This window comes from Sebastes umbrosus, chromosome 20, assembly GCF_015220745.1.
Source record: "Sebastes umbrosus isolate fSebUmb1 chromosome 20, fSebUmb1.pri, whole genome shotgun sequence".
NCBI classification, from domain to species: domain Eukaryota; kingdom Metazoa; phylum Chordata; class Actinopteri; order Perciformes; family Sebastidae; genus Sebastes; species Sebastes umbrosus.
Window position 1 is genome coordinate 5,321,979 of NC_051288.1, and position 234,568 is coordinate 5,556,546.

The window sequence follows — 234,568 nt, forward strand, 5'->3', positions numbered from 1 at the left end:
GCCCTACCAAAGCAGTTTTAAAGGGAAGTGAGAGCATTACACCACAACAAAACTAAGAAGTGGTCAGGGACAATTCACCACCAAGTATGCCATGTGATGCTTTTAATGTTTTTGCTGTTTGTTGCATTTTTATTTCAAAACTGTGCAGTGTTCAGTTTTTCACCACAACACTAATTATATAAAAATCTTACGCAATTCAGGTTTTTACCAAAGTCTTTGGTAACTCAGGAAACTTTAGGGACATCAATTATGAAAGTATTGGCCATTTTCACAGCAGCCATTTTGGCACTTCATTGTAGGGTAAACACAGGTGTAATTAATAACATTAATTATGGCTCTGTTCCACTTAGGTGGACCAAGGCCTTGGTATTGTGCATGCTAGCTCTGTGCAATGGCTGCAACACTAAATAGAATGGGACCATAATTAATTTGATCAGATACAGCTGCGTTTACCCTGCAATTACATGTCAAAATGTAATGTTGAAAAGGGCCTATAAATTAGCAACAACAAGCCACTTGGATGATATGTTTGTTTGTAAAACCATGGCGGTGACCAGCAGGAAAGGGTTTCAAAATGTATTCAAGCAGCTGTGAAAGAAGACAGGAAGGAAGGAAATGAGTGAAAGAAAGAAAGGAAATCCTTTCTGGCTAGTTAGTAAATGAAATAAAAGGAGGATGTCGCATGGCGTCAGTGCTGGGTATCTGCTGCTATTTCTGTCACTTCATGTTTGATTGTCTGTCATTAATCCACCTTTTTTGTATAATTTTTGTTTTATTTACAGTATGTTCTTCTTTATGACAGGGTAGGCTTATACTTAAGATGTTATCCGTAATCATTAGCATTACTGTTAATGGTTTAACCTTCATATTACTCTATAACACACTATTTTACACTAGTGCAGTGCCCGTTTGGGGCGTGGCCATGCGGACCGTGTGCCCTTCTGGGAACTGGCCGATTGCTTGGCTCTCGGTATTGTTACTCCAATAAAGGCAGCCGCCATGAGATTATTGTTGCTTTGCTATTTGCATGACATCACTGCATCTAACTGGTTGCATTGTGCAGCCATTGCAGGTGGATTATTTTTGGCAGGCCAGTCATTTCTAGAAGGGAGCCCACAAACTGTAAAATCTGATCTAACATCTGCAAAAACTTGCAAAACTCCTAAACTTGTGAGTGTTGTTTAGCATGTTAGCTACAGTAGCTTACTCTAGCTAACCTAGTGTTGTTTAGTTTGTTAGCTTCAGTAGCTAACCCCAGCTAACCTTGCATGAGTGCTGTTTAGCTTCTTAGTAGCTATGCCTAGCTAAGTAGCATTTGTTGTTAGTAGCGTGTTAGCTACAGGAGCTAACCCTAGTCTGTGTGTTGTCCGCTGGTACACATGATTTAAATACTGGTTAATGTTTGTAAAAGACAGGAACCTAATGTTGAATGTTTGGTAGAAAAAAAAAAGACAGACAGTTTGAAACAATAATAATTGTCTTCTTTTTTTTCTTTCTTCTGTCTTTCTCTCACGGTCTCTTTCACAACTCACGTTCACAAATGCTTAGACGTATACACACACACACACACACACACACACACACACACACACACACACACTGCTCACATTTCTAATCATTAGATGTAATCTGAACTGCTGCGTGCAGCGCCTCACTCAATTAGGTCAGCACCATTTCCTCGAGTGTGACCTGCATATCTCATGACCTGTATTTCACACTGCTGAGGAAATGACTCAAGCTTATAGACCATAGTATAATGTCGTCTGCTTTTTCAGGACAATTGAAAATAAATAAATAAATAAAACAAAACATCCCACACCAACAAAAGGGCAGGTCTGGTCAAAAAGGGAGGAAGTGAATGGGTTTGGGTTTTGTCTGTAGCTTTAAACATATGGCACTTTGTGGCTACTTTTTCCAAAGTCTACAAGGCCGCTTTTGCTTTGACAGAGAGTGGAATCTAACCCCTAACCCAAGCAGATTCTCTCCTTTCTGTGGGATGATTATATTTATTGCCATGACTCAAGTGTGTGTTTACATGCACATGATATCCCCTTCCTGATGTGGTATCATAAGTGACCTGATTTTAGGTTGGTGCATGCAGACTTACATATAATAACCAGGTTTGAATAATATCTGAGACCAGAACTCTGATTATGTGAAACATGGTTAGGATACCCAGTTAATCGGGTACTGCTTTTACTTTTAGAATTTGCCGTTTAACCCTCAGAGACCCCCACGACCCCGACCAACTGTCTTTCAGAGGCGGTAGCAGGTTCACTTTTAGAGCTAGTTTGGGGCAAAAAAACATGCAGTTTTTTTAATGCAGTATAAATGTGTTATTTCTGCCTATTCTAAAATAGTGTATTTGAATATTTCTGCATACTGGGGTTCCTAAACAGTTTGGAATTACATAAATTGGGTATCACTGTAAAACTGAGACTCTTTAGGATCCGATGAGCCCAATTGTATTCATGTGTGATGATGTTAGTCCGCATAGTAGCCATTTCATTATAGTGAAACCATTTTTTTGAAACTTAACCTCACTGTATAAAATGACTTTTGGTGACCTGTAGGATAATCACAGCCTCATGAAACTTTACAGCGACAAACTACAGACCTAGGGCATTCAGAGGATGGATGGCTTTCCTAGGTAGATTAACAATAAGGGGGTTTCTGAGCAGTTTACACAACAGAAGTGCTCGCCATCCAATCGCCGAAAAATGCAATTCTTGCAGAAATCTCCAAATGTCAAAAGTTTTTTAAACCAAATCAAAGCATGGCTCTTTCTATGGTGTTCCTCGAGGTCTTGGTGTCTTAATGTGGTATTTTGGAGGGATTATTGATAATTTTGATCAATTCCCAAGTGGTAAAATATGGTTGAATTTAGCACCAAATCTGTGTAACAAATGGTATCAACCCAAAAATTGCTGAAACAACTTATGAGACATAATTGAGAATTTATTTTAATTAACTAATTCATTCATTCATTCATGTTTATTTCTGATTAATGACTATAACAACTTGACACACAGTGCTGAGCTGCATCTCAAACTAATCTTCAGGTTCCCAGCTTTCAGATGATGTACACTACTTCTGACATCTACTGTTGATCTACTATCTCCCCCTAAAGACCCGCTGTACCCTTAAAAAAGACAAAAACTGGTTTATTGTGTGTCTCAGAGGGTTAATTATATTTTGGAGGTAATAAATAGGTTCAAAGTTGGTTGTGACAATGGTCTTATTCCTGAAATATTCACATTTATCTCATTTAGCAAATATTTCACTTTTTGTCACATTGTCTATGTCTAAATAGACTAGCGTTGTGCATCTCAAGAGCCTCTTTTAGGTCTTTGTCAGTGAGCCTGTCTGTCTGTTTATCTTGATATCATGCACCTGATACCACATCCTGGCAAAACTCAGGTTCACATGAGCAGCGCAATTTGAATAAGACCTTATCAGACTGTGACCATGGCCTGGTTACATGACTTCCAGCACTGTTACTGTTACAATCGCACACATCTGTCATTTCTCATTTTCCTAAACAACTGTAAGAAATCGAATTGCAGAGATGCTTCAACTTGCAGCCTCTTAGGACTGTACTAAAAGCAGAGCGACGTGATACAGTACTGTGAATTGTACAAAGACAGCACCACCTACTGGCAGGTAGGAGGTACTGTGTGGCATTCACATCAAGTGAAAGGGCAGATTATGAAATGCATCAGGCTGAATTTAGACAGATGAGTAATGTCTGAGGTGCGACTACAGTATGTGATACATTAAAGACACTGCTGGCAGAAGTTGTGTGTTTGCATGTATGTGTGTGTGAGAGAGAGAGAGAGAGAGAGAGAGAGAGAGAGAGGTGTCATTGCGGCCGTGTGTGACTGCTGTATCATATCAGAGCTTGGTAAAAGGCTCAGACTGGAAACTATTTACAAACACAGCAGAGTTAAGCATGTCAGTGTACTATATAGTTATACTTTAATAATATTTTTATTTAGTATATGTATTTTTAAATATAATTTGAATTTGAATTATATTATAATTAAAATGTATAAATTTGAATTATAATATATTAAAAAATATATTTTTAATCATAATACATTCAAATAATTATAATATATTACTTTAAATTAATCTTTAAATACATTTTAATGCAAAACCAAATTTTACAAACATCTTTTTTTATTGTGGGATATTTATGCCGCTATAGTGTCCAGGAAATAGTATTCACGTAATATTGGTTTCATACTGAGGTTTCGGACATAAAATACACTAAAATATCTCACATACTGTTTTAGAGTACTAAATAGCATGATAGTATGGAATTTTGGACGCAACCAAAGGGCAACCCTAACTTCCTTATATTATCAGTCAACACATCAACACCTTTATATGGGATTTTTATTTGAAACAGAACAATCCTAGAAACAGTTACCGTAATCTTTTAAATTGTCTCCCGCATACAGAGAAAGAACAAAGTATCCCACTGTAGCTGCTCACAGCCATATAACGGTCTACTGGCAGCAAACAGCAGTTGCCTGGGAACAAAAGAAAACAAATCCCGGACTGCACAACGTGTCAGCTCTTTCCTCGTCTGTCTACAACAGTCTGACTCGTTTACAAATCTCTTCGGTGGCATCTCGATGCAGAGTGTAATTCTCAGGCCGGACAAAGGGATCAGGGGAGATTATTATTATACTATATATTGCAGAATGTGTATGGAGTCCCTTTTGTCTCATTCCTGATATTCATTGTGCTGGATCTAGAGAAGTGGACTGCTGGTAAGAAAAAGAGTTTCTTTATCATAATGTCATTTGTGAGAAATATGTTTAAAACAGCTAACCACATTTCAGCATATTTTAATTTGAGTGTTCTGAGAGTAAACTAGACTTCGGCACTTCCTCGTGGCTCTGTTTTCAGGCTTTAGAAAATCTAGACTTTGACCAATAACAGGTCATTAAACGGAGGCAGCTGTCAATCACTTGCAAACTCCGATCAAACGGTCAAACAAGGCAGCGCCGATCAAATATGAATCAATATTCTGTTACTGTAATGCCTATTTCTTGCCTCAAATGTTTTCAGAAACATCTTGTAGTGTACTGTTTAGCTGTAAAATGAGAAATTTTGCTCCGGTTGGTGGGCGGTGCGTAGCTGATCTCAACATGGCTATCGGGTCACAAACTTTCTCATTTTACAGCTAAACAGTACACTACAAGATGTTTCTGAAAACATTTGAGGCGAGAAATTAGCATTACAGTAACAGATTATTACTTCATATTTGATCAGCGCTGCCAAGTTTGACCGTTTGATCGGAGTTTGCGAGTGACTGACAGCTGCTCAGAGACGGCAAGGCTCCAGATCAGCTCTGATTGGTTGTTTTCCTCCGGTCTGTCACATCTTGCAGATGCCATTAGGAGCACCGGAGAACACAGAGGCACATGATTTTTTTCAGATTACCTTTTCTCCTACACTACTTGACAGTAGTGTAGTGTAGTAGGATATAGTGACTGTTTTATGAAAATAACTTTTTGTAATCATATCCCACTGCAGCTTTAACTGTCCACTGATAATATTAATAAAGCACCTGCAACATGCTCTTGAATTTGCTTTGTCATGGAACAATAGGTGATGATGTTATGGATATTTGAGAAATCTAAAACTTGACTTTGTCTACTGTTTCAGCTGGCTGGACTGTGGTGGGTAACATAATCTTGCAGACCGGTTCCACTGTCACCTCGTCTGTCACAGCATAAGGTGCTGTGAGCACCGTTAAGTACAGACCCCGTCACCGGAGTCCTGGATCTCCCCACAGCAGAATGGCTAAGGGAAAGAAAAACAAACAGGCTAAAGGCAAGACAATCACCTTGAAAGTGGCAAATAACAGCGTGGAGCAGACGATCGACGGTAAACGTCGCCTGAATCTCAGTTTCAAGGACGTCGCCGTGGTGCCCAAGTGCATCCAGAAGCTGGGTGAATTGGACGAACTGAACCTGAGCAGGAACCTGATCAGGAAGCTCCCAGACTTTATTGACCAATTCACCACCATCCAGATTTTGGACCTGCACAGCAACTATGTGAGTATGACAGTAAATGGAGGAAAATGTGCTTTATTTGACTTTGACATTGTTAACAGAGTGATATTTGACAGAAGATAGCTGGCGGAGCTGAAGGAGCTTTGGCGGGTCTAAGAAAATGGGTGATTACCATGCAAGGAAAGTATTGAGTTGCATTGTGGCAAATGTAGCTTCCAATGTTTTTTTAATAGTCCTGGGATATATCTTTATATGTTTAGTGTTTTTGTGCCAGGTTATATGCAGGTCTCCACTCGGTGTAGTGTCTATGTATGAGGAAGTGATTAGTTTTGGGACCATAGACTGTATATAAGAAGTGGACTATTGGTTCTTTCAAATGGGGTCGTGTTTACCGTGTTCACCAGAAGAGTCCTTATGAAGGCCCCCCTCTCGTGGTATTCACAACCTTGTAAGTTTCTGAAAGCTCCGAGCTCACGACTTGTGATGTGTTGGATGACATGGCCAGGGAATGGAAGAGAATTTTTCGGTGCATAATAAGTTAATATATTGTAATTTTAGTCGTATATATTTTTTTTCTTCGTAATCTTATAATATGTCTGAGGAAAATGTTGATATTCCCAACGGCCTCATCTTTTTCCTCTGTCATTATGCTTTTGCATTTACTGCATTATGTTACCCGCTTGCCAGCTTGCTAAATTGTTAGCCTCGGTGGCTTCTAGACGCCGACAGTAACGTTAACATTGCTGATGCTTAGCAGCGGTGTTCTCACGACTTAACCATTTGAACGGCAAGCATATCGTGAACACGACTTCCCATGTTGTAAACACGTGCTCACGAGCTTCATTTGAAGGCACCAGTACTCACCGTGACATCACCCATTGGTTTGTGGACTGCTGTTTTGAAGCCTCGAGTTCGGCAATTTGGCTGTCGCCATCTTGGTTTTTGGCCGTCGCCATCTTGGTTTTTTGCAACCAGAAGTGGCACAAGAGGATGGAGCTAAGCACAACATGTTACAATTAACTTTCATGAACTAAAAACACACTGTGAAAGGGTTAAAGTTCTGAAGACACGGACAACCTCCAGACAGCCACGCCCTAAAGCATCCCCTGCTTTATGGTCTATTTGACTCTAAATGGGACCATAATTTACTAAATGAACATCATGCTGTATTGAAGACTCAAAACTAGCAATTGAGACCATAAACTCATGATAACAACGTTTACTGAGGTAATAAATCAAGTGAGAAGTAGGCTCATTTTCTCATAGACTTCTATACAATCGGACTTCTTTTCTCAACCAGAGGAGTCGCCCTCTGCTGGCTATTAGAAAGAATGCAAGTTTAAGGCCCTTCCGCATTGGCTTCACTTTTTAGACACTGTTTGATCAGAAATATGTGAGTATTGTGTTGTTATTTTTTAGGTCTACGCAATTAACAAACAAATTTACAATTTATCAAATTACCATGAAAACCACATGGTGAACCTGAAGCCTTTGGGCCCCGTGAGGGTCTGGTGCCCCGGGGCAGTTGCCCGGTTTGCCCAGGTGGTAATCAAGATTTGTTGTGTGACAGTGTCCATGTTACGGTGATTAATGAGTAGCAGCAAAATTCCTTTTTATAATGGATAGTAATAATTGGATGATGTGGTGTCCTGTAGTGTGTTGATCTTTTTTTTATACAGATTATTTTCTGTATACGTTACAATACATTAAAACAAAAAAAAGCATGAAGAAAAAAGAAAAAGTATTCCAGGAAATAGTTAAATTGAAATTGTGAATTGGTGTGGCATTACAGAATGCGTTCTTTTATTGCAGTTGGAGCAGCTCCCCGAGACTATCGGCAGTCTCCAGAACCTGCTGGTTTTGAACCTTTGTAACAACCGTCTGACGAGCCTCCCCAGTGAGCTCGGCCTGCTGAAGAAACTCCTCAGGCTCAACCTGGGCATGAACCAGCTAGAAGCTCTTCCCCCCTCCATCGGCGAGTTGAGGGAGCTCCGCCACATCGGCCTCTCTGACAACCGATTCACCCGCGTCCCCGGCTGCCTCGCGAGGCTATTTAAACTGGAGAATATCAACCTGGACAGGAACCCCATACTCACTAAGAAGGAGGCACTCGGCAATGAGTCCCTCATAATCACAGAGAAGCTTTACCTGGTCAATAAGAGCGTCCTGTGTGACGACTGCCTGAATAAGTGCCAAACTGAGAGGAAGAAGGTGGAGGATGGATTGCAAACGCGAATGAGCATAAATGACTTAACGACCCTGGACGACAAGAAGATGTAGAGATTGGTCTCACTTTAAAAACTATAAAATAAATTATTATCATAAATGAATGTTAACTCAATATTTATTACTTTTTTTTATTTTTCTTCTTTGTCAACTCAAGCATACTGCACCGCACCCTCAACAGTAAAGTGGTTTTAAGTTGCATTACAGCACCATCTGCTGTTTTGAAAGGGACAGTAAGGAGCCTAATTAAAGGGGAACGCCACCTAAATAAAGAATTCCAGTATGTTATTTCCATGGCCTAGCAAAGTTCAGTCAATATTTGTGAACATGAGCTACTTTCTCTCAAAGCAAGAAACCAGAGAAGAAGTCTTAAACATGTGATGTCATAGGGTATAAAGTCTGGAGCTGCTCCATAAAGAATGAATGTGAGACTGATTTTGTTTGTTTGTTTGTTTGGTGGATTGTAATGAAGTATTGTACTTAAACCTTCAGTTGGCTGAATATTTTTGGCATAATTGGGCAAAAATCCTGTAATAACCTTTCAGCATATTGTACTTCAAATGTTCTGAGAGAAAACTAGACTTCTGCACCTCCTCATGGCTCTGTTTTCAGGCTTTAGAAAATCTAGACTTTGGCCAATCACAGTTCATTTGAGAGAAAGCGTTCCTATTGGCTGGTCATTCAACGGAGGCAGCTGTCAATCACTCGTGAACTCAGATCAAACGGTCAAACTAGGCAGCGCTGATCAAATATGAATCAATATCCTGTTACTGTAATGCCTATTTCTATTTTTCTCCCAGAACACTTGAATTACAATATGCTTATGATGGAATTTTTGCCCAAGGATGCCAAAAACATTCTGCATACTGCAGGTTTAATGTATACTTAATGTATAATTTGTATAATGTGACCCATATGCAGGTTTTAACTGCATGAAAATGCACTGTAAATACTATGTACAGCACTGCATGTGTTGACTCATCTTTTTGGCCTCTAGAGGGCAGCACAGATTATCAATAAAAGGGCCCCTTTCTGTCATTACTCTAAATGTTTTTTTAACAAGCAATAACTTATGTTTAATCGCAGTAAAAGTAGCCTAATATATTTGAGGCGCCATCATGGATGCCTATGTGTTTGTTTGAAAGGTTTTGAAAAAACTAATGCAGTGCTGATTTCTGCACATCATCTTCACTGTAGGAAATGACTTCATAGAAGGTTGAAAGGAAGCACATTATTTATTCATATGGTGCTAAATGATTAAATGCGGTGTAGTATCACTATTGTCCTTTAAATGACCACAAATCCAAATTTTGGTTATTTTTATGTTTAAATTTAAATTAATTGTACCACTATGGGCTTTTGAAACCCTTGAATTAATGTAAAAGTACACTGCAATCAAACTGAGATCAAGGTCCTGCTCAGATGACAATGATGAATGGGAAATATGAGGTTCTGTTCGTTATTTCATTCATTTTTATGCCTTCGTGTCGGCGACAACCGTGGCCGTCTGTCCGTCCATATGTCTGTCCGTATGTTCGTCCATCCATCCGTCCTGTCTATTCTCGTGGATGTGATATCTCAGGAACCCCTTGAGCAAATTTCTTTCAAATTTCAAACGTTCACCTGGACTCAAAGATAAACTGAATAGATACTGGTGGTCAAAAGTCAAAGGTCACTGTGACTTCATATGCTAATTCTGACAATTTCACTAAAATGTCTGATAGGATAAAATGATGAAGTGTTGACATTTTGGACAGACATGGATGTAAACTTCAACATGACTGGTTGGCGGAGGCATACAACTGTACTTTTTCTTGAAGAGGCAGTGGGTAGAAATGGAGCAAGTCACTATTGCATGAGACTGGTAATCTGGAATAAAAATCATGTGCCTCTGTGTCCTCCGATGCTCCTAATGGCATCTGCAGGATTTCACAGAGCGGAGGAAAACAACCAATCAGAGCTGAGCTGGAGTCTGCCGTCCAGCTGCCGTCTATGAGAGCCGGCTGTCAATCACTCGCGAACTCTGACCAAATGGTCAAACTAGGCAGCGCTGATCAAATATGTAAGTGATGATGTACAGCGAGCCGGTCATTGTTGTGAAAGAATCCCCGACACCAGCCGAAGCACAGCCAATAGGAACGCTCTCTCTCTGAAATGACCTGTTATTGGTCAAAGTCTCCCGTTCTCTCAGAGCACTTGAACTACATTATGCTGAAAGGTTAATGTTATTTTGCCCAATGATTTCAAAAACATTCTGCCTACTGCAGGTTTAAGTAAAGGATCTGAATACTTCCACCACCAATGTCGTACTTAAATGCTGGATATTGCCAATAAAGTTGTATTTAATTAGCACACACTAACAAATTAGCATTCCTGCAATGGAGGACCGAGTTCACGACATGTGACGTGTTTGTTGGAAAATTCTTTTTATTCCTTTTTTTTCCAAACATAGCATAACAAACATAACAAAACACCGGTGCCATAATACAAAAAAAAAATTATATCTTTCATTTAACATTTAATATGTACATACATAAATACACACATACACATCGCCTCCAACTCCCACACAGAGACAGGTCCAGCCTTCTTCCCAGCCCTAGAGGTAAAGTTACAGAAAAAATAACATCAAAATATGTTTTTAAGTAATTTAATTAGTTAGTTAGAATTAAAATTAATAAGTACTACAGTAGTATAGTTCACGGTGGTTAGATAAAAACCTTAAATAAATTAATTAATTAAATAAATGTAGAGGAAAAAAAAGAAAAAGAAAACAGCACTTAGAAAATAATGAATAATTAAGTAAATACGTGTTGTGTTCGTTGACGTTGTGAGAAATGGCGGAGGCCATGGAAGTTCATTTTTCGGTGCATAATAAGTCAACAATTGTAATTTTAGTCGTATATTGTTTGTCTTTGTAATTCTATAATATGTGAGAGGAAAATGTTGATATTCCCAATGACCTCATTGTTTTTCTCTGTCATTAGGCCTACGCTGACAGTAACGTTAATATTGCCGTTGCTTAGCAGCGGTGTCGTCAGGACTTGAGCACTTGAACGTCACCCATATCGCGTAAACGACTTCCCATGCTATAAACACCGAATTTCATGTGAACGCACCATATATGGGCATTTTGCAGCTAATCAGACACCTTGTTGGCAGGGAGCTGAGGATTCCACGGTTGCCATGGTTTTGTATCCAGGTGCATCATTTCGATATAATCAGAATTTAAACCAAAATAACTTTCTAACGGCAGAAAAACTGAAGATTTCAGTCGACATTTTCTCTGAGAAGAAAGATATTATTTACAGCAAACAGCGAGTTATTACACCTGGACCTCTACCAAAGACCAACTATCACTAGCTGACGGACTGGTCACCTGGAAAACGTGAGATTTGGACACTTTTTAACCCCATGTTGTTGTTTTCTGTGTTTTACCATTGAGACTTTCCGATCCCCCAACATGCACTGCTGTAGCTAGCTAGCTAGGCTAACGGCTAATGATGTCATATTTATATAATAATAAATAATAAATAAATAATAAACTTACTAATAAATATAATGTATGTTAGGCTTAGTTATATATTATTAACTCGTTCTCGATATAGTCCAAGCGGTGACAAGAGTATTTGAATATGCTCATAATAATTCACACATTTTCTAAACATTTTGTATGTTTTCATATTTATGAGTAACTTTAGGCTATTTTACACACATGACGTTCAACGTCGTTCAAAACACTTCAGTAAAGTGTGAAAGATATTGACAGACTCAAACTTCCTGCATCCAAAAAAAACATTAATTTCGCAAAATGTTGGTGAATTTGTAATGGGGAAAATATTCAATAACTTCACTTTCATAGTTCACTTTCTTGTAGTGTCGTCAAAATCACTTCACACATCAATGATCTCCTCATGGTTGTACTACAACACTTGGTTTGAAAAAAATATTATTTTGCATAATTCTTTTGAATTTTTAATGGGAAAATATCCAATGACTTCAGTATTATACAGTGTAATACCACCAAAATCACTTAACACATCAAAGGTCTCTTCCTGATCATACTTATTAAACTAATTAAGACATGTTGGTGACACTACACTTTATAAAAGTGAAGTTATTGAATATTTTTCCCATTAATTAAAAATTCACCAAAATTATGCAAAAGCATATTTTTCCAAACTGTTGTAGTACAACTATGAGGAGATCGTTGACGTGTGAAGTAATCTTGGTGGTATTACACTGTATAATACTGAAGTTATTGAATATTTTTCTCTTTTCGGCGTTGCATTTTGTAGACGGTCCCTGACCACTGTCTCTCAGCCAGCTGCACATAGACACTATGTGTTATGTGTTGATTAAAATGAGGTTGTAGCTCGTTGTCTACCTCACTACGGTTAGAAAGAGCCGTTGTTTGTGTTTTAACAACGTTTTGGTTATGAGTTATTGATCCAGGAAGTTTGAATCTGTCAGTTTTATGTCATGGTGCCGAACAATACACACAGTGAGCAGCAAAAAAGTGTGAAACAACTGCAAAAAGAGATTTTTTCAAGAAAGATCGCCGATATGGTGAGGACCTTTTGTCAATCAGAAAGAGAGCTTAAAATTGTCATATTATTGAATGAAATCCTGCGTGAATTTGGCTCTGTGAAAGCTATAGTCTAGATGTTGACTCCCAAGTCAAGTCCTGTTATATTGTCTTAAATTCAGCTCTATTGAGACAAAAGTAGGTATTCACAGGCAGGGCCAATGATACAGAAGGCTTTGACTATCCATCTGTCCGACATTAGGATATAAAGACATGACAGATCATGAACTTTATACAGCCGTATCCTTCAATCATATGCTTATTTATTATGAATAAAACATTAGGAATATCAGTCAAGGCCAGGTGTCATTTTAGTAGATTTAGTAGATTCTGACTGAATTTTCTGCATTCTGAAATGTCACATCAAACTGTATTCTGTACAAGCTTTATCAGTGCTGCCTGTGTGCTCATAGGCTTGATGTTGTGTAAAATGATAATAAGAGAATAACAGGGTCCATGTGAGCATTCACATTGTAACAGCAACATAAGTTGACATATGGAAGGCCTCCTGCAATAATAACATTGTGAAAGAAATGCATATATTTGGCACTTTATTTTATTTATTTTTTTTTTTTTTTTATACTGCAACACTTCTATACTTTTGCTTGTGTATAATGTTTTATATGAGATTTTCTTCCAATGAAGTATTTATATTATTGCATTGTGGTAATGATCCATTTAATTCAGTATGTGATGTGAGGAAGTCATTACGGTATAATAGGCCATGGTATGTTAACATGATGTGGAGCAGTGGTCTGAGGGTTGTATTTGTTATTACCTTCAGATGGAGAAACGCAACACATGGACATGTGTCCCCGTTCCGAGCTCAGCCCGGAACAATGCCCTTGTTCCAAGCTTAGCCCGGAACGGCATCCCGCTGCTGTTCATCCTGCGGAATATCCCAGCACCAACCTCCAAGAGTGGCTCTCCACCTGGCTCTCCACCTGGCTCTCCACCTAGCTCTCCACCTGGCTCTCCACCTGGCTCTCCACCTAGCTCTCCACCTGACTCTCCACCTAGCTCTTCATCTGGCTATTCATCTGGCAGTGACCCTGGCTCTCCACCTGGCTCTCCACCTGGCTCTCCACTGGGAAACAAGGTAAGAAGGGCAATGACCCCACAGCCCCTGAACATCACACTTTTGTCATATTTTCTATAAATACATCAAAGAGTGGAAAAAGAACAACCTTACTCTGACCTCTGTTGTCTAACATTAAGAAACAAAAATGTTCTAATCTGTTGTTGCAGGGGTCGGCAACCTTTTTGAAATTAAAATGTTCTTGTTAATCAGTTTGCCACATCAACATTAAGGTTAACACAAAGTTTAATTATGTTGTTATGGATGTCGTCTCGATGTGTCGTCCGACTGTGTTGTTATGAATGTCGTCTTGATGTGTCGTCCGACTGTGTTGTTATGAATGTCGTCTTGATGTGTCGTCCTCCCTGTCGTCCGACTGTGTTGGTATGAATGTCGTCTTGACGACTGTATGTTAACATGATGTGGAGCAGTGGTCTGAGGGTTTGTATTTGTTTTTACTTTCAGAAGGACCGAGGCTACACGTGGACACGTGTCCTCATTCCTGTCCCCAACCGGCCCAGCAGCCCACGGCTCATCCTGCGGAGGATCCCAGCACCAACCTCTGGGAGTGGCTCTTCACCTGGCAGTGACCCTGGCTCTTCACCTGGCAGTGACCCTGGCTCTCCACCTGGCTCTCCACCTGTCTCTCCATCTGTCTCTCCACCTGTCTCTCCACCTGTCTCTCCACCTGGCTCTCCACCTGTCTCTCCACCTGTCTGTGACCCTGTCTTTCCATCTGTCTGTGACTTTTTCTCCCTGTCTTGTTCCTCTACCTCCTCCTCTAGCTCAGCCTCAAGCTCCTCCTCTAGGTTTTCCCTTATCTTTGCGTCAGGTTCCCCCCAAAGGCAAGGCAAGAGAAGGCAAGTTTATTTACCGTATATAGCACATTTGAGCAACAAGGCAATTCAAAGCGCTCTACACAGAACACCAAAAGCATCGAGACAAAGTTCAAAAGAAACACACCACAAAAGGACATTTAAATACAATTAAAAACAGCCATTAAAGAGCCAAGAGAATAGAATTCAATCAAAGAAAATTCTGGCGCATCCAATCGTTGATTTGTTCAATTTACTTTCTCAGTTCTTATTGGACCTTAGTTCCCTGGTGATATGGTTATGTGAATCTTTGTGTCGTGTGCATAATTATTTAAACTTATTTTGTTGTCTTTCAAAGCGCCCCCATCCCAGAGCCTGAGCAGGACCACAGTGAGCCTTCGAGAGCGAGCCCCGCTAAAGAACCCGAGGCACCCAGTGAGCCTTCACCCAGTGAGCCTGCACCCAGTGAGCCTGCACCCAGTGAGCCTTCACCCAGTGAGCCTTCACCCAGTCAGCCTGCACCCAGTGAGCCTGCACCCAGTGAGCCTGCACCCAGTGAGCCTCAGCCGTTATGGGGCGGCCCAGTGCCGGAGTGGTCGAGGAACATGGACCTCTACCTGGAGCGGAGGAGGCAGTTTGACAGCCAGTGCCACAAGAGCGCCCCTGTAATTACAGGTGAGCCTCCAGGTAAGACTCGACGAAGGAGCTGTTTCTATTCATTTTATCCTCCTCGTTAACTACAGTAACTAACTAACTAACTCACTAATTCACTAAATAACTAACTCACTAAGTAACTAACTCACTAACTAACTAACTCATAATAATAACCTATGATAATCATAATAATTAATCTACTGTGGGTAAATCACTGACTATTCCTTTAAGTCTGACTTCATACTGCAGCTGTCTGCTACCTGAGCTTCCACCTGCAGACAGCAGACAGCTGCAGATAAATGCTCAAACTCCAACCTCCACCAGCAACACTCCACCAGTTCCACCATGTGTAACCTCTTCCAAACCTCCACCTACAGCCTCTGCCAGCAACCTGCAGCTGCCGCCTCCACCTGCAGATTGTGGCAGACAGCTGCGGCCAAACCTCAACCTACAGCCTTTGCCAGCAACCTGCAGCTGCCGCCTCCACCTGCAGATTCTGGCAGACAGCTGCGGCCAAGCCTCCACCTACAGCCATAAACCTGCACCTCCACCTCCATCTGAAGATTCTGCAAGACAACTGTAGCTCAACCTACAGCCTCTGCCAGCAACCTGCAGGTACCGCCTCCACCTGCAGATTCTGGCAGACAGCTGCAGACAAATGCGCCAAAAGTCCAACCTCTACCAGCTCCACCACATGCAACCTCTGCCAAGCCTCAATCTATAGCCTCTGCCAGCAACCTGCAGCTGCCGCCTCCACCTGCAGATTGTGGCAGACAGCTACAGCCAAACCTCCACCTACAGCCTCTGCCAGCAACCTGCAGGTACCTCCTCCACCTGCAGATTCTGGCAGACAGCTGCAGACAAATGCGCCAAAAGTCCAACCTCCACCACATGCAACCTCTGCCAAACCTCCACCTACAGCCTCTGCCAGCAACCTGCAGCTGCCGCCTCCACCTGCAGATTGTGGCAGACAGCTACAGCCAAACCTCCACCTACAGCCTCTGCCGGCAACCTGCAGCCACCGCCTCCACCTGCAGATTCTAGCAGACAGCTACGGCCAAACCTCCACCTACAGCCTCTGCCATCATCCTGCAGCTGCCGCCTCCACCTGCAGATTGTGGCAGACAGCTGCAGCCAAACCTCCACCTACAGCCTCTGCCAGCAACCTGCAGCTGCCGCCTCCACCTGCAGATTGTGGCAGACAGCTGCGGCCAAACCTCCACCTACAGCCTCTGCCAGCAACCTGCAGGTACTGCCTCCACCTACAGATTCTGGCAGACAGCTATGGCCAAACCTCCACCTACAGCCTCTGCCAGCAACCTGAAGCTGCTGCCTCCACCTGCAGATTCTGGCAGACAGCTGCGGCCAAACCTCCACCTACAGCCTCTGCCAGCTTCCTGCAGCTGCCGTCTCCACCTGCAGATTCTGGCAGACAGCTGCAGACAGATGCGCCAAAAGTCCAACCTCTACCAGCTCTACCATGTGCAACCTTTGCCAAGCCTCAATCTATAGCCTCTGCCAGCAACCTGCAGCTGCCGCCTCCACCTGCAGATTGTGGCAGACAGCTACTGCCAAACCTCCACCTATAGCCTGTGCCAGCAACCTGCAGGTACCGCCTCCACCTGCAGATTGTGGCAGACAGCTACAGCCAAACCTCCACCTACAGCCTCTGCCAGCAACCTGCAGGTACCTCTTCCACCTGCAGATTCTGGCAGACAGCTGCAGACAAATGCGCCAAAAGTCCAACCTCCACCACATGCAACCTCTGCCAAACCTCCACCTACAGCCTCTGCCAGCAACCTGCAGCTGCCGCCTCCACCTGCAGATTGTGGCAGACAGCTACAGCCAAACCTCCACCTACAGCCTCTGCCAGCAACCTGCAGGTACCTCTTCCACCTGCAGATTCTGGCAGACAGCTGCAGACAAATGCGCCAAAAGTCCAACCTCCACCACATGCAACCTCTGCCAAACCTCCACCTACAGCCTCTGCCAGCAACCTGCAGCTGCCGCCTCCACCTGCAGATTGTGGCAGACAGCTACAGCCAAACCTCCACCTACAGCCTCTGCCGGCAACCTGCAGCTGCCGCCTCCACCTGCAGATTCTGGCAGACAGCTACGGCCAAACCTCCACCTACAGCCTCTGCCATCATCCTGTAGCTGCCGCCTCCACCTGCAGATTGTGGCTGACAGCTGCGGCCAAACCTCCACCTACAGCCTCTGCCAGCAACCTGAAGCTGCTGCCTCCACCTGCAGATTCTGGCAGACAGCTGCCATCAAAAACCTCCACCTACAGCCTCTGCCGGTAACCTGCAGCTGCCGCCTCCACTTGCAGATTCTGGCAGACAGCTACGGCCAAACCTCCATCTACAGCCTCTGCCATCATCCTGCAGCTGCCGCCTCCACCTGCAGATTGTGGCAGACAGCTACAGCCAAACCTCCACCTACAGCCTCTGCCAGCAACCTGCAGGTACCTCCTCCACCTGCAGATTCTGGCAGACAGCTGCAGACAAATGCGCCAAAAGTCCAACCTCCACCACATGCAACCTCTGCCAAACCTCCACCTACAGCCTCTGCCAGCAACCTGCAGCTGCCGCCTCCACCTGCAGATTGTGGCAGACAGCTACAGCCAAACCTCCACCTACAGCCTCTGCCGGCAACCTGCAGCCACTGCCTCCACCTGCAGATTCTAGCAGACAGCTACGGCCAAACCTCCACCTACAGCCTCTGCCATCATCCTGCAGCTGCCGCCTCCACCATGCAGATTGTGGCAGACAACTGCAGCCAAACCTCCACCTACAGCCTCTGCCAGCAACCTGCAGCTGCCGCCTCCACCTGCAGATTGTGGCAGACAGCTGCGGCCAAACCTCCACCTACAGCCTCTGCCAGCAACCTGCAGGTACCGCCTCCACCTACAGATTCTGGCAGACAGCTATGGCCAAACCTCCACCTACAGCCTCTGCCAGCAACCTGAAGCTGCTGCCTCCACCTGCAGATTCTGGCAGACAGCTGCGGCCAAACCTCCACCTACAGCCTCTGCCAGCTTCCTGCAGCTGCCGTCTCCACCTGCAGATTCTGGCACACAGCTGCAGACAGATGCGCCAAAAGTCCAACCTCTACCAGCTCCACCATGTGCAACCTTTGCCAAGCCTCAATCTATAGCCTCTGCCAGCAACCTGCAGCTGCCGCCTCCACCTGCAGATTGTGGCAGACAGCTACTGCCAAACCTCCACCTATAGCCTGTGCCAGCAACCTGCAGGTACCGCCTCCACCTGCAGATTGTGGCAGACAGCTACAGCCAAACCTCCACCTACAGCCTCTGCCAGCAACCTGCAGGTACCTCTTCCACCTGCAGATTCTGGCAGACAGCTGCAGACAAATGCGCCAAAAGTCCAACCTCCACCACACGCAACCTCTGCCAAACCTCCACCTACAGCCTCTGCCAGCAACCTGCAGCTGCCGCCTCCACCTGCAGATTGTGGCAGACAGCTACAGCCAAACCTCCACCTACAGCCTCTGCCGGCAACCTGCAGCTGCCGCCTCCACCTGCAGATTCTGGCAGACAGCTACGGCCAAACCTCCACCTACAGCCTCTGCCATCATCCTGTAGCTGCCGCCTCCACCTGCAGATTGTGGCTGACAGCTGCGGCCAAACCTCCACCTACAGCCTCTGCCAGCAACCTGAAGCTGCTGCCTCCACCTGCAGATTCTGGCAGACAGCTGCCATCAAAAACCTCCACCTACAGCCTCTGCCGGTAACCTGCAGCTGCCGCCTCCACCTGCAGATTCTGGCAGACAGCTACGGCCAAACCTCCATCTACAGCCTGTGCCATCATCCTGCAGCTGCCGCCTCCACCTGCAGATTGTGGCAGACAGCTGCGGCCAAACCTCCACCTACAGCCTCTGCCAGCAACCTGCAGGTACCGCCTCCACCTGCAGATTGTGGCAGACAGCTGCGGCCAAACCTCCACCTACAGCCTCTGCTAGCAACCTGAAGCTGCTGCCTCCACCTGCAGATTCTGCAGACAGCTGCGGCCAAACCTCCACCTACAGCCTCTGCCAGCTTCCTGCAGCTGCCGTCTCCACCTGCAGATTCTGGCAGACAGCTGCAGACAGATGCGCCAAAAGTCCAACCTCTACCAGCTCCACCATGTGCAACCTCTGCCAAGCCTCAATCTATAGCCTCTGCCAGCAACCTGCAGCTGCCGCCTCCACCTGCAGATTGTGGCAGACAGCTACAGCCAAACCTCCACCTACAGCCTCTGCCAGCAACCTGCAGGTACCTCTTCCACCTGCAGATTCTGGCAGACAGCTGCAGACAAATGCGCCAAAAGTCCAACCTCCACCACATGCAACCTCTGCCAAACCTCCACCTACAGCCTCTGCCAGCAACCTGCAGCTGCCGCCTCCACCTGCAGATTGTGGCAGACAGCTACAGCCAAACCTCCACCTACAGCCTCTGCCGGCAACCTGCAGCTGCCGCCTCCACCTGCAGATTCTGGCAGACAGCTACGGCCAAACCTCCACCTACAGCCTCTGCCATCATCCTGTAGCTGCCGCCTCCACCTGCAGATTGTGGCTGACAGCTGCGGCCAAACCTCCACCTACAGCCTCTGCCAGCAACCTGCAGCTGCCGCCTCCACCTGCAGATTCTGGCAGACAGCTGCCACCAAACCTCCGACTACAGCCTCTGCCAGCAACCTGCAGGTACTGCCTCCACCTACAGATTCTGGCAGACAGCTATGGCCAAACCTCCACCTAAAGCCTCTGTCGGCAACCTGCAGCTGCCGCCTCCACCTGCAGATTCTGGCCGACAGCTACGGCCAAACCTCCACCTACAGCCTCTGCCATCATCCTTCAGCTGCCGCATCCACCTGCAGATTGTGGCAGACAGCTGCAGCCAAACCTCCACCTACAGCCTCTGCCAGCAACCTGCAGATTGTGGCAGACAGCTGCAGACAAATGCGCAAAGTCCAACCTCCACCAGCTCCACCACGTGCAACCTCTGCCAAACCTCCATCTACAGCCTCTGCCAGCAACCTGCAGGTGCCGCCTCCACCTGCAGATTGTGGCAGACAGCTACAGCCAAACCTCCACCTATAGCCTGTGCCAGCAACCTGCAGGTACCGCCTCCACCTGCAGATTGTGGCAGACAGCTACAGCCAAACCTCCACCTACAGCCTCTGCCAGCAACCTGCAGGTACCTCTTCCACCTGCAGATTCTGGCAGACAGCTGCAGACAAATGCGCCAAAAGTCCAACCTCCACCACATGCAACCTCTGCCAAACCTCCACCTACAGCCTCTGCCAGCAACCTGCAGCTGCCGCCTCCACCTGCAGATTGTGGCAGACAGCTACAGCCAAACCTCCACCTACAGCCTCTGCCGGCAACCTGCAGCTGCCGCCTCCACCTGCAGATTCTGGCAGACAGCTACGGCCAAACCTCCACCTACAGCCTCTGCCATCATCCTGTAGCTGCCGCCTCCACCTGCAGATTGTTGTTGTCAACAATCAGCCTCTGCCAGCAACCTGCAGATTGTGGCAGACAGCTGCAGACAAATGCGCAAAGTCCAACCTCCACCAGCTCCACCACGTGCAACCTCTGCCAAACCTCCATCTACAGCCTCTGCCAGCAACCTGCAGGTGCCGCCTCCACCTGCAGATTGTGGCAGACAGCTGCAGCTAAACCTCCACCTACAGCCTCTGCCAGCTTCCTGCAGCTGCCTCCTCCACCTGCAGATTCTGGCAGACAGCTACGGCCAAACCTCCACCTACAGCCTCTGCCAGCAACCTGCAGGTACCGCCTCCACCCACAGATTCTGGCAGATAGCTGCAAACAAATATGCAAAGTCCAACCTCCACCAACTCCACCACGTGCATCCTCTGCCAAACCTCCACCTACAGCCTCTGCCAGCAACCTGCAGCTGCCGCCTCCACCTGCAGATTGTGGCAGACAGCTGCCACTAAACCTTCACCTACAGCCTCTGCCAGCAACCTGCAGGTACCGCCTCTACCTGCAGATTGTGGCAGACAGCTGCCACCAAACCTCCACCTACAGCCTCTGAAATTGGGGGAAAAAATTTGTGAAAAAGCTGCAAAAACAGATAGAAAACAAACAAAGGTGTACATTAATCAGCTGCACACTGGCCTGCTAGAGGTCAGTGGCATTTAATACAAAAAGAAGAACCTGGAGATCAACCCACCAACCCTGGATTCAAACTAAACTACGGCCATTTACTTCATATGGCCGAAGAAGGTAAGTACAAGTATCTAACGTGAAGAAAGTCACTTAGAATAGTCTCTAATATAGAGACAGAGAAAGTAATGTATGTTATTGTGTGTTGTCCATAAAGTATTACTCAGTCAATAATTCAAAGATGAATTATTATACTCATTATTTTCTTGTCTTTCTCTCCCCTTATCTTACTGCACCACATGAGCTGCTGCTGTTTACTCCGGACGAAGAAAGTGAGTATGAACTTTTGATTTTTGACCCATTTATTCATATCATATTCATTCATATCACTTAACATTATTTGACTGTTTTATTAACCATTATATGTCGTTCTTTCCTCTTACTTGCACCCACCACCTGAGTTGCTGCTGTTTACTCCGGACGAAGAAAGTGAGTATGAGCTTTTGATTTTTGACCCATTTATTCATATCATATTCATTCATATCACTTAACATTATCTGACTGTTTTATTCACCATTATTTGTCGTCCTTTCCTCTTACTCCACCTCCTGAGCTGCTGCTGAGGTGGTGGAGCTGCTGCTAAGGTGGTGGATGCTCAGACGAAAAAGGTGAGTATGAGCTTTTTAATATATATTAGAGACAGCAATATATGTTATCATCTAAACTTGTTTGTAAAGTAATACTTTATGGACAAACGGGTTCACACAATAACATACATTACTTTCTCTGTCTCTATATTACAGACTATTCTAAGTTTAATATATATTTGTATTTTTACTCCAGAGACTCAGGCTGAGTGTTCCTGTAGTTCAGCGGCTCCTTCACGACAGGGAAGAAATGCTTGTTCCCGACCTGGACAGAAGGATGACGGACCACAAGATGGACAGAACAGAAGTGAACGCCTGTGTTTTTGTGAAATGAGTGAGTAAACTGCACATTAATATGAAATATGCATATTTGCTTTCTAGCTGACAGTTAGATGAGAAGATTGATACCGCTCTCCTCTCAGAGCGGTATCAATCAGCATTTCCAAAATGTTGAACTACTCCTTTTAAGATTACAAAAGTAGCAACAGTGACATAAAGTGGTGACACGCTAAATGCTAATAATTCTTACGGCTAACTTCTTTAATAATGTTCCATTGTTTCAATTGTGTCAAAGATGATTTGACACAATTTGATTTGATGCCTGCACATGTTTTCTAGACTCAAATAAACGGTGACTACTGATTAATGCAGATTTACAGCCCAAGAGAGCGGACGTCAACCGAACCACACAAAGCCAGCAGCATCACACAGCCAGTCTGATGTTAGGAAGCTCCAGCAGCACAGCAGTCCACTCAGCACACTGAACTGCCTTCAGCACCACACTTTCTACAATCAACTGCTTTCATGTTGAATTCAGTTAAATAAATGAAAAAAAACTCAGACATGTAATATGATCCTGTGTTATGTCACCTACTGATGTTGGGTTAACATGAATCTTAATGTTTTGCACTCCATCCCTCTTTTTCATACACCAGTTTTTGTCTTTTTTAGGGGGCTACAGGGTTTTTTTAGGGGGAGATAGCAGGTCAACAGTAGATGTCACATAGAAGTGGTGTACATCATCTGAAAGTTGGGAACCTGAGGATTAATTTGAGATATACTGTGTTTAAGTTGTTCTAGTCATAAATCATAAATTAAATAATTAATTAAATACATTTTGAAATATGTGTACAAGGGCTTAGAAAATGATGATAGAAGTATATGATAGTCATTCCCATGCTCTATTATGTCTCATAAGTTAAGCAGCAATTTTGGGGTTGATACCATTTGTTACACAGATTTGGTGCTCAATATAAGAATTTTTCACCAATTGTGAATTGATAAAAATGATCAATAATCCTTAAAAAATACCACATTAATACACAGAGACCTAGAGGAACACCATAGAAAAAGCCATGCTGTGATTTGGTTTCAAAAACTTTTGACATTTGGAGATTTCTGCAAGAATTAAATTTTTTGGCGATTGAATGGCGAGCACTTCTGTTCAGGAAACTGCTCAGAAACCCCCTTATTGTCAATCTACCTAGGAAAACCATCCATCCTCTGAATGCTCTAGGTCTGTAGTTTGTGGCTGTAAAGTTTCATGTGGCTGTGATTATCCTAGAGGTCACCACAGGTCATTTTATACAATGAGGTCAAATTTAAAAAAAAAAAAAAAAAGGTCTCAGTGCAATAGAAAGACGATGAAGGCCATAGCCTCTGCCCTCTGTTTATTCCTCTCTGTCTACCAGATTAAGATCAATGGTCTTTCTCACTCCATTCTCGGTGTCCTCCATATGTCCACACAAACAGTCAATACAATCGGAATACAGTGAATAACCTTCTGGTTTTTACTACATGGCTGAGCTGAAGAGTGCTGAGTAGACTGGGTTAAGATCTCAGCAGATAGTCATTAAGAAGCAAGCAGCCCCGGTGTTGACTCAGCCATATAGTGTGACAGCAATATTACAGTAAAACAGGAGAGAAAGACAGCAAAAGTATATAGTAAAACTAAGACTGTCAATCGATTAAAATATTTAATCGCGATTAATCCCATGATTGTCCATGATTAATAAAAATTGTGCGATTAATTTGTGAATAATCACGCTATTTTTATCTGTTCAAAATGTACCTTAAAGGGAGATTTGTCAAGTATTTAATACTCTTATCAACATGGGAGTGGGCAAATATGCTTGCTTTATGCAAATGTAGAAACACTGCTCCTAATCTGCCGAAAATGCCTCGCTTGACATCCCGCCTTTTTCTTCCGTAACGTGGTGATGTCACCAAGTAGCACCTTCGCATTATACATAAATAATAAATTTGGCACGCCCTCAAACAAAGCTAGTTAGAGCGGAGCTGGAGCGGAGTCCGAAGGGTTTGGCTCGGTTGACCAATCGCAACAGAGTGGGCCAGCTGACCAATTAGAGCAGACATGTTCTAATAGAAACCCAAAATACAACCTGAAAATAAGCATAATAGGTCCTCTTTAATATTGGTTTATTTATTTTTTTGTGGTTGGTGATCGCTTGGTTTAGGCTACTAGCTACAGTTGGAGGTCCGTTACAGCTTAACAGTCTGACGCTCTTTGGAGTACGCTCCCTCCCGGACACATAGACACTGTCAGGGCTATTGAAAATCAATTCACACACATGCACACACATATAGATGTGCTGTCTTCGTTTTGTTTCTCCATGCTTTTTTTCCTCAAATGTTCCATCAGTCTCTCCATCCTCCCACTAGCTCTCCGTATGTCAATCACCCAAACACACACGGGCAGGCACAATGAATTAGACAGAATTGCTGTGGAGGCAAAGCAATGTGGCCACAAATAGAATCTAATTAATTTGAATTGCATTGCCCTGGCTCCTTTATTGGTTGAGATTGAGGGCACTGAGGACCCAGGAGCTCAAAAAGGCATTGTGGGGCTTTAAGCTAAAACTCCTATACCTTTTACATTTTTATGTATATCAGAGGTACCATTTGTATCATTTGAGGTAAAGTAATTGCCACCTTAATTTTGAGACATCAATTGGACCCTGGTGATTCAGCCGCATTACTTTAAAGATTTCCAGCAAAATTAGATTGAGTGTGCATATTGTGTGAATTGATCTAATAAAATATAAATTTAGCAGCTTTAATATACAGCCTTGGAACATAACCTTGCTCAACGGTATGTCATGCAATTTACTCCAGGACAGGGATCACACTTTCATTTTTTAAAAATATCTGTTATTCTGGTTTGTTCAATATTTCTGTGTCTTTAGTGGTGTTTAAATGGCGGGTCCATCCGCGGTCTTTTCTGTTTGTTTTTTTTCCAAATGGAAACGCCCACTCAACTCAACCAGAAACGCCCACTCAACCATTCATGTCAGTGACGTAGGTTACCAAAGTAAGCCAATCAATACGGTTATGAATAATGTGAGCTGTGCTAAGTTTGGAAATAACTGGAAGGGTTAGTTTGGATTTTTTGAAGTAGGGTTGTATGTATCCTCCAGCGTTCTGCGAGGTAAAATTACTGGTTTTGTGAATGTAGTCTGGTGGCTTTGAAGAGAGCAATATAACGGCTTAGGTTCCCCGTCACAAAGGGCTGTCTGATGGCGAGGCTGGCGGCCATCTTGGATTTGACCTCTCACGGTCTTCAGAGGTCAAATTCCCATGAAAATAAACCCTATGTTAGAAATGTCTTTAGCTTTTCTCATAAAATGCACAATTGTTATAAAATGAGAGCTTATCCGCTGTGGCTACTGATATAGATAGAAAACCCTAAGAACACACTTCACTTTCTCAGAAAGGCCGAAGGCTTTTAAAAAAATACCCAATGAGAGATTGCATTGAGTTACTAGCTAGTGGCTAGAAGCTAATGGAACAGTAGCAGGCCTGGACTTGACATCACGCCACCTCTCTATATATTATCAGCTTCCTAACTCATTTTATTATGCCTTCGGAGCTGCTCGTCTTCTGAAAAATGCTTACATGCAATAATCTGACGAAAGGACTGAGTAAGAAAATCCAGACAAAGAGACAGAAACACAGTCAGACAGGCAGAAGGCTTCCATCCATATTGCATACGCCTCAGTCTGCCGTCCTGTCAGCTCCTCTCATAACCATTAGTGGATGAAGTCATGGTCCTGTGCTAATTGTCAGTGACAGAGGAGCGAAGGAGGGTAATGGGGGCAGAGAGGGGGTTAGAAAGAAAGAAAGAGAGACAGACCTCATGGGAAAACACCTGTCTGCTGTGTGTCTCTTCAGTCAGTCACACTTCTCTCTTAACGAGCACAAATTTAATTGTCTTTCTTCTAATTAAAGGATGAGGTGAGAGCTTCAATCACTGGACTGTTACTTATTAGAGAGAGAGAGGGCTTTAATGAATGAAAATGTGGGAATCACTTTGGCCAGGGCCGGCTTACGGCATAGGCCATGTCGGTGGTCGACTAGGGTGCCACCTTCTGGGGGGCGCTGGTAAATAAATAAATAAATAAATAAGTAAATAAAGAAAGAAAGAAAGAAAGAAAGAAAAATTAAAAGAAAAAAATGCTGGTGGGCGCCCTTCCTCAATTTCTGCACTGAGGTAACAAATGAAGAAATAAATGAAGAATGAAAGAAATACAATTTTCACACCATTGTGATGAAACTGACTAAACACTTTAAAGCAAACAATATCAGGGACCAATTGTTTATTTATATTATAATAAATACAATAATTTATGAAAACAAAGTTATTTATGAAAATAAATGACTGTATTTATTTTCATAAATAAAAATTGGGGGGGGGAAATCTGAATTTTGCCCATAGCACCGAAAGGGCTAGAGCCGGCCCTGCATGTCTGCAGTGTTTTACCTTGCATATTAGCCAAGGTACAATTAAAATTCCCAAGATGGTTTAAGATTGCTATGTAAGTAAGTAGAGGGTGGGTAGTTACATTTACTCCGTTACATGTACTCAAGTAACTTTTTAGTAAGTAAATTGTACTTCTCAGAGTAGTTTTAATGCAGCAAAGGACATTTTTTTTTTTTAATGCAGTAGATTTTTAAAGAAAAAAAAAAATCATCACTTTTACTTGTTACATTTGGATACATTCATCACGCTAATTCTATTTATTTATTCATTATTTTTTTTTTATCATTTTGCGGATTCAGGATCCCAGGTGGTCAGCTGGTCTCAGGTGGACAGCTGGTCCCGGGTGGTCTGCTGGTCAGCTAGTCACAGGTGGTCAGCTGGTCTCAGGTGGTCAGCTGGTCTCAGGTGGTCAGCTGGTCCCTGGTGGTCTGCTGGTCAGCTAGTCCCAGGTGGTCAGCTGGTCCCAGGTGGTCTGCTGGTCAGCTGGTCCCAGGTGGTCAGCTGGTCTCAGGTGGTCTGCTGTTCAGCTGGTCTCAGGTGGTCTGCTGGTCTCAGGTGGTCAGCCAGTCCCAGATCTGTCATCCTCTCGCAGCCACGCCCCAACGTGACTCCGTCCAGAGAGCAGCATGGCTGCAGCTACCTGCAGGAGCAGCGTTCACGTTACAGCTGTCAATTAGCGCTAATAGCAGCTAATAGCGCACCGTGCAGCGGGCTCCGTTTATCAACGCTGACGGTAAGAGTCATATTATGTTGAAGTCAGTAACGTTACATCAGAGAACCGTGTGGACACCGAGCAGACAGAGAGCAGTCAGTGTGTCTGTTGTGTTGATGCTAATTTAGCCGCATGCTTCAAAACTATTACTCTGGCATTTTACCATAAAGTTTTATATTCAAGCTGGTGCATTTAACTAGTCCTGCTTTGTGTGGCCTGAAGAAGACAGACAGAAAAGTAGAGACCAAATTATGCACATGAAAAAAAATGCTTCTATTCCATGTGGATATAGTGTTTGAACCACAGTTGGTCTTCCTCAGGTCAAAGTGAAGAAGAGGGCACACCTGTAGGCAATTAATGATGAAACATGGCAGCATCATCTCCTAATTAGCCTAAATGTGTTATGTGATATGAGACATTTTCATAAAGAAAAGAGACTGATTTGGCCACTTCTCTAATCTTATTGTCTTCATGTGATTGGAGAGACCTGGATGTGATCTGTGGCTGCTGCTTGATATACTGTATGTGCCCTCATGTTCATATTTTTTATATGTCATAAAGGGGGGCTTACATGGATTTATGTTTTTTATTCTTTAAATCTAGAAGCAGAACGTTTGTCAATAGCTATATAAATATAATGATTATTATTATTAGTAGGGATGCACCGATACCGGACAGTACAAAAACGCAATTGAATAAATAATCATTATGGATGTGCACCACACAGTGTGTAAAAACTTTGCATCTCTCTCTTTGCTTTAAAGGTGCAGTGTGTAGGATCTGCTGGCATCTAGTGGTGAGCACAATGCAACCAACTGAAGCTTCTCCCGTGTGCCAAGCGTGTAGGAGCGTGTAGGCCGACGTGGAAACGTGAATGGTCCTCTCTAGAGCCAGTGTTTGGTTTGTCCGTTCTGGGCTACTGTAGAAACATGGCGGCTGGCTCCGTGAAGAGGACCCGCTCCGTACAAACGGCTCATTCCAAGGTAAAGAAAACACAATGATTCATATTATTATGTTATTATTTACAAAAGAAAACATACTACATTACATTACAAAAATACATTACTATAATATTATTATATTCCATCTCTGCCAATAGATCCCCTAAATGTTACACACTGTTCCTTTAATATGTGTGTTTGTGGCTGCAGCCACTACGGAGTTTATATTGTTTATACTTTAACTTTCTGTGTTGTCTGCTTTGGTGATGTTTTATTCTGCTGTTGATTCTATGAGAAGTGGCAGGTTGTTTAATTTTATTTGGCTTAATAATGCTTGCTGTACCCGCCGAGGTGTCCATATATTTGTTATATTTTTATTGTCGGACGTTTTTATTTTTTATGTTTTGTCTCTTTTCTGGTTAATTCTAGTAAGGCTACACTGAAGAAAGTGGTTGTTTATTTATATTTATATATATATATATATAATTGTTAATCAGTTGCATATACAGGTTGCAAGTGCTGTCTAATTGAATTTATTGTTGGTGGTGATGGTGGGACCGTGATGTGATGTGTATCGAAGTACAGTTTCGCACCAATAATTTGCTTTGTACTACTACTAGTAAAGTATTGGTACTGCTTGGATATATGAGCTGGTGATTTAAGACATTATCATAAAACCTTTCATTAAGCCTTTTAAGGTTTATTAACCCTCTGAGACTCAGACCGACTTTACTGTCTTTTAGAGGCTGTAGCAGGCTCAAAACCTAAACATCAAAATCTAAGGAATCCATTGGTACCAACCATGTCGTAATAAAATAAATATAATAATAAATAACGCTCCAATGTTGGGGCAAAATGTTGGCAAGGAAAAGGGGTCAAAGGGGTCCCAAACCTCTGACCTCAAGATATGTGAATGAAGTCTCCCCTTTACAGACATGCCCACTTTATGATAATCACACGCAGTATAAATATGTTATTTTCACCTATTCTAAAATGGTGTGTTTGAATATTTCTGCATACTGGGGTCCCTAAACAGTCTTGGAAATCACTGTAAAGCTGAGACTCTCATTAATCCAATGAGCCCTATTGTATTCATGTGTGATGATGTTACAAATTTGACCTCACTGTATAAAATGACCTGTTGTGACCTCTAGGATAATCACAGCCTCATGAAACTTAACAGCCAAACTAGAGACCTAGAGCATTCAGAGGATGGATGGCTTTCCAAATGTCAAAAGTTTTTTAAACCAAATCACAGCATGGCTTTTTCTACGGTGTTCCTCAAGGTCTTGGTGTCTTAATGTGGTATTTTGGAGAGATTATTGATCATTTTGATCAATTCTTGAGTGGTAAAAAAATGGTTAAATTCAGCACCAAATCTGTGTAATAAATGGTATCAACCCCAAAAATTACTGCAACAACTTATGAGACTTAATAGACATGTATTGATCGGCATTTTTCTGGAACATTAATTGGGATAAAATGTATACCTAGGAAGTACCTGATAAATCCAGATCAAGGTAATTAAAAACCATATAATCAGCATCATGTATGTGTGTAACTGTATCAAAGTCTCTTGACAGTTGACAAAATGATATCATCTAATGGTAGGCCTATATAGTGTCATATCGCCCAACCTTAGTGTTAAGTTATATGAAATGTCCTATGGAAATAAAAATCTGATTTTCATATCATTATTTCAAGAGCTCCTGGTGTCTGACTGGCGGCGCCCGCCACATCCAGTCGGTGGCGATCAATAAGTAATGCTAAGTCAACAGTCACACCTTCAGTAGCCACCCACTGGTCTGTCGTAGCCCATCCCTGCCAACATGAATTTTTAATCATCCTCAGTATTAATAATTTAAAAGTTTTTTTCTAAACACTGTGGATTGTGAGGACTTGTTAGCATTCCAAGCATGGCTCATTCTCAGTGACATTATTTGACCTCAGTGGTGACAGGAGGGAAGGATAAGCACAGTTACTGGTAAGAGAAACATCAACGGTTTGCAATTTCATCATGGCACGCTACACAAGTTAGAGTCCTACACGAAGGGTTTTGTTGTTCTGCAGTACACCAAACAATGTCGTCGTCTACGTATAGTGATAATGACAAACTGCCGATCGCGTCTGACAATTAAGGCGGAAGATATCACATATCATTTAGAGTGATCCTGTCAATAGCTGTCGGTCTCACTTTGGCTGCTGAGCTGATGTAATTTCACAGACTGTCAGGACAAGCTGCTGTTCAGCCAGGAATTTCCAGTAATCCAGTTTAAGGAAGATACTGATGTGATGTTTTTCAAAGTGCAACTGAAGGATTCTGACTATAATTTGCTCTCTGCTAGCGTTAGCTGTTGGTCAGTACTCGACAGCTGGAAAATGATGATGATGAACCCTTCTTGTTTCTTCACTCAGGGACGCAGTTATGTACAACATTACGAAGTCCAAAAATGTTCCTTGGTTGTACCGTCCCCCGTGATGATGGCTGCTGGCTGACCTCTGGCTCTACCTCCTTAACTCCTAAGGGTAAGTAGAAGAAATATAATTTACCCTAAATAAAGGAAGAGTGGATGGATGGATGGATAAATGTAAGCTGCTGGCTTTTCCTCTGTTTGTAGAATTAGTAGGTGTTTCCTAGCCTGTGGTCAACTGGCTGACCATGTGCTCATAATAATAACAACGTGTGGGCATGTCATTGAGTGGATATCCAACAGCCAGCTCTGGCTCCGCTCCGCAACCCAGAGACCACATAGGCTATCTATGGTCTCTGTGGGGGGTCATCTGAGGCTGGGCCTCAGGAGCTCTGAGAGACCATATAGGCTGTATAAAATATGGACGTAGTCTCTGTGACGTCACCGATAGGTTTCTGAAGAGTGGTTGTGAAGCTCGGAGTGGGGCGGCTCAGCCTAATGGTAATAGTGTCACACAGGATCCGTCCTTTCCACGCTTTTTATTTATTGATTATGTAAGCAGCCGTGCAAATGTGTTTTCAGAAACACATTTCGGAGAACTATTTTGGTAATATATTAGAAAAATAATTCCAAACGAGTGGCCATGTTGGTTCCAATTTAAAAGCTGGAAGCATGGTACGGCATCCACCTGTCACTCAAAGTGACCACGCCCTCAATTATGTCTAATTTTAAGCCTTAATATAAGTTAAACGGGTAAGTTATATAAAAATCCATCCCCATACAGTTGCCATGAACGGGGAAAATTAGCTATAGAGACAAAAAACTTTTTTTTGTACCAGACTGTAAATATGTTTATTTCTGCTGTAAAGTCAGGCATTTTAACATGGGGGGTCTGTGGAGACTGACTCGCTTTTGGAGCCATATGATTAGTATGAATGCAAAATATTTTCCTATATTTCAACTTTTTTTGCTCACACGGGCCCTGACACTGCCGCACTTGCTTGCAATCTGCAAAAGTGGTGCTTTGAAATAGGCGTGGAGGCTTGTTTATACCAAAGTGATGAGTGCCAGTGAAGTGTACTGTACACATAGAGCAGCCCAGTGGTTATGGCTAAACAAAAACAGGAAAGCTACGGTTGAGCGCTGGGTGGTTTGCAACTCTGCCTCCCGTCTCGCTGTGTGGCTTCGACAACGTCCTTGTTTTCCCCTCTTCTCATCTTCCTCCTTTTGTGCAAAATCCCGTTCTGTGATAACAGAACAATATGAGGATGATTTTGGGGTGATGAATTCAGAGCGAAACAACACCCAGGCCAGTGCCACACCCAGCATGGTGAGGCCACATCGCTTTCACCCAACCTCAGTCTTAAACCAAACACTGGCACAGGAGGTTTTTTATTGCTGCCTCATTTTGGCTTCTCGGTGTGTTTGTGTATCACTCCTCCCTCGCTCTGCTTCATCTTGGTTTTCTTGTCAATGTGTGTGTGTGTGTGTGTGTGTGTGTGTGTGTGTGTGTGTGTGTGTGTGTGTGTGTGTGTGTGTGTGTGTGTGTGTGTGTGTGTGTGTGTGTGTGTGTGTGTGTGTGTGTGTGTGTGTGTGTGTGTGTGTGTGTGCCCGCTTTCTCTCTGTTTCATTTCAGCTTGTGTGACCCCATCTCTGTTTCTGTCATTCTCATTTTGACTCTGTGTGTGTGTGTGTGTGTGTGTGCGGTAGATCTATCTTTGCATTTGCTGCTTTTTTAAATAGCTTGTTAGCTTGTGTGTACATGTGCATGTATGTTATGTGAGGGCACACAAACACACTCCTCCACCCCCTCTGCGTCTCTCTCTCCCTCTTTGCTCTGTAATAAGAGCAGCTGTGGTTGATGTGAGGCCAGCTCTGATTCAATTGCAGTGCACGACTTAAGGCTATTATCCTCTCTATCCACTGGAGGAGGAGGGAAGCCCGGCCACTGTAGCACAGCTGCTAACAGCAACGGCAGGTCTGACGCTGCCTTTCAGATACATCAGATACAGAAACGGCCCCTTGAAAGCAGAATTTAATCAGAAAACTCAAGCCTACACAACAATCCAACTGATTCTAATAACAGAATAAAAGCTTCTTGTGTAATCGTCTCTCCTGGAGAAAATATGATTTAAAAGCTGGTCATTTTTGGTTATTGCAAAAAAAAAAAAAGGTAAAAATCTAAACCAGTTCTAGTTTTTAAAATAACACTTTCTGGTTCGTCCTCTTTTCCTGAATAAAAGTTTCTACATGTAGACGTTTTGATATTCCAGGATTTGCATGGAAACATTTAGTGTTATCTTTGTCAATGGCGTAAAATATTTGTTGACCTTTTTTTTTTATGTTGAAAATGAGACAAAAACTAAATAGAAAGTAACCTTTGAAAAGGAGACTATGACTAAATGTTAGGGCTGTCAAAGTAAACGCAATAATTATGATAATAACGCGCAAATTCGATTTAATGCCACAAATATTTTAACGCTAACGGTTGTAGCGGGCTCGAGTTAGAGTGAAGATACTGGTATCATATGAAACTAGAAAACCGGAAGAATACATAGCTCATAGCTCATTGGGAAGGAGGTTAAATAACGGTCCAAACATGCGCTACATTTTGGCAAGGAAAAACTGTCAGAGGGGTCCCTTGACCTCTGACCTCAAGATATGTGAATGAAAATGGGTTCTATGGGTACCCACGAGTCTCCCCTTTATAGACATGCCCATTTTATGATAATCACATGCAGTTTGGGGCAAGTCATAGTCAAGTCAGTACACTGACACACTGACAGCTGTTGTTGCCTTTTGGGCTGCAGTTTGCCATGTTATGATTTGAGCATATTTGTTATGCTAAATGCAGTACCTGTGAGGGTGTTGAAGCTCTGATTACAACACACACAGAGGGAGAGCGACTTCATTCTCTGCTCAGGTAGACATTACTCCACCATATCTTTACACACTAAATATTAGTTTGCTGCTTTATTAATGCTCAGGTCGGAAAAAAGTAAGTAAATTAGCCTTATAGGTAATGCTAGCTAGCTAGCCTCAACTAGCTGTGGTACACTGCACTGTGGTTTGTGTTTTACCTCTTGTTTCTATTGTAAAAAAAAAAGGAACTTTCTAGGGCGGTATAGACTAAATGAAATTGGCAACAAAACAGTTGGGACAAACTCAGCCCAACATGCCAAAATTCATAAAAAAGGTAAGCTAATGCTAACATTATCAAAGGTTGTGGATGTAACGCTAACAATGCTTTCAGCCTGCAATCATCCATGTTGCTTTCTAGAGTTTGATGTTAATCTAGGTTGTCTACCATCTAAATCTTCCTCTACGGTTAATGTTTGCGAACAGAATATCATTGCGTTTATGTTACCTGAGAATGACAGTAAAAGTACACAACAAGCATTGCGTCAGCTGTAGACTTGCTATGCTCCGAGGACACAACAATGCTAAAATGTGACTAAAACTAAAATACATTTGGGATAAAAGACTCAAACTGCAACCAAATCAAATTCAGATGCCAAAATGAACACTGGTGTCATGTTTCCTCTTAGCTACCAATTTCCCCCGCCACCACACTGCCACTCTCCCACTCTCCCACACACTTTTCTTGTGTCAATTACAGGCCGCTGTAGCTCAAGGCGACATGACATTGTCTGTTAGAGGGCAGAAACAGTATTTTTTCCTCTCCCCTGGTTTTTCTGAGTAGTGCCACTGGAATGCCTGGAGGACGTAATTACGACCTTCTGTACGAGCTGGGAATTTCCCACGTGTGACTTTGAGGCAACATCGTTCTTAGACAGCAAAGAGTGGCAGAGACCAAAAAGTGGTTAATTAAGAGGAAAAGAGAGTAGAGACTGATGGATGTGTCGTAGAATTAGAAGGGAATTGTGGCGAGGGAGGTGGGTGGAGAAGGGGAAGATTAAATGAAGGAGATAGCAGGGGGAGAGAGGCAGGACGAAAATGAGAGAATGGATGGGGGGAAAATTAGTAATTAAGGGAAGGAGGTGGAGACAAGCCAAGGACCTCCGCAGCTTAATTAGGTGCAGGAGGAGGAGACACCTGCCAGATGAACACCCCCTCCCCTTCTCTTTTTTTCTATCCTATACAAACATGCAGATCTTTATGAAAAAGCAGAAAATAACACTTGAAAACCTTAGCCGGTGAGGTCCACGCTCTGCCGGTGGGAGACCCACCCCAAAGAACCTCCTTCTCCATCAACCCCATGGCGGATGTACCGCTATGAATAATGTAACAGGGAGGGGTGGAGGCCACTGGGCGTGTGCGCAGGAAAAAAAAAAGGGGTAGTTCCTCCTCCTCCTGCCTCTCCTTCACCACCCCCCTTCTCTTTCCATTCTCCTCCCCTCCCATGTTTCACCCAACCCCCTTAGCTGCCGGCCGCACTGCAGAAGGTCAGAGGGAGAAGAGGAGGAGAGAGGCAAAGACACCGACAGAGGCAGAGGGAGAGACGAGGGGTGGGGTGTTTGGATGTACACGAACATGAGAGGAGAGTGCGTGGACGAGCGATGACAGCCATGCTGAGCCCAAAGATCAGACAGACCAGGAGAGGTAGGACTCGGGTTTGTTTTGCCTCAGCTGCCGTACCTGCATTATTGTAGTGAGCTGCTTTATTGTAGTAACACTAGTTTATCTGATCAGAGGATGTGTTGGTGAGGCTTTATTTGGACATTTACCTGCACTTTTACACATTTAATAAAGTGCTTTTTCTTTTATAATTCTGATTTTACACAAGAATGTGTCTGCAGAAACACTTTTTCTCCTCTCCATCTATTTTCCTCACATATTTCTGAATGAAGCAGGGGGGGGGGGGGGGGGCTCTGCCCACGCAGGAAAGCTCCAGCGTACATTAGCATTCTACTACAGCTGGCCGACGCTGCCAGTGTGAATTCTATTAAGAGCAACGTACAGCATCTCTAGTTTCATCACCGCAACGCTCAGCTCTATCAGGCTGCTGTCAGCTGCTGCCGCTGCTGTTTGTGTGTGTGTGTGGGCGCTCACACTCATATATGCACAGTGTGTTTGTATGTGTGTATATCTGCACTGGATGGATGTATTAATATGTTCATGTGTACGAGTGTGTCCTTCCTTCCTTCCTTGGCACTAATCTCCATGACTGCAATAATACAGCTGCATCTGATTAGGGTGAAATGAATAGTTCCCAAGAATGGGAGAGCGATGTGTAAATCCTCCTCGCCGGAGCGCCATGAAATTGGAAGCAAAGTGGATTAAATCTGTATTTGCATAAATTAAGAAGAGATTCAACTGGCTTGATGAGAGAGCGTGATTCACCGTGTACATCTTGTAAATTAGCACTTAATTGATATCACGTTTAGGCCACGTCAAATAATTATAACGAACACGAGTGGCGTTAAGTCAATTTTGAGTTCATTTGGTGAGAAAAGAGGATTCACGCGCATTTACAGAAGACCTAATACACAAAATACAACTGTCTCGATATATTTAAGTTTTTGGAAATACCACTCATCCTTGCTGCATTTCTGTTAAGATGGTGAAAATTGAAGAGATTAAAGCGACTCCGTGATTCTGCGTGAGAAGCATTCCCTGCATACCTTCACAAACTGGTGCTTCACTGCTGACAGCATCACATTTGTTGCATGAAGCCCATGAATAAACAGGTATGTGGCACATGTAGTAGTGTAGTAGATACTCGGCTGAGGTTAAAGCAGGTCAAGCCTCAACACTCACCGGTGAGCATGTGGCATTTTAGATGACTGAACCCTGTCTGACTGGCGAACTAGAATGTCAAAGAGGACGCTCAAAATATGAATCAATAATATAAATGTCATTGAATTTTTTTTTATTGATCGATCATGGCTGCGACATTCATGAAGCTAGAAGGTCAGTTGACAAGCTAACTAGCTTAGATATATTGTATATAAGCTCATGTTTGACTTTGGAAGGTCAATGATAAGCTAACTAGCTTAGATATGCTACATATAGGTCATAGAAGTCTTGTTTGAGTTTGGAAGGTTAGCTTATCTTCTATCTAAGGTTAGTTAAAGTGGCTACATTGTGACACCCTAATTTGGTTTCACTTTAGGCGTTTTTGGACCAAACGGTTCTGGGGGAACTGAGAGGAACTCAGAAACATCCCCTGAGAACTACATAGCCTAGCTTCAAGGGCTTTTTTTTCTGTTTGCATTTGCACCGCCAATCAGAACGCTAAAGTGATGTTAGCCAGCCGGCGCTGTTCGCACACATCCCCAGCTGGGAGAATGTCGAGCGGCTGGTTCGACACATTTGCGACAAGCAATCTTAGCTTTTTTAATAATATGAGAATCAACAACTCCGTTACATGCCACAATCATATTAGCGAAATAGCCGTCACAAAATTTCCTTTTGCGATTTCCGTTCAAATTAGCTATTGTTCTTTGGCTCTATGGGTGTGCTCTGTGCTACTGGGTTAGCCTTTGTGCTACTGGGTTAGCCTTTGTGCTACTGGGTTAGCCTTTGTGCTACTAGGTTAGCCTTTGTGCTACTGGGTTAGCTCGCTGAGCAGCGGCTCTCACTCGTTCTTTGGCTCAGTGGGCATGTGCTCATGAACGAGTTAACTTCTGGACTTCACTGTCAGTCCATTTGTAGTCCATTTTGTTACATTTATTTCATTACGAGCTGTTGTCTGTGTTTTGTGTTGTCTGTTGTTTGCACGGCTAACAGGGTTTTTAAAAATGGTGGTTGCCCGTGTTGCGTTGGCTCACGCGTTCGACCGATCACCGTACACTTACGTCACTCACGGTTACTACTCTACCTACCTACTCTGAAATAGGAACTAAAAAAGTCCCTCAAAACTGTGTTCTAAGAACTACAATTTGTCCAGTTGCTGTGGTGCGGACACAATAAAAATGGGGGTTCTTAGAACTAAGAAAAAGTTCCTCCAGTCTGAAAACGGTTTATGTTGTCTTCCTCCTCTCTTGCCTTTTTTTTCCACTGAGTTCCACTTAAATGAATAGTTCGACATTTTGATAAATGTGCTCATTAATTTTCTTGGCGAGAGTTAGATGAAGATTGACACTGTCATGTCTGTGCTCTAAATATGAAGCTAGATCCAGGAGAAGCTTAGCTTAGCGTAAAGACTGGAAACTGGGGGCACCTCTAAAGCTCCCTAATTAACACATTGTATCTAATTTCTGTACAGAAATGTAACTGTAAAAACAAAAAGTTTCAGTTTAAGGCAGATTTTTTTTCCCTTCCAACAAAGCTAGGCTAGATGTTTCCCCCCGCCTTTATTCTAATCTAAAATAATCTTCTGCTAGCTCTAGCTTCATTCAGCAAACAGTAATGAGTAATGAAAGCAAATAAGTGTGTTTCCCAAAATGTGGAACTATTGCATAAACATTATTTACCCAACTGATTATTTGGATCTGCCCCTGAGGTGTAATTAAATTATTATGAGATTATGCCCTCCTTTCAGAGCAACTCTTAATTGGAAAAGTAAAAACTCAATTTGCTACCAATCTAGGATGCCAGTAGAAGAATTTCTCTAACTATGATAGGAATTAATTCATCAACAATATCTGATCCATAAAAGAAAAAAAATCTGCTGTGCTTCAGTAACTGCTACAACCAAAGGCGTATTAAAGCTGTAACAGGGTTCGGTGTGCATTTTTCTTTAGCTGGCACCAGAAATAGCATTTTTTAATTGCCCACACATCAGCTGCTTCACTCTTCTTGCTTTGTGTTTTTGATCTATGTTACCATGGTTTTATGATCAAAGTCCTGCACATGTAGCAAACGCTCTGACATCCTGCCTATCCGAGGTACTGACACCCTCACGGCTAGATACTGTGAGCGAGAAGAGCGTGGTGCATGGATGAAACATTCACACACTGACACACTCGGGTAATGAGCATGTGGAGATGATAACATGCACAGAAATGCACAGATAACGCGCACGCCCGCCGCTGCAGATCAGATCTGCTCCACTGCAGTTTTCACATATATTATTGGCCACACCTCCAGCTTGTCAAGGAAGGCTGCCACACAACCACACACACACACACGCATGCACATTTAACAGTTAACCCATTAATCAACAATGATGGACTAACTGGAAGCCACGCACTGATGCACCTGTAACTCTTTGCCATTTTCCACGAGCCATAAATCACCACACAACAACCAGATTAATGAAATTGAATTCCTCCAACATGCCTGTGTGCATGCATGCGTGTGTGTGTGTGTGTGTGAGAGTGTGTGTGTGTGTGTGTGATTTAGCCATCAGTGTAGTATTGTCTCGCCATTGTGGAGTACCTGCCTCGCCATGCTAATGGACGGGCTCCTCTATGATGTGCATAAGAGCCAAGCTTCCATTTCCTGCTGATGATGAATATGCGACTCCAAACTGCATTAAGTGACATCATAGGGGCCGAGAGTGCGTGCGTACGTGTGTGTGTTCAGGCATACTGTATGTGTGTGTGTGTGTGTGTGTGTAAAAAAACGACCCTTGATGTGCTATACTGCTACTGCTGTTTTGATTTTGGTCTGCAGACAACCATTTGTTCACAGTTAGGAGATGGTCTTAATTTCAGTATTTGCGTTTCTCATTTGATTGGTCTGTTCCTGTGACAAAACAAGCATAAACATCGCCAACCATATTGCATCTGGGCAAACTGACTGAATCTATAGAGTCTCAGGTAGTGTGGATTTGAACCCTCGCTTAACGCAACCTTAAGGTTATTTTACTCAAATCACAAAACAGACTTCCCTAGTCTAGTAGTATCTAGCCAAGCTGATAGCTTGGGCTGTATTTGCCCAGGTAATGATGACATAGTGGCGAGGTTTCACTGCAGGGCCGCAGGTTTCCACCTGGCACAGCTGTGACCGCTCCGTCCCTCCGTATGGCGTTTGCCTCATTAACTTTATGGTTGCCATATAGCATTTGGGTTTAAATCTGAAATATTGCTTTTCGTCCTCCGCCATCGTCTTGTCTGTCAACTCTGACTCCTTCTACTCTGTGCTGAGACTCCATATTAGCAGACACTTTCACTTTCAGTTTGTAGTGTCTGTTGTTCCTACTATGTATTGATAACACGGCGCTGATAAGTGAATATGAGCCGAATGGGTTTTATTTCTATAAAAATGTAATATTGTAAATGCTGTGGTGACCGGGCCTTAAATCTTTCAGAATTTGTCTGTCTCTGTAATTTCAGCATTTTGCTGTAAATTGTAGTTGAAGTCAAAGATTTGTAAAATGGTCTAAAGCATACGGTCTGCTCAGCATACCCCCTCCTCCCCACCAACGCACACACACGTTCATGATATCATATATGAGCTCATGACTGAATGAGTCGCCGATCCATCTGGTGTTCCTGGATGTTGCGCTTCATACCCAGAATCATTCACCCATGACCAATTTACATAAATTATCCTTGGAATATACCATAATAATCAAAATGTGGGCATACTGTACATCTGCACACAGTCAGGCATGATGTTGAGCCCCTATTATTTATCTCAGCCCTTCCGTATCTACTGTAAATGAAGGAGCCGGCTCTCTGTTTGGGTGAATTGCAGTGATTATGCATAAAGTGGGCCTTTTACAGTAAAACAGCCTCTTTTCAGCTTTGTAGTTGATAGTTGTAGAAGTGACCACAGAGCAGCTCCACCCAAGCCAAGGAAGGTCTGAATCACTCCGAGAAAAAGGTCCAAATTGGCGCGGTGGGTAGTCGTGCTTGGCACACACACGCACACACACACACACACATACGCACACACTCAAAAATCAGTTGTTGTGACTCAGGCGTGAATCATCGGCCAGTGTATATGTTCCACTCAGTCTGTGATCCAGACAGCTGATGTGCTGAACAGTGGAGCTCTTTTATGCCGGCAGGGTGAGGATGGATGGAAAGACATGAGGGACGTGATGTGGTGAGGAAAAACAAAATAGGGGTCAAGGAGGACGAGGAAGGTGAGTGCCACTTTTAGCCAGCAATATGATGGAAAGAGTTAAGACACCCGGTCAGGGTTTTAAGGTTAAATTTACGCTGCTGCTGTGAGACACTTTGCTCCCTCGATGTTTACACTCGTAATAATCTGTGCCAGGTTGGTGTCCTCAGTCTGGGGTGAAACAGAGAGGGTGGCGCTGGGACTTAGTTCTTGATGGTGATCACACACCATTCTAATTTTATAAAAAAAAAAAAAAAAAAGCTAATTTAAAGAAGCAGGAGTTGGGAAGCCAGTGGAAAACCCAAGAATTGTATCTTGACAGTTCTTTGACACCGTAGTAACTCAAAAGAGGCTAGGCTTTAGTAAAGGGATGATACAGTATATGATATTGAAGGCTGGACGAGAATGATCAACTATTTGGTTATTCGTTTGTTTGTGTAGGTAATCACTTTTCAATTTTGATATTCGGATATATGTTGTTCTTTTTTACAACCCCTCTGGGTTACAAACATGCATGAAACACACCAAACCTTTTGGAAAATCCTTCTTAGGGCGTTTTCACATTAGGTACGATTAATCCGTACTGTGCCCGATTACGATAGCCCCCCCTCTCTGCTCAGCTTTCACATTAGTAAAGTTGTTCCGTACCCGAGTACACTCACGTCATCATCCACGTGTATTTGTTTATGTTGAGATCAGCTGTTATTAGTAGTGGAGCATCGTAAAACACTTCATTCAAACTGGACAGAAACAAAATAAAACTCACCAATACTGTCGTCGTTAGTCTTTCCAACAATCACCAACTCTGGTTTGGTTGAAATAAACTCTTATTTTACCAAGTTTGATGTGAGATATGCCGGCTCTACACGTTGTCTCCCCCCCACCCCGTCTCTGTCTCTCTCTCTCTCTCTGCGCTCTGAGCAGCTGAGCGTCTCTCGTTCTTCGCAGACAGACCATTAAACTAGTTAAATAAAATAACAAACATCACTCAACCCCATCGACTATTGTTTATATTTTAAGGAACCTCTCGCCGGCCTTCCTGCTGTATCATCCACAGCCGTGCAGCTCAGAGGATGAGATCGGCGCATGCTGCGCGCAGATACAGACATAGATATGAAACAGTTTTAAATGTATACAGATTTCAGAGGACACCGGCGGTGTTGAAAAAAGCCTGCCCTTTCAAAACTACTCGCTAACTGCTAACGTTACTCATGTTAAACGGCGGTCCAATTCCGTGTTTTGGTACGGTTGGCTTTCACACCTGATGCGAACCGTACCCGAGTACGCATGATCCGTACTCCAGACCACCATTTCAAGTGGACTCCATTACGGGTCGACGAACCGTGCCCGAGTAAGGTACGGAGCATTCACACTAATCAATCGAACTGGACTTTGGTGACAAGTGTACTCGGATCCGGGCCCAGGTCCCTAATGTGAAAGCACCCTTATTCAATAACAAATAACAATACAAACAACAATACTGTAGAATAACATAATCCTTAAAATGAATGCCTTTTAATTAAATCAAAAGACACAAGTTGCAGCGCTAGAGAACAGAAAAAATGTCTTTCCTGAGTCATGTCATGGAGACAAGGGCCCTTGTCGCCGTTGCTTATGTCGAGGTGAAACCCATGCGAGGCTCGGACCGAAAGGGCCGAGAGGAAGCCACCGCATTATACATGTGCTCGCACTGCCGGGATCGCCGTTGCTTAATGCGCGGTCTCCACAAATATAACTTTGACGTCTACACACAGAGGGACGAGGAGACGCTTAGCGCAGACACAGCAGCCTCAAAGTGGCGCCGTTTAGGCTGAGCGTGGACAGAGACGCGTGAGCAACGTCCACACGAGCCGTAAAACAGCACCCGTGGACTCATCTTGACACATTTTTGTTTGAATAAGCATGCGTGGGGGGGAACCCTCTGATTGTGTGACAGAGGAATTGTGCTGCTTTAATGAGGAGTCTGTGCTGCCTACTAACTGAGAGGTCAAAGCGCTACTCCGGAAGCTTCTAATATTTGCTGTTTAATACTACCGAAGCTCTGGAGCCCAAAAAATGGTATTCAGGACAGCCCTTATGATACTACAGTATCCATATGTATATGATTTTGGTGTAATTATTAGTAATACTCGTAATGATAGCTCATGGTCAGTATAGGTTCGTTGGAGGGAAGAGAGCTGCAGAGGTAAAAGACAAAAAAACAGGCTTGTTGTCCCTTGAAAATGTAACATGTGAAGCTTTGATGCTGTTTTTAATTTAAACATACAGTACTTTAGGCTAACAGGCAGAAACCAAACCATTGTAAAGCATTACCCCAATTGCAAAAAAAGCAATTAAGACTTCTTAGCAATGCATAAATTATTAACATTGTTCTCAAAATTAATGGAAATAATTACATTTTAAAAATAGCTAATGGAAATGTGCTTCTAAATCCGATAGCTAATTTATTCTATAAAAACTGCTCAAATGAGGTTCCAGTGATGAGAACAAGGATCCTCTTTTGTGCATGTTGCCCCGTGTGCTCTCAGTAATGACAGAGCTCTGATTCAACAGGACCAGCAGTGCTGAACGTAAGGAGGGAGAGAAGAATTAGAGCGAGTCAAAGCAAGACAAATGGAGGGAGACAGGGCAGTGAAAGTAACAGAGCTGGAAAACACTGGAATTAACACAAGATGGATAAATGAGGGAAGTCAAGGTAGAGGAGACGGAGTGAATAGAGAGAGAGAGAGAGAGAGAGAGAGAGAGAGAGAGCAGGAGAGGGGAACAGAATAAAAGGAAAGAATGTCTATTAAAACATGCCCATTATGGATACAGGAAGGAAGGAAAGGACTAGGGAAAGGAGGATTAAGTCCATTTAGTCAACAAATAATGAAAACTGAAATTAAACCACCTCGCACAAGATATTTAAATTGAATAAAATAAGCAATGTTCTCATAGAACCACAATGATCAAAGCAAAATGGAGTAGATATTACACAAAGTCACATTATAACTTGGGGACTCTGATTAAAAAAACCTCATCATTCCCCCTCAGGTAAACACCGTTAGCTCTGTCAGCACTGTTGCTGTTGTTTGCACTGTTAGTGCTGTTAGCACCGTTAGCTGCGAGCACCCGGCTAAGCCGTCGCCATGTTGAGAGCCATGTGGAGGCAATAGAAATGCTATATAGACCTTTTCAAACTTTTCTGTTGCAATGTTTGTTAATCAATGCTGACAGGAAGTAAACTTGGACCACAGCTGTTGCCTGTTCTTCTGTTCTGTTGCAATGGAAAATGTCTACAGAGAACCTTTAAGTATGTGCTATTTTTCTTATCGTCATATGTTCCATGAAAAAACAGATGACAATTTTCACTTGGCGTATTGAAATGTGTATGATTTATTATTTTCATACATCAAAAGCCAATTCACAGTAAAATAAATGTTTCACATTATGAAAAACCTTACACTAGAACTAAAAATAAAATAATAATAATCAGTCCATCCTTCATTCAACACATCTCTGAGGATCAACAGGCTTTACAGGCCGTGACGTGAAATAAAAATGACGTGAGCCCCGTCCTTCAGGCTGTATGTATGCTGGAGAGAGAGAAAGAGATGAGACAATAAAAACAAACATTGATTTTCTTTCCCCCCTCCCCATTCGTCCATCCCCTTCTTCCCTCTGTGCCATCTGAACATTGATCGTGTGTGTGTGTGTGTGTGTGTGTGTGTGTGTGTGTGTGTGTGTGTGTGTGTGTGTGTGTGTGTGTGTGTGTGTGTGTGTGTGTGTGTGTGTGTGTGTGTGTGTGTGTGTGTGTGTGTGTGTGTGTGTGTGTGTGTGTGTGTGTGTGTGTGTGTGTGTGTGTATGTGTGTGTGGAGCAGCAGGGAGGATGTCTGCACAATTGACTTGACTATAAATTATACATTATCATCAAATAGCATTGCCTGACCAGAATATAGCCCTCGCCTTAGCTCTGTGGCCTTTTTTCTCATCTGTATAAAACCTTGAAATCTTTTCTAAGTGACATCATTTATCCTCAACTGATGCAACATGCTTAAAAAAAGACATTAATGCATCCTACACAAGTCACGCTTAAATGTCAACTGAGTTAATATTATTATTAAATATTGTCAAAGAATGATACACACCGCACTCTTAAATCTATTTCTTCCTCGGCTGATGTCACACAAGGACAGTAGCTCAGCGGGGACAAACCTGATGTTAACAATGAGACACGGCTATAAAGCTGACATCCCTTCTCTTTTCTTAAACGTGTCCTTGACTGAGCTCAGGTTACACACGTTTGTTGAGAATGATTCAGCCAGCCAGCCAGTCAGTCCCATGTGGTCCTATTATCTCTGCTCAAAAGCCTCTGCTATTCTATTGGGTTCTGGCAACACACAATAAGTCTCTCCCAAGGACCTCTGAAATGGAAGAGGGGGGGGATCCCTGTCACCTGAGGCTAGATGTGTGCGTGTTTGTGTGAACTCCCCCTCCGCAGCCTCTATTTTATCTGCTTTCTGTTATTATTTGTGCCTGCCGCCTCTCTGCAGTCCCACTCCCCCTTCATCTCGAGGCGTCTCAGCCCGGGGCAGAAGGTTGTGTGTGTTCATAGTGTCTGGCAGAGCATGTGTGTGCATACAGAATACACAATGAGGGAGAACACAAGCTTCTATTAGGGAGAAAATGAAAAGACACGAGCCAAACAAATGGGAGAAATCAAGTAGAACCACCAAACCAATCCCCTTTAACCCACCCAACCATCACTGTCTGCCTGCTTGTGTGTACACAGAGCATAACTGTTTTATCTGTGTGTGTGTTTGTAGCCAGGTCCAAGAGCATGGTGATGGGCGAGGTGTCGCGGGGCCCATGCCGGCCGGCCTCCCCCAGCCTCCAGGAAGGGGCGCTGAAAGCCGGCTGGCTGAAGAAGCAGCGAAGCATCATGAAGAACTGGCAGCTCCGCTGGTTCGTGCTGCGCTCGGATCAGCTCTTCTTCTACAAAGACGAGGAGGAAACCAAACCACAGGTGAATACTTCGGCCATGTTTGCACACTGACAGGACGGCGAAGGTCAAACCAGTCAAAGAGTCCCCCGTTCGTTGGCTCGTGTGATTATATTTACACAATTAAATGGAATTTTTTTTTATCTTCGCCCCAGTGGTGCAGCGTCCCACTCTCTGGAGGGTTTTTACAGGATAACAAGTCAGATGGTGTTTATGTTAATGCCAGGCAGCAAAATATAAGAGCAGGGAATGGAAATGTAAAGAATTATTTTATCTGATTAATCAGTGTAAGAAGTAGGGCTGCACAATTAATATTAGTTTTAATTTAAAATGCGTGCTCTGCTCATCAATCAAGCGCTTCCTAAACTAACAGCAAGCCACCAGTCAGATGTTTGGCTTCACTTTTGGGTATAGATATTATCTTATTATATACAACCAATGTGTTTATCATTAAATTGAGGGCATACAATTGTTGATCTATCTCTTAATCTTGAATATTTGGGTGAATATTTCTCTATTTTTTTTTTTCATATTTCAATATATATAGCAGTGAAAAATTGCAATCTTGTGATAAAAGGAGTCCAAATTTACAATTAAAGGGGAATTCCAGTGGTTTTACACATCCAAATTTGTTTACAGGTCTTGGGGAGTACTACTGCACATGTGAAAAAAGGTTGTATAAAGCCTTTTGTGGCCCCAGAGGGAGCTGCACAAAGTCTGATAAATTGCATATAGTAGTTATGTCATTTGAGTCGGTGGTTGGGTCTTAAGCATAGACTCTATATAAGAAGTCGATGTAGTCACCGTGACTTCGGCCATTGGTTTGTGGATTGTGGTATTGAAGCCTTGAGTTTGGCATTTTGGCCGTTGCCATCTTTTTTTTTTAGAGAGTAAGAACACAATGATTGCTGGTGGAATTGGCTGCGACACAAAGGGGCACCAGCTAAAATCTTGCCTAGGGCACCAAGTTGGTCAGGGTCAGCTCTGCCTGGAGAATACAGACTAACAAGTCTCCCAACAATACTACCGTATGTGCTTTATTTTGTGAGAACAATGAAAATACACAGTGGTAATGATGACTCACCACACTCACACTGTTTACGGTAAAACAAATGGCAGCTGTGGTTGCTTGAATTTCACGGTATATAAATACGGTAGAACTTTTGCTGCTATTACGGTAAAATTCTATTAGTACCGCAGATTTTACGGTTAAGATTGGAGTTTACTTCCATATTTAACTGTATAAATACAAGTTTTTTACCATAGAAAGAAACACTGTTTTGCCATATAATTAACAGGAAAACACCACAGCGTCTTAGTGCATTAGTGACGCCTGGTTTCCTCCTCCATTAGTACTCCATCATGAAAATATTTACGGAGCAAAACCCCCTAATCGATCCCAGTGCTTCTTTCACGAGGGGACGTCTTCTGTGGCCAGGTGCTGACTCACATTTCCCCATTATGATTCAGATTGAAGCTCACAAGCAATACAATACGGTAGCTGGCCTGGACTGACCTCACATCACGTCATTATAAACGATGCTGGGATGGACGGTCAACGGAGCTGACAGGCTTACATAGTTGTAACATGAGGCGATGATGTAATCCAACAACAAAAGACACACACACACACACACACACACACAGACACACACAGACACAACCTTTAGAGCATAATAATCATCTCTTTACATTTCTGGCTGAAATCCCGACACCATTATTGATTTCTTCAGCCTTCACTCTGCGTTACTGCTGTTCATTTAATGTAGGCAGCAGCCGTCTGCCATCACTGTCTTTTAGTCAACGCACACATACACACACACACACACTAGCGCTATATACACACACACACACACAATGACGTGTTCTCCTCCTCGTCGTCTCCATCCTGTGGGGAACAACTGACTGAAGGCTTTGACAGACTGTCTTTAATCAGAGCTTGCCAATACCCGTCCAGCCTGTATTGATTTGCAACTCCCAGTGGATTCAAGTCACACACATGGTTGAATGCACACACACACATATACACTACTCTGCACACATATGCATACACACACACACACACGTATCCTCCCCCTCGGAGAGCAGGATGTGTGAGAAAGTGTCACTCTGGCCTTTTTTTCCCCTCCCTCTCATCTTCTAATCGATAGGAAATTCGAGGCTGGGAGTGGTGGGGGCTTTTGATGGGAGGGCGGGGGTGTATGTAGGCAAATCGCAGCAACAGAACAAGACCATCCCCCCTACTGAGATGAAAAGATGTGATAATTGGTGGAAGGGAAGGCAACACTGACGCGGGATCTATACAGGTTTTTGTTTTTCCTTTTCATCATGTGGGGATAAATCCACTGCAGAACAAATGGACTTCACTTACTGGACAATGGATTTGTATTGTGGACAACAGACAAACACATGGGTGGTGTTGGTGGTGCTGGTGGTGGTGGAGGAGGGGATCATTAGTGCTCCAAATACAAAACGAGTCTTCAGCTGCAATTCATTACACACAAGATAAAATGTAATTTTTAAAGTGGCAAGACATGTTTTGCCTCCGTCTTTATTGCTGAATGCTATTAATGTGATGTTTGGATGCATAGAGCACCCGTCAATCAAACAGTGTGGGCGGGACTATGGCGTCTTTTCCTCTTAAATTAACTGTTGATGGAGTTTTAGTCGCTGTTCTTGCTCAGCAATGGTAACTAGCTAGTACATGCTAACCGCACAGATCTTTCTCTATGAATACAAAAGAAGCTAGAAACATCAAATATTTCCTGTTGGAGGATTTATTAAAGAGGACCTATTATGGTTGTTTTCAGGTGCATACTTTTGGGGTTTTCTAGAACATGTTTACATGCTATAATGTTCAAAAAACGCTTTATTTTTCTAATACCAGCTGTGCTGCAGCACCTCTTTTCACCCTCTGTCTGAAACGCTGCACCCAGTCTGCTCTGGTTGGCCAGCTGGCCCACTCTGTTGTAATTGGTCAACCGAACCAAACTCCTCGGACTCCGCTCCAGCTCTACTCTAACCAGCTTTGTTTGAGGGCGTGACAAACTAGCTGCTAGGCAGGTATTATGCAAATGTGTTACTTGCTTTAATTTTGCTGTTTGATCACCAAATAATGCAAATTTTGTAGCACTAAGTAACCATGAAGACTGTGCTTTTGTTTGTTTTGCGGGTTGAGGGGGTTCAGTTATTAATAATTAATGAATAAATATTTATATTTGTTTGTATATATGTATACGTCTTGTTTGTACGTACTGCTTTCGCCATTTACATAATGTCTCTATGCTATTATTTTTATATGTAACATGGTTAAAAAAACATGTAACAATCTTCTGTTTACAATGGAAAAGAGCTTTAAAAAGAATGTGTTACTTAGTGACATCACCACGTTACAGAAGAAAAGGCAGGACTTCAAGCAAAGCGTTTCAAGCAGTTCAGGAGCAGTGTTTCTGTGGGGGAGAGTAACTCCCTTTGACGTGGAGTTTGGGCTTTATAACTTTGCAGACCTTTTACACGCACAAAAAACTATATACCACACTAAAGGAAACGGAGTAGAACAAAAGCATAATAGGTCCTCTTTAATGGATCTACAGAGCACATAGAATCCAAGGAATAACATTTCCAACTCTGCCCCCTTAGATTTAGACGTTTGATATTAGACAAATTCCAACAGAATTCAGTCCCTTCGTACTGGACTGTATATTTTTGGGAAACTTGGGATATTGACAGCAATTTAAAATAAAGTGCTGTGATCGATGGTCCGCCTTGGGGGATTCATTGAAAGTATTAGCGTTTGCAGTTAGCTCTCTCATAGGATGATGCTTCTGAGCACTGAGTGTGGTGTGGTCAGGTTCTGTCAGTGGTTTACTGCTGCTGCTTTGACTGGGATCCAGTATCATTACAGCTTTATATGTGAGGAGACAGCTGTTGAAAGACTTGGCCGGAACTTCACGGCATGTGTTAAACAAAAGAGTGTGAGGTGTTTATGTGCCTCAATTTAAGGCCCATCCACATGGTACCAATCAATAGCAGAATGTAACGCTTCGGCACTGGTGGAGGACGCAGCCTGCCAAAGTGAGAATGAGTCTTCTGGGGGTCCGGGGCTGGTGTTCTGGTCCAGGGTGATTGGCATTTATGTGCAAACCAGGTTAAACTGGGTGTGTCCACATCTGTTTGTGGCTCTTTTAAAGGCTCACGCATGCAGGCACAGTTTCATATTAATTGTAACAAAGCGTGAGAGCTCTACTTCAAAGTCACTCTTTCACTGAGCTAAGACGTAGAAAAGGACAAACTGTACCATCTATCCTACATTTCCAGCTTATACTGCTTGAGTGTGTGATTTGTGTTCTCGGGTGACGTGTTGCCTCCTTATTCATTCATCCTCGGCCAGCTACTCGTGTTATTCCGAGCACATAGCACCCTTGGGAGCCCCCCCCCCGCCCCGGTTCCTGCCCTGCCCCGGTGCTCCACCATCCATCCACAACCTCCACCCCTTCCATTTGTTGCCATGGCGATTAATGTTGGCGGCCCTCTGGCTGAAGCGCTTTGGAAGACTCCTCTCCCAGTTTGATGGAGGATGCCAGCATGCGGATTAACGGGGCAGACCCACAGACGCTGGCATCACTTCACAGCCCACTTGGCCTCTCAGTTCTCGGGGCTAAATGGGTATTGATCTGGATAATGTATTCTGATAATCTGTGCGGGTCCCTGTTCAATCACAGGAGTAGCTGCTTAAAATTTTAAGAGGGGTTAAGAGTGGAGCGATAGGAAGAAAGGAAGGGGGAGGGAAAGAAGAACAACCAGAAGGCATGTTGGACAGTCAGAAGGTGATTTAAAGTGGACAAATGCTAATTTTCAGGTTCATACTCTTATTTTGGGTTTCTACTAGAACATGTTTACATGCTTTAATGTTCAATGTTTAATGCTTAATTGTTTTTATACAATACAGTCTGTCTGAATATACCTGTATCCACCTTCTGTCTGAAACGCTCCATTTTAGTGCCTGTCTCTTTAAGACCCCCTACTGAAAAGGCCCAGTCTGCTCTGATTGGCTTGCGAGAAAAATATGGTGCACCTTTGCAAAAGTAGTTCTCAAGCCATGTATTCTAATGATCCTGCGTGGGACATAGGAAGGGGAGCCAATCTGAATGGCTTGTTGAATCACATGTTTTCTGATCTAGGCAGCTCACAAAAAACTGACTGGGTCGTCTTGTTTCACAGTTTGTGGGTTGACCTCCTCTGAAAAAGTTTTTTTTTTTTTTTTTTATATATCCCCTTTAAGGGCTGAACATTTTGAGCAAAATATCTAATTGCTATTAAGTTCTATTAATTCAACTACAGGATCTGCATATGTGATCTCCATGGTATTAAACATTACTGTATCTACAGACGTATCTATACGAGATGTCCTGCATAAGAGATCTCCTCAAACTTCGACATTTCAGTCACAAATCCGCTGATTTGTTACGGATACAATGTTGAACGTACAAACTCACTGGATGGTAATAAATCTTCTTAGTGACCTATAGTATATGCAGTGAAAAAAAACACCAGGCAGGTTTAAATTAACAAAAAAAGCTGACTTACTCCAACAGAGAAGGTTCTTCTCCGTTAAAGTCAATACAAACCATGTAACAGGACTTTGTGCTCTTTAAAATTTCCATTTCGATATAAAAAGATTGTTCAAAGAGTAAGAAACAAGTAAAAAGAACAGGGAGGAATGGAAAGAAGTAAGGACATCATTACATTTATTTCAGCCTAGTATTTGAATGCCTCTCTCTCACTCTGTTTCAGGGCTGCATACCTCTGCAAGGATGCCAGGTCAACGAACTCACAGCTAATCCGGACGAACCAGGAAGACACCTTTTCGAGATTGTACCAGGTAAGATCCACTTCCTCCTTCAGTCCCTCCTCCTCTTCCTCCTCCTCCTCCTCCTCCTCCTCCTCCTCCTCCTCTTACACCACCTTTACTTCTTGTCCCTAATTTACTCCACACCTATAATTCATTCACTATACATGACTTTTATGCTACTCTGGTTTCTGTAGTATGCTTTACTCTTCATCTTTCTACATATCTTGTATTCCCACTCTGTATACGCATTTGCTTGGATTATGAATAATTCACGCGCAATGTAAACTTGATAGCTTCCATCGGATTTGGAATATCAATAGGAAAGTGGTGGTTACACATGTATATAAAGTTTTAAATCCAAGACCTGCCAACGTGTATCCTGCTAGGGTTGAGCAATATTGAAATTCCCCTACTGACATTGCTTTAAGAAAAACTACGATATCGTCATCCAAAAAAAAAAAAGAGAGATACACATAGACATAGATATCTATAGAGTGGAGATGCATATGTTGCAATAGGCTACCTATACGTGGCCACAAAGTGGTGATGATGTATCGGCAGTACTTTTTCAACTGTACAAATAGAAACCATTTCTTTTACAATGTGCCTGGTAACTGCCCTCGTACAGTCTCAGTTGAGGGCTGATTGCTCGTACCACTAGCCGTGGTAGGAGTTTTGTTCCGGCTGCTCTTTGTGGATGGACTCTGTGGCATACTTGAATATTGTGTTGGATGGTGAGTTTTAAGATGGAAGCGGAGATTTGCTGTGTTTCCATCTTTAGTCCCGACTTGTTTTTTTGCAGAGCTTAGAAATCACTTTGTTCACGTTCTCTGGCTCTGCTTTTCATTTGGTTTAAAACCAAACAATCGCCAAATAGGCGCATTTGCTTTCTTTTTGCTAACGAGAGCGGACATCTTTCTTGCTGGAGTTAGGGCTACATGAGCAATTCTGTAGGCTACAGCGTCAGACGTATGCCACATGTTGTTGTTTCTGATACGCTACAACAGTGCGGGGAAGCAGAGAAAGAGAGAGACTGAATATAGCGCAAAATTCACAACAGGTATTGCATAATTGAATATCGTTCTGTTATCCTGGACACCAATATTGTGTTGAATGATAATCTTGTCATACACAAACTTATGATAAATGTTGTTGAGGAAAAACTGGCACGGCCATTTTCAAAGAAAGATACTGTATGTGAATGAAATGGTTTCTATGGGTACCCACGAGTCTCCCCTTTACAGACACGCCCACTTTGTGATAATAATGTTGCCTGTTGGGCTGCAGTTTGCCATGTTCTGATTCGAGCATATTTTTTATGCTAAATGCAGTACCTGTGAGGGTTTCTGGACAATATCTATCATTGTTTATTGATTTACAATAATACATTTATACATACATTTGCATAAAGCAATCATATTTGTCCACTCCCATGTTGATAAGAGTATTAAATACTTGACAAATCTCCTTTTTAAGGAACATTTTGAACAGATAAAAAATGTGCGATTAATTAATTAATCCCGATTAATCATGGACAATAATGCGATTAATCATGATTAAATATTTGAATGGATTGACAGCCCTACTAAAAACACATAACAATTTGAACAGCAATTAGATGAAATGTTCTTTGATTTATGATCGTGATCAGAAATGAATTTATTTTGTCTGCACTACCTACTACAACAGATCTGTGTTAAACAGACAGTATAATTACATGTATTCTCTGGTTGCTGTTCTGTATTCGGACAGCAGAGAGCACCATTAGCCAGGGGATTATCAGTTGCTGTAGTGGTCAATCTCCTTATCTCACATTGCATGACCTCAGAGCTGGTGACATGTCGGGTACAAGCGTTACATTTCTAGCTGTGAAAGTCAATTCCTGCGAGAAGTGCCATAAAATAAATAGGAAATAAAATAGCCTCTCCATCATCTCAAGCTGCTCTGTGCCGGTAGATCTCAGGACTGTTAGTGAGCCGTCATGCTTCACATGTTGCACTCACGGCTGACACATAGAGAGGCTTTGCCTGCGGCGAAACAGTCTGATTAGATTGACCTTATGTAGCCTTTCAAGTTTTTTACTAAATCCATACAACACTTATGTGTGTTGAAGTGTGCTGGTATGTGTGCGTGGATGTGATGTTTTCAAATGTTGACCAATGTTAAGGCATATAAAGAAAAAAAAGCTCAAACAGTGGAAGCCTTTTAAGGGGCTTTTACCATAACATCTCTATTGAACAACCACGGTACTATGCAAGATAGCAGCTGAGCTCAGTGGTAGTATAGTACAATCTTTAGTGGTTCTCAACCTGGGGTCCCCCTACACCCCCCACCCCCTAATTCTAGACCGCTGTAAAGTCCAAAAGTCTTTTTTTTTTTAACTTTTTTTTATAGATGGATGTAATCATTTCCAAAATTCTCAACATGTTTTTATCTAACGTAATATTCTGCTTCAGTCCATATTTGCTGGCGTTTAGCCTTTCAAAAGCAACATTTTCACTACGGTGAAAAACCTATTTTCTCTCCTGCTTGCCACGCACAAAGCAGCAATCTAACAACACCATACATACCATTCATTTAACCACAATAACAAAAAACAGCTTTAACAATATCGGAGTAAATTAATGAAGTTGTCACACAATCTGACGGGTTCTATTTATTAAAGAAAGTCGATTTAAGAAATAGGAGGGCTCAGCTTTTTTAGATACAAGGAAGGGGGGCGGGGGGGCTTCAAGGAAAATAGGTTTGGGAACCACTATATCATTCACTCTGTCATTCTGGGAGTGTTTGCTCGGAGGTCTCTGCTTGTGTTTAGAATGGCCAACAGGGTTGTGAGTCTCTGTGTGTTTTGTTTATGGCCGGTCAACATAGCAGAGGGGTGAGAAAGAGAGAGTGCGTTTCTACGGACAGGCCTGCAGGCCCTCAGCGACTGCATGGGAGGGAAGGAAGGGCAGATAAGAGTCTTGGAGGAAAGTAGTTAAGAGACAGGTAGGATGAAGAGAAGGAGGCAGCTCAAAGGAGGCCATGAGGAGACATAAGGTTTAGATAAATATACTAACAATAAGGGTTAAAGACTTATTTAATTTTGACTATAACCTGTTGAAGACTTTTAAGGTTTTAAATGGCTGCTCTCTCCCCATGCTCAACAACTTGATGCTGACTACATCTTCTGTTCACGCCATATTAGATTTGTTGGTTCCTTGGAGGGAACCACATGAGTTACTCTGCTCTTTCTCTTCTCTGTAATCGGATTAGAGTGATGAAGGCTTTACTCACTCCTGTTGTATGAAATGAATAGACTTTGAGATTTCAGGCGTCACATTGTGTTAAAAGTAACGCTTCGTGGAGGATAGTCATTACGGTGTCCAGTCATGTCTGCAGCTTTTTCCTCACAGCCGCGGCCAATTTGCACTGAACAGCAGCGGTACAGCTTCAAACCAAGAGCGAGCAGCTTATTGGGAACTCTCAGCCAGCTCTGGCAGAACACTAATCAGCAATGAGCTCAACAAGCACTGATGCTCTTTTACACAGATGCCCTCTGCTCTTATGTGCTTCTATTCACTCCTAAAAGGACAGCAAAGACTGTTGGTTAGTGAAAAAGGTGCCACTCAAGGACGTCTCAGGCACCATTTACGAGGGAGAAGAGTGGTTCTTAAGGGTTCTTTGACGAGTCCTTAACTCTTCATGGTTTAATAAATACAGGATCTCACAGGGTTGGAGACATATGTCCTTGGGCAAGACACTTTGGGTGTTCTATTTGACAAGATATTACTATCATATTAGGTTAAATTGTCATTTCTTGCTAGATCGTCTGAGAAACAAATAGCTCCACTAGAAAGGTGTGAAGATGTGGCTGCATGTATTCTACATTTGTTTGTTTGAAGATGTTTCAGGACTGTTTAAGGACTTTTTTTAAATATATTTCTCTGTTGGATGAAATAAGGACTGTCATTTGTAATGTAAACTCCTTTATGTTTACATGTCAGTGGGACATAGTACAATCAGGTGACAGACAATCATACAGTCAAAGGTGTAACAGGAAATATACGGATAAGAGGTATGAAACAGATGTTATGACTTGAATATGGTACAGATTTTTGCTGTTTTTTTGTTAGTGGGAGTATTGTTAAGTGTTTGTGCATGTGTTTCTTATAATCATATGTCAATAACTTGGACCAGAGGGATGTGTTGGTATATGAGAGAGAGAGAGTGAGAGAGAGAGAGAGATAGAGAGAGAGAGAGAGAGAGAGAGAGAGAGAGAGAGAAATAAATAAATGGTAATTGTAGTAATGTTGATAAGTAAGTTCAATAACTACATAAAATAGTAAGTATAAAATAGTAAGGAAAAGATAAAAGTAAATAGGAATAATATCAAAAATAATAAATAAATATTATTCATGTTGTTGTTGTTGTTGTTATTATTATTATTATTATTATTATTATTATTATCATAATTGATAATAATAATAATTATAATAATAACATGTACAAATAAATAATTAAATGAATCATTTAATATGAATGTATTTTTTGGCTTATTGGTCTTTAAACATGCAGAGGTAGGAGCAGAAACATAGACTTTAAATGTATTAATTTTAAGGGAACGCTGGAATAAATCCAGGATGAGAAAAAAAATTGAAAGAACCTCCCCTGCCCTCTCAAAAAAAGTCAAATGACAATTATTAAAAAAAGAAAAAGCACACAACCCTCCCCCTTTCTTCCTCCTTTTCTAATAATTTGTGTACAGTCCCTTAAAGGGACTATTTGTAACTTTGTAAGCGTATAAATGTAGCGGGCCGTCACACATGCGCGCTCGCATATGCGCGTTCGCGTGTAGCTGCTGTACCCTCCTCCTCTGCTTGCTCGCCTTCACTCAGACAGCTCAGCTCGCTCCACCTCTAGACGTGAACGCGCGCTCACTACACACTGCAGAAGAGTTAGTTTAGCTCTGAGAATATCTAGTGAATGTACAGGGGACATTTGTGCAGAAATAACTGCTGCAGCTCCTCCAGACCAACAGAGGTTTCCCGTGTCTTGTGAAGTGACGGAGCTTTACGTTGTCTTCTCGTTACCGACCGGGTGCCGGTGTCTCCTCTGCTCTCTCCGGCTGCAGGCGGAGAGAGCAGGGAGACACGCTGGAGAGCCCCGCTGCCTCAGCTTGCACTCAGGCAGGAAAAGCCAACACTAGGATCAGATGTAAATCCTGTTCATGGAGAGACCTTCGTCTTGTCAGCTAACATTACTGCCAAGCAGCTGAAATATAGAGTGATATTGTGGTTTTAGGTGACGTGTGTCTCCTCACTGTTTTGAGCGATGCTCGTTCATGTCTATTTAGAGCGAGCAAGCGCGAGCCCGATGCTGACTTTCGTTGATTTCACGGCCACAGGTGTCGCTGTTAAGAAGCATTTCTGAAAGTTACAAATAGTCCCTTTAAGAATAATAATAACTACAGATGATTTAGTAAATGTTATGCTTTAAAAACCTGTTTCAGGCACCACCACTTTGTGTGTAGCACACCATGCTGTATATGCCTGCAACACCAGTAGTAGCTTTGCCATAAATGGCAGAAAACCACACATCCAAGAGGCAAGACTGATAACAGATTAGGGCTCCCAGACTGATAAACCCTCAATTTGAGGTCAACCAGCCCAGAAATGAAGCTGTTGGGTTTCTCTCACTTTCAGCACTCCTTTTGTCCACTGTAACAGTAGCCTTGTCCTTCAAAGGAGCCCAGGGACCTTGGCTGTTCATCTGGGTCATGTCATTGACTGATGGACTTTGTGTGTGTGTGTGCGTGCGTGCGTGCGTGCGTGCGTGCGTGCGTGCGTGCGTGCGTGCGTGCGTGCGTGCGTGTGTGTGTCCAGCCACAGGCTGAAACCATTGGTCATGTTTATTGTGGAGATATGGAGTACACACCGCTGTTGCAAAAGGTAGATACAAGACAGATAGCAAGATGCTGGCTGTGTGCACCTCTTTATCCATTACTGTGGCTTTACATACAGACGTTGTCTATGTTTATAGAAGCAGATGGAGGATCCTAACTGATTGGGAAAAAAAAATTAGAAGAGCATGAAATCATCATTCAGTATAAATGTCTCATGTGCGCACAAGTTTAGGGTCATAGCCAGCAGGGGTGGAAAAAAATCAATTCACCTATTTATCGCAGTTTTTTTTTACAATTTTAAAATTGACTTTTTTAATACCAGAATCTATATATTTGCGGATGTGGAGGTAGAAGGAAGTTACCGCTTTTATTGTTGTAGTCAGAGTAACGTGACGTCATATCCGTTCCGTATCCGTCAACCAAAACAAACGGTCGTCTGCCGGCCGTAGCGAGCACAAACCGGCAGTTACGACAGAGCAGAAAACGTCGGAGGGGTCAGCGTGGATACGACCTGCACCCTCACATTTTAAATCCAAAGTGGTAAAAACTAACTACACATCCAGTAAAGTATGGAAACACTTTGGGTTTCACACATTGCAGGAAAAGCAGAGTTAGACATCACGGCTAAAGCTGCATGCTAACTCTGTCATGGACAGGAAACGTTATTGTATTGTGGTAACGTTTCGGTCAAGCCAGCCGCCCCTTGCATCTCCGTAGTTAAATCGGCCGACGCTACAACTGTAGAGCACCCATATACTGACATTTATGTTAAATGCATTCAAACGGCCACGATGGAGCTGACCATGGATGTATAAAGAGAAGGGAGCTAACGGTGAGAGCTAGCGACGGACTTGGCGAAGTAAGTGAAAGTATACACACGTGACTGTCTGGTTTTCAAAATAAGGTATTAACAAAGGGAACTGTATATACAAAATACATATATGGAAATAAGATTGATTGGATTATATTCACCAGAAATATAAAACATTACATGTCCCTTATAAATTAAATAGAAAATACGACTCATTTGTGAGGGAAATGTCTTTATTCTCTGATTTTTGGTCTGCTGGAAAATAAATAATGCCTGACAATAACTGATATATTTGACTTCAGGACATCTCTGACTACATACATGCTGAAAATTATTTTTTTACTGTATTAAATTTAGATATTTTCCAAAGTAAAAGTCCCTAGAATTGTATGATTCATTTTTTTCCCATGGTCTAGTGTTAAAAAAGCTAACAAATATATCGTAATATTGAATCGCAATACTCGTAGAATCGCAATACTTCGGGGGAAAAAATAATCGCAATGCATATTGAATCGGCACCCAAGTATCGTGATAGTATCTAATCGGAAGATGGGTGTATTGTCCCGGCCCTAATAGCCAGTATAAAAATCTCCATGTGTATGTATACTGTTTCAATACGTTCAACACAATACCTTGGCAGTCCGTTCTATCTTGAATGTTGATCAGTGAAAGCAAAGGAATCACTCAACCTGCTACTCCTCGTAATTTCCTCTTTGCATTTCAGTGAAATAACAGCATGAGTTTAGCATGCAAGCAATTAAAAATTGGACTCCCACCATGCTTTTTTTTTTTATCTATCTCTATGTATTCCAGACGGAGCGAGCAGTGCACCCAAACAAAGCCTATTCAACAGTCATGTGTCCGAGTCTGATTTGAGCTTGTCTCAAAGCCTGTAGGCATGAAAGAAATGGGCAAATAACTGGGTATTTTAAAAATAATCTTTGTATTTAACGGTTGACTCAAGGCTATAAGCCCTCTGTTGTGGTAGTGTGAAGCAATTAAGCCATCTGGAAAACAGCACACACACACACACACACACACACACACACACACACACACACACACACACACACACACACACACACACACACACACACACACACACACACACACAAAACGCACTCGGCCTGTGCAAACGTGACAGCTTCTGCTAATTAATTATGGTGGACTAGTCGTTTAGGCAGCCCACACACTTGGATCCTGTACAAACACAGGATTTTTCTATGTTTTAGAAATGTTATTTTACCAAGAGGCAACAACAAATCCACATCTGAGTTCACACATAGTCTACTTGCCCTTTGACCTCTGTAATGTTAACAGATCTGTATATGTTGGCCATTGTGTTGATCCTCATTGGGTCTGATTTGTAGCCAGCTTTTGAGCCACAGCCTTCAAAAAACATTGTAAGATGCATATAGGGACAAATAGGGAGGTTTAAAGGAAAATATTCTGTTGTCAAATATCATGAATTTCAGATGCACCCAAGGAGAAAGTAATTTTTTTATTCATGATTGGACATTTCAGAGATACACTTATTCGCTTTCTTGCCGAGAGTTAGATGAGAAGACTGAGACCTCTCTGATGTTTGTACCATAGACTGTATTTAAAGATGGACGACATGACAACTCCCCAAAAGTGAAGCGATAATATCTTGATTTCCTCCTGGTGGCTAGCTGCAGTAGAGGTCATGAAGCCCCTCCATGCTAGTAGATGGAACATAGGCCAACCTAAAAAGTCAAAGTGCATGTCAAAATGTTTTTTCAGCTGGGTGACTCATGCTAACATGCTCTGATTGTGCCCAGCTCGTGATTACTAACTTTTTGAATTTTTTTGGACATACTATACTATGATTTTTTTTTTATTTTTTTCGACATACTATACTTTGACTTTCTTGTTTTTTTCAACATACTATACTATGACGTTTTTTTATTTTTTCGACATATACTATTGATTTTCTTTCGACTTAGCATACTGAGACTTTTTTTCGAAATACTATACTATGACTTTTTATTTTTTACGACATACTATACTATTACTTTTTTTCGACATACTATACTATGACTTTTTACAAAAAAATTTGACATAGTATACTATGGCTTTTTTTCGACATATTATATAATGACTAATTGGTAACTGTTCACAAAACATAATAGACATGATCACTGACTATTTGTGTAACAATTTAGCCACAAATTCACATGCTGACCATATACACGGTTTTGATATACTATGAGCTTTTTTTCGACATACTATACCCTGGCTTTTCAGGACTTTTTTGACAAACAATACTATATGATACAATCAATACAATACAATACAATACAATTTGATACACTTTATTGTCCCTTTGGGGAAATTTGTCTTAGACTCAACTGCTGCACACAAACAGCGGCCTCATCAGCAGCATCAATAAATAAAAACATTAAAAACAAACAACAATCAACATGTAAACAGAGAAACACATACATTGCACATTATGCATATTGCACAAGATCTGCATCAAACAGCATAAATAAGAGAGTAAGATAAGTATACCATGAAGCTATTGCGTAACCCTACAGCCTCAAAAAACATTATTTAAAATTTTGATCGAGGTTGTCACTTTAAAACGGTTCATTTTGAATTGGGGGACATACTATACTATAACTTTTTTTTTACATTTTATATTATGACTTTTTTTTAATTATTTTCGACATACTATACTTTGACTTTTATTCGACATACTATACTATGACTTTTTTTTCCACATAATATACTATGGCATTTTTTTATTAATTCGATATACTCTACTCTGGCTTTTTTTCAACATACTATACTATGACTTTTTTTCAACATACTATATTATGACTTTTTTTATGATGGTGAGTTTGGAGCAGAGGATGTCTGGGATGATGGCGTTGAACGCCAAGCTGAAGTCCACAAACAGGATCCTTGCATATATTCCTATGGAGGCGAGTTGTTGCAGAATGTAGTGCAGTCCACCGACCTGTTTGCCCGGTAGGCAAACTGCAGAGGTTCCAGCAAGGGTCCTGTGATGTCCTTCAGGTGGGCCAACACCAGTCTCTCAAAAAATGTCTTACCACAGACGTCAGGGCAACGGGCCTATAGTCATTTAATCCTGTGATGGGGGTTTTTTGGGGACCGGGATGAGAGTGGAGCATCTGAAGCAGAAGGGGAATTTCTCATTGCTCCAGTGATCTGTTGAAGTGTTTTGTGAAGATGGGGGCCAGCTGGTCAGCCCAGTCTGGGCCTCGTGCTTCCCTTATCTTCAGTCTGTGAAAGAGCCAACACATGTAGGTCTACCTGACACACAGTAGCTACAGTTAGGGTTAGGAAAAGATTACTTTTTTGACTTTTTTTATGACATACTATACTATGACTTTTTATGAATTTTTTTTCGACTTAGTATACTATAACTTTGTGTGACATCTTTATTACATACTATACTATAACTTTTTATGACATTTTTATGACATACTATGACTTTTTATGACATTTTTTATGATGTACTATACTATGGTTTTTATGATATACTATACTATGATTTTTTATGACATTTTTATGATGTCAACATGCACTATCTGCAACCATCTTGGACTCTAACCACTGGCGCACTTTACACTTACTTACACTATACATCCTATATACCACTTTATAGACTGTATACACTATGTTCACCCATTCACTCAGTATCTTTTATATCTCTATTATTGTTTTTATAATTTTTGTATACCTTTACCTCTCCTGTGTTTCACTCTGTTTGCTGATGTTGCTGCTTTGACACCTGAATTTCCCTCCGGGGATTAATAAAGGTTCATCTTATCTTAATTTATCTTATGTACTATACAATGACTTTCATGACATTTTTATGACATACTATACTTTTTATGACATACTATACTATGACTTTTTATGATGTATGTTACATCGACTTTTTATGACATTTTTTATGAGACTATACTATGACATTTATGACTTACTATACTATGACTTTTTTTATGATGTATCAGCGATACAACCGCAAGAAAAAATAAATGAATAGAACAAAAAACAAAACCAATCCAATATACAAGACATTTTGGAGACAATAACATACAAGACATACCGTGTGCTTCTAGCATGGGGAACAACAGGACTCGGCCAGGAGGTGCAGGATGTTGGTGCAGTATAGTACAGCTCAGCCAATGGGGACAGCATCCAGGTTGAGGGACGGGACATGCTCTAGGAAGAAAATGTTACATTAGAAGGAGGTGTTTATTTTTCTCTAATTCCAGTAGCTGTCACTACTTTCTGCTGGTTTCTCCTGGTGGCTGATATTACTAGACTACATGACTTAAGATTTTTTTGCTGTGTATACACAAACACTGACAGTCATGCTTTAACCACCCACAGATACCAACCTAGCACTCTAAATGTGGGTTAGTATGATAATAAACATACACTACTGTAAATACAAAACATTCCAAGAATGTTATGGACACTGTATAGTGTATACTCTGAGGATGTTAGTGAAGATGTTACACCAAACCAAAAATCACATATCTTGGACTCTGGACAACAATGTTCTTGGCATTTACAGTTTGAAGAAGAATGCAGATAACTAAATAAGAGATGCTTAATATATCTCAAATTGTATTATAAAGGTCATTATGTGAGATTGCTTTTCTGTATTTAATTCAGTCTCCATCTTAAGTGATCGTTGTTGGGATGATTACCTCTCAATCAAACAGAAAAGGCAGGACTGTCATGGCTTTTCAATTGCTCCCGGATTGCTTTTCTCTTTTTACAATTGTAGATTATTTAACAAGAGCCAATTACAACCTCAGGCAGCTTCGGCCTCCGTTCGGTTAATATTTAGAAAGGTATGTCTGTGCTTGTTAGTCAGTTTAGATGAAGCTATGGAGCCTGGTACCATGTCTCATTTAGTATTTTTGAGGAAAATGTTTTTCTGTAAACGGCTGAAATGACGAGTGTGGACTACAGAGTTTTATTGAAGCACGCATCAACTTGTTCTCTATTAGCTTAAGCGGCATTTTCAAGAAATAGCTGGAGCCACGCACACACTTCCTGTTAATGGCGTGATCACTTTTGGGTTATAGCAAAAACGGATTTTGCGCCGAATATTCCATTCATACAGTTCAGTGTGAATAATCCAAAGTCTGCACTGCCTGTATCTCACAGAGATTGATTGGCATTGTCTGTTTTCCCTCTGTGTCTGTGTGTATACAAGTTTGTTTGGCAAAGCTTGGAGGACAGCCCATCTCCCTGCTACTGCACACACACACACACAGACAGAGACAGACAGAGAGAGAGAGGGCGAGAGAGAGAGATCCTTGTTACATTCCTCCTCAGGGATTTGCTTCTCCCCAGGGGGGCTGAGGGAACAGACCTGCTGCCCACACTGCTGAATGAAAGAACCGGGAAGAAAAGAGTGAATGAATGGACGGAGTAAATGAGTGAAGGGCAAGAAGTGGGACCCGTTTGACGGGTTTTGTCTCCGCTGGCATCGAGCATGCCTCACTGGCAGGTCCTGGCCGTCGGTGCTACCTGCGTACTGATCTGCTTCCAAACGGGCGTAGCGGCGACGGAGAAGCCGCTTCATGCTGCAGCTTTAGGCCGGAGCCAGTCGCAGCTCCTGCCTGCGCCACTCACTCAGACATGGGGCCGGTGTGCTGCAAGCCGGACAGACTGAAGAAACAACATCTCCAAGGTAACGGGGAACAGATGCTGGAGATTTTTGAACTAGCTCTGTAGAGGCTGAAGTTGGAGATTTGTGAGTAGCTTTGAGACTGATGGAAGCTCAGATATACAACCTCTACTTTATGGCTTTTTTGCATAGTATTAAAAGGCACTGACTCCTAACTAACGATTTTTTGAGATTATTGCACCTTTAAACAAAATCTACTCTTAAAGGATGATTTATTTCCGATGGTTCAGCTAGACACAGACAAACTGCAGACTGACTTTGTGTGCAAAGTTTTGCAGTAACCCCACTTCTGCAAAATGTTTGAATGCGATGAGTGGATGAGTTGTTGCGCAACATATAGAAAAGTGAAGTATTTGGTTGAATAATCTAATAATTCATTTTATTTGCAGTTATCAGAATCAGAAATACTTTATTGAAAAACATGAGGTCAGATCTGAAAAGCGGCCGTCAGACCAGGTGGTGATTTGTCTTTTTGTTGTGGTTTTGTATTCCTGCATTTATTGGGAGGTTATCCATGACTTTCTTTAGTCTGGCCAATATTGTATATGTATTTTGCATTGTTTATAATAGGTATTTTTTATGATTCAATACTCTTTCCCTCCCTCTGTTATGTTTTTTTGCACAGCTTTTAGCACTTTAATCTCGTTACCAACTCTGTCCTGCAAAACTAATCCCATCGAGACAAGGCTGTAATTACATTTTGTTAAGAAAAATGTAAAAGTGATCTGTAAGCTTAAGTATTTAAGTGCTAAAATGGGTTCATACTACTTGGTGAAAACAGTCGTTAAGTGGAGGGTTGAACATGCTGAGCAGAAATGTTGATTTTTATTAACTGCCAACACAAAGTAGCACAAATTCTCTCTCTCTCTCTGTCTCTCTCTCTCTCTCTCTCTAACTCTCTTTCTCTCTCTCTCTCTCATAATACCAATAATAAGCAGCACAGAGGTCGTATGAAGTTAATCCCCAACCAATTCCCAGCGCCCAATCATCAGTCCCATTATTAATAGAGGACGCGGCCTGAGGGGCATAAGACATGCCAACACACCAAACGGTGTATAAACTGCATGACCTTTGCTAGGCCAGGAGAGTGGTTGTATAGTTGCCAATCTGCGCTTTCATAAAGCAACTAAATGCTTAACTGTTGGAAAAAAAACATCTGTCTCTAGCATGTGACTTCAGCAACTTGAGGACTCTCTAAATTAACTTTAAAGGTGCTAAATTTTCATTAATTTAGCAGCAAACAACTACTTGCTATGTAAAGATATAGAGGAGTAATGTCTACCTGAGCAGAGAATGAAGTCACTCTCCCTCTGTGTGTGTTGTTCACCGAGCTTCTCCGTGCTTTGTTAACATAGCCAGGCAGACCGTGCATGCTTTTAGTGCAAGTGAGCGTGCCCCACTAGCTAGCTCACGGCCGCCGCTCTGCACTGCTCTCATACGGTGGTTATAGATGATAACGCTGTCCCGATCTACGGCATCATCACGGAAGATGTTAAGGAACTTGGGACGATATCAAAACTTTGTGGCTGTTGAATACTTTGCTGATTTGAATTTTAGCACTCAAATCAGCTAATTCACAACAGTAAAACATGGGAAATAACCCAGACTGACTTTGTGAGATGCTTAAAGGGATAGTTTGGGTGTTTTGAAGTGGGGTTGTATGAGGTACTTATCCATAGTAGGTGTATTACCTACAGTAGATGACGGTCAGCACGCCACCAGTTTGGAGAAGCAGACATGCGCACCGGCACCGGAGCAAAGCAATACAGTGCTGTGGATGGGGATGTCAGAAAAACATATTTTAGCCTTAAAGAAAGGCTCACCTAAAACAATTGATATCCGTTTAAGTGTACGCTATATTTAGAATATTTCCCGTCACCAAACTGAACTGAAAAGGAAAAGTATCTATTCTGTTTTTGTCATCTGAGCCTGCTGGCTTTGGAGAGAGCATTGGTAAGTTTCACTTTCAGTTCAGTTCCCCGTCGGAAAGGAGAAGGAAAGGGCTGTCTGACGGCAAGATAAAGGGGTGAAAATATTCTAAATATAGCGTACACTTAAACTTCATGTAGATGAGCTTTTCTTTTAGATGGCTAAAATACATTTTTCTGCCGTCCCTGTCCACAGCACTGTATTGCTTTGCTCCGATGTCGGTGCTCCTGTCCGTTTCTCCAAGTTGGGGGCACGCCGACCGTTGTCTATTGTAGGTAATACACCTACTGTGGATAAGTACCTCATACAACCCCACTTCAAAACACTCAAACTATCCCTTTAAGAACTGAGGGCCACTGAAGATGATCCAACATGTTCAAAGTTCACCTGACTCTTCTAATGCTGAGTACAGGCTTCCCTCTATCAACATCGACAGTTAAACATCAGAGAGGATTTCAGCACCGCAAGAATGACCCGTTTCTTTTTGTCCTGCCGTCTTCCCCGTCCTCATCTCCCGTTCAACAGCGTCTGCGAGCAGTCTGACATTTAAGAACGGAAGCTATAATAGCTTCCGTTCTTAAATGTCAGACACTCAAAAGGCATAAGGTGCACGCACGCACACACACACACACGCACACGCACGCACACACGCTGTAAACATTCGACTGTCTCGCGGGCTCAAATGTCAACGTCTGTCTGATGATCGCCACGCGGAACTCAAATTGATCCTGAGACTTTGAGGGGAAAACTGAGTTTAACGTGCGCCTGCAGTCGGTGTTATCTTAATTGGCTCCCAAAAGGGATCTTTGTACTCCTCATCCATCCAGTCTTTCCAATACGTTTGGTGTCTGTCGGCTATGCTGAGATTGATTTTAAGTGGCTCTGCGTGTGTGTGTGTGTGTGTGTGTGTGTGTGTGTGCGTGCGTGCTCGCGAGCGAGCCCAGGCTCCTTAATATCTGAGTGTCCTCTCTGTATACTTTTAATCACCCTTTTTAATTGGCCTCTTTTTCCTGAGGACAAATTGGAGCTCTCATTTAGATGATATTGCGCACATTCATACACACACTACGCATTAATTAAGGCAAAATATATCAAATAATGCCAAATTATTGCTCAGTTCACTATTTCTGCGACACTGGAGCACATCTGAAGACAGACCACAGTGTTGTTCATCACGACAGTGTGAGTTTGCAAAGCTGGGTGACAATGGCTCTTAGCTTTATGGCACCACTGTTTATATTTGGATTCCCTCCTCACAGCTAAATGACTGTGACTGTGGCAACAACACCATCCAACACTAATGGCCCAGACAAACGGGAAACAGATGACATATTCTCCAGGCTATTTAGATGTATAGCAGCAGAAAACAGGTGGTGGAGATCAAGATAATAAGAGATATATTTGCGGTCTATGGTGTTTTTTATGATAATGTTTCAGACTATTTTGTTTGATGTGTTGCTCTGCATGCCTCACTAATGTTTATGAGGTCAAACAAAATGTAAAAAATGAGGCTCATTGTACTTGTGCACTCACTAAAAGCTGCTCCTGCTAAAAGCCTTAAATGAAATGGGGCCATAGTTACAGGACAGGAGGGGGAGAGTCCAGATACAGAGGATACGTAACAGGACAGTTTTGCCATCTAGTGGTGGGAAACCTTTATCACAAATTAGGTTTTAATCTGATGTCAAACCCCCATTTGATTTTTGTTTTATTTAAAGCAACTCTTATATAGTCATCAAAAGCAATTTTCCCGCGTTACTTCAACAACATTGTTGGACTAACTTCAGACATTAATTTGAACAGTGTGGGGCTGCTATCCTGTTTGATGATGATGCAAGATTCACAACTTTTGCCAAAAAAACGGTTGCCAAAATGAATGTTAGGTTAACCACCATTAAGCAAAGTAGCAAACTGCATTAAAAACATAAGCACTGATTAACAACACAGCTCGACACCTCCTGACCCTTTGGCGATCTTTGCCAAATTGCCAGCAAAAAAACAAAAAAAAAACTCACACACTTGCAATGAACATAAACACACATACAGAGCAGTCTTACCTAAAATTGTTTTCTCACCTCCCTCTACACAAAAGCATCCATACACACTAAAATATATTGCTTATAATTTCCTCATGACAGGCCAGGGATGTTGTCTTTGGTTTCTTGGTTCTGAGTATATTTTTCATATTGGATGCTCACAGACTGAGTGACTGAGTACGGCATTTAAAGAGGACCTATTATGCTTATTTTCAGCTGCCTACTTGTATTTGGGGTTTCTACTAGAACATGTTTACAGGATCTAATGTTCAAAAAACTTTATTATTTTAAACACTTTATTGTACCAGCTGTGCTACAGCACCTCGTTTCACCCTCTGTCTGAAACACTCTGTTTCAGCTTCTCCACTTCCCAATAAGCCCAGTCTGCTCTGATTGGTCAGCTGGCCCACTCTGTTGTGATTGGTCAACTGAACCAAACTCTTCGGACTCCGCTCCAGCTCCGCTCTAACTAACTTTGTTTGAGGGCGTATCAAACTAGCTGCTAGGCAGGTATTATGAAAATGTGTTACTTGATGACATCGCCACGTTACGGAAGAAAAGGCGGGACTTCAAGCAAAGCTTTTCAGGAGCAGTGATTCTGTGGGGACAGTAACTCTCTTTGGTGTGGACTTTGGGCTTTTGTAACTTTGCAGACCTTTCACATGCACAGAAAACTATATAACACACTAAAGGAAAGGGAAAAAGAAACTCGCAGGATTACAGTTTATGCACAAATCGAACTTCAGCCAGCTGATTCATTCTCCCCTCTGGGCTGCCTTTTTATAGGGTGTTTTATTCTTCTACTGTCTTTTCTTGGAAAATACCTTCTGGCTCATGGTCCGCGCACACCAGCCTGGACAGCCCAGTTCAATATCTGCCTGCTGGCTCAAACACAAAGTTGACACAAATTAAGTGCCTGCACAAACACAAATTATCTTCCACAGTGGAAACCTGCTAGAGGGTGCAAACACACACCGCCCTTCCACATAATGTACAGAAAAACCACACTATGTCTACTTATCAAGCAGTGGGTTAGTTCTATGATAAATGTCGGTGTTCTTCCAAATAAATATTTGCAGTCTCTGGTGTACTCACCTCTACTTTTTTGTCTCCTCCCTCCTCCCTCTTTTGTCCTTCCAGGTGGAACAGGAGAGAAGGACCGGGCGCCGATCAGCCATGAGTCCTTCCTGCTCATGGCGAACTCCCAGACAGACATGGACGACTGGGTCAAGGCCATACGGCGGGTCATCTGGGCGCCGTTTGGAGGAGGTGAGGCCAAAGCTTTGAACTGAAACACGAGAATCACTTTTAAAAACATGGCCAGGTTTTCATCCCTGAGGCTGTCTGACCTCATAAGAAGGGGTGACAATTAAAACTCAAGGCTGTCCTAATGCAAAATGGGGGGCTGCAGGAAGCCGAAATTAACAATCTTGTCCATGTTTTGGTCCAGTAAGGACAGATTATCGCTTATTCAAATCTCTTATATAACCAATAATCATTGGAAGAAGCACCATCCGAAGCCAGGAAGTCTTCATTTCCTTTCTGCCCTGTAGGCTCCAGCGATCTCAGTGTGTCCATATTATACTCTATGAGTTATGAGCCCAGTCATGCAAAGTATCACCTACCCCTACTGTGTCTCATTTCTTTAGCCTGCAGTTAATTCTCACCCTGAAGTCTCTATTTCCTGCTGTCCAACTCCTGTACCTGACTGGGGAAATGTGATCAGAGCAATTCAAAACCAGAGGACATAGTGCTTTTATTGGGTGCTCTTTGGTTTGAGCTTGTTGAGTAATAAACTACAAGGACCAGCAGAGCATAAATACACTGGATGCAGTTTAGCCTGTCAATTTTAATCCAGTCAAGATGAGTTTATTGGACTCCTACAAAGTCTATTTTCCCTCTCCATGCAGCAGTGAGCCTGTGGTTAATTCTCACCCTGTCTGCTCTGGTCTGCCTGTCTAACTAGTGTACTTGACGGGAGGCCAGAAATATAAGCAGGCCTGTCTGGGTGTGAACTGGGACATAAAGAGCAGCTGAACAGCACGGTGTTGGGTTACAAAGGAGCGGTATATTAATAGGGGGATAAATGTAGAATAACACACCAGTGATGTACATTAGGGGTTTGACATCACCGGTCTCATTTGAAACGTTACATGTTAAGGTTTGAGCTCTGTTGGCAGAGGGGGGAGCTACAAACTAACGATGATTTTGTATTTCATCGTTAGTTTTGATCAATAACTGTATTAAATTCTGCCAATTTCAAGATTTATTAGGCCAAAGTGATGTCTGATAATTAAAAAAAACATAAAAAAGGCTGTAAATTATCATGTTTGAGAAGGTGTAAACTAAAAATATTGGGTATTTTTACTTGAAATTAGCACTTACAAAAGAATATTTATATATTTTTTGTATTAACACTGAGTCAAATGACTCATGTTTTACTACTGAACCCAAGAATACTCATCCAACCATGTGGACCTACCTAGCTTTTTAGCATCCTTTAACTGTTTTAGTATTACGGCACATTTACTGTATGGTTAGCCGTAGCCCCAGTTTGTGCCTCTCATGTATTACCATTACATTCACAGACCTAAGCATCAAAAGAAGTAAATACCCAGCCAACTTTCAAAAACCTAGAAGGTCATTTAACAACACTCTGAAGACATTTCCTGAATTTTCAAAGATTCCTATAATCATTTGGATGAAAAAATATTTGGCCTGATACACAATAAAATATGATTTTTAATCTGTTTCGAAAGTTGGGACTCTGTGTTTCCTAATCCAAACAATGATGGTAGCCAGAAACACCCGATAAGACTGTTATCAGGCCATTCAATTTGTGTTATTGCTCGCTATGAGCATCATGGAGGTGTGGACCAAAATTAAAATGTAATATGTGAATTTACATCCCTTTTTAGTATATATATATATATATATATATATTTACAGAAACGTGTTTCATACACACATAGATTTTTCTTGTGTCATACAAAATGATGTAAGAGAAGAAATTATATATTTTTTCAAATATCATCTGGTATTCATTTTTTTTTAGAATAATGGATGATGACTCGAATGTAATGGTCAAATTCATGACAAGTACAAACTGGAGCTGTATAGTCAATCTTTCATCAGGGCTGTGTGTCTGTTAGCTTCTTCTGCCCCCTGGTGGTCAAAATGTGGTTGATGCAGCTTTAAGTTTGTAAATACTGATGGTGTTAATATCACGCTAGGCTGCTGGTTTTGAACCGGGGTTTGATTAAAAAAAAAACTGCAAATAGATTGCGGTGAGTTAATAATCATTTCTGGTCCAGTTGTTGCACATATGGAGGGGGGGGGGGTGTTGGGACAAGGCTGTGTGGGACCCCTAGATCCTCTAGCTACACCCCTGTTCACAGATGGAATACATTTTTATCTCAGAGGGGGGAGACATGTCAGAATCCGCAGCATTCATATAATATACAGTTGAGTATCCGCTGGGTTACCTCATGCTGGCTGGCTTATATTTCCAGCCTCCCTCTCACATTCACAGGGTAGGGGTGTCTGTCTCTCGGCTCTCGGTCCAGAATAGACGTGTCGCCAGCTTATAGACCCGTCGTTAACAACAGCAGCACCACGGTCACAGCACACTGACCCCCCCCAGTCAGCTGCCGCTCCTCCAGAACTCCTCCGTCATTTTCTTCAACTGCAGCTCATTTCCGCTGTTAAGGAGTTTGTAAATGAGGGATTAATCCACCAGTGGAGTCAAATGCCTGAACCGGAATGGATCAACTTGGTGAAATGTGGGTTTGGGATGTATGAGAAAGGAGCTGTGCTGCTGTGCAGCTCCTGTTCGGTGAATCACTACGATTACTGGGAGCCATCAGCCAGCTGCGACTGCTGCAGCCTATCGACAGGTAACAATTAACAGTTATCAATTAGCCAATTAAACACGACTAGCCGTTAAGTGGTGCCGCCGTTTAGCTACGAGGTCATTCTACAACACTTTTAACGACTTTTCTTTCTGTTTTCAAAATTCAAAGATTCCTAAAAAGAGTTTTTCCTCACCAACTGAGGGTTATAGAGATTTAACATAAAGATCTTCATAGATTGGGTCTCTGAAGCACTAAATGTAGTGATGTAAAAACAGGCAGCAATAGGCAACAATGTACAGTGTCGTATAGGCTTTGTTCCAGCTTTCAGACACAGTTAAATTCAAGATTCAAGTTGATATAAAGTATTCAAATGTAATGTCTACTATGATGATTGCACTCCTTGCTTATGGACGTTTTTGGCCTCTTTTTTTCAAAAGGCATTGCATTTTGGGATTGGCATTTCTTTGTGCAAAATCAACTCGTCAAATATCGCCGATTGGGCAGCGCCATTCGGCGTCGAAAAACCGACGCACGGAGGCACCGTTTAGCGACAGTATGTGACGAACCGTGTTCGGTAGATGGGTCAAACAAACAGGATTTTCAACCAGGAGACGGTTGTTTGTGTCCCATGTGAAACTAAAACTAACTGACTTATTTTGTTAGTCATGTGACTCGTTAGTATCGTCAGTCTAGTGAGTCGTCGGTCAGTGAGGTTAACATCAACCACGACCGTTTCCTGACCTCAACTAAGTGGTTGTGCTGCCTAAACCTAACTTCCTGTGAAGTTTATTTTGAAAGGACACTATGCATGCAACAAGCGTATATTGACGCACAGTCCCTGGTCCGTCCAAAAGTAACGCCCCGTGTGTCGGCTTCCAATGCAGAGGGGCATTTGGCAAAACCTCCATACTTGCTATTATTGTGATCTTGTAATGTACATCTAACAGGTGAAGATGCATTTGGCTTCCATGTCTCGGCAATATAATTTTACATGGTGTGCAATATACTGTACGTTACATTTTATACATATACAATAGGTCTAAAATATAATGTATTTGTTCCAAACTTCCTAACAGCCCAGTATAACCCCTGTGCCATCAGTGGATGAATGAATGAACAATCTGGTGGACCTGAAGTACAAACGAGTTGTTTCCTCTTCCATCTCTGTCCCCAGGGATATTTGGTCAGCGTCTGGAGGACACGGTTCAGTACGAGAAGAAGTTTGGCCCCCGGCTGGCCCCCCTGCTGGTGGAGCAGTGCGTGGACTTCATCAGGGAGAGGGGTTTGGACGAGGAGGGTCTCTTCAGGATGCCGGGGCAGGCCAACCTGGTCAAAGAGCTGCAGGAGGCCTTCGACTGCGGCGACAAGCCTCTCTTTGACAGGTAGACAAGAGGGGAGCGTTACGAGAGCGCACCAGCTGTTTGACAAGTAAATGATGGAACATCCGGTTGACACATTTTTCTTTCTGCACTCCCTCGCAGTAACACAGACGTCCACACGGTGGCATCCTTGCTGAAGTTGTACCTGCGAGAGCTGCCAGAACCAGTCATTCCCTTCTCCAAATATGAAGACTTTCTGACCTGTGCACAGCTTTTGGCCAAAGATGAGGAGGAGGTATGTGCAGTGTACCCTGTGTGTTTATATATCTATGTATGTATGAACTGTATGTGTCTAACAGCTGTTCAATCTTTTATCAGGGGGTCCAGGAGCTTGGAAGACAAGTTAACACTCTACCTCTACCCAACTACAATCTCCTCACGTACATATGCAAGTAAGTATTTTTATCTCATGTCATCGGTTTTCAAGAACGATGTCTGTTTCTACTTTTAACGTTGTTATTTCCTCTTTAGATTCCTTGATGAGGTCCAGTCACACTCCATTGAGAACAAGATGAGCGTCCAGAACCTCGCCACAGTATTCGGACCAAATATCCTTCGACCCAAGATGGAGGACCCGCTCACTATCATGGAAGGTACGGCCGATGTTCACTGACCGAATGACAGAATTCAATGGTAAAAGTCACTGCAAACTAACTGGAAAGTGTATTAAAAATACCATCACAATGTTACTTTAACATCACATGATGCCTTGTAGTATTAGCAAAACAATATTAAAGGCATAGTTCGGGTGTTTTGAAGTGGGGTTGTATGAGGTACTTGTCCATAGTCAGTTATTTCCTACAGTAGATGACGGTCGGCAAGCCCCCAATTTAGAGAAGCAGACAGGAGGTACCGCACGGAAGCAAAGCAACGTACTGCTGTGGACGGGGGCAGCGGCAAAACATATTTCAGACACCTAAAAGAAAGACCCACTTAAATAAATCAAAATCAGTGTACGCTATACTTAGAACATTTTTTCCACTTTACCTTGCTGTGAGACAGCCCTTTCCAACGGGGAGCTGAAGTCGTTGCATTCATCTGTGCTCTCGCCAAAGCCACCAGACTCCATTGAAAAAAAAACGCAATTTTACCTCGTAAAACATGGGGGTTGTTGGTCTACAGCAGCCTCAAATGGTTAGTTAGTTTGTACCATTATGTGACTTTGGTGAATCCAAACTAACCAAAGTCACACAATAGCACAAACTAACCGAGACAGCGACTCGTGTTCTGCAAGGTAAAATTATTGTTTTTTCAATGGAGTCTGGTTGCTTTGGCGAGAGCAAAGATAAAGGTATCAGTTCCCGGTCGGAAACATAGACTGTAGATGTCTTACGGCAAGGTAAACTAGCGATAATACTCTAAGTATAGCATACACTTAAATTGATATTGATTTTTTTTTCCTGGCTAAAGTACATTGTGCTGCCGGCCCCGTCCACAGCAGTATATTGCTTTGATTCCGTGCGGTAACTCCTGTCTGTTTCTCCAAACTGGGGGCGTGCCGACCGCCATCTACTGTAGGTAATACACTAACTATGGATAAGTACCTCATACAACCCCACTTCAAAACACCCAAAATATCCCTTTAAACTTGTGGTATGCACAGGATAAAAACTGAAATAATGCCTCTGTACATTTTAATTCAATTGAATTTATTGTTATATGATGTCAAATCATAACAGAATTTATCTCAAGACACTTTTAATACAGAGCCAGTCTACTGTAATTTATGATATCCTGTCTGACTGTGATCCATAGGCACCTCTCTGGTCCAGCACCTGATGACAATCCTCATCAGGGAACACGACCGTTTCTACTCGGGGAGGGACCAGGAGGGATCTGCCGTACCCCAAACAGAGCTCCCTGTCCAGGGGCACCAGCTCCAGCATCGCAGCCTTGGAGCCTGGATCTCAGAGGAAGACCTCCAGAGCTGCCCGGTGTCCAACCCCGACCAGGAACTGCACAGCAGCGCCTCGTCTCTGGATGCCAAACTGTGTGGGGCCGTCACTCCCACCCAGATCCCGAACCTGAACCCTGGACCAAAACTGGGGTCTCCATCGGGGAAAGGAGAGACGGTGGTCAGCCCGAGTAAACAATCCAAGACCATACCTTCCTGGAAGTACTCTTTCAAAAGCTCCTCTGCACCTCGTTCCCAGCCGCAAGGCAAGCAAAGCAGCAGCGGCAGCTCTGTGGCTGATAACACTAGTGTATCTTCTGGTGGAGGAAGTGGAGGTGGAGGTGGAGGTAACTGGCTCATGAACGGTTTGTCCTCCTTGAGGGGACACCGGCGCACGTCTTCAGGCGAGCGGTCCGCCCGCGATCGGGACTCCACGGGCTCCTCGCAGAGACTGTCCACCTACGACAATGTCACCTCTTCCTCCAGCATGGGGAGCGTTCCGAGTGTCTCCAGCACACCTTGGTCCACTTCCTCCTGCGAGATCTCTGTCCCCGACTCGGCCAGTGAGCCCTCACCGAACCAGAACTGCGGTGAAAGTGGGGAAAAAGGGGAGTGGATGGAGAGCCAGAGGGAGACCGACGGAGGAAGAGATGGAGGGATGACGACAGACCCCCCGAGCTCTGAGCAGGACAGCTGTGAGGCCATGGAGCTGTGCAGCAGCAGCGCAGCCTGCAGCGAGAACGGAAACATGGCCGTGGCGGCCGGCATGCCGTCTATTATCATGACCGAGGACGGAGACGGAACAAATGTAACACTGAGCAGTCTGGTGGAAGGACTGAAGGACGAGTTGAGGAATCAGAAGACGACGTACGAGGCCAGGATCCAAAAGTAGGTCTGGTTTCTTCTGGGGGTTCCTAACGTCGTCATATGTGTGTCGATTTTCTTATGGTGCTCATTTCTCGGGTAAATATTAGAGCAAAAGTGTTTGAAACCTACCTGCTCGGTAACACTTTATAATAAGCACCATTTATAAATGGTTAATTGATAGTTAATTAAACCCAGTTAAGTTATATTGAACATCACTTATAAATGGTACAGTAGCCGTGAACATAGGAACAGTACATCGAGAGCCTTTCGTGTTTTTATGTTACCTGAATGCCACCGTAGTTCTCTGACACGCTCGTGAACCGCAGTAACGTGAGCCACTGAGTGAAAACCATGGTAATGCAGTTCACCTCGCTCAGAGGCCATCCTCACCATAATAACACTACTTTAGGAGCAACGCAAGTCAGACAGCGGCTGGCGTTGTCACGGTTTTACACTTGGCGGCTCACGTTACTGCGGTCTTGGAAATCTGCAACCACATCACTAGATGCTACCAAATCCTACACACTGTCCCTTTAAGGTAGAAAGTTGTTCAAATGAAAATTGTACAAAGACACTTTTGACATTATTGATGTAGTCTTTCAATGTTGTGAGCTTCCCAAAATTCCATTCAGATATCTCCAAAGCAGGACAAACCACCTTTAAACTCAACCTTTAACAAGGTTGCATTTCTATGTAAAAAAAAAAAACTTGCCTAGTGCAGCTTTAACTTTTGTCCTAATACCACCAAAGCATTTGTTAATGTAGCCAAACAGTAAATGTGAATGACCTCTGCTTCCTGTCTGTGATGTGCTGCGTCCTCTCAGACTGGAGGAGTCCAGCGCCGCTCTGTGTGCGCACATGGAGCGTCTGGAACAAGAGATGGAGCAGGAGAGGAAGAAGCAACGCATGCTGGAGATCAAACTGCGGAACTCGGAGCGGGCGCGGGAGGACGCGGAGAACCGCAACCGGCTTCTGGAGAAGGAGATGGAGGATTTCTTCTCCACGCTGGGAGATCTGGCCCTGGGTGCGAGGACTAGTGACATTTAATGCGACGTCCGTCTGTGGCCAAAACTGTCAGGGTTTGTATTTCGGGGGGGGGGTTGGTTGTCTCCCAAGGGCTCACGTCCTCGTCAGCGTATCAGGGCGTTCCTTCAAAAGAAAAAGAAAATAAAGGGAACTGGCCATATTTGTGTACATTCAGGACAAAGGGAGCTGAAATATGGAGTTGACAGGAAATTCTGAAGGGTGCAAATATGAAATTGGGACTAACTGTGTGTTCTTGTCAGAATCATTTCCATCGAGCAGTTTTGAGTTTCTCACGCATGCTTGAAATGGAAGGTTAAGATAAGAAGACGGCTCTCTTGTGTGATTACACTCCTTGATGAGTCCAGGGTTTGTCTTGTGAAGGCAGTATTTTAACAGTTCAGGTGTGAACATTATGTAATATCTCTGACATTCTCTAAACTGGAGAGCACTGACTTCTTCAACCACTACTTTACAAGGACGTTACATGAATGGATTTCATGCTTAAACTGTATGACTCTTTAGAGACATTAATGTTGAATGCTGACTGATATTTATCTTTATGTAATAGTGCTACATTTTGGGAAATAGCTACACTAATTTGCCTTCTTGCTGAGAGTTTTATGAGAGGTTTGATACCACTCATGTCTGTAGGATGTACACGAATCTTGTTAAGTAAACAAGTCGATATTGTCGTTGGCGTCTCCCTACAATACGCACGCTGTCCTAAGAAGTGCACAATTTTCAACTCTAGGACCTGTGCAGTTCTCAGCTGCCTAACATGGTCAAACAAGTAACGTCAGCTAGGTTAACACTGCTTAGCTAACAACGTTAGAAACTGTCTAGGGGCTACGATGATGAACTCAACGACCTGTGGTGTTCTATAACGTTAGTTGCTCCAACTAGGGCAACATAATGACCACAAAGTAAACATCATTAATCGGTCGGCATCACAAACAGAACATGTACTAAGTGTCTGCTAACTGTGTTAGCCTAGCGCTGCTAAAAAGAAAAAAAAAAAAGTTTTTACACTTTTTTTTTGTAAGAATTAAACAAACAACATATAACATGTTAATTAGTTAGCTTTAGAGGTGTGGGTTAGCAGATTTTTTTAAAACTTTGGCCAGCGCTAGGCTAGGTCTTTCCCCCTGTTTTATGTCTCTGTTAGCTAAACGGCTGCAGCTTCATATATAGACGAATCTGGCGACCGCTTTGGTGGCAAGTTGTAGTGACTCCATTGTCTGCTAACATTAACTGGTGACACTCAGCCAAATGCATCGTGGTCCTCGTAAAAAGCCTTCAATTTGATTTTTATCAATTTGAAATACATACTCATCTGTGTTTATTATCTACGGCAACTATTTACGTATGCAACCACGGACGTTTTCGGCCAAAAGTCACCAGTTAGTACTGTTAGCAGACGGTACAGTCACTACAATTTGCCATGGCAGTAATGGCGACGGCGCTAGTCGCCGGAACACACAAAGCGTTCCCCAAAGTTTTCAATCAAATTTGCAAAACAATACCTCTAAAGCTAACTAATTATTAGTTAACTAATAACTAGTTATATCTTGTTTGTTTAATTGCTACAAAAAACAAAGTGTAAAAACTATTTTTTTTTTCCTGTTTAGAAACGCTAGGCTAACTCTAACCACTGTTATGAACCTTTATGTTAAGCTAGGCTAACCAGCTGCTTGCCGTAGCTTTATATTTATCCTACAGACAATAGAGAGTGGTGCCAATCCTCTCAGCGAGAATGGGAATAAATATATTTCCTAAAATATCAAGCTATTTCTTTAATTGTAGGGTCAGTTCAACCAAATTAAAAAACAAGATTTTCTCACTTGCCTGTAGTGGTAGCTAGCTATGCTAATTGCTTTGTTTTTGGCTTTGAATTTAAAGTTCTGTGAAATATCCCAAGTAACCGGTTTAGTTTTCCTGTAAAGAGATGTTGCTGAATTGGAATTTATTTAAATGTCACTTATTACTCACAAATGTTATTTAAAATCATTGAAAATACAGCCTAAATTATTTGAATGGCTAAACACCACTAGGGGGTAATTGAGTAAATACGTTTTTTGTAATCTGAGTGAACTGACCGTTAATCTGTACCGTGGTAGCGTTAGCAGAAGTTCCTCCACTTGCATTTATCCTCCGGTCCTGTATTTGTGCTGCAGACGTTGTGTTTCTGGATGTTTCACTGTAGAAATCGTAACACAAAAGCAGATTTAGTAAAACTAGACTTTCCAAACGATTCCTTTTGGGAGCAAAACTGAAGCAGTAATAGGTGGCGCCTCTGCAATAGCTGCCTCCGTACCTTGTTTTTCCTCAGGCCCTTCCAGTGCCTCGACACCTCCGTCACCATCTGCATGGTTTCCATGTCCATTTGATGGCAACGCCTCAGTCTTTCGGTTCACGCCGATCCTCGCAGATGTCACCATACCTTTAATGTACAGATAACACAACAGGGAACAATTATTCAAGCATTTTCAACGCAGCTCATGCTGCCTAGGGACACGTGGCTCAGTAGGTGAAGGCCATTCACACAGTAGTACACAGTTAACAAACCAAAGCCGGACCGCCTCAGCTGTTCGCTCACTAAAAAGATCAGAACGGCCTGCCTGGAAGCCATGTTGATTTTGGCACATGAAGCTGAACACTGCCCTCAAAGAAACAATGGAATTTCCTGGTTGTGCCTTCAGGGAAGTGTTTTTAAATAGGAAAAAATGTAGTGTTGCTTGCTTGTCCAGAGATGTAGTGCATATATTCGCCCCATAGTACACACAGTGGCTGCATTGTTTTTTTGTTTTTTAAATATGGCAACAAACTGCTGAAGATGAGTAACTTGATCTCCCTAGAAGGTGCCAATTCTTGTGAAAGTGAATTGTGAATTGAATGGAAGTTTTGAATTAAGAATGTATCCTCGTAGTGAATGTAATGTGTTGTCGATGAAACCAGCCCGATGAAAAAAAAAAATGTACCAGAAGAGTACCAGAGGGGGAAAAGAATTGTAATCACTGAAGATGATCAGTTCTTCAACCCCCATCCCTGACTCCCAAGCGTCTTAATTTGACATGTGATGTATTATGGGATGCATCACACATCAGGTAGCTGTGATGTGCGTCCACTTATCTATACATTACATTTCCAAAATGAAGAGTTGCATGTGGTTACATTGTTGAAAATGTTTTTTTAGCATCTTATCACCAATCAGAAGAATGTCCAGGAGTGATGCTTAATTCTTAAAAGGGCCAGTCAAACGGTATAATTACAAGTGAAAGTGTGCTTTTGGTTAGACAATGTGACTGTATTTTTCCTTCTTTTTTTATATTTTATAAAGAAACATAAAGCCAATGTTATTACCCTCTATATAATTGCACAGGTTTACAAGGTAATTGTCCTCCAGTTCACAATACGATGATCTAAATCTATTGCAGGTACTTTGATTCCAACAGGGGCATTTATTTCCCTTTATGTATGTCTCATGACAAAGGCTAAATGTTTCTTACTGCTCTGCTGATTATCTATGGTGCTTATTTATTATGGATTTCCACTATTGTAATGAATGGACATGTATGGGAATAAAGGTGAAAAAAAGAGAGAGTTGTTTTAAATAGATATCAGTGAACTGTGACATGAACGTAAAAAGGACAAAGAGACATTAACTCCTTGCTTAAAGACTGACTGACAAGACCTATTGCCCAAATACTGGACACTACCAGTACAGCTGTAGCAACTCATAATGCAATAACTGCACATAATATAATAAAAGCTCATAATATAAGTAGGGCTGTCAATTTATTAAAATATTTAATCGTGATTAATTGTGTGATTGTCCATAGTTAATCACAATTAATAGCAAATTAATTGCACTTTTTATCTGTTAAAAATGTACCGTAAGGGGAGATTTGTCAAGTATTTAATACTCTTATCAACATTGGAGTGGGAAAATATACTTGCTTTATGTAAATATATGTATATATTTATTATTATTTAAATAAATTAACAACCTAAAACAATGACAAATATTGTCCAGAAACCCTCACAGGTACTGCATTTAGCATAAAACAATATGCTCAAATCATAACATGGCAAACTGCAGCCCAACAGGCAACAACAGCTGTCAGTGTGTCAGTGTGCTGACTTGACTATGACTTGCCCCAAACTGCATGTGATTATCATAAAGTGGGCATGTGTGTAAAGGGGAGACTTGTGGGTACCCATAGAACCCAATTTCAACCCTTTGAAAATGGCCATGTCAGTTTTTCCTCGCCGAAATTTAGCGCAAGTTTGGAGCGTTATTTATCCTCCTTCGCGACAAGCTAGTATGACATGGTTGTTAAGGGTTTCTTTAGGTTTTTAGTTTCATGTGATAGTATCTTCACTCTAGCTTTAAAACTGAGCCCGCTACAATCTCCAAAAAATCATTTGCGTTAAAGCGTTAAAGAAAATAGTGGTGTTAAAACAAATTTGCGTCATCGTGTTAACTTTGGCAGCCCTAGTAATAAGTTATTACATTATAAACCAAGCAAAACAAATTGTTGAATAATGTAAAAAATTCAGCGCATGGTGTAATAATTAAAGGTGCTATTGATAACATTCAGCCACTACATGTCACACCTTGTTTTTGTTTTTTTTGCTTAGTTTTTTATGTAATAATTTTCTCATAATGTAATAACTTATTACTGTTATGCTTCCGGGTCTACACGACGTGCGACTCCCACTCTCAAGAAAGGCCAGCTACACAGGGTTTCAAGTCACACAAGGAGCAGTTTATTTTCAATTTCAGAGTTGAGCCATGCCCAAAACAACAAACAAAAGATCACTTGTTTAAATCTAACCTTCCCTAAACCAAAAGGTTAAACAAAAGACAAGTCTCTAACCTCAGCTCCTACCATCAAAACAAGAGAAAAACAGCCACTTGGCAAACAAAAGAAAAAGGGCTTCTCACTCCTACCAAAACTGCTTTAAAGTGCTCTATATTTACAGTGACAAAAAACTATTACTATACTATACTGTACTATTATGCACAAACCAAATATAATGTTATTAGCTGATGGTATTACTAGATTATGAGCTTTTATTACAATTTCAATTATTACTAAGGCTGTCAAAGTTAACGCGATAATGTGTCAACGCAAATTCGCTCTAACGTCAGTAATATCTTTAACGGAATTGATCTTTAGGAGGTTGTGGCTGGCTCAGTTTTAATATGAAGTTATCTTATGAAACTACAAAAACCTAAGGAATCTATTGGTACCAACCATGTCATACTAGCTTGTCGCCAAGGAGGTTAAATAACGCTCCAAACTGGCACTAAATTTTTCCGAGGAAAAACTGTCATGGCCATTTTCAAAGGGGTCCCTTGACCTCTGACCTCAAGATATGTGAATGAAAATGGGTTCTATGAGTACCCATGAGTCTCCCCTTTACAGACATGCCCACTTTATGATAAACACATGCAGTTTGGGGCAAGTCATAGTCAAGTCAGTACACTGACACACTGACAGCTGTTTCTGGACAAAATTTGTCATTGTTTTGTGTTGTGAATTGATTTCCAATAATAAAGATATACATTTGTATAAAGCAAGCATATTTGCCCACTTCCATGTTGATAAGAGTATGAAATACTACAAATAAATAAAAATAAATAATTAAAATCTCCCTTTAAGATACATTTTGAAAAGATAAAAAAAGTGTGATTAAATATTTCAATCAATTGACGGCCCTAATTATTACATCATGCACAGTTATTACAATATGAGTTGCTACAACAGCCCATAATATCTCACAATACATTGCGCGATTGGTAAATTGTTTCATCTGGAAATATAATGTGTACATTTGTATTTACCTGGTGGTTGCTTTCAGGTGGTCATCCTGCCGCCAACTTCCCTGCTCGGTCCGGGGCATTCGGCCCTAAACCTGTAAGTTCATACAGAAGACATAAATCATTAAAAATAACTCACAAATATACAATTTCATTTTTTGAAAAGACAAAGTAATTTCTCACCACCTTTTCGTTGTATCCCTCCAACAACCAGTCAAGTTGCAGTTTCATCCATGTCCGACCAATCACTTAAAGGACCACTGGGTAAGATTTAGGGGGATCTATGAGCAGAAATGGAATAAAATATGAATAAGTATGTTTTCTTTATAATCACCTGAAAATAAGAATTGTGAATTTGTTACCTTAGAATGAGCCGTTTGTACCTACATAGGGAGCGGGTCCTCTTCACGGAGTCCGCCATGTTTCTACAGTAGCCCAGAACCAAATACTTAGCTTCTCCTGCTTAGGGACGGCTTTATGCGGAGGCACAAAAAGCTGGATATTGTAGTTTTTTAGCAAAAGTTACATAAAAAAAAAAGAGTAAAAGCATGTTTTCAGCTGAGCCGTTGTCAGCGTTTGCCAAGAAAAGAAGACATACAACCATAAATCAAAGTGTATTTCTTTTATTTGCAGTACATGTTTTTTTTGTTTTGTTTTTTTAAAGAGGTGGCATCATCAGATCCCAGTGCATGTATTCTAGTAGTGCACTTCTTCGTTGGTTGCGGTTTTTGGGACGCGCAGATCCAGGAATTCTTAAAACTACTTGCATGGCTGGATTCACTAGCAAACATTACAAACCAGCACCATACATATAATGATTTTCTTGTAGGTATTTACTCATCTTTTTTGTGTTTATTAACATTATTGTCCTTACCGCATTCCAAATCCAAACCTGTCGGCCGCGTCGCGACTCAAAGAACTTCCCGTCTCTGCGTCAAACATCGGCCGACAGGTTTGTTCGGTGGGTAAGACTGATTACGTAACATCATGACTATAAACAAGTCACAGAAATAAAAATTGATCTTATTCATAAAAAAGGAAAACATGGATTGACAGTACCAAACATTTTCTTTACCTTCAGGAGACAGCTAACAAAGGCTAGGCCCATCACACACTACTAGCACAGTTTGCTGAAGGTATTGCACATTTAGTTTAAAAACAAAAAAACAAACCCCCCAAAAAAGAACAAAAAATACATATAACAATTCTCTTACTTCTAGGTGAAGTATACATAATGTACAAAACTAGAAGTCTGTTGAAACCGACAAATAGTACACTTTCAAATAAATAAATAATGGAATCTGTTATTCACACGTCTTCGATAGCTAATTCTGCAGGCGACTAAGTATATGCAAGAACTGGCAGAAATTCAGCGTGAGGTAGTTCATCAAAGCCGACTTAAATCAGAATGACATTGTTGGGAGAGATGCGGTAATTATAAAAAAAGCAACAACAACCTAAGAAGAAGAAAACATAACAAAATACTCCAATTAAAGCCCCTAATGTTGGGCTGAGGAAACTAAGAGCACTTTAGACAACAAAGTTCCTGATTGATTATTTTAGCTAATATGACAAATGGGCTAATATGACAAATGGATACCGACCACTGATTTTCTCCCTGCTATCGCTGCCTTCTTACAGATGTGACACTGTTCAAGTCCTTGTTGTTTTTACGTTGTGTTGTTATGTTGCTGTTGGAATCTACAATAATTACCTGCAGATTGAATTAAGTTTTGTACTGTACTAATCTGTCACTACACTTCACCGGCTAAACCTTTCCTTTTAAATTCTGGTGACTGAAAAGCCAGTGACACCAACTGTTCGTAAGTTCAAACTTAGCCTAGTTTTAACGCAAGCGATTACAACGTGGAGATTTACGCATCACAAAATTAAAATGGGTTGCACCACATAAACTTGTTCTTGCATACAGTAGAACTAACGTTAACTTGCAAATATTAAATGTGAACTGTTGTGTGGCTAACTGACAAAACTATCATTTGCCTGCGAATGTATTAAATGTTAACTGTTACGTAGCTCAGTGACGAAGCTAATGCTTGGTTGCAGATATAAATGTTAACGGTTGCGTAGCTCAGTGACGAAGCTAACGCTTGCTGATATAATAAATGTTAGCTGTTACGTAGCTCAGTGATGAAGCTAATGTTTGCGTGATATAAATGTTAACGGTTGCGTAGCTCAGTGACAAAGCTAACGGTTGGTTGCTGATATACATTTTAACTGTTACGTAGCTCAATGACAAAGCCAACTAACGCTTGCTTGCTGATATAAATGTTAACGGTTACGTAGCACAGTGACAAAGCTAACGGTTGGTTGCTGATATAAATGTTAACGGTTGCGTAGCTCAGTGACGAAGCTAACGCTTGCTGATATAATAAATGTTAACTGTTATGTAGCTCAGCGACGAAGCTAACGTTTGCGCGCTAATTTATTAAATGTTAACTGTGTTAGTGACAGAGCTAATGCTTATATACAGAATATTACCCGTTTAGATTGAAGAGTAAAAGAGGTAATGTGATATGGTCAATACTCTGACCATACACTTGATAAAATGCTGTTAAATAATGATGTAAACTGGGAAGTTTTTAAAATTCAAAACTTCCACAAAATTTACAAAAAAAATACATAAAATTACAAAGTGTTAACCGAATAAAATTGAGTCTATTGAGACATTTCTCACTTGTACTAAAACATATGGATATCATGTTACTCATTCTGAAACCTACTTCTCTATGTATGCATATATGAATAGAAGAAAGTCATACCTACATTTAAAAAGGATCGGCAGTTACGATTAATATATACTAAAAGTGTCAATATGGAAAGTTATGTTACAACTTGTGATGCTATAGTAACATTTTACATAGTTGACCGATTATGGTCAGATGGCAACTAATTTACCCATTGTTATGGTTTTTACTGGATATGACAAGTTTGAATGGTGCAACCCGATTAACAAAATCTTGAAACTAGCTAGTTGATACTAAGAACGTAATGAAGGACACATTTAGTAATGGATTTACAAATAGCTTGTGCAAGTCCAGGACTTGAAAAAGAGAAGGAGCCGTAGTGGGTCAGTATTTGAGAAATCAAGCCGTTAAATAAATGGTTACGTCTGTGTTTAGCCTTATATATTTGGCAGACGGTAACAAGTTGCTTAAGTAGAGCACACAGCATATTATGCTACAGTCGAAAGATTAACTTTCATGCAACTTTGCTTTGAGCAAAACCGCCTTATCAAAGACCGGGTTCTAGACGCAGTGCTGTTACACGACAATCCTAGTATAGGGATGTTTATGCCAACATCCACAACACCTGCTCATGACAGTACAATACATCCTAACTCTGCTTCTTGCAGATAGCAGGTTTAGTTATGCAAACATTTCAAGCAGGCAGAATGGCTGCATGAAACCTCAACAGCAAAAAGCTTAAATTGAAAATAACTCCTTTGTTTCATTCATTTACGACCATGATATTCATGATCTTAAAAAGTCAACAAACCATTACACGACTTGCCTAGATAGCTTTCAGCTAATATGGCTTGTTTAAACTTGAGTAGCTCTGCCTCTCAGATATGTGTTCGTAACTAAAGCATCGATCTGCACATTTCCGACGGTAAACAGTATCCAATCACAAAATACTGACAATAACGCCGTCGCAGAGTTCCCTCGTTTAGTTTGATCCAGTAGTTGAATTTTAAAACATCCTGTTCAATCTTCTCTTACAATCATCACATTAAATTAGTACTCAAAGAAAAGCCAAAAAAAATAATTGTTATTAACCTATATTTCGGTTGCTGTCACTGCAAAGAAACACTTCTTTTTTTTACTTTGATGAAAGACCTTGATAAAACTGCCTTTTCTTCTGAAATGACTCAAACAACATGCTGCTCAAGCATCTCAACGTATACGCCATCACCTTCTTTACCCTGCAAGACACCACCGTCTCCCGCTCAAGGGTCAAAAACAAGTAGAAAAATATACAATACATTTGTGAGAACTACAACCCCCCATCATACATTACTGGTTTGATATGGAAACTACTGTTGTTAACCAGATGCCATAAAAACCTAAACGTAATGAATACACTTCCTCCCACGTACTCAGGAATGACTGACAAACAGGCACTTTTCCTTTCAAAGCTAACTCAAAAAACATCGAAAAAAGGGCACTATTATTGCATACCGTGAGAATAATTTGTTTCTTTTGACTCAGGTTGTTTGTGCTGCTAACTTTTAGGTTCATTTTTTTTACACAATTGCACGCCAGTCTCGTACGCAACGCCAACTTTTAGAAAAATCTCTCAAATTTCCAAATTCGCAAAAAGTACATTACTCATAACAGGATCTGGTAGCAAGAAGCTGACATGTTCTCACACTGTTCCACCCGGCTGCAGAATCACTATCCCCTCCAAGACACCCAATACCGACACGTTCACATGCGTTCTCGAAATCACAATTCCCTACTTGACTGAAGCACATTCTACTTACACCGTCACCGCTTTTTTTTTTTTACAACCTCACACAACTCGTCTACGTCTCGATAAACCTCCCAAAGCACGACAAAAAAAAAACATTCTGAACTGTTCGCAATACCTCGCCGTCAAAGCGAACGAGCGGAGAACGTGAAAGCGTTCTCCGTGCATCCAGTCCTCCAAAGCGATACCGCCATGCCAGTTTCCATAACAGCCTGTTGCACACAAGAAGAGGTACTTTAAAGCACTTAAAAAATACAGAAGACGGTCATCAAAAAGTTATCCAACTGTGCCATTATCAATCCCATAGCTTAAATGCAGAAGGTAAAATGAATCATATGGTGAGTGAAAATCATTTTTTGAAATCCTATCATGTCTGAACAGAAAGTAAATTATAAAGCTTTCATTACATTTTTACAATGTAGGAAGTAGTAGTGACTCACAGGAGAAAAAACTTTTTTTTACAAGTAAATCTAAATGATCTCAGTTCAAATCAATGGATATGTCATATGCACTTAAAACGATATCCATATTACATGAGATAAAAGGGGAGTACTAAGACCATACATTTGTCAATTATGTTTCAATGGCTCACTGCAAACTTGTATCGAAGATAAAACTACATCTACCATAAAATCTGTACAAACTCAATCTACATTTATATGGCAAGTTGTAAAAGCAGTAGCTTACAAGTGAAACAAAATGACTTCCAACAGAAAAATAGATCACATTAAAACATTGTACAGATATTTCTTTCAATTCTCACCGTCGGCTAATATAAAACCGGAACGTAGTGAAATCATAAAAATTCTCTTATCATCATCTTAGGTTTCTGAAAAAATTAAGAAATGCCACAATAAATTACAGCTAGGACTCAAACGAAAAGAAATCCTAATTAAAAAAAAAAAAAAAAAAAAAAGACTAAGTGTAATAAAAAAAGATCATCTGTCCTTTCAGAAATCAGAGTATTTCTCAAACAGCTAGCTGGCTAATCGCTACACTACTGAAGACAAGCACAGAGAGGAGGTGGGGGGGGAAGATGCAGGGGGCGGGGCCAGGAGCCAGTGTCGGGCAAGTGGTCTTGGATGTGACCAGGGGGGTGAGGCCCAGCCCAGGACCAGGACCAGGAGGGGGTGTAGATGATAGTCATCTGCAGCAGCCCAGGGGGGGCTGGTGGCTGTAGCAGCAGCCCAGGGGGGGGGGGGGGGGGGGGGGCTGGTGGCTGTAGCAGCGGCGGCGGCGGCGGCGGCGGCGGCGCTTGCTGTCTCCAGGCTGCTGTCGGTGTCGGTCAGGGTCGGGTCAGTGGACATGGAGGAGACGTCGTTGACGGAGGCAGAGGAGGACGTGGAGGTGTGGTGCTGGTGGTGCCGTTGCTCACTGTTGCACCTGTGCTGTGAGAAATAGGGGGAAGGCCTGTGGTCAGCCATCAAAAGGGGCACACACAGCACGCCTGCTGAAGCACCGCAGTATGATTGTAGTTGAGTTAATGAAGTCTGAGTAATGTTACGGAGATGGGGCTCCTTTTCTGCATGTAAACGTATATTTAGGGGAAGTTTACGGTCTCCAGTCCAGCCCAGCCCACATGCATGTATTTGGACTATGAAAACTACAGGAATGCAGGAGAAGTTCTATTAAAAAAGGACCAGTGTGTAGAATTTAAGATCTATTGGCAGAAATGGAATATAAGATTCATAATTATGTTTTCATTGGGGTGTAATCACGTGAAAGTAAGAATCGTGTTTTCGTTAACTTAGAATGAGTCCTTCATATGTGCGTAGGAAGAGGGTCCTCTTCTACGGAGTCTGCCATATTACCCCGCCATGTTTCTACAGTAGCCATGGATGTATATAAAGAGAACTGGATACAGCGTCGGAGGCAGACTCCAGTTCAGTCCTCTCAGAAATGCTCATTGGCGCATGAAGCCAAAATGGCTCAACTGCCAAGTGATAAAGCACCCAGATCATCCGGCATCCATTAGGCCCATATAGCAGGCGCACTAGCGTTTACAAAAATCAAATGATGCCAAGGGGGAGTGACAAAGAGGCGGTATGTGACAAGTTCGAAAGGGAACGTGTTGGTAGCCCGGAATGGACAAACCAAACACTGGCTCTAGAGAGAGCCTTTCACGGTTTGACATTACCTGAAGGCCACCGTCTTCAACAGTATTGGGATGGGAGGGGTACTCAGTTGGTTGCAATCTGCAACCACACCACTAGATGCTGCTAAATCCTACACACTGCTCCTTTAAATATGGATAGGCAAGTTCTATGCAAAATATAATACATGAGGTAACAGCTTCTCTACGCTGTTTTTACATAACAAAAAAAAAGTAATGAAATGAAAACAGTCAGAGGCTCAGACATACAGTAGATCAGAGACAGTTTATCGTGCCATACATTGGACTGATTCTTGTGTATAAGGGTGCTTTCACACCTGTAGTGTGGTGTCACAAAGGGCTCACGAAAAAAATTATTGATCATCAGCATTATTAGTATTATTAGACTACAAATCAACAGCATGTTATGAATAGTGACTAACAGGGTGCGATTGACATCTTTCATACCAGCCCAAATGAACCGTACTAACTGGGCAAACAGACGTGAGTTTGATTTAACCAAACTAAGTGTGAAAGCACCCCAACATTCGAAAAAAACAGTAATAGTAATAACATTCCATTTTTTTTATTATTTAACTAGGAAATCCCTTGAGATAGAATCTCTTTTTCAACGGAGACCTGGATCAATACAGCACACCAGTTATAGTTTAAATAGAAATAAAACAACAGACAGTAAAGACAATCATCAAACTCCCAAGGAAGAGCATTTTTCCACATTTAGATGCTGGAAAAAGTTCTTATTTTGTTTAATAATCCCATGTCTCTTGTAGATTTATGCCAAACCTAAGCATGGTCATAACAGAACATGTAATACGTGTCTAACTAGAGGAATGAGTGTGCTAGTTCTGTCACTCTCCAGCCCACATACAGAAGGATCCAGTAGAGGAAGTACCTTAATTAAGTATGTACAAAGATGAGCTCAAGAGTGGAAAAAAAACATTTTCCTCGACAGAAAAATGATTACCACATGCTATGCAGAACTGTGCCAGTGCTCTGTTGATTTTATAACAGAGCAGGCTTTTCACACAGTTTATGGCAGGAACACCAGTGCTGGGCGATATGGAGAAAATCAAATATTATTTTGACCAAACACCTCAATATCGATATTGCGACAATATCGTAGGGTTGACCATTGGTGCTTTTTGACAAAATATTTTCTAGGGCTGTCAAAGTTAACACAATAATTACGCATTAACGCAAATTTGTTTTAATGCAACCAATTTCTTTAACGCATTAATGCATCTTGCGATTTTTCTCACACATAGAAAGAACTCCACTTACCTATGGATGCCGGCTGTCCCCTGATGACACCATTCTTTGTCCTCTCTTCCCAGTCCAACACTTCTTTATATATCAACTCTGCAACAAACAAGACACAATCATTTACTACAGTAAGGAGGAGAGGAAAGAGGGAGAGGGAGGCTGTGTGCAGTTCCCTCATGTCCCCTTGCAGGTTTTCTGAAATTTAAAGTACAATTCTGTATTATTCATCACCATTTTGATCGTCTACTGTTTTCTCTCACCTTGTGAAATACATAAATGTCCAATTTTACAAAATTTAAATCTATTTCTAAGGAGAGAAAGATGTAATGAAACATCCAGCAGCAGTGTGGGAACGCCAACACGTCACGCTCCAGGTGTGAGTCTCCTGCCGTCATTATCACTCTGTCAGCACTGAGGAGGAAGATGTTTAAGTTCTCTGCCCCCTCACTTTCCTGTGGTGTTACCCACGGATCAATCACAGGTCCGCTGTCATTTTCCATTTACGTGTTGCAACTAGGTGACATTATGTGTAAGCAAAACGTTGATTTCTGTTATGCTGATGATACTCCGCTATATGTTCCACTGAAATCAAGTAATAATTGCAACTAGTCTCATATTATGCCTGTTTAGAAGATGTTAAAGGTCTCATTGATAACATTTATATGTAGACAAATAATTATTTAAAAAAAATAACACATCCACAGAGCTTTTAGAAAGGTGCAGAATAAAAGTATGGCTTTTCCTAAAAAAAATTATCATGCTTGTGAGTTAATCACTAAAAAAATTTTGATGGGTCCAAAATTAAGTTTTTTTTTTTTTTTTTTTTTGGTTCTCGGGCTTGTGAGCCAATAGTATAACGACACTTGTATCACGTGGTGTTTCTGTGTCGTAAGTGATCAAGTTACCAAGTAGTGTAGAAAAAACGGATAAATGGCTGAGTTTGACAGTGAGTGTCGGTTTCACTCATTAGCCGTGGCAGCAAGTGACAACTGATGTTAGCATATATTAGCTGTCTTAGCTTAATTGTCCTAATAACAATAACCTATAAAATAAAAAATTCTGCATATTTAAACAAAACTAACAACTGCCAACAGCCAAAGTCCTTACAACCTTAACTAATGTGTCGTCGTCGGTCAGATTGTCAAAATGAGAAAAATAACAGCTTCGATCCCAGAGGAGCTACGTTAGCATCTTAGCATTAGTGACAGTTGCATCCAGTTACCTAACGTCATTGTACTCGTGAAGTGAATGCGATGGAATGGAGGAGGGAGAATGTGACATCTAGTGGCTGAATGTTATAAATAGCGTGCTCCAGGGATGACGTATTTTTTGTAGGCCAACCAGAAAGTTAGCATCTTAGCATTAATGACGGTTGCGTCTAGTTACCTAACGTTATAGTTCCCACAAACAATGTATAACTAAGATGCATCTAGTGGCTGAATGTTGTCAATGTTATCAATTGCACCTTTAAGTATCATAAAAATCTTAAATTTTTTTTTATTTTAGATCATTTTATTTGGCCAAAGAATTCCACCAGTCATCTAAAACAAGGCGTGGCACCCTGCCCATGTATGCCACCTGTAATTGGGGCATAATTTACAATTGACCATACCGTTGGATTGATTTATGTTGTATAATCATTTCTTCAGTTTCCCTTGTTTTCTACTATCTACGCTTCTATTTCATCACAGCTTAATAATCTAGTTGTGAAAATACCACAGATTGATACTTTATAGTGTACATTTGGATAAGAACAAAGATTTGGAAATAGGAAACCAGGAGAACAGGTATGCAACATGTGCATTAGTTATTTCTGGTGTAAAATTAGGATCAGACATTTATGAATTCAGACTATGCAGAGGGAAAACATAAATATCTGTTGGAGAATGAAGATTAACAGGCTGCAAAAGCATGAACAAAGACCGACCTTATGCAACACACTGCAAAAAGCTAAGTACTTGTGACAGCTTATCAAAGAGCAGAGGAGAGGATGTTTCCTACCTTTCCACTCCTCCACTGTGTGCTCTCTCTCATCCAGCTGCTTGTCTGTGATCGCGGGTGGCGGCTGGAAAAAGACAGACACACACGGTTTCTGGGTTTTAGTCTTCTTACCAGATTTTCATTCTAAACACAGAGCGACAACTCCACACACATCCCACTCTGGTAAATGATTTTCACACTCAAATAGAGTCTTTTATCCAACACTTTAATGTTCTGTTCGACCGTTTGGTATAGCACATTTTGCGTCATATCTTAATGAAAAATGTGTTGAACTTAACTCAACCTGACTGAGCCGTATCTACCATTCGGTTTAGGTATGTTATGCTAAAAAAGAATCCACTAGATGGCGCTGTGTCTTTAAATAGCATGCCTTTTCAGTCCGCCTCCTTACAGGAAGTTAGCAGCATAAAAGTCACTCTAGGCACGAGGACTCTGTTTGGGTCATTTTCAAAAGGTAGGCATATTTATTTGACATATCATAGTTTCAGAGGCCTTACTGAACAGAATTATGTAACTTGATACTAAAATAAAAAGTCTAATACGGGGCAAATCGTTTTCTAAAAACTTGCTCTACCAAACGGTTCAGTTGTCCTTTTATGGTGAGGCTAGTAAAGCTAATGATGTAATTAAAATTAACAATTATAAATAAATAACTAAACCAACTTTTGAGTATTCATTGTTGTTAATATGGTACATTTAATGTTATTCCATTATATATCATTTGATATGTGTTATTTTTTTTACTGTCTAAAAACATGCTCGACCAAACGTTGAATTGTTCTGTGCGGGTAAATGTAGTGATGCTAAGATAATAAATTTACCATTTTTATGAAATAAAAAAACTTTACTGTTGTTAATATCATTCGTTAACATTATATATTTAATGTTATTCCTTTATGTATATTGGATAAAAAAATTATATCAGTATGATTTTTCACCATTTGAGATGTTGTCAAAGTAACCTACAGTAAATATGGTAAATATCCCGAATAAATACATGGACATAATACTAGTGCTGGTAATACTACTAATTTCATGGTAGCAAATTGACATATGTTGATATATTAACCTATTACTGCATAATATTAGTACATGGTTTGTATTTTTCTTTCACCATGAAGCGTCATCTCAACCGTTTGGTAGAGACCTATATTTAAAAAAACTGTGGGGTCTGTAAAAAACAAAACAATGATTTTTATTATTATTGCCACAGGCCAGGGACATAAAAAAGGCAAAGAGGAAAATTGCTCCATTGCTTATTTCTTAGTGAGGACATTAAAGGGTTAAGTTTTTACAAGCAGACTAATGGTGGACCCCCGCTGGCTATGAATGGGGATCAAACTGTGATAAAAGTTATAGCACAGTCTAGCCACGAGGCCACCCTGCTGTCACACTAAATTACTGATACTGCCATTCACAGAACTTATAGCCTTTGAGTTACAAAGACAGTTTCTGAGCATGTCTAACTACCAGGCCTGAGTTTGTCAGTCATTTGCCACTGTGACCTTAAAGAGGACCTATTTTTGTGCTTTTTCCCCTTTCCTTTAGTGTGTTATATAGTTTTTTGTGCATGTAAAAGGTCTGCAAAGTTACAAAACCCAAAGTCCACGCCAAAGAGAGTTACTCTCCCCACAGAATCACTGCTCCTGAACTGCCGGAAACGTCTCGCTTGAAGTCCTGCCTTTTCTTCCGTAACATGGTGATGTCACCAAGTAACATGTGCATAACACTTGCCTAGCGGCTAATTTGGCATGCCCTCAAACAAATCTAGAATCTAGTTAGAGCGGAGCAGGAGTGGCGTCCGAAGAGTTTGGTTTGGTTGACCAATCACAACAGAGTGGGCCAGCTGACCAGAGTTCAAAATGAACCTTACAGGTTGAAAAGTGGTGCTGCAGCACAGCCAGTATTAAAAAAAAAGTGTTTCTGTTCTAGTAGAAGCCCAAAATACAAGTATGAACCTGAAAATGAGCATAAAAGGTCCTCTTTAATGGACGTCTTCATTCCACCTAAACACTACAGCAGGTGAATGAGGGGAAACTCAGTTGCTCCCAGCTCAAACTGAAAACTTACCGACTCAGCTAATTGATGGCACAAGATTACAGAAAACTGCTGCATTAAACCTTCCTCACATTAAACCCACTTAATGCTGAATTTTTCTGCTTTGGAGTGCACAAACCTTGTCCAGGAAAATACCACAAATTTATAGCACGCACAGAGGCTGGAATAAACTACGTCGAAAGCCAGCCGAGTTCTCTGTCCTCCCCGGAGTCAAATGGAGATTGGATGCATTTACGCAGTGTCGGAGCAAAAAATCGGTGTACAAATCTGCACTTTTCAAGGCTGTGCTGTCAGCAATGAAGAGTCATTTCGTGCCAGAGAGGGAGAAAGCAACAATTCACCTCATCTCCCAATCCGCCTGATCACAGGCAAAATCAATTTGCACTGGCTGAGTCATTGTGTTTCCAAGGAGAGTGCGGTGGAGGAGAGCGTGGTGGATTGTCACCAAACGCATACAGAGAACACATTTTGCATGCAGAGCACTAACAATTTTGGAGAGAAAATGACATGGAGTTTTATACTTTGTAGTCCCTAGATGGGAGTTTTTATTTTGAAGACATGGCTTCATGGATTTAGTAGCTGTGCAACATTACTTTTCTGCTTATTTGTATGCATGTGGTTAGAAATTATTCATATAATAATTTTTAAAAAAGGGTGTTTGGTTTAACTCTTTGAACTCTGCAATAGAAATCGTCCGCATGTGCCTGCATTGGTGTTTTTGCTTATTGTGATGTAATTTCCTGGAGTATTTTCAAATGCTTTATATCCCTTTAAAATCTGTGCAACCTAAGCTACAAGGTTATCTAAGTCAATATATATGAGCAGATCGAGTGCAAAGGCGTTTTGATAGTTTTGTTAAGTTCAGAACATAATGTAACGTAACGACGTCATCATGAGTTTACAACGTGATGACACTGAAGACCTACCTGTTCTAAAAGAATGAATGCTCTAGCTACTATGGTTTTTATTTTAGATTGATTTAAACAGGATCATCGTTGTTTTTAAAGGGTTAAGTTTTGTGTATGAAGTAGTGAGTACTTACCGCCTCCACTTCAGTCGGGTCGTACCACACGTTGATATAAGGGTGCTGGAGAGCCTCGTCCACTGAGATCCGCTTTGACGCGTCTATTACCAGCATCTTGCACAGGAGGTCTCGGGCTTGGCTCGCTGAAAAGAAGTTGTGGCAGAAAAAAGAGAAAATGGTAAACGTTAAGCTTTAAACCGACCAGATTTCCTTTGTGAAATGTATCCCATCTGATGTTGGACACAATGTAGGGAGGGACCATTCAAAAGTGTTAAAGAACCCCTCCACTTAAATATGTATTGTGATTAGGGCTGTCAATAGATTAAAATATTTAACTGCGATTAATCGCACATTTTTTATCTGTTCAAAATGTACCTTAAAGGGAGATTTATCAAGTATTTAATACTCATATCAATATGTGAGTGGACAAATATGTTTGCTTTATGCAAATGTATATATTTATTATTGGAAATCAATTAACAACACAAGACAATGACAAATATTGTCCAGAAACCCTCACAGGTACTGCATTTAACATAAAAAATATGCTCAAATCATAACATGGCAAACAGCTGTCAGTGTGCTGACTTGACTATGACTTGCCCCAAACTGCATGTGATTATCATAAAGTGGGCATGTCTGTAAAGGGGAGACTCGTGGGTACCCAGAGAACCCATTTTCATTCACATATCTGGAGGTCAGAGGTCAAGGGACCCCTTTGAAAATGGAGCATTATTTAGCCTTTTTTGCGATAAGCTTGTATGACATGGTTGGTACCGATGGATTCCTTATATGTTCTAGTTTCATATGAATAATATATTGTCTTTTATTGTACCAGCTGGTACAGGATGATGTTACTAAGAAAGATGTGGTTTAATTAATGGGAGCTAATTTAAAAGGTGCCCTGTGGAATTTTTCTTGTCAACAATAAAAGTTAATTTGTTTACATTCAGCGTTTTCTCACCAAAATACAATGTGTGCATCCTTGACGCCTCACAAACATCTTGCGATGCTCATGCGTCCTCGGGCATGATACAAACAAATGGGGGACCAACTCGTAAAGATTCTGCTCCATAGCGCTACTAGTGGTCAAACACTACACTGGGTACCTTTAAACCTCACAGCAAATAGAAAACATGTATCCGTTTTTTTTGTTTTTTTTAGGACATCCACCTTGTTTATCATATGTTCTATGTGGAGGCCTTGCCAGCGTGTGCTATCAAAGCATTCAGAGCCAAATGTGAACATCCCATACATGCAGCTTAACATGAGTACTTCAGGGGAATACACTGTTGTCACATATTCCTGCCTCGGTGAATTAATGAGGACAGAAAAAACTTTTTTTTTCGCCTTGCATCATCTAGCAACAGCTCCGGAGCTCTTGCTGTGAGTGTTCCTGTCACCTCCTCTCAATTTACACATGAAGACACTCTTGAGGTAAATTCCTCTTCACAGTAAACAACCTGCTTCTGAACTGTCAGCTTCTGTAATAAGTGCTTAAAGGGGACATCATGCTTGTATTTGGGGTTTCTACTAGAACATGTTTACTGCTTTAATGTTCGAAAAACACCTAATGTTTCTCATACTGTCTGTGTGAATATACCTGTATTCACAATTTGTCTGAAAAGCAAGAAAAATATGGTACACCTTTGCAAAGATAGTTTATCTTGTAGATATGAACAACGTTTTATCAACCACGGCCAAAATAATCACTATTGCTGCTTTTGTCAAAGTCCCAGATATGCTGGAAAACGAACAACGTCGTCTCTGGGTTCGTAACATCATCCGGAGGCACTTGGTGTACAGCGGTATGAGCTCAAAAAAAATAAATAAAACAAATTATTTTGCTGTGATTTATTTGCAATAAATGGATCAAAAGGATGCCGAAATAACTACATTATGATGTTGATTTGTAGAAAGTCCAAATTCATGCTTTGACAGGTCTGTCCACAGGATGACAAGCAAACAAATTTTAAAATGCCTGTTTTCTGAATGGAGTTCAGATTGATCAGTGCCAGGCTATGCTAACATAGTAGCTGCTCCATCAACCCTCAACCTAACTTCATCTAGGCATAAACACGGCAGCAACGTTGTTGTTTATACCATTGAGTCTATGGTTTATACATATACAGTTATACACAGAGCTTCGTCTCGTCAGCCGTTTTCTTCCTCCATTTCTGGTTCAACGTCAGGACGTCAGTGACGACAGGAGGAGAATCTCAATGCTGATAGGCTTTTGCGACCACATCACAACAATTTCTCGCTCAAACTGACTCGCACGACACAAAAAGTTTGCTTCGTGTTTGGTGTGAATGCCCGATAATTCTGATCTAGGCAGCCAACAAAAAACGGACTGGGTTGTCTTATTCCACAGTTTTTAAGGTTGGTAGGGGGCTGCACTCCAGATCCTACCTAAATGTATGTGCACAAGCACTGAAAAAGTGAGTTTTTCATGTTATGTCCCCTTTATTCTACGGCAGAAAATTGATTTGTCACTTGGAATTGCCTTCAGCGGATATTTATAGGGTTACAAACATACTGTGTGTATAACAATCAGCCTTAATTTTAAGCCTAGTTACAAGAAAAGGTTCAAGGGCCACAGCGGTACTAAGACCTGGTTAAGAGAGAAACTGAAAAATAATTTAGGTAGCCTTTAAATCCCTCGTGACCCCACCAAATGAAAAGCACTAAGAGGAAACTTTACACAATTTATTGAGAAAACAAAACCCTCCCCAACAAAAGCACAGAATTAACTGGGGAATGTCCACAGGGTTTGTCAGTGTTGTTTAATATAAAGCAATCCAACAAAGTAATGGAGTCAAAGTCCTCCCTTCAAAATGCAAAAATATAAGAAATGAAAAAGCAATGCATCGCAAAAAAGTAAATATCCAGAAAGAAACCAAACTCACCGGATGTCGGGTTGGGAAATAAATAAATAATCCGGCCTTGGCTTGTTTGTTGCTCAATGCTTATGGTCCTGCTGGTTTCCCTACGGTCCTCGGTCGGTAAACCACCATAAAAAGGAGCTAAATGTGTTCACCAGAAGGCTGCATTGCAGTTACATTCCTCCACTGTCTATCCTCACCAACAAACAATTCTCTACACAGCACACCTGACCAGGATTGACGTGGAGGAGGGGTCAAGTTAAAGCAGGGGGAAGAGGGACTCAGTGCACCAAAGGTTTAACCTTGTAAGACTTTCACCATCAACCCCTCTGTAGTTAATGCGCCCACTGTTCCCCTCACATTTCTGACTGTGTTACAAGTGCAACAAAAACTGACGCTTCATGGAGGAAAAGTTCATCGTCCTGCTTTGCAAGTGATTGGATATCTACTCACTGAACCACCATGGGACCATCATATTAATCCTTCAATTACAAAAAATAGCCATTTAAAAAGTCACCCATGATAAATCCTGCATTAGCAAAAAAAAGAGAAGCAGCTTTAAAAAGTCTTTTGTTCAAATTTCAAGCAGTAAAACTGAAGCATACTGTGGCATAAAACTCTCTCGAAACACTGATTGCCTCATTATTCCTCACACATTCTGGGATGAGATAAAACAGCAATTTACATTTTTACAAATGGTTCCCCTTCAGGCTGGACAATTGCTGCACCTGTTATAGAGGAACTATGCACCGAAATGGTTTTAACTCTTAGCAGGCACCAAATTTACAAAACTCACACAGATTTTCTTGTGCTTTCAGTTAGAGGAATAAGAAAATATCAATACTATGGCTGTCATAGTTAACGCAATAATAATGTGTTAACGCAAATTAGTTTTAACGCCATTAGGTTCTTTAACGCATTAACACCACTTGGTCGATTTTTAGGTCGTAGCAGGCTCAGTCTTAAAGCTAGAGTGAAGATACTGGTATCATATGAAAACATGAGGAATTCATTGGTACCATGTCATACTAGCTTGTCATGAAGGAGGTTAAAAAACGCTCCAAACTTACGCTAAATTTTGGCGAGGAAAAACTGGCATGGCCATTTTCAAAGGGGTCCCTCGACCTCTGACCTCAAGATATGTGAATGAAAATGGGTTCTATGGGTACCCACGAGTCTCCCCTTTACAGACATGCCCACTTTATGATAATCACATGCAGTTTGGGGCAAGTCATAGTCAAGTCAGCACACTGACACACTGACAGCTGTTGTTGCCTGTTGGGCTGCAGTTTGCCATGTTATGATTTGAGCATGTTTTTTATGCTATATCTGTGAGGGTTTTAATTTAAAAAAATATATTTATACATACATTTGCATAAAGCAAGCATATTTGCCCTCTCCCATGTTGATAAGAGTATTAAATACCTGACAAATCTCCCTTTAAGGTACATTTTAAACAGATAAAAAAGGGACAATGCTCATGGACAATCATGCGATTAATCGCATGATTGTCCATAGTTAAACGCGATTAATTAAATCATTTAATCGATTGACAGCCCTAATCGACACACGAGTATCGCGATATTATGTGTTGGGATACTGTATCGATTCTCCAAAATGCCGTATTGATATTTGATTAAGTTCTTGAAAATCTGACGGCCCGCCATCGGGCCCGGCCGCTATTGGATCTTTCGGAGGTTGTAGAGGGCTCAGTTTTAGAGCTGGAGTGAAGATACTGGTATCATATGAAACTAAAAAATCTAAAGAATCCATTGGTCAACCATGATCAACCATGTTATACTAGCTTGTCGCGAAGGAGACTAAATAATGCTCCAAACTTACGCAAAATTTTGTAGAGGAAAAACTGGCATGGCCATTTTTAAAAGGGGTAACTTGACCTCTGACCTCAAGATATGTGAATGAAAATGGGTTCTATCGGTACCCACGAGTCACCCCTTTACAAACATGCCCACTTTATGATAATCACATGCAGTTTGGGGTGAAAAACATGCAGTTTTTGGCATGCAGTATAAATGTTTTATTGACAGTTAAAAATTAAAATTAAAAATCAAATTAGATTTTTAAAGAAATCGCAATATATTGAATCATTACCCCTGTATCATGATACGTATTGTATCGCCAGATTCTTGCCAATACACAGACCTACTTTCATTTCAGTAAGACTTTACAAAATGACTTCATGGGAATTAAGAGACTCTTTTACCTTTCAGTTTGTTGTGTTCAGAGTCTGCGGGGAACAGGACGTCAGGGAAGAGCTTCTCGAAGCTGTAGCCGGCATACCGGGGCCTGTTCTCCACGTAGGTCCTCACCGACTGGTTGAGCTTCATCAGGAACTCCTGAGTCGGTGTCCCCAGCTGCTCGATCACCTTGTTCCACTGGTCGATATCTTATGGTTGCAGTATTAAGAAAAGCACTGGGCTGGGTTTGGACAAAAGGAGCGGCCGTTCCAGGGTTGGGGTGGGTCATTTTTGAGTAACATTTTGAACTGATGAATAATAAAACAGAGCCATCTGTTTGCTACGTCTCATACCGCGTTGTTCTAGCTTGGATGTGTTCCTAAAACACTTGTGTAACTGCAACTGTATATATTCAGGAGATTTAGTGAAAGGCTTGTTTAATATTGGTAGTTTTACTTATGATGAAAAGGTCACAACAGATTTAAATCCCATTCAAACCTGTGGAAATCAGTCAGGATGGATGAACTATGTTAGGTGAGACAGGTGATGCTCACCTCAAGTGATCCAAATGCTGGAAATATGCATGGAACTCTTTTTTTTTCTTGAGGACAAAAACACACATACATACAGATGTAACATGTACAGATCTACCTGAAGGACATGTACTGACATGCCTTGTTCATATCTTTGCTTAACACTGAATGAACAACAAGGAGGAAAAAAGCCTGGTTTGAAAAACAATAGATCAATTCCATTGGGTGCTGTCAGAAGCTGAAATACAACCTGCAGGAGAGAGGCAAGTATATCGGTCATACCAAAAGCGGGAAAAGATAAGTTTGACTGCATAAATTTGAGACCAATAAGTGTATTAAATCCTGGCTGAAAGAATAGAAAAAAGGTTCTACCCCTGAAAAAAATCTATATCAGTTTACTCTATTCTATACTGTTTTTATAAATGGAGTCTGGTGGCTTTGAAGAGTGCATAGATAAGTTTCACTTTAAGTCCAGTTTCCAGTCAGAAAGGGCTGTCTGACGGCAAGATAAAGCAGTGAAAATGTTCTAAATATAGCGTACACTTAAACTGATATTGATTTATTTAGGTGAGCCTTTTTTTTTAGTTGGCTATAATATATTTTGCTGTCTGCCCCGTCCACAGCAGTACTCTGCTTTGACCGTAAACACTGACTTAAAGAGATAGTTAGGGTGTTTTGAAGTGGGGTTGTATGAGGTACTTATCCATAGTCAGCGTGATGGTCCGCACGCCCCAGTTTGGAGAAGCAGACAGGAGTTACCGCACGGAAGCAAAGTAATATACTGCTGTGGGCGGAGCTGGCATCAAAACGTATTTTAGCCAGCTAAAAAAAAAAATCAATATCAGTTTAAGTGTACGCTATATTTAGAATATTTCCGCTGGTTTACCTTGCCGTGAGACAGCCCTTTCCCAAAGGCTTTTCTTGTGAAGCCGTTATCTATCTAGGCTCTCGCCAAAGCCACCAGATTCCATTGAAAAAATAGTAATTTTACCTCGCAGAACACAGGAGTTGCTGGTCTACCGCTGCCTCTATCGGTTGGTTTGTTTGTGCATTAGGGTTAGGGTGTGACTTTGGTGAATCTGTACTCACCAAAGTCACACAATAATACAAACAAACTGGCAGCGGTAGGCTTGCCGCGGTAGTCGGTGTTACCGGTGTTACACGGTGGTCGGGCATACACTGATTACATTACTTGCCCACCGCCCACACCATCGTTTTGCTTTTTTTACAGAAATAAACCCCATTTAGTTAATTTTGGTGTATCAGCGAAACTGTGTCATCAATAGTCGGACACTAGACGCTACAATCTGAAAGTGAAAGCGTCTGCTCTGTATAGAGTCTCAGCACAGAGTTGCAGGATTCAGATTTCACAAACGGGACGAGAGAGAGTTAACAGACAAGACGATGGCGGAGGATTTGGTTGTCAAAGTGAAAAGCAAAAGCTTCTATTTGGCAATACTTCGGATTTAAACCCAGTGCTATAAGGGAAACGTTAATGAGGCAATCGCTGTGCGGAGGACGGAGCGGTCACGGCCGGTGTGCACAGCGCAGCGGCTCCTGGTGGAAACCTGCATCCTCGCAGCAAAAGCTCAACCGGAGAGACCAGACCGGTAAACATCAATGTAAGAGCTCTACAGATATTGAGCGCCGTTTTTTCTTGTAAAATGTGCAATGTAAATCGGTAACACCGCTGTTATCACAAGTTTATTAACCGGTGGGAACATTTCCTGTACGTGACATCCCCAGGCAGCGATAGACCAGAAACTCCTGTTCTGCGAGGTAAATTGAATTTTTTTCCAATGGAGTCTGGTGGCTTTGGCGAATAACTCCTGTCTCCAAACTGGGCGCCTGCTGACCTTCATCTACTTCAGGGAATACACTGACTATGGATAAATACCTCATACAACCCAAAGTCAACCGGCATATTACAATGTTAAGCAACATAAGCTTCTTTTTTTACCTGCTCCAACTGTCCGCCATGAAAAAGGTCTATTCCTCTTCAACTCAGACACCGAAATACATGTATGTCGACACTGAATACGACGACTCGTTAAATCGCTCATTAACCTCGGCAGGTTTTCCCCCCATTGTGTGAAAAGATATGAACAAGATGTCAGACAAAAAAGGATGAGAGACGAGACGGCATTTCGGGGTTTGGATGGAGGTTCAACTCAAGGATACGATCAGTGCCTGGAAACAACACACTACCCCGGACCATTTCAGCCATGATGCAGCCAACAGACCAGACATCAACTGAAAAATGAAATGACAACCACCGAATTAGCATGCAGGACTGGAAAACAAATAGAAAAAAACAACATAAAAGAAACTCAAAAGACCAAAAGGGGGGAAAAAAACATGATGTGGTGCCAGGTGATGTGTGTGATGCATGACAAAAATGAATTGCATGCAGTTGAGTGCACTCTCGAACCCGGGTCAGCGTCCCACAGTGCTAAGGGGAATTATTAGCATTATTTTTGGCTATCATAAACTACATACTGCAGGTTTCTGTAATCAAATACTGTATGTTCAAGATTATTTCTGCTTCAGGTACACTGAATAGTGAATCATAAGCTTTTAAAAGTGAGACACTGACTGTCAAGGTCTTCTGGAAATGTTTCAACACCCTCAGTATCCTCACTGCATTTCATGTTGTATGTTTGAAACTGGAATATTCTGATCTATAACTCCAGAAATTATCCTTTTTTTTAGCTTTTTCTTATCACACATCATAAAGAATATTTCTATAAGAGAACACCGAATTTATTCAGTATTATGTCGTGGAGCAAAAACCTAACAATTCATCTTTCTGCATGACTGCTACTGGCATCAACAAAGCAGTTTGAGGATAGACGAGGGTGTTTTATGCAGTTTAGTTCTCGACTATGGGAGAGCAAACCATTGGATTCTATTTCGGGTTTTTCATGTGACTGTCGTGGTGCTTGAAGCAACAGTGCTGCTGCTGAAAGGTGAGTGAGGAGGGAGTCGTGTGTGCATCTGTAGGAAGAACAGGTGGGTGGCTACGAGTCGAGGTGTCAGGCAAAAATCTGAGAAATAGAACCTCTATAGTTGCTCACAGGATGTGTTCTCCGTGCAATCCGTTTGATGAAAACGAAATGGTTTTTGAAGAAGACGAAAGACGGCTTTGTTTCATAAGAAATGCCAGACACTGCTGCAAGCAGCTCAAGGATACAATCCCTTCCTGGAAAAAGGATTTTGTGGCGAACCATTTCTGCCATAATGCAGCCCACAGCCCAAATATCCACTACATATGCGCAGCATAAAAAGGAGGGAGAAGAGAATAAGCAAAAGAAGAATGCAACAAGTCAGCAGGAAAAATTAAGGTCCATGTTTTTGGTCAAAGAGGACTAAGGATGAGAGAGTATTAGTATTAACAAGATTCTACTTTTTGCTAAAACGGGAGCATTATGACGTCTGTACATAAGGGAACATTATATTCTCAGAGTTCTTTTAAAATCTAAAAGTCGTGCTGAACTGACTGTTATGCATCTGACTTTATACCTAAAAGTCTGACATAATCTGCCGGGCTGCTGGAGCCACAGTCACGTCTCTATCGAAGGAATGTTTTAACGTTTTGGGAAAAGGCCTGTTAGGCTTTGTTGCCGAGAATTATATGAGAAGGTTGATACCACTCTTGTGTCTCGGGGTGTCAGGAGAAACGATACTTTGGTACCAAGTTGATGCCAAAATTCTGAAAATACTTGTTTTTCTACAGTACCGTAATTACCGTCAGGCTCGAGAATAACGTTGTCCCGTCGTCCCTGGGACGATAGAAATTGTGTTTGGAACGCAGTAAACTCACTATCGACGCATCCAGAGGACGCACCCTATTTTTTCCCTGATAATGCTGCATTGTGAACAACAAATCTGTGTTGAAATCGGCAGGACGACAACTAGCTAACGTTAACTAGCTCTCGCCCTGCCGATTTCAACACGGGAGGTGCCATTGAGTTGCATTATGATGCGTTCAGGCTCTATTCAGTAAAAAAAAAAAAAAAAAAATGGGCGAAGGTAAATTCTGACGTTATCATGATGTGTTCAAATGTAATCTTGTAAACTGTAGTTGTTGGTGAGAAACTTGAATAAATACAGTTGTTTGAAGTTTTTACAGCAATATGAAATAGTATAATAGTAGAGAGGGAATTATGACCCATTTAACTTCCTAACAAAAAACAGTACGCAAACGGAAATAAAGGAGTGGATGTTGACTTTTCTTTTTTACCGTAGTATCAAACTGGTATCGAGAATCGCGGAAATTTACTGATATTGGTATAGAGTACTGAATTTCTGGTATCGTGACGTCCCTACTTGTGTCTGTACACTAAATATGAAGCTAGAACCAGGAGACAGTTAGTTTACCCTAGCATAAAGACTGGCAACAGCTAGCATGGCTCTGTCCAAAGGTAGAATAATCTGCCCAATAGCTCCACCAGAGCTCACTAATTATCATGTTCTATTTCCTGTAGTCCTCCACCAAGACATAGTCCAGCACATAATCCCGTAAAACCACTAACGTGTTAATCAGTGAGCTTTAGAGGTGCTGGAAGGTGGAGTTTGTTACCTCTGGACTGAGCAGGGCTAGCTGTTTTCCCCCTGCTACCAGTCTTTATGCTCAACTAAGCTAACCGTCTCCTGGCTCTAGCTTCATATCTAACAAACAGATATCAGAGTGGTATCAATCTCTCGAACCAACACAAGAGGAATAAGCAGATTCCTCAAAATGTTAAACTATTCCTTTAAGACCGTCTTGCAGAAACTGTGATACGTTCTAAGCAGGAGCACCAAGTGAAACTGAGGAAGCATGCACAAGTGCCTGTATTCACACTGGCAGTTTTTGAGCCAGGCTGTATGGAGCTCAGGACAGGCAACCTCTTAATAAAACATCAAACGCATGCTAAAGCACTGCTGGGACCCGGAGTCCCCAGACAGGAAGTTTCCCACAAAGCACCGATGCCCGACATGCCAACTTCCCTCCCTCCTGAGTGTGACCTTTGCAGGAACAGGGAGAGTGTGTGTGGGAGTTTGTGTGTGTGGGAGTGTGTGTGTGTGTGTTTGGGAGGTGCTGAAAAACATCCCAGGGGAGGGAGGGCCATGCAGCAGGCCAGGCAGCAGCTTAGGAGCCTCTTCATTGGCCAGTTGCTGTCAAGAAGCTGCTCTCCTCCACTCACCGTTGGCCTGGTAGCCCATGCCCAGGATGACCTCAGGGGCGCGGTAGTAGCGGGTCACCACGTAGGGCGTCATGAGGAGGCCAGTGGCGGCTGTCCTGGCCAGGCCAAAGTCTAGGATCTTCAGTGTGCAGTCAGACTTCACCACGATGTTGCTGGGCTTCAGGTCCTATACAGAAAACACAACACTGAGAGAGTTAGAAGCCTGTTTGAGACTGAAGTGGTACAGTTGTGGTTTGATATGGTGGCGTTCTGCGCTGAAAGGTGAAAGGAAGAAGTTTGACGCTGAGAAAAAAAGGTTCTGTGTTCTGTTGTTTTGGGCTGAGATGATATGCTTATTTCCAAATTCGATACTATCACGATACTTGGATGCTGATTCGATATATATTGTGTTTTTTAAGTATCGCAATTCTACTAGTATTGCGATTCAATATTGCTATTTATTGTTTTAACACTAGACCATGGGAAAAAGTTGAATTATACACTTCTAAGGAATTTTATTTTGGAAAATAAATACATTAATACAGTAACATTTTTTGATTTTCAGCATGTATGTAGTCAGAGATGTCCTGAAGTCTAATATATCAGTCATTGTCAGGAATTATGGGGCAAAGTGTATTTATAGTACCGCAAGCATTCAGAAATGTAGCTATTTCAAGGTACAAATACGGGACTTTTACTTGGGAATATCTCTAAATTGATAGAGTAAAAATGCTTTTATATATATTATTTATCAGTCATTGTCAGGCATTATTTATTAAATTATTTTCCAGCAACCCAAAAATCAAAGAATAAAGACATTTCCCTCACAAATTAGAGGTATTTTCTTTTTAATTTATAAGGGACATGTTATGTTTTATACTTCTGGTGAATATAATCCAATCAATCTTATTTCCATATATGTATTTTGTATATACAGTTCCCTTTGTTAACATCTTATTTTGAAAACCAGACGTAGTCACACGTGTGTACCGCTGACTTCGGCGAGTGTGACGCTTAGTAGCTAAGAGTGTGTCCCACATGTTTAAAATTGGGTGTGGAGTGCTGTAGCATGCGCTGGTGTAAAGCCTCAACATCCCAGTCGACTGAAAAGCAGTATCAGAAGGTCACCTTCGATCAAGGAAATCTTTTTTCCATGTTTGCCAAATGCACCAGGGATTTTGGAAAGCAATAAATAACAAATACAACATGCTAAAACCACCTTTTTTTGGGTGAGAACAAATCTCCAAATAAATTCCATATATGGGAAACACTTCAGCTGGTGTAGAGGGGCTTGGATACTGGTGTTTGTTTTCCTCTAAAAGAAACCATAATTAATTCTTGTGCAGTATGAAAAACGAGTACCACCAGAGATGATGTATCACAGTAAACACAAAGCTTCTGTTTTATTTTATCCTTATTTAACAGTCCTGTGTTCAGCGTTTTCATATCAGTGCTGCATTCTGTTCTGCACTGCTTCATGTTGATAACCTGACACCTACAGCAGGAACCTCCACCAAGAAAAAAGACATGTTTTGAGCTACGACTAATTGTCTTTGGTAGTCTCCTTTCAAGTGTCTTACCTCTCTTACTGAACAACAAAAACAAAGAGCTTTTCAAATGATTTCACTTGCAGAGGAAGTTTTTTTTAGGTAATCCTGTCAAGCTAAACTGACACGTCATAAACAAGACTCAGCGCCTGTGGCTGTGGTTTACTGGTGGCCATCTGCCACTTGATTTACTACAACAACTCATTTACCAGCCATGACAGTTTCAGGTTGACTGGCTGGTAGTCAGCATGATTTACATAGCAACAGATTGGATACTTCATCTGTGGTTTCATCACTTTTGACTTCATCGTGATCACTTCCTGGTTTGGAGAATTATGCACACAGACTATTACAACACCTGCCACCCAAAAGTGCCCAAAAATGCCCAGGAGGCAGCTAGCAAACAACACAACACACTAACCTCAGGAAATCTTAAATGCATTACAGGTAAGCAAGACATCGAGCTTTAGGGCTAAAGCACGGTCGATTGTGCTCGATTGCCTTGATAGGTAGGAAAATGAATTCTAGAGGGGGGGTGCTTAGCAACTCTGGGCGTCTTAAAGAGGACTAGAGAGCTACTCGTCGCAGAGACAAAGCCCAGGAGAACAAGAGAGCTGAATCTTTGGCGATCCATGACTCATATTGCATCTGTTCACCTTATGAAAGCTCTGCGTGCTGATGCGAGCGGAGCTGCGCCTGTGGCTCAATTAGTTCTGGCTGGCAGAGCAAGAGGAGCTCTGCTAATCTACTGCTGCGTCTTCCACTGAGGGTGATTGACAGAGTGCCGCCAGCGTGTGTGTGTGTTACTGACTGTGTGTGTGTGCATACAAGGGAGGGATACTTTGTACATTGCTCCTGGTGCTTCAGTGTGTGTGCTTATGGATGTCACGAGAACCGATACTTCGGTACCAAGTTGACACCAATATTCTACAGAACTTCAGGTACCATCAGCACTCGAGACTAATGGCGTCCCATCGTCCAACAACAAATCCCTGATGAAATCGGCATGACGAGAGCTAGTTAACGTTAGCCGTTAGCTACGTGCAGGACTGTGCTGCTTACCGGCTGCTAACAGTTAACGCTAAGTAGCTCTCGTCCTGCCGATTTCAACACGGGAGTCGCCATTGATTAAGATTATGATGCATTCAGGCTCTATTCAGTAAAATATAGGGCGAAGGTAAATTCTGCCGAAACTGATGAAACTTGAATAAATGCAGTTGTCACAGCACTATAAAATAGATCATAGAAAGGGAATGATGACCTGTTTAACTTCTTAACAAAAAACAGTATGCAAACGGTAATAAAGGAGTGGATGTTGAAGTATATAGGATTTTTTGATTTCCTTTTATTTCTTGCCATGGTATCGAATTGATATTGAGAATCGTGGAGTTTCACTGGTATTGGTATCGACTACTAAATTTCTGATATTATGATATCCCTATTTGTGTGTGTGTGTTTTACTGCAACCTGTACATCATCTCAACTGCCTAATTGTTATCTGGTAATTTCATATATGAAATGAAATGAAATGAAAGGAGATTTTGCAAAACTCACAAATTTAAAAGGACTGAGAAGACTGATACTACTCTAATGTCTCTGTACAAGTATGTATAGTGTATAGTGTAGTATAGTATAGTGTAAGTATGAAGCTACCACCAGCAGCCACTTAGCTGACTTAAGTAGGAAGACGGAGGGGAAAGAAGCTAGCCTGGTTCTGATTGAAGGTAACAAAATCCTGTTGACTGTTAAAAGACCCACACTATTGGCTGCAGATTTAAGGTCTGCATCATCCAGACAACAATATGACTTCCTGGTGAAGCTGACCTTCATTTGCTGAGCTGTTGTCGTCGTGCGTCACTGAGACTGGCTCAGCTGAAGTGGAAAAAAACGACAACTTAAGGTGGTTTTGGGTCAGACTATTTCTTGGCCGATGGCTGCGTCTTCCCAATATAACATGTGGACCAGCTATCTGGAGCTGATGCATGCACACTGTTTCGTGTGTATGCATGTATATTAGCGTGCCTCACCCTGTGTATGATGCCGGCAGCGTGCAGGTGTTTGATTCCACACAGCATCTGGTAGAGCAGGTAGGACAGCCTCTCGTGGTCCAGCTCCATCTGAATCACCTGGCAGAGGTTGGCATCCATCAGCTCCATCACCAGATACCTGCAGGGAAACCACAGAGGGTAAAGTAAGACCGACAGATGGACATACATGCAGAGAGAATCCTTTCTTGTGCTGGCTTCACCGGGTATTTTTATATTAACCAGTCATTATTTCACATGTATGTAGCATATTTTTATGACTTATGTGACAATGTAATACTACATTAAAAATGGAATGTAATAGGATCAAAGTGGTTAAGTGAGTTATCTGTAAATCTAGATGACTGTATTTTCCAATTTTTTGACATTTTACTAATATTTTTCCGTCACTTTACTAATATTTTTTGGAAATCTTATTAATATCTTTTGGGCACTTTACTAATGTTTTTCTTCCATTTTATATTGGGTTTGTTTTATCCATAAAGAATTTTGGACATCTCAGTTTGGTTTTGTTACTTTAGTTTTTTTTAAAAAGAATGTCGGACTTTTTACTAATATTTTTGGACACTTTACTAAACATTTCCTGACATTTAACATTTGTTGGGTTTTTTTCTGAAACAATTTCGAACATTTTACTAATATTTTTCCTACATTTTATATTGGGCTCGTTTTTCGGAAAAGAATTATTCGGACATTTAACTTATATTTTTGGACACTTAACTTATGTTTTTTTTTACATTTGATATTGTTTTTTTTCTGAAAGAATTTTGGACATATTACTAATATTTTTCTGACATTTTACTCTTTTTTTTTACATTTTCATTAGTCTCCAGATATTCGTGAACTGTGGATAGGCATAAGTTTCTTGGCTATATCAATAATGACAACCATGAACTATAATAACTATATTATCTACTAGCAAAATTAAATGTAAAGCTACAGTTTGAGCCGTTATTTCCTCACCCACGCAGCACTTGTTTTCCATGGCATTTAGGAAGTGACAGTAATGGTTTTCCTTCTCAAAACAGTGATGATGTTATGTTATCTGGCTGCTGTTACATCATCAGTCCCTACAATCCTCCTACATGGACTAAGAACCATCTGACAGATTTATATACACAAAGAAACATCTTGGTGACAGAGCGTGCAGCTTTGCACCGTCAAAACTAGGACTTCTGCTTGGATGATGATGATTAGTAAACTGAAAATGGGTATAATACGCTGTCAAAGAGTCCAACGATGAGTGTAAGTACACATGTGCATATGCTGAAATATATACTGTATTGCACCGTCATGTAATACAAGCATACATTCAGGGAAACAAACACACAGCTGAATGGAGTGTTCTCCTCCATCCACTAGAACTGTGTGTTTGCCCTGCAGCCCTCTGGCTATGATTTGTCCAGTTTCCTTTTTAGCTCCAATCAGGCAGACACAGCACTGCAGACACACACACACACACAAACACACAAGCTCTCAGACACACATACACACACATACACAGAGCTTCTAGAGGACGGCATTAATCATGTTTGTTCCCGTCATACTCTGCAAAACCATCACTTCCCCCACATCTCAGTTTAGTATTCCCCTCTCTGGGATTCAACAGCCAGTTTCCACTCACATGGACGTCTTGTCGGCTTCCAAACACATCGGGGACGCTGCTAAATATACCCCAATGTTCATCTTATTAAAAGGCAGCGTCCATCCAAATGCAGGATTTATAAAAGTCAGAGTTTACAAAAGAATAAAAATTAGGACAGACTGCAGAAGCTGCAATCCACCAGAACCATTATTTGGTAGTTTGTATGTTGAAGATCTGTGTGTTATGATACCAGAGTTTTGTTGTAATAGACCCCTGACATCATTGTGACTTAAGTCGGTGTTAACAGTTATTTTAAAGGGATAGTTCGGGTGTTTTTCAGTGGGGTTGTATGAGGTATTTATCCAGAGTCAGTGTATTACCTAGAGTAGATTTCGGTCAGCACGCCCCCAGCTTGGAGAAGCAGGCAGGAGTTACCACACAGAAGCAAAGCAATGTACTGCTGTGGACGGGGACGGCAGTAAAACGTGCCGTTTTCTATGCTCTCGCCAAAGCAACCAGACTCCATTGAAAAAAAAAATATATTTTTACCTTGCAGGTCACAGGAGTGGCTGGTCTACTGCTGCCTCGATTGGTTAGTTTGTCTGTGTTATTGTGTGACTTTGATTAGTTTGGATTCACCAAAGTAACACAAATAAACTAACCGATCAAGGCAGCAGTAGACCAGCAACCCCCGTGTTCTGCAAGGTAAAATTACAGGTTTCTTCAATGGAGTCTGGTGGCTTTGGCGGGAGCATAGTTGGATTCAACGGCTTCAGTTCCCCATCAGAAAGGGGCTGTCTGACAGCAAGGCTTAAATATTCCAAATATAGCGTACACTTAAACTGATTCGATTTTTTTAGGTTAGCCTTTCTTTTAGGTGGCTAAAATAAGTTTCGCTGCCAGCCCCATCCAAAGCAGTACATTACTTTGGTTCCGTGTGGTACCCAAACTATCCCTTTAAAATGAAACATTTCCACCCGTTAATCCACTGATTGAATGTAGTTTGTAGAAAAAGTCTTAAATATGAAACATGTCCACTTACAGTAATTACAATTCAATGTATTCCTTGAAATACATCTCCCTGTGCTGTGTGCTTGTAGTAAGGCAGGATAACACAGCAACCAGACATCCAGCTAAGCTGCACAAACCCCTAAAAAGTGAAGGTAATCCAAGCCCCCAGCATGCTACATCCTGTATTGATTTTACAAACAAGCAGAGAGCGGATGATATTTGGGCTCAGTAATACTCACACGTCTTGGAATTCTTCCTGTGTCTTCTGTGGCGTGAATACATTTAATAGGCCGATTATCTGCCGAAATAAAAAAGCACAGTTATTACTCTGGCGAGTCCGGAGGGGAGATGAAGGCTTGTAATGAATGACATCACCATCGCCGCCTCTGCATCCCTGAACCAGCGAGGAATAATTGAAAGGCTGTGACTGCGGCAGCCTGAGCATCAATAATGAATAACAGGACATTCCCCAATTTAAAACGCAACATAAAAAAGCAGCAGCAGCAGCAGCAGCAGCAGCAGGTAGGAGCGTTGCGGTGATTCTGTTTTCAACATCACCTGTCAATCAAATGAGGTGATTGAAGTGGTTTGAAATGGAGCCTGATGCAGCACAATTTCAATGGACGCACAAGGACAAGGATGATAATCAAATTGATTTAGCTACGCTTTCCAGAGGGTAAGCTTTGCTCCATCAAAGTGTCCTCTGTTACTTCTATAGGAGATTCACTGCTCGTTTGTTCATCACATTACATCTCGACTAATTTAAACTCTGAAACAACCTTATGAATTTAAAGAGGACCTATTATACTTTCCTGCTTTTTTCCTTTCGTTTAGCGTGTTATATAGTTTTTTGTGCGTATAAAAGGTCTGCAGAGTTACAAAGCCCAAAGTCCACGCCAAAGGGAGTTACTCTCCCTCACAGAAACACTGCTCCTGAACTGCCTGAAACGCCTCGCTTGAAGTCCCGCCTTTTCTTCTGTAACATGGTGATGTCACCAAGTAACACTTTTGCATAATACCTGCCAAGCGGCTAGTTTTGCAGGCCCTCAAACAAAGCTAGCTAGAGCGGAACTGGAGTGGAGTCCGAAGAGTTTGGATCAGTTGACTAATCAGAGCAGACTGGGCTTTTTGGGAGGGGGTGGTTTCAGACGGAGGGTAATAAGAGGTGCTGCAGCACAGCCGTTGTGAGAAAAATAAGTTGTTTTTTAACACTGAAGCATGTAAACATGTTCTAGTAGAAACCCAAAATACACGTATGCACCTGAAAATAAGCACAATAGTTCCTCTTTACACCCAGATGTAAGTCTGTGTCCATAGGAACCAGACATATACACAAGACAGTAAAGGTGTCACAGCTCATCCCCAATGGTAAAATTGATACACAGAAACTAGGGCTGTTAAAGTTATCGCGATAATAGCGAGTTAACAAAAATTAATTTCAACGCCAGTAATGTCTTTAACGCATCAATGAAACTTGCAGATTTGAGGTTGTAGTGGGCTCAGTGTTTTAAGCTACAGTGAAGATATTGGTATCATATTAAACTAGAAAATCTAAGGAATACAATGGTACCAACAAAGGAGGTGCTCCAATAGTACTCCAAACTTACACAAAATTTTGGCGAGGAAAAACTGGCATGGCCATTTTCAAAGGGGTCCCTTGACCTCTGACCTCAAAATATGTGAATGAAAATGGGTTCTCTGGGTACCCACGAGTCTCCCCTTTACAGACATGCCCTCTTTATGATAATCACATGATAATTTTGGGCAAGTCATAGTCATGTCAGCACACTGACACACTGATAGCTGTTGTTGCCTGTTGGGCTGCAGTTTGCCATGTTATGATTTGAGCATATTTGTTATGCTAAATGCAGTACATGTGAGGGTTTCTGGACAATATTTGTCATTGTTCTGTGTTTTTTAATTGATTTCCAATAATCAATATATACATACATTTGCATAAAAGCAAGCATATTTGCCCACTTGCATGTTGAGAAGAGTATTAAATACTTGACAAATCTCCATTTAAGATACATTTTAAACAGATACAAAAATGTGTGATTACTTTGTGATTAATTGCGATTAACTATGGACACTCATGCAATTAACCGATTACATATTTTAATCAATTGGCAGCCCTAACAGAAACATAAAAAACATGCTAAAAAGAACAGAACTCGAGCTCTTACGTTCTTGTGGTTGACACATTTCATGAGCACCAGTTCCCTGTAGGCCCGTTTTGCGTGAGTTTGATTCTGGAACGGCCGGCTCAGCTTCTTGATGGCGACGTTCCTCTCAAAGTTGTGGTCATACGCTGAACTGGGGTGAAGAACGAAAGCAAAAACTCAGGTCAAGAATAGCTTAAGTTCACGGAGTACCACAGAAATATTTTTCACACACTGATACTTTAACACTTTGATTTGTTTGGTAGCTGGTTCAACAAGAGGTGAAAAGGTGCAGGACAAGACATGCGTCCATGCTTTTGAATAAGAAGGAGACATTAGCTAGAAAGCTAATGTGTCTTGCTGTTTAAGGTCCGTGTGTTTCTTTGTGTTTGGTCTCAGGCTGCTGTCTGACACTGTTAGTCAGTGTCACCGTCAGCCTGTGGTGCTGAAGAACAGTGATGGCTGCTGCTTTATAAAAAGACATTTAAAAACATTAAGCAGTTGTTGTTTTTCTGGCCACTTTGGGACAGAACTCCAAAAACATCACACACTTGTTTGACATATTATGGCCATATTAAAGGACGGGTCAATCATTCTATTTTCTTTTCTTTAGGTTTTTATAGCATTCTGTAGCTTCCCAGTGGTGTTCCTTATGTATTCAAATCCGATGTAAGAGAAGCATGGCAGATGTTGATATTTGATAACCAGCAATTTCTCACATATCAAAATGAAAATGATAGCATATCATATCAACCTGGTATGAGGACCAGGTTGATATGATATGCTATCATTACATACAGAAACTAATCCTGACATTGACCCGAGTGATCATGAGGTTCAGATTCTAATTTATCTTTCACTTAATCCTCTCGAGTCTACAGAAATCCACAGGGAACACAACACGGTACTGCACTGTCAACAAATACTACATTATGCATCAATTTCTGTGTTGTATGCAACTTATGCTGATGTTATGACTTCTGATCTCATCAAATTTCAGAGCCGACAGCTGGCAAAGACTGAGCGCTGCATCAGTAGTTTCAATCAAATGTCGCCTTCCTATGTGGAGCACTTCTTTCTGCAGTTTCTACCCTTTCTGACTGATAAATAGATTTTTAGAGATTGTTTAGACACGTGAGCCACTCCAGACAGCTTGTCCACATGGCTGACCAGACACAGTCCTACATAAGGCTGTAGAATAACCCGTTTACTCATTGATTGATTTTTAATCATGTTTTTAGCTTTCATAATGAAGTGATATGAACATTTTTTTACTGTAGGTCAGAAAATAAGATGTTTAAGAGGAGAGATAAGAGGTTTTTTTCATGACAAGTCCCTAAAATCAAATATAAATAAATAAACAACAAAAAGCTAAACAAAAAAAAGTCGTACATCAAGGTCCACTTAATTTTTTTCAGCGCTTAGAACCACATCTCACAGAGTTTACCTACTTTGTTAGTTAGTTATCATGTGACCTAAGGGACCATCTCCATGACAACTTACAATGGTGTATGGCAGTGTATCAGGGGCATTGCAGGTAAATAAATTACAGAGCTGGGGGAGGGGCAGTAATATTCAGAGAAAAAAACTCAGGATTTCCGAGATTAAAGTTGTAAATTTACAAGAAAAAACTCACAAATTTACAAGAAAACAAAACTCAAATCAGTATGTTGTTTTCTTCTGAATTGGCCCAATTCACGGCAATGTGTCTTCAAAGTCTGCATGCTTATGATGATATGGTGATTCTGGGCTAAAATCACAAGTATTTCCTTATTGCTAAATCTGATTGGAAAGTATAATTTGATTAAGTCATCCACTGCAGATATAATACACGGCGTCTGTGGTGTGATATGGTTGATCCAACCTTCCAAAGTGAAGCGATGTGGTTCCTTGACAAAGTTTTTTTCCTCGTAAATTTGTGACTTTAATCTCATAAATTTACCACTTTAATCTCAGAAAATATCAGTTTTTCCTGACAATGTACGACTTTATAATCTTAGAGAATATTCTAGTATTTTTCCCGTAGATTTCAGATTTTTTTCTCGAAAATGTATGATTACATAATCTCAGAGAATGTTCTAGTCTTTTTCTGGCAAATTTGTGATTTTATTCTCATAAATGTACCACTTTAATCTCAGAGAATATCCAAGTTTTTTTTCCTTGTTAATTTACCACTTTAATCTCCGAGAATATCAAAGTTTTATTTTCATATATTTACCACTTTAATCTCAGAAAATATATTTTTTTCCTGAAAATGTATGACTTTACAATCTTAGAGAATATTCTAGTTTTTTTCTCGTAAATCCGTGATTTTTTTCCTCATAAATTTACCACTTTAATCTCAAATAAGACCCTGGCTCAGGATTGTTTTATTTATTTTTTTTACCTACAATGGCCCTAATATGCTGCTGTACAACTAAGTAAACACCAGCCACTGATGAAGACCATGAAATTCTGTTGAAAACGGACAACGCTGATAACATGAATAAGTGGACCTTGAGTTTATTTTGTCAAACTACTATTTCTCAGATCAAGACATTTTTTTAAATATGAAGATTTTTTTCTTCGTTTGACTCACCAGACGATTCCCTGTGCTCCGGATCCAATGGGTCTGAGGTTCTGGTAGCGCTTTAAAACCATAAAAGTTGAATCGCCCACATCTATACTGTAGTACTCCTTCTCACGCTTGTTCCGGTTCATGGTGAAGCCTTGGACGAACGCTATGATTGGGCATTCACGTGGAGCTCTCCTTTCAAGACCTGCAGTGTGGAAAGAGAAAGAGACGTTGTCATTTTTTTCACCACATTTCAACCTTTGATTTCACAATTTCCTTTCCAGCAGCCGAACCATCCATACTGAACTAAAATGCGTATTATGTGGGGACCTAATGTAATTCATGTTTAACACCCTTATTTGCATTTATTTCTTAAAGAAGTGTCAAGTCGCCAGTAGTGATCAACCCCACTGAAGTGCAGATATGCTCATGTGTGCAATGGTACAGTATAAATGTCATCTTCAAGTGTCACTTCATCAGTTATAATGACTACTATATACTGTAAAACCCAAAGGGTCTTGGTAATGGAGTGACGATCGAGGCAGAGAGAGAAACCGAGGAAGCAGGAAGCTGGGTTTCATGCAGCGTCTGAAGACGACGAATCATTAGTGGAATTTGGAGCATTGTGTTGAGGAGGTCGGCTTTGTGATGATAGCTGTACGTTCCATGGACCATGACCCACCCGACCTCTGGATTTCTCTGACTGCCGCTAACCCACCCCTTCTCCGTTTCTGTATCTGCTAGCCTACAGGCCTTTCCTTCTCTTTGCTCTTCTCTTTGCATCTTCCTACTCTTGGGTTCTTCCTCTTTCCTTCCATTTAACTTTCTCTTCTCTATACCAGAAATCTGATCTTTATGTTGAACTCAAATGCTGCTCGTATTCACCCTGTGCCTCCTCCTCCTCCACTTGTGTTTTATCCTCCCTGCTTCTCCTCATCTTTATATCCTCTCTTCTCTCCTGCCTTCTTCTGTTTGACTCAGACATAACCTCATCTTCCGTCTCCCACCGGAGAACCTTGTCAACAGTCTGCAGCCGAGCCACGTCGTGCAGACGCACAGGGACAAATAAAAGGTTCACAAAAGAGCCTGAACTCAAGTTATTTGATCTTACAACAAGAGACATACTGCTGAATGCAAGGGGAAAAAAAGGACATGTACTTGAGCAAACGCTCATACTCTTGCAGGTACAGAAACACAAATAAATGTATTTGTGACACTTCCATAGAATCAAAACTTTACTAAACAAATTCACTCAAACAAGCACACCCCAGCCGAACCAGTCCAATCTTCTGAGATGCTTCACCTGACCCAAACTAACAATAAGCCCAACCAGTCATACTGTAGGTCTGTCATGATTATTCATGTTGTTGGACGATACATTGTCCCAGATATAACTGCGAAATTATTGTCATTTTAAAAGAATTTTATGCCACTAACATAACGATAATATAATAGCATAATAATGCAAGCACACCCTTTAAAAGGGCAATGAACTTTTAATTTTTAAAGATATTCAGAAATTGGAATTAGAATGTTAAAAAATATTATATAAATAAAATATCCTAAATAAATAAAACATAAATAAAATAAAATCACACAACCAAACCAATAAATAAAATCGACTCTCTGGCTCTGTAAACAAAAATGTGCAATATCCAATGTCCTCTCTTATGTAAAAAAAACACGCATAAACAGATAAGGCAATATAGAGGTCAGCCAAAATGATTGAGGTCACATCCATATATTGCAGGGGTGCCCAATACGTCGATCGCGATCTACCGGTCGATCGCGAAGGTAGTGTGGGTAGATCGCATGGCATTAAAAAAAAAAAAAAAAAAAAAATTAAAAAAATAAATAGACGTCAGCCTATCATCCATCCTCACTATGAAATGTGTCACTTGATTGACATACAGGGCAGCCAGTCTGACATCTGATCTTTTCTGACACATGGGTCACCACGCATGCGCAAACAAGCGCGCCAAGTGCGGCAAAACTCTAGCAAGCTACCAAGTTGCCTAGTTAGCCTCCAATTTATTTCTTCTAAACTTAAGAAAGGGTATAAAAATGAGTGGGGGAGCTGGACCAAGTAAGAAGCCAAAAACCTACCACTTCCATACGGACTGGGAGGAGGACTTTTTTTTCACAATGTCATATTCGAAGTGCGTTTGCCTCATCTGCCAGTCTACCATTGCTATTCCGAAGAAGGGAAATGTGGAGCGGCATTTTCGGACTGTTCACAAAAACTACAACACTGACTTCCCTCCGAAAAGCGAGCTGAGAAAGAGAAAGGTGAAGGAACTAAAATCCCAGTTGTCCGGACAGCAGTCATTTTTCTCACAGCTGACCACAAAAGCGAAGGCTGCCACCGAAGCATCATTCCGGGTGAGTCACTTCATCATTAAGAACAAGAAGTCCTTCCAAGACGGAGAGATGGTAAAAGAGGCATTCGTTGCAGCAGCTGACTCGTTGTTCCGAGATTTTAAAAACAAACCAGAAATATTATCTTCAATCAAAGCTCTCCAGCTATCAAGAAGTACAGTTACACGGCGCAGTGAAGCCATGGCCGAGGATTTGACCCAGCAACTTTGGAAGGATATCGCGGACTGCGAGTGTTTCTCACTGAAATTGGACGAGTCTACAGACGTGAGTGACACAGCCCAGTTGTGCATTTTTATTCGGATGGTGTTTCCCGATATGACTGCAAAAGAGGAGCTGTTAACAGTACTGCCCATGAAAGAACACACGCGAGGAGAGGACATTTTTCAGTCTTTCAAAAACTTTATCGAGAAAACCCAGCTCCCAGTGTGGAAATTGGTGTCCATCACCACGGACGGAGCGCCCGCGATGGTTGGCCGCTCAAATGGATTTATTGCCAAGTGCAGGGAGGACGATGCTTTCCCAGACTTCCTCAATTACCACTGCATAATACACCAACAAGCGTTATGCGCAAAAATGCTCAACATGAAAGAGATAATGGATGTGGCAATGAAGATCGCCTGTTCTATTCGTGCCAGATCTCTTCAAAGACGGTTATTCCGTGCGCATCTGGAGAAGGCTGACTGCGACCACTCTGAGTTGTTGCTACACACTGACGTGAGATGGCTTAGTAGAGGGAAATTCCTGCAAAGATTTCGAGAGCTCTGTCCGGAGATTAAGGAGTTTTTCCGTGTAGCTAAACATGCAGAATACAACCAACTAAATGACGATCAGTGGCTGCTAGACTTAGCATTTTTAACCGATCTGACCAACATGTTAAATGACCTGAATGTAGAGCTGCAAGGAAAAGACAAAATCGTAATCAATATGATCAGCTCAGTTAATGCTTTCAAACGGAAAATGCAACATCTGTCCTCAAAGATGCAGCGCCATGATTTGGCAAACTTCCAGAACCTCGCGTCAGAGCTGGAGACGCAAGGCAAGGCGTGTGTGCAACTTGACAGTGCACGCTACACAGAGCAGATTGAGAACTGTCTGTCAGAGTTTGACAGACGCTTTCAAGACTTTGTTTTACTGGAGCCAGTCGCTACATTCATGTGCTACCCTTTTCAGGAAGATGCTGAGGTTGATTCACTTGCATCAAAAATTGCAACACTGTTTCACCTGAACTCATCTGGAGTGGAGGATGAGATTTTGACACTACAAACTGACATTCAGCTTAAGTCCAGGGCTCATGGACAGTTCTGGAACTTACTCACAGAGGAAAAGTACCCCAACATGAGGAAATGTGCTACCTCCATGACTGCATTATTCGGCTCCACTTATTTATGCGAGTCAGCCTTTTCCCACATGAAGATTATTAAGTCCAAATACCGTTCCACCTTGACTGATGATCATTTGGAAGTGTGCTTGAGGCTGGCTATCAGCAGCTACTGTCCGGACTATGCATCCCTGGCTGATTCCATTCAGTGCAAGTCATCAGAGTAAGGTAATGACAAAAAATGTACAGAGTTATATTGTACAATATGGGTTCATGCAGTTATGCAAGGTACACCAACATATATTGTACATATAAAGAATACTCAATATATTTATAAATAAATATATGTTTTGTATTTTTATAGTAGGTAGATCATTTTGACTTGGTCATTTTATAAGTAGCTCGCATGCTGAAAAAGTGTGGGCACCCCTGATATATTGTATGCTAAGTAGATGTAGTAATTACAGGCTGAACCAGTTATCTCTGCCACACCTAATCAGAACCCAACCTTGCACAACCGAGGAAGGCGGCTCTAACAGGAGGGAAACACTATTTGAACGGGGAAAAGCCTTCGTCACAAGACTAGGGATGCTCATTTTTCTCACCGATATCAGACACTCGTTAACCGATTATTAACGTGCAGCGGTGCTGTGGTTTTAGTGCCTAACAAGCCGTCCAGATGCAACGATAAGCCGATGAACAAACAGGTTGAATCCATAATTTATCACCAGCTGCAGTGTATGAGCAAAACAGACAACCGAGTCCCCGGTTCACTCGACCGGGAGAGTTAGCAGCCACGACGCTGCGTGTATTGTCGTGGACACATGCAGCAACTTTCACAATAAGGCGGTCAGCTGTGTGTCGGCCCGGCGTAACGTTAGCAAGTGTCTGGTCGAGAGAGAGAGAGAGAGAGAGAGAGAGAGAGAGAGAGAGAGAGAGAGAGAGAGAGAGAGAGAGAGGACGATGAATATGAATTTATCAGTAATGTTATAGCTGTGAAAGTAGCAGTGCAGCGTGTGTACCGTTTATTTGTCAGTAAATAAATGCTACAACTCCTCAAGACGCAAGCCAAGCTCCTGCATCTTGCTTGCCAACCACCTGTTGATTAAAGTGAAGGGGGGTTAGCCTGTAAGCTAGGAAATATTTGCTTTGATTAAAAAAGAATCTTGGCATTAGTAGTTTTAATTATATATTATAAGCTGCTTAGAGCTAGTGTTGGGAAGTTAAACAGGTCATATTTCTCTCTTCGTTGTCTAATTTATATTGCCGTGAAAACACATCCTTCAAACAACTGGATTTATTCAAGTATGTCTCGCCATTAACTCAATTTTACAAGATTATATTTGAACGCATCATGATAGGGTTATAATTTACCATCGCGTGACCTGCAAAAAATATGAGACATATGAATACGAGACTGCAGAAAACCGACCGGCTTCGACCGACTGCTGATTGACGGTGCATCTCTAGTTGTTGTGGGAAGCCAAAATCCTGATCGCGATTAATATTCCACTAATTGTGCAGCCCTACTCCAAATGACATCAAAATCTCAAGGCAGCTCCTGTATCCGGGATATTATTGCTTCACTTTCGTACAGTGAGAGAAAGTGGAGATGCGTTGTCCATATTATAAAGTCTATGAGGATGGATAATTTAGACCAAACAAAGTGTGTTTATTTCCCAATTGTAGCGAGGCTGCAAGAATTTATTTGCACAATTATGATCGCTATAATAACCTCGATGTAAAGTGTTCTCACGTCCCTATATTTCCATATTATTCAGTCTGATGTTGCATATCATCAAATATTTAGACTGATCCACCCAAGCCGCAAGAATGTCAACTCCGTTTGCCAGCGGTATCTGGCAGCAAAGGGACCAGAAATAATATGGAAGCAACTTCTATAGGGCTTTATAGAAAATAAATGTCATTGGGTAAATCAAATATAAGCTGCGTTGGAGAGAGAGTGTGTACTTGTGTCGTGTTCTGCCGGAATATGTCTAAGCTGATGTTAGGCTTCGGCGCGCGCTGTGACATGATTTTTCTCCTGTTTGGAGACAGAACAGCCCATATCGGGGTGACTGTGAGACTGGAGGATCTGCGGCTGCATGTGGAAACGGGGCTGACAGTGTGTGTCAGGCTGTCAGCCCAATTCAACTGTTAGGAGGCGTGTTGTACAGCCAGGGCTGCACGCAAAATAAAGAATGAATGAGTGAAAGCAAGTAGTCAAGTGTGTTCTGCATGTTTAGATATAACAAAACAAAACACAGGTCCACAACTAGGGCTGCACATTAATCCAATATTAATCGCAATCACGATTTTGGCTTCCCACAATTAAATGAACATGATCGACTGCAATACTGACGTATTAATATGCGTGCTCCGCTCATAGAAAACTCTGCTGCATAAATCAAGCGCTTTCTGAACTAATAGCTAGAGATGCACCGTCAGTTTAACTTCCTAACACTAGCTCTAAGCAGCTTATAGTATAGACTTACAACCACTAATGCCAAGATTTTTTTTAATCAAAGCAATTATTAAAATAAAAATACAAAAATGTATTTCCTAATCATTTGAATTGTGGGTTTTTATGCAAATAACCACTAGAGATGACATTAATAAAGTAAAGGGATAACATTTCGAATTTTTGACGGTTGGAAGTGAAAGTAGCGCTCTGTTTTTTTAAATGTGAAATTGCAATAAAAATATTTTGTCCTTAAAATCTATGAATAATCATGATAATAATTACGATCTCAATATTTATCAGAATACTCGTGACTATCATTTTGGCCATAATCGTGCAGCCCTACCCACAACTACATTTTATCTATCTGACACCATGACTCCTTCAGGGGTAAAAGGTCATTCAGATCTATTGATAATCCTTATCAATATCATATTGACATCAAAGTTGCAGCTTTATAACAGATTTCCCATCAGCCACAGCTGGCAATAGTTGTTGCCCTCCATTGAAAATTGGGAGGATGTAACGTCTCTGACAACCAGACCGAAGAGAACTGTGTCAAAAAGTGTCAGATATGGCTTCTGGAGAGGCGAACACACATTCGTCTTGGCAATCCTGTCCAGATTTACACTGGTATCTCCCCCACAGCTGTCCATCACGCTGTCTCTCCTGGGAGTCCATCTGTCCCTCACCGGCTATCACAGGTCTGCTCTTGTCCACTCTGAATACAGTGCCTTTACTGTCCAGCTTCTTGCATATATCAACAGGGTTTGAGTTATCTGCGCGGCCAAGATTGAGTCCAGTCCGCCGGCAAATTGAGGAAGTTAGATTTTATCTTTGAACTGCTCGCATTCAGTCAAAGTAATGGCTGCTGATAAGAGCACATTCTGTGCCAAACATTAGTACCAATGAAGACACTGTACCACATTTCTCTTCCAATCTTCGGAAGGGACAACTTGGGGGTATTTAAAGGTCCATCTGCGTTCTCTTCTGTTTTTTTCAAATGGAAATGCCCACTCAGCCGTTAGCAAAAAGCAGTGATGCATGTTACCAAAATAAGCTAATCAATAAGGTTATGAATAATGTAAATGCTAACACTAGCTGAGTCAAAGTTAGCTGTGCTAAGTTTGGAAATAACTGAAGGGGTTAGTTTGGATTTTTTTAAGTGAGGTTGTATGTATATTCCCATGTTCTGCGCAGGTAAAATTACTGCTTTTGTGAATGTAGTCTGGTGGCTTTAAAGAGAGGGATATAACGGCGTCAGTTCCCTGTCGGAAACAGCTTTTCACCGCTTTACCTTGCCGCCAGACAGCCCTTTCCGACGGGGAACTGAAGCCGTTATCTCGCTGTCTTCAAAGCCACCAGACTACATTCGCAAAAACAGTCATTTTACCTCGCAGAACACGGGAGTTGCTGGTTGCTGGTCTACAGCTGCCTTGAGCAATTAGTTTGTGTTATTGTGTGCAGCTTTAGCCGTGATGTCTAGCTCTCCTTTTCATGGCGATGTGTGAAACCCTAAGTGTTTACATGCTTTACTGTATGTGTAGTGTTTACCACTCTGGATTTAAAATGTGAGGGTGCAGGTCGTATCCATGTGGACCGTCCGCCGTTTTCTACTTTATTGTTTCGGCTGCTGTTTGTTTTGGTTGAAGGATATGGAACGGATATGACGTTACGTTACTCAGACTACAACAATAAAAGCAGTAACTTCCTTCTACCTCTGCATAGACTCAAATGAAGCAAATATATTGATTCTGGCATTAATAAATCAATTTTGAAATCGTAATAAAAGAAAAATCGCGATACATACGTGAATAGGAAAATCAATTTTTTTTCCTCCACCTCTACTGTTGGGGTTTATTTCACAACAATGGCCGGCTCGCTGTACTTTATCCCTTACATATCTTTATAGTTGTTTGCTGCTATATTAATGCTCTGGATATTGTATAGAGCACCTTTTAATGCCTCATACATTTTGCCATACAGTGGATGAGACTGCCCAAAACAAAGTTCCATCAAATAAAGCAAGCAGAGTGCGAGCGCACAGTCTCAAACACCAGCAAATACACCCATCCTCTGGGGAATGCCGAGAAACACCCCCATAACAAACAGTAACATTACTATGTGCTTTCCACCCCATTAATAAACACCTCACACATGCTGTTGCCCTTTTTAATGGTAAAAGACATGGTGCCGATACACAATACGTGCTATCTATTCATATTTATGGCGACATTATAGTAGATTTTTGTTTATTTTTGTACAATGTATTATTCCAAATAGATTTTGTGTTTGTCTTTGAATCTAAATGTTAAGCTTAACAACAGGACTAGTGACTGAAAATGATGTGATGTATTTCAATACGGACTGCTACGGGAAAAAAATAAATCACCAAGATATTTTTTAGCCATATTACCCAGCCGCACAGATGTCATTATACATTATGTACATAATCAATTGTGCTTGTAAATCTTTACAACAAGCCTTAGTCTATTTGAACAGCTATGTGAGGTGCATATAAGCACAAAACATATTTGCACAAGGATAGAATGACTAAAGAAACATCACATGTTGCAGAAGAGGATTTGAACATGATCCAATAGTGTGGAAGGACACGAGCGAGTGGTGATCCATGACTGCGTGTTGAACTGTGGCATGCTGTCGTTTTAATTTGTCAGGGCTGGTCCTGGCCAACAGGTTAGAGCAGGACAGCCAGCAGATGCCACAGTGTGGCCTGCCTTTATATCAAATACCGACTACACCTACCACAGCAAATTATGGTGGGTACCATAAGCTGATCTGTTAACGGAGTTTGGATACAAAGACTCACACAGTACATTCAACTTTAACATGTAGGAACAAAGAAATCAATGGCTTGAATGTTTGAGCCCCGACAGAAAAAGTACTGTGTGTGGATGTGCGGTAGTGTTCGTTACAGAACCGACTGTCAACGTAAATGCAGGTTTCTAAACCAACTGTGTGTGAAGGAGAGATGGTCAGCGTTGAGTGACTTGCAGCAGGAAGAGGAGAGGAGAAATGGCAGAGCGTTTTGTTTTATTTCATTTTACAAACCTAACGTTGCATAACATTACGTTACTGCATCGCTCCAAAATGACTCATTTTACTAGAGGTGTGAAGTCAGTACGCGAACGCACTTTGGAGAGAGAAAGACAGACAGACAGACAGACAGACAGCAGCAGTAGATGATGGAGAGGTAAACAGTGCACGCACTACACTGCATTAACTGTATCTGAAAATTGTGTGCATGTGAGTGAAAAGGAAACCCTTTTAATATTTCAATAAACTAATATTAACCTACAGAGATGGAAGAAAAACGCAGATCTCTACTTACTTACGTAAAATACTATTGCATCAAAATATTCGGCTACTTGAGTAAAAGTATTAACATTTTACCAAAAGTAAAAGTCCTGTTTATGCAGAATAATATATATTATATTATTGTATATAATATATATTATATATATAATAATAATATATATAACTGCTGGGTAGTTTATTGATTAAACTATCCAGCAGTACATAAAATCATTTAAATGAGCTCTGCATTTACCAGCTGCAACATTAAAGTGATGAACACTTTAATGATTTTATATACTGCTGGGTAGTTTAATCAATAATAATACATCCGCATTTATTAGTTCATTATATTTTGTATTAATAACCTGAATCTGCAAAGTAACTAAAGTTATTACATTTATTTAACTTTGTTGTTTAAGACGTAATCGGATTAGTATCGGCAGATACTCAAGGTTGCAGTATCGGTAAAAGTGGTATCGAGCCATCTCTACCCAAAATCCCTCAGTACCAACCAACAGGACCTCCAGATATGAACGTGGGCTCGTCATGTGTTAGCCAGGACCTTTCCAGCTACTTTCCCCTTTTGGTGCAGGAATCAGATTTCTTAGTGCTTTTTGGCTGACCACTGCTATTCCCTTGGCAGGTTGTTAAGAAAACCTCGCTAGCAATGTGCAGTGCAGTCTGGGAGCTGCATCACCCAAATGTGACTACAGCAACATGTTAGGTAGATAGTATAACCAAGATGCATTCACCAGACACACAAGTCTGCAGCCTGTCACAATCTCAGCCAAACCTACCTTTAGATCAGACAATTCTAATAACCCAGATCAAGAAATTAACATCACTGATAATCTCCACATTGGATCCCCCTGGCTTAATAAGCGATTTTGCTTCACCGTTAAGATAGATACATGTTTACCATTTGATTGCTGTAACAAAAAGAAACCAAATTGTCCCATTGTGCAAAAATTGCAAAGGAAGAATATTAACATTCACCTTTTCAATTTTGCAGGTCAGTGAGGCATCATATCATCACATAAAAAAACACATAAACAGACAGATTGCAGCCTTGCATGCAGCCAAATATTGATATCCCATACTGCCCAGGGGTTGTTATTGAATTAACACAGATGCTGCTACAGTAATAATAACCAGTGTAAACCTACCTATAGCTCAGTTTACAGTGCAGGAATTGAGTTTAGCCAGCTTCCAAACGAATATAAACATGTGTGAGAGCATATAACAGCAGTGAATATCATTTGATTGCTGTAACAAAGAGAAACCAAACTGTCTCATTGTGCAATTTGCAAAAGGAAGAATATTAACATTCACCTCTCAATTTGCAGGTCAGTGAGGCATCATATAATTATCATATAAAAAACACATAAACAGACAGATTGCAGCCTTGCATGCAGCCAAATATTGATATCCCATACTGCCCAGGGTTATTATTGAATTAACACAGATGCTGCTACAGTATAATAACCAGTGTAAACCTACCTATGCTCAGTTTACAGTGCAGGAATTGAGTTTGCCCACCTTCCAAGCGAATAGAAACATGTGTGAGAGCATATAACAGCAGTAAACTGGTGTGAGCTTAAAACAGGGTGTATTCAAAGGCGTCGATCAGTGATTTCTGTTTACACGGAGGATGTTTTCGTGTTTAAGGGACCACAGACTGGAGGTCACAGCGGGTTTACTTGAACCTTTCACTAGTTCCACGTCTTGTAACAAACTGCACACCCGGGTTACAGTTTACAGTGTATGAGCAGTGGTAGTGTGTGTGCAGCACTGACACGGAGAGGTTAGCGTTACAGTAGTGTAGCCACTCAGTCTGGTTGCCTGGTACCAGTCAGCTAGGCCAGACCTGTACCAACACCGTGTTTAATGTACTAGCACCTCTTTACAGTAACGTGTGTGACCCCAATGTGTCTGTTCCCAACCCACAAGTGTTGACAACAACAATACAAACACATTTCATAGGTAGAAAACCTCCATATGTGTATCTCACCCCTCTCTCCGGTTGAATCCGACACTGTCGACCCGCAGTAGTCGCTCCGCTGCCTGCTGGAGACACAAACCAACCAGGACGGTTTCTTCTTTCTGGAGATAAAAACAGCCTCTTTAATCCCTTTATTTCCTCCGGATACGCTCCTCGTTTGCTCTTCACACTAGCAGGCTGGGGTCATCGCAACATACATGTGTAGCTTCTACGTAACCTAATCGTTGTGCTTCCGTGACACAAGCAGTTTCTGCCATTTCATAGCAGCGTCGTCTGAAGCGTCGAAGCCTGGCGATGTTTCCTCCGCTGCACAATGAGCAGACCGGGGGGACGTTCAAGACCGCCTGCGCGTTCCCGGCAGCCTGCTACTGGGAGGCGGAAGCGACGATTTTTTGCAACGTTTTGAAATGACGCCGTATACAGCGTGAAGATGTTATTTCACATATATTTATTTGGGTATTTTTAGAAAAATCCTTTAAAATAATACAATACATACATAGTATGTACAAAAATACACGTATACAAATGTTATTTAAAGGTCCCATATTATAAAGAAGTGAGATTTTCATGTTTTTTTTATTATAAAGCAGGCTTAAGTCCTATATAAATACTGTGAAAGTATCTAAACACTCAATCCACAGGGAAATACACACAGCCCGTATTCAGAAACTCTGCATTTGAAACAAGCTGTCAGGATTTCTGTCCATTTGTGATGTCACGAATATACAATATTTAGACCCTTGACACAATTTAAACTTAAACATTCTAAATGTGTCCCAGTTTATTTCCTGTGGCAGTGTACGTGAATGTCTTCAGCTGACAGGAAGTACACATGGACCCAAGCTGTGGCCTAGCAACGCAATTCTGTTGCAAATCCGTTGCAATTCAGTCAAAATGCGCTACAACGGAGCGTTTCTGACAGAGGGTAAATACAGGCATATTCAGGCTGAACATATGAGGAAAATAAAGTTTTTTTTGAACATTACAGCATGTAAACATGTTCTAGTAGAAACACAAAATACAAGTATGAACCTAAAAATTAGCATAATATGGGACCTTTAAAAGAGTTTGCAACGAGTTTGCAACTAGATAGCATTTAAACGGCCAGTGTGTACGATTTGGGGGATCTATTGGCAGAAATGTAATAAGTGGCCAATCAGGTACTAATGGAAAGTGGGACAATTAATGTGTCAGTTGTGGTCGAAACATCAGATTAACACAGTCCTTTGCTGCCCCATCTGCCGTCAGCTTGCCCTGCAAATCCAATTATGTTCTTATGTCCCCCAGTCTAAAAATAGTTGAAAATGAAGCAAAACGCTGAAGCAACACGTCATTAGTTGAGAGACCGTGGCAAACGATGTTACGGAGCTGATGTGTCCGCTGTGTGGAGACGATGGAGATGGTGTGACAAGCTGCCATGACGGACAGTAGCACTCGGCCGAGGGAAAGGAGGGTGGAATGGCAGCAGGGGGATGCATAGGAGGAAGAAGGATTAGGTTCAGAGTGGCGAATGTCTGAAGGAACTTAAAGAGGAATATTTTCAGATACCGGATGAAATAAGGTATGCAAAACCAAGTTATGTTTTTAGTCTGTTACTCAACAAACCACCTGTAGGCCTTTAAATGTTTGTTTGCAGACACAGGCAGTGCTGGCTGGGGCATGAAGTACAGGGTTCTTTATATGTGCTGCTGCTGCTGCAACAACACAATTTCCATCTGGGATGTAGAAAATTGACTGAAACTCAATGAGACTATGGGTGCACCTGTGCAAAGCAGCGAACCATTTACTCACACAGAGTAAGTTAGAAGCTGAGAAGTGCACAGCCAGAGTCTCTGGATAAATCAAGGGAACAAACAACACAAAGTAAACCTGGTCAATAACACTAAAAAATCATTATTTGTTAAAATAAGCTGTTATACTTTGGTATAATCACTGTATTACATACATCAATTTATTTATATTCCCACTAATTTGATTGTATGTGGTAAAAATTTATAAATAATAGGGCTGTCAAAGTTATCGCGTTAATAATGCTAATTTGTTTTAATGCCACTAAATTCTTTAACACATTAACGGAACTAGCGATTTTTAATTAACCTCTTAGCCGCCAATCTTTTAGAGCTTGTAGCGGGCTCATATGATCATCATATGAAACTAGAAAACTTAGGTATTCATTGGTACCAACCATGTCATACTAGCTTCTCGCGAAGGAGGTTAAATAACGCTCCAAATTTCGTCGAGGAAAAACTGGCATGTCCAGGGGTCCCTTGACCTCTGACCTCAAGATGTGTGAATGACAATGGGTTCTATGGGTACCCACGAGTCTTCCCTTTACAAACATGCCCACTTTATGATAATCACATGCAGGTTTGGGGCAAGTCATAGTCAAGTCAGCACACTGACGCACTGACAGCTGTTGTTGTCTGTTGGGCTGCAGTTTGCCATGTTATGATTTGAGCAGTTTTTTTATGCTAAATGCAGTACCTGTGAGGGTTTCTGGACAATATTCTTCTTTGTGTTGTGTTGTTAAATGATTTCCAATAATAAATATATACATACATTTTCATAAAGCAGCATATTTGCCCACTCCCATGTTGATAAGAGTATTAAATACTTGACAAATCTCCCTTTAAGGTACATTTTGAACAAAAGAATGATTGTTTTGCGATTAATGGCGATTAAATATTTGAATCCATTGACCGCTCATAAATAAAACCAAATAATGGTCATTTTTCACACAAGACATGTTGACATGTCACAGTAGCAAAAGCACAGGTGTAAATGATCAAATGAATGCTGGCTGAATTCCACTTAGCTGCTTCAGTTTCAGGGTCCTGGTATTGTGCACGACTTACTGGCACACTTGAATAGAACAGAGCCGTCTTTAATGTTACTACTGTAGTATCACATGTGTGTTTCCGGCTATGACGAGTCATTACGTCTGCTGTGAAAAAGTCCTCCGCTGATTATTGCCGACACTTGATCCCAGGTTGTCTTGGGTGATTCTAAAGTACAGATAACCGGATTAGCGGAGCAAAGTTAAAGCAGTACATTCAATTAAATTAAAATAAATTAAAGCAAATTAAAGAAGTAAAGTCATCTTGGCGGAAAGCAATGAACTGTTTCCCTCCTCTTTTCTTCTAATATATATAATAGAAAGAATAAGATGCTTATAATAAGACGCCTTCTGGAGGCAACATCCGGACGTTAATCTGATTGTCAGATAAAATTTATGAAAACTCAGGTTATGGAGTTACCGAGAACCATGCTAAAGCCTCTGAGTGTTATGTTAATCTGTTTGCTCTTCTTCCTGTTTTGTCACAAAAAGCGATCCTACTGTACCGGCTTGACTAAATTGGTACAAGGTGATATATTGCGTTTTTCACAAGCTTTGAAAATAAAAACTGCACTTATTAATCCGGTAAACCAAAAATGAACCAATGTTGAAGCATTCTGCATGTCTGCTAGTTTTTTTTTTAATGGTAAAGTAGATGTGGTCCGTAGAAATTGCTTTATTTTCATGGAGAAAGCATGGAAGCCATAAAGTGTTGGATTTGTTTCCAATTAGATCTAATTCCACTAAACTCTAAGCTTGTCTGTCTCGAACTCCGACCTCTGACCTCTAAACGTTCACTGCGTCGGGCGTACTTAGTAGTGGGATTCTAGCCCATGAGGACATTCAGCCTGTTTGTTAAAGGGGACCTATTGTGCTTATTTTCAGGTTCATACTTGTATTTGAGGTTTCTACTAAAACATGTTTACATCGAAAAAAACGCTTTATTTTTCTCATAACGGCTGTGCTGCAGCACCTCTTTCAGCCTCTGTCTGAAACGCTCTGTTTGAGCTCCGGCCCCGCCCCCTCAAAAAAGCCCAGTCTGCTCTAATTGGTCAGCTGGCCCACTGTTATGATTAGTCAACCGAACCAAACTCTTTGAACTCCGCTCCAGCTCCGCTCTAACTAGCTGTGTTTGAGGGCGTGCCAAACTAGCCGCTAGGCAAAATGTGTTACCTGGTGACATCACTAAGCTACAGAAGAAAAGGCAGGACTTCAAGCGAGGCGTTTCAGGCAGTTCAGGAGCAGTGTTTCTATGGGGGAGAGTAACTCCCTTTGGCGTGGACTTTGTAACTTCGCAGACCTTTGACATGAACAAAAAAATAAATAACACACTAAAGGAAAGGGGAAAAGCACAAAAGCATAATAGGTCCCCTTTAAGAAAAGACACGATTCCTCCTGTAATGTACCATGTCGTGGTATACAACAGTGTTATCAGGTATTATTGATTTAAAACACTATTTTTAATGTAGATCAATAGTGCAACTAATGTACAATACAGGAACACATACCTTTTCCCCCCACACATAATACAGCAGTACAGTCTATCGACCTGAAGCGTTGAGTGTGTGTCTCCCAGCAGGATGGGTACATTTGTGACCCTGGCGGAAGTGTTGGAGGCCCGGGGTTCAAAACTGGACGAGGATGAGGTCTGGTGTCTTTTGCTCGCCACCACTGAGGCCTTACTGGACATTTCCAAAAAAGGTAACCACTCATCAGTTCCCATTTCCTCCCAATTCCACTTGTTTCAGCGCACAGGGCTCTTTTCTCAGGCAGCATTCAAGAGCATCCAAACAGACTAAGTTTGTGCTCAACCAAATAGTTGCAAGAGAAAGAAAGAGAAACCAGTTTTGTGTTCTGCTCTCGGTTTAGGTTCAGGCAACATGTGCAACGTGCTGAGCCCAGGCTCGGTGCTGCTGTCAGCCAACGGGAGTCTGGCCTTCAAGAGCTGTGCCCGATACGAAGACGTGGCCTCCTTCACAGCGCCAGAGATCCAGCAGGGTCACGCTGCCTCCACCAGGACTGCAGTCGAAAAGGTTGGCAAACTTGTGAGGACATCTGCTATAAAATATCATGATGTAGACAAGTGGTTCTAAACCTGGGGGTCGGGACCCTCAAAAGGAGTCGCGAGATAAATCTGAGGGGACATAAAAGGAGTAATGGAATGGAAAATAATAAGAAAAATCTTTTTATTACTGGATTGTTTTATCACTTCAGGCTTCTAATGTTAATTCAAATCAAACTAGTTGACATTTATGAAACGCCAACCAGTTGGAAGGGTTCACAATATAAGGATTTACATGGAGAAATGGCTATGTTTTAAGCATATCTCCTAACCGGACGTGCCAGATGGCTTGTTTACACAGAACCATCTGAGAAGCCGTCATTGGAAACTGTTTAGAAGAGGGCAGGTACTATAAAAAAAAAACTTGGTAGGTGATTGGATGAACCATCTGTCAATCCAACTCTTGCCGGAGCCAGTCAGGAGAAGAACGAAAACATCTTTCCCATCAAGAAAAAGCCTTCAGTGCCGTTCTTTGCTCTTCTTTCAATGAAGAAATTCTCTCCAGTTCTGGTATAACTGATGCTAATGCAGCTACGCTAATCTCTTTGGGAGATTGTTGTTGTTTTGAACATACAGTCGCCTACCCTTGTCGTCGCATCATACACACATAAGCCATGCCCGCAGTTGCCAGTAGCTCTTCACAGGACGCTGATTGGTCCGTGCTCTGGTTTGCCGGACACAAACGCATTACTTGAAGCCTGACAAGGTGGATTTTTCATGTGATATATAATCCCACGATTCTTGCGTAATATAGAATCCGGCTGCTGTGCAAGGTAATATATCTCCGTGCTAAACCCTTCAATCAGACATTGTAAGGACCTGATCACACCGAGACGCGTTGCTAGAAACGCATCGCCTGCAAAACCATTGTTTTCCTATGGTAGGACGTGTCTGGCGTGCGCTATTCTCTTGCGTCACGCCTCACGATTTTTTTAGCATTTTTAAGACATGCATAAAATATAATATATATATAATATAAAATATTCTCAACTTTTCAGCGCAAGGAGTGGAGTCGCAGGTTGCAAGCACACATCCCCACTCCATAGGTGCACCGCCGGTTTTTCCCGAAGTGCATTGCCAAGGCTTTTTTGAAGTGGCCGCGCCTGTAGTGACGCGTCTCAGTGTGATCAGCCCCTTGGGAATCAGTTAACAGCATGAGCTCGGCATCAACAGTGGCACTAGTCCCAAAAACAGGACGTTACAGAAAGGGTTTTGATATAAACCGAAATAAATGTCTGAATCATTTCCTTGTCCTGCTGTCCTCAGATGGTTGCGTACTCACTGGGGATGACTCTTTATTGGTGTGTTGATTATCATCTACCTCAAAACCAGGTACTTCTTCCTTTTCTCAAACTCTTTCTAGCGTATTCATAGTAGTTGCGGTATCATCCATTTTGCTGTCACTTGTTTCCTCCCAGCCGGTCCAGCTGAGTGCAGAGCTGGAGGGTTTGCTGCTGAGCATGTGCGAGGACATAGTGGTCAGACGGACCGACCTGCTCACGGTGCTGGAGACCTGCGAGCTTCACCACAGGGCCTCGATGCTGCCTCCTCCCGAACGACTCGTCAGGCAGCTGGTAGAAGACGTCTACAGAAACTCGGTGAGTGGATTTTGGTTTGGTTTCAATTGCCTAGGTGAGGTCACGTTTGGTTTCGAGAAGTTTTAGATTTGTTTGTTTTTTGTTGAGTTTACTGATAGCACCAACTCTCTCTGCTGGTTTTCTTGACCTGAACAGTGATGTCTTTTGCAGGTTGATCATGTGTCCATGGCTGAAAACGGATCCCGGCTAACAGACCGCAGTCAAATGATCAGGGACAGATTACACAGTAAGAAACTGATCCCTTCTGTTAGATTTAAAGTCCAACTGAAATTAAATTGCATTTTTAATAGCTCTACATTTTAGGAAATAGGCTTATTCACTTTTATTGCAGAGAGTTAGATGAGGAGATTGATACTACTCTCATGTCTTTATGCTAAATATGAAGCTACTGCCAACAGGTAGTTACCGTAGCTTAGCATAAAGACAGGAAGCAGGGGGAAACAGCTAGTCTGGCTCTGTACAAAGGTAATTCAATTTGGCTCCAAAGCAGACTTAGAAAGATCTACTTTGTTTAATCTGTACACAAAGTTGTGCAGAAAAGACACTGCTCCCGGCCAGGAAACAGTCGAAGGCACATAATCCACTATAAAACCACGACATGCCATTTTTACATTTCCATTTTTTTCTACAGAAAAATGTAATATAATGTCAGTGAGTTAATGTCGGTAATTAGTGAGCTAATAGTGCTGATAGGCAGTTTTTTAATCTTTGGTCAGACCGAAGCTAGCTGTTTCCTTGTTTCTAGTCTTTGCGCTAAGCTAAGCTAACCGGCTGCTGGCTGTCGCTTCATATACCACTATTATTTCTGTATGGTGAATATGAAGCAACTATCCGCAGCCAGTTAGCTTCGCATATGACTGAAAGCAGAGGGAAACAGCTAGCCTACCACCTACTAGCACCTCTAAAGGTTGCTAAGTAACATATTTATTAGCTAGTCATGCTAATTTCTTCACCTTTGGACAGAGCCAGGATAGCCATTTCCCCCCCTTCTCCCAGTCATAGGCCACGCTAAGCTAACGGACTAATGTTTTTTAGACATTTACCATGCCAAATGTGAGAGCTGTAATATTGGCATGTAATGTAAGGTATTGCATACCAATTTGTTTTTCAGGAGGCTCTTTTAGCAACTCAACATGGGCGCTGAAGAAAAAGATTTCTAGAACATTCTCCGGAGCAGCTTATCCATGCGAGCCCACAGGGTATGAAGCATTACACACATGATAACAGACAAGACACAGTATAAACATATGGTGTTTACTTCAAAATGAACCAAATTCAAGTAAAGTTTGATTTTATCGCTTAAATGATAAAAACAATGAGTAAAAAGTAAAAAGAAGAGAGTGCTGGAAAGACAAACCCCTCCACAGGAGAAGGAAATTAAATGTGTGATGGTTTGAGCCATCGTGTCATGAGTGACGGATCTCACCTCCCATCAGACTCAGAATGGAAAACTCATTTTTTCAGCCCCTGTAGTCCGTACATGGATGGTAATCGAAACGCCAACTCGAGATCCCTCGCACAGTTCGATTCCTCGATGAGTCTGAATGACAAGAAAGTGAAGGTGGGCAAGAGTATTATATCATGTTATATAATATAATATAATGAAAACATAATATCTCATCACACATTTCATTAAAACCTTGTTTTTTTATTATTTATCCTCTGTTGCAGGACATGGGTCCTGAGTTTATTAGAATGTTAGATGAGCCGCTGGTTGTCTTGGAGCTGCCTGGATCCATCGTGGTGAGTTCTGCAAAATAGAAATTAAATTGTGAGAGTTTGACAGTAGTTTGAAGGGCATAAAGAATAAAGCATTATTCTGCAACATGCATGAATAATTTCTTACCTTATTTATTTCTGTCCTCTAAATTCTTTTCTCCCACCTCGCAGTCAAAGAAAGGGAAATCTCCAATCACTCAGAGAGAGCTGAGTGTGGTGATGCCAAACGGTCAGAGCATCCTGGTCAAGTGTGAGGTGAAATCCAGAGGAGGGGACGTCTTTGACATGATTGTGGCTCACTCCAACCTGGTGGAACATTTCTACTTTGGCCTTGCTTATATTGACGGTAAACAGGTTTAAAAGAAATAATGAGTCTTTCTGAAGGGCTCCGTTTTTGTCTAATTGTGGCACGTTTGTAGTGATTTATTTGAGCACTAGAGCATTTTGAGGTCATTTATACATGTGATGTATATGTGAAACACACCAGAAGCCCGTTGTATGGGACTTTATGGTGTCGGTAGACTACAAGTCATATATTATTAATGTCAACTTACAATTTTCTTTGTTCTTTTCTCTATTCTCTGGTCAGATAATGAGTTTTACTTTGTGGACAACGATACCAAGATTTCCAAAGTTGCTCCAGATAGCTGGAAGAAAGTGCCTACAACCACCCTTGTCCTTTTCTTCAGGGTCAAATTCTTTGTCAATGACATTTCTCTTCTTTTGTAAGTATTTCCCCTTTTCTCGTATTTTTACCAAAAAATACAAAAATAATAATTAGAAAATGTAAAGTACGGTTGAATCTTTAATAGTGTATGGTCTTCTCTGTCAGGCAAAAACAGACCCGCCACAAGTATTACCTCCAGCTCAGGAGAGACCTTTTGGAGGACAGGCTGTCCTGCCATGAGGAGACGGCTCTGTACCTGGGAGCTCTGGCCCTGCAGACGGAGTGTGGAGACTGCATGCCTGAGGTTGTGCACCACACATTTGAACAAAACATGTAAATACCTAGGTATAATTAATACAACAACAAAAATATTTATGGGTGCCACATACAGCATTTTGAAACATTGACATGTCATTGTTCAACCGGATCTCATGGGAAGGCATGTAAATATGACATTACATGGCGCGTGTCATTTGTATGTCTCTTTTCATGCCACGCAACAAAACTATGGTAACAGCTGCAGTTAGGATTGGGCAACAAAACTGCTCACTAATGTTTGAAAAAAAACATCATGACTGTGCTTAAAATAAGCACGTAAACTACGTACAAAAACAACATGACAGAAGTACAGAAAACACGTCACAAACATCATTAACATAACTTCAAAATTACTCAACACTTTGGGAAACAAACACCAGTTTCACGGTTGAAAGTCCTGTGGTGGTTGGACCCGTCCACCTCCTCTCCCGCCCACCATAAGCAGCTCTCTCACTTTTTATTCTACATCACTAGCTCTGAGCGTAGTATATTTACATGGATGTGTTTACATTGCTGTCAATACAGACTAAATGGCGTACAAATGACTTGGCAAAAGCAAGAACGGCGTTCTTATTGCACGTGATATGACTTGCAAATTACTGTGTCATTCATACGCCCTTAAGTTTGTAGTGTATAAGTTCCTCTAAATATTTTGTCTAAAGGTTTTGATCTGTCGTGTTTAGGTATATGGTAGGAACTACTACCGCCCTGACCAGTATGTCTCCAAGAGCGTGATGGAGAAACGTGCCTTGCCTCACATTCAGGGGGAGCTGCTACGACTTCACACCAACAACGCTCAGATGCTCACCGACGAATCAGAGCTCGAGTTCCTCAAGGTAGCAAAATGGTCAAATTTGATAATGGAAATTCATATCTAGCGGTACAACTACGACTACCATTAACATCATATGAAGTACAGTCACCACTCTCTATTTGTCCCTTTAGGTGTGTCAGCAATTGCCTGAATACGGCGTGTTGTTCCACCGTGTGATGCGTGAGAAAAAGCCCTTAGAAGGAGAGATCGTCATTGGGGTTTGTGCCAAAGGAGTCAACGTCTACGAGGTTAAAGATGGCGGCAGATCCACCAATCAGACTTTCTACTGGAGGGAGACGGCAACAATCTCTTCTAACGTGAGCGAAGGGATGATGATTTAATCCCTCTTATTGAAATAAAATTGCTGCCAAAATAAAAATGTGGTTGGTAATAGAAATGTCACAAGAACCGATACTTCAGTACCAAGTTGGTGGCAAAATTCCAAAAAACGTGACGGTACTCTTTTTCTACTGTACTGCAGGTATCATCGGGGCTCGAGCCTAGCAGTGTCCCGATAGAAAATGTGTTTGGAACACATCCAAGGGACGCACCCTCTTTTTTCGCTGATATTGCTACATTGCGAACAACAAATCCGTGCTGAAATTGGCAGGACGAGAGCTAGTTAATGTTAGCTGTTAGCTCCGTGCGGGAATGTGTTGCTTACTGGTTGCTAACAGCTAACGTTAGCTATCCCTCATCCTGTCAATGTCAACACAGGAGGTGCCATTATGATGCGTTCAGGCGCTATACAGTAAAAATGAAGTAAAAAAGGGTAAATTCTAACGTTACCATGATGTGTTTAAATTTAATCTTGGCGAGAAACTTGAATAAATCCAGTTGTATGAAGGAGATGTTTTCACAGCAATATAAAATTGATAATAGAGAGGGAATTATGACCTGATTAACTTACTAACAAAAACCAGTATGCAAAGGGTAATAAAGGAATGTACTGTATGTTGAAGTAAATAGGATTTATTGTTTTACTTTTGTTTTTACCGTGGTATCGTACTGGTATCGAGAATCGTGGAATTTAACTGCTATTGGTATCGACTACTAAATTTCTAGTATCGTGACATCCGTAGATGGTAGTGACGTTTGTTATTTTTCTGTGCGTGTTATTCCCTAAAAACTTTTTTCTTCATGTGCTTGCAGAGGCGTAAATTTGTAATAGAGTGCCGGGGCAGCAAGAAGAGGTACACCTTCATCACAGAGAGATCGAAGGTGGCCACATATCTGTGTAACCTCTGTTCAGCCCAACACAAGTTCAACAATGAGATGAGCTCTCGCCAGCTGAGCCACAGCCTGGTTTCAGGTCAGTCGCTGCACCATGAGTATTGCCAAAGCCAGCTTTTTGAGTTGTAGGACTCAGAAAAGACATTAGTGGAAAGACAAAACTGGTGACTTCTCTTGCGGACTGTTTCCACTCCCTAAACATACCTTCTCCATGTTTCTTTATCTCCAGAGGAGAACATTGTGCAGTACGCGGCAGTGTGTCGCGCACAGAGCAGCCTGCACAAGTCCTACTCCAGTTCAGAGATGCCACAGGATGACAGCGGTCTGACCACGCCTCAGGACGAGCCCCTGAACAAGCTGTGTGATGACGTCAACGCCAGGATCGTGGCACGCATTAAACAGCAGCGCCTCAATGAGCAGAGGTACTTAGCCATTTAGCTAGCTCATGCTAATTTCAGTTCTTCTCCTGCTTATTCCACAAAAAAAAGCAGCAGAGAACGGAATTGTGTAATCGCTCTATCACTATTATCACGTTGTTTTTCTGCGTTTTTTCTGCAGTACCTGCTCCAGCAGTCAGCGCAGCAGCACTGGTATGCATTCCCCGGCCTGCTCTCAGAGGAGCGGATCTGAAGCTCTTTCTGGCTCCCCAGCAGCCAGAGGTATGGCCTCTAAGTTTACTACTCATTGTTTCTACCGGATGGCCTACAAACAAGCAACAGGATCAAAAAAAGTCTCTGCAACTTCTTCCGTTGCCTGTAGAGCTGAGAAACAAGGGGAACTGGGTGTACTTTGGGTTAAAAATTCAGACAAGAGTTGCGAACTGTTGAACTTTTTGTGGGCCATCAATAATTCAGTGCTGACAGTAGTTGTGTGATGATGCACTTTCAAAATGCCACTGCTTTACCTCATTAATGATGGATGAATGATGCATCTTTTTATCGATTCTTATTTTAGGAAGAAGTTACATTTTAAATATGTTTACGTGTTATTGTACTTTGTGTCTTACAGATACCCCAACAAAACTAGGGTCATCGCCAGAGAGAGAAGTCATATGTGTTTCTTTAAAGAAAGACCCAAAGCTTGGCCTGGGTAAGCTGATCACACTTATAAACAATACACAGCATCAACAGAGAAGATTGATTTCCAAGAGGAATTGTTAAGATTTTGATGCACTAGTCTACCACTACGGCCAGTGATTAGTTTAGTGATTCTATTTTGAACAGGGGGGGATGGACCCATTTTGTTTCTAAAGAGCGACGAACACCGCGTATGGAGGAAGTCGGGGTGGATGGGTGGGTCAAAAAATACCAGACTTTCTCCCGGGAGACCGGTGTTCGTACCCCGTGTGAAACCAGTAGTCAATGTTGATTTATTTGTTACGGAACTTCTGTACTTAAGTTACGCCACTTCCAGAGTTATTATAACCCAAACCACAAACTTTTCTTAAACATAACTAAGTAGTTTTGTTGTTTAAACCTCACCAAGTCGATCTTTTCCTAAGCGTAAGTAGTTTTGTTGCCGTCATGTAACTTCTGTACTTAAGTTACGTCACTTCTGGAGTTATTTTAACCCAAACTACGATCTTTTCCTAAACCTAACAAAGTCGTTTTGATGGCTAAACCTAACCGAGTTTCCTGTGAAGACGGAGGTTTATTTTGAAAAGACCGAAGCGGAAATTGACACGTGCGTCACATGTTGCTGGACATTCGTAGGAAAATACACGAAAAATTAGGAAAAACTTTTCGTAAGCTATCATACGAACCGTTGTATGAGGACACATTGATACACGGCAGGCTACTGATATTTCAGAGCCACGGTCGGGGCTAAAGAACTTGCACAAACCTCAGTCAGATAAAAGATCAATGAGTCAGGCAGACTAAACTAACATATTCAACTAAACAACCCCTCTGCCCCTGCACTCACTCTGCTATAGGGGATGGAGAGGGGGGATGGCAGGTTAACAAGGGGAAGGCATTTTGGTCATTTTGCCAACAAGGGGGAATGGCATCCCCCCCTCATATCGCCTGCTGACTACAACCTGCTTAGGATGCCTTGTAATAACTGCTGTTACTAATGTCATCCCTTTACTTTTATGTTCAGTACGTTTCTAGTGCACATTCACATTCTTTTCCTTGATTTTCACAGCACTCGCAGCAAAATACACGAACAAAGCTGATAGGAATAAATGTTTTAGATCATGTAAGCACTCTGGCAGTAGTTATGTAAAGTGATGAATAAGTCATAATCTTACAGAATCTCTACAGAACAAAGTCCTTTCTTAGCACAACTGTGGTTTGTGTTCATACAGGTGTCGTGATAGTGGGAGAGGACACCGTGGGCCATTATGACTTGGGCGTCTTTGTTGCTTCCATTGTGCCTGGCGGACCCGCTGATAAGGACGGACGCATCCGACCAGGTAGAGAATCATGTGGACATTTTTTTACTTCCTTAACAACGCTGTGTTCAATGTATTGCTGAAGTTCCACCTTTGACTGTTTGCAGAAGTTTGCTTTCCCATTTAGAAATCAAACTTTGCCCTTATCAGTTCTTCAGTCAACCGTGTTTTCCCTAATGGTAGATACCTCATTTTGGTGCAGACAGAATCGATATATTTGCTTCATTTGAGTCTATGTGGAGGTAGAAGGAAGTTACCGCTTTTATTGTTGTAGTCTGAGTAAGGTAACGTCATATCCGTTCCGTATCCTACAACCAAAACAAACAGCAGCCAGCCGCATTACATGTCCCTTATAAATTAGAAATAAAATACCACTAATTTGTGAGGGAAATGTCTTCATTCTTAGATTTTTGGGTTGCTGGAAAAAATTTAATAAATAATTCGTGACAATGACTGATATATTTGACTTCAGGACATCTCTGACTATATACCTGCTGAAAATCAAACTTTCTTACTGTATTAATTTAGATATTTTCCAAAGTTAAAGTCCCTAGAAGTGTATGATTCAACTTTTTCCCGTGGTCTAGTGTTATAAAAGTTAATAAAAATCCTAATAAATCCTAAATCGAATCGCAATACATATCGAATCGGCACCCAAGTATCGCGATAGTATTGAATCAGAAGATAGGTGAATTGTCCCAGCCCTAATGTTTTCCCCTAAAAGATGCCACTAATTCTCATATTTTAATTCTCAATACTCATTTTAGTGCAGACTCCTTAAATATGTCCAATTATCTGGTTGATAGGTGTTTTTCTTTTAAATTCATCCGGTATCTTTTAAGTAAATGGATGCAGAGAATGTGTAGTAAAGTGCAAAAGAGGACAGAGAGGGTATGGGAGGTGTCTGTGGGATTCGGTCAAAGGCCTTTGGGGGTCACACGTGGGTTCAGAGGTGCTGGGGAGGTCTTGAAACTCCACTGTTACCGGACACCAGCACCATTTCACTGTGACCTTTGCCTGCAGGTGGTCGTCTGATCTCTCTGAACCACATCAGCCTGGAGGGCGTCACCTTCAGCGAGGCAGCGGAGGTCATGCAGAGCAGCCCCGAGGAGGTGCAGCTCATTATCTCACAGCCAAAAGGTGCTCTGTGTGTGTGTGTGTGTGTGTGTGTGTGTGTGTGTGTGTGTGTGTGTGTGGTTACTGTATGTGTGTAATGATACTGGGTCGGTGACCCTTGCCCTCCTTTGTTTACATGTAATGTTAGCAATTTATCCTATTCTACTGATGCACCTGTTCTGAATTACTAACATGTAAAACTGAGTTTTCCTTTCCCTTCTTTGTGCTGTATAGTGCCTTTTCTGTGGTTTTATTTAATAATATGTCAAACATTTAGCTTATTTTTATATCATCATCCCACTTGTTTGTCTTTGTGCAAAATGTCAGTTTTTGCTGACTCATCTTGCTCTCAAGGGTGTAAACAACTTCCATCCTCCACCTCTCATAATACAGTATAAAGCTTCAGACCCTTCTGATGTTAAACACATTATATTCCAAGTGTTAGGAAGGTGTTCTCTCCATCCATCATTTCTTTACATTTTAAACGCTAAAACAGCATACATCACAGTGATTTCGCTTATATCACAGCCGATATAGTGAAGCTATATGGACAACAATAAATTCAGATAAATTCTAAATACACTTATTTGCAATCTTGCCCAGAGTTAGATGAGAAGATTGACACCATTCTTGTGTCTGTGTGTTAAGTATGAAGTTACGGCCAGCAGCCGTTAACTTAGATTAGTTTAGCATAAAGCCTAGGCCAGGCTAGCTGTTTCCTGTCAGGTCATGTTTCCCGTCTGACAGGCAGCCTGGCTCTGTCCAAAGGTAACAAAATATATCTAGTAGCACCTCCAAATGTTGGTAATTAACATGTTATATGTTGTTGTTGTTTTTTTATCCGCACAAAAAAGTCTTGGTGCTAAGCAAAGCTAAGCTAAGCTAACTGGCTACTGGTCTCTAGCTTCTTACGGGGCCAGTATACTCCGTCAGTAGTGCTAGACTGTATATAAGAAGTGGACGTGATCACCATGACGTCACCTATTGGTTTGTGGACTACCATTTTGAATCCTCGAGTTTGGCATTTTGGTCATGGCAATCTTGGTTTTTGGCCATCACCATCTTGGTTTTTTGCAACCAGAAGCGACATGAGAGGGTGGAGCTAAGTACAACCGAACACTAAATAAGACATTTTTAGGTGACCAAAATGTTACATTTAACTTTCATGAACTGAAAAAACACTGTGAAAGGGTTAAAGTTGTAAGACGAAAACACGGAAAACACTCAGACCGGACAACAACATGGTAGTGACCTGTCAATCACAAGGTAGCCACGCCCTAAAGCATTCCCTGCTTTATGGTCTGTTTGACTCTAAATAGGACCATAATTTACTAAATGAACATCATGCTGTATTGAAGAAGACTGGAAAGTGATCGAGACCGTAAACTCATGTTTACAATGTTTACTGAGGTAATAAATCAAGTAAGAAGTAGGCTCATTTTCCAATAGACTTCTATACAATCAGACTTCTTTTTGGAACCAGAGGAGTCGCCCCCTGCTGGCTATTAGAAAGAATGCAAGTTTAAGGCACTACCGCATTGGCTTCACTTTTCAGACCCGGAGGTTGCCCACTGGGAAACACTGTCCCCCTACGCCTTTTCAACGCCTTATTAGGATTAATGGGGTTCTGAGAGTGAATAAGCCGAAAATGTTGAACTATTCGTTTAACACCTTCAGACAAAAAAAATTAGAAAAATAGTTGGCTACTCTTACCGTGTCTGAACATCTTAAAAAATGTTCTACTTTAGTATTTTAAGGTATAACATTAACTGATTTTGTTGTTTTTATCCACAGTGGGCCTCAGTCCCAACAGTGTGCGCTCTCCTGTGTTGAGGAATTACGAGTCCCAGACCACGTTGATGGCGGACGGCCGATCGGGAGACGACAGCTTGGATGAGCTTGTTTCGGTCATGATGACACCGAAGACCGGCAACAGGCTTCACGTCCCCCGAGAAGTACGAATCCTTGGTGCACAGGTAGAATCATGGTGATGGCTTAGGTGTCTTTAGTGGCAGTACCTTTATTTAGAACCATTTAGGCCCATATAGGCGGCCAGAATTAATGTCAGCAAAACAAACAATGTACTGTACCTCCTAAATAAGTCTTTTTCTTTATCTAGTTATGGTGATTTTGTTCTTGTGACTGTAAATATCTTGCCAATAATCTGTATGGATGCATGGATCAGTGGGTGGGTGTGTATGCAGTCAGACATACAGAGAGACTGAACTGGTGTTGTTTCTGTCTATGTTGGTTTCAGGACTGCTGCTCTCTGTCTCCCCCTCTGAACTGCATGAGGCCAGAGGAGATCCCTGTGGAGCTCAGAAAGATATCAGGAAGTCTGGGAATCAGCATCTCTGTGAGTTTATGAAATATTATGTCAAAGATGTAGTTGTGAACTTACTCCGGGTTGAAATGTTATATCACTGATGTTGACAATATGTAAATGTATGCCAAAAAGAAGGCAGAAGACGGTGGAGAAAAAGGGCAACTTTTAGTTTTCTGTAAAAACCATAGAAATAGAATAGGAGTAGAACGGACATTCCCATTCAAATCAACGCTACAGGATGGTCAGAGCGGCGGCCATTTTTATGTGTACCGTTGCCATTGCGACTGTTGTAGCGGGCTAACTTCTGTATAAACTGAACCGACTTACAGCAAGTCGTAGAGTCACTGAAGTGAGGTTTTGTTGAGGAGTAGTAACGTTCCGATGCATAGAGAGACAGAGTAAATGAGTAAGATTTAACAACATAATGCTTCATCCACACACTCTTGTCACAGTGTAGGAAAGCACGTTGCTATCCCCGGATGAGTGACAATTTTGCTCGGCTCATTTTCTGTAACCAGTGTAGCATGAAAGTATGGTGGAATGAGCTAGCTAACTGGCTAGCTCATTCCACCCTGACACACCAAGCATACGTTCGGCCATCAGACAGTTTGGGGCTGTCGGTGAGCGTCCGTTGGGCTAGTTTTTTCGGTTTGTCTCGCACCATCGGCTCTAGTCTGCCTGTGTCAGAGTGGCACCCGTCGGTGAGAAAAATCCCTCTGATTGGCGGTTCAGCTTAAACAAATCAGTGCACGAGAAGAGAAACGTGAGGAAAGCAAACCAACTTGTAAAGTCAAGAGGAAAAACACAGAAGGCTCTTCTCATTTTTCATCTTCACCTCATCTGATAATTCCAATACACAGATATTTTCACAACGACATGGCCATCTGGAATCCTCGGTTTCTCTTTTTGAATGAAAAATACAGACTACCGCAACCTGCTGGTGTGGAGAGTTATTTCCTCTCACGCAGGTGCAGAACTTACAGTACGTGGTAGTCAGCCATCAGCTGTCATCTTTGCGGTGTGTTCGAATGCCACTTTTTGGCCGAGGCAAAGGTGATGTGAGGCGACGCAACTGGTAACCTTTAGTCACCGCTAATTCTTTGATGTCTGGTTGGTGTGTCTGGGCCCTAACAGTCCCTCTGCCTCACTCCCCGCCGCATCAAAGAAGGAAAAGCTACCTAGCAAACTAGCCAGCCATTCATTTCAAAGCTGCGTCCACTCTCTTTCCAGTGAGGCAAACTCCGACCACACTTTACGGCCCCTCCTGACATGTCTTCTGTTGTCACCACAACAACTAACAACTATCACCATTTTTTGTACTTGTCAAATGACCACGGAAAACAGTTCTCAATGCCCGTTCTACTCCTATTCTATTTCTATGGTAAAAACATTAGGAGTCAGGCAGGGTACTTAATACAGCAACTCATCTGCAGCAGTGGGTCACAAAGTCTGCTCTGCTCAATCTGATTAACATCTGACAAGATTACAGACGGAAAGAGAGAGGTTGGTGTCACCATGTCACCTCACTCGCACTGATCATCGCTACTATACTATACTGTTTTCCCTCCTACATCAGTATATCACAGATATGTTCTGAATCAAAGTTTCATCATTAATCACTCAGGGTGGCGTCAACACTAACTTTCCTAATGGAGGAATCTACATAAGAAGTCTTGTTCAAGGAGGGGCTGCTGAGAGAGACAGACGTCTACAGTCAGGTACTACAGCTAAACATCAAATCTGACAATGCCTTATGCACTTGTGGAGAACAATCTTTTCAAACTGGTTTAATGATGGTATGTTAGTGGGACAACCCTGAGCATACTGGGCACAGGATTACTGGACTGCAGGTTTAGGTCCGTCCATCTAAAATTATATGTGTTGTTTGTATAAAGCCTCAGTTATTCTTCCATTGAACCAAGGAAAACAATGGCAACTACGGTATCAATAATGAGTAACATATCAAACAGGAAGAAAAACAATGAAAGGTACAAATTATGCTGTTATCTTAATTGCTTCCTTGTTTTGTTTTTTTACCTAAATAAAATAAGAGCATACCGCAAATAATTAAATGCAACACTTTAGATTTATTTTTGAGCATCTTCCCCAGAGCCATAACAGCTCCCAGAGTGGACAAACAACACTCTGTTTAACACCGTGTCACTAAAATTCAACACTCATTAAGATTGGGGAAATTTGGTGTGTACATTTTGGCATTTAGCTGATGCTTTTTTCAAGAGAGAAAAAGGGATATTACAAGCCAGAAATAGATAACAACACAAACTGTCTCAAACTTTCTCTGTTACAGGTGACAGACTGATGGAGGTGGATGGGATTAGCTTCCACGGCTTCACCTACCAGCAGGCTGTGGAGCGTCTGAGTAACACTGGGGAGGTAAAGGACGACATGTAACTGATGTTGTGTTATGTCAGTGTGAGAAGACCATTAGAGACCAATGATTACCTATATACGCTGATGATGATGATCATTATCTACAAGATCGATTGGCATGAAAGTTTGTACACATATTTATGTTTATGTTTTGCCCTAATTTCGCTCCGGATAGGATCGAAGCAGCCCAAGTGAGCCCGATGCAGAATGTATCGGTGTATTGCACACGGCGGCTGCGTAGGTTTGTTTCAGACTCGTGTGATCCAAACATTTGCAATAAATCCAGAGCTTTGAAAAGTCCAAAAGTCAACAGTTATTTAAAAAAGGTTGATGTAATCATTTTCGAAATCCACAACATGTTTTTTATCTAACAAAAATGCTGCTTCAATCCATATTTGTTGGTGTTTAGCCTTTCAAAAACAACATTTTCACTGCGGTTAAAACATTTTTGCTCTACTATTCGCTCTCACCTCAGCTTCAGCACTGAAACTGTACCGGGCTGCACTGTGATTCGTTTATTTCTCTAGCGGGACTTTTTTCTTGTTTTCTTTTGGGCTGAAAGTTGCGCTCCCCGTCATCCGGACCTGTTAAAGGCCGGCAAACCTCCAAAACGGCATCAGCTGCATTCCGTTAATTTATCTCCAGCAGGAGGAGACGATAAAGAAGAGAGTGAGTGAGAGAGACAGTCAGTGTGTTGTGCTAATTCTGCCCGTGGGATTTCGTGTAATCCACTGCGTTGACGTATTACCTGCAGCTTCCACTATAGTCATACGTCATATTGCCATTTTAGCAACAACCTTCTTTTTTTTTTTTTTTTTTTAACTTTGAGCACAAAATTAAGTTATTCGTCAAAAAAAATTGGCAAACAGTGTGGCTTATCAACTTAGCTAGGAAATGACTCAAATAAATATGAATTGACATAGAAGTGCCAAAATACACTGGAGGGGGGCTTTAAGGGTCATGGTATTGGTCCTAATTGGTTCTAATTTCCATTCTTCCCAATAACACCCTTCTCTTGTCCTCTCCTTCCTAAAACTGTCCTCTCTTGCTTGTCTTCCTCCCGATCACGTTCTTGTCTTTCCCTCTCCTCTTTACTAGGTGGTAACCTTGGTTGTGGAGAGGGTGTTGATGAACATACCCAGGGTTTCCACATTCAGCAGCGGATCCAATCAGAGCATCAGTCCAACTACCAGCCCGCTAAGGTTCAACAGCTGCTCGTCCATCAGTACAACTCCAAATGCGATCTCCAGGGACTACAGCTTTGTCAATGACGGTAGGGGACCTGTGTGTAGGTTTGGACTTTTAATTTAAGTGCACAAAATACAAGTGCCTCAAACTAAGAAAGTCCAGGATGTCTTTCTGGGAACAGCTCAGAAATATTTGCAGAGAGCATTTGTGCTCTTGCAGACTTCCCATAATGAATACAATTTTACCAATAGATCGATCAGCAGAGACAGTTCGTTATGTCACAAAACCTCACACTACCGAGGAAGAACCTGCGTGAGAGAGCCTGTCGACTCTAAGCTGTTTTGTGGTTTAATTGCCGACCAGGCTAGTCTGGCTGCTTCAAGGTGAACCTTCACACACTTCCTTCTCTTCATCCTGGTCTTCCTTACTGACCCTGACCTTCCCCTTCTTATCCCTCTGGCCTCCCTTATCCTGCGGCCTGTCCTTCTATATCTGTCATTCTCCTCTTTCCTCCCACACAGGCAGGCAGATCACATGATTTAACAGAATACAGAGTCAATTTATCATCTTGGCAACCAGTAACACAAGACACGAGGCCAAAATCGCCAATGTCTGTTGACACCTAAACCTAAATCACCTTGTCTCTCCTACCCATTTCTGTACAGGCCTGTGTTGTTGCTCATTTTATGTTACTTTATGTATGCATCTTTTTCTGAAAAATCTGATCTGAATTTTTATTTATCAAATTGGTGTTATAATTGATTTTACTGTTACCTTTCATCATGTCTACAGAGGGCTGAAGAAGACATGCAAGTAATGATTTCTTTATCTTGACTGTGATTTTTTTTTTTTTTTAATTTGTCTTGATATAACAAGCCTTGATTTGCTGTGATGACAAAACAATTATTCTGTGATGAAGACAATCTGTTCTCACCATATTTTGAGATGACCAATTTTTGTCTGACTGAACTTTTTAAAACCGTCTCTTTCGTGATGACCTTCCCCTTCTGATGAAATGAGGCCAACTGCTGCAAAAAATACAGTTTGCTCAAAGGAATAGTTGGATATTTTGGGAAATGCATTCATTCGTTTTCCTGTTAAGAGTTACATGAAAATTGTGGAGGATGGAACCAAAATAAAACATGAATAAACAAATAAATAAATAACATTAAATGTACCAAAGACAATATAAAAAAATAAATGTAGGCATTAATTAATTAATCAAATGTGAGTTCGGAGAATCGCGGTCTTGTGAAGCTTCTCAACTCCTCGAAAACGTTGGAGCAAATTTTGAATTTAAAATTAAAATAAATTCAAAATGAAATAAATAAATAAATAAAAGTGAAAATTAAATAGAAGAGTAGATGAGACAAACTATGTAGAAAGAAAGGGCTGACAGCAGCAGCAGAAACACAGCTGACACGCAGCTGAAATGCAGCTGAAATGCAGCTGGTGTGAACGCCCGACGTGTGTAGCACGCAGCCGCCACGCCACGCAGCCGCCACACCACGCAGCCGCCACGCGCTCTTGACGTTCCCTGTGTGTATGTGGGCTTATATCTCTCTGGTAAATATGCAGCTACAACCAGCAGCCGGTTAGCTTAGCATAGCAAAGATACTGGAAACAGGGAAACAGCTAGCCTGGCAAGGTTACAAAATCTGCTTACCAACACTAAACCAAATGGTAAAACCGACAACTGTTCATGAATGTTAATTATAATCTTTTTGGTCACATAAAAACGTCTTATTCAGCGTTCAGTTTTATTTAGCTCCACCCTCTCGTGTCACTCCTGGTCGCAAAATAAACAAGATGGTGAAGGACAAAATGACGAACTCAAGGCTTCAAAACGGAAGTCCACAAACCAATGGGTGATGTCACGGTGACTACGTCCCCTTCTCATACGCAGTCTATAATGAGAAAATTAGCCTACTTCTCACTTGATTTATTACCACAGTAAACATTGTAAACATGAGTTTATGGTCTCAATCTCTAGTTTCAAGTCTTCTTCAATACAGCATGATGTTCATTTAGTAAATGATGGTCCCATTTAGAGTCAAATAGACCATAAAGCAGGGGATGCTTCTAGCTCCAAAAACCAAGATGGCGACGGCCAACATATCAAACTCAAGGCTTAAAAATGGCAGTCCACAAACCAATGGGCGACATCATGGTGACTATGTCTACTTCTTTAATACAGTCTCTGGTTTTACTGGTTGGCTGATTTTCTTTCCCTTTGGACAGAGCCAGGCTAGCTGTTTCCCCCTGTTTCCAGTCTTTATGCTGACCAGCTGCTGGCTATTCTCAGCAAGAAAGTGAATAAGCATATTTCCCAAAATGTCAAACTAGGGCTTTTAAAGTACTGAAAGTCACTAAATGTATAAAAAGAAAAAAAGGGCACTAATAGAAAATGTATCGGTCATGTTTAGTGTCCTGTCTGCAAGCTAGTTCAGGCAGAAAACTTGAATGTTTTTGATTATTTTTTATGTTTCAGTTTAAATCGCAACAAAACTAATTAAAACAAACTGAATCTAATCAGCTTTATCTTTTCTTCTTCCCTCCCTCCTCTCCTCCCATCCACTTCTTTCTAATTCCCTTTGTCACTTTGACGTCTACATCGTGTTTTCGCCTCCTCATTATCCCGTTACTGTCCTCCCCCCCATTCTCCCACCTCCAAACCCTCAGACAACACCCAGGAAGTGACTCTGACTAAGAATGCCAACGGCCTGGGCTTCAGCTTCCTCATGTGTGAGCTGGATCCGCCCACTCGGGACTTTGGCAGCCTGGTCCGGATAAAGCAGCTTTACCCCGGCCAGCCGGCCCAGCAGAGCGGCAGGATCCGGGAGGGAGACGTGCTGTTGGCCGTCAACGGCCAGTCACTCAAGGAGCTGTCCTATCCAGTATGTGCACATTTCATCTCTAATACGGCAAATATGCTGCAGTTATATGAGTATATGTAATTATTGCAGGATAGATCAGTACTGCACTGGTTCTCTATAGTATGGCAGGCCTTTAACCTAAACTGGTTCAACATTCTGACCATTTTGCACATATATGCATGGAAATATATCATTTCTACTTTTATTTGAGCTATTGTGGGTTGTTGTTCTCTCATGATGGTCCAAATGTTGTTTTGAGGAGAATCAGATTATTGAGGAAATACTGATACATATATTTTTTTGGTAATTACTTTGTATGAAAATGGTGCATTTTAAAAATGTTAAAGGTCCCATATTGTTAAAAGTGAGATATTCATGTCTTTTATATTATAAAGCAGGTTTAAGTGACTTGATAAATACTGTTAAACTATCAAAACGCTCAATATACAGAGAAATACACACAGCCCGTATTCAATAATTGTGCGTTTGAAACAAGCTGATTTCTGTCCATTTGTGATGTCACAAATAGAAAATATTTAGACCATTACACGGTTTTAAACATAAACATTCTAAATGTGTCCCAGTATGTAAATAACACCAGCTGACAGGAAGTAAACATAGACCCAAACTGTTGCCTAGCAACGCAATTCAGTTGCAATTCCATTGCAATTCCATTGAAATGCACTAAACGGAGCGTTTCAGACAGAGGGTAAATACAGGTATATTCAGGCTGAAAGTATGAGGAAAATAAAGTTTTTTTTTAACATTACAGCTTGTAAACATGTTCTAGTGGAAACACAAAATACAAATATGAACCTGAAAATGAGCATGATATGGGACCTTTAAGATATGCTACAAAACATATGGAATGTGACAAAGAACATTTACTCAAGTACTGTTCTTAAGTACAAATCAGAGGTACTTTTACTTGAGTATTTCCATTTTATGTAACTTTACACTTCTACTCCACTATATCTCAGAGGAAAATATTGTACTTTTTACTCCTAAAATCCTAAAGTCCTGTTGTTTTTACATAAAAAAACAAAAATCAAACAAACTGGGAGCTGTGGTTGCCAGAATAATTCTAGAAAAATACAGTAAAAATGTAAGCAACTTTACAAAACAACCTTTACATTTTACAGTTTAAAACTGTTGTAATTTAACCGGTAAATCCGCCAGCTCTTATCTGCTGAATTAGTATGACCACGCTGCTGTTAAACTACTTCTTTCAGAATAAGATATATGCAGTTGTCCTTTATTGTACATTGAATCTCATTCAGTTGCACTAAAAAAATACTATACAAACAACATTGTTTAACTGTTACTTTTCAGATTACAATTTTCCTGTATCTCCAAATTTGGTGATTTTGAATGTGAATTTTTCCGATGAACTTTAGGAAAAAGTGTTCCTTAATGTCTGGAAAAAATTCACCTACTTCTTAAGCTAAATAAATTATTTAAAAAGCCTTTTGGATGAGCCGGAAAATGCATCGTCACAAAGCTGCTTTTATGACTTTTTAAAGATACGTGGTTCTAACAGGACAGCGAAGCTACAGACACATGGTGATTTTATAAAATATGATGCATTGCTGTAGATTACTAGATTAACTACCCAACAGTATATAAAGGAGTTAAACATTTTACTGCACAATGTACTTTCTGATTATTATTTTTTTCACTTTCACTTTAGCAAGGTTTTGAATGCAGGACTTTTATTTCTAGTGGAGTATTTTCACAGTGTGGTATTGCTGTTAAAAGTTCTCTCTTCTGTCTGTAGAGGGTGCTAAAGCTCTTCAAGACTGCACCACCTGAGGTTCGACTGACTCTCAGTCGGCCTGCACCAGGTACACACACGCACACACGCACACACACACTCTAACATGCGCATGTACCAGCAAGGCAAAAGTGAGCATGCTATATACCCCCGACTACGTTGTCATGAGGGTATGATAACTAGCACCCACCTAATTTCCTCACTTATCTGTCTGTTTTCTGTAGGGATCCTTCCTTCCATTGATCAGTTTACTGGCACATGAGTGATGTCACAGTGTCACACAGCAGCGGCACTCAGGGATGTTCAGAAGCAACACCTCGCTTCCTGACCAATGAGGAAGTGGTGATGGAGACCGAAGAAATACTGAGCGGTAGAGGTGTTTCGATCAGCGCGTTAAGCCGATCCAATCGATGGGACTCCGACACTGCTGAGAGGTCAGTGATGTTCCACAGTTGTGACACGACGTGATGTGATTTGACACAACATGTTGATGACCAGACAGTGGGTGGTTTTATTTATTGAGGGGTTGTCATAGCAGATTGTATTTTCACCTCTAGTGATTGACACAAAGACTCTTAGTACACTAGTCCAGAGGGATAAACTGATGTTTCCAATCACCTCAAACACTGCAGCCGGGCACTGATATCACATAAACAGATCAACGTAGCACACACACTGTAAGAACTTACACAACATGCTGTGATATGACATGATGTAACTCAGTGTGACATGAAACAAGTTTGGTCTTTGTCTGTTTTCAAGGCATACTGAAGAAACAGTGACGGAGCAGGAGAGCGGAGAGGTTGGAGGCTGAATGTAGATGGATTTGTGGAAGCAACAGTTCAATAAAAATGTGAGTAACTGGATAATAAGGGAGCATAATGTCACACATGTTTGTTTCTGGTTGTGTTTGACTATAGTTGATTTCACAGAGAATTTATGATTCATATAGAAAATGAAGCTCTGCTCTCATCTAAACCTAAATCTAACTGTTTTTTCTAAATTAAATGTAAAATATATCCAAACATAAGCATTTTTGATTTTTATCTTATACCTATATGCAACATTTCAGGTTAAAGAAGCTATACTTATACCTGTAGATCAATCCATAATTTCATGTAAACCACTGCTCTAGAAGCAACCTTCAACTTGTATTACCAGTTCATCTCTTAACCACAAGGTGGCAGCATAGTGCTACAGGTGACAACCTTTGCCTTCTATGTATTGCACACAGTAATCATGAGTGCTTATAACTTTGAATTCATTGTAAACTAATAGATTATATATATGGTAAATTTTAAATAATATAACAAACTTTATCCACAATTTTACTGGATTTTTATGTGAATTTAAAGAATAGATTAAGACTCTCAAACTTATAAACACAAAAAAGTAATAAAACAGACTTTTCTTATTATAATGATTTTATATTATTTAAGTTTATTTATCCCAATTATGTTTTATTATTATTATTATTATTATTATTATTATTATTATTATTATTATTATTATAATTACTGCTATTATTAAAGCAGCAGTGGGTAGAATTGGAGCAAATATGAAATATATATTAAAAAATATATTTTTATAAAACGGTCACTATATCCTGACAGTAGTGCATGAGACAGGAAATCTGAAAAAAATCATGTGTCTGTGTGTCCTCCGGTGCTCCTAATGGCATCTGCAAATTTTCACATACCGGAGGAAAACAACCACCGGTCTGATCAAACGGTCAAACTAGGCAGCGCTGATCAAATATGAATCAATATTCTGTTACTGTAATGCCTATTTCTTGCCTCAAATGTTTTCAGAAACATCTTGTAGTGTACTGTTTAGCTGTAAAATGAGAAAGTTTGTGACCCGGCAGCCATGTTGAGATCAAGTTGAGGAAATACCAAGCACCGCCCACCAGCCAGAACAAACTTTCTCATTTTACAGCTAAACAGTACACTACAACATGTTTTTGAGAACATTTGAGGCGAGAAATAGACATTACAGTAACAGAATGTTGATTCATATTTGATCAGCGCTGCCTAGTTTGACCGGAGTTCGCGAGTGATTGACAGCTGCCTCCGTTAAATGAACAGCCAATAGGAACGCTCTCTCTCTGAAATGACCTGTGATTGGTCAAAGTCTCCTGTCACAGGCTAGATTTTTTAAAGCCTGAAAAGGAGGTGGCATGAGGAGTCTTACTGAAACTGAGCTAATAGTGTGATATTTTTTTTCTCCTCCACAGGAAATCTAAAAGAGGCATTTTATTGACACTGAAAAAGAAGACGACGGAAATCAACTTTAAAAGAATTATTGGTACAAATGTTGTTGAGGACACAAAAAGTCCACACATATGGAGAATATGTTGAAATTGTGAATGCCATTTCTCTGTCATTAAAAATAATTTAAACGTTTCTGTGTGTTGGCTACTTCTTCTGCTTTTGAGGTAATTTAAGCTCACACATTATTATGTGTTCAGAAATAGAATGAATACAAACCCTCATTTCTCTCACAAAAACAAATGCCATTAAACTGAGTCTGACCTGAATATAGATGATACACCAACAAACTTTACATTTAGAGAACATTTAGTATCTGGACGAACCGGGCAGCACGCACACACGCACACGCACGCACGCACGCACGTACGCACGCACGCACGCACGCACACACACACACACACACACACACCTCCCTGGGTGAGGAGCCAGTAATGGCCCCTCGTAAATAAGGATTCCTGTATTTCAGTGAAACCCAGTAGTGCATCTGGATCCCATCAGAGCTCGTGTTCCCTTTGCAAATGATCCCAAATGTTTCTAATTATGCCAGTGGAGTCGGCACGAGGCTGTGTGAAACACTTGTGTGTGTGTTTTGGTGTGCGTGTAATCGCCCTGACGGACACGCACACCCATACACTGGCCTCTGTTTATTCATGAACGGGGTAACGGAGACGGACAGCGCGGTCTTGACCTCTGCGGCCTCCGCTTAGGTCACCGCACGTGGTGATGACTGATGAGTGAAAGATAGTGCGGAGATGGATTTTCTCCACCGGTCTTGTCTGCTGACATCGCTGTCTACCTCGGCTGTGCTCAAGTGATTTCCAACCAAAGGGTGGCTGAGGTTGCTGGATGAGTTGTGCAAAAAAAATGATCATGGAACCATATGTCGAGTATCTACGTTTGGATTCAGGCAATTTACATCTCGTAAGCCAAGCGTTCAGTATGCAAGACCTGCATCATGTTTAATACATGTAAATAGTTGGGAGTGTAAGGGTGTGGATGACCCTTTTCCCCGTGCATTTTAGCATACAAACCGTGCAAATGGAATTGTTTGCGCTCGCATTGTGTTGTAGGTGCGTGACTGCACACACCAGGGATCATTTCATTAAGTGCTAACAGAATATTTTTTACTTTTTCTCTCACCATAGATGAATATGCTGGAGCTGAGCCGCTGTTGTTAACTATGCCAAGTGTTGTGAGAGACTGGAACAAAAAAGCATGATTTTTTAGAAAAAGAGGGGGAACACCAACCATTTGCCGGTTGAATTTTGTTGTTCTATTAGTGAAAGATTTACTAGGGCTGCTGTTTCTGGTGGACGGCTTTCCCAGCCAAACCAGCGGCTCCTTTAAGAAGAATCACTGGGACAATTTCTCTGAATTTCCATTTAATAAAACAGAACTACCTTCGATTATTTGCCAGCTTTAGACACCATGACATCATTCATTGTTAATACTGTAATTATTGTACTTATTAATTTAATTTCTTAGTATTCAAATGTTTTTAAGATATTTTTGGGGGCATTTTATGCCTTGACAGGGATAGTGGAGGGAGACAGGAAAGAGAGCTGAGGAATGACGAGCATCAAACGGTCCGGCCAGCCTGGAATCGAACCAAGGACTCACTGCTCAGGGCATTTGCGCATGCAGTATGCGCCCAAACCATTCGGCTATCGGGTCGCCCGCAAATTTAACCAGTGATCCAACTTGCATAATTGGCCAACCTAAGTCCCGCCCCACTTAGCTACTGTTGCTAGATTGGACAAGGCTTTGCTAAGAGAAACATGCCCACGTTGAATGTGCGGTTCATGGATATTCTGCTTATCCGGTGTCGCAGTGTATATGACATAGTTTCTGGGTCTCAGGTAATATAGCGTCAAGAAGCCGACAGCAAAGACTTAGACTTTTCCTGTTGGGATGTTGGACGTTAAGTATATCCAAATAAATAACACCAAAACTGTATGGCATGTACAGTAGCCCTTAGCTGATATAAACAAAGAAATGTTAGCTTTGATCTTTTCTGGCTAACGATAACTCATGTAATATAAAAAATATGTCAGCAACCAACCTATAGTTTTTTTTCAAAATCTCTTTAATGTTATCACAGAAATAAGGAGGAAGCAAACCTAACTGATGTTGGTGATCTGACATTAGACTAACTCCTCTTGATGTAACGTTAGCATTAGCTATGCGTTAGCTAGCTATACATTAGCTAGCATTTTGCTAACATTAGTTAACTTAAGATGTGACTATATACAATGTAATGTGTGCATGAAAAAGAGAGATGCTTTGAACGATGGTGTCAAAATTAGTTTTTCTTTTCAACATAGATGAACCTAGCACATAGCATAGCATATCAGCATAACAGGAAAGGGGAAAGTTGACCGAGGTTCTGTCGTCTTCCAAGCTCGCTCAACTGTTATTGGAGCACAGAGCGAAAGGGGGCGGGACTTAGGAAGGGCCAATTGTTCTTATTCAATATTATTTATACTGACTAACTGTATTTTTGAAAGGGGTCACTTGAAGCAATGAGAATTATCGCCAAACTCCACAGTTCCCCTCAGCTCTACGGAGCGTTTTAGCATCAGCTCATTGTTTTGGTTTTACAGCCCACAACTTTACTGTTTTGGTTCAGTATCACGGCTCTCATCGACTGGTTTCCAGGGTCTGAGCTTTGGCGCTGGTCTGGCTCCAGTCAGAGTCTATGGTAAGGGAAAGTGGAGCATTAGCAGTTAAAGAGTAGAAGTTGGTGGAGACCAAAACAGAGCAACAAGGAAAGTGAATAATTAATTTAAATCCGTTGTGTGGCCAGAAACATGACTGCAAATGAATGCTACTTTGCTGCAGGATATTTAAATAGGCGACCAATTGCAAACATGTTAGCCATATCAACTTTGTAAGGTGATAATCTGCCAGATGTAGTAAAAAAACTATTAATAATGCTTTAAAGTTAAAACTAAGCAATTTCTTACTCAAGAGCTCTGCTTTCAGAACAATTTAACAAGCTTTGACTCCAGTCTGCTCTTAAACTCACAAAGTGTCACGAACAAACTTTGATCGCACACGCAGGGTGTGACAATTTCCCACCCACATACTGTGTTACGTGGTACTGTGCATTGTTCGCATTTACAAAGACCGGCATTATACAGTAACTGGAACTCAAACGAGTGGTCTGGTCTGACCTCGTCCTTACCTTGATGTAAAGCAAGGAGAATGTGACATATGAGAATCTGGCTCCTAAAGCCATAAACGCTGCCGATTGTTTCATAAGGCGTCTCCAGTGCACGGATATGGATAAACATCTCTGCCTCCTGAGTCACATGCTGGAGCTCCATGACCCCCAAAGTAACATGAAAAAACACCACCCAGACGAATGGGCACGGTGATGCAGTTTGGCAGGCCTCAAATGTCTCTCTCTGCATTACAAGGCTATTGTGAACGATTCACATTTTCCAACGCCGCCACCGTGACGCACGCTACCGTCCAGAGGCAGCAGTGGTTGCTGGGCGATTGCATGCCGTTCGTCTTTTGATGTCACCCCTCGCTCAGCAATTTCCCCAATTAAATTAAAATTGTGCTAATGTGTAAAGTGGACTGCCACGATTAAAAGGTAAGCCGTGTTGTTTTTTTGAGGAGGGCCTCAAATCCATCACCATGGCAGCAACGCCAAGCATCCAGCGGCACAAACTCTGGGCTTGAAGAAGCCCTCCGTGAAGGAGAAATCATCAAATGTGACTTATTACTGGCGAGTGGAAAAGGATATCCTAATTATAGTTATATCCTGACCAAGATGGTCGATATTTAAAAATGAAAACAATGGTAATTGCGCATTTTAAGGGAGCAGCCAGCCAAAGAATTCCAACTCTCTGAAGGAGTTTGAAAGAGATTGAAAAGGTAATTGAGGGGACGTCAAAAGCCAAAAGAGAGCTCAATACATGGAATTGATGAATAGAGGGTGAAGGAGTAAGTGTGTGTGTGCACACTCACAGGAGAGAATTAAAGGAAATGGGAGAGTTACACAGCGAGCTCATAACGTGTCAACATTGTTCAGTGTGGGAGGTCGCCCCGGGGGAAAGCTGCAACACACGAGGGAGAAATTCAACAGCTCTTTCAACGGAAATCCTCATCATACATCTCCACTGTTTTAGGAAAGCAAAACAAGCTGGCGAGAGGGCCGCGGAGCCCCCTGAGCTGGAGTCCCCGGGCTGCGGTTGTCTCAGTTCATGAGGTGGAAAAGGATCGTGAAAGATTTACTCACTTTGACGACAGGAATCCGATACTTCATGTGTCAAAACTCAGCAGAAAGAGATACAGTATTTAAATATTATTAGATGGTTCATTTGGCATGTGTTTACTTCCCCATAGCATAAAATTGCCATAATATGTCTGCCTGGGGCTGATAAGGACTTCATTAGATGAGATTTACAGCTTTCCTGGTCTCTTTGAAATAAATACTCAGTTCCACCCAGCGGAACTGTAAGACGTATTGACATGATCTACCTATCCTGGGAAAGGTGAAATATGTCTCATGCATGTGCTCTTTCTCAGCAACACCCTTTTTCACACTTGGTTACACCCATTTACATCTGGGAGCCACAAAGTACAACAACTTGAATGAGGGACTGTCGTGGTTTGTCTGGCAGCGGACAAGTTTATCACGTTAGAAAATTTGAATCTCTGTTGCGAATATTTAAAAATAGCGTTACGTTGAATGCCCTCGTCATACATTTATTCATCACTATGTATTCTTGTGGTAATCCCTATAAACTTAAACTTAAATTTTTATTACATTCATCATATACTGTACATACAGGTACAGACATGAAATGGGACCTCTGCATTTAACCCATCCTAAGCATTGTAGGAGCAGTGAGCTACTGTAAAATGCCCAGGTTTTAATTCATCTTTGTTGACCTATGTTGCTAATGTTCTTAGCTAGCAAGCTATTTAATTGTTAGAAAGCAAATTTGATGAATTTTACAGTAGATATGAAGGAGGGCCAGTCAAGTATGGTTGACTAATGAAGACTCTGCAGGCATGGAGCGGGTTGCACCGGCTAGCTAGTCCAAACTTAGCGAAATTATGACTTGAGTCTATACTAAGAGGAGATTTACGCATTACTGAATTAAAATGGAATGCACCAGACAAATGTAAAGATGATAATCTGTTAAGCAGAGATGTAGTCTGCTAAATAGTTACACCCAGTAAATGCACAGCTAATTGAACCAATTGACAGAATTAGCGTTAGCTTGCTTATAAATGAGCAGTTTAAAGTGAGAAGGTGATGTGGAATATGGGCGACATATTTGAGCTCACACATGGGCCGTGTCCGAAACTATACTGTATTCTGCATATGAGAAGTGGACGTAGGACGTGGTTTGTGGACTGCCGTTTTTGAGTTCGTCATTTTGGCTTTCGCCATCTTGGTTTTATCCGTTACCATCTTCTTTTTTTGCAACCAGAAGTGACACAAGGGTGGAGCTGACTAAACTCTGAATTAAACATTTTTAGGCGAACAAAAGGTTGTAATTAACCTTTATGCACTGAAAACACACTGTGAAAGGGTTAAAGTTGTAAGATAAAAACATGGACAACTCCCAGACCGAACAACGCCAACTTGAGACTAGCGATTGAGACCATGAACTCATGTTTACAATGATTACTGAGGTAATAAATCAAGTGAGAAGTACATTTTCTCATACACTTCTATACAATCAGACTTCTTTTTGCAACCAGAGGAGTCGCCCCTGCTGGCTGTTAGAAAGAATGCAAGTTTAAGGCACTTCCACACCGGCTTCACTTTTCAGACCCAGAGGTTGCCCACTGGTCCGAAATCACTCCCTATTTACAATGCACTATATCTACTGTCCACCCATTTTATTTCAGTTTTCAAATTCTAAGTGCGGTGGTTCTGAGCTTCTGATACAGTGACTCCCGCCAACTGATTTACACAAGTCTTTACTAGCTGAGACATTCATTATGTTTTATCAGTTGTTAGAAAACTAGCCTAAGTAGTTATTAAGAACTTAGAAAGGACTTAACATACAAACTTGGTGATGAATATACGAATAGTTGGCGCAGCTCAACCCTTATCTCCTCTGGAAACACGTTAGGCTCAAGAACTCTTGACACATTTTTCGTGGACTGTTGATACCTGATACTTACACTCTAAGTGAAGATTAGATTCGAGAGATTTCATTACAGCACATGATTTTACCGTAGCCTGGAGGCAGACAGGTGCTTCTTGTGCAAGCTTCTGCACTCAGTGAGACAGTGGAGGGAATGCATCAATGGCCAAGAGTGTTGGCAGTATGACGACCGCACAGGCTGCCTCTTTCTTAGTCACATCAGCTACGACTAAACTACATATTTGCCTCTACTGTCGCCATCCTTGCAAGTAGCATTCGGACAAGTTCAAGCTTGTGAATTGCACAACAATCATTTTATATGCCTTTATTGCTCAGGTCTCTCAATAAAAACAACTACTATCATTACCTTCAGTCAGAGCCTTTTGGTTTGCTCATTCCCCCGCTGGCCCGAGTCATTCTTGGCAGGACAGCGCGAGCGGTCAGTACTCTAAGGTTCTTTTGATACCATAAACCTGGTTTTTCAGCCCTCACTCAGCACCTTTTCCTGAAGAAAACCATCTGTGCAAAGGATCAAACGGCCAAAAGGAAAGAGGCTCAGTCTCCGTGCAGCAGAGGTTAGACCAGGGCCCGATGTTCTGCAGAGTTCAAGGCCAAGAGTTTTGGTTATCGACTTACAATGAGGGAGGAATGGTACTTGTAACTGACACGGGAGTGATGGGACTTTAATTTCCCAGAATCCCTTTACAGTGATGATAAGACCAGAAGGATGAGGTATTGTGCGGCCAATTAAGTCATTTTTCCAAAAGCCCTAATGAGGCTTACATAAAGGGAAGGATCTCAATATTGCCAAAAGCCCTATTCGCTAAGCACTAGTATTACCAGTGACGGTACTTGTTTTTCTACAGTACCGCAGGTATCGTAGGTACCGTCAGGGCTCGAGACTAATGGCGTCCCGTCATCCCGGGGACAATAGAAAATGTGTTTGGGATACAATAAACTCACTATCGACGCACCCTATTTTTTCCCTGATAATATTAAAAATGAGAACAATGATGAGAGCTAGCTAATGTTAGCCATTAGCTCCGTGCAGGACAATGCTGCTTACCGGCTGCTAACAGCTAACGTTAACTAGCTCTCGTCCTGCCGATTTTAACACGGGTGGTGCCATTGATTTACATTATGATGCGCCCAGGCTCTATTCAGTAAAAATGAGTATTGGGCAAAGGTCAATTCTAGCGTTATCATGATGTGTTCAAATGTAATCTTGTAAAATGTAGTTTTTGGTGAGAAACTTGAATAAATCCAGTTGTTTGAAGCAGATGTTTTCACAGCAATATAAAATAGATAATGGAAAGGGATTGACTTGTTGAACTTCCTAACAAAAAAAACAGTATGCAAACGGTAATAAAAGAGGGGATGTTGATTTACATGGGATTTCTTGTTTTACTTTTGTTTGTTACCGTTGTATCGAATTGGTATCGAGAATCATGTAATTTCACTGGTATTGGTATTGACGACTAAATTTCTGGTATCGTGATCCCTAGATGAAATAAAATAAAAAAATAGCTGAATTTTCATACTGAAAAATGACTATAATGACTCTATTTTCTGTTGCCAACTGCTGTCATACAACAGTGATCCAGTATAACTTGTAGCTTTTACATTTGAATGGTTTCATTCCAAAACATTATATTTATTTTGGTAACATTTTGCAAGTCGAAATGACTCAAGCAAAAAGGGCTGGGGATTGGTTGATATTTTTTTACATTATGCAGTTCTAGTATGCACAAGTAGGACGGAGTTGGATATAAGAGCAACAGTCAACTCTGCCTGGACAATTAATAAAACACACACAATCACGCACCTTTCAGCCTCTAATGGCTAACTTGGTAAAACTTTTCAAGTCAAGTGTGAGAAAAGAGAGTTGATTCTCCACAGGAAATCAGAAATCTCCACACGGGCACGTCCGTGAGGGGACGTTGAACCGGGTGTGTTAATGGACCAAATGTCCTGTGCTGTTCAATGAAAGACGCTCCATTGCAACTTTATGGCTTGAGTCCTGATGTAGTGCACCGCCCAGATATGCAGGAGAAAAACACGAGCGAGGGAAATAAATCAAGGTGAGGGTTGTTGTTTTACAGTAGGAGGAGGCATACTGTCCTGCACATTGTAAGATTTCATACAAAGATGCTCTCTACAGTAAAAAACTGAGCTGAACTTCAGGTGTGCATCCAGCTGAGATGGATGAAGAAAATGTGTTTCTGCCATTGTAAATGATGGATTTTACAGAGCAGGAGTGGAGTTACATCGTATATTAAAGTCCCTTATGGATGTGCGAGTACACTGCGAAGGCAGTTGGGTGGCATGAGCATCCCCCACATGAACACATGCGGTTAGCACAGCTATCATATGTACTGTAAAGCCCACCCATCTGCAGTCAGAGCCTGGATCATCCAGACTCATCTCTCTCTCTCTCTCTCTTTGCACCCAGCTACCTTCCTGTCCAGGATAAATAGACCGGACTCAGACCCTCCACCTCGCTGCAGCAGTTAACATCAGCCTCCGTGAAACGCTGCGAGACCGCATCAGCCCCAGACTAGTTTTACAAGCCCTCTGTCCTGCCCTCCATCAGCCCGCCTCTTTTCCCCCAAAGGCCCCATTCCCTAATCCCGAACCACTCCCCCAGGCCCCATTAGCACTCTCAGGTTGAGGTTTTACTTTAAGAAAAAGGTCTTTTACACACAGCTGCTCCAGAGTCAGAAATCATTTCAACTGGCGGGAGCTAAATATCAGCATTATTTTGAAGTTAGCAAGCTTGAAATCTTAAAGAGGACCTATTGTGCTTTTGTGCTTTTTCTTTTTCCTTTAGTGTGGTATATAGTTTTTTTTGTGCATGTAAAATGTCTGCAAAGTTACAAAAGCCCAAAATCCACGCCAAAGGGAGTTACTCTCCCCCACAGAAACACTGCTCCTGAACTGCCTGAAACGCCTTGCTTGAAGTCCCGCCTTTTCTTCCGTGACGTTGTGATGTCACCAAGTAACACATTTGCATAATACCTGCCTAGTGGCTTGTCTGGCACGCCCCTCAAACAAAGCTAGTTAGTGCGGAGTTGAAGCGGAGTCCGAAGAGTTTGGATTGTTTGACCAATCATAACAGTGGGCCAGCTGACCAATCAGAGCAGACTGGGCTCTTCGGTGGGGGGTTAAAGGGGCATAATAGGTCCCCTTTAACCAATAAAGAAGGAACTTGGGTCAGGTGGTGGCCGCATCATAAATCCAAGGCATCGTTCTCTGATTTATAGCCCCTAAAATATTCAAGCAGCTACAAAGCTTTTCATTTCCGGGCTCTATTTAATTGTTTTGGTGTGTGATATTTCTTCCTATCCTGGTCAAACATACAGTAGATGACAGGCAGAAGAGTGGAGGGAAAGAGACATATTTCTGCAGCCACAGTATCAGGAAGTTGACCAGAATGCAGCGCAGCTTTTCAACTTTCGGGACGTTTCTGGGTGTCAACCTCTATAAAAACGCAGTGATCATGTGCCAGATCGTAAGCATGCATCCAAGAAGAAGCTATGAAAATGACGGACATGGCGTCGGACAAACGCAAATATAGCATTGCAAAATGCCAAGTGGACAAAGCTCATTCCAAAACAAGATTGAATTTGGGTTTGGCTTTCACCTACTGGGTGGAGGGGCCTACTTTGAATGTTGTGTTTTCAAACCGCAATCGGCAAATTCTACAAATCGTGCCTATTAGTATAAGTGTTCTCTCCAGTAAACTTGTTGATGGAGGGAAACATCACAGGTCAGGAGGTTCTTACTTTCAGTATATTCAGTAACAATCTTGTCTTTTTAGTAACAAGATTTGCATTTAAAGAAATGTGTGTAGTCGCTATCTATCACCAAATGAGGTAACACAATGGTGACCGAGCCTATGGCTCACTGATGAAAGCCCTTGCATGTGCAGTATTAGGCCTACCTACAAATTGGGTGTCTGTGGCAACATTCCCCACCTCTGCCCTCAGAGTAGCTCTGCTCAAGTCATATGTCAAACTGTAAAAACCCAGTGTGCTTCCCACTTCCTCTTAAGACGGATTCCTTTACCAGGGTCCAATCATTTCAAACTGCAGAATGTGGAAATGTAATATGCGGGATGTGTTTCAAAGTTCTAATAGTGGCGTCAGTGTTCAAGGGCAAATTAAAGATGAGACTCCGTCTGCAGAGGAATGAGGAATTTATTTGACCTTAAGATAATGGCAGCGGATGAAAATAATTCACGTATCCCCACAGTACTCTGTTTCTCTTCTGTCTCTCATCCGTTTCCCCTCTTCCTCCCCTTCACCCCTTACTCTTCCTCCTCATCTCCCATCTTTTCCTTAACGCATCCCTTCGGACGAGCCGGAGCCATAAATCTCAGCTTCCCATCTGTCCATCGCATCTCATAAAAGTCTTATTCGTCCCAGTAAAAACTCCTCTCCTTGTGAATGTTTTTTTGGGTGGCAAGCATCCCTGTAAATAATTTGTTGCAATGTATCTTACAAATCATCCACCCGGCGCTACGTCCATCTTGTTTCAATCACCGCCCGGGACGGATGATTTGATGCACACAGCGTGCACAGATTGTTACAAGGTGGACTGGAGCCCGAATCAAGGATGGATGCACGCATGTAAGCATAGAAGACGACTGTGTGTGCATAATGCATGTTGACCCACAGGTCAAATTGTCTCCACCTGTTATTCTGTGGTTGCGTTTTCCTTTTTGGCAAATGTAAGGCTACAAAGAATCTTTTCAGTGTGTTGTGAATCATTTATGAATCTTGACCTCAGAGCCTATAAACACGACCACGGAAGGGAACCTGGATGAAATGTACCGTATAAAAACCTGCTGAAAGATCGGCGAAGCGGTGTGTCTGTAATGTACAGTATGTTGGCTGAAATGTGGATCTATCTGCGGAGTCACTTAGAGGACACAGTGAACAACCACCTATTTCCACAAGGTGATGGATCATTTGAAAAATCAAAAGGAGGAAATGCCGTTAACATAATGATTGGTTTTGCCAAACACATTTTCAAAGAAATGTAATTGCTGCCTGGATTATATTTAGTGGGTTTTTTTTAACAAAGGGCACGCAAGTCATAGAGACGTGGATATGGTGGCAAATGAGAAATGATGTTAAAGTTGGTCACTTGTTGTGATGAACCTACAAAACATTATCATCTGAATCTGCAGCTCACATCGGCTCAACTCACTGTTTAACTGTCTGACTGCAACTTTACTTTTTTTGGTTCACTTTCACTTCTTTTATAGCGTAGTTTTCGGCCACAGCAGGCAGCTTTTTTCAGAGAATAAGAACCCACTGTACGCTACCTGCCCAGTAATAAACAGCAGACAGACACAGTTAGCGACTAGTTGGTGAACCATAGACATTATATACGAAGTGGAAGTAGTCACCGTGACGTCACCCATTGGTTTGTGGACTGCCGTTTTGAAGCCTTGAGTTCGGCATTTTGGCTTTCGCCATCTTGTTTTTTTGCAACCAGAAGTAACACGAGAGGGTAAGTAAAGCCAAACTCTAAATAAGACATTTTTATGCGACCAAAATGTTACAACTTACTTTCAGGAACTGAAAACACACCGTGAAAGGGTTAAAGTTGTGTGACGAAAAAAACGGACAACACTGTGGTAGCGACCTGTCAATCACAAGGTAGCTACGCCCTAAAGCATCCCCTGCTTTATGGTCTATTTGACTCTAAATGGGACCATAGTTTACTAAATGAACATCATGCTGTATAGAGCTGCACAATTATGGCCAAAATGATAATCACGATTATTTTGATCAATATTGAGATCACAATTATTTATCACGATTATTCATAGATTTTTAGGGAACAACTTTCACATTTATGTAAACAGAGCGTAAGCTTCGCTTCCATGTTGTGCTACATTCCTGCTAATGTTAAAATCTTTGCATCAAAATAAGGCTGGTTCTTATTCAAAGTGCATCTCCAAGAAGCAAAATAAAATTGTACCAAAAAACATTTTACTCCATAAATCAACAGAGCATTGCTTTTACTTTCAGGTTGTGCTACATTCCTGCTAATTAACAAATCTTTGCATCAAAGTAAGATTAAAATAAGGTTCTTCTTCACCTGAATTCAGTGCATGCATTTTCATTGCCCATCTGCTCTACAGTAGCCTATATTACTCTTTTAGTCTTGACTGCAGTTGCAACATTCAGGAAAGTTTTTCACAGGCTGTCGTCGGGCGGGTTCGGGTGAGCTTACTTACTTTTAGGGGGCAAAAAGTGACAAAGCAGTATTGTGAGTAAGTTATTAATAACTTACAGAAACATTGTGTGCAAAATTCCACCTTCTCTCTCCCTCTCTCTCAAACACACAAACACACACACACACACACTAGTAATGCGAGGTCAAGAGGTCGTGGTCATTGGAAGTATTTGTGTGAGATCACGTTGTTTAGGAAGTGCTTGATTTGATAAGCAGCGGGGTTATCTATGAGCGAAGCACGCATTTTAAACGTTAACATCGCAGTCGATCATGTTCGTTTAATTGTGGGAAGGCATTTTGCACATTTATATTGCTTATAAATATTTCCCCACAAGCTGGAATGAAGCTCAGAGTACACAGGAATGTCTATATACTCTGCATGAAAATACACTAAAGAGATGGAGATTCAATCACTGATGGTGCATGATAATTGTATGTTTCTCTGAATCAAAGCTCCTCCTACCTCAGAGAATACATCGTATTGCTCCTTGATATATACAACTGAATGTTCTATAATCTCCTCTTTGTCCATTTCCTTTCCCAGTTCTTACTATTTGTTGATTCGTGTAATGCCAGTGAGGACATTAGATAAAAGCATCCTGTGATCTATAGGCAATTTCTCATCACAGCATGTGCGAAGCCAGGAGATGGCAGTGCAGAGCTACAGTTGGTGTCAATATTACAGCCTGTCATCGTGCTATACGTCCCACAGCTTCTCAGCCTGTCGGGCTCAGAGCCAACAGTAAGTCATAAGATACACTGAGACTGATATCATTGTAGCCTTTGTGCTAACTGCACTTGATCACTTGACAGTGGCTTAACCTCTACATTACATAATCACTCTTTAAGTTCAGCATTCGTTATGCATCTTATTGTGTGTGCATGTATATGTGTGTGTGTGTATGTGTGTGTGTGTGTGTGTCCATCATTAAAGATGAATCAGTCTAGTTCTGTCTGTGTTTGCTTGGCTATTACCGGAGTAGACAGACCATCAGATTGCTAAAATGTGCCCTACTAGTGTGTGTGTGTGTGTGTGTGTGTGTGTGCATATGGATGTATGGGTGTTGTACTGTAATGTTTGCCATTATTAGGATCCTGTCCGCTGCTGTAGTTGTGTGTCCACAGACTGAACCGCAGTTGAGTCTGGTTCACTGACTAGGGCCAATACGACGTCACTTCACAGGAAAATATAGGCTACATGCTGTGAAAGAACGCTGCCTAATGAAGTTCTATAAAATGAAAAGTGATGATATGGGTGGAATCCAACCCTGTCAGGAATCCATAGTAGGGATTTCACGATACCAGAAATGTAGTAGTGAATACCAATACCAGTCAAATTCCACGATTCTCAATACCACGGTAAAAAACAAAAGTAAAACAATAAATATATCGATTTTATATTGCTGTGAAAACATCTACTTCAAATGATTTTTATTCAAGTTTCTCGTCAAAAACTACTTTTTTTTACAAGATTACATTTGAACACATCATGGTAATGTTAGAATTTACCTTCGCCCAATACTTTTTTTTACTAAATAGAGCCTGAACACACCATACTGTAAATCAACGGTACCTCCCCGTGTTGAAATCGGCAGGATGAGAGCTGGTTATGGCTGGAAAGGATTCGTCTTGTGTGAAAACTCTCGCGAGAGTTTGCATGTGTTTGCGAGAGTTAGTGTTCATATATTTACTGTACATTCTGCAGGCATCTTGTATCTCTACACTTGTAGGAAGGTTGCATTTGCAGTTCTGTGTGACATTTTTAGATGCTAATCTGAATGCAGTGTGTAATTTGTTTTAGATTTCTAGTAATGTAATGAAGTCATGAATCAAGTTCAAGGTTGAGGTTAATTTTTATTATGTTAATTTTTATTTAATTTGATTATAATTTTGGGTTGATTGTGGTGGTCCCTACGGACAAAAGTGGTAGTGTTTCCGAGCACCAGAGTCCCTTTAGAAAACCCTTTAGGGTCTGTCCGCGGCGGGCTGGTCGCTGCCGGTCGGCCCAGCTGAAGTGACCTAAAGGAGTTTTTTAGTGAACCTGCCTGATTTCGTCTGTTTACCATATAACAGTCTTTTCTCCCCCACGAAGGGCATCCGATCCCTTCCGAGTTGTTTTCCCTGAGTCGCTACATTTACAACGAGAATGTGACGTCATATTTACCCAAGATGGATCCTTTCTAGCCATAACCATGAGAGCTAGTTAACGTTGCTGTTAGCTCCGTGCAGGATTGTGCATTTTACCGGCTGCTAACAGCTAATGCTAATTAGCTTTTGTCCTGCTGATTTCAACACAAATTTGTTGTTCACAATGCAGCATTATCAGGGAAAAATAGGGTGCATCCCCTGGACACGTCAATAGTGAATTTACTGTGTCCCAAACACATTTTTTATCATCCCGGGACGATAGGACGCTGTTAGTCTCCAGCCCTGATGGTACCTATGGTACTTGCAGTACTGTAGAAAAACAAGTACCGTCACGTCTTCAGAATTTTGGCATCGACTTGGTGCCAAAGTATCAGTTCTCATGACATCCCTAGTCCATATCATCACTTTTGTTGTTTCCAGAGTAGATTTTTCTTTTATTATTCTGATAAAAGATTACATGCATTATTTTTCTCCACAATCTGTACATCAAATTCAGTTTCAGTTTTGAGTTTTATATAAACATGCGTCAGGGAAAATATTGCCCTCATTGTCTTGTCCTGCTGGAGTTTGACTATCAGCTGATAAAGATTTACTATACAGTAAGTCATACCTGCCGCCTCGTGTGCCACCTTCACTCAACTTAATCAGTTTCCCACCCCCTTGCCTGTATGTGACACATCAGCACGGCCAACTGGGGAGCCGGCTGCGGTTCCGCGGCTCCACCCGCTGAGGTTCAGCTCCACCAGCGTGATTATCTGCGGCTGTGGAGCAAATTTTAAGCGTCAAACCCAATAATGTCGAGAGTAATGACAAGAGTGGTGAGAGGAACTCAGCGTGTGTCGCATTCACACTTAATTCCTGCAGGAGGAGCGCAGCGCAGCGCTCTTCCAAACCCCTCACACTAAAGACCGGCAGTGTGTGGTTGTCAGCGCGCTCGGTTGCTGTAAATTAAAACTGTAAAAAATAGTAGTAAAAAGTTATATTTCCATTACAGCCTCTGTGTGTGTTTCTATGTGTTTGTGTGTGGACGACGTGCATAGGTGTGAGGGGTCTGCTTAGTTTAAGCGTTTGGGTGTGTGTGTGTGTGTGTCTCCGTGTCTATGTGAACAGGTGTACGGTGGCTTAGAGTGTGTGTTCTGTGTGTGTGACATTGGCTCCTCCATCTGCCATTACCTCACTGTAATAATAACACCATTATTCTCACTAACTAGGATTCCATCCTCGACTTTTGATGACAGTTGAAGCTCCTCCAGCTTCAGTGTGTGTGTGTGTGTGTGTGTGTGTGTGTGTGTGTTTCCCTGCCAAATACAAATGCCCCAGGACACACAGCTGAGCCGGCTGGTTGGGGTTTAACGTTTCACTGCAGAAAATGTGTCATCTTTTCTCGCTATGATGGATATTATATCCATGCCTCCTCCAGGTGCCCGGGCTCCGTTTGACTGTGTTCTAGTGTGTGTGTGTGTGTGTGTGTGTGTGTGTGAGAGTATGCATGCTTCCTGACTTGGTGTACCCTCGCCATACTTTCATTAATCACAACCCTCAGACATTCTTTTTCCTGTCAGAAGAGAAAAGACGAGAGACAGATGATCTTTGTTTCCACAAAGACACTTCTTTGATTTCCGCCAGCGTCTTTCCTCTCCCAAACCGCCGAACGGGATACAAAACATGATCTCTTTTGACCGCCGTTCAAAAGCCCTATTGGCGCTCTGGTCGGTCGGAAGGCTAGCCCGTATTGTCTTTAGATATGGACTAGATCGTATAGACTGTGCATGTGGTTTTCCTGGCTTGGTAAAAAAAAAAAAAAGAAAATGCAGGAGGGAGAGGAAGAGAAATGTTGAATAGACATTACTGGAGTCATTTATTTTACATTGCTGAAGGATATCGGTGTCAAGGAGGGATACAGCCCATTTACTTGAACCTCTGCTTTTCTAAGTTATTTTGCAATGCACACAGATTTTTGTTCATGCACTTATTTTTCCTCATTTTTGAAATCTAAACTTAACAGACCCTGGATTATATTGCTGTTCTGGCTCCAGAAAGATGCTATAAAAAAAGAAAATTAAAAAAAAGTATGAATGAAAAAACGTGGATAAAACTTCAGAACGTCTGATTTCTGTGATAATACATTATAATACAGGAATAAAAATATATGTTAAGTTGCGAGTTGTTATCCAATATTATATGCATGATGATGCATGATTCCCATGTTGTAAACACAAGCTCACAAGTTTCATTTTAAGGCCCAATTAGCTCCACCCTTTTGTGTCACTTCTGGTTGCAAAAAAACAAGATGGTGACGACCAAATCCGTTGTCCACAAACCTATGGGTGACGTCACGGTGACTACGTCCACTTTTTATATCCAATCTATGGCGAAATCACAACCTTCGCTGTATACGCCGGGACTGCTGTTGAGCCCTTGCGTCAAGTATAAAACCAGCTTTCTGTCCAGTCATCAGGAAGAACCTCTCCCATGGAGTATTTCATCTCCACAGCATCCGGGCCAGTACCCATTTTGTTATTAATGACTTGATAACATTTGCAGGCTTTGCTTTAAAGAAGGAAAAATCACACTTTTTGGATCTTCGATGTGCCAAAATCCATAAAGTTACACGTTTTTTGAGGGATCATTTCCTGCAGAGCTCCTATTTCTTCCTGTGGGCATGGAGCGACTGGCGGGAAGCAGAGCTTAACGTCACGCAGCGCTGATATGAAAACACAACTCAGCACAGTGAAGTGAGGATACACAAGCTCTCTTTATGGTTATTGTGATGGATTATGTCCAGTTGGTTTTCATGTTGGACAAGACGGAATCGCAACAAATGGTTTCTTCTGAAGGAGGAAAACAAACTAATACTGCATATCCAACTATGGGGAATGAAAATACGGGAATAATATTAGAATTATGTATCATTATTCTTGTTCAAAAAGCTACAGGGGCACACCCACAAACACACGGCATTCCAAGCGTTTTGGGGTGTGTCTTCCTCTCAATATTTATGGTCAGCCTTGTTGTGTATCTGGCTGAACTCCTGTGGTTTTCGTGGCTTGGAGCGAGGTCGACCTTGGGTCATGGGTTTGGACACATCCAATAATCACATAAATATGCACGCATATACAGAAAATACACAATCAGAGGTTACTCAGGTCCAGTGGAAAGTGAAAAAGAGCATTCCTGTAAAAGGTTTTAACTTATTGACTGGGATAGGCGGTTATTTATTTCCCCGCTTCAGAAACAGAGCGGTGGTTAGTGAGAGCGCCGGGCCAGCTTCCCAGACGAAGACTGACTAATCCGGATCATTTTCAACAAAGATGTTCAAGTAGAAGTCATTTCCCGGACAGAGTCAGGCCTTATCGGGGTGTAGAAATACATCAATGTACAGTTCATGGTTTGGACGACAACCTCGGTGGACGAAGCCAAGCATTATCCCCATCCATCTCTGGTTTGGTGTATCTTAATCATGCTAAATGCTGTTTATATGCTCGGTGTGGAACTGATTTAAATGCATATTTTCTCTAAGTCCCTGGCTGCAACAGTGGTAGCGGTTGTTGAAATGCTCGATCGAATTTTATTTATTTCCACAGTCTGTCATCACAAGCCTGTCTCAAATCAATCTAATCAACAATCAGTTATAGAACAAAATGCAGCTATAGTGTATGAAAAAAACATGCCACTATAGGAGACATAACAAGCCCTCCTGATCTACAGAAGCCAGCCCAGGCTACCTGGCACCACCACCCCCAGACCCCTTAAATGTGTTTAAGGAAAAACTGCCATAAAAAAAACAAAAAAAAAAACCTTCATGCATTTATTTATCCTACATCTTTCATAAGCGCTGGAACAAAAAAATACAGTCTCCTACAAATCGCTCTGCCAAAGTCCCTGCTCTTATGTCGTAATTGCGGCGGTCGGGTATGATTTTAATCCAGTGCAAATCTGCCTTATTTATTATTTGTGCGGTGAAAAAATTGAGCGCAAATGGCCTTCCACATTTTGTTAAAGACAGATGTCCCTTGTTAGAAGTAATCCCGCACAAATTAAAAACATGATTTCCTTTTTTAGTCCACCTCAAGACAGCGAGTTTCTATTTTCCTGATGTCTTAAAAACTAGTTGCAGAGACAGGTTTAGAATATATTTTGCACATTTTCTAATGAGTGATATCTGTCAATTTAATCATCCTGTGCAAATGCATTTCACAAGGTGTAAAATGCCAAAGTTTTTGAGTCCTACTAAAATACAATAGAAGTTATATTAGCTTTTGTGAGGCTTTTCCACAATGATGCTTTGTCAGGGCTGTTAAAGTTAACGCGATAATAACGCATTAACACAGATTTGTTTTAACACCACTAATTTCTTTAACGCATTAACGCAACTTGCAATTTTTAGGTTGTAGCAGGCTCAGTTTTGAAGCTACAGTGAAAATACTGGTATCATTTGAAACTAGAAAATCTAAGGAATCCACAATGCAGAAGGTAGTGTAGCGAGACAATACACTAACAATTTCTCATTACATACAGTGATACTTCTTTTTCTACAGAACCGCAGGTACCGTCAGGGCTCAAGACTGTCGTCCCGGGGACGATAGAAAATGTGTTTAGGATGCAGTAAACTCACTATTGACACGTCCAGGGGAAGCACCCTATTTTTTCCCTGATAATGTTATATTGTGAACAACAAATCAGTGTTAAAATCGTCGGGATGAAAGCTAGCTAACGTTAGATGTTTTACAGTATGATATGTCCAGGTTCTATTCAGTAAAAATGTGTATTAGGTGAAGGTGAATTCTAACGTTATCATGATGTGCTCAAATGTAGTCTTGTAAAATGTAATTTTTGGTGGGAAACTCGAATAAATGCAGTTGTTTGAGGGAGATGTTTTCACAGCAATATAATGGTATTGTATTGGTATCGACTACAACATTTCTGGCATCGTGACATCCTTGCCTCCACCTCACAAATAACGAGCATTTAAAAAAGTTACGTTAGCATATACTGTAAGAAATTCCTGCTGTTTGACTGCCGCACAAGTGCTGTTCATTAAAATAATTGTTCTACTTTCCCTCCAGTAAACATGTTGATGGAGGGAAGATATATAAAAAGAAATTACAGGTCAGGACTCCAGATCAAATTGGGGTCAGTTTTACCAAAGAGAACATTTACTCCTTCATGACAGAAGTGACAAAAGCAGGATAGATGCCAGTTAGACACAATGGTTGCTACTGTGTGTTGAACGGTGCGTTTGTGTGCTGTTTGTATTTTCAGGACAGGACCATTAACTGGCCCCGTACAGAGAAACTCAGCGGGGCTCAAATGTGTTCTGTCTTGCTGTTGATTCAAGCTGTGTTACTCTGAGGCGCCACAACCATCATGGGTGGCCACGGTGGGCCGTTGGCACAGCACACGTAAGTGCTAACTTACCCTATAGTATACAGTACAACCTCTCTCTCTCTTTCTCTCTCTTCCTACACGCTATCACAAGAAAAAAAGTGTGTGCACTTATAATCACTCTCTCGCATGTACATATACACTGTAACTCTCTGGAATATGTTGGAGAGCAAAACTGTCCACACTGTAATCAAAAAATAGATTAAAGAGCAAAACTAACAACACTTGAATCAAAAATGTTTTATTGCAAGTAAAATACAATTGTGATTAAAAATGTATTAATGTCAATCAAAAAGTTTTATTTGCAAATCCAAAAGTTTTGTTTGTAAATCTAAAAGTTTTGTTTGCAAATCCAAAAGCATTGTTTGTAAATCTAAAAGTTTTGTTTGCAAATCCAAAAGTTTTGTTTGCAAATCTAAAAGTTTTGTTTGCAAATCTAAAAGTTTTGTTTGCAAATCTAAACGTTTGTTTGTAAATCTGAAGTATTTGTTTGTAAATCCAAAAGTTATGTTGGCTGTTGAGCGGAATCCCATAGGCAGGACCTACACTGAAAAATGCAAGACACATCTCTATTGGCCAGTTTCGATTGGAGTGACAGCTTGGCTACTGTTAGTAAATGCACAGCATCACAAATATAACATAAACTAACATTATATCGTTGAACACAAATAGTTGTGTTAATAGTAGCTACATACAGAACTAATGCAGGCTAATAGGCAGCCTGGGCACGTAACATACCTATGACGAGCGAGTGACTAGCTAATTGAGCTAAGCTAGCAACTACAGGCTGCCAAAATCATATGTATTTTTTAACCCATTACAATATCACAGTTCCTTAAACAAAAGCAATCTACATGCACCAATTCAAACATATTCTTGCCATTACTAAGATGGAAGTTACGTGTAATTAATTAATTAAGCGCATTTATTTTCTGTCTTCTCGGTTCCCGTACTGTCTTCTCCTTGGACTTTAAAACTCCCTCTCTTGTTTACTAACAGTGGATGTTGCCAAGCTGTTATTCCGATCAAGACTGGCCAATAGAGACGTGTCCACAAGATTCAGCTCAACAGCATGCAAAACCTTTAGATTTGCAAACAAAAGTTTTGGAATTGGAAACTTTGCAAACAAAACGTTTTGATTTGGAAACAAAACTTTTGGATTTGCATTAATACATTTTAATCACAAATTTTTTACTTGCAATAAATTCAGTGTGCTCGCATAATTAGGACACAAAAGTAACTCCATAACATACGACTTCTCAAACATACATATGCATATATACAGTATGCAGTAAATGCACAAAAACACAAGAAAAATGTGCTTATGCTTAATGCATGTTTATATAACCTCAGCACAAATTGAAAGGGACACACACTCACTCATGCTACTTCACACACACACACACACACGCACACACACGCACACACACACGCACACACACACACACACACACACACACACACACACACACACACACACACACACACACACACACACACACACACCCGCTGGGCCGTAAAAACAAACTACTCAAAATATGGCATTTGTCTTCTGATTAAACACTCGCATTCCAGCAAACTGCGTTTGGCCTGCCGGGCAACAGCCGTCATATTGACAGTCGGACGTGCGGTTTGTCCGGGTGATCTCTCATGAAGGGAAGCTTTATGGCACGGCCAGCTCCATATAATCAGCTTTAAATGGTCCAAATGCTAACGAGAAGGACGGCACCCTCCCTCCCCTTCATACCAGCCAGCCGGCCCCAGGAAGTCAGGAAAGACAGAGACAACAGCTACGGGGACCATGGAGAAATGAGGAATGTTAGGGGGGTTCAAAGATCCCCAAAAGTCTAATTTATTGACGTGTAATTACGATAAGGTTTTAGTAAGATCCATAACCATCTGTCTGGAAATTGTTAAACTGGAATGATAATTGGCTCTTGCATGTTAAGTTGCTGCAGCTATGCATATGGGATGGGATAGTAAAAATTGCAAAATATTTGAGGTTACTTCAAGTTAGCTTTACACAAAAAAAATCAACCATCTGAATTTATATGCTGACAGTGATGGGTCATTTATTTCAGGAAATGTTTAAACTGCTGTAATAAATCTCTTCCTTATTTCCATAAAAGTACAACTAGGAACGAAGAATGTGTGACCCAAAAGATTTTGGGGTTGAAAAAGTTTAGAGCTGCAACGATAAATCGATTAGTTGTCAACTATTAAATTAATCACCCAGTATTTTGATTATCGATTAATCGGTTTAAGTAATTTTTTAAGACAAAAAAGTAAAAATTCTCTGATTCCAGCTTCTTAAATGTGAATAATTTCTGGTTTCTTTACTCATTTAAGAAAGTAAACTGAATATTATTGAGTTTGAGTTGGACAAAAGAAGACATTTGAGGACGTCATCTTGGGCTTTGGAAAACACTGATGGACATTTTTCACCATTATCTAACATTTTATAGATCAAACAACTAACCGATTAATCAAGAAAATAGATCAGACAGATTAATCGACAAAGAAAATAAGTTGCAGTCCTAAAAAAGTTACTCGAAAAATGTAATCAGTTACTCATAACATATTACTCATTGGCATTACTCAGCTCAGCACCGCCAAAGGTGCCTTTAAGTGACTCCATAGCCTCCGTATCCAACAGCTATCTGAACGTTAAACCAGGTTCAGGACTCCTGAATGTAGGTTTACCAGTGGCTAACGTTAGCAAGCCAGCTAAGAGGACACAACATGTAAATAAATCAATTTTGGAGTAACCTGGAGTCACATATCTCATCTTTTGGTAGAAGCTAACCACCTGGGATTAGTAACTGTAATCTCCTACACGACACTTGTTACTGATGAAGTATCACATTACTGTAACACGTCACTAAGTAACACGTTTCTGCCCCATACTATAATGAAGTGCAGGATGAGTTACTGTAAGCCAATATCTCAGCCAGTAAAATGACTTCATTTATAAGGATGACTCATCTTCAAAGTGCGATGAAGAGCTGAACAATGAAGGGACAATGAAGTTATTTGAGATCTGACCAGAGATAACGATAATATTAAATGTGATCCTTTACATTTGTTCAGTATTGTGTCATAGCTGTCTGTATGAAAAGTATGCAATATGGTGTTATAAAATACTGTATCATATTTTATTGTCTCATTAATCTCTGAAATATCTTTATCTGTTTGGCATAAGAAGGGTCATAAGAAACCTGCAAATCAACAGACAGCGCACCTATAACTGGACATATAGTCCCATACGGAAATGTCCTATATTACAGTATGTACATATGCTGGAATCACATAGTATATAACAAAGGCTTTGTCTGAAATCACATACTATGCACTACATACTCAATATGTGTACTATCGTTCAACATACTTTTGTGTGAATAAACAGTTGTATGTATCTTTTCGGGCGCACTGAGCAGTAATTTACGTCTTCACTTCCTGAGAGCCTCTTTGCCGGTTGGAGACATGTAACCATGGTAACCCGTGTCAATCTCATGTGACCAAAACAACGGTTTTTGAGTGTAAAGTTTGACTTAAATTAAACTATATATTACGCTAGCAAAGTGAAATCTAATGCTCAGATTAAATTGAAGCGTTATTGATGTTACAGAGCTAATGTCCCTTAAGATCTTTGTTATTGTCGTTAGCTGTTATGGATGAACAAACATAGACTGTATAAAATGTGGATGTATGGTGGCTTCAAATAAAACTTGTGAGCTTGTGTTTACAACATGGGAAGTCATGTACAGGATATGCGGGCCGTTCAAGTGGTTAAGTCGTGAAGAACACCGCTGCTAAGCAACGGCAATTTTAACGTTACTGTCGGCGTCTAGAAGCCACACAGGCTAACAATTTAGCAAGCCAGCAAGCGGGTAACATAATTCAGTAAATGCGAAGGCATAATGACAGAGGAAAAAGATGAGGCCATTGGGAATATCAACATTTTATCAGACATATTATAAAATTATGAAGAAAAACTATAAACAACTTAAATTACAATACTGTATATGACCTTATTATGCACTGAAAGATGAACTTCCAAGGCCTCCGCTATTTCTGACAACGTCAACAAACACATCACAACTCTGCTTTCAGAAACTTTCCGCTTCCGAAGTCGTGAATACCACAAGAGGGGAGCGTTCATACGGACTCTTCCCGTGAACATGGTAAACACGACCCCATTTGAAGCCACCAATGGTCTTCGTGACATCACCCATGATCCTCTCCTAAACCTGACCAAGTAGTTTTGTTGCCTAAACCTAATTCCGCTTCACAACGTTAAATAGAACGGTCGTATATGTTGTTTTGAGAGTCATTGGCAACCAACGACCTTTCACCAACTAAGTACACAAGTCAAAACAATCACCAAGGATATTTATACTGATCTCTTACCAAAAATACATTTTAATTTAGAGAGCCACATAGTGCAACGGCGGCTCAGTGTCTCACCTCGCCAGTTGCCCTGGCTTCATTTTGAAATGTGGAAAAGTCATTTTGATAAAGCCGGACAGGAACATTTTCCATCCATACAGAAGAGGAAGACACGGGTGTGAGGAGCTGCGGTGGGTAAAAGTCTCCAGTGAATTGAAATTACCACACATAGTTGCGGGTAGCTTCTTGAATTGTTGACTTCATGTTCAGCCATGCAAATCTTATTAAATGAGCTGAGCTACAATGGGACAAATGGGCTGCAGTTAACAAGGCAGAGAGCATCTGGTAAAAGTAAATCTTTACAAGCCCCTGACAGACACACAGAGCTGCACGGTGAAAAAGACGCTTTATACACAGATAGGAAGAGGATTGCTTTATGGGACAGCTGTGTAACCCCAGAGAGCAGGAGGAAGTGTTAAAGGATGCTACTGAGGCATGTTGACATGGACCATCCTCCCTGCCTTTACGTCGCATTTTGTAGAGGAATAGTAGGTGACTATTTTGAATCTCAAGACTTTTCTGGATTTCTGCTGTAAATAATGCATAGAATTAGAGTTAAAACTATTTTATTAATTAATTTAACTATTAATTTGACATGTATACTACCTTTATAGATTGGTGAAGGGGACTTAAACTCACTGAAATCACTTGTAGTTTATAGGAGTATTGCAAAATGTTTGATCAAGCAATGTTGCATACAGGAAACTGTTCATCTTTATTGTCTGAGGAATGAGTTTTAAGTTATTTCACTATAAACATTCAAAAATAACTAATTTTAAAATGGTGCGAAGGTCACTAGCAAAATGATGCTCAGATTAGGGGTGTAACGATCCATCGATCTGGACTGATGTATTGATTCAATGATCAATGATTCAATATCATCGATGCAAAGTGAAAACATCGACACATATCTTTAAGATACACCTTTATTTTGAAATTCCCATGGCACCATTTCCGTCCAAGCACGCCTCATTCCTAAAGATGCTATTGATAACATTGATAACATTCAGTCACTAGATGTCGCATTCTCCCTCCCTAGTGACATTGCATTTACTTCACAACAAGTCGTTGCCAGGCACTTACCGTCAATCTCAGCCATTTATCTGTTTTTTCCACACTAACGAGTGGCGTTAGCGAGCGGCGTTAGCGAGCGGCGCTAGCGAGCGGCGCTAGCGGCGTAATGTTAGCAAGTGTGCGGTTGTCCGAGAGAGAGAAAGAAAGAGACCCTGTGTGTGACGTGATTAGCAGTTACATTATAGCTGTGAACCTCAACCTAGCAGTGCAGTGTGTGTAAGTTGCAGTTAATTTGTCGGTGAATTAATGCTACAACTCCTCAAGACCCGTGAGGAGACCCAAGCCAAGCTCCTGTGCTTCCTGTCCCTTGCTTGTTACCTGCTGGTTAAAGTGAAGGGGGTTAGCCCCCTCACCAGCATTGACTAGCAACCAGACCTCCAACAACAGGAGGTCTATTTTTTATTATTTTCCAGTATTAAAATTGTCAAATCATATTTTAGTTGCTTTTTCTGAGTTGATATAAATGTAACAGATTGTGTTAAATGGGCATATGATATCATCTCATATCGATCGCAGGCAAATATCGTATCATTGTCCAAAGAATCAATATCATATTGTATCTTAATGAAACTGGCGATTGACACCCTTTGCTCAGATTGCCCTAACACACATCCAAACCTATAGCCATCTTTCTCAATCAAACTGTTTTCATAGATGTGCTATTTGTCATCACTGTTCAATACAAGCACATGATCTAAAGCGAGCATTTCTCCCCGTGTGCGCAGCTTGTAAAAATATCACAGCTGCTTTGCGACTGTAGAGTTGAACGGCTGTAAAAGCTGTGTGTGTGTGTGTCTCAGTGAGTGTGTAAATGTGCTTGTGTTAAAGCCAGCATGGGTTGCTGCCTGCCCGCACGAGCACTTAACCTCAAAATACCACACATTAACAGGATACCTATTTGCATAGCAGACATAATTAAAACCATAAAAAATGTTTGTCATCCTCAAGGAGGGAAAGTCACTAATTTGAAGTATTCTAATTACTGTAATTATGCATGAGAATTTTGATTTGCTGGGAACATAAAAATTTAGTGCGTCAGTTTAAAACTGCCCCACATGGTTTGAAAATAAGGACATATTTCACATTTATGTACATTTAGTTTTCAACCCAAGCAATCTTACTTGTATTTGAGGTGTATTTAAAAGGACCATACCCCTGTTTTGCATGTTTTAAATCACTTGCACTTTAGTGGTGACCAAAGAATACCAATGAAAATCAAGTTTCTTAGACTTGACATTATGCCTTCATAGACTGTAGACACTTTCACTTAAACATTTAAATCAAATCAATCTTCACTACACAAAAATAACGTAACTTTGACAATGATAAAATACACGTTGTTCATTGATACCCTAAATCCACAGGCAAAGGCACACAAGCAACATTCATGCCGCTGGCTTCACGCTATTCCACTGATTTAAAACTGGTGGCAGTAATGCGCCGAGCAACGTAGCAAAGTCAGGAAGAAGACGACTGCTAGCTTGTAGGCTAAACATAGCTAACATATAAAACAACATACCTTTAAACCAATGCAGGGTTTAAAAAAAAAAAAATTGGCTTTCCAAATGTTTCATGCGCTATGAATGAACATGGAGCTATGACCGTTTAACTTCCTAACACTAGCTCTAAGCAGCTTATAATTCATCATTTAAACTACCAATGCCAATAGTTTTTTGAATCAAAAGCAAATATTTCAATAAAAATACAATAATTTATTTCCTAATCGTTTAAATTTGATGTTTTTATATACAGTAAGTAACCACTATAGATGACAATAACAAAGTAAAAAGATAACATTTAAAATTTCTGACGGTTTAAACTGACTGTGCGACGGTTGAAATTATTTTTTGAGACGGTTACAGGACGGTGGTGAAAAGAGTTAGTCTGGAGCCTTGTATACCAGCTGCTATAACAAAACAAAACAACAACAAAACACGATCGGTGTCGGCCGATATGGCATATCTACGATTGGCAATCGGTATCGTTGGAAAAAATTTGATCAGGGCATCTCTTGTAATATTGCAGGTAGGGCAATTAATAGGTGTAGGGTAAGATTATCCAACGTGCAAGATTAATAAAAATGCAACAAAATTCCCTTACTGTACTCTTTCCATATTTGGTCACACTACTGAACCTTTGACTTTCCAGCCCCTTGAATTTACCTGGACACTCATCCCTGTCCATGGTTGTGCTGATGTCTCTGAACCAGCATGATACAGTACCTCAACCCTTTATGACTACATCTGGCGACTTCTGGGGACTTTTTGAGTAGCAAATAGTTCTCGAATTCTAATGTGTCCAATGTTCCCTCGTGTTTAGTTCGGCGCTATGGAAAAGTTTGCAGGTTTCGGCAGCTGTAGTTGGAAGAAAACCTCCGGGGCCGAACAGCGCTGGCTCACAGGGAACACTGGGTGCAGCTCACCTCAGCGAGTGTTTTCTCAACTGGACTCCAGTATGAGAGGCTCAGCACCGAAAGCACTATCCCAGATGTATGCTATGCATCAAGCTTTTTGATTGCTGTCCATATAGGACACGGCGCCCAAATGGACGTGGATCCGATGGCTTTCCAGTGGCTTTATGACTTGAGATCTTAATAAAGTGTCTGAATGACTTTCCAGTGCTCTCATTCGTTTTTATTCCCTTTACTGAGGGAAAGCGAGCCCTTTCTGAGTGCTGTGAGGATCTGCCTTGAAGAGCTTTGCAGGTTTTTTTGCCTTTGAAGGATCCGTACAGCGGGGATTTTCCCACTACAATTCATCACTGTCTGTCTTCTCTGTGTCTGTGTGAGTGAGCGTGTAGGGCTGCCACAGGCCTTAGCCGCTATTAGTGGGGATTTTGCCCTCCCTTTGAGGTGGTGATCTGTTTCCTTTAAATAGGTGAGAACTTGGATTAGTTCTGAATCTCCTCCACACACTATAGGATTCACTTCCCCACAGGGCGCTGCAGATCATCATGCAGCGGACCGCCATTTCCTTGGTTGTGTGGTTGGTCTGCATGCGTGCTTTTAAAGAACCCCGGAGGTGAGATCACACTGTAGACAGCACGGTGACCAAGAAGTTACACACGACTGTCATGTTAACAGAAAGGTCAGAGCAGGGTTTACACTAGACTTTTTTTTTTTTTTTACTTTTTTATATTAACTACCTGGCATATGTTTTTAATAGCCATATAATAGCCTACATTTGACATAACTTGAAAATAAGTTAAATGGAGAAGCGGTCTAAACATTTTAATAATAAGCTGTAGGTAATAATAATTACCTTACCGAGTCCACAAAGTCCACTTTCTCTTCCCCTCTCTGTCTCTCTTTCCAAAAAATACACACACTTGCACAGCAGCGCTCCTCGTCTCTGTAACTGTCTCAGTCCAAAGTCCAAACGTCAGAATTTATTGAAAAAAGAGAGATGTATTCAATTCCAAAATTCACAACATGATTTTATCCAACAAAATATTGTGTTTCAATACATATTTGTTGGCGTCTAGCCTTTCAAAAACAACGTTTTAACTGCGATCAAAAAACACCTTTAAATATGGCGACAGACATTCAAATCTTTCTTCGAAAACCTCGACAGAAGCTTTGATTGTAAAAAGACATTCGGTACCTAATGGCTTGGTCTGAGCCACTTTGTTTGTTTCCCATTTCTGGAGCCAGGGCTGTGTATGTACACCGGCCAGCGGACTATGAGGAGATATTTGCTGAATTTGACAAAAAGTGTATTGGATTAGAACGCGGCAGAGGTAAGTAAACTTTTGTATAATATATATATTTAAGTTGTATTGGCAACAAAGGTCACACAATATTAGGCTATTTAACATGTTATTAATGAATTTATTTATCTAATTGTCGTATTTCCAGACACATTTTGGCTGTTGATAATTTAATCTGCCAAACAACTACACGTGATACCGGCGAAGTAAACCCTGGGTCAGAGTTTGATTAGCTGGTGAATGTTGTGGAAGATTTAGCAGCTAAAGAGCTAAATATTTCCCTCAGGAGTTGGTGGAGACCAAAATGGAGCTAAAAGGAGATTGCACAGCAGACTCACAGCTGTTTGGTTTCGAGAAACACAACGGCAAACGATTGTTAATGTTTCTCTATGTCTGTTGGATGTGTAAATAAGCAATTGTTACGCTGCCCCCTAGAGGCAATAAATATTGAAAAACTTGAATATCGGGATATTGTGTTTTGTGATACTGTATCGATTCTCAAAAACACTGTCAATTTTCAATCAATAGTTTACATGCAAAGATTAACTAAGTCAATACTTTATTTCATTTGCAAAGACTTGTGCCACTGTGACTGTGATTCATGCAAATGCAGATCCCACTGTTCGGATTGCATAAAAAGGTTCACTTTTTTTACTCAGATTTTATGCGTATGGCAGTGTGTTCTTTATACTGGCAGTTCTCCTAAAATTAGATTTAAAAAATTGCAAAATATCACCTTGCTTACAGTATCGCAATATATTGCAATATATTTAATCATTACCCTGAGTCAGCTACGTATCGTATCTGCAGATTCTTGCCATTACACAGCCCTAATTAATGCTGCTTTAAAGTGTAGCTTTCGACAGAGGAAATAACATATTCTTCCTCTTATAAATGAAATATTTCATTTATAAGCAATAAAGCATCCTTACTCAAGTCAGTAAACTCATGTATGTTATCATAATTTGCGTACTTAGATATTGCAGTGTTATTTATATTACTGAGTCAGTTTGCCGACTTACTTTTCTCTTCTTGTGATACTGTTACGCCACGTTTTAGCATTTACCATTACCATTATCCCATAATTGCTGACCATAATACCCTACAAAAAAGCTTGCTGAAAATGTTGCTGCTGAAAGTGAAAGCCATTTTTTGCATCAAGCTGAACAAAGATCTGTTGTTTTCAACAGCAGCAACACAATTATATCCAGTTGGTTTGAGAGCTCAGGTTTTAAACTTTATTGCACCTGGTTTGTGGTAAGGCACAAAGAACAACATGGATGGTAAAGAGATAAAAAAAAATGAATAAACGCGTCTGTGTGTATCTGGCAAGCAGAATTTTACAGCGCATTCCACAAATACTGAGTCTCATGTCTTTATTTCAAAGGGAGGCTTTTCTCCAGACATCGTTGACAATTTACAACCTCTGGGCTTGCTCCGGGTCCTGTGCGTCCTATCTTACACTCATTCACACACACATACCTTTTTGGAGTACCTCTGACGCTTTCATGTGCTTACAGTAAGTCACTTCTATCACATTAACCTTAATTGGCGCGTGCAAGCGCAAGAAACAACAAACACATCCTGAGTGCTGCAGAGACAGCTCAGGCCCGAGGGGGAAGCAAATACGCATCAACATAAGTGTGACAGGGGAAGAAGAGAGCGGACGCTTCGGGACACAAGAAACCGGCCTCTCTTCTTTAGGATAATGTGTTGTTAAGAGCTGACCACAAAGCTATGCAGAGCTGCTACTGTGTGGAGGGTGATGGTCACGCAGGCGGTGGCAGTGCGGTGAACTCGGGGATTTTAAACTTAATAATTTGTGATAACGAGGGCTGTCAAAGTTAAGAGTTTGGGGCAAGTCATGGATTTGAGCATATTTTTGTATGCTAAATGCAGTACCTGTGAGGGTTTCTGGACAATATCTGTCATTGTTTTGTGTTGTTAATTGATTTCCAATAATAAATATATACATACATTTGCTTAAAGCAGCATATTTGCCCTCTCCCATGTTGATAAGAGTATTAAATACTTGACACATCTTCCGTTAAGGTACATTTTGAACAGATAAAAAATGTGTGATTAATTTGCGATCAATTGTGATGAACTATGGACAATGATGAGATTAATCGCGATTAAATATTATAATCGTTTGACAGCCCTAGTGTTTACACGTTCTCTTATGCAAACGTTTTTTGGGACTTCGTGGGCCCTGTACTTTCCACCATCTGTTGTCACCAAAACCTCTCAAAGCTTTTGTTTCATTTTCTTTGGAGGAACAGCATCCTCTTCCTGTTTCATGACTATCATAGAAAATATGACCACAATGGACTGCAGAGTAGAGGATCCTAGACGCTGACAAGCTTCAATCTAAATTTGTCACAGTATTTAGATTCCAATCAACGTTTAATTATGTTCTGATGTTTCACCTTTGAACAAATAACGTCACAAGTCACCACAGTGTATACCAAATGGGCAAACACCAATCAAGACTAGCGAGGGTGTTAAAAGGTTGCAAACAAACAAAAAGAAAAATGATCAAAATGTCCACCTCCACATGTTTTTTTCCCCGCCACAGTTTTTTTTGTTTTCTTTTCTCCTCTTGTGACAAAAACAACTCTTTTGGTCCTTAGAGAAGAAACAGCAGCTTTTAACAATAGTATTTTTAATTTGCTGAGAAACTGAACTGTTTGAAAATATGTTGCATCATAAGTTGATCTTGTAATAACTTAGTGATCTGTTGACTTTTCCTCTAGCGCCATCATCAGGTAAAATATTTATTACATCTTATTCTTTGGTTTATGACTAAATACTTTAAAACCTAATGATATTCCCATCAGCCTCAGCTGTACTTTGTGTTTAGTGCTAATTACAATTGTTAGCATGCTATCACGTTAACCTAAGCTAGTGAACACAGTGAGCATTACACTTGCTAAACATCAGCATGGTAGCATTGCCATTGTGAGCATGTTAGCATGATAACGTTAGCTCAAAGCACCACAGTGCCTAAGTACAGCTTCACAGAGCTGCTAGCATGACTATAGACTCTTAAACTGAAGTTATACTTTCCGCGTCCACTAGGGTCCATCTGACGTAAATTTCCTCATCAGAGGGTGTACGCATAGGCTCTAAGCGGATGTCAGTGTACTGCCAATTTGTTGTGAGTAGTGATCTACTGTTCACATGTGGAACGCGTCCTCCAAGCGGAGAGTATAAAAAGAACTACTATGCTTCCGTGGTGTCCTCAGCCGTCCGTGTATGTGTCTATTTGGGAGTATAACCGAGGCTTTAAAATCGTTTCTCACCAGTGCGATGAGAAAATGTGGTGCAGGAATATGAAAATCCATTATGCACTTCGGTTCAGGTGCAAATTATCCGCGTTGCTGTGCTCCATTTTCGTTGATCAGACCAAATGTTGTGTCCACTCCACACAACATTTGATGCTAATGCTAACGCTAGCTGTTGTGGCAAGCCCCGTTGCGTGACCAACAACAACAGTTAGCAAGTGCATATCAGCTACATTACCATCTTCATCGTATCCCAGCTGCTGGGCCATCTCAAGCCATATATTGTTCTTTATTGTGTTGTCGAGGTAGTAGTGTTTGCTGTACATTATTGAGTGTTGAGAAGGGGACGGCCCATTGTTATTCCGAAACACCAACAGTCCAAAAAATATCCCATTGGAACGAAAAAAGGCCATTTGTCCGACAGTCCGTTACCCCGAAGACAAACTCCCATTGTTCCAAAGGCCCATTGCTCCAAAAATAAAAACTCTCCGTGCAACAAACAGAAGCACATGGCTATAATTATTAAGCAGAATGGTTATGATGTCAGATGGAACAAAGGATTTCATTGGTCAAAAATATATTTCTGCTAGCAGAAATCCACTGAAAAAAAGGTTCGCCACATGTTTTTTCCCCCACACGAATGTTCCGCAGGGGTGTGCAAGCATTCATAAGAACCCACAAAATCATTTTTTATAAATTTCTGTGCATATTTTTTTACTTTTAGTCTACTAGCTTAGTTTAGAAATCTCAAAAAACAATAGATGAGAAAAGCTGCTTCTCAAAACAAGTTGTGTCTGTGTAGACATGGACCTGGCATGTAGCAAGAGTGGAAGTCCCACTTTTTACTTGCTAAACTGCTGCTACATCAAGACATGAACTGAAAGTTCAAATTTAAATTTTTCGATCTACCACAGATTACATTAGATGGCCTGCAGACAAGTTAGTTGAGTATATTTTTTTACAGAAATCTAGTTTAGATCTAATGCGTACATCTATTGCATCATGCAGTCAGTATAGGTGCAGAAATATGACAGGCAGCTTAATGTATTTGTATAAGTCTTGGGAAAGCATGAGTGGAGCAGCTTAGTTAAGTGTTTGATTCACACCTTCAAACACCCCCACCACACTGTATACACACACACGCACACACCTTTCCCTCTCCCACCATTCCTGGCGTCAGCTGAAGCACTACATGTGAGACACCCCTCATTAAGTTTGTGTGTGTGTGTGTGTGTGTGTGTGTGTGTGTGTGTGTGTGTGTGTGTGTGTGTGTGTGTGCGTGTGTGTGTATGTGAATTTGGACTGGCCCCGCTCCTCTCTTATTAAACATTCATAGGAGGGCGACTACTCTGATGTATAAGTTCCCTTAGCTTGTGTGTGTGTGTGTTTTCTATGGGGCCTGCATCCTGCGGTGATCGCACAGGGAGAGTGTTTCGGTCTACTAACAAAGAACCACTGTTCAACACGTTACCGTACCAAAGTGTGGGGAAAGGCAGTTGTCTCTGCATCCTCCTGCATTTCCTCATGTATTTATTCTGCAATGCAGGTCACAGTTTTTTACTGAGTGTCCATTTAATTAAAACCCTGTGAGTATGCCTCAGACAACTAAATCAAAATGTTACCATCTTTAAAGGAACATTGAACATTTTTTTGAAGTCTTATTTTTAAATAATGTTGATGGTGAAGTGTATTTATACGATGTTATACAGTAAGCTAGGGCTAGATGTCCTGAAGTCAAATATATAAGTCATTGTCAGGAATTATTTATTACATTTATTTCCAGCAACCAAAAAATCAAAGAACGAAGACATTTGCCTCACAAATTAGAGATATTTTCTTTTTAATTTATAAGGGACACGTAATGTTTTATACCTTTGGTGAATATAATCCAATCAATCTTATTTCTATATATGTATTTTGTATATACAGTTCCCTTGGTTAACAACTTATTTTTAAATCCTGATGTAATCGCACGTGTATACTTCCTCTAACTTCGCCAAGTCCGTCGCTAGCTCTCCCGTCAGCTCCGTTCTCTTTATACATCCATGGTCAGCTCCAACGGGGCCGTTTAAGTTAATTTAACATAAATGTCAGTATATGGGTGCTCTACAGTTGTAGCGTCGGCCGATTTGACCACGGAGATGAGAGTGGCGGCTGGCTTGACCGCACGTTACCGCAATACGATAACGTTTCCTGTCCATGACAGAGTTAGCATTCAGCTTTAGCCGTGATGTCTAGCTCTGCTTTTCCTGACAATGTGTGAAACCCAAAGTGTTTCCATACTTTACTGGATGTGTAGTGTTTACCATGCTGGATTTAAAATGTGAAGATTCAGGTCGTATCACGCAGACCCTCCGCCGTTTTCTACTTTTTCGTTTCGGCTCACTGCGGCCGACTGCAGTTTGTTTTGGTTGACGGATACAGAACGGATATGACGTCACATTACTCAAACTACAACAATAAAAGCGGTAACTTCCTTCTACCTCCAGATAGACTCAAATAAAGAAACCATATGGATTCTAGCATTAAAAAATCAATTTCAAAATCATACAATTTTTTTTTTTTAAATGGTGAATTGACCCTTACAAGGGGCCCTGGTCAGTTGTACAGTAGAAGCTGAGTGGACCACCAACTGTTTCCTGCATTGTTTTCTGAAATTTGCACTAAAATATCTTTCAGTTCTTATAATCCCAACTGGTCAAAGCTGAACTTTGCCTCCTTCTCCTCTTTGCCCGTTCCTGCCGGCCTGCGAGAGCAACTAAAGACCAGTGAAGCAAAGAGGTGGGAAACTCTTGTAACTGCTGGTGCACATACCTGCTGCTTGTTTACCCCCTTCTTTTTGATTTATTCATCCAAATAACAAAAATGGTTCAAATCCAGAGAAAGAGCCTTTTCTTACATCTCGTCAGCCTCAGCAGTCGTCCTCCAAGCCAGCAGGGTTAGGGAGGTTGGATCTTTTAAATCCCCTCTCTGGGGAGCTAATCTTCCATTCCATGCCTAAAGCCAAAAAAACATTTTAGGCGATGTAATTATTCAGCTTTCACAATGCCTGCAGCCTCGCCTGCCTGCGTACCTGGCCGGCTCCCCGTACAGGGTGATTTGCTCTGCTACCAATTGCTTGTAAAAATAAAAAGTTAAAAAACAGCTTCTGTAACAGAACAACTCATTACTTCTCATAATCAACTTCAGATTTGGTTTATTCATCCACTGCAGTTTTTCTTCACGTTATGAAAACCAGGCTGTTTAATTTTCCTCTGATTTAGATGCTGATGCTGCTGAATGTCTGAAATATTACAGTGTGAGTAACAGTGCAGGGACACATAAATATGTTGTTTTAATACCAGTGAATAAAATATAGCTACATGCCGTAGCCGCACATTCAGGAACCTTAGCAAAAGATATATACCTTGTACATAAACTGTGAATTTCTACACATAAATAAAGTTTAATTACCAATATGTACAAAGATCTACACCAGTATACAATTGTTCCTAGGTGAATTTGCAGGCAGACAGAGACACGCTGGCTGTTCCATCTCCGTCGAGGCCCGAGCGACACAGCCAATTACTTCATTACCATGTCTACAAAATTGTGTCACAGAGTCTCTGTGAACTTATAAAACAGATCTGAGACTCCAAGCTGACCGGAGTGGACAGCTTTCATTTCAAAACAAAACAGTGTTTTAATAAAATAATAATGTAGTTTACTGTAGAAAAAACAAGGTAGAAGGTTAAACTTGAATCATCTTTGAGAAAAGAAAAACTGTGGTCTGTTGAAGGTGGTCAGATTGAGTTAGATTCCCATTCCAGTTTGTTATATACAAGGTGAAAATATCTTCCACATTTTGTCAACTTACCAGCAAATGTTTTGTTTTTTGAAAGAGTTCAATTTTGGATAAAAGTATTTTGGACATTTCCCCGAACAGTAACCGTCATTACTAGAACGTTTAAAGGGAAATTTAAAGGGCGATTTTCAACTAACATTGTGTCGTTGCAACGTGGGTCGTACAAATAAACGATGAGCTCATTGATCATTTTCCAGCAAGGGTCCATTTCGTGTCATCCGGCGGACTTTTGCCGGCAAACAAGCGAGGTGTTCCGGGCCAAATTATTAGCAAACAGCGAAAAATAAATTAGCATTAATTTGGAGTCTTGTTTCTGGCCACTTGGCAAATATAAATCCAATATCTACTCTCCTTTTAGCTCTGTTTTGATCTCTCATCCAATTCCTAAGTAAAATACCTAGCCTTTTAGCTAGTCCAGCTAAGCTAGCTAAGTATTTACTTTGCCAGTACTTAGCTATGTTCACCAGCTAGTCGCTAACTTTAGCCGTCTGTTGTTTGGTAAGTCACATATTTACTCTCTGTTTCAGTCTTAAGCAACTACTGAGGGAAACATCTGGCCCTTTAACTAGTCCAGCTACACTAGCTTAGCGTTTTATTCAGCCAGTAAATGCTTCACTAATCACCAGCTAGTTGCTAACTTTTCTGTTGATTGGCACTTGGCACGTAGTACAGTGTTTTGTTTTCACTGAAAACAGCATGCTGCTGGAAACAAAGCGATGAAAACCGTGAGAGTGAATCAAAACTGTAAAGTTGTGGGCCAAAATAATGAGCTGAGAGGTGCTTAAAGGCTCCATACAGCTGAGAGGAACTGTAGAGTCGGGTGAAAATTCTTTGTGGGTTCGTAAGATATCTTAAGTTATTCCTCATTTTCCGTGCGTTTTCCTACCAATGTCCAGCAACACGCAATGCACCAGTCTTTGCAAAATATACTTCCGTCTTCACAGGAAACAAATTGGTTAGGTTTAGGCAACAAAACTACTTAGTTAGGTTTAGGGAAAGATCGTGGATTGGGTTGAAATAACACTGGAAGTGACGTAACTTAAGTACAAAATTTATGTGACAAAAACTACTTAGTTAGGTTTAGGAAAAGATTGTGAATTGGTGTCCTAACTTAAGTACGGAAGTTACATGACGGCATTTGTCGCTCTTTATACTTCCTGGTTCACAATTACATGGATTACATACGAATACGAGATATATACGAATTTCAGTGCATTACTTTTCGTAGGTAAAGCTACAAACCGTGTAGGAGAACAGGCTGTTCTGAGCAACCCTTTTCACATAAGCCTACATGTTGTCACTTGATCCATTGGTATTATAAGAATATTAATAAGGGCAGCTTTAAGGTTTTGTTGTTCAAAACTCTGACTGTCATTCCTTCATATGAACATTATGTCACAGCAACGCAGAACCGGGACAAAATGAGAATCTCTGGTTATCTTCTTTAGCCTACCCTGCAGGGCTCTTTGAGATTTCTCATATAGGTCTAATAAGTCTGGATGGCGATCATGGTATCAACACAGATCTTTCTGAATGCAAAAAAAATCTTCAAATGAAATCAACACATGAAGGTCCGGAAGAGTTTGGAATTTTAACCCAATAACCCTTGCTTTTCTCTTCAACGTCCCCTGTTCCCTCATCGCTGTCATTTTCCTCTGCCCTCCTCACACACAGTCGCACACATACAGTTCTGTTATCAGTTCAAAGCACAAAGAGAGGTCAGCGAGGGAGCACGTCAGTCAGACAAGTTGTCACCCAAATGATGACAAATTGGCCGCCTCTCCGCTCGCCTCCCAATCAAGTCCAGACCTGGCTTTCGTGCACGCACAGTTCCTGTAAATGGAGATCGATGGCACTGAGGTGAAGCTCGCAGTCCCACAGTCGGTGCTCCTTTGTCACTGCGTTAAAGAGCTGCTTAGAGTCATATAACAGAATTTATCTGGCTTTCAGTGGAGAGTTTTACTGTCTTATGATGGCCTAAATGATATTGTGAGTGCTTTTTCACCCAGAACACACACTGAACACTTCTGTTTTTGACAGGAAAATTGTCATATTTGACCATATTGAACACAATTGCTGTTGGCATCATGCAGTACAAGAGACAGTATTACCGAGAGAGCCTTCACCTGTTTCTGATCTCGACTACTAACCCTGCCGCCTCTCCAATGGGCTTGTTTCCAAGGAGACAAACATCATGTAACCCAACACTGTGAGTCTTGCAATAACATTGTCTTTATCGTTGGCGATGGATGGAATTTTCTCATTTCACGTCTTAAAGCTGCGAGAATATGCAGGAATGCTTTTCCTCCTGGTGAAGGTAGAGCGGAACATGGGGAAAAATATTTGCTTTCTTTTTTAATGCTATGTTCCCTCACTTTTCTGGACCTTTATTGTCTCTTTATCTTCTTTTCTATCTTTGGCCACTTCACTCCTACACGCTATGTTTGGTTTGCAACTTCACATGGAGCTGGAGCCGCTTATGTTTCATATTCAGAACGTATTAACGTGCATTTCAGAACTTATCAGTGATTCAATTCATATTTTGGTTAGCGTGCTACAGGAATGAGTCCTAAAACCCAGAAATGAGCCGTCATTTTGGCACTTCCGGTTCAAGTCAATGGGTTTTTAGTTAGATGCCTGAAATAAGGTCTGTAGTTAACACAAGCTTGAGAGATTTTGAAGTTTTGTTCTACGATATAAAATACGTCAGAACATTTTTAAGCTTTTATATGTCTTATAAAAGCTTATAAAACCAAGATGGGTAAAGGCCAAAAACCAAGATGGTTACGGCCAAAAACCAAGATGACTACGGCCAAAAGCCAAGATGGCTACGGCCAAAAACCAAGATGGTTACGACCAAAAACCAAGATGGTTACAGCCAAAAACCAAGATGGCTACAGCCAAAAACCAAGATGGTACAGCCAAAAACCAAGATGGCTACAGCCAAAAACCAAGATGGCTACAGCCAAAATCAAAGATGGCTACAGCCAAAAACCAAGATGGCGACAGCCAAAATACCAAACTAGAGGCCAAAAAACTGTAGTCCACAAACTAATGGGTGACATCAAAGTGATATATCAACTTCTTAGGCTATACATATATGGTATACGTACAGTGCTAATTCTTAAAAGTTAAGTTCTTAAAGAGCCGTGAGCATGGCTGTAAACTCTTAGTCAGTCAACTTTCAACATGTTTTGGAAGCCTAGTTTAACCTGCGGGGATTTCTGATGGATGCAACATGTTTTGCTGCTACGGATTATGAAAATGAATCAAAGCATCTCCCAAAAAGACTGAAGCCTGAAAAATAACTGCCAAAGAAATCATTCCAACTGCTTCCACGAGCCTGACAGGAGAGTGTGGTAGTATATGACGGATAAACAGAATGAAGAACCAGCTGCATTTGAAAACTTTGACAAACTACACAAATGTGGGATTTATGTCATGCTTTAATGGAGCATTTCATAATTCACTTTCACATGAGAAAAGGCTCCGAGGATGAAGACTATCTTATCCTTGGACTAATAGTATCTCAGGGGAAGTTTTCACAACACGGATGCAGTATTTTGTATCTTCAAAAAGTATTTTTCCAAAAACAGGAGGTGGAAAAGAAGGGGTTGTCTTATAATTGGGGTCGTCTTATATTGCAGTCAACATGTTAGCTTGTTATTGTAGCTATTGTTTTTTTTTTTTTTGCTATTGACAGCCCTGACATAAATTACTTTTTTCTGTGTTATTTCTTCATATTTTGTTGTAAGTATTATGGTGATCATGTCATTGCCTCCCATTGGTTGTCGATACCCTATAGGTGAGGCTACAAAGCCCTGACGAAGACTTACAGTGGTCGAAATGTTGTCTTTTTTACTGATTTAGCCACTATAACAAAGGCTTTTTAATATATTGCTTCTTTGTTTGCCACTTGTTTTAATATTTTGGGGTGCCTGGATTGCCTTCCTGTCTATGTTAGATGCATTCTTGACCATGGAAATGGTTTGACAAAAAAAAAAAAAAAGACTCAACGTTGTCAAACTCAACATTCACTTTCTAGCTGTTTCAAAGCTTTCAACTGCATTTCATGGTGTTCATCGGTAGTGTCGATAGAGTCTGTTCAAAGCTCCGGAAAAAGCTTGTCAGAAGAAAATTATGACAGAAAAGTTCAACTTTGACAGAGGTTTACTTGGATTCCATGTACCAATCACAACAGAGAAGATGGAGATGAAGAGAAGAGAAGCGTGGAAAATATCGAGGAAATGTTATGTATTTTCATAAGTTGAGTTTTCCTGCTGCCTCTTCAGCTTCCCTTTGTTATTGTTGCTTCTGCGAGACCCACGGGGATCCATAAAGTTTAATGTTCTGTCACTGTATAAATCCTACCTTTTACTTTGCATTTGCACTTTTGCTCCTGCGACCTCTTTGATCGGCAGGATGAGCTGAGTACTGACGGGAGTTTGAAGTTAAAACACACTGACTTGATTCTATTTTGTGGCATTACGGAACAAATTATTTAGAGGACAAATGCAGGACAAAAGCTTCTATGAGGGTCGCTGCTGTGATGTGGACAAATCCCATGAGGACGCTGCTTTCGCTCTGATTCATTGCCATCACTATTTTCATTCCCATTTGGTCAAAAAGTCATATGTGGTGGGAGGGGTGTTGGTGGGGGCAGAGGTGAAATCCAAACTTTAAGGCGAAACCACAAGGTTTGCATAAAAAACAACTCTGGACCTCAGATGGCAAATGTGAAGAAAATAACCTGACTCATTTTCTTTTCTTTACCGCAAGCTTCCTCCAGGCGGGGGTCCGCCAAGTCACAAATTAACGTTGATTTAGAAACAACAGAAGCCTTTTGTCTCAGAGGGCTCAGGTTTTTTTTTTTTCTTTCTCTCTGTCGACCGTCAAGCCCCTTGGCTCCGCGTCTTGTTATTTTTCCACGCATAAAACTTTCATGATGAAATAAAGCAGAGGGCGCACGACGGCGGGGACGGGCCCGCTCGCTAGGCCTTTTGGCTGCTATCACTCATGAACCTGTCTGATTGATGAGATGAGGCCGAGCTGGCTTGTCTCGCTTTTTCTGTCTCATATCGTGTGTCTTTTTCACTCTTTTCTCTGAGTCCCTCTTTGTCTCTTTCAATTTGTTTTCTTAACTATCTCCTTTCTATTTCTGTCTCTTTACCTTCCTGCTTACCTCTCCTCTTTCTCTAGTATAACTTTCTTTGTCCCTGTCTTTTCACCTTTTTTCTCTGTCTCCTTCTCATTCCATTTAAACTCAATTACCAAACCTTTTTATTGGCTTGTGAGCCTGAAAATCAATCTTGCTGACGAATCCGAAACACTCCTGTTATCTGTATCATTCTTTTTCTCATCTTTCCCCACCACACACACACACTCACACACACACGCACACACACACACACACACACACACAGGCTCAGGTTCCCTCAGATGTCGGGTTTTGGGATTCGTTCTGGATGTCTGATGAAGAAGTACGTCTGGGTCATTTCCACGCGGATGTTGGTTTTGCCCGCAGAGCGTCGCTTTAACGTCGATATTTGATATTCATATTCTGTCATCTCTGATGTTTTTCTAAGCCCCTTCTACCTGTCCTCATAAATAAGGATAAGCTGCGGATTTAACAGGCCAGCAGCGGACACTGATGGCTGAGACCACATTTATCTCACATATCTTTAGTTTTGTGACTCAGTTTCACGTTTTAAGGCGGGGGAACTGAACCCGTGTCCCCTGGATACAGCTTTTTTAAACCAGAGAGCGTTAGTTGAACTAAAAGCATTTTTAAGAGCCTGTCGACTAAAGTAAGATCTGACACACCTATCGAGCAAACTTACTCCTGAACTAATCCCTGGATTTTCCCATTCACTTCAATACAGTCAAGGTTTTTGTTAGGGGTGGGAAAAAAATCGTATCACCTATGTATCACGATTTTTAAATGCCTTAATCAATATAATTACTTAATTTGAGTCTAATCAGAGGTAGTAGGAAGTTACCACTTTTATTGTTGTAGTCTGAGTAACATAATGCCATATCCGTTTCAAGAAAAACAAAGTCAAAGTAAGCCGAAGTAAGCCAAAGCGAGCCGAAGCGAGAAAGCAGAAAACAGCTGAAGGTCAGAGTTCCGCGTGGATACGACCTGCACCCTCACATGTTAAATCGAAAGTGGTAAACACTACACATCCAGTGGAGTATGGAAACACTTTGGGTTTCACACATTGTCAGGAAAAGCAGAGCTAGACATCACAGCTAAAGCTGCATGCTAACTCTGTCATGGACAGGAAACATTATTGTATTGCGGTAACGTGCGGTCAAATCGGTTTTAAAAATAAGGTGTTAATAAAGGATAGGCTATATAAAAATACATATATGGAAATAAGATTAACTGGATTATATTCACTAGAAGTACAAAACATGTTACATGTCCGTTATAAATTAAAAAGGAAACGTCACTAATTTGTGAGGGAAATGTCTTTATTCTTTGATTTTTTGGGTTGCTGGAAAAAAAAAAGAATAATTCCTGATAATGACTGATATATTTGACTTCAGGACATCTCTGACTACATGCAGATGCGAAATCACCCTTTTTTACTGTATCAATTTAGAGATATTCCCATGTAAAAGTCCAAAATATTTGTACCTTGAGATTGCTACATTTCTGAATGCTTGCAGGGTACATTGCTCGATAATTCCTGACAATGACTGATATATTTGACTTCAGGACATCTCTGACTACATACATGTTGAAAACCTTTATACCTTTAAACACTTATACTGTATTCATTTTGATATTTTCCAAAGTAAAAGTCCTTAGCAATTTTTTCCCATGGTCTAGTGTTAAAAAAGTTAACAAAAATCGAAAAAAATCATAATATCGAATCGCAATACTTAAAAATCGCTATACATATCGAATCGGCACCCAAGTATCGTGACAGTATTGAATCGGTAGATAGGCATCTCATTCCTAGTTTGGACTGTTACTACAGTCTCATGTTTTGGAACAATTGGCAGGATAGATTGAAAATATTCTCTCCCTATTCTGTCCTTCTAAATTATGTTTTAATCCCACATGGGGAAATATGTCTCCACTTTTGATAGTTGTATATAGTCATATTTTACCGCTATACATAAAACTGCACTAGTCATACATTTCAGTCGTTTCGGTCTATAATTCCTCCGACACAGCTCACTTCCCTCTGAGCATGGAGCGTGTGACAGGACAGACATTAAGGTTAATTGTGAAATGACACGTGAAGTCCCTCATGCCTCTCCCGCAGAACTATGAAGTAGCCGTATCAAATATCTTACTGAGAGGTGTTTGGCAGAAAGTAGCGGCCTGACTTCACTTCTAAACACACGCCTGACGCACAGAAAAACAGACTGACTGACAGGAAGCATGAAAGAAAAGAAAAGTGGGCTGTGGGCTGGGAGTTCCTCTGTGCTATTTGATGAGGGAGAGAAAAAAGAAAGGAAACAGACGGAGAGAGAGAGAGAGAGAGAGAGTTCACTGTGGTTTGATAAACGCAGCACAGTCAAACTTTTACAATCACATCACACTACTTGCGGAGTATTTGATGTCAAAGGTTCAGGACCGGGTCGCACGATCATTAACGGCAACCTGAGAGAGCCTGCAGCGGCGTGGTGTGTGGCGGAAGAGCACGATTACTGAAACAATTCAGTCGGAACCAGAAATTAACTCAGTTCAAGTCAGTGCTGGCTTACTGACAAGATTGTGTGTGTGCAGTGTGAGTGTGCACGTCAAGAAGAATTACGGGTTAATTAGTGTCAGTGAAAGTGGAGACTGCACAATTATAACTTAACAATCAAAAGATACTGCAGAGGCTGACATAACAATTCTACAGCAGCAATACCTCGGAGGCTGAATCTGTCTGGGCTTTGTCAGATATGATTGTGGTGCAGTTGAAACAAGGCACAGCTGCACACCTTAATGACGGTCAAAGTATCACCATGGGATAGGTTCCATATTGTAGAAAGTGAGATTTCCATGTCTTTTTTGATTAGAAAGCAGGTCTAGGTGCTATGTAATTAACATGAAAGTATCAAAATGCTCAGTCCAAGGAGAAATGCACACAGCCCGTATTCAGAAACTGTGCCTTTAAAAGAGCCGTCAAGACTTCTGTAACGTTGTGATGTCACAACTATACAGTCGATGGTAGAAGTGATGCTAAACTCTCCCAGTGAGTCCCAGTAACGCTGGCTGTATTCGAAACCGCCTAATACATACTACTGATGCACACAGTATGCAGTATACAGAATACAGTACATACTGCATACTGCGTTCCTCAGTAGTATGCAGTATCAAACAGTTATAGGGATTTATTTTGCAGTATGCTAGGCCAGGCTTTAGCCTTTAAACAAGCTCTTAAAGCACTGGACAAAAAAACAAACTCGTACCACTATTGCAATATTATCAAAAAATACAACTTATACTACTAAATACTGCATGGTTTAGCTCCACCACCCCTTAAACACTTTATTCTAACAGCTCATGGTGAAGTGAGACAAACAGGATCATCAACGAGGGGAGACAGTGAATATAAAACATTGCTCGAAAATATCAAAATGAATTTAGTGATGAAATAGCTACGAAAAATTAAAGCCGTTTTTGGCTGCTGTTGTTGTAACTGTAGCCTGTACCATTCCAGTGCTTTGCATTGTGGGATACAGTAGTTGAGGTAGACTGGTCCGATGCATACTGGAGATTTTTTCCAAATCAGTACGACATCTAGGTATTTTTGGCATACTGGAGATTTTGCTTTTGTTCACATACTGCATACTACATGCTACATGCTCTATTTTGGCCAAATCAGTACGTACTAATAGTGTAGTATCCGGTTTCAAATACAGCCGCTGTGAAGACGGCAATAGTGCAGTTGTGGAAAACCAGAAAAAGCTGACCAATCAGAGTAGACTGGGCTTTTTCGAGTGGGAGCGTTTCAGACAGAGAGTGAATACAGGTATATTCAGACAGACAGTATGAGAAAAATATTATGTTTTTTTAACATTAAAGCATGTAAACATGTTCTAGTAGAAACCCCAGAATACAAGTATGGACCTGAAAACGAGCATGACATGTCTCCTTTAAAGCATGTGTACTGCTAAATTATTACTTTAAACCAAAACCAAAGAGTTCAGCATTTGCACAGTCTTTCTACTGAACAGAAACTGAATCAAGTCCAAGTCAAGATTGAGACCAGAAGGCTGTTATATTTTTAATTGAGCGTGCCTGCTGAGGCTAGAATTAATTGGTTGATGCGAGCGGTAAGGGTGAACCAAAACATTAAAGTTGCAGGCCGGAAAACCAAAACAATGAGCTTAAAGATGCTAAAAAGCCCTGTAGCGCAGAGGGGAACTGCAGAGTCGAGTGATATTTCTCTGTGAGTTCATCACTACAAGCGACCCCTTTCACATTACACATAGTCATTTGATCCGTTGTTAATGTACAAATATGGATTAGTGCAGCTTTAAAGTTACATGTAAGCAGTTGGACCAATTGTCAGGGTTAGCTTAAGTGCCATCACTATGGTTATTAGAGCATTGATTAAACAGTTTCCTTTCCAAACAAAAGACTTGAAATGTTTATAAATTTAATAAAAGGAAAATCAATACATTCCATATTACTTTATTAAAAACAGCTGTAAAACTGTGTAATGCATAAGGGTCAGACACCTTATTACAGCTGTTAAATTATGAATTAGACCTACTATTTACTACTGGCATTTCCAAGTATGTGTAAATAATACATCACTGCTGTAGAGGTTAAATACAAGAAAACATTTACCTGAAATGTAAATGGCAAATATTTCCATGCATAAAGAATTTTTAAATAATTAATAATGAACGAGATAATTGTTTCCATAAACAATACCTTCTGGCGGCTAATAGTCTACAGTTCACTTCAAGGCCAGAAGTGGTGCATAAGATAATCAATTGTGCATTATAGTTTAACATAAAATCCAGAAATAGCTACAACAATAAATAGCACATAAACCAAAGATAATAGTAGGAAGAAAATATAATTTTGCGAGGACGACAAAGACAGAAAGGCTGGGTAACATAATATCACCTCAGACGTTTTGCTCTTGGAGAGCAAGAAACCCCCAAAACCTCAAAAACCACCCAAACTCAAAAACCTGGTCATCTTACCATTAAACAACCTTAATACTGTATAACATCAACGTAGTTGATGTTTGTATTGAGAGCTTCAGTTCCATGAGAACGGACATTTTTAGTTTGAGCTCTCCCAGCAGTATCAGACCATTTGAAGTATTATGATAGTTTTTCCCAGGAGAAAGGCTGCAGCCAAGAGTGGAAGACTGAGCTTGGAGTCAGTGTTAACTGGAAGAACAGAAACTAAACGTTCAACTGTTCTGACATTGAAGAAGATATATGCAATATTACACATTACAGACCGCTTTTCTATTAGTAAACACAATGACGTATTTCTGTGGGCGGAGCGTAGGTGGAGGCAGAATAATTCTCACACATTAGCTAACGCTAACAGGCCAGCAAGTTTTGTTGGCTTGTTTTTTTAACAATAAGAGCTAACGGCTGCGGCTACCGTTAGCAGAAGGCTAAATTATTAGCAACATTTTCTCTCCATCTCTCTAATAGTTTAGCCTATTAGCAACATTTTCTCTCCATCTCTCTAATAGTTTAGCCTATTAGCAACATTTCCTCTTCATCTCTCTAATAGCTTAGCCTTCTGCGTCGGCTTATTACGGTTAGCAGAAGGCTAAACTAAACTGTTGGCAATGTTTTCTCTCCATTTCTGAAACACTTTGCCGATACTGTAGCTTGCTAAAGCCTTGAATCACAGTTTGTCCTCTCAAATGTATGCGATATCGATACATTCTGGCACCCAACAACACAGCAAGATTATATTTTTGATGCGTAACTTTAGCCCACTACTATGAGGTGATTTGTGTTTGCCTCCAGTCTTCCCTTTGTTTTGCCTCCAGCTAACACCGTGACGTAATCATGACGTCGGCTGTAAAAAGGTCTATACATATTATTAATTTTAACTTCTTAACGGAATACTTTGACAATTTGGGAAATGCTTATTCACTTTCTTGCAGAGAGTTAGATGAGAAGATCGATATCACTTTCATGTCTGTACAGTAAAGCTGAAGCTACAGCCAGCAGCCGGTTAGGGATCTTGGAAACATTTTTGCAGTGTGTATCGTTTGCTGCAACTGTATTCAGAGACAAGCTGGGCAGTGACTATCAACACTGATTTTTTTTTGGCATTTATTACATCTGCAGATGTCATTTCAAGATACTGAAGTGCAGAATGATGTCTTTTTACTGTAAAACATACAGCTTTTCTTTTCCGTTTTCTCCCCATCACTCCACTGGTTTCGTTGGTTTCCCTGCTATCTGCGCTCCGAACGCCTGCTGCCTCCTTCTCTGTCTCACTCATCAGCTCTCGGAGACAGGAAGCAATTCACTAACCCCTCTCATCACCACTCCAGTTGTTCCCGTCTCCGGCTTTTTGGCGAGCCATTTTGATAAATACCATGACAATTCATACGCAGGGAGCCCAGCCATACCATATTAGCCTCAATATGATGGAGTGTGTGAATACGGAGCAGAAATCTCGGGCCCCTGACTGAGTATAGTGCAGTATCCTCTTAAATCCCTTCAAAAAGCAAGCATTCCCTCATGGATTCATGAAAAGAGCCCATTTATAGACACGAAAAAAACGGCCCGTTTCAACAGACTTTAAGTGCGGCGGCCAAGGAAAACAATGTGCCTGGCCAGAAAAACTGAAGTCTGTAATGCACCGACTTAATTCCATTCTCTCGCATGAAAAGAGAATAAAAAGTTCAGGGCTGGCTGGAAAGCTCGCTGTGTCCGAATTGTGTGCGACTGACAGAGGCACTGACATACAAAGTATCACTCTGCACGAAAATCAACTTGAGGCTAAATCACACCACAGGCTGCCTCAGCAGGGCCGGAGTACGTCACAGTGATATGACAAGTGATTTATGGACAGCTAGGCTAAAACGCTGAAAACTGGAGAAAACGTGAGAGGGAAGTGAAGAGAGAGTATGGGAGAGGGAGAGAAAGTATACAAAGACGGAGTAATAAAGTGAGGGGGGAGATGGCGAGCGCTTGGTGCCAGTCGTCAGTCCATTTGGTCCATTAATGTGGAGAGTAACGGCCTCGCTGACTGAGGGATGATGGGAAAATGGCCCTTCCTGTAGGGTAGCTCTTCAAGTGATGTATAGTTGTGAGGACAGAGCGCGGCGCTCGATGGCCGATTCCTCCCTCCTCGGCTCATCACAGGCATAAACAACAGGGGGCCTTCCTGTAAGGAGGGGGCCGCTTTCACAATACAGAGCCAAACCAAACTACAGTGTGTGAACTGCATTGTTTTGGTCTGATAACTTTAAATCTGCTCAGTGACGACTTTAAATGTTGCCGCTGCAACTTAAGAAGAAAATGATTCTGCACTAATGCACAGTTTGAAATTGTAAAATATAAAAATGTATTAAAACTGAATACAGTATACATTATGCCACAACCACCTCGAAACTATAGTTTCAGTTAACTGTTTAATCAATGCTCTAATAACCAATATAGCAATGGCACTCAGGCCTATTTGAGCTTTTGAGAAGCCAACCGACAACTGGTTAAACTGATTACATAAAAAACTAAAGCTGCACTAATACATATTTTTATATTAACCATGGATCACATGGGGATTATGATCTTTTTTGCTGTCTTTTGTTCGGACTCTGTCGAAGTCTGTTTACACAGATATGCTTTCATGTTTAGGGCGCTCCGCTCTCCTTAACGCCATCCGATAGAAGACTTTTTCTGGGAACATAGAGAGCCTAGGGAGGTGAGTACTATATACAATTTTGGGGTGAACTATTCCTGTATCCTCTTCCACTCCTCGAGGGCGCCGGCACCCTCGGCCGAATTAACTTTTTTTCAGAGGCTGGAGGAGGCTCAGTTTTAGAGCTACAGTGAAGATAGTGGTATAATATGAAACTAGAAAACACAAGGAATCCATTTGTCATGGTACCTTGTCGGGAAGAACGCTAATTAACTCTACAAAGTTACGCAAAATTTTGGCAAGGAAAAACTGGCATGGTGATTTTCAAAGGGTGTCCCTTGACCTCTGACCTCAAGATATGTGAATGAAAATGGGTTATATGGGTGCCCACGATTCTCCCCTTTACAGACCCATGCCCACTTTATGATAATCACATGCAGTTTTTTGCATGTAGTGTGTTATTTTTGCCTATTCTAAAATGGTGTATTTGAGTATTTCTGCATACTGGGGTCCATAAACAGTGTTGGAATTACATAAATTGGGTTTCACTGTAAAGCTGAGACTCTTGTGGGTCCAATGCGGCCAACTGTATTCATGTGTGATGATGTTAGTCTCCATAGTAGCCATTTTATTGTATCGAGTCCATTTATTTATTTATTTTTGACCTCACTGTGTAAAATGACCTGTGGTAACCTTTAGGATAATCACAGCCTCATAAAACGTTACAGCCACAAACAAGAGACCTAGAGCATTCAGAGGATAGATGGCTTTCCTGGGTAGATTAACAATAAGGGGGTTTCTGAGCAGTTTTAAGAACAAAAGTGCACGCCATCCAATCTCAGAAAAATACAATTCCTGCAGAAATCTCCAAATGTCAAAAGTTTTTGATATCAAATAACAGCACGGCTTTTTCTATGGTATTCCTCGAGGTCTTGGTGTCTTAATGTGGCATTTTGGAGGGATTATCGATAATTTTTATCAACTCTCAAGTGGTAAAAAATTGTTAAATTTAGCACCAAATCTGTGCAACAAATGGTATCAACCCAAAAATTGCTGCAAATCTTGTGAGACATAATAGAGCATGGTAATGACCATCACATACTTCTATCATAATGTTCTAAACCCTTATTCACTTTCACAATTTATTTTGATTAATGAATTAATTAATGATTTTGTTTTTATTATTATTAACAACTTGACACATAGTGCTGAGCTGCATCTCAAATTAATCTTCAGGTTCCCAGCTTTCAGATGATGTACACCACTTCTATGTGACATCTACTGTTGACCTGCTATCTCCCCCTATAAAGACCCCTGTACCCCCCTAAAAACAAAAAAATGGGTCTATAAAAAAGAGGGATGGAGTGTAAAAGGTTAATCCCTCAACATGTTTTATGATGTTTGGATATCAGAATGTTTTTACGCCTCATCTAGATGAGAGATGAGGTTTGGGGACCATATACTTAGTTGGCATGAAGCTTCAAAGAGCTTCATAGATTTAAATGTGATCCATCATGTTTTTGCATTTTTGGTCCCTGTCCATAGTTACAAAAACTCAGCTATCTTGGGAATTCATGCAACCTGCACTCTAACAAATCATATAAATCAAATACTTGTCGAATCAACATATTCCATTTGGAAGTTAAAAGGTGCATTCTCTTAAACTAGCCCTCTATTCCTGCAATTCTAATTATTGTTTGCTATAAAACAACACCAATTACATCTACAGTAAAAACACCAGACAAAATCTGGTATTGATGCACAAATGAACTAAAGCTGTAGCTCATGTGCTATATTTGAGAGTAGCCGCTTTAAGCTCGCCCGCTCCACTGTTCTGACAAAACCCCAGCGCAGTCTGGAGGTAGTTAACAAGGAGAGAGCTGACAAGGTGAAGCCAAGAACGAGCGCAGGTCTGCTCCCGGAGTGTGAAATCGACTGTGCGAACCGTTCCTACTGGCAAAGAAAGATATGCAATCATGGCATGGCTTTTAAAGTGCAGCTGTTCCAGAAGCCCAAGATGTGATTAATAGGTGCAATTTGAGATCGTTGTCAATTTTTCAAATAACTGACAAACACGTCTTGGATGATTGTTCTCAGACGGGGGGGGCCTCTGAGGAGGAATTGCCAAAACAACTCGCTTAGAGAAAATTGCAGTCTTGAAAACACTGGAGAGTGATCGCCATTTACTAATGAAAGCTCTTCTCATGGGAGACATTCAGACTCATCCGTCACACAGTCACAGACTGACATAGAGAGGTTTGGGCCTCGGCTATAAAGCCTCCCTATGACATGTTTTCTTACGATCAGTGAGAGTATGAGCTAAGTGGGAGTCCCTCAAACTCCTCGATGGAAATCTGCTGTTGGATGGCACAGCAAACTCATTTTTCAAAAGTGCTTGTTGGTCTGTCTGCAAGTTTTCAAGCCTTTTTGCGCCTGTCTGTCTTTGGTTTTCGAGCTCAGCACCTAGCTTAAGATCTGGTTTCTCACTTTGCTTTTGTGCAAAGGGATTTCCCCAACTCCTTATTCCTAACCATAATTAAACTAAATTTCCTCTTTAAAGTCAATCCATCTTCTGGCCAACAGTTCGGCACATCAACCACTGGATCAGACAGTAAGACACAATGGGAACTTAGCTTTGTTAAAGAAAGAAAAAAACAACCCGCAAAAAGTATTTTTCCTAATTGGACCGCTTGAGGAAAAGCGTGTCAGGGCTGAAATCCATCACGCTGATTGCTGGCCTTGTCTGCGTTGGAGCCACACAGGGGTGGTGGTGGTGGTGGTGCTGTGTGGGGTTTTGTTGGGGTTCTTGTGGTTTTGGATTCTGCACATGCTAGTTGGATCTCCGGAGGGAAGCCCTCGCGCAGCCCAAGAGCAGCTCATTACCTCAGTTAGTCATCAGCTCCACTGTCTGCGGCGGGATGATAAATGAGCAGGTCCTCATGTGTGGCTCTGACAGCCCCGTGGCACGGGGTCAAGCTGACATCCGTGGAGGAGGGGGGGGGGGGGGGGGGGCGCAGGGAGGCCGAGCAAGAAGCAGCAACACTTCAGAGAATCTGTGAGGGCTTTCTGGGAATTTAAACACACCCTCCGGTGGCTATATTGGAGGTCTTTTCTGGCAGCAGAAGTTTTGTGAAAAGTTGGTTTTCTAAAAGAACAACTTCCCATCCATCTCAACACTGATCACGCTGACACTGATAGTCTACTGTATGTTAGAGGAGTGGGGAGGGGAGTAGATTCATATAAGAATTGCCCGAGACTAACGTTAGCAGAGCAGAGCGCCAAAAGTCCAGCACTAACAAACAAGACTGACCAACATTCACTACAGCACTTAATCCTCTGAGACCCACAATAGACCCGTTTTTGTCTTTTTTAGGAAGTACAGGGGTTCTTTAGGGGGAGATAGCAAGTCAGTCGTAGATGTGTGTGTCAAGTTGTTCTAGTCATAAATCAGAAATAAACATGAATTAATTAATTCATTCATTCATTCATTCATTCATTATTCAATAATTCTTCCAAAATACCACAGTAAGACACCAAGACCTCGAGGAACACCATAGAAAAAGCCATGCTGTGATTTGGTATCAAAAACTTTTGACATTTGGAGATTTCTGCAAGAATTGCATTTTTCGGCGATTGGATGGCAAGCACTTCTGTTGTGTAAACTGCTCAGAAACCCCCTTATTGTCAATATAACTAAGAAAGCCATCCATCCTCTGAATGCCCTAGGTATTTAGTTTGTGGCTGTTAAGTTTCATGAGGCTGTGATTATCCTAGAGGTCACCACAGGTCATTTTATACAGTGAGGTCAAGTTTCAAAAAACGGTCTCACTACAATGAAATGTCTACTATGGGGACTAACATCATCACACGTGAATACAGTTTCGCTCATTGGACCCAAAAGAGTCTCAGCTTTACAGTGAAACCCAATTTATGTAATTCCAAGACTGTTTAGGGACCCCGGTATGCAGAAATACTCAAATACACCATTTTAGAATAGGCAAAATTAACACACTGCATGCAAAAAACTGCATGTGATTATCATAAAGTGGGCGTGTCTGTAAAGGGGAGACTCGTGGGTACCCATAGAACCCATTTTCATTCACGTATCTTGAGGTCAGAGGTCAAGAGACCCCTTTGAAAATGGCCAATACCAATTGTTCCTTGCCAAAATTTAACCCAACTTTGGAGCGTTATTTATATGACATGGTTGGATTCCTTAGGTTTTCTAGTTTCATATGATATTAGTACCTTCACTCAAGCTCTAAAAGCCTAGCCTTATGCTGTTGTTGTTATTTATCCTTTCTGAGGATACAAGTTTAAATCAATTAATTTTATTTTATGAAAAAAAAATGCCCATACGTAATTTTTAACAGCCCCTCAGTCACTTCATCCTGGCGCCTGGCCTGGGTGTCAGACTAAAAAAAGTGTTCTGTAACTACTCAATAGTAATATAGGCCTATGTCTGTTTCAATGCCCCCCAACCAGTGGCCATTTGAACTGGATGTTACAACATTACCTGGAATATTTGTGAAATCTGTGCAATAGGAAATACTTCCAATATTCCGGTGCCTGCTTCAGGAACTGTCATTCATCACCAGACACATACACGCTCTCTGTCACATCACACACACATGACGGCGATGACTCCCCTGTCAGCGAGTCGCCCAGGTGCTGCGTGAATGAATAAAAGTGGTGTAATTCTCCTCAGATGTCAGTTGCTGTTTTTTCACCGTAAAGTCTGGCAAATTGCGGTGATTTGCAGTCATAAATTTGTCATGCACAAGTTTCCCCTCCGACTCCGGCAGACATTTGCCTTTCAGCTGGCACTGCTGCGGCTACTTGCAGCACTAATGCATGACAACCGGATGTCTCCCGGAGAGAGCGAGAGGGCTGTATGTGTGTGTGTGGACCTGTCACTCTTGGTTGAGTGATGTTGATGTGAGCTCAAGTGGCATGACTGTGGCTCTCTATGAGGGAGGTATGGCAGAGAATCCAGACTGGATTGGGGTATGGTGAGTGTATGTGTGTGTGGATGGCTTGGCAGACATCATTTGAGGGGGATGTCATGCCCCTCAGACTCTCTCACACACACATACACAAACACAAATATCCAACAGCAGCGAGCATGAATGGTCATTCAGCTCCAGCCAGCAGTATGAAAACAAGTCAAAGGGAGGAAGACGAGGAGGAAAAGGGGGGAGGATGAAGGATGGGGTCTTGGGCCAAAAGAAACATGGTGGGCTCGTCTGTCCTCCTCCCTGTCCTGATGAGCACCCCAGGCAAATATTCTGTGAATGAGAGCATATTTTGGGGGGCTACACTTCCCATTTCACCCTGCGAAGGAGGAGGAGGAGGAGGAAGAGGAGGAGGTGGAGGAGAGGTGACTCATCCATGATGTCATACGAGACGAAAATTTTTAAATGAGTCTCAATGTGAAATAGAGAACGTGAGTTTTGGCCTGCTTCTCGGTCTGGTACTTCTATTACTGTACAACAGCACTGGCTCTCACCTTTTTCGGCTTCAGTGATCCCAAAAATAAAGTAGTGCCGTTTTAAATTCCTCGGTCAACATTTCCGCCTTGTTTGTGTGGTCCGGAAAGCCCTTTAACAATGTACAAAACATCTGTGGTGAGGCATGAATGGATGATGGTTTAACAGAATAGTTCAACACTTTAAGAAATGCTCTTATTCGCGTTCATGCTGAGATGCCGAGAAAACTGATACTATTCATGACTGTACACTAAATATGAAGCTGTGAGCTTTAGCGGCGCTGGTAGGTGGATATTTTAGACAGAGCTAAGCTGGCTGTTTCCCCGTTTCCAGTCTTTTTGCTAAACTAAGCTAAGCTAAGTAGCTGCTGGCTGTAGCTGCATATTTAGTGTACAGACATGGTGAGTGGTATCAATCTTCCCATCTACATCTCAGCATGAACACAAATGTGGTCATGTTGTTAGGCAGGTTTTGTTACATTCTGACAGAGCCAGACTAGCTGTTTCTTATCTGTATGCTAAGCTAAGCTAAGCTAGCTGGCTACTGGAATTAGCTTCCTGTTTTATGGACTAGGGACGTCACTAGAACCGATACTTCGGTACCAAGTCGATGCCAAAATTCTGAAAACGTACAGTACCGCAGGTTCCGACAGAGCTCGAGACTAACAGCGTCCCCGGACAATAGAAAATGTGTTTGGGATGCCTTTGCCACTCAACACGTCCAGGGGGATGCACCCTATTTTTTGTGCAGGATTGTGCTGTTTACCAGCTGCTGACAGCTAATGTTAACTAGCTCTCGTCCTGCTGATTTCAACATGGGAGGTGCCATTGATTTTGATGCGTTCAGGCTCTATTCAGTAAAAATGAGTATTGGGCAAAAGTAAATTCGAACGTTTTCACGGTGTGTTCAAACGTAATCTTGTAAAATGTAGTTTTTGGTGAGAAACTTGAATAAATCCAGTTGTTTGAAGGAGATTTTATTACAGCAATATAAAATAGATAACAGAGAGAGAATTATTACCTGTTTAACCTCCTAACAAAAAACAGTATGCAAACAGTAATAAAGTAGTGGATGTTGAAGTACATGGGAATTAATGTTTTACTGTTGTTTTTTACTGTGGTATCGAATTGGTACAGAGAATTGTGGAATTTCACTGGTATTGGTATCGACGACTACATTTCTGGTATCGTAACATAGAGTCATATCAATGTTCTCATCTAACTCTCTGCAAAGAAGCAAAAAAAAACTATTCCCAAATGTGTGGAAGTTTTCCTTTTGGTCCAAACACAGAGTACATGATGAGCTGAGATATTTCCAGCACAGCTGAAGAAAGAACGTTAAAAAGCTTTTATTCCACGGTTTTATTTATAGAACAAGTTAAAATAAGCTCATGGAACATGAACTGTTGTAATATTTGAGTTTTAACACTTAATAATGACTATTTTCTACTCTCTCTCTCTTTACACTCTCTACTTTGTTTAGCAGCTACGTATATTGGTAACCAGGCTGACGTGTGTGGGACACAGAGCCTGGACGCGCTCCTTTGATCTCTGGCTGCAAACCCACGATAATGAGGTGACTTTATGATCGTTGAGAATTTATGCTCACTGGACATAACAGTTTTCAATTCAACAAATTATGAACCTTGTCCGTCTGACATTTTCGCCACTCCTCCCATTGCAGGAACGCCGTTAAGTGAGAGGTCTAATGGAGTTTGCTGAGGGTGTGACAAGTACTCATAAGGGTTTAAATTACCTTTGAAGTGACGGCTAATCACTGTGGTGATGCAGTTTTGGCTCAGTGGCTACAGCTGCTACACCAGAGGAGTCCAAACTGGGGCCTTCTGGCTGACGTATTTCCACAAGGTCGGGTGGCACAATAGAGATTCATGGTCTCCAAATATTAATGTTAAAAGTTAGATTTTGTCCACAGGCGCAGTTTGCGTTGGTTCAGGGGGCTCACTGAAGCCCCTAGAAATGCATTTATATTTTTTATAATAACTTAGAACTAATAATTTCTTGTAATGATGAATAATATTGTTACGCCATATCAACAAACCACGAGACGTAACCACTTAAATGATCAGTGAGTAGTACTTGCTGTCTTCTGACGTTTGTGTTACAGAAAACAAGTTTTATACTGAAATATTTACTGAAAATGACATACAATACAGCCAACAGTGACCTAAATTTCAGGCGATCTCCTGGTGATCTCTCTCTCTCGAGCCTGCTGCCACCTTATTTAGGTGTTTGTAATAAAATGAGGAGGTATCGTACAGATTTCAACTTCACGAATCAGTTGTTCCTCGTCCGTTGCAGCCCTTTCAAAACAAGCAACAGAAATAAATAGAAACGAGGCGTCCAACAAAAGTTCAGCTCAAAACGGCACGCTGTGCAGCGCTTCGTTGATTGCGGCCAGTTAGAAGATTCCAGTAAAAAACAATGCAATCAAACAGATTTTGCTTGTATCGTATTCTGTTTGGAGGCTGTAATATGTAGGCTACACGCATCCCAATACTATAGACCTCTCTGTGTTGTATACATTACCTTCCCTCTAGATTTTCTTTTTAGTGGACCCCCAATCTTAAAGTTCAAACTGCGCCTATGATTTTGTCTCTGTCTCTAAAAACAAGGAGCAAGGGTTCAGCAATCAACAATAAGGGGAACACGGTGCTGCGTGTAGTGCCGCGGACATGCAGCCACTTTCCCAGTAACTGCCATTTATAGTTAGTTTAGCAGGTTGTCAGCTGTGTGTCTGCCTGGTGTTACGACAGCGAGTGCCCGACAAACCGTGTGTGTGTTTGTGCTTGCCATTGTCACACACATACGATCTGTCAGCGAGGCGTAACTTTAGCAAGTGTCCAACAGACCATGTGTGAGGCGGCGGTGTGTGGTGCTATTGTATGACTTTGGTGAATCCAAAGTCATACAATAGCACAAACAAACTAACCGATCGAGGCAGCGGTAGACCAGCAACCCCCGTGTTCTGCGAGGTAAAATTACTGGTCTGGTTGCATTGGCGAGAGCATCGATAACAGCTTCAGTTCCCCGTCTGTAACATAGACTGTATAGCTGTCTCACGGCAAGGTGAATTGGCAAAAATATTCTAAATATAGTGTACACTTAAACTGATATTGATTTTTTTTTAGGTGAGCCTTTCTTTTAGGTGTCTAAAATACGTTTTGCTGCCGGCCCCATCTACAGCAGTACGTTGCTTTGCTTCCGTGCGGTAACTCCTGTCTGCTTCTCCATACTGGAGGCGTGCCGACCGTCATCTACTGTAGGTAATACGCTGACTATAGATAAGTACCTCATACAACCCCACTTCAAAACACCCAAACTATCCCTTTAACTTTAGGCAACTAAAACTACTACGCTATGTTTAAGAAAAGATTGTGGTCATGGTTAAAAGAAACCAAATTTAGCTGTAGGAAGACTGGATGTTAACTGTGGTCTCCAACATCAAAGTCATGCCCCTTGTGCCCCCAACCATCTTCCCTGACCTCCATCTTAAGAGGTTTTGTGGCACTATAACAACGTCAAGCTACTTTCAGGGCCCCACATCCCAAGGGGCCGGTTGGAAACCAAGCCTCGGTTACTGTCGCCTTTGCTTCTGAGAGAGAGGAGTCATTATTCACATGGCCACAAGACGCTGCCTGTCGGGAAAACATGAGCATTGGTCGTTTTAAGTGTTTGATCAAATGATTAATGCTGCTGTTTTTACTGGTGAGGACAGCCCGAAACACCATCAAAAGAAGACTCACAAGAGCAACATTAGTTTTTCCAACCCCATTAGAACCAATTAGACAAGCCCACGCTGAGTGATAACAGAGTTTGGTAGCTCCCTGGGTGGAGACAGATGCTATCTGGCTCTTTCGTTGAAGCAGCACGAACTTTAAACACACCAGTGTTTTACTGAGGGGGATCCCAGTCCCAGCAGAGTCCTTTATATCCGATGTAAGACACGGTGGTGTCAAAGAGCCCCTTGTGTTCCCCCTCAGGACCAGTAGGAGTTATTTTAATAGCTGTCTGACCCGTGGTGGCTCTAGCCTGCTGCCATCCCTCTCACAGGGAAACTATTGTGCTGCATCAGAAACACAGAAAGCAGAGCCTAAAAAGACGTCCGACAGTTCTTTTTCTGCCGTCGGCTGCTTGTCACTCATCTTGGCGAGTTATCAGCTATCCTGAGGCTAAGATTAGCATCTTCAGTAACACACACTGAAAAATTTACTGTGGTATAACGCTTTTTTTTACCACTCAAAGCTGATATGACTTCGCAAAACTACATACAGTTAACTTGCGCTTCAACTTTGGTGACCTTCGACATGTAAATTTGTGCCATTGACCAAGTCATCTTGACAGCTGTTGACTTTGAAGGAACAAAGAGAGGAACAAAAGTCAGGAAGCTAGTTCGTAGCATACCATGAACTTTTATTTAATCCTCCTCTGCCAGACATAAACTGCTCAACAAAAGAGGGATGGTTTGCTGACAGTTACGAGGCAGAAATTGGTGAAACAAATCTTTGAAATGTGGGAACTTATAACTGACACACGCTAGCTAACGTGTAGAGCATAATTTGTTTTCCTCTTGAACTCTTTATCGAATGAAATGCTGTACAATCATGAGAAGATGCCACAGTACACATGCCACAGTACATAGAAATTATAACTCTGTGAAGTGCTGTAACTGGGTAGGCCTTTTAGCCGTTAGCTCACTGGCTAAGTTCATCAACTAGCGGGTAGTTACATTACCGAGCCTCTAGCACTTCCAATTTCGCTAAGACGGTGGATTAATTTCGCTGTGCCACTTCCCGGTGTGACCAGGCCTTAAAGCAACAGTGGGTAGAAATGGAGCAAATATGATTTAAAAAAGTTATTTTTATAAAACGGTCACTATATCTTGACAGTAGTGCATGAGACAGGTAATCTGAAAAAATTCAGGTGTCCTAATTTTTCAATGCTATGAACACCACAAATTAAACTCCATTCACCTCTTTTGTATTGGGGTGAGCATTACATCATTGGGGCAGAATTATCAGAGGCAAACACTAGAGCCCCAATTGAGAAAATGATTGTTATTATTAAGCATATTATTTTTAAAAAAAATATGTATAGCAAACTGTGACTCTTAAACCTTGACCCTCTGACCCCCCCATCCCTCAAAAAGGAAATCAGCCTAGCATACTGTGTCCTCTCTTATAGTAACTACTACTAAAGTTACTTATGACAATTCCAGCTCTGATACAAAAAAACTTCTAATTTCTTAAACTAAATGCAAATCCTCCTTACAAATAATCACATCATCACTGGAATATGGTGTCAACGGGCTGGGGTGCAAAAACACATGGCAGCTATGAGCTACCCTATCCTACTGTACCCCACAAAACCAACAAGATCTCATTCAAGCCTATATAATACATCTATGACAGCATGTACACAGCAGAGCAACCATTATACAGACCCTTCAGAACCATGGACAGTGAACAGCTATCATGGCATTTTGAATCCACCACCACAAACAATTAATACTGTTAATTATTAGATTGGCAAATGCATGACCGTTTTTTTAAATAAACCTTAACATACAAAAAACAGTGTCAGCAGCAGTCAGAATAAAACCAGATGGCACAGCAGCCTATAACATGTCAAAGCATGGTCGCAGACTTGAACATGAAAACTTGGATAAACCTCCATCAGAAACTCCTTCATTGGTCCAGGAACCTCTCTCGGCACCAAACAGCAAGCAATCAGTTGAAATGCCTCTCAAAAAGCCTTGGTTTTCTGCACAAAATGAAGCTCTGGTGTAGGTCTGTAAAACTGTCGCAACGACGTCTTCCTCACCAGCGGTGACGTTACTCACGGCTTCCGTCGTGAACCTAGCTACAGTAGCTAGCTAGCTGCGTTTTCCGTGTTTTCTTCTGCTAGCGTGTCATTCGTGTTTCCAACAGCGGGCGGAACTTGCCATAAAGTTAGCGATAACAAAGCCCAAGTATTTAGAGTGAAGATATGATAGGTACATTTCACTGTCATTTGAAATTAGTCTCTTAATTAGCCTCTCATTCTGTCGTGTCTAGACAGTAACCCACAAGTTGCGAAACTTTCGCGAGTTGGTTGACGTTAGGATACCTCGTCGGGTAGTCTCGCGAGAGTTCTTGTAAGTTTTTGCACGTTTTTACAATTTTTACATTTTCATCTGTAAATTTAGAGCTAGACCACCAATCACATCAATCTGATAGGTCGACACATATACCGACACAAACTAAATAGGCAGGTTTGAAAGGTTTATTTCCTCGACTACTTTTTGTTTGGATGTTGGTTGTCAAATTAAGAAAATATAGAAAAAGATGGAATTAGAACTGATTTTAAATAATAAAATAAATACATATTTATTTATTTAAAAAGTTTAATGTTAATTATTTTTATGTTAAATCTTAACCTCTTATAGGAGGCTCTTTGTGTCTGTAGCCACACTAACTGAGTGGATGTTGCATATTAACAGTGTAGGTAAGTCTTCACATACCAACACAAATTAAATAGGCAGGGTTGAAGGCTTTATTTCCTCGACATTTTGTTTAGATGTTGATTGTCAAATTAAGAAAATATAGAAAAAATTGAATTAGAACTGATGACTAAGAACTGATTCATCTATTTATTGATTTATTTTAAAAAGTTCAATGTTAATTATTTATATGAACATTTTGCAGCTTTATATGAGGCTCTGTGTCTGACCTTAAATAGCCACACTACTACAAATTAAATAGCCAGTATTTTTGTTCAGACGTTGATTGTCAAATTAAGAAAATATAGAAAAAATAGAATTAGAACTTTTATGTATTTATTTTAAAAAGTTTAATGTTAATTATTTTTATGTATATATATATAGTTTATGTATTTATTTTAAAAAGTTTAATGTTAATTATTTTTACGTTCAATTTTGCAGCTTTATAACCTCTTACAGGAGGCTCTTTGTGTCTGACCTTAAATAGCACCACTAACTGAGTGGATGTTGCATATTTACAGTGTAGGTAAGTCTTCACATACCAACACAAATTAAATAGGCAGGGTTGAAGGCTTTATTTCCTAGACAACATTTTGTTTAGATGTTGATTGTCAAATTAAGAAAATATAGAAAAAAATGCAATTAGAATTTATGACTGAGAACTGATTTATTTATTTAAAACAGTTTAATGTTAATTATACATATGAACATTTTGCAGCTTTACTGGAGGCTCTGTGTCTGACCTTAAATAGCCACACTACCTGAGTGGATGTTGCATATTTACAGTGTAGGTTTAATATTCTCCTGGGATGCTCCTCTGTTCTTAACTTTAATCTAAACTCTGCTGCCTGCACGTCTCTGGTTGGCTGGTCGCTCCGAGGCGTCACCATGTGTCCTCCAGCAGCAGAGAGAGAGAGACAGAGAGAGAGAGAGAGAGAGAGAGAGAGAGAGAAAGCTCCATGCCTGCGTCCTCCTCCGGTCTCCTCCCACTGGAGGACCAGCTGTAGACCGTGAACCGTGCAGTGCGGGTCTGACACGGATTACCTGGATACCGGCTTGAAGTCTGGGTGGGCATCGAGCAGCGAGAGACACAAAGCAGCTCTTTCTTTTTAACTGAAATAAGTTTCTTTTTAAATGGAATCATTTCTGAGGACATCAACCATGGCGAGCAGACTTCTTCTTCCCACTCTGCATTTATTACTGATCCTGGAGTCGAGCTGGGCTCAAATCCTCTCTGAGGATGTTGGTGAAGCTGTGCGTCAGGGTACCGAGGTCCCATCACCGGCTGTGGAGCAGCGCGTCTTTACGCACGAGAGCGCCAACCGGGACATGGTCTCCATCAACATGTTCAAAGTGTTCGAGAGGTACAGCAAAGAGCCGCAGAGCCAGAGGGACGGAAACACAGTGAGGAGCTTTAAAGCTGTCCACAGTGAGTCATCTTATTATCAACCATCAACAGGTTACTGTAGAGCAGAGAAACAGGCCGTAATAACATGTAATAATGAATTAGTAGGGAGGTTTTATATCCAATATGTGTCAAAATACATACATTTACTTTGTTCAAATCACTCAGGTATTTTCAGATTACTGGTATTATATATATGTATGTACACATCCGTTTCTGGACGCATGTGTACATTTATACACATTTATGTATATATACTGTATATTTGTTTTATGAACTTGTCCTACCATTTTAACACTTCTATTATTATTATTGATATGTTCTGTGATGTCTGTTTTAGCGGTTACCATATTTGTTTTACTCTACCTGCTTTTATTGTCTAATGTTCTGTTTTAACAGTTACCATATCTTTTACTTTATTTATCTGCTTTTATTGTCTTGTGAAGCACTCTGTAACATCTGTTTTGAGAAGTGCTATATAAATAAATGTATTATTATTATTATTATTATTATTATTATGAACTTATTATGAATTATATTGGACATATTTTGTTAAAAAATCTAAATTGTATATATTTTTTAATTTTTGAAGCATGCCTTTGTGTCACTCAAGTAGTAGTGATAATAATAACAATAATAATAATGATAATAATAATAATTGACCTGATACCCAGTTGGTGGCCATTATAATATATCACAGCTTCTAGAAAATGTTTATTAGCTGAAACAATTTAAAAACAGTTAAATGTGAATCAGCAAAATAGCCTATTCTTATTTACAAAATTATTTTTAATATAACTTAAAACCGTTTTATGCTACTTATCCTTGAACATTTAAAGGGTGCCTAATCTCATTTTTGTTTCCCCACTTTTATTTCACTTATTTTTGTGATCAACCTTTTACAGTGGGAAAATACAGAAATTTCACATTAAACTTGAAAAAGTCCAATGTTGTAGCACAAAATAATACCTCGACAAAGTATGCGATCTTAATTATTTCGTCAGTGCAACATCCTAAACATCCTAAACGCAGGTGTTTTGTCAATCACACAGCAGCTCCCGCTCCCCCTTTGGACTAAAAATCTTCACCTCTCTGCTCCGTCGCTGTTCTGATTTAGTGATCTGGGGGACTTTAAGTCTCAAGCACTGTTAGTTCCTCCGGTAGCTGCAGCAGCCTATAGGTGTTAGACAAGAGCCTATTATCACGCCCAGACACCGGCTGCACAGCGAAAGAGCCTCAGAGGAGCTCTTTCTGCTATAAGCATTTCCATATGCCTGCGACAGACAGACAGACCTACTGGACCGATCCAATGTTTGTCTTTCAGGCTTGCGGTGGAAGTGTGGGAGACGAGGTTGAACTTCAAGAGGGTAGCCATCTAGGATGAGGCTTTTGTTCATGCGTGAGGCGGGCACTTAAGCGTGCCGCGCTTAATATTTTCCATGCTGCTGCTTATGTCAGTCAGATGTGTTGAGCAACATTTTGCAGAAGACGTATTGTTATTCATGTCAGTCAAACGTGCCAGGATGAGATGATAGAAGAGGGGGGGAAAAGGTTCAAGGAAGCATCTTTATTGTTCATTTCAGAGAGAGATCCTCTTTCAGGTATTTAGCATCTGTTTGACAAACATCTGTATGGTTGAATCCTTTTTTAAAGCCAGTAGATAAATTAGAAAAAGCTTGGATGAAAAACATGTGATCATTCTTCTTCGAATTTCTCTCCAAATCCTCCAGGAGTCTTGCACGGCAAAGACGTGTTCCAGTTCAACCTGTCCTCCATCCAAGAATCAGAGCTCATCCTCCTCGCCTCTTTCCATTTCCTCCACAAGCGGCCCCGCCACCACCAGCGACCGTGGCGTTTCCGAAGGCCTCGCCACCAATCCGTAGGCCTCCAGCATCCCAATCCTCCCTCCCCGCAGCTGCTCTTCCACGGATCGTCCTTAAACTCAGCTTTAGGAAACATAACTCTGGCTCCGTTCAAGAAAGGCTCTTGGCAAACGGGGGATGTAACGGCGGTGGTGAAACACGCCATGGACGTTAAAGAGCTTGTGGTCACGGTGGAGTTCGATATGGGGTTCGGGGCGGCTCGGGGGCAGCAGAGGAGCCCTCACGGCGGCCAAGAGCGTCTCTCTCCGGCCAACCTGCCGTATATCCTGCTGTACGCTGATGATCGAGCTATAGATGAGCCGAACAGCGTGGCCACGTCGCTCCAGAGGTACGGGCCCTTCCCCGTAGCGGAGGATGCCTCCGCTTCAGCCTCAAGGATCCGGAGGGAGCTTCATCTCCAGATCCAAACCAACGACATCCCGGAGGTCCAGTACAACACCTTGAAGAATCACGAACTGTGGCAGAACACGTATTTCCCAGCAAAAGCCAAAGCAGTAGTGAAACCAGGAAGAAAGCAGGGTCAGGAGAGCAGTGAGGGCCTGGGGAAGCCGCAGGTGCTGAGCTTCGACGAGAGGACGATGAAAAAGGCCAGGAGGAGACAGTGGAGCGAGCCCAGGGTGTGCTCCAGGCGCTACCTCAGGGTGGACTTCGCCGACATCGGTTGGAGCGAGTGGGTTTTGGCACCAAAGTCGTTTGATGCCTACTACTGTGCCGGGGCCTGTGGATTCCCCATCCCTAAAGTGAGCCAGAGAAACTTTTTATGCTTATGAGGACTTATTATGCTTTTGTGCTTTTTCCCTTTCCTTTAGTGTGTTATATAGTTTTTTGTGCACGTAAAAGGTCTGCAAAGTTACAAAGACCACACCAAAGGAAGTTACTCTCCCCCACAGAAACACTGCTCCTGTAGTGCCTGAAATGCTTCGCTTTCTTCCGTGACGTGGTGATGTCAAGAAGTAACACATTCGCATAATACCTGCCTAGCAGCTAGATTGGCACGCCCTCAAAAAAAGCTAGTTAAGGCATTTGCACTTCAAGTACGTATTTTTTGGATGGGTTTTATTAATCCGTCATCGGATAAAAATAGTTATGCACAGAAACGTTGCACACTGAGTGAGTCTGATGCGTTTTATGATTCTATCTGTTGAGAAAATTCGCAATACAAGACAAAATTGAATTAATTACGTGGTTGCAATGGATAGCAATTGCCCCAAACGGGGCTAATGAATGAATGACATTAGCAAGAAGCTTTTGTTTAGCTGCCTAGAGCACAATCACTCCTGTCTCATCTTTTGTGATCATCCCTGATTCCAAGCTGTTCTGAAATTCCCTGTCACAATCAATCTTTAAATTTCGCATCTCTGTAGTCTTTATTTTGTTTGTCGTAAAGTGCTTTGTGCAGGGAGACGATGTGAATGTTTATCATGCCATTTTGGATGATGACGTTTGACGGACGGTGGCTCTGAGTGGTCAAACAACCCTCTTTTAGCTTTTGACGAATGCAAAAAAGCAGAAAATTTAACCTGTTTCGAAAACTTTAATGACGGACAACATTTTTGGAGTCGGTGTGTAAACGTGATTGACTCAACGTTCGGTCGTATTTATTTTTAAACATTAAAACATGTAAACATGTTCTAGTAGAAACCCAAAATACAAGTACGCACCTGAAAATGAGCATAAAAGGTCCTCTTTAAGTTTTGTTACTGGATTCATTTTCATTTTGAATTCAGACAATAGAAACACATAGAAAACATGTAAATATAAATCAATTCTTTTGAGGCATCAGTTGGCATATTTATGTTTTTTGCCGTTATTTTTTACTGTTGTAACATTAAGTTCTATTGGCATTAATCCCTTTTATTCCCACTCGCTTTCTTAGGTAGTGCGTCCTTCCAATCACGCCACTATCCAGAGCATCGTCAGAGCGGTGGGAATTGTCCCCGGCGTCCCCGAGCCGTGCTGCGTTCCGGAGAAGATGAGTCCACTCAGCGTTCTTTTCCTGGATACAAACAGGAATATGGTGCTGAAGGTTTACCCCGGCATGTCTGTGGATACCTGTGCCTGTCGGTAGGGCCCGAAGAAGATCAATGTAGACTCAGCATCTATCAGGAGGGCATTTCCATATGGAAGAGGACAGCAGGGATGAAGATACGGCTTGCAGGGCTCTCGTTCTTGAGTCTCAGTTCGAGAACTCTTTTTTGTGAATCCTGGACTCTGTCATGATCGGACGTTGACTCAACTTTTTCCTGCTTATCTAACAATTTCCATAGATGTGTTTTTTTCTCCACCCAGGCCACCTTCATTTTCTTTTTCCTCCCTTCATCCAAAGCAGCTTAAAGAAGTGCACTTAATACAAACCTGTGTAACGTAATGTAGACCGGCTGGATGTTGAAGCTAAGTACAAAACACCTGCGGGTAGATCTTCATCTCTGTTGATGCTTCATAAACTTTTCAGCACAATTTCACTTTTATAAAGTGCCTGTTTTAATATTAGACAAGATGAGACTTGATTTTCTCTGGTCTTAGACTGGACTCAGACCTGTTTTTTTGGAAATGTTTCCAACTTAGCTCAACATCTGGGTTTCAACAGTTTCTGAAACCTTCTGACATCAGCTGCTGCTTGCCTCCGTCATTAGGCTTCAACTGGACACACTGATGAACTGCACACAGACTGGGGACGGTCTCCATGGCAGCACATTCAGATCCTACCCAATCATCCAACCCTCATCATGTAAATACCGTAGTTACTAATGCAAACTAAATGGTACTTATTCTTAAGCGATGTGTCACATTGTTGCCATTGAACGCCGCCCATATATTATGCATGAGAGGTAATATCTTCTCTGAAATATATTTCAATAGCCATTTGTTTATATAATGTATATAATGAGTGTGTTTTGACACCTACTGAGATTTAATGTACTACAAGCCTTGTGTTGCTTGCTTCTGCTGCAGCTGAGAGGGAAAAAAATGGTACGTTGCTGCCACCTGCTGGGCATTTTGGGGAGGTTGAAGAGACTAAAACATTTTAAAGGAGAGCTACTTCGTGTGGCTATTCAGTATTTCCCTTTAACACATAAATACTGTTTATCAGTGATGACATGTAATAATAGTAGATTTCCATGGTAAGTAAAAAAGGGATAAATGTATCTGACCTTATAACTGTACGGCTCGAAGTGTATTTGAATAGTTATATGATGTGTGCTTTAACGAATCATAGACAAAATCTATGTTTGGTAAGGAAATAAACTTGTACATACGGTAAAAGACACGCTGACTTTCTTAGGTTTTATAAAAAGTTTGTGTACATTTGACATAATATTCCTTACTATAATTTTTTGTATGTTGATACCAAAGAAAAAAAGGGTCAAAGTGGCATGATAGTGTTTGTTTCTGAACAAAGCTACAATTGAGACGTCCTGTGGTGAAATTTGATCATAGCAAATTTTATATATTTTTTTGTTTTGTTTAGTTCTTCACATAAAGGCAGTAATGTCATGTAATGTATAATAGTTGAGTCCACCTTAAAGTTGCACTCATCAATATTTTTATGTCCACAAATGGATGAAATGACGATATGAAAGGTGAAATTACTCACTCGTAATGACAAACCAACAGGGTTATCATTGCTCCAAGAAGCGTATAGGCGTCTTTCAGCGCTTCGTTTTGGTTTTACGGCCCACGACTTACTGTTTGGGTTCACTCCCACGGCTCTCATCAGCATTGTTTCCAGCCACAGCCGGCAGTTGTTTTCAGCTAAAAAACTAATAAGCCCACTTTACACTACTTCCCCAGTACAAAAAAAAACAGAGGAACAAAGTTAGCAACTACCGGTGAACATAGTGGAGAATTTAGCGTCTAAAAGTCACATTTTTTTCTCAGGAGTTGATGGAGACCAAAAACTGAGCTTAAAGGACAGTGAATATTGAACTTATATTCATCAAAGTTGCTGTCTGCTGGATGTGTAAATAAGCAACTATGTGCTATCGGTTTGGCAAATCAACTTAATACTGATGATAATGTGTCGGTGTTGTGTTAACAGTTTGTTCCTCTGCCCCCCAAAAAATTAATGCTGCTTTAAAGAGCATATATATATATACGATATCTTGTTAGCACTGTTTTCACTGTTAGCTGTGAGCTATGTTGAGAGCCGTGCAGAGGCAATAGAGATGCTCCCAATCTTGCTTTTAGCACCTTTAATTGGAGAGTTTGAATGTAACGCGATGGTCTAAATGTTGTTTCGAAGCCTTTTGCACCCTGATAAGAAAGAAATTCTGGAGGAAACGTTTGGAGACTCCTGAATTTCTTGACCTGGGTTGTGTTGAATGTTGGGACCAAACATTGGCCATTGCAAGCATGAGTATAACATTAATATCAGCCATTAAAGACCACAGTCTATTGGCCAAACTCTAATATAATTTAAAAGGTTCTTATTGCATATTTTTCAACCCAGTAATTTGGTCTAAAGTAAAATGACCACTGTTTCACAACAGATCTTTCTCAGTCCAGTTTCCAGTCCTGCTGTGTTTGTTTTCCTCCTGCGTGCCGACATTATTTGCCGTGTCCGTGCCAGTAGATTTTGTCGCCTTTCATCACTGATTGACTCCATAGAGAGGGACTCTTAAAAGCTTGAAAGGGCCACAATGAAAGCATTTTTTATGAAACCCGGCATGAACCGAGTACTGAGTGACTGCATGGGTGAAAAGACAGAAATTCCCAGATAGGCCGGACTTGGGCCAACGTCCCCAGACACATTGACTTGTGGTTCGGAGCTCAGACCCCCCCACAAGAACAAGGGGCAGATCCCATCATCCATCTGGGTCATACAGTACAGGATGCAGTAGTGAAGGCCCCCACCATCATGTCTTTGTTCCATTTGCCAGATATGATTTTATAGATCCCCAACCCCAATCAGTTCATGAACATTTTTTTTCCATATGTTTTTCCTAACGTCTGGTTGTCCTTTGCTTCGTTCTTCTTGAAGTGCAAAGTGCAAGAAAGTTTGTGTCCCAGCTGCCATGTTGAAAACAGTTAGAGGACACAGAGGAATCTGGTTTTTTTTTTTCATATTACATCTTACACACCACTGATATAGTGACCGTTTTCTAAAAATAACTTTTTATCATATATGTTCAAAGTCACACTTTTATAGGCTACTCTATCAAAAAGTAAGCACAACTAGTCAAGTATACCTTTCTGTAAGGCAAGAATACTTAATTATACTTTTCTTAAGTATATCTTGATCAAAACATTAAGTACAAGTAGGCCTATAAGCCAAGTATACTTAGAAGTGTCTACATTGTTGTCAGTATAAGCCAAGTATATCTTTGATAAGTACATTTAAAGTAAACTCTCTTATTTTAAGTTTAAAATAAGTATACTAATAGCACACTTGAATAAACTTGTAACTGTCACTGTAAAGCTGAGACTCTTTTGGATCCAATGAGCCTAACTGTATTCATGTGTGATGATGTTAGTCTCCATAGTAGCCATTTTATTGTATCGAGACCATTTTTTGAAACGATCTACTCTTGACCTGCTATCTCCCCCTAAAGACCCCCTGTACCCCCCCTAATAAAAGACAAAAAAGGGTCTATTGTGGGTCTCAGAGGGTTAAAGGGATCTACGTCATCAGTGATCACATTTTGGTACCTGGAACATGTGCATGACCTGCAATGTACAGTACACAGACATTTAGCTATGTCAACAATGTCCCCCTCAAGCTGGGAAAAGGCATTTTATGGAAATGTCTGCTCGTCAGTAACCTCACAGTTTCCAGTTCCTCCCTCATTATCGCTGTCAAGTGTTTACAGTGTCTTCATTAGCAGCCAGCCCTCTAATGATAACAAAGCTTAAAAGAAGGCATCAATGGCAGTGATAAGCTTGGCCAAACTACTATTTTGGATGACACAAGTCCCCCTGTTTACTCTGGGAGCATGGGAGCGGACATCAGGACTGTGATCCTTGCATTGGGGATCTCCATTTTCAAACCTTGCCGTCGCAAAGTCTGTTTTCAGGCCGGGAAGAAGGTAAAGTTAGTGCCAGCACAGTGGCTTAGAAAGGTTCTAATTTCAAAATGTGGAGCTCCAGATCATTCCTGTTCCAGGTGTGTTTGTGTCTGGTGGTTTCTATTGGCTCCTGCACCTGTAAACCTCTAGATAATGACATCCAGAGTGAGGACCCCGAGGAGCTTTACTCTCAGCTGTCAGAGGAGGACCTTCTGGAGGAGGAAGACGCCGACTCCAGGATGGAGAACCTCCTGGGAACCATAAAAGAGGGCTTTCTGAGGAAACTTAACCTGTCAGACGTTCCTCAGGAGAACAGCAAGATCTGCCCTCCTCAGTTCATGATGGAGCTCTACAACAAGTACGCCTCGGACAACTCGGCAAACCCTCAGTCTGATGTCATAAGAAGCTTCACTGTCCAAGGTATATAAACAGAGTTTAACTTGTCATGCAAGATACTTATAGGAGGGACCTGTTGATAAAGATAACACTTATTCTGGGGCTTTTTTCCTCATCCCCATAGTCACAGAATATACAAATATTTGGAAATCCCCACCTGCCAAACGTATAGTTTACCATATCTCGTTATAAAGCTGTTTCTTGGCACATTTGTTATTAGTAAAACTGTTCAGTTAGACGTTGTTTTTTTGTGAATTTTACAGTAAAGTTCTAAATCAATGGTCCCAGACATTTTTGGCCTGTGTTCCCTTTGAAAAAGAATCAGTGTCTACTTGCAAACTCTGCTTACTGTGATCAAAAGTGATTTAAAAATAATTTTGTGTAGCAGAATTAGGCCTTTTTTGAGGTTCCTCAGGTTCCTAATTAGGCCTATCTCGTGGGCCCGATGTATCGATCCCTTATGGGGGCCCCAAACCCTAGGTTGGGAACCATCTCTCTAAAGTATCTCAGAGCATTTTTTTCATTGAATAGTTAGGCCTACAATACAGTAATTTATTGTCCCATGATGGCCTAATTTCTGCTTCCAAAGACTATTCCTAAATGGCCAAATAGAAACTTGAATAGTGATCCCCCCCCCCCCCTTCACAATAGGCTAAGTCAAAAACGTAGCGGCCTATTGTGGAAATGGTCTCTGGGAGGACATTTTGAGGGCCAGCTGTGTGCTCCTAACTGGAGCATGTCACAGCCCTGTTGCCTACGAATGTCTATAAAACACATTTTAGCGTTGGTTGTCGCCCGTTAGCAAATTCAGACATCTGTCTCTTCAGAACATTAAACATTTGGGAGGACCCATTGTGCGGTTAAGTTTGTATTTCACTCTGAAAGTAGAAGCTAGCAAGCTTCTAACTAGCTTTCACTTTCTGCGTGGAAGCTTAGCTTGCTAACGGGAGCACAAATTCATGTTATTTCAACACCTGTGTACTCCTAACTGGAGCATGTCATAGCCCTGTTGCCTACGAACGTTGATAAAACACACTTTAGCGTTAGTTGTCGCCCATTAGCAAATTCACACATCCGTCTTTTTACAACATTTGGGAGGACCCATTGTGCGATTAAGTTTGGATTTCACTCTGAAAGTAGAAGATAGCAAGCTAAGCTAACTAGCTTCCATGCAGAAAGTGAAAGCTATTTAGCTTAACTTGCTAACGGTAGCACAAATTCATGTTATTTCAACACCTGCGGAGTCATTGGCGGGCCCTGGACTTTCAACCAGACTACTGTTCAAGACCCGTGTTTTGTTTTGTCAGTTACGTTAGTGATGTTTGTGACACGGTTTTTAGTGATGTTTGTGGCGTTTTTTCCGTACTTATGTGACGTTGTTTCCGTGCGTACTTTAAGCCCAACCATGATGTTTTTCCTAAACTAAGTGGTTTTGTTCCCTAAACCTAACTGTGGTAGTTACCGTAGTTTGGTTGCGTGGCGTACAAATGACAAACGATAAGTGTTGTACAAATGACGAAAAGCCTAAAATGCGTCCTCATGACACACGGAATGTCCTTGTAATATCGTGTCATTTATACGCCTTCCCGTGAGATCGGGTTGAACACGCAACAGTTAAACGCTGGAACTACAGTGATAGATATTGTCTGTCTGAACCAAAAAATTCATGCCCGTCGGAGTAATTTGTTTTACCCAATTTTTTATAATTACATTTTTGACCAAATAAGTAGGCTACATAGGCCAAAACAAACACTAAAGTGATGACTACTGATTTTTCTTTTTTTAGAAAAAAAATATTTTACTTTCAGTTCGACCCCATATCAGACAGCGCAAATCCCAGCAGCTGTTTCGAATAATCCCCTCTGACCTCTTTTTATCTCTCCAACAGATATCCCTCTCTCTGTGACAAATGGCACAAAGTCAAAGTACAGGCTGCACTTCAACGTCAGCATCCCCAGCCATGAAATGATCACTACTGCTGAACTACAGCTCTTCTTCTTCTTCCCAGATCCAAGGTCAAGGGTCACCTCCCGCAATTTCAAGGCCATCATCAAAGTCTATGAAGTGGATTACAACGATTTCACATCCACCACCCAACTGCTGGTTGGCAAAGAGGTGACAGGCTTGGAGAGCACGTGGGAGACGTTTGATGTGACCACAGCTATTCAGAGCTGGCTCAAGTCGGGCCATGGAGCAACAGTTTTTGATGTGGTGGTGGACAGGAAGGACTGTGGGGCCTCTAAAGGTGGAGCAGAAGGAGCAGGGTGTTTGAATATGAGCGTGTCTGTTGGAGATAACACTTCAGCGGCTTTAATAGTCTTCTCAGATGACCTGGGTAGCAGGAGGAAGGAAAAAAAGAAGGAATTGAGAGAGATGATCCTCCACGAAGAAGAAACCATCTTGCACTCGGGCACCGACTGGAACAGAGGAGATCAGCTTCCAAACGAGATCCCGGAGGCTCCACGGAGAAAGAAAAGAAAGGCGGAGAGGGAATACTGCCAGCGGACCTCTCTCAAGGTCAACTTCAGAGACATCGGCTGGGACAGCTGGATCGTGGCGCCCCCGGAATATGATGCCTTCGAATGTCGAGGCCTGTGTTACCACCCGCTGACAGACGAATCGACCCCGTCAAAGCACGCCCTCATCCAGACGCTGATGAACATCAGGAACCCCACGAAGGCCAACATGGCGTGCTGCGTCCCGATTAAACTGGACCCCATCACAGTCATGTATCGGGAGAACGGGCGCCTCACTATTAGATACCTTTATGAGGAGATGAAGGTGGCAGAGTGTGGCTGCAGGTAGTCAGAGAGGCTTGGTTCGCTCCGGTGGTAGCACAGGTGATGATTATGGTTCAAATGCTGCATTTCATTCAAGTCAGTCTGAGCAGTTCATGCCCTACATTGGTCCAGGAGAAGGAAAGTACCCCTAAGAAGAAGATAATAACATAAGACGAGATAAGATAAGATAAGATAAGAACAAATAAGATAAGATAGAACTTTATTCATCCCGAGGGAAATTGTTGTGCAGCAGTTGCAGTACAAAGTAGGAAAGAGTGCAAGAAACATGGATTGCCTCCTATACCTATCTATTTTCTTAAAGGTGCTCTATACAATATCCAGAGCATTCATATAGCTGCAAACAACTATTTGCTATGTAAAGATATAGAGGAGTAATGTCTACCTGTGCTTTTAGTGCATGTTCGTGTATTCGAAAGTGGACCACAGGCTAGCTCACGACCGCCGCTCTGCATTGCTCTCACACGGTGAGTTACAGCTGATAACGCTGTCCCGACTGACGGCACCGTTGCGGAAGCGTAGCACCCACCCTCCAATTCCCCCCGCAGGTTAACACTGTTAGCTCTGTCAGCGCTGTTGCCTTTGTTTTCACTGTTAGTGCTGCAACACGAAAATGAAAAATTCTCGCCTGTGAATATGTCTAGGGCTTTTATTGTGAAAGGTAAGAATGGAAGGAGTGGATCTGGTCTGCACTGCCTTTGCCAAGGTTGAAAAGAATCATAAAGTTTGCCTTCTTGGTTCGGAGTGCGTGATGTTTCATATAACAAAATAATAAAGGTCATGCAATGCTTAAATAAAATATAATGTAAGTACTTTTTGACACTGTAGTCATGAAATAATGCTATGTAGCATTTATGGTTTATGTTATTCCTGCAAATTTATTGCTAAAAAGCCTGAAATTCCCAGTTGGCAACACCAGGTCTGAGAAGTGAAGCCAATGCAGAAGTGCCTAAAACGTGCATTCTTTCTAACAGCCAGCAGGGGGCGACACCTCTGGTTGCAAAAAGAAGTCTGATTGTATAGAAGTCACTTGATTTATTACCTCAGTAAACATTGTAAACATGAGTTTATGGTCTAAGTCGCTAGTTTCAAGTCTTCTTCAATACAGCATGATGTTCATTTATAAATTATGGTCCCATTTAGAGTCAAATAGACCATAAATCAGGGTATTCTTTAGGGCGTGGCTACCTTGGAGTTGTCTATGTTTTCTTTAACTTTAACCCTTTCACAGTGTGTTTTCAGTTCATGAAAGTTAATTATGACATTTTTGTTCGCCTAAAATGTCTTATTCAGCATTCGGTTGTACTTAGCTCCACCTTCTCGTGTCACTTCTGATTGCAAATAACCAAGATGGTGACGGCCAAAATGCCAAACTCGAGGCTTCAAAACAGCAGTTCACAAACCAATGGGTGACGCCACGGTGACTACGTCCACTTCTTACAGTATATAAAGCCTATGGAAACTCACAAATAGTGATTTGTCTGGAATGATAGAGCATGATAGTGGAACCATTAACAGGTCATTAACACCTTGTTGCTTGTGCTGCGATGAATTCTAATGGAAACTGTGGTCTTTGCTAAAATTGTGTTCTTGTTTTTTTAGCATTTTTACATGCTAACACCACCAAGCTGAAAACCAAAGGAGATATATTTACATTGTGTATTTAATTCTGGTTATATGTACATAAAGAGCTTACACTTGTCTTAGTCTAGTACAAAACTAATACAATTTTATTTTTTATGCAGTAACTAATGTAAAACAAAACAAAAAGTATGTAAAAAGTTAAGTAAAAAAATTAAATCTAATTTAAAAAGTCCATATTTTGTTGGTTAATAGATATCTTTGATTACTATTATTACTACTATAAAATAAACAAAAAGTGATGTTGATGATAAATTTACCTGTTGGCATTAATAGGGTGACATTAAATCACAGCTGTTCATCTATTAATCCTGTGCTAGTTTCAATGTAAATCTGTACAATATCATTGTAACTGTAATTTGTTATATTAATATATATTTAGTAGTAGTGTGTAAATCACTGCCATACAGACTTGTACAGAGTGTTCAGCTTGTACATGCATGCTACATTGCTGAGTGGAGAGTTTCTATTGTCTCATGATGTCTACATTTTGTTTATGAGGCTGTCCTACCCTGAAATGAATAAAAATCTTCTCACAAAATGAAATTGTATTTTAGTTACTCATCTTGTCTACTCAGCACATCCTGCATTTAGTAACTTTTTGTCATGACTTTTTTATTTGCCGCTTCAAACTAATACATACCAGCATTGCCTTTCACAAACTTATTTGTGGAAGCCTTATGATTATATAAAATAAAGATACTATAAAAACATTTTACTTTTATTCTGATTCTGGATAAAAATAAATGTGGTCATTCAGCAAATTGTTTTTCTAACTTTTTATACAGTCACGTATCACTTGAAACTCAGTGAACATTTCAGTGACCCTGTATGGTAACACAAAAAACTACTTTTTTTAAAACCGACATATCTCAATAAAAATGTTCTTGTTACAGCATGATAAGTTGGTATGTTGTTATAACAACAAACTTCCATATGATTTTAAAACAAGAAGATCGAGAAATTGTAGCCCACAGTCAGTTAAACCAGTCATGGCAGCCTTTAGGCTGTGGTAAGGCCTAATGTAGCTAGGAGTTTTGAGTTGCTATTACCTTTTAACTTCACATTCAAGAACCAATCAGAAACCAGCTCAGTCCCACAGATCCAATAATAATACAGTCAATAAAAGGCAGAGACAAGGACTTCCCCCAAGAATACAAAATGTATTTTTGATTAAATGCATTTGAACAAGCAATACTAATGTATAAAAGGGACGTGATGAAAATGCATTTGAATTAATAATTGTAAGTGATGAAAATGTTTTAGAATTGAAAAATAGAGTTTTCATCACTTCCCTTTTCTTCAATATTTTTTTGTTACTTCCACCCTTGAGGCCACTTTACATAAATGATAAAAACTTAAAAAGTTACAAACAGTCCCTTTAAGTATCTACTTAATTATTTACTAAAAAAAACACAGTTAAACTACTCAGAGCCACATGAAGGGAAAAAAAACATGTACAAGTAGAACAAACTAATTCCAGTCAATCCAAATCTTTTCATCTTAATGCGCAGTGTCAGTTTTGTAAATATTTTGAAGTCAGTGACACATCCTTATCAGAGCTGAAACCTCTGTGACAAGACCAATGAGGGGGCACGTCCGTTCTGGGTAGCCCAAAATTGCACTTGTCTCAAAATAGCACCAGTAACAAGGCAGGCAATCTCATTTCAATGTCCAAGAAAATAATTGGCTCAGTTGACTTTTGCCTCATAAGATTTCCCCCCAGTCATCAACAGCATGTGACAACTGAGCCAGTTTAAAATGTCTGGCTTAGCAGTATTACATCTTGTCCAATTGATTAGATTTTTTTGCCCACATGGGGGCAGCACAATAAGCTGCAAACACAAAAGTTACAAATTATGACCTTTCAAAGTTGATGTTGCTAATGTGTTAGCAAACAAAGGCTTATTTGCACATTGAGCAGACACATAGAAACATTGGTATTCATATTTCTGTTCACCTGACCAATGCAAGTACTTTTAGTTTTGTTTTGCCCTCAAACTCCTGAGGGAAATATCTGATGCTAAATGCTACGCTAGGTTATGTTTACAAGCTAGTTGCTAAATGTGTCTGTCTGCCGTTTGGTGGGCAGGTAGAGTATGAAGTTTTTGGGGGGCTTTTACAATGGAAACACTTGCCTGCTGTGTCTGGAAACGATACATGATAAATAAAGTTGTGGGCCGGGTAAGTTTATCAATGAATTTATAATGTTGGAATCTCAGCAGGCTCACTAGCTTACTGAGATAGCTAGCTTGAAGCTGTTCTTGCCTACTAACATACAAATTATGAGGTAACAACAGAGCAGCCTTGCTTTCAGACAAAATTTGACGAGACAACATTTTTGTTTTGTATTTCCAGCAAGTTAGAAGTTCGGGGATTTCAATATCCAAACAATTGCTGTAACCTGTTCTTATATTTGACACAAGGGCAAAGTATGATACAATAGGGGAGAGCGGGGTGATTTGAGCCTGTGGGGAAGTTGAGCCACCCCTTGTTTCTAGGCAACCATCGACACCATTGACCATGTGACCACACATTTTTGAAGAGTCATTCATTTTACTGACCATGTGATGGAGAGAGGCCCATATGACCATGGGTAGGTTCAAAAAACATCTTTTTGCCATTCAAACTGATTATTTTATGTTCAAGGAGTCCTGATTCTTGTGTCTGAACTGTTACAGACAATG

The 234,568-nt window shown here is 41.1% G+C and overlaps 7 protein-coding genes and 1 long non-coding RNA gene across 18 annotated transcripts; 6 read left to right on the plus strand and 2 right to left on the minus strand.

Annotated features, from left to right (window-relative positions):
* Positions 1-4,481: 4,481 nt before the first annotated feature.
* On the plus strand, positions 4,482-8,387 carry lrrc18b (leucine rich repeat containing 18b). The gene is made up of 3 exons (XM_037755979.1): positions 4,482-4,781; positions 5,683-6,074; positions 7,845-8,387. Exons 2-3 carry the CDS (start codon positions 5,817-5,819, stop codon positions 8,310-8,312), a joined length of 726 nt encoding a protein of 241 aa, XP_037611907.1. The 5' UTR covers positions 4,482-4,781; positions 5,683-5,816; the 3' UTR covers positions 8,313-8,387.
* A 3,011-nt stretch (positions 8,388-11,398) lies between these two features.
* Positions 11,399-17,813, plus strand: LOC119479952 (vegetative cell wall protein gp1-like). 2 transcript variants are annotated; one of them, XM_037755977.1, is made up of 6 exons: positions 11,400-11,646; positions 13,631-13,945; positions 14,390-14,784; positions 15,098-15,426; positions 15,771-16,008; positions 17,707-17,813. In XM_037755977.1, exons 2-5 carry the CDS (start codon positions 13,631-13,633, stop codon positions 15,974-15,976), a joined length of 1,245 nt encoding a protein of 414 aa, XP_037611905.1. In that variant the 5' UTR covers positions 11,400-11,646; the 3' UTR covers positions 15,977-16,008; positions 17,707-17,813. The 2 variants fall into 2 exon arrangements, with proteins under 2 accessions (XP_037611906.1, XP_037611905.1); XM_037755978.1 differs by lacking the exon at positions 17,707-17,813 and having other exon boundaries at positions 11,399-11,646; positions 15,098-15,414; positions 15,771-16,023.
* A 243-nt stretch (positions 17,814-18,056) lies between these two features.
* On the minus strand, positions 18,057-21,227 carry LOC119479954. Of its 2 annotated transcripts, XR_005204783.1 has the most exons (8): positions 21,123-21,222; positions 20,604-20,723; positions 20,092-20,110; positions 19,432-19,586; positions 19,151-19,201; positions 18,918-18,994; positions 18,567-18,720; positions 18,057-18,360 (listed from the first exon to the last, which is right to left on the minus strand). It is a non-coding gene; the product is annotated as an uncharacterized LOC119479954 (long non-coding RNA). The 2 variants fall into 2 exon arrangements; XR_005204784.1 differs by lacking the exons at positions 18,567-18,720; positions 18,918-18,994; positions 19,151-19,201; ... (1 more) ...; positions 20,092-20,110; positions 20,604-20,723 and adding an exon at positions 20,919-21,045 and having other exon boundaries at positions 21,123-21,227.
* Positions 21,228-21,824: 597 nt separating this feature from the next.
* si:dkey-191m6.4 (rho GTPase-activating protein 22) lies at positions 21,825-78,840 on the plus strand. 6 transcript variants are annotated; one of them, XM_037755970.1, is made up of 14 exons: positions 21,825-21,857; positions 22,185-22,193; positions 22,369-22,506; positions 28,429-28,647; positions 31,021-31,131; positions 45,744-45,943; positions 51,713-51,800; positions 69,278-69,406; positions 73,166-73,373; positions 73,473-73,605; positions 73,689-73,762; positions 73,842-73,963; positions 75,126-76,152; positions 76,956-78,840. In XM_037755970.1, the coding sequence occupies exons 5-14, from the start codon at positions 31,056-31,058 to the stop codon at positions 77,176-77,178; spliced, it is 2,280 nt and encodes a 759-aa protein (XP_037611898.1). In that variant the 5' UTR covers positions 21,825-21,857; positions 22,185-22,193; positions 22,369-22,506; positions 28,429-28,647; positions 31,021-31,055; the 3' UTR covers positions 77,179-78,840. The 6 variants fall into 6 exon arrangements, with proteins under 6 accessions (XP_037611898.1, XP_037611897.1, XP_037611901.1 ...); XM_037755969.1 differs by lacking the exon at positions 21,825-21,857 and adding an exon at positions 21,882-22,014; XM_037755973.1 differs by lacking the exon at positions 21,825-21,857 and adding an exon at positions 35,402-35,579 and having other exon boundaries at positions 22,052-22,193.
* Positions 78,841-83,591: 4,751 nt separating this feature from the next.
* On the minus strand, positions 83,592-129,469 carry mapk8b (mitogen-activated protein kinase 8b). Its single transcript, XM_037755976.1, is given in 13 exon segments — positions 83,592-88,833; positions 88,836-88,858; positions 90,870-90,947; positions 92,853-92,916; positions 95,953-96,077; positions 101,044-101,226; positions 103,732-103,803; positions 106,740-106,905; positions 110,293-110,431; positions 113,146-113,204; positions 115,093-115,222; positions 117,647-117,827; positions 129,110-129,469. Coding segments are annotated over 12 exon segments (1,527 nt in total). The 5' UTR covers positions 117,769-117,827; positions 129,110-129,469; the 3' UTR covers positions 83,592-88,467.
* Positions 129,470-130,202: 733 nt separating this feature from the next.
* frmpd2 (FERM and PDZ domain containing 2) lies at positions 130,203-156,818 on the plus strand. 4 transcript variants are annotated; one of them, XM_037753882.1, is made up of 30 exons: positions 130,203-130,661; positions 133,516-133,637; positions 133,806-133,969; positions 135,265-135,330; positions 135,417-135,596; positions 135,747-135,822; positions 136,708-136,795; positions 137,061-137,157; positions 137,268-137,339; positions 137,487-137,661; positions 137,905-138,040; positions 138,148-138,286; positions 138,984-139,136; positions 139,246-139,431; positions 140,267-140,426; positions 140,577-140,769; positions 140,906-141,006; positions 141,356-141,436; positions 142,656-142,763; positions 143,766-143,882; positions 145,653-145,813; positions 146,116-146,214; positions 147,809-147,902; positions 148,493-148,578; positions 149,674-149,848; positions 152,446-152,660; positions 154,417-154,483; positions 154,638-154,847; positions 155,176-155,266; positions 156,650-156,818. In XM_037753882.1, the coding sequence occupies exons 2-28, from the start codon at positions 133,517-133,519 to the stop codon at positions 154,673-154,675; spliced, it is 3,348 nt and encodes a 1,115-aa protein (XP_037609810.1). In that variant the 5' UTR covers positions 130,203-130,661; position 133,516; the 3' UTR covers positions 154,676-154,847; positions 155,176-155,266; positions 156,650-156,818. The 4 variants fall into 4 exon arrangements, with proteins under 4 accessions (XP_037609810.1, XP_037609809.1, XP_037609808.1 ...); XM_037753881.1 differs by having other exon boundaries at positions 130,204-130,661; positions 133,513-133,637; positions 145,653-145,834; XM_037753880.1 differs by having other exon boundaries at positions 130,204-130,661; positions 145,653-145,834.
* Positions 156,819-218,717: 61,899 nt separating this feature from the next.
* gdf10b (growth differentiation factor 10b) lies at positions 218,718-224,309 on the plus strand. The gene is made up of 3 exons (XM_037754056.1): positions 218,718-219,182; positions 220,889-221,781; positions 222,918-224,309. Exons 1-3 carry the CDS (start codon positions 218,888-218,890, stop codon positions 223,107-223,109), a joined length of 1,380 nt encoding a protein of 459 aa, XP_037609984.1. The 5' UTR covers positions 218,718-218,887; the 3' UTR covers positions 223,110-224,309.
* A 2,365-nt stretch (positions 224,310-226,674) lies between these two features.
* On the plus strand, positions 226,675-231,067 carry gdf2 (growth differentiation factor 2). Its single transcript, XM_037754334.1, has 2 exons — positions 226,675-227,466; positions 229,331-231,067. Exons 1-2 carry the CDS (start codon positions 227,115-227,117, stop codon positions 230,245-230,247), a joined length of 1,269 nt encoding a protein of 422 aa, XP_037610262.1. The 5' UTR covers positions 226,675-227,114; the 3' UTR covers positions 230,248-231,067.
* The last annotated feature ends 3,501 nt before the right edge of the window (positions 231,068-234,568 follow it).

Excerpts from the sequence above, each read along its gene's own strand:
- si:dkey-191m6.4 (XM_037755970.1), top strand. The coding sequence starts at position 31,056 with ATGTTCCTTGGTTGTACCGTCCCCCGTGATGATGGCTGCTGGCTGACC. Across the intron at positions 45,944-51,712 it reads AGGAGGAAACCAAACCACAG|GGCTGCATACCTCTGCAAGG; the intron begins GTGAATACTTCG and ends ACTCTGTTTCAG. Across the intron at positions 73,964-75,125 it reads CCCGCTCACTATCATGGAAG|GCACCTCTCTGGTCCAGCAC; the intron begins GTACGGCCGATG and ends TGTGATCCATAG.
- gdf10b (XM_037754056.1), top strand. The coding sequence starts at position 218,888 with ATGGAATCATTTCTGAGGACATCAACCATGGCGAGCAGACTTCTTCTT. Across the intron at positions 219,183-220,888 it reads GAGCTTTAAAGCTGTCCACA|GAGTCTTGCACGGCAAAGAC; the intron begins GTGAGTCATCTT and ends CAAATCCTCCAG. Across the intron at positions 221,782-222,917 it reads GTGGATTCCCCATCCCTAAA|GTAGTGCGTCCTTCCAATCA; the intron begins GTGAGCCAGAGA and ends TCGCTTTCTTAG.
- frmpd2 (XM_037753881.1), top strand. The coding sequence starts at position 133,517 with ATGGGTACATTTGTGACCCTGGCGGAAGTGTTGGAGGCCCGGGGTTCA. Across the intron at positions 141,007-141,355 it reads TGGCTCCCCAGCAGCCAGAG|ATACCCCAACAAAACTAGGG; the intron begins GTATGGCCTCTA and ends TGTGTCTTACAG. Across the intron at positions 143,883-145,652 it reads CATTATCTCACAGCCAAAAG|TGGGCCTCAGTCCCAACAGT; the intron begins GTGCTCTGTGTG and ends TTTTATCCACAG.
- gdf2 (XM_037754334.1), top strand. The coding sequence starts at position 227,115 with ATGTGGAGCTCCAGATCATTCCTGTTCCAGGTGTGTTTGTGTCTGGTG. Across the intron at positions 227,467-229,330 it reads AAGAAGCTTCACTGTCCAAG|ATATCCCTCTCTCTGTGACA; the intron begins GTATATAAACAG and ends TCTCTCCAACAG.
- LOC119479952 (XM_037755977.1), top strand. The coding sequence starts at position 13,631 with ATGGAGAAACGCAACACATGGACATGTGTCCCCGTTCCGAGCTCAGCC. Across the intron at positions 13,946-14,389 it reads GCTCTCCACTGGGAAACAAG|AAGGACCGAGGCTACACGTG; the intron begins GTAAGAAGGGCA and ends TTTTACTTTCAG. Across the intron at positions 15,427-15,770 it reads AATTACAGGTGAGCCTCCAG|CCTCTGCCAGCAACCTGCAG; the intron begins GTAAGACTCGAC and ends CTCCACCTACAG.
- lrrc18b (XM_037755979.1), top strand. The coding sequence starts at position 5,817 with ATGGCTAAGGGAAAGAAAAACAAACAGGCTAAAGGCAAGACAATCACC. Across the intron at positions 6,075-7,844 it reads TGGACCTGCACAGCAACTAT|TTGGAGCAGCTCCCCGAGAC; the intron begins GTGAGTATGACA and ends CTTTTATTGCAG.